Source organism: Pogona vitticeps, chromosome 5, assembly GCF_051106095.1.
Source record: "Pogona vitticeps strain Pit_001003342236 chromosome 5, PviZW2.1, whole genome shotgun sequence".
Lineage (NCBI taxonomy): Eukaryota > Metazoa > Chordata > Lepidosauria > Squamata > Agamidae > Pogona > Pogona vitticeps.
This window is the reverse complement of record NC_135787.1, coordinates 48357486-48645843: the sequence shown is the minus strand read 5'-3', so window position 1 is coordinate 48645843 and position 288358 is coordinate 48357486. Positions and strand designations below refer to the sequence as shown.

General features: G+C 39.9%; 1 protein-coding gene across 7 annotated transcripts; it reads right to left on the bottom strand.

The window, feature by feature from the left end:
• Positions 1 to 45783: 45783 nt before the first annotated feature.
• On the bottom strand, positions 45784 to 263355 carry RAPGEF2 (Rap guanine nucleotide exchange factor 2). 7 transcript variants are annotated; one of them, XM_020781418.3, is made up of 30 exons: positions 263129 to 263355; positions 201885 to 201955; positions 192375 to 192431; positions 172127 to 172210; positions 160710 to 160785; positions 151350 to 151517; positions 147385 to 147402; positions 104872 to 105003; positions 97478 to 97655; positions 96057 to 96193; positions 95335 to 95493; positions 92620 to 92772; positions 89653 to 89817; positions 85455 to 85562; positions 85159 to 85362; positions 84895 to 85003; positions 79459 to 79705; positions 76958 to 77115; positions 70920 to 71160; positions 70420 to 70803; positions 67121 to 67332; positions 66844 to 66967; positions 65142 to 65165; positions 63529 to 63752; positions 60494 to 60679; positions 56962 to 57114; positions 52675 to 52900; positions 51342 to 51901; positions 48733 to 49035; positions 45784 to 47789 (listed from the first exon to the last, which is right to left on the bottom strand). In XM_020781418.3, the coding sequence occupies exons 1-30, from the start codon at positions 263195 to 263197 to the stop codon at positions 47764 to 47766; spliced, it is 4956 nt and encodes a 1651-aa protein (XP_020637077.3). In that variant the 5' UTR covers positions 263198 to 263355; the 3' UTR covers positions 45784 to 47763. The 7 variants fall into 7 exon arrangements, with proteins under 7 accessions (XP_020637077.3, XP_020637080.3, XP_072857609.2 ...); XM_020781421.3 differs by having other exon boundaries at positions 51573 to 51901; XM_073001508.2 differs by having other exon boundaries at positions 51873 to 51901.
• Positions 263356 to 288358: the final 25003 nt, after the last annotated feature.

Here is a 288358-nt window from a genome sequence, read left to right as displayed (position 1 = left end):
ATACATACATACATACATACATACATACATACATACATACATAAAATCTTAGGTATTCACAAAAGAGCTAGCTGTGATGATATATGATTGATGCCCCACACCTGTCTAGCTGACTCTTGGCCTGCTTACTAATGAGACAGGAACCATTGTTCAGTGTTTCCAGTTTAGGTATCTGACTACAGTGTGAAAGGTTGAGAGTTTAGTTCCCCACTGTCCTCCAGCGAGAAGAGCCAGACTGTGTGGCTTTGGGCAAGTTGCATAGTCTCAGGACACTCCCAAAGAAGGGAATAGTAAACCATTTCTGAGCACTCTCTACCTTAAAAAAAAAAAACCTGAAAAGGGTCACCATATGCCAGAATTGACTTGGCAGCACATTATTTTTGTTATATAAAGAGTTCAGGCTTAATTTGAAGTAAACGTCACTTACTGGTGGTTTGTCATAACCATAAAGTTCTCTTCCAGCAGTATATTTTAAATAAAACTTTCTTTGTTGTCCAGCTTTCATGTCTGTACATAATAATTCGGAAGACCATTGTATGGATTATATTTGCCTTGGTCTCCAGCAACACGTGCTCACACTTGAGGATCTTTTTTACTTCCTTCATAATTGCCCTTCCAAGTCTAGGGCTGAAGCTACACACTTTGCAAAATCACTTTGCACTAACTCCTGTCACTGCACAGGATACGAACCCTTTGGCAGTTTTAAAATGGCACCCAGTCCTTACTTTTAAGAAACACAGTGGGGCTTCCATATGGCCCTTAGAAGCCTCTCCTATACAGAAGGCTTCAGGGAATACACAGGTAGGACAATGGCTGGATAGAGATGCAGGTATTCGTATACGAAAACAAATATCCCTGAGCAGCTGGAGTTAATGACGATCCAGCCCTTGGTGTCAGACCGTCCACTCACATGTCCACCACCACTGGCCCCACTCATCCTTCCAATCACTCTCAGAGCGCTGTTCTCTTCCTGGTAAGCTAGCCACTCCTGGGAGGACGAGAGGACAAGATGGAGGGAGGATGAGTCTCCCTGCAAGGTTGCCAAGTGGCAAGCTGAGCAGTGCTCCAGAGTGATTGGAAGGAAGAGAGGGGCCACTGCTACCAGATATGTGAGTGGATGGAGTTGGTGAGGAATCAGATTCAAACAGGACGTGTGTTACAAGCAGGTTTATGCCTGTTTGCAGTTAACTTGTGCTAAATAACTTTGCTGCAGATGGTTGCAAAAGCAAGGTTTCAGCTTAGTTGTCCTCTGATTTCTTGGTAGCAGTTTCTATTTGAACTGATGATAGAGCCAAGGCATAACAAATATTTAGCAAAGTTTATTTTTTCAATAAAAATAAACTACCATTTCTGTGATGGCAGAAAGTGAGGAGGAATTAAAGAACCTCTTAATGAAAGTGAAAGAGGAGAGTGCAAAAAATGGTCTGAAGCTCAACATAAAAAAAAACCTAATATCATGACCATAGGACCCATCACCTCCTGGCAAATAGAAGGGGAAGATGTGGAGGCAGTGACAGATTTTACTTTCTTGGCCTCCATGATCACTGCAGATGGTGACAGCAGCCACGAAATTAAAAGACACTTGCTTCTTGGGAGGAAAGCAATGGCAAACCTCAACAGCATCTTTAAAAGCAGAGATATCACTTTGTCAACAAAAGTCAGCATAGTCAAAGCTATGGTCTTTCCAGTAGCGATGTATGGAAGTGAGAGCTGGACCATAAAGAAGGCTGACCGCTGAAGAATTGATGCTTTTGAATTGCGAGACTCTTGAGACTGTCCCCTGGACTGCAAGGAGAACAAATCTATCCATTTTGAAAGAAATCAACCCTGAGTGCTCACTGGAAGGACAGATCCTGAAGCTGACGCTCCAATATTTTAGCCATCTCATGAGAAGAGAAGACTCCCTGGAAAAGACCCTGATGTTGGGAAAGTGTGAAGGCAAGAGGAGAAGGGGGTGACAGAGGATGAGATGGATGGACAGTGTCACCGAAGCTACCAACATGAATTTGACCCAACTCCAGGAGGCAGTGGAAGACAGGAGGGCCTGGTGTGCTCTTGTCCATGGGGTCACAAAGAGTCAGACACGACTTAATGACTAAACAACAACAATTTTTTCAGCATCATGATTAAAGTTATGCAGTTCTTCGATGATCATGATTTTTGGTTTAATGTTCCGTTGTATTTCAGTTATTGAACTTTCTTCTATAACCTTCATGAGTAATCATGATTTCCTGTTTCTGCCTTTATTATGTGTTGTAATTCTGTGTATCTTATGACATGACCCAGCCTCCTTGTGGTGAGCGCTTGGTCGGCGGATAGAGAGCAATTAGGGAGTCTGAATCTCCTTTACAGCTGGGTAGAGTCCAAATGACCTCAGCCAGGAAGTATTACAGATCCCTTCTCACAAGTCTATTCTAAAAGATACTTGCTTGCACTTAAATAAGTTCAGCAAGAACACATACATGAGCCTTGTAGTCGCCAGATCTATGAAAGCTCAGACTCTGTAGCATTCTGTGGCCTCACAATCTCTCTGGTAACAGGCTCAGCAGACTTGCTGTTCAAAAGACCATTCTTAAGGATTTTTAAGAATAATTTTTATTGAAAAAAATAAAGTCTTTATAGATATTCAGTTTGTTGCATAAGCAAAGCATAAGTTACATTTCCATAGAATATTGCAGTGAAATCTAGGCATCATTCATTAAACAAAAATATAGCTAAAAATACTAAAAAGTTTCTTTAAGGGCAGGCATAGGGAACCCCCCCTTCTCTCTGGGCTTCTACATTCCAATTCCCTTCAATTTAACATAAGGAAAAAAGATTCAAAATGGCTCCTAAGCCTCTCTATAGGCTAAGGAACAGTGCACATGGCACAAACTCAATTTTCTACTCTTTTTGGTGCCATCCTTCCTCTTTGTCTCCCAAGGCGTTGACCAATAGGTGATCGGAAAGTCCATTCTCATCCTGCCTTCTGTTCCCAGGAGAAATTCAGGTGTTGTTTTCTTTCTCCTCGTCTCGGTCCAGATCTAGACAACATGTTGTGTCTTCACACCTTATTGTCTCCTGACATGGCTGGGTACAAGGAACTTTCCCATTGGCTCATGAAGAAAACATTCCCATCATACAAAATCATTCTTACAAAGAACCAGTATGGATTCACTTTACATTTCTTCACAACTACATAACCTGTCTTCATACATGCTTTTAATCCACATAATTTCAACCATGACATCTTAGAATTTTGTCATTGTCTATTTATTTATTTATTTATTTATTTATTTATTTATTTATTTATTTATTTATTTATTTATTTTATTTCTATCCCGCCTATCTGGTCTTATTCGACCACTCTAGGCGGCTTACAAATCAACAGCAATAAATTCTAAAAACATTATAAATTAATAAAAATAAAGGTCAAAATAGTATAGAAAGAGAAAGATCGTCAGGGGTTAGCTGTTGGGAAGGCCTGCCTATACATAAGTGTTTTTAATTGTTTCTTGAAAATACCCAGCGAGGGAGCGGCGCGGATCTCAGGAGGTAAGTTGTTCCATAGGCGAGGAGCCACCGCCGAGAAGGCCCGATTTCTGGTCTTCTCATTCCGGGCCTCTCTCGGCGTTAGGCTCCTCAGCCTCACCTCCTGGCTCGCACGAGTGACCCGGGTAGATCTTGGTGGGAGAAGGCGTTCCGCCAGGTATTGAGGTCCTAAACCGTTTAGGGCTTTATAAGTAAGCATCAATACTTTGAAGTCGATGCGGAATCGGATGGGCAGCCAATGCAATGCGGCCAGGGTGGGGGAGATATGTTGATATCTTCTCACTCCACTAAGTAATCTGGCCGCAGCATTCTGCACCACCTGTAGTTTCCGCAGCAGCCTCAAAGGTAGCCCCACGTAGAGCGCATTACAGTGGTCTAATCTTGAGATTACAAGCGCGTGTACCAAAGTAGTGAGAGCCCCCACGTCGAGATAGGGTCGCAGCTGGGCAATCCGCCTAAGATGGAAAAATGCGGTACGGACCACAGACGCCACCTGAGATTCCATGGTGAGGGCCGGGTCCAGATGTATCCCCAAGCTGCGAACCCCATTGCTGGCAGGCAGGGTCACCCCCCCAAAAATGAGGGAGTTTCCCAAATCCCCAGCTGTGGGAGCGCCCACCCTCAGTACCTCCATCTTGTCCGGGTTCAGCCTCAGCCCGTTCTCCTGCATCCATTCGCGTACAGTCTCCAGGCAGCGCTGAAGGGACAGAACGGCATCTCCTGTAATTGGTGAAAAGGAGATGTAGAGCTGCGTGTCATCAGCATATTGATGGCACAGAGCCCCACACCCCCTGATGACCCCCCCCCAGCGGCCTCATGTAGATGTTAAACAGCATTGGGGAGATGATCGACCCCTGTGGGACCCCACAATTGAGGCTCCACGGGACCGAGACACTCTCCCCAAGCTGTACTCTCTGGGGACGGTCCTCCAAGAAGGAACGGAGCCAAGCAAATGCCCGGCCACCTATTCCTAACTCGGCGAGCCTCCCCAGGAGGATACCGTGGTCAATGGTATCAAAGGCCGCTGAGATATCGAGGAGGACCAGCAGAGACACTTTGCCCCTGTCGGCCTCCCTCAATAGATCATCACACAGGGCGACCATTGCCGTTTCTGTTCCGTGGCGCGGCCTGAAGCCCGACTGGAATGGATCCAGGGCATCAGTTTCATCCAGGAACGCCTGAAGCTGATCGGCCACCACCCTCTCGACTACCTTGCTTAAGAAAGAAACATTGGCGACGGGCCTATAGTTGCCAATTTCGTCCGCCGCCAAACTAGGTTTCTTTCTTATGGGCCTAATGAGTGTATCCTTGAGGGCAGAAGGAAATCTGCCCTCAAGGAAAGACGCATTAATTATTACAGTAGCCCATTCCGTTGTTAAAGGCCTGGCTGCCTTGATTAGCCAGGCCGGACAAGGGTCCAAAGAGGAGGTGGTGGCACGACAGCGATCAAGCGTCCTGGCCACAGTATCGGGCGAAGCGGGCCGAAAGGAATCAAAAATAACCAGGCAAGACGGGGCGCTGGACATCTCTGCTCGACTCACTGTATTCAAAAAGGGGGAAAGGTCCCGGCGGATGGCCTCCACTTTAGATTTAAAAAATGCTGCAAATTGGTCCGGTGTAAAACTAGGGGGAGGCCTATCACCCGGGCCAATTCCGGATAGGTCACGTACTATACAGAATAATTCCGCCTGCTGATTGGATGCCTCGCTTATCCGGTTCGCGAGGTATGTTCGACTTGCAGCCTTTACCTTAGCCTGGTAAAGGTTAGTAGCGACCTTAACAGCTATACGATTGAAAACCGTCGGGTCCTTTCTCCATTTGCGCTCTAGCCGTCTCCTGACCCGCTTCGATGTCCGGAGATCCTGGGTAAACCAGGGCGCCGGGCGATCTCTGCGGCGGAGAGGGCGTTTAGGCGCGATCGTGTCTACGGCACTAGCCGCGGCAGTGAACCAGGCATCGACCAGAGCCTCGACAGGAGCGCTAGCCAGGTCAGCCGTAACCCCTCTCATGGCATCCTGGAATCCAATCGGATCCAGTAGCCTTCGAGGGCGGACCATAATAATAGGTCCCTGCTCCCTGCGAGGGGGGAGAGCCATCTTGATGGTACATTTTATTAGGTGGTGGTCCAACCATGACAGAGGTACCGACTCAAGGTCAGTCACCATCGGACCACTCTCGCTCCCATTGGTGGAAAAGACCAGGTCTAATGTATGGCCGCCCACATGTGTAGGGCCGTTGACATGTTGGGACATGTTCAAGAAGGCCATGGTCTCCAAGAACTCAAGAGCTGGACCGGAAGTCCCTGCCCCCGCATGCGCGTTGAAGTCCCCCAGTACCAGTAGCCTCGGGGAACCCAACAGTGCCGCGGAGACAAAGTCCGCCACCTCCGGTAGGGAAATGGCTGGGTTGCGGGGAGCACGGTAACCCAGCAAGATCCCAATACCGTCCCTAGCCCCAATCCACACGTGGAGGGCCTCAAGACCTGGCTTTACCACCGAGGAGCGCCTAACTACCTCTAAGGTGGACTTATAAATGATGGCTACTCCCCCCCCGTCCCTCCAGTCTACCTTGGTGTTGGACTGCATAACCGGGCGGACAGATGAGAGCTAGAGGGGGACCCCCCTCTCCGCCAATCCATGTTTCGGTTATGCAGGCCAGGTCTGCATCTTCCTCCAAAATGAGATCGTAAATCAATTGGGTTTTATTAGATACAGACCTGGCATTCAACAAGACCAGGCGTAGAGTAGAGGGCTGGCTGGTCTGGCTACCTCGATACTGGGGGTTGATCTCCGTCTCAGAACAAGGAACAGCCTTTAAACATCTGTTCAAAGTTCTTCTAACACGAGTTGGGACGAAGTCAACGCCATATCGCCCTCTACCCGTAGTCACAGAGATGTTTTGTAGCCCCTCGCTGGGTGGGCAGGCCCCCCATTCCATGACGATAGAAGAAAGAAAAAAGAAGAAAGAAAAAGAAAAAGAAAAAAAATTAATAACTTAATACAGATAAAGTAAAGATTATATAATTATACAATACATAAATTAAAGTAAAAATACATCAATAAGGAACATTTAAACCAAGAATATCAAACATAACAATAATTAAATAAAGTAATCAGAAATAATCAAAATAATAATAATGAAAATAAAATAATAGAATATAAAGAAAATAAATCAATCAATCAAACATATTAATAAAAAGACTCAGATAACTATCCCCCCCATATGAGCAGATTTTTCAGTCTTCCACCCTTTAGTTTTGTCGTTACTCTCAGTGGTGGGGCTGATTTATAGTTCTTGTTCATGGGGTGAGATTTACAGTTCTTAGGTCGAATTTCTGAGCCCAAGTAGATGATATTTCCAGGCTCGGGCTGAAGTACCAAAAGCCGAGGTAATAAAAATTTAGTCTCTTCCAAAGCCGGCTCTTGAAGGACAGTTTGATGAGGACCTTTGTTAGATGTAAAATAACAAGCGGGGCAGCTGAATACAGGAGGGAAACCCGCCAACATGGCGCCGGCTCGCAGGGGCTCAGCGTCCTGGCAAGACCCCAGTTCTCCCTAGGCTCCCAGGACGTTGTATTCTCCTTGCTACCGCCGGCTCCGATCCCCCTTCTCCCCCTTCTCCTCCACTCGTCCGGGATCCCGCCGGCCTTCAGATCTTGCAAGGAGGCTCCACCAGTCCTCCAGAGCCGAGAGAAACAAACAGAAGCCTCAGCCTGCGGCTACACCCGCGAAACCCAGGCGCTACTGGCCTCCGTTGGTCCGTTGAATTGCGTCCGCTCCAGCCACTCTCGAAGACCGGCCCCACAAACAGAATCAGCAGGGGTTCCCAGCTCCCGAACCCTCCAGCGACAAACCGGCTGCGATCTACTGCAGCTCCCCACCTCCTCTCCTCGAGCTCGCAGCCGCTCCGCGTCTCGAGCCGCCGCCGCCTCGCATCCGAGGGTCCAAGCAGCGCAGCTATCAATGTGGTATGTTCTGCATATAGACCAAATGGGCAGGGAAATAAAATATGCTGAACCGCAGAAGCCTGTGCTGCAGGGTCAGAAGACCAAGCAGTCGTAAGATCGAATCCACGTGACAGAGTGAGTGCCCGTCGCTTGTCCCAGCTTCCGCCAACCTAGCGGTTCGAAAACATGCAAATGCAAGTAAATAGGGACCATCTCGGTGGGAAGGTAACAGCGTTCCGTGTCTAAGTCACACTGGCCATGTGACCACGGAAGATTGTCTTCGGACAAACGCTGGCTCTATGGCTTGAAAACGGGGATGAGCACCGCTCCCTAGAGTCGAACACGACTGGACAAAAATTGTCAAGGGGAAGCTTTACCTTTACCTTAATACCTTTGCCAACTGGAAACCAGTCTGTTCCTTCATATTCATTTCAAACAGTAGCTTCTTTTTCAGACTATAGGTTATGCATCAGGACAATCAAACACTGTGGCATGACAATTACTTTTAAAATGATTCATAGCTTTTTATGATCCATTCAGTCAAAGGCTTTACTTTAATGTATAAAGCAGAAACCAATTTTCTTCTGAAATTCTTTGGTATGCCTCAATAGTCAATGAATATCTCCAGTACAACTTCTATTCCTCCTTCCTATTCTAAAATCAGTGTGAACATGTAGCATTTTTCCTTCCACAAAGGGTAAAATTTTGAGCATTACTTTGGTTGCATATGAAATTAATGCATGTGATGCAATTGAATGTATATACTTTCTTATCTGTGGGCTATTGTTTTACCCCCTCTGTATGTTTTTGTTAGGAAAAGCATCTTCAGCATCTCTAGTTTGCAATAGTTCTATTGGGCGACTTATTTCTCTGGGTGACTTATTTCTTCCAACACTTCAAGAGCAACTTTCACTTCACTTTCTAAAACTCCTGGTTCTTCATCAAAAGATGAAGGAGAGTCATCAATCATCCACTAGAGCTTTTCTTTTCTTTTGATATAGGAATAATCTTTCCCATTCTTCCCTGGTAATTTTACATTCTATAAAATTCTGATAGGAGGCCTGAGAAATGCTGCAGAATCTTGGCTATATTAACTAAGGTTTCTGCATTTTATAATTCATGCCCATTTATAGAGCCAAGGATAGACTAATCTACTATAAATCACATTTTAAAAAACAAATTATAGACTCTTTACTCTTTCAGAAAGGGAAACATGGACTCACTTTTCCTATTTAAAGTGGGTCATTAAAGCTAATGCTTCTTGGGAGGAAAGCAATGAGAAACCTAGACAGCACCTTAAAAAGCAGAGACATCACCTTGCCAACAAACGTCCACATAGTCAAAGCTATGGTCTTTCCAGTAGCGATGTCTGGAAACGAGAGCTGGACTATAAAGAAGACTGACCACCGAAGAATTGATGCTTTTGAATTGTGGTGCTGGAGGAGACTCTTGAGAGTCCCCTGGACTGCAAAGAGAACAAACCTATCCATTTTGCAGGAAATCAACCCTGAGTGCTCACCTGAAGGACAGATCCTGAAGCTGACGCTCCAATACTTTGGTCATCTCATGAGAAGAAAAGACTCCCTGGAAAAGACCCCGATGTTGGGAAAGTGTGAAGGCAAGAGGAGAAGGAGACGACAGACGATGAGATGGTTGGACAGGGTCATCAAAGTGACCAACATGAATTTGACCAAACTCCGGGAGGCATTGGAAGACAGGAGGGCCTGGCATGCTCTTGTCCATGGAGTCATGAAGAGTCGGACATGACTTAACGTCTAAACAACAACAATTAAAGCTAAAGCATTTAACTGGTAAAACATCCATTAATGTTAGTTTTAAAAGTTATTTTTAAAGCTTAGATTTCAAAGGCTGTTTTCTGGTGTTGGACCCATAAAGTATCAAATTTAATCTCAGTTTCACCATAGTATTTCCAAGCTGTTTGCAGAGTAATGTAACTAGGATAAGCACTCATGCTTTGACGACTTCAGGCAGGACTGCTTTCTAATACAAGCTGAGTGTACCATCCTCTTTGACCTAAAGGTTCAGCAAAAGAAGCAATCAGTCTGCTTGTCATAGTAGTCCCTAACATATATTCTCCAATGGTGCAACCAAGAATATGTCCAATATAAAGGCACCTGCATTAATTGGTTGGATGTTCAGCAGGAATGGGGGCAAGTAACTGAAGTTTTTCCTTTTGTGAATTTCAGCTCCCTATCTCTTGCTGACATTTCACAGATATCTTTAGACACATACCTAGACTTTCATAAAGTGAGGCTACCCTGAGAATTAGACTTTTTCTCTACCTAAAAACAGCCACTGCAGGGGGATTGTCAAATCAAGACATGCTATACTGAAGTACCGAGTTACAAGTTACCTCGTGTCAGTTTCTCCAGCTTAAATTATCCTCCCGAAGCTGTTTTTAGTAGCAAAGTGGGCAGAAAGCACAGTTTGGAAAAATTCCTTTTGAGGATTCCAACTTCCGGGAGTCTTGGAACTGGTATTTCAGAAAGGAAATGGCAAAAACGTAAAAAGTCAGTGTTACATACAGCACTGATGTTACCTGTCTGTCATGGGTTTGGAGGGAAAGTTCCATCCTATGGGGAGTGGAAGGCGGGACATCAGGAGGAGGGGCTGTACTGTATATAAATGTGAAGCCTGTGTGGTGAAGGGGAAGACGCTGGGAGACAAAGCAGCAGCTGGGAAGAAGAAGCTGGTGTGGGAGTCTGTGTGTCAGACAGGGTACTACTGTGTGTCAGAGTACCAACCTGATAGGTTCAGGTGTCTGTTGGTTAGCCAGAACTGATAGGTTCAGGGTCTGAGCTTCAAGTTAAGGGTTCTGTGTGAACCAAACTGTATGCATGTATGAATGAGACTAAGCCACGTTACTATATCTTATTCACCTGATCATTTTATTTTCCCTGTGTGTGATTTAAATAAATCTTATTCTTTTATTTGTTGAAAATCCATCCCTGGTCTGTGTGACTTCTTACAGGGAATGGTTGGTGGCAGCTTAGTTAACGTGTGGCAGATCCCAGTAGGTCTGGGTTTGTCACATTGATTGGTGTCCAGCGTGTGGGATACGACTGGTCCAGTTGTCCAGTGGTCCAGCAAAGCCTTGGCACGTGTGCCCAGAGCAAGGGGGGTCTAGTCAGGGACAATCTGAGGCGCGTAGGTAATCTTCTAGGTGTACCTCACGGGGAGGTGCGCTAGTAGAAGAACGTGCCAACTGGGGAGACTAGATTAGGAGCTCTGAGGCAGCCTGGTTTTGGCGGGAAAAAAGCTGAGGCAAAACTGTGTAGTAGCAGTGATTTAGCCTGCCAGCTGAGAGGCCCAGCAGAGGGGGGTAGTCTCTAACTCGCTACAGTTGCAAGTAGTGCTGAAGAACAGCAGCAATCTATAGAAAGCTGGTTCTGAGGCAAAAGAAAAAAAAAGTGGTCGTTTTATTTTGAGGCTTGACTTTTTAAAGCAGCCTGTTCTGAGGGGGGATTATGCCCTTGACTCGAAGCCAAATGGCAGAAATGGGTGAAGTGAAAGACCCACAGGTTGACCAAGGTTCTGAGGATGAATTTGGCTCAGTGCAGGGTGACAGCACGGGAGAACAAAACCCAGAACTCAGAAAAATACTCCTGGCCCAACAGCATGAACTGAGGGTGAGGGAAATGGAGGAAAGGGAAAGAGAGAAACAACGGCAATTTGAATTAGAGAGAGAGAGAGAGAGAATGGAAAAAGAAGAAAGATTAGAGAGACAGAGAATTGAATTGGAATTGCAGAGAGAGAAAATGGCGTTTGAATTAAAAAAATTGGAACTGATGAATCAGAACAATAATAACAATAGGGATTCTGAGGGAGGCCAACTGTCTAAAGCTGACCTGAAGAAATTCCCTGTGTACCACAAGGGAGATTGTCCTGAGGTGTTCTTTTCCTTAGTGGAAAGAGCGTTTGTGGACTTCTCAGTGAGGGAAACTGAGAAGATGACCATCATGCGATCTTTAATCAGTGGTAGCCTGGCTGAGGTTTATGCCGAGATGCCTGAGGAACTGATGAAAGATTTTGCAGAGTTTAAAAAACTGGTGTTTGCCAGACATGGGATAAATGCGGAGCAGCTGAGACAAAGATTCAGGTCCCTCACAAAAAAACCAGAGCAGACTTTTACCCAAGTGGGGGCCCAACTGGTGAGGCTGCTTGAGAAATGGCTATCTCAGGAGGGGACAGAGACCTACGAGCAGCTTAAAGACTTGATAGCACTGGAACAGTTCTATTCAGTCCTGCATGGGGAATTGAAATTCCAGGTGAGGGAAAGGAAACCAAAATCTGTGGCAGGAGCAGCCGAGATCGCAGATTTTATTTCCCAAATAAGAAAGCCCTTGGGTGAGGGGAAATCTGTAGGTAAACCCAAAGAAACCTACAGCAAGTACTCTCAGGGACCAGGGAAAAGCCAGCAAGGGGGAGGGGCCCATGGTGAAGGGAAGCCCTCAGACATGAAACCAAGACCTCAGATTTTGGAGGGAAAACCAAAACAAGATGAGAGAGAATCAAAATACCCCAGAAAATGTTATTTCTGTCAGGGAAAGGGCCATCTAATCTCAGAGTGTGAGAAATTAAAGCAGCTAAAAGGAATTGTGCCTCAGGATTCTAGTGGAACCAAGCCAAAAGCTGTGTTCTGTGTCCAGAAAGAGCAAGGCTCATTGTCACTGAGGGAGCCTGTTGCCATGGCTACTCAGTCTGGAACAGCTACATCTGCTGATCAGGCTGAGGAAAATGGTCCTCTTGTAGAAGTCAGGCGCTGCCTGTTGGTGAGAACAGATTCTCAGTTGTTTGAGACAGCAGGGGTGGACGTAGGAATACTTGACCGTCAATATCGGGGGCTGCGGGACACTTGTTCTCAGGTAACCCTGTGCCATCCAGATATTATTCCTAGGGAGTTTATAATCCCGAATGAGAGCATAAAGGTAGCAGGGATTGAGGGGCAGATAATCTCACTCCCAGTCGCGGAGGTACCTGTCAACTTTCAAGGCTGGAGGGGAGTTTGGCGGCTAGCGATTTCATCGACTCTGCCAGCAGCCGTGCTCGTGGGAAATGACCTGGCTGAACATGTGAAAAGGGTGCTAGTGATTACACGCTCACAAGCCACCACGGGGACAGTTCAAGGGGGTAATGATGAGCCAGAGACGGAAGCAGAGGGGAGTTCAGAAGCTGTGGTGGAAACCTTAACCACAGACAGCAGATTTGGACAAGAGCAAAAGGCAGACGCCACTCTCCAAAAGTGTTTTGAACAGGTGACTGACGCCCAGCTAACACCTGAAACCCCAGTGAGATTTCTGGAGAAAAAGGGGATTTTATATAGAGAGACCCTGAGGAATATCTCAAAAGGGGGAGATGGGATCAGAAGTCAGCTGGTGGTACCTGAAAAGTATCGCCCCATGATCTTACAAAGGGGGCACTCTGACATGTTTGCTGCACACTTAGGGGTGAACAAAACACAGCAGAGAATCACACAGAATTTTTACTGGCCTGACATAGGGAAGCAGATCAGGGAGTTCTGTAAACAATGTGATGTGTGTCAAAGGCAGGGGAATAGCCGCGACAGGACCAAAGCAAAGTTGTGCCCTTTGCCTGTGATTGACACTCCGTTCAAATGTATAGGGGTGGATATTGTGGGACCTTTGCCCAAGGCCACAAAGAGGGGGAACAGGTTCATTCTCACAATTGTGGACCATGCCACGAGGTACCCTGAAGCCATACCCTTGACTAACATTGAAACTAACACAGTGGCAGATGCCTTGGTGGGGTATATGTCCAGGATGGGATTTGCCTCAGAAATAATCACAGATTTGGGAGCATCGTTCACATCAAAGCTCATGAAACGCTTATGGCAAATCTGTGGAATTAAGCACAAGGAAACCACTGCCTATCATCCTGAAAGTAATGGGTTAACTGAGAAGTGCAATGGGACTCTAATGCGCATGATTAGGGCTTACTTGGCAGAGAATCCAAACAATTGGGACCAGAAGCTGCAATCCCTTTTGTTTGCTTATCGATCAGTGCCACAAGCCAGTACCGGGTTCAGTCCATTTGAACTTTTATTTGGGAGAAGGGTGAAAGGGCCCCTTGATTTGATCAAACAAAATTGGGAGCAGATCACCCAGGATGACCCACAAGACGTTGTGACATATATAGACTCTTTAAGGAAGGACCTAAAGAGAAACCTAGAGCTAGCAACAGAGACCCTGCAAGCTCAAAAGGTCAGAAAGAAAGTTTGGGATGACCAGGAAGGCAGGGAGAGGCACTTTAACCCAGGGGAGGAAGTGCTTTGGCCCAGACTCTGCAAAGAGAACAAACTGCAGCTGGGGATCCCAGAAACAAAATATTTGGGTCACATGGCAGGGGGAGGAGTGATAAAACCCCTGGAGGCCAAAATAGAAGCAGTTCGTGACTGGCCCAGACCCAACACCAAGAAAAAAGTCAAATCATTTCTTGGGTTGGTGGGCTACTACAGAAAGTTCATCCCGAGGTTTAGCGAGATTGCGGCTCCGCTGACCGTTCTGACGAGGAAGAAGGCTGATGACTGCATCCCGTGGACCAGCGACTGTGAGGCGGCGTTCCAGAGGTTGAAGGAGGCGCTCGTCCAGTATCCAGTGCTGCATGCTCCAGACTTCGACCGGGAGTTCATCATCTACACCGATGCGTCTAACAGCGGGGTAGGAGCAGTTCTTTGCCAGGAGGATGAAAATGGTGACCAGCATCCAGTGTCCTACCTGAGTAGGAAACTTCAAAAAGGTGAGAGACATTTGGCAACCGTGGAGAAGGAGTGTTTGGCCATAGTCTACGCGATCCAGAAGGCCAAGCCTTACATCTGGGGAAGACATTTTGTTCTGTGCACTGACCATTCACCACTGCAATGGTTAAAGACAATGAAAAGCCACAATAGCAAACTTATGAGGTGGGCTTTAAACCTACAGGACTATGACTTTGAAGTGAAGGTGGTCAGAGGGTCAGTGAACTGTGTTGCTGACGCCTTGTCAAGAAGACCTGAAGAATGAAGACGGCGAAAGAAACATGGACTATGTATATATATTGATGACAAAAAGTTAAATGTACCTGTTTTTTGAACTTGGTTTGTATGAATAAAGGTAAATTGATGTAATGTATATGGTAAATGTTTAAATGCCTAATTGCTATGGTTAACTTAGAATGTAAGTATAAGTAAGTATGATATGGTATGTATAACTGTTGTTGTGTGTTTTATCCAGGTTGTTTTTTGGGAAAAAGCACCTTAGCTTTCCCCCTACAAAACAACTTATAAAGAGGGGAGGTGTTACATACAGCACTGATGTTACCTGTCTGTCATGGGTTTGGAGGGAAAGTTCCATCCTATGGGGAGTGGAAGGCGGGACATCAGGAGGAGGGGCTGTACTGTATATAAATGTGAAGCCTGTGTGGTGAAGGGGAAGACGCTGGGAGACAAAGCAGCAGCTGGGAAGAAGAAGCTGGTGTGGGAGTCTGTGTGTCAGACAGGGTACTACTGTGTGTCAGAGTACCAACCTGATAGGTTCAGGTGTCTGTTGGTTAGCCAGAACTGATAGGTTCAGGGTCTGAGCTTCAAGTTAAGGGTTCTGTGTGAACCAAACTGTATGCATGTATGAATGAGACTAAGCCACGTTACTATATCTTATTCACCTGATCATTTTATTTTCCCTGTGTGTGATTTAAATAAATCTTATTCTTTTATTTGTTGAAAATCCATCCCTGGTCTGTGTGACTTCTTACAGGGAATGGTTGGTGGCAGCTTAGTTAACGTGTGGCAGATCCCAGTAGGTCTGGGTTTGTCACAGTCAGCATTGCTGCTAGTTTTCCCCTGCATTGCTAATACGTAGCAGCTTTCTGGGAAGGAAGATTTAAATCCAGGAAATAATGTTGCCCATCTATCTCATATTTCAGCATGTGATCCCCTATCTGTATCAGGGTCACTTGCAAATCAGACTGAATCAGGAGCTCCGGTTATGGGGTGAGTGGGGACATCAAGAGACTTAGGCACAGATCTCCACTGACACATATAGTTTGAAGATGATATGTATCTGCGGCTTTCAGATAACCAGCTCTGGCACTTTTTAAGACATGGGCTATTCATATTCATATCCCTGGGGATATGAATATGAATTGCAGCACCACGGGTGCCACAGAGGCCTATTCCCTCCCCTCTGGACCAGCTGGTCTACTTACCGGTCACTGCACAGCGCTTGATTGTTGTTGTTGCACGAATCCAGGAAGGGGCCTGGCCAATGCTTCCCCACCACCCTGCACAACCAACCACTCTGGCGAGGGGGCGGGATGGGGAGTCTCACTGCTCAACTGATAAGTGGTTGGCTGCACAGGGAAGGAGGGAAGCGCCAGCCAGGCTCCTTCCCAGAATGACGCAATGACGATGGTGAAGAACCCAAGCACCGCACAGCGACTTGTGAGTGGATTGCCCTGTTCATGGGAAAGGAATGGGTCTCAGTGGCTCCTGTGGTGCCACAATTCATATTTGTATTCCCAGGGATATTAATACAAACAGCCCGTGTCCACTCTTTTTCCTGCCCCTGCACTCACATCTGCACACAGCTCCTTTCCAAAGAAACATAAATTGCAGTGCCTGCAGTAGAGTAGCTTATCTCTGCAGACACTCAGTAATGTGGGTCAAAAGGGCAGGAGCTAATCAGCCTTTCCCTGAGACATGTTTGCCCATTTTATGACAGAATCATGTTCAGTCTGATTCAGTGCAGCTCTTGAAACATTACCATAGAAATGGGGATTTTCCTTTTGCTGGGTGTTTCTGTTTTCCTTATTCTAGCCCCTACTGTTGACTTTGAACCTGTTCACAGTGGCATATAGTTATGGTATATGGTTCCCTCACAGCACTGTTTCGCATGGGGGAAAAAACCTCATCCACTTGTGTTTCTACTTCAAGGGGTGACCTGAATCTTTCTCGCACAAGGCCAGCACATGCAATCTCTTTGAGATGATTCACTGAGATACAAAATAACTTTTTGTTCTGCTCTCACAGACCAAGAGTTAAAATAGATTGCACTGAAGCTAAGGACTTTTTAAGCGCCCTCTGGATTGCACCAAATTTCATAGTGTAGACAGGTCTATTGATTGACTATTACTTCTCAAGATTTCAAGCAGAAGCCTATCCTGCCTCGCTCCTTGAAGTTGCCCGTGCCAGAGAAGGAAGGTGGGATTTTCCTCTTGTGAGTGGGTTGCCCTGTTCATGGGGAAGAAATGGGATTTTGTAGGGATGTTGGGGGGCTCTTTACTCAACTATTCAACATTTTACAAGCCAGCCAGCCACCCTCACTCATAAGAAAAACATTGAATTTCATCAGCCAGATTTTTATGAAACAGCAAAGAAATACATGATTTTTTAAAAAAACCAAATAACAGCAAAACGGATGGAGCATCCATTGCCATTTGTTCCATTAAATCTGCCTTTAGTGCAATAGCAATCAATAGCAGGTGCAACAGCAAGAAACATGTGCAGGCAATAATGCCAATGGAACAGGCAATACTGCAACAGCAGTGTGTCTACGGCGGGTAATCACTGTACCATAGCATGCTTCTACCAAAGATTATTTTCCAAAAACAGGGGTGGATGAGGGGAGCCAGAGCTACAAGGCAACTCCATTTGTAAGTTGACTTTCTTCACAGATGGGATGGAGGAGAATGTTCCTGCCTGTTTCCTGTCTTGTGCGTGGGTTGGACAGATGGCTACACAATCCCAGTCACTGATCGTACCACACTCCCAGCCAGCCTCCAGGCAGGAAACATAAGGCTACCCATTAGTGCAAAGAGGCACCAATATCTTTCAGACACACACACACACACACACACACACACACACACACACACACACACACACACACACACACACACACACACACACACACTTAGAAAGTTGGGATGGATGGGGAGAAGGGATGTAGAATGTGCCGGTATTTTTACCAATAGGGAAAAAACTTTTGCAACCTGCTCACAATCATCCAGCCTTAACCTGGCAATCAACTGTGATATTTGCACATATTTCTATTTAGGCTAAGAGTTTTCCAGGACTGTGGTACACAGCAATTGGTGTCGTGCAGTGGGATCTATTTATAAATACAGTTGGGGGCGGGTGTTCCGTGCGTGCTGGTGTTTCCACAGAAGCTGATTCTTTCAAGATAGGATACAGTGCGCTCTAGTGACCAACAGGGCGCACTGCAATTTCTTTCAATGATGCCACAGTCATTTTTGAAATTGGTCTAAATTTAAAAACCAAATTAAGGGGAGGAGGGGAAGTAGCTGTTTTCCTCTTGCAGCAAGATTCACAAATGATTAGCCGGTGCCTTGAGTGGATACGAAATGCTTTGGAAGAAAACAACTTCTGGTGTTTGGCCTGTCTGCTGCTCTTCAGAGTCTCTCTCAGCATGAAGGTAGCTCCGGGAACAGCAGGGATGTCAGTTCTGTTGCATCTTGCTTTAGGGAGCCAAATGAGAGATGACGCTAATTATTCTACTCTACAAATCTTTGTGAAATGCAAGGAGTTTTTTAAAAGCTTTTCTTTCTACAAGTTTCAACAAATTGCTTTTGTTGAAAGCAACAAGGGGGAATGCAGTCCAACAACCAGGCTTGTGCTAATTTTGTGAAATGGTTAGAATGGGAAAAGTCCTAAAAAAATTATATTCTAAAGTTCTTTATTCAACATTAATTTGTCTCCACCCCTTTTCAGCTTGGCCTCATTGTTGTCAGGTTCTAGCCAGTGCAACAAGAAATCTGGTTTTACAGTCATGGCAATTCTGTCAGAAAATGCAACCCTTCTCTCAGAAAATTGTTGCAGTTGCAAATGTTTTGGTACTCACGTGTTCATTTCTTTGGTTTGCATTGGAACAACACAAACAAACAGAGAAGAAAAGACAAATCTGATACAATCCCACACAGAAACCCAAAAATGCACTAGGCAAAATTACTGGCACCCTTAACTTAATATTTGGTAGCACCCCCTTTGGAAAAAGTAACTAAAATCAATAACTTCCTGTAACCATGGATGTGTTTCTTACACCTCTCTACTGGAATTTTGGACCACTCTTCTTTTGCAAACTGCTCCAGGGCCTTCAGATTTGAAGGATGCCTTCTCCCAATTGCTGTTTTGAGATCTCTCCACAGGTGTTCTATGGGATTCAGATCTGGACTCATTGTTGGCCATTTCAGAACTCTCCAGCACTTTGTTTGTAACCATTTGTGAGTGCTTTTTGAAGTGTGTTTCAGCTCAAAGACCCATGCTGAAAGACCCATGACCTCTGGTGGAGACAGCTTTCTGACATTGGCCACTATATTGCGCACCAAAATTCTTTGGTAATTATCAGATTTCATGATGCTGTTCACACAGTCAAGGCATCCAGTACCAGAAGCAGCAATGCAACCCCAAAACATCTTTGAATCTCTGCCATGTTTGACTGTAGGGACTGTGTTCTTTTCTTTGAATGCCTCATTTCTTTTTCTGTAAACAGTTCCATGATGTCCTTGATCAAAAAGCTGTCCTTTTGTCTCATCTGTCCACAGTATGTTCTTCCAGAAGGATTGTGGTTTTGTCACATAGGTTTTGGCATACTCCAGTCTTGCTTTTTTATGCCTTTGTGTCAGCAGTGGTGTCATTTTGGGTCTCCTACCATAGCATCTCTTTTCATTCAGATGGCGACGGATAGTGCGAGCTGACACTGTTGTACCTTGTGTCTGCAGATCAGCTTGAATTTCTTGGGAAGTTAATCTGGGTTCTATATCCACCATTCAAACAACCCTTCATTGTAATTTTTCAGTAATTTTGCTGTTCCGTCCATGTCCAGGGAGGTTAGCTACAGTGCCATGGGCTGTAAAGCTCTTGATGATATTGTGCACAGTGGGCACAGGAACATTAAGATCTCTGACTTGTAGCCTTGAGATTGTCGATGTTTTTCCACAATTGTTTCTCTCAAACCCACAGACAACTCTTTACATTTTATTCTGTTCTCCATGCTCTGTGTCACACACAACACAAAGGTTGAGTCAACTTTTCTCCATCTTAACTGGTTGCAAGTGTGATTACTATATTGCCCACACCTCTTACTTGCAACAGGTGTGTCTAAATATAAATTAAAGGAGCATCACATGCTTGAAAAGCAATTATTTCTTACAATTTAGACAGGGTGGGATTGTATCAGATTTGACTTTTCTTCTCTGCTTGTTTGTGTTGCTCCAATGCAAACCAAAGAAATGAACATATGAGTTCCAAAACATTTGCAACTGCAACAATTTTCTGAGAGAAGGGTTGCATTTTCAGACAGAATTGCAAGGGTGCCAATATTTTTGGCCATGACTGTAAATAAAGCCTCTCCACCATCACCCCAGGTAAACATCATTACCAGTAGGGCTCCTTGCACACATGGAACATGCAGCACAATACATTTCATGTTTGGCCTAAACATCGCTCTCCAAAGAAGGACACAATACAGGAGACATGAAAGTCCTTTTTCTTATTGACTCAGAGCTTTCTCCATGAGGCGACAAATCCCCAAGAAGGAATTCCTGGCCAGTTCAAGGGTCCCATACCTGGTCAGAAGAGCAAGACAGGTGACCTATTCCTCAAAATCTTTTATGTCATGTTTTGCTCAATATTTTGTGCAAGATTTCAAATAATTTTTAAAAAGCTGAGTGGAGGTGGGGAGAGATTTGTCTGGTTTGACTGCTTTTTAAGTCTTTCTGGAAAAGGCATGAAAATCAACCAAGCTAGGTCTCCATCTTTTAGCACCTTTGTGCTGCCTACCAAGAGCTTTCCCTTGATGAAGTGTCATTGGTACCTAATGTCTTGTTGTTTAGTCATTTAGTCATGTCCGACTCTTCGTGACCCCATGGACCAGAGCATGCCAGGCCCTCCTATCTTCAACTGCCTCCCAGAGTTGTGTCAAATTCATTCTGGTAGCTTCAATGGCATTGTCCAAACATCTCATCCTCTGTCATCCCCTCCTCCTCTTGCCTTCACACTTTCCTAACATCAAGGTCTTTTCCAAGGAGTCTTCTCTTCGCATGAGATGGCCAAAGTATTGGAGCCTCAGCTTCAGGATCTGTCCTTCCAGTGAGCACTCAGGGTTGATTTCCTTTAGAATTGGTAGGTTTGTTCTCCTTGCAGTCCAGGGGACTCTCAAGAGCCTCGACCAGCACTACAATTCAAAAGCATCAATTCTTTGGCAGTCAGCCTTCTTTATGGTCCAGCTCTCACTTCCATACATCACTGCAGGGAAAGCCATAGCTTTGACTATGCGGACTTTTGTTGGCAAGGTGATGTCTCTGCTTTTTAGGACGCTGTCAAGGTTCGTCATCGCTTTCAACAGGCGTCTTTTAATTTTGTGGCTGCTGTCTCCATCTGCAGTGATCATGGAGTGCAGGAAAGTAAAATCTGTGACTGCCTCCATATCTTCCCCTTCTATTTCCCAGGAGGTGATGGGACCAGTGGCCATGATCTTAGTTTTTTTTTTTGATGTTGAGCTTTGGACCATTTTTTGCACTCTCTTCTTTCACCCTCATTACAAGGTTCCTTTCCAGAATTGGGAAAGGAATAAGATAAGGCTGTATATTGTCCCCCTGCTTATTCAACTCATATGCAGAATACATCATGCGAATGTCTAATTAAGACCTAATTAAGACCTTGTCAGAAGGAATAATTCAGTAAGCATTTTTCATATCCCTAGTGAATGCTGGACCACAGCAAACTATGGCAAGTCCTTAAAGAAATGGGAATGCCTGACCACCTTATCTATGTCCTGAGAAACCTATATGTGGGACAGGAAGCAATAGTTAGAACTGGATATGGAACAACTGATTGGTTCAAAATTGGGAAAGGAGTATGACAAGGCTGTATATTGTCCCCCGGCTTATTTAAATTATATGCAGAATACATCATGCGGAAGGCTGGACTGGAAGAATCCCAAGCCGGAATTAAGATTGCCAGAAGAAATATCAACAACCTCCGATATGCAGATGATACCACTCTGAAGGCAGAAAGTGAGGAGGAACTAAAGAACCTTGTAATGAGGGTGAAAGAGGAGAGTGCAAAAAAACTGCCTGAAACTCAACATCAAAATAACTAAGATCATGGCCACTGGTCCCATCACTTCATCGAAGCAACCAACATGAATTTGACACAACTCCGGGAGGCAGTGGAAGATAGGAGGGCCTGGTGTGCTCTGGTCCATGGGGTCACGAAGAGTCAGACATGACTAAATGACTAAACGACGACGAGTGAATGATGAGCCACCAGAGAGCCATCCCTTCTTATATAGTTGCACAGTGGGTAATTCTGTTGAGCAAAAGTATGCCTAAGGTTGTTGCCACATGTTCTCAAATCACCTTCAACTTACAGCAACCGTAAGAATGATTGACTTTGAAAATGTCTTGTCCTCAATAGCCCTGCTCTGCTTCTGTAAACTCAGGACTGTCACTTCCTTTATGGAGTCTATCCATCTAATATTTGGTCATCTTTTTTCATGCTGCCTTCAACTTTTCTTAGCATTATTGAATTTCCCAGTGAGTTTTGCCTTCTCATGATGTGCCCAAAATATGAGAGCCACAGTTGTGTCATTTTTGCTTTCAGAGAAATTTCAGTCTTGATTCAATCTAGGATTCACTTGTTCATGTTTCTGGCAGTCCATACGGTCCACAAAGCTCTCTTCCAGAAATATATTTCAAACAAATGATTTTTGTTCCTGTCAACTTTCTTCACTGTCCATACATACATCATAACTGGGAATACAATCAAGTTGATGGCCTTGGCCTTGGTCTCTAGTGACACATACAGTACTTACAAATGATATTCCTCTTTATTTTCTTTACAGCTGCTGGAATTTGTACAGCCTTGTATGCTTCCTCTAGTAGGTGTGACTGGAGGGGGGACTTTTCTGGGCTGGATTGACTGTCAGCACTAATTGTTCCTTCCTTGCCTCTGAATTCAAAGAAAAACCCACCCCTCTACGCTGTGTCTCCCTCTTTTTAGTACGTTGAAGTCTGTAGTTGAAGGCACTCATATACTTACTTTGTTGGTGATCTGTTCAACTGTAAGTAAAGAAAATGTTTCTTATTCTTTCCCTTACAAATGTCTCTGAGCGAGTTACTGGGATGATAAGTGTCAGTTAATGAGAAAAGGCGTGGACTACACTGGGGAACTTGAAGTTATTCTGATCTTTGAATTCATGTACTTCTGCTGTGCAACTAAAGGAATTTAACTAAAAATTCAAAACTCTGCAACAGTAGCTGCCCTCATGACAATAATAACTAAATTATTTCCCTGACTGAGTTTTCCTTTGATTTTTAACCATAAGAGAAGTATCTCTGGATCCCACTCATTCCTCATATTGAAACAAGTTTTTTTTTCCCCCTCATGGGTGTTTTTCCCCAAAAGTCTTCTACATAAGTTCCAAGGTGTGATGTGATAATTCATTAAGGTCTTGGAAGGAAAGACAGCTGTAAATGTAATTGCATGGAGGCTGAAGGATGGAATTCTTGCATATTGTATATTCTGATTTGGAAGTAAATTAATATTTCCACCCATGAATGAAGGAATTAGCTTACTCAGTACTATTCAGGAGTTAGTGCTTCCATAATCTAGACATTATTTCTGCTGTAGATTTCTTGAGATTTTTTTGTAGTTTAGTATTTGTTAAATACTGTATACTTTTCAATTTTTATAATTTTAAAATTTTTATTATGGATTGTCATTTACAAAACACCAGTTTTTATTACTTTATTTTTTTTTTTTTACAAAATGAAATGTGAGTACAGGCTTGAAAACAGCATGTGCCTAATTACCGCTGTGCCAGAGTTCTTCAACTCTGCCAACAAGCTGTGGCGCCACAGCCTGCAATTTTGTACTTTTTTACATATATGTATTGGATGTGGGCTAAGGCACGCTGTTTATCTTCTTTGCTTTTTTACTCACAAGACCTGAAAATGAAGAGAATGAAAAGAACAAATTATCTCATTTTGCCTGGGCATTCTGACCGGCCACATGATCACGACTGAAGCAAAATCAAGGGCGAACCTAGTGGTGCTTGTTTCCAGAGTGGAGTAGGGGAACTGCAACCACTGACAAGACCATGGAGCAAGTGGCAGCAGCAAAAAGTCTGAGTGAAAGGAAATTTGGTGAAATCTTCTGCCATATGTAAAGCAAAACTCACTTTCCAACTGAGAAGCTCTTGAAGCACCTTTGACTCAGTTCTACACCTAGCACTGAAGGGGAGTTTCAGAATAAGGGCCGTGGGATCGAAGCATTAGTCCTGGTTCAAACCATCTTCAGAGCTGACATATCAGTCACACAGACGACCTATGAGCTGAGCATTCTGCAATATGAGAAATTTTAACAATGTATGAGTAATTTTGACTACTTGTGAGAATGCCTTTCCATTATCAAGGAATAAATGTCCTAAGATTTTCAATTGTTACTGTTTGTGATAGAACTAGAATACAGAAAATGCAACCCCCATTATATTAACATCTTCTGGTCAATTTTTTTTTCTATTCAACTCATACTGTGACTACATTTTTTAAAATTCTATCTCAGTCTCTAGCTTGCTCTAACAACTTTCTGCATAGAAACCTGAGCAAGTGGAAAAACACAGACCAGGCCCTATTTGGTAATAGCTTCAGAATTTTTTCACACACAGGAAAAAAAAACTTTTTTTTACTAAATGTACACTGGACAGGTAACAACAGGCATTGGGGATTCTAGATTATCTAATAAGTACATCTAAATGAAACACAAGTAGAATCTGAAAAAGTGTGCTGCCACAAAGTATCAGCAAGATGTCTGAAGAAGTCTCAAGTGTCTCCATTAATAACTATTTAGACTCTTAAGAGCATGTTGATTATAGTGCTCATGGCATTTAAATTATGTCCAATAAACAAGACTATTAAGACTGTACATGCAGGAATACAAATCAGTGGTGCATAGCTGACCTATCTGTTGTATGCTGTGGATACAAGCAGATTCCATATCACAAAAGCGGGCATGGTCGTTGAGACCATTTGTCAAACTGGTGCATGCAAAGAGCTTGGAAGACTGTCAACATCAAGTCTTGCACACCAGTCTGCCTGTGATTCTAGATGTAGAATTGGGTTATTCTCTATCATTTTTCCTCCTTCATGCCGGGACAAAGCAGCAGCAACAGATGGTACAGATAACGCTAAAAGAAGCCAACCAGATTATGGTTTAATTCATGTCTGATAGCATTTCTGGGTGATTTCCATCCCTACCACCATGCAACAAAAGAACTAATTTGTATATTTCTCTCTCTCTCTCTCTCTCTCTCTCTCTCTCTCTCTCTCTCTCCCTCTCTCTCTGTCATACACATACCAAACACAAACACTTCAACAAACAAAATCCAGCTAAACCCTTATTAGGCACCAATATTCTGAATCAAAGCAGCAATTTGAAAAACACATATGGCTGGCATTAATCCATTGCCTGTAGTAAGTCTTTGCTTAAGATACATTGCCATCTAGCCACCATACAATGTAATGTACAACCCACACACCAAAAGGGAAGGCTCTAAAACATTTTTGTTTTTGAAAATGTCCTGCCACTCTGAAAAGAAACAGAGCATTACTTTTCTGCTTTTCTGTTGAAATGGTAGGTGTGGGGAAAACATTTTGAGGAGGGAGGCTGGGTGGTTTGAAGATACATTAATGGAAAATAGAAAAGAGGTAAGCATAAGTAAAAGTATTCCTTCCTTCCTAAAAATTCCAGTCAGATTCTTATAATTTTCTGTGGCCATATATACAACCAAAAAACAACTGTATAAACTGAACATTTATCAGCCATTTGAATAAATGATGCTGTCACTTGTCAGGGTGGTTTTTTTAAAAAAAGTACTCCACTAGTTCTGAAATGACAATATCTCTCAAAGTTTCAGGCAAAGAATTACCACTTCCATGCCATCATAACTGCCTGGAGTTTTCTACATGTGGGGTGGGACTGGTAGACCTCCATGCATGGGTGGACAATAACCTCCATTGCCCCTGATCTGCTATCAGGTATGTGCCCAAGAACACAATGAGCACCTCATTAATGAGCAGCAGTTTGCCACCAAGAGGTATGAAATATCCTTTAAAAAAGCAGCTATAGGATTCCAGCCAGAGTCTGCTTCAAGGATAATGATTGCTATTGAAGGCCTAAGAATTATCTATGTTTCCCAGTTATTATGGGCCTCTCTGAGGATGGGCGAATAATTTAAAATTGCAGTTAGTCACTCTATTAATCAATTGATTGATCAATGAATCAATTAAAATAGACTCCCATGGCTTGGATTTCAGCAGAAACCTGGTGTGGATTCCCTAATCTGCATCAAAAGCATGTTCTGGATCAGGTCCCCATTGCTTTTACTTCAAAATGAAGAAACACACTTTTGGAAGAAATGTTTTATCATCATATGTAGTTTGGTGACATAATTTTTTTAAAAAGTAACATTATTGTGCTTACCCACAGCTTGGAAAGTTACTTCATGTCAGAGGTATCAAACTCAATTTCATCTTGGGCTGCATCAGCATTATGGATGCCCTCAAAGGGCCGGTTGTATCTGTAAGACTATATAACTGTATCTACTCTTTATGATATTAATAGAATCCTCGTCATTTGATTATTACTGGTTTAAGTAATAACGTAAGTAATAACTAGCTCTGAATGTAAACGTCTATGATCAAAGTCTAGAAATAATGGCAAGCAGATATTCAAGTAAACAATAAATAAATTGTACAATTTATTGAAAAGTCAGTTTTAGTAACAATTTTTTTTTATTATCATCAAATATTACCAAGAACTGTTTATTATATTAACTTTGTTTAACTGTTTGGTCCCAGTTGAAACAGGAACTATGGCAAAACAAATAATTGTTGGGAACAAAAAAAAAGGTGCACATGGACTACATTTCCCAAGGTGCTGTACACCACCCAAGCAGCTGCACTTTCTGATTCTTCACTGTTTGGAATGCTGGGATTAGAAATCCTGCTGGGTGGATTCCTAGCATCCTTGCGGAGCATTATGGGTGACCCAGTAAGTGCCTATTTATTGTATACTGCACAGTAGCAATGCTGTGAAGGCCACATGAAATGGCCCAGTGGGCCAGATTTGGCCCGTGAGCTTTGAGTTTGATATATGCGCTTTATGTCCACGTTTTAGTCACATGGAGTAAAATATGTGGGTCACAAATCTATACACACCATATATATGGTTATGGGGATGGGATTAGGATCAAGTAAAATGAGAAGCAAAAAAATATGGAAAATGGCTTACTAAAACATTCAAGGTGTTTATTACATTAAAAATCTTGCAACCTACTAATTGCCAGGGTGTTGATATAATCACCAGCTAAGGGGAAGTTTTCTATGACATTCCATATTTTCTCTGCAACCTACATTTGAACCTATAAGGAAGTTCAGGCATGTTTACGAGTAATCTGCCGTTTCTCAACAGATTATTCATAAACATGTTCAAACTCACCCATACTCTCAAATGTAGGCTGTAGGAAAAAAAATATAACATGTCATAGAAATCCTTCCCCTAAATCACTTTTAATCTCTACTACCTGTGGTAATCACGTCATTGTCACTTTGGAAGTACATTATCAAGTGTCAGCATGGTATTGTTGCCTTCTGTTTCCATTCCACAAGGTCCCATTCTCCTCCCCCAATGTATATAATCCAAAGGCTTTGTTACTGTACTTCTTGCGCTTTAAGAAACTGGGCCTCAGGATTATACACAGTGTATGTTGTCGGGGGGGGGGGGGAGAGAACTGGACCTCTTGGATTCAGTGGGGTTGCAAATTACTATGCTAAGCAAAAGCCACTGACCACAAATCCTGTTGTTCAGTGTGGTAAATCACACTAGAATAGTCCCATTGAATCTATGGAACTTACAGAGGAGTTAACTTGTGAAACCTCCATTGATTCAGTGAGCCAGCCCTACTGTGATTTATATGCTAATCAACAGAATATTGGCCACTGTGCATGTACAAAACACATACCATCTATCAATTAAAGAGTCCAACTGCCTTTGTCCATCACAGTTCTGAAGGACTGTGTTTAATTTGTCCGTCATAGCTATATTTGCCCCAAATTCTTATGAATCACCTAGAATCCATATATGATTTCTGAGCAAAGTGGAACAACTAAATGAATAAATAATGATGAACTCCTTGTGAGGAAAATCACTAACCCCATCAAAAAACCTACCAACTGGTCAAATATTTTTTCCCAAGACCTGTAACTACGTACGTTGCGACTATAGATTGAGGCCCATGTTCAGTGGATCCACACATGGTTTTGAGGATGAGGTGTGATCTATTTCCAGCATTTCGTTGGGGAAGTCTGTTGCTTATTTTGCCAGCTGTTGATGTGCTCACAAGATAGTATCAGAAATTGCAGTATATTCGCTAACAAAAAGCCAAGTAACATTTTTGCAAAAGCGGCCTAGCAAAGAAAATTGAAGTTTATGGGAACGATGAGTGAGAAGATTCAGGCTTATAACAGCTACTTTGTTTTTCACTGGAATCCTTAGGAATGGCAACCAAAGCCCATGGCAGGACAGTGGCTCAAGTTGGTGTGCACAGAACTGTGGAACAAAATTCTTTAGGACACAGGCACAAGCTAAGCATTTGTTTCAGAACTGTAATTCATAGTTTTGGTGCCTGGGGCTTTGCTGCTGCCGTATCGGTTAAGCTTTGGTTATTTGAGATGAGCATATGCAGGAAGGAAACAGAGGAGTGGGTAGGAAAGACACAATAAACGTATTGCTCCTCTCCTAAGCATGCCTGCTTTCAATGTCCTTCTTCCCTTGGAGGGGCAGTTTGAGGTGGTAGATACACAGTCCAGCCGGGCAAGTTCATCACCTTTCCACCCTCGGAATTTTAGCAGCCTGGGTCAAGAGCCCTGAAAACTTGCCCCCATTACAAATCTGATTTTTAGTAGCATAACTGGAAGTCATAGGTAAATACTTCCAGAGATATGACCACTTTCATTTACCCTCAAGCTGTCTTGATTTAGCAACCTGATTAAGGAAGGGGGATCCTTTATTGTCACTGCTGTTAACCCTTTGGAAGCCAGAAACCTCTGAGGGGTTATCTTTGCAATTCACCTGCAGATCTCCCAGTAGGCCCTAATCTACCTTCTGCTACTTCCTGCCTAGAATCATAGAATCACAGAGTTGGAAGAGACCACAGGGGCCATCGAGTCCAACCCCCTGCCATGTAGGAACACCATGAAAGCACTCCCGACAGATGGCCATCCAGCCTCTGCTCAAAAAGGAGACGGGATGTTAAAATGCCTGTCTTGAGTTTGCTGTATTTCTCTGAATCCCACCTATGTTCTTACTGCCTTTCCTTCATTCCAGACTGCAAGATTTTATTCCATATGGACATTCAGACACATTTTCACAAAGTTTTCTTAATGCTCCCCTTTATTTATTCATTTCACCTAATTTATGCACTTTCCACATTGACTAAAAAGTGTTTGTGCACACACACACTCCAATTTAACAAATATTAATCATTTACATTTTTAATGTGTGCTTTGCTTGCACCATGAAAGCCTTCAAAGTTCGTGAGAGTTTTTTAAGAGAGGTGTGTCTCCTAATGCAACAAGTCTTGAAAAATGCACTACTTTTCCTGTAATGAGGTAATATATAACAAGTATGGAATATTGCATTTCTGGACAAACAACCTTAGCAAGTAAGACAAGTGAAAGAACAAATGGAATTTGATAATTTTAGGGTCTTTTTGTGTCCTTTAATTGTGTTGATAGGATGTACAGAGGGTTGCCACCACATACATGTGAAAGTATCTGGCTTAGTTCATTATTGAAATATAAGTAAAGCACCAGTCCCTTTTATTTAATTTACAAGAAATGAAACAGACGTTGGAGTGTAGGGTTTTCTTAAGTGTGGTTCTGCATATTGTTGTCGTTTTAATAATATTTGACTGAGACTTATTTTTTAAGCATCACATATAATTGTTTAGCCTGGGCCTCATCCCTGAAAAAATAAGAAGGGATGCCCATCCTTCTCTCCGCGCCTTTCCCATCACTTCCTTATTGTCTTTTCCTATCTTTTGACAGGTTGGTTTACTTTATGCTTTTCTCTCACAGCTGCCAAATCATGGAGTTTCTACTTTATAATTAAAAGCTGAATGTAAATTCTTGCTTCTTTGTTTATGAAATTTTAATGCCAATTTTCTATTCCATGCATATCAAACTGATTGTTTGACAATCCCTAAAAATAGCATAATAGCACAAAGTCAATGCCATTTCATGACTTTTTCTTAAGATACTAAAAACAACACATTACTGAACAACAACAATGCACAACTGTTTTTATCAAGAAGAAAATATGTATTGAGAGGTGTCAAGACAGTTGAAACCAACAAAATTGTATCCCATCATGATTCTTGGCCTTATCTTGCCCCTTGTGCCAGCACAACTTCTCCATGCCATAACTCAGTGGGAAGTTAATCTGGGTTCTATATCCACCATTCAAACAACCCTTCATTGTAATTTTTCCATAATTTTGCTCTTCTGTCCACATCCAGGGAGGTTAGCTACACTGCCATGGGCTGTAAAGCTTTTGATGATATTGCGCACAGTGGACACAGAAACATTAAGATCTCTGAAGATGGACTTGCAGCCTTGAGATTGTCGATGTTTTTCCACAATTGTTTCTCTCAAATCCACAGACAACTCTTTACATTTTATTCTGTTCTCCATGCTCTGTGTCACACACAACACAAAGGTTGAGTCAACCTTTCTCCATCTTAACTGGTTGCAAGTGTGATTACTATATTGCCCACACCTCTTACTTGCAACAGGTGTGTCTAAATACAAATTAAAGGAGCATCACATGCTTGAAAAGCAATTATTTCTTACAATTTAGACAGGGTGGGATTGTATCAGATTTGACTTTTCTTCTCTGTTTGTTTGTGTTGTTCCAATGTAAACCAAAGAAATGAACATATGAGTTCCAAAACATTTGCAACTGCAACAATTTTCTGAGAGAAGGGTTGCATTTTCTGACAGAACTGCAAGGGTGCCAATATTTTTGGCCATGACTGTAAATAAAGCCTCTCCTCCACCACCCCAGGTAAACATCATTACCAGTAGGGCTCCTTGCACACACGGAACATGCAGCACAATACATTTCATGTTTGGCCCAAACATCGCTCTCCAAAGAAGGACACAACACGGAGACATGAAAGTCCTTTTTCTTATTAACTGAGAGCTTTCTCCATGAGGCGACAGATCCCCAAGAAGGAATTCCTGGCCAGTTCAAGGGTCCCATACCTGGTCAGAAGAGCAAGACAGGTGATCTTTTCCTCAAAAACTTTTATGTCATGTTTTGCTCAATATTTTGTGCAAGATTTCAAATAATTTTTAAAAAGCTGAGTGGAGGTGGGGAGAGATTTGTCTGCTTTGACTGCTTTTTAAGTCTTTCTGGAAAAGGCATGAAAATCAACCAAGCTAGGTCTCCATCTTTTAGCACCTTTGTGCTGCCTACCAAGAGCTTTCCCTTGATGAACTGTCATTGGTACCTAATGTCGTGTTGTTTAGTCATTTAGTCATGTCCGACTCTTCGTGACCCCATGGACCAGAGCGTGCCAGGCCCTCCTATCTTCAACTGCCTCCCGGAGTTGTGTCAAATTCATTCTGGTAGCTTCAATGGCATTGTCCAACCATCTCATCCTTGGTCGTCCCCTTCTCCTCTTGTCTTCACACTTTCCTAACATCAAGGTCTTTTCCAAGGAATCTTCTCTTCTCATGAGATGGCCAAAGTATTGGAGCCTCAGCTTCAGGATCTGTCCTTCCAGTGAGCACTCAGGGTTGATTTCCTTTAGAATTGATAGGTTTGTTCTCCTTGCAGTTCAGGGGACTCTCAATAGCCTCCTCCAGCACCACAATTCAAAAGCATCAATTCTTCAGCGGTCAGCCTTCTTTATGGTCCAGCTCTCACTTCCATACATCACTGCAGGGAAAGCCATAGCTTTGACTATGCGGACTTTTGTTGGCAAGGTGATGTCTCTGCTTTTTAGGATGCTGTCGAGGTTTGTCATCGCTTTCAGCAGACGTCTTTTAATTTTGTGGCTGCTGTCTCCATCTGCAGTGATCATGGAGTCCAGGAAAGTAAAATCTGTCACTGCCTCCATATTGTCCCCTTCTATTTCCCAGGAGGTGATGGGACCAGTGGTCATGATCTTAGTTTTTTTGATGTTGAGCTTTGGACCGTTTTTTGCACTCTCCTCTTTCACCCTCATTACAAGGTTCCTTTCCAGTATTGGGAAAGGAATAAGATAAGGCTGTATATTTTCCCCCTGCTTATTCAACTTATATGCAGAATACATCATGCGAATGTCTAATTAAGACCTAATTAAGACCTTGTCAGAAGGAATAATTCAGTAAGCATTTTTCATATCCCTAGTGAATGCTGGACCACAGCAAACTATGGCAAGTCCTTAAAGAAATGGGAATGCCTGACCACCTTATCTATGTCCTGAGAAACCTATATGTGGGACAGGAAGCAACAGTTAGAACTGGATATGGAACAACTGATTGGTTCAAAATTGGGAAAGGAGTACGACAAGGCTGTATATTGTCCCCCGGCTTATTTAAATTATATGCAGAATACATCATGCGGAAGGCTGGACTGGAAGAATCCCAAGCCGGAATTAAGATTGCCGGAAGAAATATCAACAACCTCCGATATGCAGATGATACCACTCTGATGGCAGAAAGTGAGGAGGAACTAAAGAACCTTGTAATGAGGGTGAAAGAGGAGAGTGCAAAAAACGGTCTGAAACTCAACATCAGAAAAACTAAGATCATGGTCATGGAAGCAACCAACATGAATTTGACCCAACTCTGGGAGGCAGTGGAAGACAGGAGGGCCTGGTGTGCTCTGGTCCATGGGGTCACGAAGAGTCAGACATGACTTAATGACTAAACAGCAACAAATTGCAGATGATAAGAGCACACATACATCCTGCCACCTTTCCAGCTCTGGTTCTCAGTTGCCCTGGGGAAGAGGGCTTTTCCACTTACTCTGAACTAATGAAGTAGGACTCCAATACAAATAGGTCACAACGTGAAAGCCTGGAGGGTAATCAGTGAGAAAGGAGGGAAGAAAACAAGTTCTGATAAGTTGTTTTCATGCCAGAAGTGCCATACTTCAGAACCAACACAAGAGGTCTCTCTTAGTACATTTTCCAGCTACTAATTTATTTTTCAGTTAACAGCAAAGCCGTATTTATTGTCTGAGATGTATTTTTTAAAAATAAAATAATAAAAAATTGTGTGGTTACATGATCTTGTGAGACTGTGGGATTATATTAGAGGGATTTATTCTTATATCCAAGGTAACACATCCCTTTTTCATTCGCTACAAGCAAGCTCATCTCCACTCTTTGACTTGATCCTAATCCATTAAGTGATTTTCCCTGCTGTGACTTGGGGTGGATTTTTTTCTTTTAGATTCAGTATGATGCAAATTTATAATGATATGCAACTAGAAGATCACCTATGCTGGGTCTAAAAGTGTACATTTCATCAATAAACCCAGTCCTAACTGCTGCATATTTAGTCAAAGATGCAGGTGTTGAGTTCTTTGTATCCCAGGGACCAGAATCCTACTGTTGTTTTATATTTGCAGAAAGGAAATTGTATAAGCCTTGCTGGAAAATTTCCACTCATTAATAAGGGTGCTGGTTGCCTTCAGGAACATGCACCCAGTCCAATGACTGGGTCATGTACTTAGGAAGGCAACCAGCATCACCTTAATGGAGTGGAAATTTTCTATTAAGATTTACAAGATTTCCCTTGTGCAACCATAAATTGGCAATACAAATCTGGCCAAGGAGAACCTTAAATGGGTTTCCTATAGCAGAACTACGTTTCAAAAGATGCAGTATATGAATTGGTAATGGCAATTAGCTGTTTAGTGTAACTCTTTAAACAAATTATTTTTGAGAGTCTCTTTTATGTATATTCAGAAGAATTTTGAGAGGAGTTGTTCCATTCCTTCTTAGCTCTCCATGGTATCAGAAGGGTGAAGGGTCAGCGTATGTGCTGGGTGCTTTAGCTGTGGATTTCCTACTTTGGAAGTGGGTTGGGCTTGATGATGTAGAAAATCCCTTCCAGCTCTACCTGTCTATGATTCTATGACTTTACAGTCCTGGGTGTAGATGCAGCAGACCAACAGGGGCAACATGTACTTGTACAAGTGGTTCGGTCATAATGGTTTAGGATAGCCTTTCCCATCCTGGCATTTTCCAGATGTGTTAGGAAACAGATCCTACCATCCCTGGTCAGCAATTGGATTCTGAGATTTGTAGGCAAGTGAAAATTGCCAGATTAGGGCAAGAAACTTTAAAACGTTTGAAAGAAATAGTAAGTATGCAACTATGATGCAAGGGAGACAACCAAACATGCGATTTTTGTACATTCCACAGGGTTTTTTATATAAAAAAAGTTAAATTGATTTAATTTGCAAGCTTATTAATAATTAAAGAGCCCTTTTGAGGGAGCCAACATCAAAATGTGCCCATGGCATGCAACAGTGAGAGTTGAAGTGTTAAATGCCATTTTCTCCATCAGTCCTATGGTTTCTAATTTTAATGTTGGTGATTAACATAATGGCAAATTAATGTGCTAATCTTTCTACCATCCAGCCTTAATGATTGTAAACCTATCAGATGTTTTTGTGTCCAGAAGCAGTTAACAAAATATGCCAACCTTTTTCTACTAGTTCCAGGTTGTCTTCATTGTTTCTGCTCCATTTTTAGACTTGGCTGGGTGATGCCAGCTCACCCATTTCCAAGACATGCGTGCTTGTCTCTTAGGTTCAATTATTTCAAATTTTTCTGGCCCTCCCCAGTTTCTCACAGGTTTCCTCTTTTATGACTATTCACAAAAAATAACGGCCTTAGTAGCTGAGTTTCTTGCAAAGGTTCTGTCCTCCCAGGTCTCTAAAAATTAACCAGACTACCTCAAAGTATCCCCTATTGTGTTTCTTGCTGTATTTTTTAGCCGTGCAACTATTATGTGTATCTCTATTTACTATTAATTTCCCAAGTGTATGTTTTTAATTTTTCTATACCAATAAAGGTTACCAAATTGGTTGATTGAAGTGTGAACAGCTGGCAGAGGTGGATACAGGTCTTCATCAGCACAGGATTCCCCTACCTTGCCTCAAAGCACAGTTACACTCATACAGTTATGTCAGATTATATACAAGTTAAAAAAAAGAGGGAAAAAACATTCTGGCAGGAGAGTATCTCCTTCCCTTTCAGAAACATACTTCTGCAGCTTGCTTGTAGTGGCTGCCAAAGATTTTGGCAATGGGTATGGAGGGAAGAGGTTTTGAGGCTGTAAAAACCAGGAAGGGCATACAACGGGCCACAAATTAGGCCTGGTCTAAGGACTTCTCATCTCTATTGTTGTCGCTCTTCAAACAAGTGTCTCATGCTTTATGTGACCACACATCCCTTCAGCAGGCACTTCTATTTGCGTACCTTGGGTATTTATTCTCCAGAACCGCCCCCACCCTGGGTTCCTAAAGGAAATAAGGGAGTTCCACCAGAACCCCTTGTGTGTTTATTTATGTGTGGCTGGAATCCAATAGTTCCCCTCACCAAATAAACTGAGGTAGTGGTTAAAGCCTTATTGTCATTGCTTGAACACAACATAATCAGTACCAAGCTGACCAACTGACAAACATTAAGCTTCTGTTCCATAAGATCTCTTCTAACCTTTTCCTGAACTCCCCTACTTGTTCCCCTTGTCTTTATACCACACTACCTCAGCTCCCCACCTTCTCTTTCTTTCTCTTTCTCCCAACCCTCAACAACAGCAACAATATCTCTAATGGCCACTCTGCTGGTAAATATTCTGAGGGCTGGTAATGGCTTGAATGAGTAGTGTTGTGTGCAGGCCCACTTCCAAAAAAAAATCTGGCCACATAAAATTAACACTGCTGGAAAAAATAGGGACATTAATCCGCTCCAGCTAGGAATTCTTTCTTTCTTTCTTTCTTTCTTTCTTTCTTTCCTTCTGTCCGTCCGTCCGTCCATCCGTCCATCCATCCATCCATTCATCTCTCTCTCTCTCTCTCTCTCTCTCTCTCTCTCTCTCTCTCTCTCTATCTATCTATCTATCTATCTATCTATCTATCTATTTTCATTCACCACCTTTTCTAGTTTACTCTGCGTAGAGGGCTTGTGTGTGGAGGACACAAAGTTAAAATATTGTCTAAAATCCTGCTACATAGTGTATTAGGTTGCAGTTGAGTAGTCCCATCAAAGCAATAATTTTAGCACACCAAATCAAAGCTAGAATAAGCCCATTTGAATCAATGGAATGTATGGACGATTTGACTAGTCAAATCCACACTGATCCAGAGGGTCTGCTCTCATGTGACTTAGTATGTTAGGCAGCAGGATTTCAGCCATCGACAAAGAAATAGGTAGTTAACTTCTCGTAAACAAAGGAAGGATTACTCCAAAATTAAATTTGTAGCCACTAGAAGCTATCTTAAATATGAAGATCTTATTTTTCCTGTGAATATGCTACAGGTCCATTAAAGGGTCTGCCTTTCTTCTGCACATGCTTTAAATCCTTCTCTGTGACATTTAACAGTGTTATGCACATCATGCATTCAATACAAAAATACAAAAGACTGCTATTCAAAAGAGACATAAGGGTGCATGTAATTTTTTGAATTTCATGTTTTTTCCACATTTTGCCACATTAACACATACCACCTTGAGAAACAACATAAAAATCTGGACAGGCAGATGGCAAAATGTGCTACTACAGCATAATCCCATCAATAAACATGAAAAACCTGTGGTTTTAAATATAGATGTGTCAGTGTGTATGCTTTAAATAAATACAATGCAAAAAAAAGATCCTTTAAATTTCAAAGCGTATGACAGCATAATCAACATAAAAGTTAACTGAAGCTTAAGCAATTTTTAAGCAATGTAAAATTGTGAGGATTCAACCCAAGTCTACTGTCGTTTTCTTTCCAAACTTTTGCAACCACAGGCTTGGGAGTTTCCACTTCAGTTTGCTGCGCAATAGTCAATCAGGCTTTTTGAAACATCAAAAGAAAATAACATAAAATACAGAGGATAAAATGAAATGTACCAAACATAATAAAATACCTCAGCAAGTTGTAGTTTAAATAATGATTAATTAAAATGGTATCTTGACACTGGGGGAATTCAAAATTTTCCTCCTCTCTGAGGAAGGCTTAACAATGTTTAGTAACCCTAAATATCCTATAATATACAGTATAAATGTAGTTTTATTTGCAAGAAGATTATCCCCTGGGAGTGGAAGCTGAATTCTTACATCTAGGGCATTCAAAGAAGGGCAAGCACAGGAGATGCAAAGAGGCTGCTTTGCCGAAGCTACGCAAACAGGTGGAAAGGAAGCCTCTTGAATTTGTAAGCTTAGAACAAGAAATTAGCATGCAAAGTCTTGCTGTGTCTCATCCCACTTTGTCGCTACCCTGTTCCAACTCATTGCTTTGATAAACTGCAAGGGAGGGCTGATCCATCTGGCAGCCCAAGGTGCAGATATGGTTCAGAACATGGAAGAGTAGCTAAATGGATGGCAAGTTTAAGGGGCCTCTTCAGTGCCGTTTGCGTCTCTTCCATTACAAGTTCCATGGGCTGGAAAGGCAGCATGAGTGGAAGAGAGCACTTCAGATGTGGCAGACAAGCAGCACAGAGTGGAAGAGAACAAAGCTTCAACATTGCCTCGGGCCAAGTTGTTTGCACTGTCACTACAGTTCCTGCAAAATACAACTGTGCTGAATCTGAATGAAACAGATCCATTGGCTCCCCGCTATGATCACTTACTATGTCAACCAGCTTCCTGAAGTTGCAAAGATGGGTACAATGTGGAGGTTCAAAAGACCACAGGCAACAGTGGGAGGTACCCATGCCAAGATCTCTCTGCTGCTCGGATTTTTTGCAAAGAAGGATCTTCTCTAACTACAACTGTTAATTACTGTACCAATATTAGAATGTTTAAAAGCAAGGCCCCTTCCCAAGTACTCACTTTAATCACCTGGCATATGCTTTAATGTAATTATTAGTAGCCAAAATCCTATTGTGAAATACAAAATGCATAAGGGGAACTCATGCAAGTATGTTATTTATAATTTGCTGTCTGTCTGTTGTATGCCCAGGTGCATGACCAACTGTTTGATGCAGGCATGTCAGAGCTTATGATACAACCTGGAACAACTGCACACTAGCTGTACAATTTCTGGTTTACACTATGCAATTGCTATAAGATTCTGCCCACTGTACCTCTTCTACTTGCACCACTATTTCATATCCACCAAGTTAGAAAGACACTCCATTCATCCAATGAAGTGGGATTTGATTCGGAAAATCTTGGGTTAGCATAGAGCAGTTTAAATCCACAGAACATAATGCCTCCAACAAGTCATGTCTATTCCTGTGGGTTAGCTCTCCTTGGGACCAACATTCTAAGCTCTAAGCTTTGAGAAGATTCTCTGCTGTTTTTTATGAAACAGATTAGTACAGCAACTGTTTCTCAAAGTCAACACAACTCTTGACAACACAAAGTTATAGTTGCACTTTCCTTGAATGTAACATTTTTTTGTGGTTTGGAGAGTAGCTGAACACTGCCCTTTAAATCACTTTGGCAGGCCTGATTCATTCTTATGATAGTGATTCACAATACCAGAAAATCTTAAGACTATTTAAGAAATCACTCACACTCTCACACACAAATACACACACACACACCATCTATTCTTTTGCAATTAATGATAAGTCTACAAATGGCTGAAGAAAGCTGCCTTGCTTTGGCATTAATCCAAGGACACATTTGGCCCACCACCAATGTAACTGCATGCTGATTGCCATGGAAACAGGCAAATTCAGAAGCATTTCAGGATTTCGATGGTGAATGCTTAGAAGTACGTAACTGGCATAACAGAATGATCTTTTCAAGGGGGGATTTTTTTATGGTATGGTGAGTCTGTGAATGCAACCACTTTGAGATAGGAGGGGCACAAAGGGATTGTTGTTTTAAAGTACTGGAGCATTCAAAATACTTTTGATCTACCTGGGTGAGTAGTTAATAGAAGAAAAGCCCAAAGGAGTAAAGTATATGCTGCACATGCACAAAAGCTTCAGTTGCTGGCCCCTCCTGTTTATTTTAGCATTTATTCATTTTATTTGAACCCCAACTTTGTCCCAAAAATGCATGACTTAAGGTAGCTAACAAGAGAAATCATATAAAAAGCACAATTAAAGCATAACAGATTAATTAAAATATAACACAAATGAAATCAAATCAGGCACAAATAAAAGCGGCAGGGACCCAACTGCATCCACCCAGTTAAAAGCCTCTTCTGCATCCATCCAGCTTAGCTGCCAAAGGGCTACCTGAATATTCATTAATTTAGTCTATTTATATCCCCACCTTTCTTCCACAATAGGGAAGTAAAAAGGCTTAGAGTCACACACCCCAAAAATATGAAATGAACGAAAGTGTTTTAAAAGACACACTTTAAAAACATGTTGGTAGAAAATTCAAACGCAGAAGGCCATCTGTGAAAGATGGGCCTGAATGGCAAGATTTTTTGTGTATTGGAGTTAAGACAACAGAGGACTCTTGCTTTGCCCTTGTAAGTAAGGTGTCCTAGAGCACTGGTTCTTAACCTTGGGTTACTCAGGAGTTTTGGACTGCAACTCCCAGAAGCCTTCACCACCAGCTGTCCTGACTGGGGTTTCTGGGAGTTGCAGTTCAAAAGCATCCGAGTAACAAAGGTTAAGAACCACTGTCCTAGAGCCTAGTGGTGGCAAGCCTTTTTGGGCCCGAGTGCCCAAACTGGGGGGGGGGGGGGGACAGGGGGACGGCAGCAGGTAGTGTGTCACTGCCACGGTGGAACCGGAAGTGTCTGGTGGAACCAGAAGTGGAGGAAGAAGGGGGAATCCTGGGCACGGAGGTGCCTCAAGACCCCACTCCGGATCCACTGCCAGCACCAGCTGCTCTGGAACCTGACCCACCGCCTGTTGAAGCACCAGCACCATGGCTGCAGTCGCCTCCTGAGGTTTGGCTGGGGGGGGGGGGAAGAGAAGCAATTTGGTGACTTATGGAGCTCACGTGCTTGCAGAAAGGGCTCTGCGTGCCAGATGTGGGACACATGTCATAGGTTCGCTATCACTGGTACTAGGAGCTGCAGCTGAGAAAGCTTGTGGATACTGGAAGGTGAGATGCCAGGTGAGAGACCACTGGAAGGACTTGCAGTTGTTTATCTTTAGTAGTATTAACTACTTTTCATTAACCAAGTTGTGTGAAAATCTTTTGCTTATTCCCACATCATTTGTACTAACTGCATTATTGTGTTACTGGAGTCCAACCAATTGTTTTATAGTCATAGCCGGAAAATATATTACATGATTTTCAAAATGACTTGGGTTTATTAAAATAAAGAAAATAAAATATGAAAAATAGATTTCATTGATTTCATATTGCAAGTGGGATCTAACAAAAGCTTTCAAGTATCTTGACCTTCCATCTTCTCACAGACATTTTCCATGTTTTTTCTGTTCTTGATCATGCCAGTTGTATCACTTCCTTCGCAATTACCTGACACAGGTTCTCTCCACTGTTTCAAAACACCCCCAAGCCATACCCTAAAGCAGGAGTGGTGAACATGTGGTCCTCCATATGGTCTGCAATTTCCATAATCCAAGGACATGCCCAAAGGGTGACTAAAGGGCTGGTTGAGGTTTTTGCCTGGAAAATAAATGACTGAGGAATGGTATGTTTAACATCTTCAGATGTCTGAATAAATGTCTCCTGATAGCTTCAAATGCTATGACCCAAAATAATGGATTAAAATTACAAGAAAAAGAAGCAGACATTAGGAAAAAACTTTTTGAAAGTAGGTTACTTGGTAGCAGAATGTACAACCTCAAAAGATTCACTTTGATTGCCTTGAAAGAAAGATTGTAAACGTAATAAGTATATTGTATCTTAAAGTGACTTCAAATTCCAAGATACAAAATGCCCAAAATAATCTTGCATAGTTATGCTGACATAATGCTAGTTGTATAACTTATAGAGGCAAACTACTTTAAATTAAGAAATCACTGTAGCCATTATCAGATGTGCCCTGAGCCATGTGACTCATTATGCAATAGATAATTCTGTGGTGATTTATTTAAAGTTGCACCATTTAATTCCAGCATTGCTACACAACAGGATTTTTATCAATATTTTTGATGGAATTGATATTCCTCTATCCTCAGTCTGTTCTAAGAACCTTTTTTTAATCATCAAAAAGGAATCTGAAACAACTCAAGTGTAGGTGATATTTATCTTGAATCTTAAAGAAATTGTTAGCTGTTGCTGATAACATAATCAATAAGTTATTGTGGCTATATCCTCACAAATAAGTGAAGGACATTTCTTTCAAGTCCATGCCTTCTGTTTGGCAGACTGCGCTGTGCATATTGATTCAGTCCATGTTTTAAAGATGCTGGGACACCTCATTTGAAAATGTATGTTTCACAGTTGAAGCAAAGTGACCTTCATCAAATGAAAGTCTTAAAATCTAGCAGTAGAAGACAGTAGAACATCAGTACTGCATGCACATATGGTAACAGAACATACATTAATCTTAACAAGTGACATTAACATATTTTCAGAATGAGAAACAACATAACATTACAATAAAACCATACATGAAATTGCTGCTGTCATTAGTAAAACGATTTATAGGCTATCTTCTAGTGAAAAATGGCAATACTGTACAATGAAGCAATGGTAAAATACAGTAGTAATATAGTATTATTTAGCATTTTAAATGTATTTATCTCATATACACAAGATTATCCAATAAACTAGTATAGTTAGCAATGATAAGGCAGAGTTCAACCAGTGGAAGGCACCACCAAGGAAGCCCTGTCCCTTTGCAGATTCTTAAATAGCACTTCCCATTCCAGGCAGGTTATTATGCATGAAGGCTATCTGTCAAAATAAATTGGACCCAAACCATTGTAACTATCTCAAGCCATTTTTTTCCCTTAAAGTAAAACTGCAGCACTGCATACTCAATAGTCATACTCTTCAAAATTACATGATTCAATTTCTTGTAGTGTTTTGTCTTCCCTCTTTCTTTCAAATTAAAAAATAATCAGAACATTAGTTTTTATGAATAAGGTCTACACAACTTGCAGTGACTAATTGCAGATAATTAATGGGGTACTGGAGCACGTTTTGGTTGTACAATTTAAGGCATAAATAGGCATATAATCTGAATGTGTCCAGGCATGTTATCTGATACCTGCAATTAGCCACAACATGTTACTCATAGCTTATATGACGACTCATAATATTCTGGGCAATGCTTTTGACTAGGTGCTCAGTTTGTTGCAATTGAACTGAATAGGGATGTGATGCCGTGAAATGCCTTCGCTAACTGGCGTCAATTCTATCCCAGCAATTTCTTAAAACGGGGTATGGAAAATGACTTCACATCATGATACATCATAGCAGTATCATTTATCTCCAACACTATAAAAATTCAAAACAGGACAGTTTCCTCCAGGATTATATTTTACCACATGATATCATGTTACGAGAGCACTGTATATTCCCAGGAGTTAACACTCTTAGAATGCAAGCATACAGCACTGATTTCTGAATTTCCATGGTCTACTAATGTATGTGCTGGCTCAGTGAGTTTAGTATCTAATTGTGGAACTGGCAGTTGGGAGTTCAGTTCCCCACTGTGCCTCCCAGGAGAACAGCCAACCTGTGTGGCCTAAGGCAAGTTGTGTAGTCCCAGAGCACTCCCAGAAGGGAATGGTACATGTCTTCAGAGTACTATCTATCTAGAAAACTCTGAAAAGGGTCACCATAAGTCAGAATTGCCTTGACTGTACACTATTATTATTCAAAAATACCAGGCATAGTCAATCAAAATTATAAAAACACTTTATAACAGATAAAAGTTTTAACCAAAAACCTAAGTATCTGTTAAATATCAATGTAGAATATATGCTGTTCTTAAAAGTGCCAATTTTGTACCTCTTAAAAAATCAGGGCTCTTGATTGCATCAAGAGGCTCCACATGTAGCACTGTCTTCTCTACAAACTGTCCTTCTCCATGTGGACAGAGCAAAAAACCAGTTAGTGGGGCCAGAAATCTCTGCTACTTACGTTTTCAACTTTTATTTAAAAACCTAAAAGGGCTGAATAGTTTACCTAGGCATTTGGGGCAGGGTTGTTTTCTCTCTCATTTTCTTCCTGATAGCCTCAGTTACTTCCTTCAAATAAAACAAATGTTCTCAGCTTTTAATACAGTGGTGCCTCGCTTAACGAGCGCACCGTTTAACGATGAATCCGCATGGCGATGTCGCAATTGCGACCGCATTGCGATGTTTAGATAGGGAAAAATTGCTTTGCGACGATCGGTAAGCGTTTCGCTTACCGATTTTCGCATAGCGATTTTTTCAAACAGCTGATCGGCGGTTCCAAAATGGCCGCTGGACACCCAAAATGGCCATGCGCAGCGTTTTTGCGCCCTGCCCTCGCTTACCGAGGGTGTGAAAATGGCGGTGCTGTGGGGAAACTTCGCACAACTGTGAGTTTAGGAGCCATAGGAACGCATTAAACTAAGTTTAATGCGTTTCTATGGCATTTTCAGTTCCGTATAGCGATGTTTCCCCATAGCAGGGCACCACTGTATGTGTGAAGGAGAGAGAGCCAGTATGCCATCTTCCATGGAGCAGAGCTCAGAGGAAGGACAAGGAGCTGTGCAGGGCATACTAGTGGATATAGAGCAGGAGAAAGTAGAGGAAAGAGAGTCATTGGAAGTATGCTTGGCTGATGAGAGAGGGGAGGAGCTAGATTTGATTGTGTGGGAGGGAGATATAAAAGAGACAGAAGACGCACAAAGTTTTAGTATCATAACGGACGTGCAACCAGACAAGAAAGACCGGGCAGTACAAACTGAGTGGAGTGCTGGACAAGAGGGCTTCGCCACGCTACTTAAAGCATTTCCAAACCTCCAAGCTGGAGGAGGGCTACTGCCTGACCCCAGAGACATACATGCGAGAGGGGAAGATTTGGAGCTGTTGGAATGGACGGTAGTAGTATATCCGTGCAACCAACGTGGGGGGAGGAGGGTGATCCGTCCTAGTCCCTCTTCACTCCAGCCTCAATGAGAGGGAGATTGGGTGAGACACCCCTGTTGTGAGATGGTGTGTGCGGTGAGGAGCACCCCCCTGAGGCCCATGACCGACCGGGAGCAATTTGGTCCGGGCCCACAATAAGAAGAGACATTAAGACACCTGACGTTAAGGTGTGATGGTATCATCCTCTACCTGAAATTAGTTTAATGGACCCGTTTGAGCCAATGGAGTTAAGTTTGTTTAACAATAAGTCCAGTTGTGTTAAAAATAAGGAACTGCCTCCGACTCTCATTCCCGTGCCAACACAGGGGTCGCACACGGCAACCATCAAACCTAATCACAATATGCTTTGCTTAAAAAATATTCAAGAGCTAACTGCACCCAAATATTTTTTGTCTGACTTCTGTTTATTATAATCACTAAAAGCAAACAGGCTGAGTCATACAGTTTAAAGATCCAAATGAAAGAGTGGAGTGTGTTCACAAATGCAAGGATCCTCAAGTTTGCTTGAGATCATAGCCACAAAACAGAAGTCAGAAAAGAGATAGTCCAGAGCTGTTTAAGGTGAAGAATGCAAGATACAACAATATGTAAAAACAGCTTTGAGAACGTCTCTTGTATATGTACAGTGATGCCTTGTAAGATGAAATTAATCCATTCCACAGTTAATGCCGTCCAGCTAAAATTTCATCTTGCGAAGCACATTTTCCCATAGGAATGCATTGAAATTTAATTAATGCATTCCTATGGGGAAAAAAGTCAGAAACAATTTAAAAAAAAAAAAATAAAGTCACTTACCGGGTACTGTAGACTGAGCCCGGCTCCTCACAGTGCCTTGGTAGCCCCCGAAAAGCCGGAAAAAGAGCGCCAAACAGCTGAGAGCCCGGACCCAGCAGGGAGGCAACAGCCATTTTATGCTCTTTTCCACTCCCGGCCTCCTTGCTTCACAGTTGATTGGCGCTGGGTCTTAGAGGTTTCCCCGGGCTTGCCCAGCATCAAAAAAGGCAGGGAAAAAGAGCTGGAAATAAAAAAATGGTGCTTTTCCCCTGCCCCCGGGGGAAGCCTCTGAAAGTGGTGCTTTGCTGAGGGGGTGGCAGGCTTGCCCCCCCTCCCCCAGCACTGCGATGGTGCTGGGAAAACTGGTGGGGGACCTCTGAAAGCGGCACTGGGTTCGGGGTGGAGGGCCTGCCCCTGCCCTCCCCACAGCAAAGTGCCACTTTCAGAAGCCTCCTGGGGCTTCGTCTTGCAAAGCAGGGCCATAGGAACATTCGTCTTGCGAGGCACCAAAACCAGACCCATTCGTCTAGCGGGTTTTTCGTGCTGTGAGGTGTTCGTCTTGCGAGGCACCACTGTATGTATTCTCAGCAATACTCTGTGGCACAGAATTGTGAACTTTAGGTACAGGCTACTATAGAAGATTTGAATTGTGAATTTATCACAAGGTGATGCAATGTCCTGGATTAAAAGGTGAGGAAAAAAGTATTATATTGAATGATTAAAGATCAAGAGCTTATAAAATACATAATGGTCACATAATGAGAAACAAAAGGTACAAATTGTTACAGCTTATCATTCAAGATAAAATAAATGAGAAAAGTTGTGCAAGAAGGAGATATTTTGACTGAAGAATCTTGGAGACTGGCTTGGATGTGAAACAACATCACTTTTTACAACAACTGCTTATTCAAATTGATCACAATGGGCAGCAAGCTGAGGACAGGTAAAAAAAGAGCTGATCTCTGTCGTTACTTTCTCCTCAAGTTGCTTTCACAGCAAGATGTCAAGGAGCTGAGTCTTAATTTATCAGCAGTATTTAGTTAACATTAGCTTATCTGTCACTACAGACAAGACTTTACAATTTTTAAATACTGGTGACATGTCACTCTAAGGTAAAGCTCCGCTGAAGTCTCTAATACTTGGTTCTTGGTTTATGTAATAAGCAAAAAGCCCTCAGTAGCATGGAAAACTAAACATGTGATTCTTATAGACATGTGTGTGAATATTACATTTTAAACAAATATACAAGAAAGGACAAAACAACAGAGGGATCATTAACATTATATTTATTTATATTCCAGCTTCATACAAACTGGATAGAAGCATAAACATAGTACATTTCTACCATTTTCAACAAAAATATATAACCAATATGTACAATTATTGTATTAAAAATACAAAAGGGATACAGACTCCACCAATGTCTTTCTAAAAGACATACAGGTACAAGTAGTATCAAAAGTATGAGGAAATCACCAGTTAGTTGTACATTCTGCACTTGACATCACAGAGTGAACTGAGATTAGCAGTCCTATGGTCTACAATTACTCAATGCCTATATAACATTTGTGCAACTTGTGATACAGCTAGGTTTGTTCTGTCTTGCTATATGCACATGAGGTCCATAGCCTATATAATGAAACTGGCAAATGCATCTTACATGTAAAATTACAAATGCATAATTGACAATGTGATATATAAGCAAATTGACAAAAAGCCATGATTACAGGAAAAAAATAATTAAATAAAGCACTGACATTGTTCAATACAGTGAAAAAAACACTGCAATTTGATCTTTAGACATTGAAGCTATTTACGTTTATCTACTGATCAATATGATCAGTTGAGTTCAATGGAAAAAAAATCCAAGACCAGCAGTTCCTCACATGTGAGTACTACTTGGATTGGCAGCCTTCACTTTTCCGGAGTCTGTGCAAAACCAACACAAAAATATAAAGGGGGGGGGGGGAGTCATTTCATTTCAGTCACTCAAGGGTTAATAGCAGCTGTAAGCAGTTGATTACTATCCATCCGCCTTCTCTACACATGCAGTGTTCCATAAAAAGCCATCTACAGTTTTGAGTATCTTTGTATTGCAAAGGTTGCTCCACCTATATGGACTGTTTCTTTTAAAGAATTCATTATTTCCTAATGCCAAGCCAACAAAAATGAGATTATTAAATCAGTATCAAGGGCTTGCATAAATTACAGCGTCCTGAATTGCCCTAATGGAAGTGTTATTTGTATAACTCATTTGTGGCAGCAACCATTATTATAGTACAAGTAGGAGAGGAAAAGAAGGAAACAATTTAAGTAAAATATGAGACTGCCATTTGCCCTCTAACAAGGACAAACGTCTTCACTCACAATCCTGTATTCCTCAAGGCACAGGAAAGAGATAAAAACTGTTCTTTTCCACCACTGATAACTTGCAGGAGTCAACAGTCCTAGATTACTATAAATGCAAATCTATGATACCAGAAAATTCTACCATTTATCAACTGTGCTTTGAGTGGAACACTTAAAAATGAAGCTCTAAGGTCAATGAAAGGCTGAATCTTCCCTACAGCCACACTCTTTACTTAGCCACACTACAGCTTTTTTAAAAAGTAAAAGTAGTACAGGCTGGCAACTCATATTTTAAAAGTACAAAATAATACTGTAATTTGCAGGTGTAACTTTCCCCCTCTGAACACAACATTTAGAATAGCAACAAAGGCATTGTAAACAAGCAAACAAGCACTGTGTACTTGAAGGAATTCAATACATCTCTTTCTCAGCAGGTTAAAGGCCAAACGTAGCTTGTCAACTAGTTGATTTCATTATCTCAACAAGGTGAAGTGCTAGGATTGCTATTTAAGATCCAAGGAAGATTTTTTAGAAAATGCTTCCAGGCATGGGGAAGTGCAGTCAGAGTTAATCTTTCAGATGTGTTGATCTTGGAATCTGGAATGATACTGTGTGACGTGGCAGACAGTGACAGTGGTTATGTGGGAGAACGCTGCACTGTGCATTTCAAGCAACACAGTTTGAAAAGTGCCAGGGCGATTTCTTCACAGTATTCACATGCAAGGGGAAGAAGAGTGAGGGAGGAAGGGGGAGAAGAAGCCCCATGCTGCTTTAAGGCAGGAAAGGAGGCAAACAGGTCAACCATCCTTTAATTAGAGTTCCAAGGCTCCTATACTAAGGGCATCATCTTGTGCTCTCCTTAAAGTTGGCTCGCTCGGGATCCAGAAAGCCCCAGTTCTGTTAGACGGCAGAAACTTGTTCATCTTCTGCAAACACAACAGGACAGGATGGAAATAAATTTCATAGTTTTCACAACAAATTAGCCAATGAATTTATAGTCTTGTGTTCTCATTTTGTTTTCATTAAATCATATATATGGCCTATATTGCCCCTTCAGGTGAACTACTAAATGTTTAAATTTAAAAGGTTCTCTGAGATACATTCTTTAATGTTTTAAAATCAGATTCCTCCCCCCACCATTTGTTAAATAACATTCTAATCAGTTAGGTCTTTAGAAATAGTATGTTACCCCTCAAATTTATTACATCTAAAAACTTTAATGTACTCCAGTGGTAGAACAAACTTTATAATATCTTGACAAACAAAACAGTGCATTTAAAGAGCTCTCAATTTTAGGTAAAAAGAAATGTATCTGGCATTATGTCCAAATAAGCTCTACAGTGAACCCTCAAGCTCCATTTACAGACTTTTTGAGTTACAGACTTCTCTGGCTGCAAAATTTAGGTTCGACTTGCAGCCAGAGAATCGGCCTACAGACCAGAAAAAAACCAAAATGGAACAAAAACAGAACAAAAATGGCCAGTTACAGATTAATCAGTTTTCAATGCATTGTAGGGTCAATGGAGACTCGACCTACAGACTTTCCAACCTGCAGCCACCATTCCAATACAGATTAATTCCGTAAGTAGAGGGTCCACTGTATTTCAGAACAGAACAATGTACCACAATACTAAATCAATTATCAAAATTTGATTGGAGCTTTCTCAAGTGCTTAAAGACCTAGAGATACTTAGCATGCCCTCCAACAAAACAGCAATCTTAGCAGCAGTTTAAAAAAAAAAAAACCCATACCACTTAGGTAACAACTCAGAAAAACCTGATAACCACATCCTTTTAAACACCTGTACCACTTCCTAGAAATGCCCTCTAACGAAAATCCTTATTTTCAAAATGTGATAAGATTATTACCATCCTCCTCTGTGGAAAACACTTGAGACTGATAGTGAGCAAGATGTGGGTCTGACTCGTTTGGTTTGTGCCACTGAGGTTTATTAACAGGCCTGCCAGATGAATGACCCTGTGTTTGCTGATGTGAAGCTGAAGTCCCAGGGGCTTCATTTGACCGCGCCACCATCCTAGACCTCTGAAGTGCTACGTTGTAATCTGGAGGTTTTCGGACTGGGTGGGAAACTCCTTCTGCAAAGTCAATAGGTATTCCCACGTAACCAGGTGGGGTTGGTGGTGGTTCACGATAGCGGCCCTCTTTTCGAGCTGCAATAAAATAGGACATCATGAGCTATGACTTACACATATTTGTTTCAAACATTATAAATCCTTAAACTTGACTGTATGAAACCATAATCATGACAATCTTGATGTGCCTCCAAGAGATGAGACACATAAGAAACTGACTTTTAAAAACAGAACAGAGCAGAACACAATATAGACACAAATCAACCAAAAGGTATATGTGTTCACAGCTAATAGATTCTATAATTAAGCTGAATATGTGCTGAAGACTCCCCTCTTTAAATGGGGATTAAGATCTAAAATGCTTGATTTCCATAAGATGGAGACAGCATATTTTATCCAGTAAGCAGTGACTGCACAGAGACCACCACCACAAAAAAAAATCATGGCAAATAAACACATTTACACATACATTTTATATAATATATTTGCACACATCACTCATACTTCATGATTAACAAAGCTACGCAAAAGAAAAAAAATGAAATAACCAGAAAAAATCACAAAAAACCCCGAGCCAATTATAGAAATCAGCTTGTGACAAGACTTAAATTATGTATGCAGGGTATGATGAGATCTTGAGCAAGATTGTCAGGCTTAGATCTTTAAAGAATACAGTTGACAAAAAGAAATGGTTCAGCACTGACAATATATTTTTTTTAAAAAAAATTAGCCAAAAAAAGGTGAATAGCATTAACTCAGTTTGCATATTTATTTTTCAGAGCTACAGTATTGTATATAGTTCTCTCACTTAAGATTCTGACAAGATGTATGTCAGACTGCACAGGGAAGCCATTGAAATCCACAAGCACCAGCAGAACTTTAAAAAGAGGAAAGCTTGAAACTCAACAAAACTTAGCTCCCAGCTCTGAAAAATACAGCGTGCAAAAGGTCAACAAACTCTACCCAGCCACAAGAACCGGGGATCACTACACACAAAACAACAGCTAATGACACCCATCAATCCTCATCACAACAATACACCCACAACAAGACACACTAATCACCCATCTCCTGAAAAGGACAAAAGCCTATCTCACAGCCACAAATACTCAACTCCCAAGCAAACTGCACCAGAGCACAGAGTGCTGTCCTCTGAAGATGCTGGCCACAGAGACTGGCGAAACATTAGGAAGATCAACCTTCAGAACATGGCCAAAGAGCCCGAAAAAACCACAACAACTATTTAGCAACAAATTTTAAATATTATGGTTTGTAAACTATTAGGGAATTTTCACAATTCCTGTGTTTTATTTGCATTTGTTCCTGATGTTGCTGCTATGGATGTGATCATTTAGGAGGACATCTAGGAAATCAGCAATTGTAAATGAAGGACAAATACCAAATGCAACACAGAAGTAAGGGTTTCAAACATTTCTCAGAAACATAATTGACACAAAATATATGGTACACAGTAGTATATGCAAGATGTTGGGTAGGTGGTTTTGTCTTTCGAACAATCAGTAAAGCTGAAGTGAGGGAACTATTACTTGTGATTACTGAACAATTTTGACTTGGGCCTCTAATCCATGGATATCTCAAAAGTCAGAGAGAAAGAGGGTGTGCACTACTCCTGAAGACTGTATCCCAGTACTCCTCAATAAGTATTTTCAGTTTCAGATGGGACTTTTCAATCCTCCCTATATTCCTATCAAAGTCTGTGAATCTTGCTCATTCTTTTTAATTAATTATCTGTGTTGAGGTTCTAAAGACACGCAAAGAAGATCTGCATACTCACTTCCTATAACAAGAGTTATTCTAATCCTTCCATTCTCTAATCAAACCTTTCCCAAACTGCTAGCCTCTATATACAATGGAGAACTCGCATCATACCTAACCAATATGTAACCCATCTGGAGGTCACTACATTGGGAGGGATGTACTAATCACTACCAGTAGTGACTCCATATTTTGATACATGAAGTCTCAGTGGTGAAAGAAAATTGTGATAATATTTTGGCTCATGGCAGAGAACTCCAGAAACATGTAAGATTGTAGTATTTTTACAGACATACAGAAGTAAATCATGCAAGTATTCATTCACACATGTTCAAAGATGCTGCTCTGAATATATGAATAAGCTGGAAAAGAAATGTGGAAAAGAAAACCAGAGCTAATGATGATGATTGAAATTTTGTGAAGTACAAAAAATATTTAACTTTTTAAACATCTGCAATAATAGATGTTTCATAGCACAGAGCTTTACTGAAAAGCATGAATTGGCTATACATTTTGCTTTGAAAATATTTAAGAAAAATATCTGTAAAATAAACTCATATGTATAGCAAATATATAGGATACTTTGTGGTAAATGAAGTTAAACTTACCAATAAGACCCTTTGCATTACTTGTTGATACAGCTATATGAGCTGGCATGGGAACTGGCTTTGAATCCTCTGCTGTTATTGATGTTATGCTACTGGTTTCAGCTTCAATTGACACATCCTTCCCACCCCTCCGTTTTATGGTACCTGTATCACCTTCAGAGTCCTCTCCCCAGTAGCCTGTGGAGGATGCCCAGCTTGCTCTGGACTGTGCTTGATCAAGGCCCTCCCTACCTTGACTCTGCCTGCCATACTTTGTGCCATGTTCGGAGAACATCATCGGGTCCATGTGGCTGCCTGAGGCCCACAGTCCTGCCCCATCGCCTGAACTATCGAAATGAGCATGTCCAAAAGGAAGAGTCTCCCAACTTCGCTGGTGCTGTATTGTCTGTATGTTGTCATGGGAACCACTTGAACAAGAAGTCCAACTGCCACGACCACTATCTGCTGCATCAAGTGATGCTCGATCTCCCTGATCCTGGGATAACTCTTCCGTACTGGGAGAAGAAAGCATGGTTGCTCCAGCATACAAACCTCTGTTCTCTGACAGTGGTGCGTAGGAGCTAAAAGTATACAAGAATGGAACAGTTAAAATGCATCGTACAATGATGTAGGAAGTAGCATAGCAAAGGCTCTATGGAGCATTTATTATTTTACCACAAGTGGGGCTAATTTTTGGATTTACATGCCAAACTGACACACATGTGTACACACTTACAATGCTTCCACCTCCATTGCCTTGCCTTTATATAGCACAGATAACTCTAAAGGCATCTATGGTAAATAATTCAATAGTTGTACAAAAGTTGCTAGGAAGCTTTGGGATCAATTGCAACATCTGTCAGCCATTGCTGCCCTGCAGAGAATGTGGATTGGCTCAGAGGCAGAATAGCATATATGTCCTCAACTCTCTCAGGAGTTATGAAGAACTCACGGAGAAATGAAGCGATATGTGTTGTATCCAACTTATTTGATTATTGGGATATTTTCAGTCATCTGCTTCCCAGTGTGCTTAGATATGTAAACCACTGGAAGCCCATGAGGATGATGATAGAGGACACACTTTATGACATGAGTTAGTGTTTAGTGGGAAGCCAAATTCTCAATTTGATATGGGTCCAATGTTCAAAACAGAACAGATTTATCTTGAAGTCTTGTTAAATATATATTATTGCCACACTACTATTATAAATAATACAAATCTAGAGTTTTGCTTTTCATCAGATAGAATAATCATTGATACCAAGTAGCAGAACACATATTGTTAAGAGATAACATACCTAAAACCCAAGGTCACAATTTAATAAACATAATTACACAGGCATGGAATTCTTACCTTAGGCTGTACTGATCTGGTTCAATAATTGCTCTTCTATCAATTCTGCCCACTCCAAGATTAGTCTCCACAATGCTGACAGAGTGCCTCTGTCTCCTTTCATCATGTAGCGATACTGGCATAGAGTCAAATGAAGAATTGCTGACAATGCTAGATCTGGAGGAAATTTCACTGTGACCAGAGTCTGAAAAGTTATCCACTGTTCCACTGGCAGCTAAGGTAAAACCTGCACAGAGAAGAGAGGAATATCTATCACTTTGTAGATTTCAAACATTCATATAAAAGTTCAAACTATACAGCCCTTGTATCTGATAATCGTATTATTATTATTTAATCCAAGAACAAATAAAATCATGTTAAGACATTTATAACAAGTTTCTTTCCAGTCCACAGACTGTAAAACAGACAAATAAGGCATAAAATATGAAATGAAATAAAAACATATAAATTCAATTTATTCAACACAGTTGGAAGTCAACAAAATTAATCTTAGGATAATAAAAATTATGTTATGCCAACCTCAAAATGAGATTACTTCATTTAGTATCTCTGACCTTGTTCTAACAATTCCAGCAAGAAATATAGTTGTGTTTTAGTCATCATTTGTTTAGTACCTACAAATGAAACAGAGCTACAAAGGACAATCTATAGCCCCCCCACCTGATTTTGTTGGAACTAGAATTGGAACATTAAGACACAAAGATATGCAGTTTCACAAAGACAGGAATGCATAAGCAAATATCTTCTTGTAATATACAGCTACTGGTTACATTCATTAACTGAAGACATGGTTAAGAGGCAACAAAGTCGATCAGTAGTTGTTTAATTTGCATGTCTTGTTGATCATTCTTCATTACATGGCATAGCCAAGTGTGCCAATTTGTTTTTAATGCCATACTATAATATAGTATTAACAGCGCATGCAGAAATGATTCTATACAAAGTACTAAACTTATATGCTCCTGCTCCCCAAGTAATTAACAAACTGAATGAGAATTCAGTTTTGCTTCAGCAGATTCCTGGCTTGTTGTTACTTTTGTATTTGAAATTGTAGCTTAAAAGAAACCGTAGCTGAACAAACCGGAAAAACAACCCAGGGGGTTGAGGTTAGTTTGTTCAGCAATTCACTAACATTTCTTTTAAATCAAAATTTCTGATCTGCACATAATGGAATCTGCTGCAATGAAATTAAATTCTGGTTTACTAGTTCTCCCTGGCCACACAGGAAAAGAACCGGAGACACAAGAGCCCAGTGCTTCATGTGGGCACATTCCTGCTTACGTGTAAAATGTAAAATCTTTATTTCAAAGTCATGTCACTGAAACCATGCCACTGCATTTATTTTACTCAACTATCTGAAATATTTATGGGTTCAATGGGTTTAAAACACAAGGCTTAAATCCAAAGCTGTTCTTACATTCATAAAAAAATAATAATTCCATGAGTGCAAGGGCACCTTTGCATCCAACTCTATTTCCTTGTGTTAATTTCAACATGAGTTCAGAAATAAATTGTTTTTATTTTTATTGTTATGTGCCATCAAGTTGCTCTTGCCTTAATAGCAATCCTATCAATTAGTGACCGTCAAAGGATCTTATGATTAACTGCCCTGTTCAGGGCTTGCAAACTAAGACCATGACTTCTTTTTTTGAGCCAATTCATCCCAGACTATGGCCTTCCTGTTTTCCTGCTACCACCAACTTTTCCTCAATATGATTGTCTTTTCTGGTTTAAAATGTAAAATATAAGACAATATTCAAGATGCCATCAGGAAAGAAAAAGGTACAACTTGGCACAGAGACTTTCTGTTTTATAAATACAATGAGAGAGATGCCCATGCAGTAGATTCTGTCAACTTCAGCATTATTCTTCTCAGAAACCAAAGCAATGCTGAAATGGGATGAAACCAGTGCACAGGATCTTTCGAAGTTTGTTGATAATTCTTCTGTTGCAGAAAGCACATTATATGCACTGTAAATATATATTTGTATATAGGTATTTATTGGCTTGAATGATAAATGCCCAGGGTTGATTGATAGTTGCAGGGAAGGGGAAGTGTGTCAGGAACAGCACTTAGGAAAGTTGAAAAGTATAGAAGAATGTTTGTGAACAGTGTTGAGAGCTGACTAATCTGTGTGGTTTCTGGCTAGAAAAATTGTTTTGTGTATGAGAGAGAGAGAGAGAGAGAAGAGTTAGATGGTAGGAGCTATGTGTTACTTAGGGACAGAATTAGCTAAAGGTGTCAGAACTGTGAGTCAGAGTGGTTCCAAATAAAAATGTGATCAATGTGATCTTGTTAGAACTTGTGTCAAAGCAAGAATCTATCCATATCCATATCTGTATCTATCTATCTGTACAAAGAATTGGAAGTATTTTAAATCATTAAAAAAGTTAAGGTTTATGATTATAAATTGAAGAAGTTACAGCTTGAAACATTGCTCTTATATTTTTATTTGTGAACTGAAACTTTTTTTCCTTTGCAGCTTCTTAACAAATAGAACCCCTTCTCACTTACAAACTGTTTATAATATGTAACTGTCAAAACATACTATACAGATATAGCTCTGGCCAGTGTTAAGCCAAATGGTTAGGGTAGTTTCACCAATGTAAACAAAGCTGAGGTCTTGGCTAGATGGAAAAATGGAGTGGGCTGGATCAGACCAAATAGGGTTGCTTAAGTTGGTTAAGGCTGCATGGAGACCCACATGCAAAGATCATGTAGCTGCAGTTCAGGAAACCAAACTGCACCTCAAACTCTATTTAGCATTATCAAGACCTTCTCTTCCTTTAAAAGGGAAGACTGTTTCACTTTAAAAGGAAACAATTCTCGAAATCATTAAGCAGCTGGCTGGCTATCTCCCTTGGAGAAACCGGGTTAAGGATCCTGAGAAATGGAAATCTTCCAGTCTGGCAGGGCAGAAGAGGAGTTTTGCATTTCCAAGTGTTGATCCGGTATCGGAACCACTTTGAAAGGTTTTTTTAAAAGCATTGTCAAAGCATCATTGATGTGCTGCATTAGTAACTATTAAAAAGAAATGAAAAATTTCCCCTCTAAAAGTGAGCATCATGGAAGATTTAAAGGAAAAGCTTCGCATTTCTCAAGATCATTAAATGGGTTCTCCAAAGGGAAAGCCAGCCAGCTGCTTAATGAGCCTGAGAAATCATTCCATCAATGGGAAACAATTTTTCCTTTTAAATGAAAAGAAAGGACAGCAAGTCAGCCATTTTGATTCAATCCCAGCAATCACACATGCTCAGACTGAACTAAAACAAAGTGATCCTACCTGAACCTAAAAAACAGCAGCCCCTGACAGGGGCCTTAAAAGGTGTAGGAAGAAACACTGGGAATGGGCTGGTTGACCCTGGCAATTAGATTACCTGGCTGCTGGCAAAAGGAGCAAACCAACCAATTCCAAACAGTGGGACAAATGCCCACGTAGTCACTCTCTGAGTTTCAACAGCAATATTCTTTCTTTTAAAAAGGCTGTATGAAGCCAGCCCTTAGCAGAGACAAAGCTATAGCAGCAATGTAAAAGGGAATACTGACTCTGCTTGAGTTGGTGATAGTCATAAGCGACAGGAAAGTAATTTTGAACAGCTTTCCCCAAATTTAGTGCTGGGGGCATGGGAGGGGGTTGTCAATTTGAGTGATGGCACACACAGATAGAGAACCTGTGTGAATGCCTCAACATCATTATAACACTAAAACTAATATTATGGGTCTAGTAGAAAACTGTCACATATCTGTCTATCCTTTCTAATTTTCAGCTTGCTATTAATCCAAACTTGATTTAGAGCAGTGTATAGTAAAGACTAGTAAAATGCATCATGGTAGACCAACAAACACTAAGGGGCAACAAAAGAATATTGTCTTTTTAATCATGTAATCCACCCTGGGTCTTTTTTAAGGAGAAAAGTGGGAAATAAATAAATAAATAAATAAATAAATAAATAAATAAATAAATAAATAAATAAATAAATAAATAAAATAAAATAAAATAAAAATACAAGCTCTGCCTGTAGCCTCTGCACTTGCACAGCAAGTAAATATGTGTACTACACTGCTGGCTGTCTATTTCATCTTCTCCAACCCACAATTTAAGAAAGAATGGGAGGAAAATGAGTGATGACTTAAGTATGAAAATCTGTACTTTTATGTAACATCTCTTAAAGGTAAACCATGGAGAACTATCTATTTGACATATTAAGGATGGTCAAGTAACCCACCATATTTATCACTAACCATGATGGAAGCAAATAGCATGAGGAGTATTTTAAGATATATACCTTTCCGGGGAGAGCTCTGAGGGGAGGTGGGGGGAGAAGATAGCTGTGATGAGGCATTTGAAATAGTGTCCTCAGCTTGCTTTTTATGACGGTCTAGACTTCCCTCTTCAGACAACGAAAGTATTTTCTTTAAAGCTTGTGGAGAGTTTATGCCTACAAGGGGGAAAAAAGAAAGAAAACAAACAACAAACAAACAAACCCTCACATGTCTAGGTAGACTCACACACTTTTATAGTATATGCAAACCAAGGTATTCTATTTGTTGTTCTGTGTTTAAGTTGGAACCAACTTATAGTGACCCCACAGGGCTTCCAAAGTGAGATATTTAAAGAGTGTCTTTACCAATTCCATACCCCCAGTGAGTTTCCATGGTTGAACTAAAATATGCACCCTGACCATCTGAGTTCTAGTCTCTCTATTCACTACACCTCACTGGGTTTCTTTCAAGGCACTGTATTCTATGGACCTCTGATATCAAAATGACTGTTACTTACAATATAATTCACCTTTTTTCTATATAGATCAGTTGAATATAGATTAGCGGCTCACTGTTATTTTCACAGCCATACTTACTGGGTGAGTGTACACAGTGCTTTCAACTATGCATTTGTACTGTATTTGTATAGTTACTGAAAAAATGCAGTGATAGACCATATCTTTGGTTAGGTGTTTAGCAGACATGGGAGCTTTGTATTTGTATCCCACAAGATACAAATATGAAGCTCAGCACCACAGGTATCAGGGCCATTCCTGCCCCCACAACCAGCCTGATCCACTCACCAGGCTCCATGCAGTGCGTGTGTCCATTTGCAGTGACATCACGCCTATTGTGCATGTAGTCCTGAAGGCACTTCCCTATCTCTCTCCTCAGCTGACTACTCCAGCAAGGAGGCAGGAAGGTGAGTCTCCCCACTCAGCTGCTGAACGGTCAGCTGAGGGGAGAGGTGGGGAAGCACCAGCAGTACTGTGTGTGTGATTGGCAATGGACATGTGTGCTACGAGGAGCCCAGTGAGGTGACCTGCCTGGTTCTGGGGGCGGGAATGAACCACCCTGGCCCATTTGGTACCGAGCTTTGTATTTGTATCCCCTGGGATACAAATACAAATTCCGCCATGCCTAGTGCATAGTTGACCTGCCACACGGCTGCTTCAACAGATAACAGATGTCCTTCAGCACACATACCTCCTTAGCTGAACAGAGACACTAATCTGCTGTTTCACTTCCAGTACAATGTAGTAAGATAGGGGAGCACAAGTCCAACAACTATGGAAAATAACCTGCCTATTCTTCCTTTAACCTTTCCAAGTTTCATTTGCCATCAGTGGCATTTACTATACATTGGTTTGTAATTCTGTCATGCTGGCTAAGCAGCATGTTTGGGGAAAATATTTTAATTCTGAATACTGCCAAAGTAGCTGCACAGAAGGACAGCAAATATGAGCAAATCACCACAAACAGGCCAAATAGTGAATGTCTGTGGTCAACACTTCCAGCGTCCCCCAAATACCCTTTATCATTTCAAAAATAGTTTGCATCCTCCACCATCTTTGCCTTCATTGCACTGAGCCTTATGCTGGTTTTTAAAACTGCAGTAACATAGTGGGACAAAATCAGTAATTTACAACTTTGAATAGTGTGACCCCTGCCAAAGACCTAGTTATATGTATCTGACTATGAAAAGCCCCAGTTCACAATTGTTCTGCACTTCGTTTTAAAGAACTGTATCTCAAGTACAACTTAAAGAAAAACTGTTGTACAGAACAATGATGAAACAACAGCAACTAAAATGTAACTTCCAAAGCTGACCTGTAATGGTGGGGGTGAAGGATAATGATTGCCCTCGTACTTTAAACCAGGTTTCTCAAAGTATATTTTCAGATGTTTGCATTATTTTAACTAAGGTTTGCAACTATCAAAAAGAGTGTATGGCCTCAACAGTGTTCTTTTCCAATCAATAGAGAGTTTTATTCATGATGTAAAAAAGGCTGTAATTCTTCCCCCGCCACACACGCTCTTTTTCTTCTACAAGAAGCCTTTTCCTGTATTACTCCCAGATTGCAGAATGCATTTCCCAGAGCTGTGAACAGTTTCTGCATTTGCTGATTTTAGTAAGGGTAAAAGGACATGAACATAAGAACATAAGAAGAGCCCTGCTGGATCAGGCCAAGGACCCATCTAGTTCAGCTTCCTGTATCTCACAGTGGCCCCACCAGATGCCTCTGGGAGCACACGAGACAACTAGATCCCTGTCTCCTGATACCACTCCCCTGCATCTGGCATTTTGAGGTACCTTCCTTTTAAGCCTGGAGATTATACATCCCCATCATGGCTTGTAACCTGCGATGGACTTTTCCTCCAGGAATCCGTCCAGTCCCCTTTTAAAGGCATCTAAGCCAGATGCCATCACCACATCCTGTGGCAAGGAGTTCTACAGACTAACACAACGCTGGGTGAAATATTTTCTGTTCTCACTCTTCCAACACTCAATTTGAGTGGATGTCCCCTGGTTCTAGTATTGTGTGAGAGTGAAAAGAGCTTCCCTCTATCCACTATATCCATCTCCTGCATAATTTTATACGTCTCAGTCATATCGTCCTCCCCAGGCGCCTTTTGGAGATCTTTAGTCTAGAGTCTAGACTAAAGATCTCCAAATGCTGTAGCCTTTCCTCATAAGGGAGGTGCCTCAGCCCAGTAATCTTTTTAGTCACTCTCTTCTGCACCTCTTCCAGTTCCACTATGTCTTTTTTGAGGTGCGGTGACCAGAATAGTATGCAATACCCCAGCTGCGGTTTTACCATCATTTTGTACAATGGCATTATAATGTTGGCTGTTTTATTTTCAGTCCCCATTTTAATGAAAACTAGCATGGCCTTCAATCCTTTTTAAACAACTATTTTGATGTTTAATTGATTACAGTGATGATTTCAATCTGTAGGCACTAGAAAGGAAACAACAACCAACCAACCAGACAGAAAGCCAAAACAGAACATGAACAATCTTAACAAATCTGTTATTTTTGCCACTGTGGTACTTTCTTATACTGAGCAATATACTGGGGGTGAGGTGAGCAGGGGATTTTCTCCTGCCACTTTTCAATGAACCATGATGCTGACAGGGAGAACTGAGATATTCTGGTTGTCAGCAAGTTGGTCACCTTTGAGGGGAGGTAGTTCTGAAATTCCCCCAGGTTCAGTAAATAGAAGACATGTGAATTTATATATCTGCTTACCTTAACACTGCTGAAATGCTAACGGTACTCCTAACACTCAGTACACTGAAATGCCAATGTGGGAGAGAAAATATCCCCAAACTCACCCAATGGATAAAAAAAATTCTATTGCATAAGACTTAATGCTTTTATTGTTTATTTTTACTCAGGTATTTTAGCCACCTTGAGTGATTTTTTTAAAATGGGGAACAAAGATAAAAATCTAGTAAATAAATAAAAATACATATTGTTTTCTTATGAACATATAATAAAGAAACATTAATGTCAACTGATCACAATAATATTTTTGAAACAGGACTTACCAAAAGGCGGGAGGTCCTTGACTGGCACTTTCTTACGAGAGGGGTAAAGTGACACAGCAGGGACTTGCAATGCTTGGTTTGCTTTGTGCTGCTGTTGCTGCTGCACCTTTTGCTGGATCCCTGACCTGTGCGCAACTGGTGATGTTTCAGGTTTCCCAGACCGCTTTTCCCCTGGGGTCTTAGGTACTTAAGGAAAAAGCAAAATGCACAATATATTATCAAATATGTCTCAGGACTCTTTAGATTTTGTATCAAATAATGCCCCAAACAATTATAAATAAAAGGTAGGTCAGTGTCTATTTAAAAATTAGAGAACAAGACACCCTTTGTGAGTTGTAAAGTTGTTGTCTATTATACTTTATTAGACCTCTCATTCAACTGTAATACTTTAATTATAAACTAGTAATATGGATCCTTAATCATTAATGGTGAAACCATGTGTTTGTCTCAGGATGAAATAAGAAATTAGAAGCACAAGGGAAACAAAGTGAACTTCATTACAGACTATAAGCTGCCTTTCCATGAAGTAACTGTTTTTACTAGCTGTGAGGGGTGAATCAGGAAGACATACTTTTTGTAAACATGTACTCTATCAAACAGTAATATATTAATGTCACTGAGAGAGACAGTCTTCCTAAGTCAAGATATTCATAGTGAGCAAACTGATTAGTTATAACAAAATGCAAATTGGAATCTAATTGGTTTGTTATTTAAAAAAATGCAAATTGGAATTTACATTATAGTTGGCTTAGCCTTTTATGTTAGCATGTAACAGTAAAAGGCGCCTTGTGGAGAAGTGGTTAAACTGCTGTACTGCAGCGAAGACTCTGCTCAAGACCTGAATTTGATCCCAGGCTCACGTAGCTGGCTCAAGTTTGAGTCAACCTTCTTTCCTTCTGAGGTTAGTAAATTGAGTACAGTGGTGCCTCGCTTAGCGATTGCCTCGTTTAATGATGTATTCGCTTAGCAATGAGGTTTTTGGAGCGATTTTGCACTCCGTTTAACTATGTTTCCTATGGGGAAAATTCGCATAGCGATGTTTGGGACCTTGCCTCGCTTAGCAATGACAGTTTCAGGTCCCTTGTTTCGCTTAGCAATGTTCCGTTTTCGCTATTTTTTAAGTGTCTTAAAAGGTTCAAAAACAGTTTTAAATGTTTGAGATCATTGGTGCACCTTCTAAAACGTGTGCAAACTTAATTTGTCTTTGTTCTGACTCTTTGTTAATTTTTGGTGAATTCCCCCCCCCCATTGAAATGCATTGAACCTAAGTTTGACAGCTGTTCAATGCTTTCCAATGGGGGGGGGGGGAATTCACCAAAAATTAACGAAGACTCAGAACAAAGCCAAATTAAGTTTGCACACGTTTTACAAGGTGCTCTAACGAATCCAAGCATTTAAAACAGGTTCTGACTCTTCGTTAATTTTTGGTGAATTTTTTTCTCCCCCAGTGGAATGCATTGAAGTGCCCGTTTGACAGCTGTCAAAATTGGGTTTAATGCATTCCAATGGGGAGAAAAAATTCACCAAAAATTAATGAAGAGTCAGAACAAAGCCAAATTAATTTTGTACACGTTTTAGAAGGTGCACTAACGATCCCAAGCATTTAAAACCATTTTTGAACCTTTTAAGACACACTTAAAATTGCAAAAATGGACATCGCAAAATCACTGGAATGCAATGAATAGGCTTCAATGCATTCCAATGGAGGATACATTGTTTCTCTTAGCGATGTTTCCTATGGCCATTTTCGCTTAAGGACGGTAATCCGTTCCTGTTGGAACGGATTAACCGGTTTTCAATGCATCTCTATGGGAAAACGTATTTCGCTTAGCGATGTTTTCCCATAGCGATGTTTTTTTTGGAACCAATTAACATTGTTAAGCGAGGCACCACTGTACAGTACTTAGCTCATGGGGCAGGGGGGAATGTGTAGCCTACATAATTATGTTGTAAACCACTCAAAGAGAACTTTGGGTACTATGGGGCAGTATATAAGGAGCACACTTTGCTACACAGAAATATATTAATGGTTCATTAATGATTTCCAAGTCAATATGCAAAAAACTGCTATTTCAGTCTCCCTGTGCAAAGAAATTTAAAGAGAAGGAGGACAAGCATTTGCCAACAATTCTTATGAACATATAATCAAGTATATAATAAATATTCTTTCCTCCTCAATATTCTTTTTCTTTTTTGTGCTGTGCTCATTGGTCTGCTAGATTGTGGGCAGCAGCTGCTTTATCTTTCAGAAGAGAGATTGTTCTACAGATGCATTATTTCATGTCACGAAAAACTAACTGGCTGATAACTTGCCTAATATAGCTGTTTAAGGAAAAAACCTGTAGTTTGCCTCTAGTTGCACAGAAAAAAGGAAGATGAAGCATTGTCTAATAATGATTTAATCATAAGACTGCAATAATAGCAGTTATGTGGCAGGAAGTAAGTGCACATTCACTATTTCAGAATAAGCTTGACTACTGCACTTACCACAATGTTCCCCTACTCTACCTTGGGTCCTGTAATTGGATGAAAGGCAGAAGAAAAATAGCATAAAATAAAATAAGTCCTCCCTGATCTCACCATGGAAAAAACTGGATGCTTCTACCAGAGTGACTACTTGTGACAGGCTAATCTAAGAATTTATAACAAGGGTGGGAATCATGAGCTGCAAATACGCACCCCCCCCAATTTGTAGAGCCCCTAGGATAGTCCTCTACCAAAAAAGTCAGGAAAACTCCCCAACCAAAGCCTTGAGGAATGGACATCTCCCTTAAAACAAAGTACACCCAATTTTTTTCTCATCAGGAATATAATTTTATAAAACCCATATTCTGGTTTTGTTTTGGGGACTGGTATGAGTCATGATGAACCCAAGGAGCAGATTTTGTCCCATTCCTGATTTATAGGAACTTGGAGTCTGTAGTCAACACACTGACTTTTCTATAGACACCAAAAGTGCCAGAAGAAGGGAAGCATAAGCAAATACTGCTTTCTCTAATGATTTTATTTAAATCAAAAGGGGGGAAAATGCTCACATGTATTGCTAGCTGGTTCACACTGCAGGGAGAGTGCCTGGAGGCTTTCTTCATCCATCTCTAGGTCCAAATTAGAGAGATACTGCTTGACTTTACGAGCCATCTGGGCATCTTCATACAGCTTTTTGGCATTGAGGAAGGAACTGCGACGGACCCGCTTTTTATGACCACCTGTTTGTGCAACATCTAGTACTGCTGCATTTGTACTGCCTTGACTGAGGGATCTGCGGTGAAGGAAGACAAGATTGCAAATATGTAACTTATCTCATCATCATATCCTTCAAGGTACTTGAAACATGCAAAGATCTGCATGAATATCAATCTATGGTCAAAGCTTACATGCCTCATTCAAGTGAGCCATAGAGCTAAAGTAAAGAATAAAAACCAAGAACACTCTTTTGTTCAATTGCAATGTTGTGCATATATTCATGTAAGTAAGTCCCTGGGATTTGTTTTGCTTAAATAAAATTCCACATCCACAGGGCAAAATGATCATGCTAATTCTCTCTCTGTAGACCCAGAATTCAAAGGGGGTACACTGATGCAAGCTGCCAAGGAGTTGTTTGAGAGTAGTAATTGGTGAGCAAGCCTCAATGAAATCAGGTACATTTGAAACTTGGTGAAATGCTCATTATACATTTTTGGGGTGTACCTGTTAAAACATTTCACTGAATTTTGATGTATCAAGAAACCTATATTCTTATCCCCACACCACCCCCAAATGTCTCAAATTAAATAAGGTATATTGTTAAATTTGTAAAAGGTTTTATTAGTTAATGAGGAAGAAGCATGCATATTTGGATGTTTTCACATATGGGAGGTTTTTGCTTCTAATTTGTTAACAGCAAAAATGAAGGCTGGTTTGTAGAAGGAAATATAGTTAGCTGAGCTGTAAGAAAACACTGTAACTAAAGATACAGTATATTCTGAGTCCTAGTCAGTCATTACCTAATCCAGGACAATCAACATGGTTATAGAGAAGAGGCTGGCCCTGCCTGCTTTGGTGTTGTGTTTTCAAAGCTTTCTGCACCCAGACTAAAGAGGAAAAATTGCTGCTTAGTTTAGACTCCACACAGGAGCAAGAACTAAGATTTTCTTGGGTTCTTGCTTATATATAGAGTAGGGACCTCCTCCCTTCAGACTGGTTGTTGAAAGCAACAAGAATGCCGTGATAGAAGGGACAGGACTAGCTGCTTCCCTCTAACAGTGCTGTTCACTACACATTAGGTAACAAATGAACGGAGACAGATTTGGATGGTTCTCATAATCTCTATAAGAGACATACATTTACTTTTTAATTTTTATTTGAATCAGCATCACACAATTCCATTTTAGAAGCCTTTCCCCATTACGATTTATTAATTGTACACAAAAATTTTGGGTTGGTAAATCAAGCCAAGGACTCTCGCAGTTTCATTTCATAATGTTTCACAGCTCTTAACCTCAAGCGAAAGCAGCAAAAGTAGCACTGGGATTAAATCTGATGCTAGTACAAAAGGGTTAACAAAAGTGGGAAAATGCCAGGGTATCAGAAAATTAAGGAAGCAGGTATGAGATAACGCAGATGTTCAGAAAAGAATGGAGGTCTGTATGTGTTCTCTCCAACCACTTACCCCAGACTCCTCCACTTCTTCTTCCTGCAAGTGAGAGCCATGAGTATTGAAGCATGGATTTAAGGAAGAGACAGAGAGATTATAAGCTCAGAAGGAAAAGATCAGACTTCAGGACAAGCAGTACCAGAAAGCCCAGAACAAACAGTGTTCCTTAATATTAAGAGTAAAGCTAATTTCACACCAAGCTAAATCTACATCTGTTTGTTGACATCTTTGGTATACATGATGATTTTCCAGAAATCTGTAGTTCCTCTATTCTCAAGATTTCTCTGCTTCATTTCCTATGCACTGCACTAAAGGAGTATTTTTAAATGTCATAACTGATAATGAAAACTCCATTTTTGCCTGTACCAATTACATAAGAACAAATCTAACAAGCAAATAAAGGTCCACAATTTCTCCCTCCCTCCATACTCCTCTATGTATAAGTTACATGATAAAAGGCAAAAGCCAGCCATTCTAAATATAGTTCTTAAGAGAGATGGGGACAATGAGTTGCTACAAAAAATGGTGAACCATTAAAACAGAACATCCATAATCCATTCTGTTGTTACTGGTTTTCATAGATTATCACAAAAAACACAGTACAGTAACAGAGAAGATTGCTGCTAAGGTAATTATTTATTTATTTACAAGATTTTTTTAGCCACACCATTACCAATGGTCTCTAAGTGGTGTACAACAATATTAAAACTTTAAAACCATTAAAACCATTAAAATAGGCAATATTATAATAATACCCTATATATAGTAATACCCTATATTAAAACAGTCATTAAAACATTAACATTAATAAATAGTGCTGCTCATATGGCCAACTCAAGAACACTGTTTAATTAAACAGAAAGGTCTTTGCGTGGCACTGAAAAGCCAAAAGTGTTGGAGCCAGGCGGGTCTCAATAGGGAGGGCATTCCAAGGTTGGGGGGCAGCAGCCAAGAAGGCCCTGTTTCAGCATGCCATCCCCTTCACCTCTTTCAGGTGGTCTTCAATTTTTGGCTGGTTTGGCCATGCCAGAAATTAAAGTTGCCACCTCCTTCCTCTAAGTAAGCTCCTTTAAAAACAAAAAAGCAGAAGAGAAAGCAAACTGACTGGTGGCAGTTTCTCACCAATGTTTTATAAGAGCTTGTCCTAACCCATGTTTTTGATACCTCTTTCGATTACTTTAAAAACTCAAAAATAAAATAAAATAAAATAGTAGTTGCATTACAAAAGATATACAGAGTTACAGTATGATGTCTTACGTCTTATGCCACATGGCTCAAAGTTCAAAGGGAATGAAAACAGGAAGTATTTTTATACTTAGTTACTGAATTTTTATACTGCTCAATTGGTAAAAAAAAGTTTGTTTTTTTAAAAGGCAAGCAATACGTACCTGTCCGTAAAACTATGAGGGATTAATTTTGATCGTGAAATGCTCATTTGGCATGTTTTACAAAGTCTCATGAACATTCAGAAAACATACTACTCATAAAAATTTACAATTTATTCTAAACTGTCAAAAAATTAATTAGCTGGGGAAACAATGAACGATCAATTGGTTTTCCAGTTCTTTGCAAGCAGAATATTTAGCATGCCAGCAGCAAGGTTTGAACAGTAAATCATTTACACAATGAACTCATACAATTGCACTAGAACGCTATTACAGTTGCACTGATTTTGTTATGCATTATAAATGTACTTTTATTGGTCAAAACAACTCACCTAGTCCTGAACATTAAAGCAGGATCCATGTTAACAGAAGCCATTCGGCCCACATGGCGAATCTCTTTTGCAATCATTCGTAGTTTCTCGAAGTTGACTAAACCTTCTACTTTGGAGTCATTTCCTGCATTGCCAAAATAATTATTAAGAACTTAGTGATAATATTACTTCCACTCATTAAAAAAGTGTGGGAAACCAATGCTTCTATGTGTCAACAAAAATTCTGTTCTGAGCCAAAGCATGCAATCCAGAAGTACCTGAAATATTTTGCACTTACCTTCATGAAGAAATGTAAGGTCCTTTTTGATTACAGGGAATAGTGGGATAATTGGGGGCTGTAGATTTTGGCTGTTCAAGACATTGCGGTATTTTGCCATGTTTCTAGACGGATCAAACAAATCCTGAAGATCTTGAAACAATTTTTCATATTTGCTTGGAAGTTTTTCCCATGTGGTACGTAGTCTTGCAACTGGAGCTAAATTCAGGCCACTAAAGAATAAGTTTAAAGACTCTTAAGGCATTATAATCTCTGTTCAAAGTGAAACTTGCAGGAAAGAATACTAAACATATGTTACAGAAAACAGTTTTGTGGGGGAGAATGATCATAATCCAAGAATATAATAATGAATTGGCTGAAACCTGGGCACAAATTTAAAAAAAACCTATGGTGTACAACAGATACACAAAAACACACATCTTAAAACTGAGCATCCTGTTGGAGCTGCAGCCATCAACTTTTGTGAGCTAAAGAATGATCAAAAGATTGTGGTAGCAGTGACTCAGCATCCCTCTCTTACCACAGTTACCTGATATATTACAACATTGCTTTTCAAAGAACAGTGCAGCATTAGAAACTTTTACAAACAAGGACAGTTTTTGGTACAAATATGTAGTAATCATCATCAGTATGCATTTATTACTGCCAGATTGAAGAACTGTAATGAGTAGCACAGTAAAGTCTATTCAAAAGCTGCAGCTGTAAATGCTGTGACTCATTCCCTTAGTACATGAGCAAAAAGAGCGTGTTATTACCAGAGGTTCAGAAGAGACACTGACTAGCTTTGCTCATTTAGATGCAGTACTGACACTGATTATAAAAGCCCTCTGTTGTCCTAGTCTGAGATATCTGACATTCAGTAACACACTAACATCAGCTGAGACAGACTAAAATGCTTGAATTAAGTGATCCTAAATGTAATATTTTCACAGCAACTAATAAATTATTAGAGGGGCTTTCAACTGCCAAATGTACTTCTCTGCTTCAAATGATGTATTGACCCTATTGCCCTTCACAGTAAGTATCAGAGTTCCTACTTTCACTAAAGATTTTTCTTTGGAGCACCAGTGATACATCCAAGAGTGCTTGAAATTGTTAACCATTTTTAGCTGCAAATCTCAATAATTAATCAAAATAGAGACTGCAGCCAAGAAATCAGACCTGGAAGGACCGCTATGAAGGAACTAGAAAATATCCTTAAGTATAAGTATGTGTTACTGCAGACCAAGGGAAAGATCATCAGTACAATGGTATTTCCAATGTCAATGTATGGCTATAAAAACTGGACAATGAAGAAAGCTGACAGGAAAAAAAACTAATTCATTTGAAATGTAGTGCGGGATGAAATGGACTGCCAGAAACAGAAATAAATGGGTACTAGGTCAAATCAAGTCTGAATTCTCTAGGAAAAACATGAGTATGAGTAGCAGCAGCCCGTGTACTGTACTTTGGATATACCATCAGAAGACAAAACTCATTGGAAGATACAATAATGCTGGGGAAAGTTGAAGGCAGCTGCGAAAAAAGAAGACCTAAAATGAGATGAACTGATCCAGTAAATTTGCAGCCTTGGTATGCTCCAGGATTAAGTCTGAATTCCCTGGTTTCAGGAGTGGCCAGGAAAGCATTTGCACAATTAAGGCAAGTGTAGCATACTATCTCCAATCTTGGAGATATCTGAACTGTTATAGCCTTAATTATAGCCAATTCAGATTACTATAATAAGCACCACATAGACGACCTCTGAAAAGTGTTCAGAAACATAAGTTGATTCAAAACGTTGCAGCCAGACTGTGCTGGTTACAGGGAGCGTTAAAATAGGTTGTTTAACTTGTTGATCTAAAATAATCTGAATTTCCCTATCTAGGATTGGCTTCTCTACTTCATGAGATTTGTGAACTTGAGTGTGGAGACACTGGGATGAAGAATCAATCCAGATTCTTTGGAGAGAATCATCTATCTGTTTTCAGAAAAAAAGACAAAGGACATCAAATGACATGTCCTCAGCCTTCTTGCAATCACTCTGCGACAGCACCATGCAACAAAGCCAGGAGTGCCACCTCATAATAATATTGACTATCAAGTGCCTTCACTAAACGTTCAGTAATGTGTTAAGACAAGTTGTTCACTTGCAACTTCTTAAAACATGAATTCCATCATCTCATTTTCATTTTCTGGCAGATATTCTATTACACTGGACAGTTTGTTAGTTTGGAGTTTTAAGATCCAACACAACTCCCGAATAAGCCTCTTTGCTTAGGAGATCCAAGCGGTAGCCAGAATTTACTGGAGAAAGCAAATGATGATAGAGCTAGTTGTGAGTATTTTGACAGAAAAATCATATCTTCTCCTAAACCATATGAATGGAAAGGAACTGGGGTGGACAAGGGTTGTGTCATGTTGATTTTATTGTCTTCAACAGGAAAAAAATAACATGGATAGTGGCACTGGAACACTGTTTTGTGTATGATCAGGAAGATCAGCTTTGGACTGCATCCCTCAGTGCCACAGTGTTTGAAAGCATATTTCCATTCAAATATGGTTGAAATAGGAAGTGAAGCCCTCCAATGGTGAGAAAGGTTCTACAGTACTACTGAATGCATTTAGAATGAAGAATTTGGAGGAGGGGCTTTTTCCTGACTGCCCGTAGAATGCACCCCTTTCAGAGTTGTGTCAGTTCCTACTCAGACTGCTCCTGAGAAAGTGTAAAAATATATATCTTTAAAATGGCATGTTTTATTTGTTGTGTTGATTCTAACTACGTATTTCGTTGATTGTTAATATTCTTTGTGTGTGATGGTTGATTTTATCTGATTATAAGTATTTTATGGTTGAATTGTTAATTGTTTTATTGTTTTATGTGGACTGTAAACAGCCTTGAGCACTACTTGTAGTAAAAAGATGGCATATAAAGGTTGTAAGTAAGTAATGACTAAATAAATAAATCTGCTGAAGTGAGTTGTTATGGTCATGAACTGTATTATTAAAATGGTGGCCAAAATGCTGTTGATGATCTATGAATCAGGCAGTTGCATCACGTGTACAACTCTTCCGTAATCATACACATGCCTCTTGATATGACTGATGTTTCCTTAGTTAGTGGCAATTTACTGCAGTGAAATACACAATTTAACAAATATGTCACACACCAACTGGATTCTGGCCGTTAATTCACAACAGTGTGAAAAAAATATATAATGCCCTCCCCATATTCAACATCTTTTCATCGCATAGCAGCAACATAGTATTCCTCATCAGCCATATGTAGAATAACAGGGAAAACTTCTATTCACATTTACCTTATTATTGCAAACATGGAGTTGAAGTTCTTGCATTCCCTGCAGTGCAATGCTATCTTAATGAAGTGCTTAATTATCTTCATCCTTTTCAGCTGGTTGGTTTCTCGCAGAATCTCAGATGCTACCCAAAAGGTTTCCTGGTTTATTACTTCTTCAAACTTTTTCAAGTTAGCACAACTAGATTTAGATTTCAGTTTAAACAAGTCATCTATATACTCTGTAGGTTCAATGTTCCGGAACAATTCAAAGTTACGCATTGAGAGCTGAGTAGCCACCTCAACAGTACTGAGTTGCAGTAGAGAAATTTGGCTCTCTCTCAGCAATTCCTGAGCATCTTCATCCGAACACAATGTTTCTGTTTCCATATTATTCTTCAGATAATACCTGAAGAAATCAAGTTTGCCAGAAATTAATATACATTGCTGGTAATATGTATCAACTAGCCAATCAGTGTATTTAATACATTTTAGAAAGTGAAATGACTGATTATGTACTCTCACCTTCCACTAAGTTGTATTCTGTCAGCAAGCTTGGAGAGTTGATCTGGGAGTCTCCGTTGTTTAATGACACCCTCTGGAGTGACTGAGACTTCACACAGAGAATATGCATCTGGGGTGGTAGTTAGAGCAAATTCTCGTATTGCCTGAATCACCACTTCCTTAGCAGTTGTGTCCTTGCTGATCATAATGTAACGGCTTTGCTGGTCTGCCTTGAAAACCCTCAGAACCTGATCTGGTAAATCTATAACAATAATAAGAAAAATCTGTTACATTTTATCAGCTGTATAATGGAGCAAAAAGTATGTATTTTTTTACTAAATAGTGTTGCAGGAAGAGCAGATACACATCCTTGTGTTTTCTTCTCCCTGTTAAATTGTTCTCTAATGATTCTCTAATGATCATACACCTTTAAAAATATCATGTTTCTTTCTTATGATTACTTTGAAGCAAAGCAGAAATGAAAGTAACACACTTGATTTTGATACATTGCTCTCCATAGCCTGTTACATACTTTTACCTAAGTATACAACCAGTGGAATTACATACTGATCATACTATATACAGATGTAATGATAGACCAAGGCTTATCAATACATGAATGAGCCTGAGTTCTTTCAGCCCTCTTCTCCACCTCCAGTGCAGCTGCAGTTTTTATTTATTTATTTAATTTATATGCCGCCCACACTACCCAAAGGTCTCTGGGTGGCTTACAGCATTTAAAATACAATAAAGATTTGTAACAATTAAAATACAATTAAAATATATATAAAACAGATATCAGTTTAGCATTATATCTCAATTTAGACAGAATGTGCTATTTCTCAACTAATTCTTTACTGAGACAAGCTGACTTTTAATGTGGCTTATGCTAATTTATTAACCAAGAGTTTAGCATTCAAACACAATGCTGAGTTGTCCTTAATCAAAACCCACAATAACTTCTTTACTTTCTCATGGATCTGCAAACAACTGAGAGGGTCAAGGGACGCAAAGCCTGATGTTCACATGTGCAATGACAAACTGTAATATACAGTCACCTATGAATGCAGACAATATCTGTGCTCACACATAATGCTTAGTGCTATATATGTAAGCTGGAACAAAGTCTCAGGCTTGCAGGCTCCCCCCCCCCACTTAAAGGTGAGATAATTTTTCTAGCATTTAATTTCAGTGAAACCTACAGTTAAATCAGGAAATAATTATACATGGACACAATTTTCATAATTCTGGCTCTGTACATCACTGCAATGAATTTTAAATGAAACAACCAAGATGCAATTGAAGTGCAGACTTCTATTCCTTCAAAGGTTTGAACAAAAATATCATATGAAACATGGACATAATCAAATGCTGGGTTTCCTCCTTTGTGATGCTTTGCCAGGCCCTTACTGCAGCTGCCTTCAGTTGTTCGTTTGTGGGTCCTTCTGCCTTAAGTATTGTCTTCAGCAAGTGAAATGCATGCTTGATCGGACTGAAACCAGGTGATTGACTTGGCCACTGCATAATACTCCACTTCTTTGCCTTACAAAATTCCTGGGTTGCTTTCACAGTATGTCTTGGGTCACTACCTTTAAAGTAAAGTGCTGTCCAATCAACTTTGCTGAGCCAACAATATATCCCTATACAGAATTCATCTGGCTGCTTCTGTCTTCTGTCACATCATCATTAAACAATAGTGATCACTGGCATTGGAAGCCATGCATGCTCATGCCACCACACTGCCTTCACTGTGCTTTACAGATTATGTGGAAATGACGAGTCATTCTAAGTCTTCTCTATACTTTTTTCTTCCCATCATTCTGGTAAAGGTTGATCTTCGCTTCATCTTTCTAAAGAATACTGTTCCAGAACTGGGCTGGCTTTTTAAGATTTTTTTTTTTTTGGCAAAGTCTAATCTGGCCTTTCTTTTATTGAGGGTTATAAAAGGTTTGCAACCTTGAGACCGGCTTGACGCTGCGACGAGACAGCAGCAGGAGGACAGAGCTCTGTCTCCTGGGCTGAATTCTGACCTGTTTGGGACACCCCAGGGTGTCGAAACCACCCCAAAGAAGTGGTGAACTGGAGGGGAAGGCTGTTGATCACGGGGGTGTGTGTGTGTGTGTGGATCAAACGGCTGTCATTCCCGTTTGATCCAGGAAACTCCCTAATCAGCCAATGGGCAGAAACAAACAGTTTTTTGCTTGCAAGTCGTCGGCAGCCGCCAATAAGAGAAGCAACAATCAGCTATTCAACATCAGTTTTACTATTGGATGAGATATATTTTTACAACTAATTGCTTATGATTACCCCTGGAGAAGACAATTCCTATATACAGAAAAAAGAACCTTCCATCAATCTCATCAATTACAGAGCAGCAGAAAATCTGGAGAGAGGGATAATTGATGCAAAGAAAATAATTTAAAGATTTATGGGACATTAACTATTCATTTAAATACATTCAAAATATACGTTAAGAATATTATAATTTGGTGTTATAAATCTCAAGAAATTTTCTTGTAAGTTATTACTAGTTAAGTCCGGACTTATCTTATGTTTTGACTACTTGACGTTTTTTGGCATAATGCCCAGAATAGTGACCTTGAGTACTCTACTGCTGTTTAAAGCTTGGAAACCTATTTTTTAGTTCGTTTTGATTTTTTCATACCTGGCTGGAACATAGACAAATTAACCCTAAAGTGGATCTTTTAAAACTGTACTTTGGGAATTAATACAGTGGTGCCCTGTATAGCGAGGTTAATCTGTTCCGGATTAACCTTCGCTATACGAAAACATCGCTGTGCGGGGCAGGAAAACCTATTGGAACGCATTAAACTTAGTTTAATGCGTTCCAATAAGTGTGTAAACTTACCCCCTCCAGCGATGTTTTCGCTCCGGCGGCCATTTTGGAGCCGCCGATCAGCTGATCGGCGGCTCCAAAATGGCCGCCGCATGACCCGAAATGGCCCCTATCAGCATTTTCGCGCCCTCCCCTTGCTTAGGGAGGTCGCGAAAACGCTGCGGGGGGGGCATTTCGGGCCATTTAAGAAACAGAAAGGGGGAAAGCCTGTTTGAGGAGGTAAAAGGGTTGCTAGCATGTCTGTTAAAATTTATGGCTGTCAAACTAAAGTAAAATTGGAGCACTAGAAATCAACACAACATTCCATAAAACATATACTCACATTTGTAGCCATTTATCTATGCTCACCCTCCAAAACCCCTTACTTTCTCAGTTTTTTTAAAATAATGCAGGTGTTGCAAATCCAAAAATGGATATATTCTACCACCCTTTTGCTGAAAGGAACCAGAAAGCTCTTCCAGGATGTTCAAATTCTATCATGTATTCATCTCCTACCTTCCTTCCTGAATAAGAATAATGAGAATAGTAGGCTGCAGTAATACAGGATTCCTTCCTTCCTTCCTTCCTTCCTTCCTTCCTTCCTTCCTTCCTTCCTTCCTTCCTTCCTTCCTTCCTTCCTTCCTTCCTTCCTTCCTTCCTTCCTTCCTTCCTTCCTTCCTTCCTTCCTTCCTTCCTTCCTTCCTTCCTTCCTTCCTTCCTTCCTTCCTTCCTTCCTTCCTTCCTTCCTTCCTTCCTTCCTTCCTTCCTTCCTTCCTTCCTTCCTTCCTTCCTTCCTTCCTTCCTTCCTTCCTTCCTTCCTTCCTTCCTTCCTTCCTTCCTTCCTTCCTTCCTTCCTTCCTTCCTTCCTTCCTTCCTTCCTTTCTTTCTTTCTTTCTTTCTTTCTTTCTTTCTCTCTCTCTCTCTCTCTCTCTCTCTCTCTCTCTTCTCTCTGGATAAACTCTGTCACACAGGCAGTATCCCACCTGTGCTGTACCCATCTCAAATTTTCAAATTTTTGCCTCTATTTTCTCTTCCCCTTCCAGTACTTCCCTTGCTTCCATCAACAAATTCCCAATGCACCTCAATTTCTGCTTTTTCTCTTCATTACTTCCTTAGTGCATAATGCATCACAATTCCCTCCCCAAGTATCAATTAAAGTCTCCCTGAGATTTGCTACCAAGGTGACATTAATGTAAGATTGAGTTGCAATGCTGGGCCCATAGCATACATGACTGCATTTGCAGGGTATGTATACCCATTTATGTCTTAATTCAGTAAACCCATTTAACTGACTTGTATAGGCCACTCCATATGAGTGTACTTCTCAAAAACTGCAAAGGAAAATCTTGCACAAAGGTGTAAATTGAGAATTACAAGGAGCATATAAATGGACACCTTACTGGGAGTCAAGATAACAATCTGTCCTCAGGTTTAAAATGGCAAAATAAAGACAAGCTGAAAAGGGTACTGAAAATTGGCTTTCCTTTTAGTTTTATAGAATACTCATGCACACAAAACTTGCTGTACATTTAAGAAATTGTTCCAAGAGCTATGAAACCCCCATCAGTAAAATGCTGATTACAAATCTACCTAACATATAGCAAGTAATCTGATGCTCCTCCCTAAGCTCTACTCTATCCCTCCAGGCTATATGGAACAGCAATTCTGACAAGCTGCTTTGTTTCTGCTCCAGTACCTTCAATTTCCTGAATGCCTCCCCCATTTCCATCTTTAACACAACCTAAAGTAACAACAAAACAATTTAAACTATATACTTCCTTAAGTTTAACATAGACACTGTGGCTTTGAAGCTACAGCGGAACTTTCCTTAAAGCTCTTAAGGGAGTACAACAGAGTACAAGAAACTGGTTCAAACACAAACATCACTGAAGAAAAAAAAAGCCAAGACAACATGTATTAGTTTGCAGAGATTATTAGAACACTATCATATTGTTTTCCTCGTTTAAAAGTATTGAAACATTCCTTCCTGTGTTATGATATACTAGCCTCAAAAACTAAACCTCCCTATTTCTGAAAATTTCTTCACATTAATCTTCCCACCACCCATTATTTACCACTTACCCCTTATTTACCACTATAATATTAGTTCAATGACTTTCTGTGTCTACTTACCAGTCTCTTAACTACATTCTGTCTGACGTGCAACTTACTGTCTATTGATTACGGAATACTTCCTTAGTCTATTATTAAGACCTTAAAATGTATTCTTCTCCCCACAAAGGCATTCCTGAATTATCCTATCATTATTTTGTTGGTTTGCCAATTGCACTGAAGAGCTACTACACAGTGGGCACCATGTGTGCCTGGCCCCATTTTTTTAAAGCTCCATCTCCTTTGAGACAGGTTTGTATAATCTTAGAACAAAGATTAAAACATTTATAGTACATGCATATGTTAAATAATTATGGCTCAAAAATGTAGGCATCGTAAGATACTAACATCTGAACCATTGCAGACAATGTCTTTGAGTTTCATCACTGGCTATGTATAATTAAAGAAAAAAAAATAGCCAAAGAATGACTGAAAATAATTGTCCCAAGAAGTCTATAATTACTAGGGTATTTATTTATTTATTTATTTATTTATTTATTTATTTATTTATTTATTTATTTATTTATTTATTTATTTATTGTCCAGGACAATGTAACATATTGGGATAAAATAGTTCCATCTCTTTTTAAAATGAACCACGGTGCTGAAGAGCAAAAGAGATCTGCCCTGGCTCTCAGACATTTGGATCCATTCATTGGAATGAGGAACACTGGATTCCCCGTGGGTGCAGAAATACAAGATGTATACTCCAAACCACAACCATAATGTTAATCCCACTGTTTACCCTTAACACATCAGAATTTTCATAGGAAAGATTTCACAACTTATTCAATGCAAGTCTTTTTAAACACCAGGTAATGTAAAATATACTTACATGTCCCAGCACTAAGAATAAAAACAAGTGTTACCGAAGTAAATTAAGGGTGACTCTAAACTACACGTCATTTGAGTACATGTTAGTTTATCATTGTTGTGCATGTGTGCTTATGTTTTGTTTTTCCACATGCAAGAGACGCTCGATAAGTTTCCTGGTAGCCACATTTGTATTTCATTATGAAAAGTAGCCATGTCTCATGAGATACATGAATTTTATAGTTCAGTTCTCCTGCCTGTACACATAACTAACTGGTGCAAAGAAAAACATGCTCACCTGGGGTTGTGTTGAAATCTAAGATGCGGTGATGTGACTGCAATAAGTCAGGATTGCTTGAGGACAGTGTTCCACTAACTGGCAGAGCAGAAGGAATGTGCTTGGTCTGCCTCAGTCCTACAATACTGTCATCCTGAGACTGGCCAATTCCAATATCACTATATTGATGAGAAAAAACACGAATAATAATTACTATATTTCTATCACCTACAGCAGAAGTGAGGAACCTGTGACTTTCCAAATGCTGCTGGATTCCAGCATGAATCATCCCTAAGCCCGTGTGTGATAGGGCATCATTTGGAGGGTAACAGGTCCTCTACTGCTGCTGTAAATACAAAATTCCCTAGGATGTAGCTTAAATATTTTCACCCTGTCTATATTCATCCATGCTTACACATTTTTTTTAAAAAAAAATAATCATAACTTTGGTAAATAGCAAAGTGACTAGAAAAAATATTTACGATAACAGCTGAATTGATATGATTGAAAATGTATGGATGATGCTGTAAAACTCAGAAAGTCTTTATAGATCTGGAAGATATTATAAGTGTATATCCATGATAATATTTTTCAAGAAAAGAAATGAAGATGTCCTTTTTACACCATTTGCACCATTTTGAAGATTCAATTTGTTATTGAGTAAAAACATGGGCTTTGATGTCCAAGTTAAGTCACTGTGGAAGTACATGAAAATAATGTAATTATAATTTAACAGAATAACTGCTACTAAACATTTCCAGCACAAAGTAGTCAATCTTAAACCAATGGAACACTTCATGTAGTTTGTGGTTATTCACAGTGCTAGATGAAAGCCACCGAATCCATCTAAATTCTTGGGTTAATTTTTCATCTCCTAATCAATACAACTGAATAATACTGCACCATAAAAATATTAAAAATTGAAGCCGTCATAATATTTTGAACACCAAATGAATATTTCTAAATAACTTGGAATTATTAACTGAAACATGTTAGAGAAATCTCATGCATTATTCTCTCCAATGTACATGTCTTTACTGCTATAATTTGAGGCTTTTTCAAGGTATATGAAGTATTTAAGGAGTCATTTTACCAGTGCTACCCCTCAGTGAAATTTCTATGTGTGGGGAATCTGAACTCAAATGTCCTGAGTCCTAGTCCATCATTCTATCTACTACACCACACTGGCTCTCTCAGGCATCCTAGTGATAAGGAAATGCTACTAAGTATCAGAATATGTAAGTCAATTACTTTGAAGAACATAAACAACAACTACAATCTATAGATCCAGAGAAGGCAATGGTGAAAACCCAAGGTGTTTAAGGGCCAAAATCCAGAGAGCACTTTTATAATGAAAACATGGGAATACTAAGTGGACTGTTTGTAACTTTTTCATAGTAACCTTTACATTAGAAAATGAAGTAGTAGTCAATGTGCTTTTGGACACATAAAACTGCAGTGTGGTCCTCTGGATTATGGCTTATGAGCTTCACAGACACTTGGGATTCTATACATCCACAAGGTTTATTCTAGGTGAATTGGAACAATTTGTTTTTATCATGCTTACCTAAATAGTTCCCTGCACAAACCCCATCAAAATGCATGGAGAAGGAAAAGGGAAAACCTAATATGAAAACATATAGCTAATATGACTGATAATTAACACTGTACATCACACAATGTGTAGGGCTGACAATAAGGTACTGGAAATATATGCAAGTTTGGCTGAAAAGGCAAGCAAAAAGGAGGTGTAATGAACAAGCTGTGGTGGATAATAATTGCACTGATGATCTATTACCTGAAATGACTGAGACCAAACATTAGGGCAACTGGTCTCACACCAATAAGCAACAGAGTAGTGGGATCCAAAACACTACAGTGATTGCTCTGGCAGATCTTGCAAAAGGGTGTGGGTCACCTGCCTTGCAGTTTGTTGTTGTATACTTCTGTTCTTCTGCCTTATGTTGCATGTAATGTGAAAAGAAACACTAATTTGCCCTAATCTGCTCTCAAAGTTTTACACTCTTCTTTCTCCCAGGAGGAATCTATTAGTAGCTTGCAGAGGTATCAGACCATCCCTGACTCACTCTTGTCCCCTCTAGGCACAGAAGGAAAATGTGTGAACTGCTTTGGGTTTCTTGCCAATATTCTGGTTCAAGTGCAATAGCCTAGCTTCTAGAAATATCTTGCTTTTCTTGGGTCTTTCCTCATATTGCAGAAAGCTTTGTCTCTCTCATTTGCCTTTGTCTTTGCCAGAATGTATACAAGAAAACTTAAATTGTCAGAGATGATCTGCTTTTTTTTCCGCCTCAGTTACACAAGTTGGTTAAGTACAGCAGTACTGCATTCACTGCTTCCATAAAAATAATTGATTCTTTTTTTCCTCTACAATCCCAGTTTATTCCTGTGCTTTTTGTTTGTGTTCAGCTGTCAAACCTAAAAAAGGCATTAGTCAGATATCTAAACTAATGAGGTATGTATGAGTCAGAGAAAAACACCACTGCCCTATATAGCACACTCACTTGTATGGTTTCTGAGGCAGGATACTAATGCGGGTTTTGTCTAGTATCTTCTTTAACTTGTTTCGCCCACCAACAGTGTTGGCTTTGCTTTTCTTGGTTACTTTTTCCAATCCTATCACCTGTTCCACATCAACTGCAAGATCTGGAATGGAGTAACGGCTTGCTTTTTTAATATCACCAATTTTCGGTAGATGAGGGGCACCATTTCTTTTCTCCTCGGATAATCTTGCTAGAAGTTCTTTAAAAACTGTACAGCAAAATAAAGGGTGAAAACATAAACAAAAATGAACTCAGAAGAAATGCATCATAATTATCATGCACAGGATATGAAGCAAATTGTGTAGCATTTCAAATCTGAATGTAATTTACCTTCCAGTGCAACAATACCTTCTGCCTAATTCCAAAAATCTTATTTTTAAAGTAAAGAACTGTCAGATTAGTCCACTGAATACTTTTTTAGGCCTGAGTGAGGTACACAGCCCACAAGGAAAAAAATCAGCTTCTACAAACTGCTTCAAAGCATGCATTAAAGCAATTTCAAAATTATCTTACACTAATAATCTTGGCTGTTTACATACTTACTACAATTTAAACCCCCTTCATGGATTGCTGCCTTGTCGTGGCGAATAACTCAGAGAAGCTATGGGCTATGCCGTGCAGTGACACCCAAGACGGACAGGTCATAGTGGAGAGTTCTGACTAAACGCAATCCACCTGGAGCAGGAATTGGCAAGCCACTCCAGTATATTTGCCAAAAATACCCCATGAACAGAAACAAAAGGCTAAAAGATATGATGCTGGAAGATAGGCCCCTCAGGTCAGAAGGCATCCAACATGCTACTGAAGAAGAACGGAGGACAAGAACAAGTAGCTCCACAGCTAATGAAGTGGTTGGGCCAAAGCCGAAAGGAAACTCAGCTGTGGACGTGCCTGGAAGGAAAGTCCAATGCTGCAAAGAAGAATATTGCATAGGAACCTGGAATATAAGATCTCTGAACCTTGATAAGCTGGATGTGGTCAAACAGGAGATGGCAAGAATAAACATTGACATCCTGGGAGTCAGTGAACTAAAATGGACAGGAATTGGCGAATTCAATTCAGATGATTATCATATCTACTATTGTGGCCAAGAATCCTGTAGAAGGAATGGAGTAGCCCTCATAGTCAACAAAAGAGTGGGGAAAGCTGTACTGGGATACAGTCTTAAACATGATAGAACGGTTTCAATACGAATACAAGGAAGACCTCTCAACATCATGGTAATCCAAGTTTATGCACTAACCACCAATGTGGAGGAGACTGAAACTGACCCATTTTATGAAGACTTACAGGACCTTCTAGAACTGACACCAAAGAAAGACGTTCTTCTCATTATAGGGGATTGGAATGCTAAAGTACGGAGTCAAGAGATAAAAGGAACAACAGGTAAGTTTGGCCGTGGAGTTCAAAATGAAGCAGAGCAAAGGCTAATAGAATTTTGTCAAGAGAACAAGCTGGTCACCACAATCACTCTTTTCCAACAACACAAGAGGCGACTCTACAGATAGACATCACCAGATGGGCAATACCAAAATCAGATTGATTATATTCTCTGCAGCCAAAGATGGAGACGCTCTATACAGTCAGCAAAAACAAGACCTGGAGCTGATTGTGGCTTCTCATAGCAAAATTCAACCTTAAACTGAAGAGAGTAGGAAAAACCACTGGGCCACTCTTTTCCAGCAACACAAGAGGCGACTCTACACATAGACATCACCAGATGGGCAATACCAAAATCAGATTGATTATGTAAACTGAAGAAAGTAGGAAAAACCACTGGGCTACTCAGGTATAATCTAAATCAAATCCATACAGTGGAAGTGAAGAACAGATTTAAGGAACTAGATATGGTGGACAGAGTGCCTGAAGAACTATGGATGGAGGCTCATAACATTGTACAGCAGGCAGCAACAAAAACCATCCCAAAGAAAAGGAAATGCAAGAAAGCAAAGTGACTGTCCAACAAGGCTGTACGAATAGCAGAGAATAGAAGGGAAACAAAATGCAAGGGAGATAGTGAAAGTTACAGAAAACTGAATGCTAACTTCCCAAGAATAGCAAGGAGAGACACGAGGGCCTTCTTAAATGAACAGTATAAAGAAATATAGGAAAATAATAGAAAAGGAAAAACCAGAGATCTGTTCAAGAAAATTGGAGCCATAAAGGGACCCTTTTATGGAAAGATAGACATGATAAAGGACAAAAATGGTAGGGACCTAACAGAAGCAGAATATACCAAGAAGAGGTGGCAAGAATACACAGAGGAACTATACCAGAAAGATTTGGATATCCCGGACAACCCAGATAGTGTGGTTGCTGACCTTGAGCCAGACATCCTGGAGAGCGAAGTCAAGTGGGCCATACAACAAGGCCAGTGGAAGTGATGGCATTCCAGTTGAACTATTTAAAATCTTAAAAGATGTCGCTGTTAAGGTGCTATATCCAATATGCCAGCAAGTTTGGAAAACTCAACAGTGGCCAAAGGACTGCAAAAGATCAGTCTACATCCCAATCCCAAAGAAGGGCAGTGCCAAAGAATGCTCCAACTACTGTACAATTACACTCATTTCACACGCAAGCAAGGTTATGCTCAAAATCCTACAAGGTAGGCTTCAGCAGTATGTGGACCGAGAAATCCCAGAAGTACAAGCTGGATTTCGAAGGGGCAGAGGAACTAGAGACCAAATTGCTAACATGTGCTGGATTATGGAGAAAGCGCGAGAGTTCCAGAAAAGCATCTACTTTTGCTTCATTGACTACGGAAAAGCATTTGACTGTGTGAACCACAACAAACTATGACAAGTTCTTAAAGAAATTGGAGTGCCTGATCACCTTATCTCGTATCTCCTGAGAAATCTATTTGTGGGACAGGAAGCAACAGTTAGAACTGGATATGAAACAACTGATTGGTTCAAAATTGGGAAAGGAGTACGACAAGGCTGTATATTGTCTCCCTGCTTATTTAATGTATATGCAGAATACATCATGCAAAAGGCTGTACTGGATGAATCCCAAAATGGAATTAAGATTGCCGGAAGAAATATCAACAACCTCAGATATGCACATGATACCACTCTGATGGCAGAAAGTGAGGAGGAATTAAAGAACCTCCTAATGAGGGTGAAAGAGGAGAGCACAAAAAATGGTCTGAAACTCAACATAAAAAAGTAAGATCATGGCCACTGGTCCCATCACCTCCTGGGAAAAAGAAGAGGAAGATATGGAGGCAGTGACAGATCTTACTTTCTTGGGCTCCATGATCACTGCAGATGGGGACAGCAGCCCCGAAATTAAAAGACACCTGCTTCTTGGGAGGAAAGCAATGGCAAACCCAGACAGTACAGTATCTTAAAAAGCAGAGACATCACCTTGACGACAAAGGTCCGCATAGTCAAAGCTATGGTTTTTCCAGTAGTGATGTATGGAAGTGAGATCTGGACTATAAAGAAGGCTGATCGCCGAAGAATTGATGCTTTTGAATTGTGGTGCTGGAGGACACTCTTGAGAGTCCCCTGGACTGCAAAGAGAACAAACCTATCCATTTTGAAGGAAATCAATCCTGAGTGCTCACTGGAAGGACAGATCCTGAAGCTGAGGCTCCAATACTTTGGCCATTTCATGAGAACAGAAGACTCCCTGGAAAAGACTCTGATGTTGGGAAAGTGTCAAGGCAAGAGGAGAAGGGGATGACAGAGGATGAGATGGTTGGACAGTGTCACTGAAGCTACCAACATGAATTTGACCCAGCTCTGGGAGGCAGTGTTAGACAGGAGGGCCTGGCGTGCTCTGGTCCATGGGGTCACGAAGAATCGCACACAACTAGATGGCTAAACAACAACACAATTTAAACTTGATGTGAACATACATATTTTACACAAGAAGTCAAATTGCATTCGCTCAACAGTTATTGATAACCTCAATGTATCCGAAACTGACAAAGCCACAACATTAATTTTATGTTTATAGCCTTATGACCACTTATCTGGGAGTTAGCTCTGTCAATAAGACTTCTAAGTGTATAACTGAGGTACAAGTCAACTGATGCTGTATCTTTAAAAAAATCTATTTTTGTAAAACTTCAAAGAACTATTTTCATATGATTCATATGATTCATTTGAACTCATTTGTCTATGAACCTCACACCCAGATATGTGGCACCATTATGTTCTCAAATAAGTCACAATATCATGTATAAATTGGTTCAACATAGATGTTTAAAAAATAATACAGAAATTGTTTTCTGTAATAGTTTGCAGAGCAAGTTTATGAAGACTGAAGAAGATGCTAACGGACAAAAGCATATCAGGTTTAAAACAAAACCTAGTTAATTTAATGAAGGATATCAAAAACCAGTGGTTATTAGGAAAAACAACTGGATGACCATTCCATGTATTCATACTATGCTTTTTACACAACCTGCAAAAACTATTGTAAACAACAACAGGTTGGAGATAAGGTCTGTTCCCAAGATGTAGTGTAACCAACCCTATGATGAAGTCATACAAAATAGTTTCCATTCCTTGTTATGATCTTTTTTACATTATCAAACATTTGTGATTTCTGTTTCTATAAAGTATTTTCACAACTATTTCAACTATGAATGTACAGAGTTGTACCCCATATGAGTGTTTTTTTCCAATAATTTACTTCCCAAAAATCTCCTCCTGCATGTTTTCAAGGTTATATTTTGAGATCCATTCCTTGGATGTCTAAGATGCTGAAGGAGAAAATGGTCACATGTGGCCATATTGATAAACCAGGGAATAGGGGGTACCGTGGCTTAGTACTGAGTATGAATAGTATGCTGATGCCACTATATGATCATTCCCACTTGCGAGAGCAGCTGAAACAAAGCACAGAACTCTGCCTAATGGTTTTTTTAGTTACTTGAACCTGGCAGTGCCAGCAACCTGGCTTATTTCTCTCCCAAAAAGCCAGAGAAAGAATCCATGGGGTAGAGTGAAAGGAGGTCTTTTTCCACCTTGCTCAGGGAGAAGCAGGATAACGTGCTGGATGTTATAGAGTTTGAATGACATAGTAAACAAACTGAAAAGCCAAGTTCCATAATTAGTTTAGCCACTCCTAATACAAATGGATGCAACTGAGCAGCACACACTAGCACATTTGTCATTCTTGATAAGCCAAGATTGCCATTGTTTCCTAACTCATCATTACGTCTGAATGCAATCTATGGATAGTTACCTTATAGCACAGCAGCTAAAACTGCACAGTAAAACATGGACAACACTTTCCCATTACCATGCACTGCAGAAAAAGACGGGAAATGGGGGATCACCTCTGTTCATAAGGGCAAGGGACACCTAAATTTCTCATAGTACAGTTCAAAACTGCTGCATTACAATACAGAGTACACAGAAAGTATTTTTAAAAACATACCGAACAGGTTGGTTTTCACAGTGATAGATAAATGTGTATTATTTCGAAGAATTTCCATGGCTTTTGACAGCTGAATATTTTCAAAGTTTTGGCCATTCACTTCCAGTATCTAGAAAGGGGAACAAGAGGGTTTAATGGGAACAATTCATAATCACCAGAAGACCATAGTGAAAATCAAAATGGCATCATTTGCTCCATCTTTTCATTTAATTTAAATAGTTACAGGTCTCTCAAACACAACCTACAACAATTCAAATTACGTACCTGATCACCACGTTTCAAGCCTGCCTCAGTGGCTTTGCTACCTGAATCTACACTGTCAACAAAGATTCCAAATCCCTTTTCAGATCCTCCCAACAATAAGAAAGGCAAAGGGGCTTCCCGAGATGGCTTTGTCAGGGTTATCATTCTCCGTTTAGCTTTAGCAGCACATGCTATGTTTAACAGCCTCAAATGTCCACCCATTTTCTGCAAGGGAAAAAAGTAAAATAAATCTAGATGCATTTTAAACATGTTTAAGCCTCAGTGTAACATGTCTTTCTGTTGCTTATTGTTCATACCTCTCTCTCCAAATTGTTCTCAAATTCCTCTAAAAAACGAGTCATTGCAGGATCTCCCTCAAAATCATTGAAGTGATTGTTCACCCACAACAATACTACCCGTGTAACCTGTAAAAAATAATATAAAACTGTGGTAATTTTATACATAATGCATTATACATGCAGATTTTCATTCATTATTTTAAAGAGGAACATATGCATTCATAGCTGATAAAGTGACATATACAGCTTTTCCAGAAATTGATCCTGTTTTAGCATCTTATATTTTGCTGAAACCTAAAACATGAGAAACTGGATCACAGTGCTTCCAAAAAACTACAGCTTTTCTCACACTCTGATACACACTAGAACATTACAGAGGAAGGACACCTACTTTCTTCAAAATCTCCTTCACACTTCTCATATTCTGACACCCAGTGACCTTCTCTTCCTTGACATAATTTAGAACTGCTTATACTTACTATTCTAACCATATCAGTAGCTGCCAATCCAGGCAAGAGGACAAGCACAAGAACAGTTTCTGAGGCAACAGGCTTTGCACTCTTTAATGGTTTCATCAAAATGACAGTTTAAAAATAATTTTCAACTTTTTTTGTTCTTAAAAAGAGGGTTAGAATTAGAATTTTCCATGTTCCTATGATATGCTTCTAAGCCATGCTGCTTTAGTTCAAAGAAGAGGCTTTGCTCCTGCTATGTCAGCAAACCAATTCACTACCAATGGCCACTAATCATTATAAATATTTTAATAATGTGGAGGCAATACAACTGCCACTTTCATGCATTTATAGAACATGAAATCCACTGCAGTTTTCGGTACCAATGATCAGAGGTTGAAGAATCTATAAATTTATTTATTGAATTTGTACCCCACACCATCTGGAAACCAGGCCACTCTGGGCGTCTAACAACAGTATAAACAACAATATTAAAACATGATAAAAATAAATAAATTAATACAAGCCAAACAGGGTACATTAAAACAGATGACAATAAAGGTGATAAAAAGGGTGATGGAGAGGATGATCTTGAAATGAACCAAAATTCTTAAAATGTCACGTGAGGAAACATAGGATATAGAATTTTAAAGAAATCAATTATGTTCTCATAATTGGAATGTCTCCCAGTGAAAGTAACTGCAGATATAATAATTTTTAAAAATTATTCAAGTGAGTTGATTTCCTCAAGCAGGGAATACAGAATGGGCATATTACTTTCGTAAATACAAATGCATAATTTAGCACTTTATAATGACAATATATTTTGATGTGAAAGATTTTTTTAAAACCCCAAATTTATTTATTTATTTATTTGATTTTTGTCCTCCCATTCTAGCCTGGCAGGGAACCAAAGCAGCATACAAAAAAAGAGAATGATCATTTGCTAAGATAACTAGATTGTGGGACCAAAAGGACAACCTTGAGTCCATGCCTTATGCATTTGCTACATAGTTAATTTTTTTGATATATACTCATGTTGTGTAATTCTACTCTGCTGCTAGTAGTCATAGGAGAAGTGAAGGATTATTTGCAGCTCAAAGGGATCTTTTCCCCTCATTAATTCAATAGATAAGAGATACCATTAGATATTTCCAACAATTTCAAATATACCTTCATGCCTAAGTCTAGAAACACTACAAACATGGAAAACCAAATTTTCTAAAATGCTGAATTTTGTGTGCAATCAATTCTTGTAGTTTAAGAGAACATATAGAACTTTAGCTTTGCCTTCAAGATTAAATGCAGCGTGTCTTCAAAGGGTCCTGGTGGAGGGGAACAGTTTGTGTATGTATGTATTACATTCTTTATTTATTGATTTTGTATATTTGTGTGTGTGTGTGTGTGTGTGTGATTTCATATTTTAAATTATTTTTAAATGATTTAACCTTGCCATTTACCAATGTTTTTCACCTCTTGTTTCTTTACAGTTGAACCGGAAGATATAGATATATGGAGTTTGAGGTCCACTTATAATCTATTACCAGTGCTACTGCTTGGATCTCCAATTTCTCCTCTTCCTCTATGCAGCACTGTTTGTCGTTATGTGACTGTCAACTTGCCCCCAACTTATGGACACCCCATGAATGTCCTGTCCTCAGTACCCTTGCTCAGTTCTTGCAAACTCAAGCCTATGGCTTCCTTTAGGGAGTCAATCCGTCTTGCATTTGATTTTCCTCTTTTCATGCTGTCTTCAACTGTTCTCAGCATTATTAATTTTTCCAGAGAATCCTGCCTTCTCATGATGTGCCCAAAGTAGGACAGCCTCAGTTTTGCCACTTTTACCTCCATAGTTCAAGCTTGTTTTTATCTAGGACCCACTAGTTCAGCTTTCTGTCAGTCCAGTGTATCCATAAAGCTCTCCTCCAGCACCACATTTCAAATGAATAATTTTTCCCCTTTCCCCTTTTTTACTGTCCAACTTTCACACCTATATATGGTGCCTGGAAATATGATTCTGTGGATGATGTTGGCCTTTGTCTCCAGTGACACATTACCGTCTTCCAAGTCTTAAGTCTTCTTCTGATTTCTGGGCTGCAGTCCCTGATTGGATTGATGACTGAATCAAGGTATATAAAATATCTGTGACCTGTTGGTTTTTAAATGTTTTTAAATGTTTTTGAAACATTTTGTGGAGCTGCCGATCAGCTGTAGAAATTGTCGTCTTGCGAAGCATCAGTCCCCCCAAAAAAAAACAGTCTTGCGAAGCACGAACTGAAACATTGTCCAGCAAAAATTGGCCATAGGAAACACTGTTTTGCAAAGTGCAATGGCAATCGCAAAACCTCATCGTCAGGTGGATTCATCATTTTATGGGGTAATTGTCTTGCGAAGTACCACTGTATTTCCTCTGTAGACATGATTTTGGTCTTCTTGATATTCAACTATAGTCCTGCTTTAGCACTTTCTTCATTCTCTTTCACTAAGAGTTGTTTCAAGTCATTGCTGCTTTCTGTCAGAAAGATGGTGTCATCTGCATATCTTAAATTATTGATGTTTTACCACCAATTTTCACTCCCCTTTCATCTGAATATAGTTTAGCTTTCTGTATGATATGTTCTGCATACAGATAAAATTCATCTTTGTCTGACAACTTTGCCTACAGCAAACCATTTTGTCTCTCCATATTCTGTCCACAATACAAGTTACGCATTAGGACAATCAAATGCTGAACCCATTACTTTCAGAAGAACCCAGTTTCCCATGATCCACACAGTCAAAAGCCTTGCTGTAGTCTATAAAACATAGACTGATCTTCTGAAACTCTTTAATGTGCTCCAGTAGCCAGCAGATCCGGAAGTTGAGTCATGGCAACTGGACTTCTTTCTGATTTGGTTAAAATGTTTCACTACTCATCCAAGTAGCTTCTTCAGTCTGAGCACAGTTGGTAGGAGATCCCTGATATATCCTTCAGGTTGGTTTCACTTCCCCCTTGGCTGAATAGGCTCCTTAGATGAACAAGGGAGTGGGGATAAGTGAAAATCCTACTTCTGAAGTCCTTCTCCACCCATTATCATGGCTAGTTAACAGTCATTAACAGTGGTTCTTCTGGTGTGTGTGGTCCTGATCTTTCTGGGGAGGGATGAAAGTGCAGTATGATGCGAGAAAGAAAGCAGATAGATTATATCTAAGGCCTCCACCCCTGCTACATGAGGGATTTTCTCTATGCAAATGTATGGCCTCCCTGACCCCTCTCTCAAATCACCTATTTTCTCCAGAATGAGTACACCAGCTTGAATATGAAATCCATTTTGAAAATGAAATCAAGCTACTCTTTTTAGCCTGATTAACAAAATCAGTCATTCTGTGAAATGACTTTACTACTCTCAAATCACATTACTGAACTCATAAAATCTATCTAAAAGATGCAGTAAATCATGAATGTCAGATGTGAATGCATTACAAGTGTACTACAAAAGAATAAAGCTGTTTAATTGATTTTCAGGATTATATGAAAATAGTTACATTAACTAGTCTCATTTACATTTGGATATAACTAGTGAAATAAACAGGGAGTATACTGGAACATGCATATTTTTTATCTGCACAGAAAAGTTTTCCTTATTGAAAAATTAGTGTTTATCAACTGCTTATTTGTCCAAGAAAACCAGACACAGTAATTTATAATTTGCTTTTGCCCTAATTAGTATACTATGCATTTAATTAAAGGCAATTCTATATTAGAAGATAATTATGAATGCAACCTTATCCCTGAGGCTAGGATCATTGAACCACTCCAATAACTTCTTTCCCACTTCCATTGGACTGGAAAGGAAGGTCCTGTAGGTCAAAAGGAAATCCTCTATAAATGTTGGATCCACTACGGAATGTTCTTCCACCAAATGCATTGTTAACCTTTCCGGTGTTCCCTATAAAACATAAATGTTCAAACATCAACGCACATCAATGCATTTCAACTTGTCTCTTTTTGCTCATTTCACTAAAGTTAAGATGGCATTTATTCCACTGAATCTAGAGTCAGAAAATACACTGAATTTCAGAATCAGTTTTTTATTTTTCCCCTCCTTTAAATGAGCAAAATGGGATCATATGTATTGTTGTTGTTTAGTCATTAAGTCATGTCTGACTCTTCGTGACTCCATGGACCAGAGCACACCAGGCTCTCCTGTCTTCCACTGCCTCTCGGATTTGGGTTAAATTCATGTTGGCAGCTTCCATGACACTGTCCAACCATCTCATCCTCTGTCGTCCGCTTCTCCTCTTGCCTTCACGCTTTCCCTACATCAGCGTCTTTTCCAAGGAGTCTTCTCTTCTCATGAGATGGCCAAAGTATTGGAGCCTCAGCTTCAGAATCTGTCCTTCCAGTGAGTACTCAAGTTGATTTCCTGCAAAATGGATAGGTTTGCTCTCTTTGCAGTCCAGGGGACTCTCAAGAGTCTTCTCCAGCATCACAATTCAAAAGCATCAATTCTTCAGCAGTCAGCCTTCTTTATAGTCCAGCTCTCACTTCCATACATCGCTACTGGAAAAACCACAGCTTTGACTATGCAGACCTTTGTCAGCAAGGTGATGTCTCTGCTTTTGAAGATGCTGTCTAGGTTTGTCATTGCTTTATTCCCAAGAAGCAGGCATCTTTTAATTTCATGGCTGCTGTCACCATCTGCAATGATCATGGAGCCCTGAAAAATAAAATCTGTCACCGCCTCCATATCTTCCCCTTCCCCTGCTTTTCTGGATCTCTCGGGCTTTCTCCATAATCCAGCACACGTTAACAATTTGGTCTCTAGTTCCTTTGCCCCGTCGAAATCCAGCTTGTACTTCTGGGAATTCTCAGTCCACATACTACTGAAGCCTACCTTGTAGGATTTTGAGCATAACTTTTCTAGTGTGTGAAATGATTGCAACTGTACGATAGTTCGAGCATTCATTGGCCCTGCCCTTCTCTGGGATTGGGATGTAGACTGGTCTTTTCCAAAACTGTTGAGTTTTCCAAACTTGCTGGCAAATTAAGTATAGCACCTTAACAGCGACATCTTTTAAGATTTTAAATCATTCCACTGGAATGCCATCACCTCCACTGGCCTTGTTGTTAGCCATGCTTTCTCAGGCCACTTGACTTCACTCTCCAGGATGTCTGGCTCAAGGTCAGCAACTACATTGTCTGGGTTGTCCGGGATATCCAAATCTTTCTGATATAATTCCTCTGTGTATTCTTGCCACCTCTTCTTGATGTCTTCTGCTTCTGTTAGGTCCCTCCCATTTTTGTCCTTTATCATGTCCATCTTTGCACAAAATGTTCCTCTAATATCTCCACTTTTCCTGAACAGATCTCTGGTTTTTCCTTTTCTATTATTTCCCTCTATTTCTTTACACTGTACATTTAAGAAGCCCTCTTGTCTCTCCTTGCTATTCTTGGAAGTCAGCATTCAATTTTCTGTAACTTTCCCTATCTCCCTTGCATTTTGTTTCCCTTCTATTCTCTGCTATCCGTACGGCCTCGTTGGACAGTCACTTTGCTTTCTTGCATTTCCTTTTCTTTGGGATGGTATTTGTTGCTGCCTGGTGTACAATGTTACGAGCCTCCATCCATAGAATTCAGGCACTCTGTCCACCAAATCTAGTTCCTTAAATCTGTTCCACTGTGTATTCATAAGGGATTTCGTTTAGATTATACCTGAGCAGCCCAGTGGTTTTTCCTACTTTCTTCAATTTACATAATCAATCTGATTTCAGTATTGCCCAACTGGTGATGTCCATCTGTAGAGTCTCCTCTTGTGTTGCTGGAAAAGAGTGTTTGTGATGACCGGCTTGTTCTCTTGGCAAAACTCTATTAGCCTTTGCCCTGGTTCGCTTTGAACTCCAAGGCCATTCTTACCTGTTGTTCCTTTTATCTCCCTACTTTATCATCCCAGTTCCCTATCATGAGAAGAACATCTTTCTTTGGTGTCAGTTCTGGAAGGTGTTGTAAGTCTTCATAAAATTGGTCAATTTCAGCCTCTTCAGCATCGGTGGTTGATGCATAAACTTGGATTACTGTGATGTTGAAAAGTCTGCCTTGAACTTGTATTGAAATCATTCTATCATTTTTTAAGATTGTATCCCAGTACAGCTTTTCCCACGCTTTTGTTGACTATGAGGGCTACTCCATTTTTAATATGGTGTTCTTGTCCACAATAGTAGATATGATAACCGTCTGAATTGAATTCTCCCATTCCTGCCCATTTTAGTTCACTGACGCCCAGGAGGTCAATGTTTATTCTTGCCATCTCCTGTTTGACCACCTCCAGCTTACCAAGGTTCATAGATCTTACATTCCAGGTTCCTATGCAGGATTCTTCTTTGAAGCATCGGACTTTCCTTTCACTTCCAGGCATGTCCGCAGCTGAGCATCCTTTTGGCTTTGGCCCAACCACTTCATTAGCTCTGGTGCTATTTGTACTTGTCCTCTGCTCTTCCTCAGTAGTATGTTGGACGCCTTCCGACCTGAGGGGCTCATCTTCCAGCGTCATAACTTTTAGCCTTTTGTTTCTGTTCATGGGGTATTCTTGGCAAAGATACTAGAGTGGCTTGCCAGTTCCTGCTCCAGGTAGAGCAGTGGAACAATGAAGGGGGTCATATGTATAAAATGCTACAAATATGAAGTATAAAGAATGTCTCTCTGAAAAGCGCATATAAAATTGCAACTATGCCCACTGATATATAATAGATACCTTGATAACAATGTGACCTTTTCTTGTTCCAGTGCGATCCAATTCCCTATGCTCTTTTACCATAACAATCTCTCCTTCCTCTTCTACTTTCTGCATGTTTTTTTCCACTTGATTGAGGATGCGGCAATAATCTTGTTGAGCTATGCACACAAACTAGAAAAAACAAAAGGAATTAGTTTTTAAAATGTATCTTTTTTTGAAATACTTTTAACTTTTAGTGTAAATGGTGCAAAAGTTTTGCCAAATAATAACACATCAGAAAGTTGAATCTTTGACACTATTAAATTGACTTAAAATAATGAACATTAATCAGGTAACTTTCATTTATTTCTCTTTCATTTATTTCTCTTTGAAAGAGAAATATTTTTAATATTTGAAAGAGAAATATTTTTGAAAAATTCTTTTGCAGTAAAATAGCAATTTTTTTTACAGAACAGCAGAAATTCTACAAAATCTACAATTTTTGCTTTTCTGAATTCTGGCTGATTATCAATACTATTATAAACAAAATAATTTCTCTATTATCATTGTTGATATAGTATTTTTTGATAGTGCATAAGCAAATATGCCTAACTAGTTTCTGCTACAGTAAGTAGCTGAATAAGCTAGTATGATTAATTCTGCTACAGTTCTTGCCTTAGGAGAGTGCATGATTAATTGATTCAATATGAATTAATGACTATCATAAAATCTCATGTAACTATCCTCCCTTTCTTATTTCCCCAAATGAAAGCTAAACTAACTGGCGTTTTCTTTAGGGAACTCCCTGGTTTCTGTCTTAAAGGCATATAAAAAGCATGAATGATAGAATGAAAATCATACTTAACAGTTCTTTCTCACTATTAAAACAATTTATTTTACCTACCATAGAAATAAAATAATATTTAATCAATTATTACTTCCATTCAGCAGTTACATCACCATTCTTCCCAAGTATGGTTTAAGAACTTTCTAAATTGAACAAAACTATTCATTTCTGTGTTTTCCCAAAAATAAGGCATGGTCTTATATTAATTTTTGCTCCAAAAATGCATTAGGGCTCATTTTCAGGGGATGTTTTATTTTTTTCATGTACAACAATCTACGTTTATTCAAATAACTTAACTAGGGCTTATTTTTGGAGTAGGGCTTATATTACAAGTATCCTGAAAAATCATACTAGGGCTTATTTTCAGGGAAACAGGGTATATGCATAGTTGCTTATTATCACCTGGTTATCTTGATAACTGCAATGAAAGTGTAACCCCTATGGAATATATGGTTCAACCCAATGGGTGGGGAAATCCTAAGAAAGAGCTGTGATTCAGGAATTGAGTTAGAAAGAGTGGAAGTGCTGGAGAGGCAAGAGCTGCTGTTCCCAGGAGGACAATTTGGCCCTTGCCACCCTGGTTTAGGTAGTAGAATTTCAATATGATGATACAGGAGACACTAGAAGGGTGAATCCACATTTCGATGTTATATATTTGTATTTGCATATAGACAGACAGACAGACAGACAGTCCCACAGAAGTAGAGAGTGTTACAAATGCACTTGCCTTTATCTCAGCAGGGAAAGTTTTTGATGTTCTCATATTTCAAATCTAAAATAACATGAAACTTGCCTGGAAGTATTCCTATTAGATTCATTAATCAGGAATACTTCATAATTCTTTCCCCTCCCTTGCAGGGTCATACCTTAGTCTTATTCCTAGTACTGTGTATAGTGTTTCCTTCTGATTCTGGATAAGTTAGGATCAGTCTTAAATACAGTTTAAGGCAGGGAACATCAGATAACTCACAGAATATATGTGGCCCCATATCTTTTATTTTTGGGGGGCTCCCCAAGGGCCCACTGTTAATGATACAGCCGGTTTTACCACTTCAACTTGGTAGTATGAAATACAGCAGTTAAATACGGCAGTACAAAAAAAAAATCTTACAATTCTAAACAAAGGGATTGTTCCTTGCCCACCCTACTTATGTATCATCCTAGAGGTTATCAGCAAGGCACACTAGAAAAGTGACATCAAATTTCAGCAGCAAAACTGGCAGCAGCAGCATTTTGTATTTTACACACTGTTAGAGGTCTGTGGGGAATGAAGGTGACCCCTGAGCCAAGATATGTTGCCCACCCTGGTTAAGGGAGACAAGCTGGCCTAAATAAATGGGCTTCAGTGGTAATTAGAATTAACCACAAATAGGACCAAACAAAGTTAATTACATTATATCTGAACATGATAATGGCTGTTAATTCAACTACATACCAATGGAGAATACAAAGAAACTGCATTTCTAAGTGGGGTCCACATAGCCTGTTAGAAGGACTCAGTCACCCTTGTAGAGAAAATGGAACAACTGACTGGAAAACACCAATGCACATTAAGTGCGTTTCCACTGAGACAGTGTGCCAAAATGAGCACCACATTGAAAGGGAAGGAAAAGGCCAGAAAGGTAGCCTACCATCCTTGTACACTGGCAAGTGTTAACAGTTAAGCAAAAACAAAGCAAAAATAAAACAAAAACAACCCTATCTCATGGTTTAGTAAAACAGAAAAGGAAATAATGAAGCAGCTAATTAAAAACCAAAGCCCCAACTTTTTGGCTACGTCAGAGGAGAAGAGGTAAAAGTGCAAGATCTCATGGTCAGGAGGGTATGTAACAGTAAATCATAGCTTAACATTCTGTTCAAACCATGCCAGTATATACATAACAACTCATTCAGGTTTCATCTTTTACCTGGCAATCATCCACTTTGGTTCTCATCACTCCTTTCATATACTCTTTGTCCATGGTAGGAGAAACACCAAAACTGTTCCCCATGCATAATATTTCTGTTCTTCCATCAGGATATGTTACTTCCACAGAACCATTCAAAATAACAGACCAAGAGTCCAGCTGAAAATAAAACATAGTATCTGAAACATTCAAACATGGAAAAGTCATTTGAAACATAAAGGCCTCCAGCAGGGAAAATGGGATGAGGAAGAACAAGTCATATATTTTAGAAATGCACACATAGAATTCTCAGATTCGCATGAGTCCTGTACAAGGCCATCTTAAGTTTCTGCATACTGTAACAACACTAACCACAGAGTAGCCTACTTCTGTACACTTTAGGGCAAGAAGCAAAGTTTTGGATTTACTTTTCTACAACCGCGCAGAGAAAGAAAATCCCTGGTGAATCCATGAATTTTTAGCAAATGCTTTCTAGTATATAACTATTTATGGTACAACAGTCAGATATGATATATTTATATATGAATAAGAGATGCTAACTTAATAACTTCATGTCAGCAACAATGAAATAGTTCAACTGAAATGTGAAAATAGTAACCAAGCTACATTGCACATACTGTATTCTCAAAGTTTCCATATTTGTAAGCCAGTGTATGAGATTCTTTTCTTAACTAGAGTTACTTTAGAGCCCTTAAAATGATTCAGTTACAAAATCTACTTACCTCTTCCCCATCATTTAGAACTATGGTTCCTGCTCTTTCTACAACTGCAAACACCATTACAGCACAGAGTTCTCTCCTTACAGACATTGTCATATTAGCAAAAGCTGGTAACTGATGCATGAATTCCAAGAGTTGTTCTAAAAAAAGAATAAATTCATAAGTGTCATACACATTTAAGCAAAAACATCCTAGTAAAGACAGTTCACAAATATGCCCTGGAATTTTCTTCTTGTATTATTGCATAGCATATTGTGTACAGTATTGTAAAATATTTTAAGTTTTTTTTTCCTGTTCTAACAAAAAAATAAAATAAAACATACACTTAACAATGCTAATATGTTATAACAGTTGTCACCTGAAAGACACTCCACCTGTTGGCTGAAGGATCATGCAATACTCCATAAATGCATTTCTAAGTTTGCAAAAAATTAATTTATGCATCAGTTGAAAAAGAAGACGAAAAATCATAGATCAATAGGAAGAAGCTACATAGTTAATACAGAATCCGTTTGGCAGATTAGCATGATCTCTGCATGGCCTTTTCTGCAACAGCTCACATGCTGCATGGAATCAGCTGAATTTTAGCACATTCTTATCCAATAGGTGTTCTGCAATTGTTCTAAGATGATTTTCTTCTTCTTCCATATTTAAAATTTTTAATACACATTTTATCCTGCCTTTCCACTAAGAATATCCAAGGCAGTTAACAGCAAATATTTGCAGATATGTAATATTTTAGAATATTTCTCACTAGTGGTACTCAACATATGATTATATTCAGCATGATGATGTTCTTTTTGGAGCTTCCAATAATGTTAGAATTTAACACCAGATACAGAAGTAGAAACATGATGACACCCCATCTTTGTCCCAGGAATTGTTCATGAAAAAAAATTCAGAAAGGATTAATTAAATATTCGTTTTTAATGTGCTTGAGGTTTCACTGCTTTACAATTACACCATCGTCACATCAAAACTTTCAGAGGCAAATTGTGCCCTAATGCATCAATAATGTCAATAAAGCCTGGATCAGAAAACAAGGGAATTGTACATAAGGAAGTCAAGTAATTTTGATTATTTGAAAGCATATTTGTTATGTTTCAATATCCAATTCTTGATAAGATACTCACTAATTAATTTGCTGAAATAACCTGATTTTTGTTAACCCTAATATGTGAGTTATTAATATGCTAGTTTTAAACCCAGAATTCTAATTCTAAGAACATTACTTCATTCCAATACATTCATAGTCTCAGGCATTTATACATTCCTTTTCACTTTGCTGAAATTTTGTCTTATCCAGTTAATACATTTCATTTCACTGAACTCTGGAAAAGAAAATAGATCTTCGAAGAATTCTGGATGCCACTTAAAGGCTAATATGCTATCTTTTCCTTTTACAGCCTTCTATGATCACTTACCAATATCATCATCTGTCCTGTCTATTGGATCTTTTTCTAGGCAGTCTCTAACAATATCTCTGCTCATTAGAGGGTCAGATGCCCTCTCAATATCTTCTTCATCATCATCATCCTCAGAATCCACTGCTGTCTCTGGTAAACCACTTAGATCCATGTCACCGGCTTCACTTTCTGTTGCCTAAAATGTTGATAAAATGTTTAAAATACAACATGGTATCTTGCTGGAATGCTATGACACAACAACATGTAAATACTTTTATGACTATTTCCATAAAAGAAAGACTGATACTCTGGCTGCAGAGCCTGAGGTTGAGAGATCAATTCCCCACTGTGTCTCCTGAGAGGGGCTGAACCCGATGATCCATAGGGTTCCTTAAAAGGTTTAAAGGTTGTTTTCACAACACTTTCAGATTCAGTGTATACATTTACTAAAATGATCAAGAGAAGTCACAACTTCCAAAAGGAATTTATTTAACCCCATATCAAACATTAACCACATCTTATTAAACACTTTCATTAGAGATGAATGATGTGAAAATGGCTGAAATCCTGTTGACGTAACAATGTCTGCAGAAGGCAGATGGCATCTTCTACTTCTGTCATACAGTTCTCATAAACTCCTTGGGATGACATTATCACCAATAGCAATATTTGGTGGAAGGAGATAAAAAGAGGTAAGCCAATATTCTGATAAGGATGCTCAGTGGCCATCAGAATGCTAAATGCTATCAGTAACAGATCAAACAGAACATACAAGGGTTAACCATAACCCTCAGCTGGTGAGCAATCATGAATCCCATCCTTCTTCTCCTGCTACTCAGGCACCATGTGGGCAGAAGAGAAAAAATTGTTCTCAAAAAGGAAAAGTTTAAAAAAAGAAGCAAACAAGAGCAACACGGGGGGGGGGAGAGAAGATGTGTGAACTCATTGTCCTATGCCATGGAGAAATGATATTATCTGCCAAATTTAATCTGCCACAGATCATATGAAAATGAGAAAGAAGCCAGCTAACACATAGCTTAAGATCATTAATAGGTAGCAAGAGGTAAACACATTTTAATGTTCAAATTTTAAGACCAAAATTTTAATGACTCCCAAACACATCTGCCTGTCACCTCAAATAAAGTTTCTTCTTTTTTTCAAAACTGATTTAATGTCACGGCAGCTGCTAAGCTTCAACTGTTATGATTTTACAGAGATGAAGAGTTCACAGAGATTGTTCTTAAAATACTACTTATAAACAGATGCTTACTAACACAAGAAAAATACTAAAGATCAAGTAGCAGGAAAAGGACAAGTCATGTTATTTCTAAAGAGAATTTACTTATAGGCTGAACATCCTAGACCAGTGATGGTGAACCTATAGCATGTGTGCCACAGCCAGAATGTGGAGACATCTCCCTGGGCACACAAGCGGAGTGGAGCACTATTCCACCCACCCACCCCCCTCAGCTAAACCTCAAACTGCACGATTGTAAGCCACTTATCCCTGCTACCGTCCTTGGTTGCGGCACTTGTAAATCAGTTTTTTCAGAGATCAGAGAGAAGGCTGCTTTATTGTTTTCTGCTGTAGAACAGCACAGGGCAGTCAATCTGGCTTGTGAATTACTACTTCCAGCAGAGGTGACTGCAAGTAGGAGGGAAAGCTCCAATTAAGGCAGGAAGGAAGGTGCGAGAGAGGGATGAGTGGATTCATCAGCTTGTTTAAATGTAATTTGAGGAAACATTTAGGTAGGGAGGTTGTGTGTGTGAGAAACTGACTCTTTCATAAAACCATGAAAAAAGGAACCTTCCCAAGTGTTTGTGTGTGAGAGAGAAAGAGACACACACAGAGATTTGACTCATGAAACCAGAATTAAAAAGGCATCAAAAGCTAATCACAATTGGTGGATTGCATTGCATTCAAAAGTACCCAGTAAACGATTCTGGTAAGATTGTATCATGGTACACACTTCATTTTTTTCTGGCCAGCCTTACAAATTGCTTTCTGTTTGACAGAGTGCGAGGTGGAAGTAATTTTAAGGCATTTTCCACATAGTTCTATTTTTAATCCAAAATATGGCCCTGCAATGTCTTTTTCTGGTAAGTAGGGAAATTAACAAAATAAGCCACAACATGTTTGTCTTAAAACAGCCTTTGATGCAAAGATTTTTCTGCCCTCTGCACCATTTGAAATATTTAAATATCTAATATTTTATTATGTGATTATTTAATTGTTATATTTTATGATGTTTTATATGTTGAATTTATTTTATATTTGTAATTATATTTTTTTGTTTGATGGTGTTGTGAAGCATCCAAAATAGCCTGGTTAGACGGGTATCATATGAAAGAGAGAGAGAGACTTTTAACTTGGCAGCAATAGGTCAACGTTTGAAAAATTATAGTACTATAGAAATATATCAGAAATATATCATTAGAGCTTCACCATATGTTATGGAATGGAGCTCTGCAATACACTTCTAAAATGCAATGCTATCCATGTTTATACAAGCGTAAGTCCCTTGTAGTCAATGGTGCTTATTCCCAGGGTGTTTATAGGAAGATAGGCTTGATAAATGATTATTCATTAATCTTTCTGGATTTATAAAGGACGAAGTAACAGTAAGAGTACTTAATCCAGTCATTGGTTAAAGATAAGAATGCCTCCACCTAACTTTAATTGAATTCAGTTATGCCATTTATCAGATTCCTTAGGTGATTTCCGCTAAGATACTGGTTAGATACCGATCATCTGAGGCTTCAGCAAAGTCCCCAGATTCTGTTTTTGATTCCCAGGGTCTCAAAACTGGGAACATTGAGAAAGGCTGTCATGATAGATGTGACCAGTCACAGGATATTCTGCAAAACAAACTGGTGAAGTGAAAACAAATATAGCTTTTCTAAGAAAAGCATCCAACAGAGATGGGGGTTGAGCTTTTAAAACATTACTCTTCAGGGAGGCTTTTCAATCCAACCCTGTCTAAACGCCTCCCATCTGGTCCTCTTTATTGTGAAAATTTGTTGGTGCCACTGGCTCTTCTGGTTTTGACTTGTCATTGCTGTTTCTGTTACATTTTAGTGTCCATAGTTTGTTTGTCCTGGCTTGTAATTGTTTGTAAGCCGCCCAGAATAGTGACTTGGGACTAATGGGGTGGTGTATAAATTAAATAAATATAAATATAAATAAAACCATCAAAAAGGAACCTTCCAAAGTTCATCTCCACTGCATTTACTTCTGTAATTTTTGCTGAGAAGAGCAAGTACAGTATTTCAAGATTCTGTTTAGACTCTAAATTGAACTGGGCAGAAGTGGAATATTTAACAGAGTCCCACTAAGAGCAAACACCTAGTAAAAGACAACCAACACACCTGGGACTAGATTTCTGAAGTGTGTAGCAATCATGTTTCTCTCTCATCCCCAAAGCAAGCAAAAGTATCACAGTTTATTCCCCAAATCTGAATCCCAGTCTCTCTACTCCTGGTCCTGCTTTGATTTATTGAGTCAATCCATCTCATGTGCAATCTTCCTCTTTTCCTACTTCACTGCACTTTTTCCTGAATTGGTACCTTTTCCAGTGAGCTTGTCTTCTCATGATGCCACTGTAGTACAATACTCTTTGCTTGGTTATTTTAGCTTCTAGTGAGAGTCCACATTTAATTTGCTTTACTTATATTTCTGACAAGTCATGTTATCTGTAAATCTCTTTTCCAACACTACATTTCAAATAAGTGAAATGTGTGTACAGTGGTGCCCCGCAAGATGATGTTAATTCGTTCCGTGAAAATAGCTGTTTTGCGAAAACATCATCTTGCGAAATGTGGTTCTCCACTGGAATTAATTGAAATCCGTTTAATTCATTCCAATGGGGACAAATTGTCGTCGTTTTGCAAAAATCACACATAGGAAAATCGTTTTGCGAAGTGTGGATCAGCTGTTAAAATCGCTGTCTTGCGAAAATCGGTCCCAAAAACATCCGTTTTGTGAGTCACGGACCTAGCTGTCAAAATCATCGTCTTGCAAAAATCGGTCCCGAAACAAAAAACCTCTTGCGAAGCACGGTCCGAAACATCGTATAGCGAAAATTGCCCATAAGAAACATGATTTTGCAATGCGATGTAGCGATGGCAAAAACTCATTGTCATGCCGATTCGTCGTTTTGCAACGTAATCGTCTAGTGGGGCACCACTGTATATACTTTATGTAGTGTATAAAATATAGGTATACACTTTAAAAATTTGCACTTTTAAAAAAGCTGCTTTTCTGAGGGTAGCTTACTTTGGAGGAAACAAGTTCAGGATTTCAGTGTACTTAATAAGCTTTATAAATAAGGTGCATTTAATTCAGTATAGTATTTTGCACTATCAGCTAGAGGAATCAATAAAGAACCAGACAGACAAAATGTGTAAATGACGTGAGTTTTTTTCCCCCTAAACTAAAACCTCAGTATTCAGGTTTAATTGCAGTGTCGGCACTTCAAAATAAATAATGTGGTGTTGTGTTGCCGTTATATGGGCACTCAGGTTCAAAAAGCTTCGCCATCACTGTCCTAGACATTGTGTAGTTCCTAAAGAAGTTAAGTACATCACAGTGCATAGCTGGCTGAATGCAATATAAGTAAAAAAAATTAACAACTTATCCAGGTTGAATTTCAGTTTAATGAAATGTAGACCTGAAAGTCAATTTCATACTCATGTTACTTAATTCCAAAGCCTGCATTAATCTCTTCCAGTGGTTGCATGCAAATGTTAAGAAAGTATACTCCCAGGAAGCCTGTGAGAGATGTTATAGTTTAGTGGGTTAACGAGCATGGCTGCACAGGGGCTGGGGGTCAAAATCTCACTGTTCTTCCTAAAAGAGACAGATGAGATAATCTGTATGTTTGATGGCATTATGTGCCATGCCACACATGTAGACTTTGGACAGCTGCATAGCACCAGAGCACCACCAGAATAAAAGGGCAGTAAACCAAGTCTGAATACTGAACACCTAGAAAACCCTGAGAGACTCACTGAAAACAGAAATCCACTGAACAGAACACAATCTTTTCCAACCATGGACCTGTTGGGGCGTGGCATGCTCACAAGGGTGTGGTGTGCCCTCAGGGGAGTGGAGCGGCTTGCTTGCTTCCGTGTAGTGGCGCTCATGGGGGGGTGCTTGCACGCAGGTGCATGGTGCGCTCGCAGGGGTGGAATGCGCTTGTGCACATGCATGTTGTGGTGCTTGCAGAGGGCAGGAGATCTGTGTCCGTGGCCCTGTCCTGCCTAGGCAACTGACTGCTGCCAGGACCCTGCTCTATACAGCCTAATGGGCACTAAGATTAGCCGTCCCATAAACCTTTGTTATTTCTATAGATTTTTTTTTTTTGCAAAAAGTAAAAATGCAAGAAATACACAAAAAAACTATCGTGATCTCATGCATTTCATTTTCACCTCTAAGAATGAAGTAAGTGATGACTTACATTCCTAGCAGGCAAAGAGGACAAATTTCTTTAAGAATCTAAGGTTTGATCAAATAACCATGAGCACTCACATGTTACCACTAACACATATTTAGAAAACTCTTATTTGGGATACAGTTTTCAAAACCAAAGCAGTATCCTGTGACCAGAAGTATTAATGAACATAGAAGCACAAAGCTAGATAAGCACATATATATTTTTTCTGAAAATTTTAAAACCTTACATATTGGTGGATATACAATGGTAGTCATGTTCTTCCTCCCAAAATTAGAATGTATTTAAAACCAAAAAAAGTTGATTACTCTCTTTCAGCAGTTCTTTTCACTTCTAGCTGTTGTATCTGTACATGTGTGCCTTATGTACCATTTCGCTTTAAGAAACTAATATTGCTGACAGCAACATGTTCTTCCATCTCAGCATACACAGCACTGATGAACTCAGTCCAAATCATGACTTTTCATCACTGCATTGATTTGCATACAAGAGACTATTTGACTTATGGGTGTTTCAACTTTAATTAAGTAACTACAGATAATCCTCTTGGACAAGGAATTTCTTAATCTACAGGCTGCAAACAGAACACAAATTGTTTACACTGCCCCTCTGATGTATAAATAAGCAAAAAATACCTCCTCAATATATTCAAAGGGAGCCCAATGACCTCTCATAAATAATGATTTTGGAAGGATCACATATTTCACTTCAGCAAGTAACTCTTGCTTTAAATGGATTTGTCTTTTATATATAACACATGACATACAAATTTAGAAACAACATGAATATTTAAACAGGAATATTCTCAAATTATTGCTGAAAGCATCTCAAGATTCAGCTTCATGATTTATTCAACTCAAAAGAGGTCTATGAATGTATTTTCATTGCAAACAACTGCTCTTAAAATTGTACTATTAAGGGATTGTCATGAAACAAATACAAGAAATAGTTAATTGAGCACGCAGGATCATAAATAAGATTTGCAGCTAGTATCTCTCACTTAATATTCAAACATAGAGGTAAACAATTACTTGTGGGTACAATTAGTAAATGTCTACTTTTACTAACTGTATCAGAAATCTCATTCTTAGAAGCACCTACAGGCAACACTCACAATGTAACCAGTAACAGAGACGTTCATACAACTTAAAATTGTAAACTTTTACAGTTTTAAAAATAGTAAGATTAATATTCTGAGAACCAAAATAAGTCTCTGATTTCCACATTTTATCTTCCAAAGACTTTTATTTAAGTAATCCTTAATTATGGAAAAGAAACATTTTTCCATAGAAAAACCTGGGATGTATATGTGTCAAAATCATTAGGCTACGAAGTGGCAACTGTCTCCCAAAATGACACTGTCATTCGAAAATGAAGATGAACTAAGCAGTTGTATTATGAGAACAATTAAATACCAGAACATGAGTTTGTTTCTGTAGACAAGCCTTTCACAATTGTGTGGACCCAAATTTGATATATCTTTCATCAGCCCCTGCCATTATAACAAAAGACAGTGATGATAGGATTTGTAATTCCAGATAGATAGAGAGTAGGAGGTTGAAGAATCATGTTGTCAGCTATTGATCTAAGCCAAGGTTGGGAAACACAAAAGCTTTCAGTTGTTGATGTATTTCAATTCCTGTCACTCCAGCCAGCCTGGTCAATAGCAAGGCATGGTGGGAGTTGTAGTTCAACAACATATGGAAGGCCACAGGATCCCCACCTGTGATCTCAGAAACACAACACAGTATTTTAGTAGATTTAAAATGAACATTCACAAACTCTAATGGAAACACACCATAGGTACGCCATTTTAAAGACATAGCTTCTTATCGTTAGTGCAAATACTGACATTTGCTAAGTAAATACGTAAAAGATATAAACCACAGTAAACATACCATAATAGCACACAAAAGATATATAATGTGGTAAACACACTGTAACTGTTTACTAATATACCTGGTATATATCAGATAGGCTGCTACTTCCAGAGTCACTGGTGATGCTACATCCTGAATGACTAGATGAAACGTGGGTCACCTGTGGATGGAGACTGTCTGTGAGGTGCAGTTTTGTGAAATCTGCAGGAAGCTGTAGATAAGAAGCAAAAATATGAAGTTAAAATCTATATCAAGATATTATTGTTCAAGTGATTCATGGTACATCTTTCTAGAAAATACTCAACCTATATAAAGGCTGAAATACTGCTGCACAGCTAGCTCCTCCTGAGCAACAAGGACGCTATTATTGGCAGTGGCATATTGATGTCAATTGAAGGCATCCTTTTGTGATTTCAGGGTGTGCATTAACATACAAAATGTGAGAAAACTGCATGCACCCCAAAATCACGAATGAAAGGCATACCCACTGTGCAGGCAGAACCTGCCAAATAGGATTTCAGCCAACATATATTAAGGAAATTCTAATAGTTTAAGGTGACAGGACAGAAAGGTTCAGAAATACAGTAATGCTTAAGTTACTGGACTATGTTTTCAGCTTTGTGGGTGACTTAAGAGTTATAATCTTTAAACATGTGACAAACATAAAAATGATTAAGCCTGTTGCTTAAAATGTATAGATGGAATACTCATTGCAGATAGCTTTCAATGTGAACTTACACGTGAGTTATTCCCAGTGAACACCTATTAAAGAAATAATATTAATAAATGGAAATCACAATGTGTATATTTAAGACTACAGCTATTAATTTCAGTGAGCAGAATACATGCTAATGCTCAAATAAGAGTACTTTGTACAAAATTGGGATGAAGGGCTAATACTTTAAGATACAGTGGTGCCTCGCTTAATGGGCACCCCGTTTGACGATGAATCCGCATAGCGATGAAGATTTTGCGATCACAAAAGCGATCTCATTGCGATGTTTTAAATAGGAAAATATCACTTTGCGATGATCGGTACCCTGTTTTGCTTACCGATCATCGCAAAGCGATGATTTTCCAACAGCTGATCGGCGGTTCCAAAATGGCCACCGGGTTAAAAAAATGGCCGCCCGCTGTGTTTTCGCCTGGATTCCTCGCTTACCGGGCAGCGAAAAATGGCGGCCATATGCAGGATTTTCACTTAAAGGTGAGTTTTAAACCAATAGGAACGCATTGAAGGGGTTTCAATGCATTCCTATGGGCTTTTAAAAACCACATAGCGACGAAATCGCTTTGCAGCCATTTTTGCTGCACGGATTATCGTTGCTATGCAGGGCACCACTGTATCTGAACAGTTTGCAGCCTTGCTGATGTTTTCGGATTACAGAAACTGATAATAAGTAGTAGAGTTTTGACTTGTGGGGCACATATAGTCACACAACCGTTCATCATGCAGCATGTCAATAAAAAAGATTGTTTTAAAATGAAGAAAAAAGCCCTGTCACACTCTCTTGCCTGAAGAAAATAACAGAGCATTCAAAGACAGTGTGAGATCTCCAAATTGCTATATGCAATCCTTGTGTGGGTGTATTTTTGTAAGTAGCAAGTAATAAATAAATAATAAAACCTTCCTTCTCTTTAACGCTAAACACATTCAGGTTAACCATAGTGATTTTGTCTTTTGATCATACTAAAACAAAGAAACAACTCCTTTCATCTAAATTTTTAAGAGGAATCAAATAACATAGACTACTTGACAATCTGTAAATTTAATGGAAATTTTAAGGTTTTTTTCTCCTCACAAACTGGACATCCTTTGTTTGGGAACTTTACATCAAGAGAGCCAGCAATTCTGACCACCACTTCCAAAAGAGGAGGGGGATGCATGACAGAGGTGAAGTGACTTTGCCCCCTTCAGAAGTCCTGCCCTCTCTGTTTGCTATTTCTAATCATTGTTCTAGTTCTTATCATGGAAGTGAGACAGAACAGAAATCGGTGGCTGAACCACCACAATGAGTAAATGTGAACCCCAAGGAGGGAAGGCATAAGGCTCCTTCCTTAAAGAACTTTCAGTACAAAAATGCATATTCAGTATCCAAATTCACTGCGTGCATCCATCACCTACTAAATCCCTTAAGAAGAGAAACCAACATAACTCAGCACTTTCCTTAGGAACCCTGTTTAGTTTTTCACATTTCAATAACTTGTCCTACTATATTCATATCACATTATGTACAGAAATATTTACTCCTTACATATATGCATACAGAGATATGCATATCTCCCATTTACAGTTTTTAAACACAAATACAGACTACATAATGAATGAGAAATCAACAAGGGGTGTAAGAGGGGAAAAGGTAGGCTTTTTTCAGTTACAGTCTGTGCCAAATAACATATTACAATATATGTAATTGCCTAGTTTAATAATTAATTTTCAAAAGACTTGGAATTTTTGAGAGCACAGAGGAAGTAAGCAAAACTGCTGGTCATTTTATTTGTTAAGTTTAACATCATGCAAGAGAAATAAGTATTTTCTTGCACAGTTGAATAAGCTAAGAATACAAAGTAGACAGCAGTCTCCTCATGTTGCAAAGCCCTGGTTTGATTTTCATCCACCTAAAGCTGAATTTAAAGACTTTTTCTGTGGCAGATGCTATGCTTTAAAATCTAAATTCATGCCAATTAAAATATTAGCTTTAAAGGTGCTAAAAACATTCTTTTTCCTTCTGTTGCCACACACTAACACGTCCAACCCTTAAAAAATAAAGCTGAGTGTTTACCCAAGTGACAAAAAAGCAGGTGTCATCCTGATGTTTTGCATGACAACTCTCATAATTTCTGAGAACTTGGTGTGATGGCTGAAATTTATTCATGTTATTCCCCACCCCACCCCTCAAGTCAGATGAAGTAGCCCCATTTAATCATTTTACAGCATCTGGACATCAGCAGCTCTGCTATCCCTATTACAACTTCCTTTGTGGGTAATGACTGTCTGAAGAGGGGGAAATTGATCTATCTTGGTAGAGTCTTCATACGAATCAGAACATTCTATTTTGTTTTCTTCTTTTTTGTGTGTTTTGTGGTCTAAACAGACAAAGCAGCCTTTCCCTCTACAGACAGTTACATTCTGTGATGAAAGTGACAATGGGGGAAGGAATTAGCACAGTCATCATCATAATAATAATTTATTGTCATTGTAAATAATTTATTGTCATGTAAGTTTTTCAGAAACTTAATAAACTGAATATGGTTTAAGTCTACAGATGAGAGGAATACGGTGTAACTGATATCACTTTATTTCAGAAATTGGGAATATTTGCAGCACAGAGGAAGAAGCCAGCTCTGCAGGGAAGTAACAATCCACATGGAATCATCAAGCTTTAATGACACTTAAAAGAGACTTAAAGTGTATCTACACAACAGAGTAAGAGCAGTTTAATACCACTGTAAATGACACAGCTTTAACCTAAGGAATCTTTGGATCTGTACTTTTGTGAGTACTTACAATTTTCTGCTGCATCCAGGGGAATGCTCTAGAATGGTGTAGCACAGAATCCTAAACACTTCACTATAAATCTTAGGGTTCCCCAGGATAGAATCATGACAGTTAAATGGTAACAATCTGCCATATCTATATAACAAGATACTCTCATATATTCCTTATTTAGTTACTAACTTACTTACTTTCATTTTACCCTCCCCCTCTTCCTACAGAGAGAATCAAGATGGCTTAGAAATTATTTTAAAACCACGATTTAAAAATTATGAATATAAAAATAATTTTATTAAAACGCAGGAAATACAGCCATGTTAAAACAAGTTAAAAACATATCTTAAATATATAAAAGGATAATTCTTCTCTTAACATTCATTCCTAAGCAGTGGCTTGCATATTAAAAACATGCCTGAAAAGGAAGGTCTTTGTCTGCTGGTGGAAGAACAACTGGAAAGGAGCCCCTGATCTTGCATGGAAGGAAGTTTCATAGCCTGGGAGCAGCCATTGAAAAGGTCCTCTCGGGAAGGGGTGGAGCAATGGTGGCGAGAACAGGGGAATCCTAGAGCTCTGGGAACCTCTGTGTTTACTCCGAGTCAGCAGACCCCCCAGGTGACCGGGGGGGGGGAGTTTTCCACAGAAGAGTGGACTTGCAGCAAGTAGGGCTTGGAACCTCCGAACTTCAGACGGTGGTCTGTCTCTGGAAGAGTTTCCTTCCTATGGAGCAACTGACTTAAATGAGGCACTGTAAGGGTGAGTAAGCCACCAGGAGTGGGGAGGCATGAAGATTTATGTCTGACTGCATGAACAGGGACTAACTGACCCTTACACAGCTTCAGCAAGTATAAGTTAAACTTAAGCTGATTTTAAAGAAGACAGTGTAATCTCAAAGTGGCAAATAAGCTTTTCAACCCAGAATCATTGGTAAATTATTATTGTGTCATGCCTGAAACAGAACAGAAACCAGATAAAGACACAGATACAGACAGAGACTTCTTCTTTCTCATCCCCTGTACTCTGATAGATGGAATAACTTTTACAATATAAAATTAGAAGTCTAAGAAGGCTGAGAAACTTAAGTGATCTTGAACTGTGCTGCGAGAGGTGGATTATAAATTAAACAGATTTTTATCATGACTGGATCTACAACTGGAGCTGCATGGTGAAAGTTGGAGCCTGGGCTAGCATAATAAATTACGAGCTGTACTGAGCAATTGACTTTTATTACTTAATTATTTTATGGCTCTTGGCTGGAGGAAAGAATAAACAAGCCAATTTGGTGTGCTTTTGAGAGAAAATAGAAGAACCTTTTTCTCTGTGACAGAAAGCATTTCCTTATGTGAGATTCATATCCAGGAACCAGAAAGCATGCTGCCCAACTCAACAATGAAGGACTACTTTAAGAACGCTTTACACGAGCGCCAAATGAACTTCAGATCTCTGAAGTTAAGACATTGTTTTCAGGATGGAACGGCAAAGAAGAGGCTCTGAAGATGCCAGACCAGCCTATCGAAGCAGAGGCAGCACCAGAGAGTGAATTTATCTGTTGTTAGGAAGGAGGGTTAAAAAAAACCCAAGAGGAGGCCAGAATAATGAATCTGTATGGTGAGAGGGAAAAGCAGGTGGATGAACGAGGGATGCATATAAAGGAGAAGATTACTCCAAAAACAGACATTAATTTGATGGGAGAACACTCAAAGCAGGGAAGTGGGAAGGTGAAACTGGAAGGGCAACGAAATGTTGATTACAGACTAGATACTGATTGGCTTCAAAGGCAGAATATGATTGATAGAAGGATAAATTTAGTAAATCAGAGAGAAAATGGATTAAAGAGATTTTATAGATGGCACTTCAAAACTGGTAAAAAGGATGTAAGAAATTAAATCTAGGTTTATAATGCTATAAGCAATTTAGGACCCCTGGTCTATACATGGAGCTGAGAAATATAACAAAAAATTGGAAAATTACTTGCTGAACGATTTAAATGGCTGATAAGTGCATATAACTTTTAAATTAGAATACTCATGTTGAATATAGTTGTTAGAAGTTATTGATGACAAGACAGATATAAAGACACTAAGCAATATATGAATCATAGTATGACTATGTAGCTAAGGTTTTATACAGTGGTGCCTCGCTTAACGACGATAGTCTGTTACAGGAAAATCGCCATTAAGTGAAAATATTGTAAAGCGAAAATAAAAACCCCATTGAAACGCATTGAAACCCATTCAATGCGTTCCAATCGGGTAAACACTCACTATCCAGCGAAGATCCTCCATACAGCGGCCATTTTCGCTGCCTGTATAGCAAGGAATCTGTCCCTAAACGCAGCAGGGAGCCATTTTAATCACCCGAAGGCCATTTTGAAACCGCCAATCAGTTGTTCAAAAAACGTTGTTTTGTGAAGAATCGGTTCCTGAAGCAGGGAACCGATCATCGCAAAGCAAAATTCCCCCATTCAGACCATCGTTTTGCGATCGCAAAAAGATCGTCGTTAAGTGGATTTGTCGTAATGCAGGGCAATCGTAAAGCGAGGCACCACTGTATATAGATATCCTCTTCCTTTTTAAAATATTGATTTTTGATGATTTCTAAGCACTATTATTTTGACATTTAATTGGATATAATAAGGATGCTGGGATACAATTATACTATGATATAGTGTTAGTAATTGTTGATTTTCACATATATGGGTAATAGATAAGCATATAAAAATCTTAAACTAAAATGTCTCATGTTAAATATAACAATAGAATTGTTTAAATATAAGATCAATATAGGTTTAAGTTTATATTTTAGATAATGTATGTATGTTAATCATAAAGTTAGGAAGTCACATTTTGATCTTAATAGTCTAAATATGTTAGTAGGGTAATATGGATTATGTAGTCAGAATTATGTACCAGATGGATATATGGAAATTACCTCCCAGCATATATTTTTTTGTTTGTCTTGTATGTTTGTTTGTGTTATAATAAAAGAAAAGGGAAAAAAAGAAAAGGCCCTCTCCAGTTTCTAAACCAAGCATGCCTCTGAGGGCAGTGAGACTGAGAGAAAGCAACCCCTTAACTATCTTAAAGCTGGAGGAGGCTAGTACAGAGAGATATGGTCCCTCAAACAGTCTCAGTCCAAGTCATTCAGGGATTCACAGGTGAAAACAGCACTCTGAATTCTGTCCAGACATGGACCAGTAGCCAGTAAAGCTGTTGAAAGAAGGAGTTTTTGTTTTCTCTGAAACCAGCTTTGATCAGGACTCCAGCTGCAATACCCTGTACCCCTTGATGTTTCAGTTTTGAAAGGCATCCCCAGGCAAAGTACATTAGAGCAATCCAAACGGGATGTAACTAAGGCATGTGGCACTGTACAAATCACATCCAAAATAAAACAAAAACAAAAATGTAGTGGCACCTCAAACAAGTGAGCTTTTGTATATAAATCCATTTTGTTGGGCATATTATTGTTCACTCTGGTGTTAGAGTGAACAGACTCATACATCCGACAAAGTAGATTTATCCATGAAGCTCTGCCACTGGAATATAACAGTCTTTAGGGTGTCCCCACATTTTTCTTTTCTTTTTTTAAAATTTGCTTTTGTGTAGATCAGTTTGCGATGACAAATCTAGACAGCATCTTAAAAAGCAGAGACCTTGCCGACAAAGGTCCACTTAGTCAAAGCTACGGTTTTTCCAGTAGCGATGTATGGAAGTGAGAGCTGGACCCTAAAGAAGGCTGACCGCCAAAGAATTGATGCTTTTGAATTGTGGTGCTGGAAGAGACTCTTGAGAGTTTCCTGGACTGCAAAGAGAACAAACCTATCCATTTTGCAGGAAATCAACCTGAGTACTCACTGGAAGGACTAATCCTGAAGCTGAGGCGCCAATACTTTGCCCATCTCATGAGAAAAGAAGACTCCCTGGAGAAGACCCTGATTTTGGGAAAGTGTGAAGGCCAGAGGAGAAGGGGGGTATCAGAGGATGAGATGGTTGGACAGTGTCATGGAAGCTACCAACATGACCCAACTCCGGAGGCAGTGGAAGACAGGGGGGCCTGGCATTCTCTGGTCCATGGGGTCACGAAGAATCAGACATGACTTAATGACTAAACAACAACATCAGCTTGCACAAACTAATACAACTATTTCTCTGAAAATGTGTCCAGATCAGACTTCTTAAAGAACAAGTGTAGCTGGGGAACACATTTCAACTGTGGAAACATGCCCCTGGTCACTGAAAAAACATGGGCATCCCAGGGATATGTTTTCACAGTTTAAACCAGTTTGAGCACTCCCAAACTCCATACCTTAGTTTTCAAGGAAAGTAAAATGCCATCCAGCACAAGTTGGATACTTATTTCCTGATCTGCCTTTCAACTGATCAGGACCTCCTCTGCCTTGTCTGGATAAAGCATCAGTTTACTTGTCCTCATTCAGTCCATTACTGACTCCGGACAGCAGTTTAGGACTCAAACAGCTTTTCTAGAATTGGATGAAAAGGTGAAATGGAGTTGGGTGTCACCAGCTCATTGGTGGTTCTGAACCCCCAAGCTCCAGACAATCTCCAACTCCTAAAACCTGGAAACGCTTTCAATTCATTTTATTTTCTTTCTTACTAAGATAAGATGAAATACATATCACATTCATTAGTTTAAGTTGCATTTGCAATGTGCATTGCCAACTCATTAATGGGGAGGGGGGCGGTGTAAGAAAACATTTTTATTAAGCTTCTTTTCAAATGGCAAGATATGAAAATTAATGCTATAAATAATTATCCATCATCCAACCATTACATGTTCCAGAAAGATTTTGTTTACAATGTGACTTAATTGCAGTACAGGTTGTGTTCAGTGTTTCTTAAACTAGGGACCCCAGATGTTCTTGGACTGTAATTCCCAGAAGCCTTCACCACTTGCTGTGCTGGCCAGGATTTCTGGGAGTTGCAGTCCAAAAACATCTGGGGACCCAAATTTGAGAACCACTGCAAATTAACCATTATGCAAGTACACATGTATACATGTTTATACAGAGAAGCAGAAGCAAGTTATGAACAGTGTAGCTTTGCATTGCTTAAGATTTGTAATGATTCAATGAGAAGCTGACCAAAATAATATTTAACTTACACAAAAAAAGAATAAAATGGGTGGTGAAATGTTGTTATTTATCACTTCTGAGTTATAATAATAAATTCTGAGTTCATCACTTCTGAGTTATAGCGAAGTATAAGGGCTGCTGACACAGCTTTACCAAGTTCAGAGACAAAGACATTTCAAGGTACCATGGAAAATTATTAAAATATGCCCTTTATACAGTACTGTGTACAGAGGTAATATCAAGATGTTATTATATAATTGTTTAATTCTCCACACTACATGGCATCACCATCTTTTTCCAATACATGTTCCCAGATAGTAGATTCACAAATAAACCAACGTAAGAGTGTTTTAGCATCTAAAAGACACATTTAATAAATGTTTTATCGCTCTTTCTCTCCAGTCTTTTATTGATGAAAGGAAAAGTAATGCCTTGGAAAAGGGCAAACCACAGATTTCAAGATAGCAGGGATCTGTTTTCTAGCCTTCAAAAATCAAACCAAAGCTTAGTATAAAACATATTGATGCACCTGAACTAAAGAACCATGAATGCAGGAATTTGCTTTGAGAACCAGAACTAAACATAGCTTGCAGTCCTTATATCAACTGAGTCTCCGGAATCTTTGTCAACCTGGCTCAAAACACCCAGAGATCTCCTGTGAGAGCTACTTTCTGATCATGAAAACTTAGAATCTTATTTTAGAACTGCAAGCTGGAACAGATCCTATGGATCACTGAGTGCAGCCCCTGTTCATAAATAATCTGTAGCTCCTTGCAGTGCCACAAAACTTATTTTTGTTATGTTCTTTGCTGATACTGACTAACTCAGCTACTTCTCTGGAAGTTGTTCAAGACAGAGATGACCACAAAATTAAGTGAGTTTCCCCTCCTGTTTATCTCGTACCACATAGCCGAAACGATCCATCCCTTTCTGTGTCCTGATCATGTGATCATAAAGAGCCTCATGGCACAAAAGCTGCAGTACTGCAACCAAAGCTATGTTTGACAGGGCTGTATATTAGCCCCCACACTATTTAACCTGTATTTAAATGATCTGCTTGGGTGGTGTCTTGGAACAGACTTCCATCCTCCTATATGGGCAGAGACCAAATGCCCCCTACTGCATTACACAGATAATGCGGTTCTTCTGTCCCTATCTAAAATAGGACTTAAACAGCTGATCTGCACATTTATGACCTACTGTAAGAACAACCAATTGGTTATAAATGTTGTTAAAACCAAAATTATAGTTTTCGCTCATTCTGTAAGACCTAGAAAATGGACAATTAACGGTTCTTGCATTGAGCAAGTAAAACAGCTAAAGTATCTAGGGATTACATTCCACCATAAACTTTCCTGGGCTGCCCTTAGATGGGCCATAATCCAAGCAGCCCAGAACATGCAGAAAGCTATCTTGTGTTTTTTCCTTACTAAGAGAGGAAAATTTATACCAGCTGTTATTCAAGTTTTTAAGCTCAAGATTCTGCCCCAACTGTTATATGGTATGTATTCGCAAAGGTATATGGTATCCTAGGATTTCACACAAGTATAGAGAGTGTTCTTTCAAATGTTCTAAGATCCATTCTGGGAGTGCCAAGATGCATCGCTGCAATGCCTTATGATTAGAGACTGGTCTAACATCACTAGAATGCAGCGCTTGACTCTTTGCTTTTAGATATTGGAACAAGGTAATACATGCTGATCCCTCTATGGGATATTTTAACCTTCTACAGAAAGATGTCCATAACAGTGCATGGTGTAAAGCTTTTCCAGCCTAACTGCATCTATTAGGGCTCTCTTTGGACTTTCTTTATGCCCAGAAACCCAAGGCAACCAACTGTATCTTAGAAAAGCCAATCAGGGACATTGAACTTCCAGTATTCTATTTCAATGGCTTGCAAAACATGTTACATCTTGTACCTTGGCCTGAACTATAATTTCTCCCAAAGTGCTAGGTATTTAGAGAATTTGATTATCCCAAAATACAGGCACGTCTTCTCAAGAGCCCGATTTATATACATACATACATACTTTATTGTTACAGCATCAAGTCTTCAAGAAAACAAAATTGAATGCAGAGCTTCAAGTACTGACATATACTGCAAAAAGACGACTCAAATAAACAAAAAGCAATAAAACTACAAATATAACAATAAAAGACCAATGTCTAAGGGTTTGGCTATCTATTCTGGCTACTATGGCATGCTGCCCAAAATTACACTACCAGTTCTGTAGTAGTCTGATTTTGATCAATTAACAATTGGTTACAGTAGTCTGAGTCTGATTGGCTTGTCATGTCTTTTAAGAGAGGTGTAATATATTTTCCTCGAATCTTGTTATGCATGTTACATCTGAGCATCATATGCTCAATAGATTATATCTCACCAGATTCACAAGGGCAGAGTCTCTGTTCCCTCGGGATCTTCTTAAATCTGTCTTCCAACACCGCTGAGGGAAAGGCCTCACATCTAGCCAGAGTAAAGCTTCCTAAACTTACATCTCAAGCTGTGATAAATAGGCCATGGGGTGCAAGCGATATTTGTGCATGTCTATCACTCTGAAGTTGGGACATCTACTAAGATCTACCTGTCTTTCCATGTCCATTATTCTCTGTTTAAGGGCTGATTTTGCTTCATCCCATTGCATACTCAACATTGCTTGTGCAGAGAAGCCCGTAACTTGCAATTTGTTTAGGACTGCTTTCAACCACTTTGATTGAAAATTGTCCTCTAGAAGTAGATGGGTTAATCCTTGTAACTGAAAATTTATTTTAAGCCAGTACTGAAAGGAGGTTAGTGTAATTTTGGATACCATTGTTAGTGAGCCTGTCTCTAAACGAATTTGTGCATTTGTTACACATCTTGGAACTTCAAGAATTGCTCTAAGGAATTTAGTCTGAACCCGCTCTATCGATCAAAGCACCTAGATGAAGGCCCTATAAAGGTGCCATAGAGCATCTGGCGATTTAACTGTCTCCAATCCGCAATTTTATTCTGCCAATATTCTTTACAAAAAAGATTGTGTCGTTGTAAGGATAGAGAAATTGAAACTTTGAAGCATGTCCTTTTGGAGTGTAATTTTTACAGTATTGAGTGTATCAAATTCCTCAAGCCCATAATGAATGTCTTCTCAGGTAGGACTCTGATTTGGCATACAAAATATTTATTAAGTGACACAAACAAGATAACCACCGAATCAGTGGCCAAATTCTTTCTCTCTGCTCAAAGAATATGAAAAACAATCTTGACCTCTACCTAACCCCGTCATAAAAAATAAAAAAAACAATATATGGGTAAGCCATTTCATGTTTTCACTGTTTTCACTGTCTTGAAATGTTTTAATTGCTTCCATTTATTTTAAATAGTATATGTATGCATTTTAATGGGTCGGAGACCGCAAAATTAAGATTGATTGATTGTATATAATATTAATATAAAAACAACGTATGGGTAATCTATCTTATTACTTTATAATGTTTTAACTGTCTTGAAATGTTTTAATTGCTTCCTCTTATTTTAAATATTATATGTATGTATTTTAATGGGTAGGAGACTGCAAAATAAAGATTGATTTAACCAAAACTATACTCATGACCCAAGTAGCAAGTTCGAGTCCGACTCAGCCTTCCACAATTCTAAGGTCATTAAACTGAGTACCCAGTTCACAGAGGGGGGGGGCTATGTGTAGCCTGCCTAATTAAATTGCAACCCCCCAAGAGTGCTTTAAGTGCTGTGGGGCAGTACATAAGCAGCACACTTTGCTTTTTGCTTTGATGCTCCACTGCACAGTGGTGCTCCGCAAGACAATGTTAATTCGTTCCGTGAAAATCGCTGTTTTGCAAAAACATCATCTTTAAATCTTAAAACATCATTAAAACCGTTTAATGTGTTCCAATGGGGACAAATTGTCGTCGTTTTGCGAAAATCGCCCATAGAGAAACTGTTTTGCGAAGCACCGATCAGCTGTTAAAATAGCTGTCTTGTGAAAAACGGTCCCGAAAACACCCATTTTGCAAGTCACGGACCTAGCTGTCAAAATCGTCGTTTTGCAAAAATCGGTCCCGAAAAAAAAAGTCTTGCAAAGCACGGTCCAAAACATCGTATGGCAAAAATCGGCCATAGGAAACATTGTTTTGCAAAGCACTATAGCGATTGCAAAAACTCATCGTCATGCGGGTTTGTCATTTTGCGACGTAATCGTCTAGTGGGGCACCACTATAAATCCATAAACACTTCCAGTCTACTCACAGATGTAGCACAAGCCCCATTTGGTTCCACCCATCACCACACACCCTCTCTGTTTCTACATTTCAGTACATGCCTGCCTCTTCTCTTTCTTCCTCTAGAGGTACCACTTACAAGTCTTCTGCTCCTTCTACCTTACTGCTACAAATGCCTGGAAACCTTCACAAAATAACTATATGTTGCCACCTCTCTTTATTCTCACATTTTCCAAGAATGCATGACATAATTTTGTATTTCTCACAGCCTAAACCCAGCCTAACAACGGATATCAAGTCTCCTCTAGGGATGTGATTGAAGATTTAGGCTATTCCTGCATCATATATTGTTTTAGGTCCAAGATTGCAGTTTTCATTCAAAACTGGAAATGCACCGTGTACTATGAGTACACAAAAGCAATAATTAAAGACATAACATAGACATGATCTAAGATTATATCATTTCAACCACTACCATCCATGCAAAGTTAGAATTGGACCAATGGAACATTGTGTGGTTTTGTTTTTGTTTCACAAATTCTGAAATGGGTATTCCAAGAATGAAATCACAAGAGCCATCAAACAGAGAAAACAACACCGAACTGAAGAAGAAAAACTACCACCCACAAATAAAGTATTTCTGCCATATATCAAAGGGGTCATGGACCTTATGGGGAAACTTTTGAAAAAACACAACCTACAAATGGTATTCAGGCCCACCACAAAAATACAAGGAATGTTACGGTCAGCAAAGGACAAAAAGGACCACCTCACCTCTGCAGGAGTACACCAGATACCTTGCAGTTGTGGCCAGGTATATATTGGGACCACAAAATGCAGCATCCACACCAGAATCAAAGAACGTGAAAGACACTGCAGACTAAAACCACTGGAAAAACTGGCAGTAGCTGAACATGCCCTGAAACAAGCTGGAAATCCTGTTTCAAAACACAGATGTACTGGACAACACCAGCAAACATTATGTTAGAATACACATGGAAGGCCACTGAAATCCACAAACATCAGCAAAGCTTCAAAAAAAAAAAGAAGAAGAAGAAGAAGAAAATCTAAAACTCAACAAAGCCTGGCTCTCAGCACTGAAAAATACAGCCTGCAAAAAGGTCAACGAACTCTACCCAGCCACAAGGACTGCTGATCACAGCACAGAAAAGACTAGCTAACAACACCCATCAGCCACAGTGGCAGATCATCTCCCCTCTTATTACAACAATATATCAATAACAAAAAACACCTGAGCACCATAATCATCCAATCTCCTGAAAAGGACAAAAACCGGATTCCACAGCTACAAATACTCAACTATTCTACACACTACACCAGAACACAAACAGATTTTTAACTCCTGTCCTCTGAAGATGCCGGCCACAGAGACTGGTGAAACATTAGGAAGAAAAACCTCCAGAACACGGCCAAACAGGCTGAAAAACCTAAAACAACTATTGGAATTTTGTTTGCAACCTCACACACTGTCTGAAGTTTGTGTGACTAGAAGGGGTTCTAAGCTCGAGTGATTGCCTGTATGTCCAATTTGTGCATAAAAACAGTCTTGTTATTTCAAAGATGGGGGTCTAAGCAACGAGGCATATGTGTGCACATCTCTTAAAAAAAAGTGAAATGGCAGTGCCCTGTTTGTTATTGATGGTGCCTTTTAATACAGGGCAGTGACTCTACAGGAAAGAACAATAAAAGGGAAACTTACTAAGCATCAGACTTGGTAAGGTCTGATGCTTAGTAAGTTCTGAATACTTTAGAAAGCAAAGGTGAATTAACAGGAAAGTGGATCAGGATAGTAACAAACTGGAAGGGAGAAATGGAAAGCCAAAATGCACAGAAAAAACACTCTGAAGACAATCAATGCAGTTGTTGCCATGTAGAGAAAACAAACTACAGTGGTGCCTCGCTTAACGAGCGCTTCGCTGAGCGATGAAATCGCTTAACGAGGCGCTCTGGGCCATCGCTGGAGCATTCGCTCAGCGATGGCCCCTATGGCGATTTTTCGCTTTGCGATATCGCATAACAAAGCCGGGGAGAACAGCTGATCGGCGGTTCCAAAATGGCCGCCGGAAGGTCCACGCCGCATTTTCGCGCCCTGCCCTCGCTTACCGAGGGCGCGAAAATGGCGGCGCTATGGACGAGCCTCGCACAGCGGTGAGTTTTCAAGCCACAGGAACGCATTGAACGAAGTTCAATGCGTTTCTATGGCTTTTTTATTCCCGCACAGCGATGTTTCGCTATAGCAAAGGTTAATCCGGAACGGATTAACCTCGCTATGCGAGGCACCACTGTAATCACAGACAATAGCACATGCCATCCATAACCAAATCTACATAAAATCCCACTTCAAGCAGTAATCCATGTCCTCGTGTGTCTTGAGAGTGGCAGCAGATTTCATTAGTGTTTAACACATGGAGCATGATTAAGATTTCTACCACAGAAATAGAAAGTGTTATAGATCATCTTAGGGCCTTTTTGTGCAAATGGCACTTGAATCACAAAAATCCATACTCTCCTGTGTCAAAAGAAATTACAATGTCAGCTATTTGAGGAGGTCTTCTTCCAGTGGCAAGTAAATTTGGTTTAAACATTGATTGCTAATTTTATACAGAATTTAAAGGACCACAACCACCCTATTCCCTACTGCCAAAAATCAGAAAGGTTTCTCCCTTTCTGATCTTTTCAAGGCTATACAGTTCTCGCTCATTTACTAAATTAGTTGTGGTAACATCAATAGCCAAGATGTGGCCAGGTGACCAGTGATTCACAAGATTCACAGAGTGCTTACAATATGGAGGAGGGCTTAATAAAATCTACAAACCCTTGACCCGTTCAATTTTAATCACATAATACTTTCTCTTGTTAGCCAACCTGAAAAATGTAGACTGGAAAACTCAAGGAAAACAGTAGGTGATATACACCATACTAGTGTACCTTAATTTGAACACAGTAGAACACTATTCTGGCAACACAGCTAACCAATAACATATACTGTGATGGGCAAGGAGGACTTTCATTTTTAAGAAAAGTTGCCATGAGAAGTGATCTCTGTGAACTTCTTCAAATACTCAGAGAACATTGGGGATTTGTAGAATGCCAAAGAGTCACAAGTCCTTGGCCATTTCAGGAGATCCCAAGTTTGGCATTTGGTCCCAATGAAACCAGATCAATCAATTGCCTTCCACTTTGTCTCTTCTGTTGCTGAATGTCAGGTCAGTCTAAAATAAATCCCAACATCGTTGATGTGATTGCAGATGAAGGGGCTGACTTGGCATGTATAACAGAGACCTGGATGGGCATTGAGGGAGGGGTAGCTCTCTCTCTCAGATCTGCCTCCAGGCTATTCAATCCAACATCATGGCAAACCAGAAGGCCAGGGAGGGGTGTTGCCATTGTATTTAAAAATTCCATCAAGTTTAGCAGAATATCCACCCTGGCTTGCCCTGATCTTGAATTCCTCCATCTGGTTGTGGACCATAGGGACAGATTAGGGGTGGTGTTGGTGTACTGCTCTCCCAGAGACGCAGCACTGTCCCTGCCGAGGCAGACAAACTTTGTCTCTGTGGCACTGTTGCAATCCCCAAAGCTGGTGCTCCATTGTCTACTGGTCTGGCCTCAGACATAATGGAATCCATGACATCGATGGGATTGTCCCAATGCACGTGGGGGGTCATACACTCAATCTTGTATTTTTGACTGGTCTGGGACAGTATGATCTCAGGGTGACCAGGTTTTCATGTGCCCTGTCATGGTCAGATCATCACCTGCTGAAATTTCATTCCTGTGGCAATGTCAACACCACCTCGCAGGGAGAAAGGACTGATTAGAATGCTCCACCCATGGAGGCTATTGGATCCAACTGGTTTCCAAGATGCTTTGGGTGGGTTTCCAGATGAGCTGGTTGGCATGGGTATTGAAGCTAAGGTTACAGAATGGTATTCAGCTGCGACTGTGGCAGTTGACTCTACTGCACCTAAACTCCTCCTCTGTGTCATGGTTTGCCCCTCCCCCTGGTTTTTGGAGGAGTTGAAAGCCATGAAAAAAGTTAGAAGTCTAGAGAGCATTTGGCAAAAAGCTCCCACAGATGCTAATTGGGCTGTGGTAAAAAAGATGTCTGGCAAATACTGTAACACCATACAGGCCACTAGGAAGGCTTATAACATTAGGCATAATAAGGCAGCTAACCATCAGGCGGAACTTTCTGGAGTGTTCTGCAACCTCACTGGAGCCGGACAACATGTGGGTCCTCAGCCACATGTCACTACTTGTGACCACTTTGCGGCGCACTTCCACGCTAAGATTGAGGCCATCCATAGAGACCTTGAGTCCATCAGTTCAATATGTTATGTTGAGATGTCCAACACACCATCTTGTCTGGTTTTATTGGATCAGTTTTAGCCTGTGTCAGCTGATGATGTGGACAAGGCACTTGCATGCTCTAAGGCCACCAACTCCCAACTAGACTCATGCCCTTCCTGGATCTTAAAATTGGCCAGGGTGGTGACGGTTGAATGGGCCACTCAGATTGTGAACTCCTCATTACAAGAGGGATATTTGCCCCTGTCCTGAAGGAGACAATGATCCGGTCCATCCTGAAAAAAGTTAATTTGTCAACTGATGATTTAAACAACTATCATCCTGTTGCTAACAGACTATTCATGGAGAAACCGACTGAGAGGTTGGTGGCTGACCAGCTGCAAGCGTTCTTGGAGGATACAGATAGTCTGGATCCATTCCAATAGTGGTTCAGGCTGCATCATGGGACCAAGACACTTCTGGTCACCTTGCTAAATAACCTATTACAGGAGGAAGATCAAGGAAAGGAAGTGTGACCCTGCTGGTCCTCCTAGACTTCTCAGCCGCCTTTGATACTGTTGACAACAGTACACTCCTGGATCGGTTATTGAGATTGGGGATCGGAGGTCTAGCATTATACTGGCTCCATTCCTTCCTTGATGGCCGAAGGCATTGCACTGGCTCCATTCCTTCCTCGATGGCCGAGGGCATTATACTGGCTCCATTCCTTCCTCGATGGGGAAGCTGTTTCATTCCTGTGGACACTACAATGTAGTGTTCCACAGGGGTCGATCATCTCCCACTTGCTGTTTAACATCTACACGAGACTGCTGCGATAGGTAATTCAGAGATTCGGAGTTCACTGTCATGAGTATGCTGATGATACACAACTCTATCTTCCTTTTCCTCTTCAGTAGGGAAAGCTGTACAGACCCTAGAATGTTGCCTGGCCGCGGTTAGGGGCTGGACAAGGACAAATAGGCTGAAATTGAATCCTGACAAGATGGAGATCCTGTTGTTAGGAGGGCATCCTGATAGGTTAGCGGGCCTGTTACCTGATCTTGATGGGATCACATTCCCCCTAAAGGATCAGATGTGAAATCTTGGTGTATTCTGGACCTGGCTCTCTCGATGGAGAAACAGAACAGGGCAGGTTTTTGGAGTGGCATGTCTAACAGGGATGTTGTTTTGGTGATGGGCTGGGAGAGCAGAAAAGACATAGGATTATTTTCAAAGCATGAGATTGTCATGGGAAAAGATTTGATCGCTTTTGCAAGAGGAGAAATATCTGCCAAATAATTTCTGATTTCATCTGACTGAGAGCAGAGAATAGTCAGCCATCTTTACTCAAGGGTCCTGTTGAACAAGCTGTTATATATTACTTTCTTTTTAACTGTGACCACCCAGAGCCAATGGCAATTTTACCAACATTAGAATATATACAGTATCTGCACAGCTTTGTAAATGGCTAACAGCTTAAAAGAGTCTGACAAAAATGGCTGCTGACAACTATCCCAACATAACTGCCTCTGAAATTAAACAAAGGTATTCCCAATATTAATCAAGTAAAATGTAAGCATTTATTTCTCCAGAACAGGACTGGGAAATCTGTGTCCTTCCAGACTGATGCACTCCAAATCCTCTTCTAGTCTGGCCAATGCAGAGGAATGATAGTAGTAACGGTTCATAATCCTCTTGAGGGCTATAGGTTGCCCAGCCATGCTTTAGAATAACTGTTCTCTCTAGAAGTTCACAATTCTTCAAATGAAAACTAGGATTTTACATCATTACAGATTTCATCAGTTTACAGAGTGACAATAAAGGATTGTTTCTTTACAATGGAGTGCAGAGACAATTCAATAAAAAATTTACTGGAATCAAATTTGTAGTTTTTATATAAGCATTATTATGGTTGGCATTATGAAAGGCCAAAAAGTGCAGTTTCAAAAAACTTTTTCATTTTATAGTAAAATGAGTCCCCAATAATAGAATATGCATGTCCTAAATTACCTACCCATGCGCTAAAGCAGGGGTAGGCAATTTCTGAAACTCTGAGAGCTGTAGGCACTCACTGCTAGACTATGGAGGGCCACATTTGTTTCCATGTCTTTCTCAATCCAATTCTTCTTTGGGAAGACCAGCGGTGCTGGAGGAGACAAACATGACAAAATTGTCTCCCATGCCCTCTAGATGACACAATGGGACTTCTGACAATTAAAAAACAATAATTCAGGGAGCAATGGGGTGGAGGGGCCCTAAGGATGGTGGGAGCCAATTGGTCTACACCAAGCCCAAGGGCCACATTTTGCTTACCTCAGGTTAAATAAAGTTGTGTGTAAAATAAGGTATTCTACTACAGATAAAACTTTTTTTTAAACAAAAGAATGAAGTAAAAAGATAAAAATGTGGTGGCACCTTAAAGACTATCTGTTATATTTTAATGTAAGTCTTCATGGACACATTATCACATTAGTCATGGTATCATCGGTAGCATCAAGAGGTTCTGTTAGCATGTCTGAAAGTTATTTGCAGATTGGCATCCTTACTCTGGTAAACTACAACAGGACAAAACTTTCATCTGAACATTTCTCACAGTTAATTGTTAGAAATGTGTGTTATATTTAGTACCATTAGATGACTTTAAACCTCTTCTATGAAGTACATTTCCCCCCTGCAGAAACTCCAACCCCACCCCTCAGCACAAGATACAGAAAGCCACTTTAACAAGTGTGTGGTCTTTTTTATATAAAAAAAACCTTCCTAATGTGTAAGCAGACCCATAACAATTGCAACTTAGTTACAAGATTCCATGGGATGAATCATCCAAAAGCCAGCAGAGACCAATTTAGAGAGACAGAAACTGGACTACTGGGATAATTTCAGATTAATATTTATCGACATGTTAACTTGGCTACCTGTGGGTAAACATGACACAGAGTGTGTATGTATTTCATAAGACTTAAAAGGCCAAGGGTATAAAATTTACAATACATATTTTAATTCACAAATATACTAGAGTATGTTACAAACTATGCTGAAATGACAAAACAATACTGATAGAAATGATGGAAATACGTCTGTTGCACAATATATCATTTCAGATTATAGTCACCTTATTGACATTAGATATAGGTATAAAGCACTCCATCAAATGCTATTTCATGTCAGATTTGTACTTGTTTATTAATCTTCTACACATGAAGTACAGTATATAATGCAGATAATACCTCACTACCTTCTATTACCCTGTTATCCTGAAAATAAGACCTAAACTGAAAATACGCCCTAGTATTTTTCAGGATGCTTGTAATATAAGCCCTACCCCAAAAATAAACCTGTTAAGTGAAACCCTGCCTTCCACCATTGCGCAGCAACCAGAAGGAAGACGACACAACTGTATTTTAATAAGTGTAGATTGTTGTACATGAAATAAGTAAAACATCCCCTGAAAATAAATCATAATGTGTTTTTGGAGCAAAAATTAATATAAGACCCTGTCTTATTTTCAGGGAAACACGATAGTATTAATTTATAAAATTTAACATTCCCCCTTTTGTTTTTGTTGTCAACAGAAAACAGAAACCATTTGAAACATACAATGAGCACAATACAATTCAAAGAATTGTTAAGCACTTTCTTCCAGATGATTCTTAGAAATTATCCCTAATAGTTTATCTAAATAAAACATGTGTATTTATTTCTAAAAGGCTATAAGTTTGGAATCAGACCATCCCCTTTTTATGAGGAAGCCAGGATGTCACAAAGGAGAAATTCCCAACTTCACAGGAAACTGAAAATTCAGAGTGGGATGTCACCACTGTCTCCACGCAATAACATCACTTTCTACTTAGTAGCTGCAATTATATACAGATTTCATTTTTCTCACAATATACTAATATAATATACATTGAAAGCTACACTAGAATGCATGCCTTTCAGTATCATGGAAACTGTTTTTGCAAGAAGCAACAGGTGGAAAGGGCCATATCCTCTAACTCTGGCTTATAGTTTTTATTGGAGGCGTTTCAATGGCTATAGTGGGAATTAAGATAAGGAACTCTGGTTCAACAAGGTCTCTTTATGTTACTGATGGTTATTTAAAATCCTGGAGGATGTTTGTCAGAGGCCCACCCATGGCTGTTCTCAGCAGGGAGCCTTTTTTCACATCTCTGCACAATCATATTAATTATAGACGTTTTGCTTCTACACTGGTTTAGCATGACAGTCTTTGATTCTTTTCTTCATGCAAGAAGTCAAGGTTGCTATGTATGCAAATACATCTGAAGTGAGAGTGAGCATTGGAGCAATGTCTGCTGTCATCACACTGATACCTCTCTACCTCCAGGGGTAGGCAGTGCAAGTTATGCAATTTCTAGGGGAAGATGCAAGGCAGTTCTTTCCCAATGAAATCCAACATGCATACATCCCCAATTTAAGATGGAATCATATATAGCAGTGAAGAAAACAGACATATCAATTCACATATATGATATTTGAGAAGATACTTGAATAATAATATTTATTGCAGTAGTCAAAGACCATGGCAAGATAAAACAGTTACAATCAGTCAGACTATCAGTAAAAATAGCTAAAACTTGTGCAAGAGACATAATAAATGTACATACATGTTAGGAACCTTTAAATCAGTACTTCAGATACCACTGAATCAATACTTATGAGATAAATCGATCAGTTACAGGTGGTATTTGACTGTGATTGTATTAAAATTAGTGAGTTTACCAGATTACATGCATGCTATTATATTTTCAGAACTCAGTACTGGTTTTAGTCCAGAGTCCTTAAATTTTTCCCTGGATCTAGCCACCTTTATTGTAAATAGAGCAACGTTTTGGGTCATTTATTGGTTTGTCCCTTGAAGCAGAAAGTCCAATTTATCTTTCATGTCCTAGAGCTTCCTTCTCTTTAGCAAGGGATCTAAATAGCATTCTCTGATGTTCATATATAACTGACAGTCAAAAATATAATGAGTTATAAGATACTTGAAGTACTGTACAAACTGATGGTTATGTCTCTTTACTGACAACTTGTGGCACAGAAAGTAGATTACTTACCTAAACTTGGAATAATTTGAAGTATCTATTTGGCATCTCTAAAGTCACTATATCTTTGTTTAGAAATATCAGCAATTAACTGATACTGTATTTAATTTCATTTGCAACAATAACGCTTTTATCCTTATGAGTCTACCTCACACATATATATTAGTCATCATTTTATGCATTTTCAATTGTACGCTACTGCACTTTTAGAAACATGGGGAAATTCCTCATTTCACGTTAGTCCTATTATAACTTCAGCAGGACAAACACATAGCAAGCAAGCTGGAGAATGTGGAATGTCTGTATCCAGGTGTTCTTCAAAACCCCTATCTGCAGATTTTTCAAACATTTTTAATATATTGTACTGGCTAACCATAAATATTTAAGTAATGTTAATGACTGATGAATTAGCGTACTGTTTAATATTTCTTATGAGTTTAAAAACAAAACTTAAAATGATTAATCTAGGCCACAATTCAGACATCCACAAGAAGAGTCTGGCACCACCCAAAGGGGCTTTGACCTCTATTTTTCAAGTAGCAGCCTCCTGCACAGCATGGCAAACTGTTTAAGAAACTCAGGGAAATTTCCAAAGCAGTTTTATCAATGCTGCATTGGAATGGCTGGGTGGGGGTCTGCCATTTAAACAAAATACTAAAAAAGAAGCCCTACTGGGCACATCTTGTAGGTCTCAGGACTGTGGCCTTAAATGCTTGGCATTCAAGGCCCACAGACCTAAAGATCGTGTATTCTGCCTACAAATGTTATTTTCACAAACAAGCAACCTGAATCACAAGAGGAGTTGCATGGCCCATGGGATCAATTAAAAGAGCTAGCTTTACTCCTTTTAAATTATCCCTATTTTCTTTACATACTAGCAAATTTAAAATGCTTATAGCATGCCAGGGCAAAATTACAGAGATCTTTTAAACAAGGAAAACATAGTATTGCCTAAAGAAGCTTCATGCCTTTAAGAAATCTTAACTTTAGAAGAAATTTAAAGTCAGAAATTGAACTGAGGTATACCCTATAGAATGTATAATATTGCAAAGTTCTCTATTTAGAAGCAAACAACTTCCACATTTTAAAACATAATACAGAAGTCAAAATCGAAACTATAACAGGCATCTGTTTTAGAACCATTACACCCCAAATCATAGTAAAATAAACATGAATACACACAGTTATAATTTAAAATTATATTTAGGAAAGCTTTTCCACAAAACAAGCAGAATTTGCCATACTTACTGAGTGTTTCTCCTGCTGGCCCATAACTCCATGGTTAGCTGGGATTGCAAGAGGTTTCATAATGAACAAACATATGCTGATCTGAATTTACACATCATGTACCAATGTCTCATGTATAGCAAATCACTCTCTACTGCATTAAATTAAACAAACAAAAACCATGGAGAAAACCAAGCCAAATGTTGCTCACAAAATCTTTCACACTTGTAATGCAGAAAAACAATCCAAGCAGCAGCAATTGTCTCCATTTTTATAAGATCTGAAGTCTTAAACGTGTAAGGATGCAAAGTGCCTGGCAACACCATACATATCCAGCATTCTTCTACAAGAACGAGAGCATTCCCTGAGAGCAAAAGGGAGGAAAAAGAGGAGGGAAAAAAAAGCTAAAATGGCTGACTGCACACAGACTCCCTCAAAAAAGCTTAATACAGTATTATGTTAGGGTGCAGGAGCCAGCTTCCTGCATTCAACCAAGCATTGTTAGTACTCCAGTTTAATTTGCAATCATAGGAATAAAGAGCCCCTCACCCCTGTTATAAAAAAAAAAATCGGGGCAGACCATGTGAATAGGAACCTCCTCCCTGGCTGCTAATGATGCTGACAGGGTGACCAGTGATCTCTGTTCCACTCAACTAACCAAGTTCGCACAATTAATCCAAGCAGCATGACATTGACGGACATTTAATTTAATGATGCCTGTCCCTCACATTCAAGGAAATCATGTCTACCACCAAGAGATTCACTAAGGGAAAACAAAACGGGGGGGGGGGGGGGACACCAAGCCACATACACAGAGAAAAACCTAGAGAATCATGAGTCTCAATGTAATACGCCAATATAATTACGTTATTGTGCTTACTTTGGAAGACCATGGCTGCAGGCAGTTGGCATAGCAACGCACAAGGAAAGCCATTTCCTGGGTAGAAAGAACGCTTCCTTTTCTAAATAAAAAATTCCTCTTAGGATACAAACGGCATTGCTGCTTCCTGCAGAAAGCAAAGACACTGTAGTCTGTCTCTTAACCTGCACACAGGCACACTCAATGCAGTTCTAATGATGTAAGTGGATCTCTCACTGCCTCCCTCCCTCTCCCTCTATACATCGAAATATTCAACTCAAATGGAAGACACATTCCTTGCGGCTCGCCCCCTCGGCTGCTTAACTATTTCACTCATTAAGGTACTGACGGACAATTCAGATAGAGTAACAAGCGCTTGCCTGTATTATGTCAGCTTCTGTAGGTCAAGCAAATCCCAGAAGGGAAGAAATCCATTGATTGCTGGCTCCAAAGAATACCAATGAAGTCAGGGTGGGAATAAGGAAAAAGACTTACTTGAACAGGCACTGAACTAAATATCATTTTTCACCTAGATGAATATAAAGCAATGGTGTTTGCTTGACACCTCCTCTTTCCTTCCCCCACCCAAAAATAACATTGCGGCAAAGCTGTAAATACCTTTATCAAGTATTTATTAATGGCATACTTGACAAGCTTTCATGGACACATAGGTACAATATTGTTCAGGCTTACGGTAACAGGGAACTGAAAGGGGCATCGGCACAAATTTTCCCAATCCTTGGCTAAAAATGCTTACATAAAGTCTATGCTTTGCTACAAAAATTGAATGTGCAGTTTAAATTTTAAAAGATGTACAGAATACAATATTGTTAAAAGTAGGCATGCACTTACTCTATACTTACAACATGCTTCATAACATACTATTTCATCTTTAAAAATGGAGAAATTAACCTAGCCACTCCCATGTAAAACTAGTTCTATCAGCACAGCATTACAACATAGGAATTAAACTGAAGGGCACACTCCAGCCAAATAAACTAACATTACAAGTATAGATTGCACATACTTGAAGCAACACAAAGCCATTATGAAAACCATTGCATTTTATACAAGCTATTATTGAAAGAAATAGTAAAAACAATTTTTGCTATCATTTTTCAAACTATGATACTATTATCTCTCTCGTACATCACTCCTGAAACTGGAGCCCACAACATTGCAGGATTTGTGAGAGGCCAGAAGAGATGAACTACTGCATCCTTGCTACTGTGATAGTAGAAGTTCTATTTTATTTATTTATTTATTTATTTATTTATTTATTTATTTATTTATTTATTTATTTATTTATTTATTTATTTATTTATTTATTTAGATACTTCTACTTCAATACTTCTAAAAATTAGAAGTTTTGAAATAACTTTAACATATTCTTCATGACCAATACAAAAAAGTACTTTAAACAGAAGAAGAAGCTTCTTCAACTAGACACAAACAGTCTCTATCAGTTAATCTAATTTGCTATACAGTGATGCTTTTCTGTATTGACTGCAGGTCAAAGAGGCTAAAAGCTCATTTGGCACACCAAAAGGTGGTTCTTTAAGAGTCTGTTTTAATAAAACTGTTTCACGTGTTTCTAATGTTTTGGGCTGTTCATTTTTTATGAGATGTGCAATGATTAAGTCTGGGCTGTTAAGCTTTCTGACCCATGATAAACAATTTCTTTTTAATGTTAGAATGGAAACATTGTTCCTAGTATTTCCAGAGTATTTCCGTGAGCACTGTAAATTACTGTGGCAGTATACCATTGTCATTTGAAGCAATGGTCTCTCAACATGCCCTTCACCGTGGTAGCACATACAGCCATAGTATACAATTTGTGACTATAAGTGTGCCAGTCACTCTAAAAGTTCCAACATTTTTTTCTGACTGGAAATAATTAAACTTTACTCTCTTCTCAGGTTTCAGAGAGAGAAAGTGACATAACATGGAGTCTGGAAAGGAGAAATGTTCATAGGGAATGGACTGGATCAGTGAAAGAGGCGTCTGTACCTTTCCACTCTCTAAGAATGTATCTTCCCCACTACTGACTTCTGTCCTTACAACTAGTGCAGTACTATTCCCAATAAACAAGACTCCCCATCCCCCTTGGCATGTCAATCTATCTTCTGTGCTTGAATGTACTTTTTACCCACCAATTACCTTTAAATAACTTTTAACTATCACTACTGATCTGTCATCCTTTAGGATTAGCAACACTTAATGACCACTGATTGACCATGACCATGCCAGACACTTGCATACTCTTCCCCTGCCTGTTACCACATAAATATCCATAAATATCCTGCAAATGGAAGGCCAAACACTTCCAGAACTGCAAAACAGAAAAATCATGCTTTTAAAAAAGTATTCACCTAAGACAAATGAACAATAATGTTTAAGCAACAAACTAAACTTCATCTCTATCGTATTCACTCTGATCTTACTATGCCAGGCTACATTAATGACATGTTATCCAACTCAATGAACATAAGCTGGAATCCTATTACATTTTTATACCACTGTAACTCAGACAGCATAGATCTGAGTAGTAAATTCCCATAAGAAGCCAGCATAGAAAATTTGCTGTTGAATGCCAAGTCTGCCACTGAGACTTAACACCAACTGAGATCCACCTGCCAATATAACTAACAGGACCTAGGCCAGTGAATATTTTTTTTCCAGAAGCAAGATGGGGATGGATTGAATTCAGAAGAGCTAAATTCCAAGCGTGTTTATCTTAAAGACTCCCCTTAATACCTACTCATAAAAGTAACCAGCTTCATTATGGGTTAGAACAATCTAATTCAAAAAAGACCAAAGCCTCCAAGAAAAGTTATGCAAGTATTGAAATTAGACACTTTGTGCCTGTCCTGTCTGAATGAAGCCATGGCTGGTTAGAGTCCTAGAGATGTCCACTATTATATGACTTTACAGCTCACTAAGGCAGATGTCAACCCAGTTCATGCCTCTGAGAGGAGACTGTCCTACAACACTGCCAAATGGGAAAGCCCTATAGTATGCTACTGGACTTCCTTCTCCCTCACTGTTTCAACCCTATTGACTACAAATCTATGTGCTGTTTAACCTCTGAGGATAGCAGTAGGTGCCTCAGACCAATGAACTGACTGAAATTAATTAAAGAACAAATAATTCCCATTTCTAGGGCCCCCATCACATATACTCCAGGATTCAGGTGTCTAGGACTTATTATTTCGGGGCTATTACTCGGACAGACATGGTTTACTTTGTGAGAGCTAAATGCAGAGAGAGATATACTTTGATTCTAGAGCTAACAAATGCCCTAGATGTGAACTGGTCTCCTCATATGTAGTAGGTTAACTACAAAAGATTAATTCCATGTGCTTTCTCAGCATGAAAGGCTAAAAGAAAAAAGGGAAAGGTAAAGAAAGTCCCCCCCTCATTCAGTTGATCAGCCAGCAACAGAATGTTTCAGTACTTAACTTTTATACAGTAAAGGGGTTATTGCTCATGCCAAAAATAGGTTCCACAAAATGAGTGTTGAAGCAATGGTGCCGCTGTGGAAATGCTTCATTAGAAGATTACTTAAATGAACAGAGCACACAGTTAAAATAAATCAGTCCAAACAACATGGCTTTTCTAGAAAGCAGAAGCAGATCTAAGAGCACCTTGAACAGAAAACTCACAATTTCATAAGGCAAGCTATGAAAATGTCACAAGTCTAATGGAAAGCTTAAATCAATAACATATTATTACTAATCCAGTTGTTGACCACTACTTTAGACTTTTTATTTCTATACTTTAATACACTACAAATATCAGTTGTAGTTTGCTTCTTGCAGAACACATTCCCTTACATCACAACATTTAAACAACTTGCAGGAATCAGTTTCTCCTAAACAAGTCCAGAAGATTAGTATTTTAGAACACATATTCTTACAAAGCCAAAGCAACAAACTATAGTAGCTCATTTTTCTGACAAGTTGCTTTTGTAACAAGTTATTCTTTTATAGTAACAAGCTGGACTAAAGTCACTTTTTTGCCTGTAAAAGCCATGACCGCAATTTGCTATTTTTTAGGGGAACAAGAATGAGACACATATCTGCCTGTCACTCATTACTGGTGGAGGAATGATGTTTGGCTCAAGCAATGGTAAGGGAAGAAGGAAGCATTACAAAGACGGCTCATTTTGAGCTGCTGCCTTGGCTTTAATTTTTTGTGGATTAAGTGTTTTGAGGATTGGTCATGAGAAGAAGAGAAGGGGGAGTGAGAGCCAGTAACAGCAAAGCCAGCCCTAGAAGAAAAGAGAGGAAGAAGGGAACTAATCCAGGGAGAGATTCAGTGTTCATAGTAAGATGCCCAGACAATTAAAAATCCTTCCATGGCAATAACTATTTGTGACTTCTTCCTATTTGCAAGCTTACCAAACTCTTTTCCAAAGCTGATATATCAGAATCTTTTACATTTTGCATGCCTTGTTTCCTCTCAATTTATTTCCTTTCTTGAACTTTAACCCAAGTTCTGAATTTACAGTAGGGAGCAAATTCATCAATTATTACTATTTAATAATTTCCAGCCGGGGTATCATAACGTATATTGGAAAAACAGGTATAGCAAAACGCTGTCTACGGCAATGAAAACAAAGTGATGGCTAAACATATCCAGTGGTGATGGCACTGAACTACAGATCACATCAACTTGTACTCTTGAGAACAAACAGAGGCTGGAGAGGATGAACTTGTACTTTAACAAGGGACATCCAGCAAATGATAAGTGACCTTCCACTAACGAAGCAAACCACCCAACTACAATTTATACACATCTCTGCCATTGTCTGAATCCATTTACCAATGGGTGAGTGTCTGTGATTAATGAGAGTAAATTGCACCTCTCTGCAAAATTTAACATCTCCCTATTGGAGAACAACCCAAAATGTTATCCAAAGTGAAATCAAGCTTATATAATATGTTTTATGAGCTAGTCACCTGACCATAAAAAATAAATTCAAAGAAAGTATGAAAAAATATAAAATGTGCAAAAAGGTAACATTTCCCTGGCTACGCGTTATAACCTGTCAACATTCAAAATCAGTACTTCTAATGCAACATATATTGCTTGGTTTATCCATTTGCTAATGTTATAGACCACTTGTACCAATACCCTTCTGTTGGTTTGTTAAGACGGACAAACCCATAATCAAGATCTTTAATATATCAAGAGCATAGTGGACATATTGGTGCCTCAGTTGGATTTGCTACTGACATCTCCAAATCTTGCTTTGATTGCAGATTGATTGATCATAAGATACATTTGTTCTTTGATTTTAGAGAGTTTTGTTACGTCTACAGTTTCTACTACTGTAGCAGTGTTTATAAAGGTATTAAATATTTTTAAACCACGGCTCTTGTTTAAATAGTTGCTTTAAAACAGAAACGTTGAAAAGCTATGAAACTGTTTGTGTCACTCCTGCTATTAAATGCCAGCAGTTCAATTAGCAGGATTTACTAAACTAGAAAATCTGCCATATGCAAAAAGCACATGAGTCCTAAGCTGAAGAAATACTTTAAAATCTATTTTAATTATACCTTAGAAAAAAGGAACTTACTTGTTTCCATTTTGGTACAGCTTACAGTCTAATACCCTGAAAAGTTCAAAAGAGGGAATGTACCAGCATCAGGACAAACCTGACAAATGTTCATGATTTTCACTTTGTGGAATATCTGTAAACCTGCCAAACTGTTTGTATACCTTCTTTCTGTAACAACAGAAAGTGTAGAGATGCTTTTTTTAACTGCCCAGAATAAACTTTTGCACTAGCAGTATATAAATTTATTAAACAAATAAAATTAGAAAATACTGTAAACTACAACCTTACAATCAGATGAAAGGGGGAATTGCTTCTTTAAATATCAATAGCATAATATGAATAAACATTAATTTTTTTAAATGAAATCCAGTAAAGCTAATGGATACCTCTTATCAACAATGTGTTTGCTGCTTGTTGTGGGTTTTTCGGGCTCTTTGGCCGTGTTCTGAAGGTTGTTCTTCCTAACGTTTCGCCAGTCTCTGTAGCCGGCATCTTCAGAGGACAGCACTCTGTGCTCTGGACAGCACTCTGTCCGCTGAAGATGCCGGCCACAGAGACTGGCGAAACATTAGTAAGAACAACCTTCAGAACACGGCCTAAGAGCCCAAAAAACCCACAACAACCATTAGATCCTGGCCATGAAAGCCTTCGCGAATTCAATGTATTTGCTCTTCCTACAAAAGACACTAGTCACACCCACACAAGAGTGCATACCTAGTATTTTATCAACAGCTTAAAGACCAAGTTGCAAAGCATGAGTACTTTCTAGGTTGAGTGTTCTTGCAAAATAAAACTGGTTTGTGCAAATTGCTGCCAAGCCATGTATTTGTACAGGAGCTATTGAAAGCTACATCTTTATTTTCTTTTTGTAAAATGCAAACATAAAACTGCTCCAAAAGGCTTAACATTCAGTGAGCCTTACTTTCCAGCAAACATGTTTGGCTGCATAGTATTATGAGATGCCGAATGACAAAAAGACCATGCAATTGTAATTGTGCACTGCAGGAAAAAGATGCAATCCTTTTGCCCTTGACTTAACTCTTGTGGAATTAATTCCATTATACAGACAAAAGCCCACTTCAGTTAGATGCATTATATGACCACTTTGTTTCCTATCCTTATTTTTTTTCACAGTAGTAATATTAGGCACTTGGACAGTAGAATCCAAGTGAAGTCAAGGGGAATCAATAAAGGAGGAACCATCAATTCCTAAGCTTAACCCATCTAAATTGCTGACTAGGGTAGAAGATAAGGAGCAGGGTTTTTTTTCCCTCCCATCACTCCTTCCCCTTCTATTTGGTGATACTTTCACTCTCTTCAGATCCATTGGCTAAACTCTGTTGCACATGTCATGCCACTGGAAGAGAAATTATGTAACTTGCCTCTAATTAAAGATTCCCTGCTAAGATTCCACATTCCTTAAACTTAATCTGCATTCATGATCTGGAATCAAAGCAGGAATTCTTTCATTAGTGGTAACCTAATTCATGAAACAATCTCAAACACATTGCATCTTTTGGTTTGTTGCATGAATCAGATGTCTGCAAATGACTGGAGCAAAAATTTGTGAGTTTGATTCCCTGCTGTGCCTCGTTTGTGTGCCCTTGGACAAAGCTATACAGTCCTTGGGCGCCTCCAGAAACAGGGAATGGTAAACCACTTCTGAGTATCCTTTACCTGGAAAACCCTGAAAAGGGTCATCATAAGTCAGAATTGATTTGGTGGCACATAATTATTATTGTTGTTGTTGTTAAATAAAGAATCCCAACTTCATTTCTGGGTTGTGCATGAAGCTACATGAATCACATGCAATGAAATTAAACAACGAAGAGTCAAAGGAGGGACTCTTTAATCAGATGCAATATGCCACTACAGGTTAGAAAATTTCCCTTACACCAGTGTAACTTATGCGAGAGGATTCTGATCAATAGGAGAGTAAGTAGCCACACTAGCTTCAGGGATGATGCAGTTTTTCTACATGTATGAGCAAAGTACAGCATGTGTCACCCCTATGGACACCTCAGCATCTTTGAGTCTTCCAGTCCTCCACTGGTAATTTTTCCAAAACAGAAATTGCCCCCAAATTCCCCTTGTGTCCCCTGGAGACTGGGTCAATTTTACCATGATCTGGAGAACCCCTATGCCCCCCAAATGTCCTCTTTTTATTATTGCCAATATAGGACACAGCAGTGTTTAGCAGGTGAATGGATGACAGCAGCTTTTTAAAGAAATTCTGGGGAGAGGGGAAAACATGATTGGTTATGGCACTTCAAGATCCAGGGATAAACACGTGTGGTCCCAGGACCCCTGGAAATAGTCTAATTCTATTCTGCACTTCCATATTTTATGCAATGTGGAAACAGGAGGACTTAAAATCTTACAGATCTAAGAAATTCTTCAGTCTGCATAGAATATATTGCTTTTCACCCCTTATTCCTGGAACACTGATAATGGTGAAGTTCTTCACTGCCACAATAGGAAGGTCCCTGGAAGCACAAATTACAACTTAGAGGCCATCTCTAGTAGTTTAGGTTCCCTAAGTTATATAAATTAAGCCTTAACTATCCGATAATGTTTCCTATATTACATAATATAAAACTTTATGGCTATGAAGCAACTTTTGAAAGCAGATTAATTTTGCATTCTTAAACATGCATGTCGATACTTCTTTAGCATATGAATTGCTCAAATGCATCAACTGGAAGAGAAAGGTAAAAAAGACTGTGCCCTCTTAAACACTGAAAATTACACAAGAAATTCCTAAATATTAATAAAAGATATAGGTTTTATTAAATATTAGACTATGACATTGTATTAATAAATTATTAAATACTGCCCAAAATCATGTTGCTTAGTTATGCCCATGGAAGCCACATGGCATTACTTGCTGTGTGTACTTGTGAGCAATTAACAGGTCGATATGTGGATTTTCTGGTTCAAGCAAAGTCAGCGAATATACCAATGGGACGGAAAGTAGGGATTTGTTAAATGCATACAAGAACATGCTTTTTGCCTTCCACAGGTGTAATTAAGCAGCAAGATTTGGGTCATTATATATTATGACATTTCTGTGAAAAGCAGTGCAGTGTTGTGTCAAATTGTATTTCAGGAGACCAAGATTCAAATTCCCACCTGGCAATGGAAATTCATTGGGGTGAGGATGGTGGCGGCTCAAATAAAACCACTCCTTATATATCTCATACACCTTCAAAATTCTACTAGGGTCACTGTAAGTTAGAATTGATTTGATGGCACATAACATACATATTACAACTTCCTTCCTTACTTAATTTTACTCTATAAAAATAACATAATATCATTAACTCAAGACTGAATAAGTATATTAGCAAAAGTGTTTTCTAAACCTCTTCCCTGGTGACAGATCAGCACTAACAACTCTGGTGGGAAATGTATAATAGTCAACTAAGGAACTAAAATATTTACATTAAAATCCAGAAATTCTGTCTCTCAATAAGTAGCAACATGTTTCTGAAAAACTATGTTGTTAGTTGTATTAATATATCCAAAGTACCTAAATGGTAACAACTGCCGGACAGATATTTTAAAAAAGGACAGTTCTGATCACAGCTCAGTCAAAATACACTCCTTCTCTAGACATTTTAAGAAAACAAATAATTTTAAGAAGAATAAAATTATCAATAAAGACTGAATTAAGAAATAAAGTATACAAAACTGAATGGGCTCCCCACAAAAAAGAAAGCTAGATGTTAAACTCTCTGAATTTAGTAGGTAAAAAAGCTAAAGCAAACCATGACTTTAAATATTAGATTATATTTTAGTTTATAAATAATACGTATAAAGTGAGTGGAAGTCTTATCAGTTCTCACTGTAAAAACAGTGATGCTCTAGTACAGAGCAGTACAGTGGGCATGGCAATTTTTTCAGGTGTTACAGGAAAAAATGCAATACTCTTTCTGTTGTCACTGCCTCACAGATTACTGTTGCATATTATTTTATTATTAATTTATTGCAATCCTAACCTGGTTTTCCAATACTAGTTACTGTTCAAGGTAATTTATAATCACCTTAAGAATTATTAATAAAAATCAATAATTATAAATCAAAATTTTGATTTTTATTTAAACCGTTAAGAAATTCACTTTTAAAATTTAAATCATGATTTAAATTAATTTGATTTGAATCAAATCAACTCTGAAACATAAAAACAAGAAGTAAAGAAATGAATTCAGATACAGAATAATTAAAATCAACTAAAACCAAACTATGACCAAGTATAACTCAATTCAAGGTTTCATGAATTCTGATAGTCCTGGTAACCAACTATTTTAAAAAGACCATAACTACAACAGATTGACAGGAAGGTTATATAACGAAAATGGTAAGTAGAATCAGAATGGGTAAAGATGGGAAGAGAGTTGAAAAAGGTACACATAGGAGTAAAGCAAAACAACAACAACAACAACAACAACAACAAAAAACAGGAATTTGAAGAATATTACCCTACCCCCACTCCCCAAAAAAAGGAAGGTGAGGAGGAGGGCGTATATGGCAAAAAGATGATCTTTGGGATGGTGGTTATTATAAGCTACTATGTTAAAACTACCTGCCATTCTGCCAAATGATTATTTGTTTTTTCCAATTATGAATATAACAAAAGATACAAATCCGTAAATGCCTCCTAGTCTACTGGAATTTATGCATACCTCACTCCACACTGGCTTAAGGTATGCAGTGAAGAAGTCTTGTTGCTCTGCAGGAACAGGTGGTGTCAGCGGATTCATTTGGGGACCAGGAGACAGGATGAGTGGTTTAATTAATGATCCCTAGAGGCCAGAAGCATATACGAAAACCCTAAAACATTACATTATTAGTCAGTTCTGTTAGTGCAGTTCAATTCTATCATGAACTGTGCAAACTGATGTTCATTTCAAAAGCAGGTTATCAATTTAGTCATGCTGACCAATATTACTCATCAAAATTCATGGTTTATCTAAGAAAATGTGTGATCTATTCTATCAAAGAACCATGGTTGCTTTTCCATTTTCATTTTTTCCCCAGGCTGGCATAAATTATACACTATTTTCCACTACAAAACTCCATACACCGAGAAAATATTTTTGGCAGTAAGGTACCAATTTTAATTCCCCACTGAAGTTCTGAGTGCAAAAGAAAGGGAAAAAAGAAAACATCTTTCAAGGAACAGAAATCTCATGATATCTTAAACACTAACAACTTTTATGGCATAATTTCCCAAAAACTAAAGCAGCTTTACCCAATAAACTGTGCTGGATGACAGGAACTATAGTGCAGCACCTTTGTAAGGCACTGTAGTGAGGAAAGCTGGGCTTGAGTCAACATTTCAGATGCAACATCCTGGGCTAGATCATAAGCTCAGGTTCTTGGAGGTTTATTAAGGATTCAGAAAGTCACCAGATATCTAGCACGTAAGAGCCTTCCAACAGGATCCTCAAAATGATGGTACGAATTTTTGAGCAACACAATCTCTTCCCACATAGTTTCTCTGTACTCTGTTGTTGCAGAAATCTTTCAGCCAACTCTAAGAGTTCAGAGCACAACAATGAACGATGCATGTGAAAGAGATGCAAGGAAAGGAAACACTCTTTTTGCCTCTCTTATATACTGTATCTGCCGCCACTCCTGTTCCGATAAGATGACAGGGGAGTGCAGTGTGCTTGACCTATGGGATTTTGACTTCTGAGAGGGAGTTTTCAATCGCTTACTTAATGCTGATTCTTGCAGTTCAATCTCACATGGTCTCAAATGATCTTTTATGCCATCCTTAATTTTCACTGCTGCAATTTCCTTAATATTCAAATACTGAAATATTCATAATATTTCATGACCAACTCTATAAGTTTTCTCTTTAATAATGCCTTCATGTTATATTATTTTCAAAATAAGTATTAGTTTAAGGTTACTATAAAAACAATGTTAAATATTTTGGTGCACAGGAACAGATATAAGTTCGAAAGCCACAGGAAGGCAATATGTTTGTTAGGATGAACTACGACTCTACAAGACTGAAAGCTTCAGTGTTCTCCAGAACTCTTCATTAAAATAAATGATTAAAGCAGAGGGGAAAGGAGAATAGGTATCTAAAATTTGGCCAGATGCTGTCATCATAAGATCTGCAGTTAAACACAGACTGCCCATAAGAATGCATACTGGGATGGAAAACAAGTTGTGAATCTCCATAGTTGAAAACTCAATGTCTACTTTTGCATCTTGTCAAAAGCAAAGCACAAAGGCTTATGAGCCCCACAGAACTAAACTGTAAATATTATCAAGAAGATTGAGGAACCCTCAATGCAAATTAATGGGGCTTTGGAAACTGGGAAACTAAAAGAATTAACATAATCCAGTCTTCACTGACTTGATGCTCTTCTGATTTGTTGGACCAGAACTCCCATTTTCCTCAAGCAGAATGGTCAATGGCTTGGCATTCTGGAACATCAGTCCATTATATCTGAAGAGTAATAGGTTGGAGGGGGCTGACACAAGGTATAAGGTATTTTATCTTCAGACCACTAAGCATAATAACTATGATACAACTAAAATATTTTACGGTATATCACCTGGTTGTTCTTGTATAAGCTACAACAGACAAGGATCCATATTAATCGAGCCAGCTTGATTTAAAAGCAATTTTAAATTAGAAGACTTACTGACCAAAAATCCTGTTGCCTACTGTAATAAGTCGCAGCAAGAGTAGCCCCATTGAATCAATGGGGATTTGGTGAGTCAATTCTTTTGTAAGTCCCGCTGATTCAAAGGGCTTAGTATAGTTGCAAAGTTCTTAGTATAATTTCAATTTACTACACTAAGTGAATGGATTTCGGCCACTGGATACTAGAGATAACATTTTTAGACCAACACAAACCCAGTACCAGGACTTCTATTTCTTTTATGGTATTGCAAGATGCTTAAACATTGGGCATTCACATATTGCAAAGTTAATACAGTGGTGCCTTGACTTACGACCATAATCCGTTCCAAAAGATGGATGTAACTCGAAATGATTGTACAGTGGTGCCTCACTTAACGATCACCGCTTGTTCTAACAGGGAAAAATCGCTTAACAATGATCGGTTCCCTGCTTCAGGAACCAATTTTTTGTTAAATGATGATTTTAAAACAACTGATCGGTGGCTCTAAAATGGCTGCCTGCTGTGCCAAATGGCTCCCCGCTGTGATTTAGGACAGATTCCTTGCTTTACAGACACTGAAAATGGCCGCCCCTACGGAGGATCTTCACTGGACGCTGAGGTATTTAGCCCATTGGAACGCACTGAACCAGTTTTCAATGCATTTCAATGGGCTTTTTCATTTTGCTTCATGAGGATTTCGTTTAACAGCGATTTCAACGGAACGAATTATCCTCATCAAGCGAGGCACCACTGTATGGTGAATCACCATTTCCCATAGGAATGCACTGAAATGCAGTTAATCCGTTCCAGCTGAAAAAAATCACCAAAAAGCAAACAAACAAACAAACAAACCCCTGCAAAACTCATTGGAAATGCAATTAATCCTTTCCGGCCGGGGGGGGGGAAGCAATCAAACATGCAAGGCCCATTGGAAATGCACAGAAAACAAATGGAGCAGATCGGAAATGCACAGAGAACAAAGGGGGCAGGTTGGAAATGCAAAGAAAACAAAGGAAAAAGCAAGTGAAGCATGCAGGACCCATTGGAAATGGGGGGAAAAACCCCAAAAGCAACCAAACCCTCCAAGACTCATTGGAAAACACCCAGAACAGTTCTAAAAAGCAGAAAATAGCACCCTACTTTATCAGGCAGCCGGAAGCCTCCATGCGCGCGCGCGCGCGCGCGCGCGCGCGCGCGCGCGACACACACACACACACACACACACACACACACACACACACACACACACACACACACACACACACACACACACACACACACACACACACACACACACACACGCAGAAGCAGAAGCAGAAGCAGAAGCAGAAGCAGAAGCAGAAGGAGGCAGTCCCAAGCCTCCTCTGACACACTCTCTAACTGCTGGGGCGAAAGAGCTACAAAGAAGAAGCCTCGTCGCCACCTACAGTTAGAAATTTGAATTTCCCACCTTTTTCCCTGACTTCTTCTGTTCATAAGTGGAAGCTCCGATCGCAAGTAAAAGCAAAATTTTGCGGACAGAGCTGGTGGTAACTCAAAATGGTTCATAAGTTGAGGCACCACTGTACCCATCCAAAAAAATTGAAAGATATTAATGTTTCATATTTTTTCCAAATTACTAAGATATCTTCTACTAGCCAACATTCCCCTTAATTTATAGGCAAGTTGCAATTCTCAATTACACAAACTTTGTCTTTAAGACAAAGAACAATGAAATACATTTACTTGGAACAGCTCGGCATGTAACCTATTGCAAATAAAATACAACATTGAAAATGGGCATAGACTGTGGATCCTGAGGGCAACCTTATCACGTGAAAGCATAGTTCTACAGACCTAGGAATCTGCTAGCATATCACATATTGAATGGGAGACCTCATCGATCTGAACAAGAAAGGGGAAAAGATAGCATAAAAGACGGAGGCAAAAAAAATATTAAAAATATATTTTCCTGGATTTGTTCAGAGATATGAAAACATTCCCTCTTAGGTGTGCGTGTGCACACACAGCTTCATTGGTGCCACACAGTGGCAGCTGGGGTTATGCCTGTTTACTTCTGGGTTTTGGAGGAAACCATGCCCCTGCGTGCAGATGAGTGAGGTTCCCGAGCAGCGGGGATGACAACTGGAGGAAACATTGGATATGAACTATTAAAACTGATAGACTGATTTTTACATATCCCTCCCATGTATTTTTCCCCATTCTTGTATGTTATGTGCTGTCTGGTCTTGTATGGCTGTAAGTATGAATGATCCATATGGTGTAGACATATGGGTACAAGTGCCACATTAACATATAGGGTATGGGAAGGAAACACTGGGGAGGAATGAATGTACTAGAGTCAAAGACAGATATGTTTCTTTCACATATGCAATGAAAACTTTATATTAAAAGGGGAGGTTGCTAAATCTTCTGCTAAAAGTATTTAGTATGATTCAACTTATATCTGAATAATATACAAATCAAGCCATTTGCCTCACCTCCCAAATGTTACTTAGAAATATCTGTGCAACATCCCTAATAGATCTGTATCATTATAGGGCAAACAATGCAGCACAGCTAATTTTCATAAATTGGAAACAGGACTCAGATTAGCAAGCATATTGCTGACACCTAAACTGCTTGAAATATGATACACAACATCCTTATTGCACTGAATTTCCAAAGCAACCAGAAGACAGGTCCAATTATGGCATCAATGCAAGCACTTCTTCCAAGGGAAATGAAAGAACAAATCCCAATGGGCACACACAAAGTCTGCAGCGAGGATGATGTAATATAGGCAGAAACACACAGACAGAAGCTGGAAATTGGGTAAACAGCAAAGCACACAGTATGTTCAGCACCTGCACACTGCTCTGAAATGTCACATAGCTTATGGAAACTAAAAGTGTAACCTTCTCAGAGTGAGGAATGTCCAGTAAAAAAAAAATGATATCCATTTTGGGATATCATTTCTGTCAAGAAATAATGTGTAGCAAAACAAAGGTAAACATGCCACTCAGCATCAAGAAATCCTCTGATTCTGATCAGATTACAAAACTTAAATCCTGTCAAATTATTGCAGTTATCTCTTTCCTCTCCGTATCTCTTGTCCTAGCCTTACCGAGTTGTGCTTTCTCCCAATACTATCACTCATTCTTCTTCTATCCTCTTTCATGTCTCCCATCTAACGATCAAATTCCAATATATTTCTCTTCTCTATTCACTTTGTTCTCCATTCTCCAAGTCAACTTCTGAGGTGGATTTAGGTTTGTTTATCATCTCCCTATGTCCACTTGAGTCTTCTTCCCCAATTTCCATTTGGCACCTGCATTTTCTTCCTCAGCCTATTCTGTATTTCTGGCTTCTGGCTGACCCACCTACCAAGCTTACCAAGTTAGTTTCTTTCTTTGAATTTTTTCAATGGTTGGGTGAGTGAACCTTCAAAACTTACTGTCAGTGAGCATCCAACTACACATCATCTTCATTTTCCAAAGTACATCTCTGGGTTCCATGTAGGAACAGCTTGAGGTAATGAAGAAGGTGGGCAGTTGGAATATCAGGATAAGAAAGAAGTAATATATTGGAATAGGTAAAGGCCTCATGGGTGCCATGAGAGGTCTTGGTGGCAGCTACAGTGCCAATGGATGTGGTATTGCAGAAGGCAAGCCTAAAGTAATTTAACTACCATCCATTTTTCTATACCAGTGACTAATACAATGTTGTCTTACCTCTTTCTTTATACAGCTGTGGTAACATGCACCTTTTTCTTTAGCAAATAATGTTCCATAAAGCAAAGAATGCTTAATTTAACGTTCATAAAAGAAAGATGTGCTGTGGTACCTGCATTTTGGAGTTCAATTGGTTTTAAAAAATCTAAAACTAACATATCAACATCTGGTAAGTTTTAGTGACAACTCTCATCTATTCATGTTAAACCTGCACCTGTATTTCTTGGTAGGAATTCATCTTGCACGAAGTATGAAACTAAACACAAAGCTTAGAGACATAAACAAGAAGCACATTCAAGTGGACATACTAACACACTTCAAAGTAGATATTATACAGTGGTGCCTTGCTTAGTGTCCCCTCACGTGAGCCCGCCACTGCTGCCATAGAAAAGTTTGGGCAGGCGAGAGGAAGGTGTGGACTTTTCCGCGAGAAAAAGAAAGAGGGCGGGAGGCACAGAAGGGTGGGAGGGAGAAAGGACCGCCACCAGAAATTGGACGGGGGGGGGAAGCCACTCAAACGCCTCGCTACACAGCCTCTCCCAGGCTGTCCCACGCTCGGCGGTTTGCTTCACCTCCACTTTCCTTCAGTGTCGTGCTTGTCCAGCCAGTGGGAAGCTGGGAGGGAAGGAGGGAAAGAGAGGGCGGGCTCGCCGTGGCAGCCCGGGCCCTGCGCTTGGCCTCTTGCAAAGCCAAACTAATCCCTTCCCCGCTGCCCTCGCTCACATTTCTCGCCCGCCTTCTCTTTTCCCTGCCTATGCCTCCGGGAGAGACGCAACTCCTCACAGTTGTCCTTCCAGAGGGTTTTTTTGCTTTTGTTTTGAGGACATGCCGGCTAGGAGGGATGCATGAAGACGATATTTTGCCTCGCTTTACAGGTACCCAAAATGGCCGCTGCTATGGAGGAACTTTGCATAAGGTCAGTTTTTAAACCCATAGGAACGTATTAAACGTGTTTTAATATGTTCCTATGGGCTTTTTAAAATCGCTTAGCGATTAAATCACTTAGCTACGTTTTTCCTGGAACGGATTAACGTCGCTAAGTGAGGCACCACTGTAGTTACAAACAACAATTGTCAGCACTAATCCATGTATGTAAATAGGGCTAAAATGATAGATACCAGCACCTGCAGCTATGACAGTACAGAAATATTTTTAAAAACAGGAAGAAAAGATGATTGGTGATACAATCTGAAACACTACCAGTGTAATTTTTTCAAAGAAATTGAAAGGCCAGTTAAATCCTACAAGTCATACACATACAGTATGTGCTATATCCATGGAAGAGCAAAAGAGGGCTAAAATGCTAAGGGCTATGGAAACTCCAATGTGAACATGAAGTTCTCCTTCCTGGAAAAGCTTTTTCTATTTGTGTCAAATTATTTATTTGTTCATCCTTTTAAAGAAACTAACAAGTATTAATCTAATATTAAAATGTCGTTTTGTTTTGACTCTCATTCTTAAGGCCAGTACTCCCTCACTGTACTTACTAATATTCATGAGGAATATTTTTAAATGTTGGTACCTAAGAATTTCGCATGAAATCCTAGATGCTGTATATGCTTAACTTGCATGCTGACCAGTGCTTTTCTATAACAAAGTAAAATAATCCCTTTCTCTCTGCCATACTGACTTCTTTATAGTCTCAAACAAAAGTCTCATTCATTATAATTTGAACAAGTACAAAATTCTGTAGAGAATAATCAGAATTTATTCTGCAAGAGAAAGTCTCACAAATGTTCAGATTGCATTAGTATTATTATATCTAGAACACTAACCGCTGCAATCTATTTTTTTTACTACAAAATATTGTTCTTATATAATGAAATGTAAATGCTGTTAGAGAATGGAAAATTTAAAAGCATAATACCAAGTACATAAATGAAAACAGGCTGCCAAGGGGATTGCTGTATCTTTTATATTTTTTAAAAAATGTACTTTTAAATGAGTTTTATTCAATAGTTTTAAAATGTAGTATGCTTAATTGTTCTGAACAGTATTCTAACTATCTTAACTTTTGTGGTTGAAATATTTTGCAAGCCATCTTGGATCCCTTAACTGGAGAAAAAACAGGGTATAAATAAAAAGAATGAATCAATGAATGTCTTGAATGAAAGCACTTAACAATTTGTTTTATACACTGATGCCACAGGACAACTTCTAACAAGAAAATATGACACAATGCATTTTAAAAAGTGTAACTGAAAAGGAAATAATAATGATGTGCCAGGATCTACATGTGTTTTATGTTTTTCTTTTCACTGAAATACAAATCATAAAGTGGCGCAAAAGGAATGTGAGACAAATTTAGCAGCAACAAACCATAATTAAGGCATTAGTCACACTCCAAGCTGGAGGGGGGAGGTACAGGAAGAGTTAGAGGACCATACACATAAGTTACAATACCTGCTGTTTAGTGCATTCCTGTGAGCCAAAATGAAATGAATGCCATATAGGAGGAAAGGAAAAGATGAACATTATCAGAGGTGCCAAAACATATATTATTATTATGAAACTAATGTTATTATGTAAGAAAAGTACTTAAATGGAATCATGAGTTGTCTTGTAAATACTCTTTCCTAAGCTCTATAAGCCATTTAACATACAGCATTGTACTGCAAAACTGCCAAGCTGCTTTCTTGAACAAATGACATCTATATTTTATTTTTTGATATTATGTACAACACTATTTCAAATACAATCAGTTAGGCACATACTATCTCAGCAAACATACTATAAATCAAGAATGAGAAGATACTACCCTGTTTCCCCAAAAATAAGACAGGGTCTTATATTGATTTTTGTTCCAAAAATGCATTAGGGCTTGTTTTCAGGGGATGCTTTATTTTTTTTTCATGTATAGTCTATGTTTATTCAAATACAGTCAAGTCATCATCTTCTGGTTGCTGCACAATAGTGGAGGGTGGGCTTTCACTTAACTGGAGCTTATTTTTGGGGTAGGGCTTATATTACAAGCATCATGAAAAATCATACTTATTTTCAAAGTTAGGTCTTATTTTCAGGGAAACAGGGTAGGACTTTCGGGGGGAGGAGGGTCCAAACTTTACATTACAATGATTTGCTACCACTGCATGCTTAGAGAAAAAAAATCCACACTCACAATGGGTCAAGTGTGAAAAAGCAACAGCCCAAACAAGGCTCTTTGGCATATTTCCATCATGTGTTTAGAGAAGCACATCTTCCTACACATCAATTAATTTCAGGATGAAATGCAAATTTAAATGATTCCGTTTGTAGTAAATAAGTGCTTAATTACATAAACAGACCAACCAAGAAGCATGTCATATTATTATGTAACATCAACTTTATGAGACTTCATAACATTATTTGTAAAGGACAATAAAATTTGGGCCAAATTATATTCAACATGAAGTTACTCTAAAACTGATGACTACATCAAAACCAACCCTGAAAGTTAAGCCTTCTGTCACATAAAACATGTGGTTGTTGAGAAGTTTCCAAAACACGCACATAAAAGCCTTTTAAATTAAAAAGAGATGTAGCCAGATATAGATATATGCAAACACTTTATACACCAATTGTAGATACAATACAATAAGTGGCAATAATGTAAAGAACATGATTTGTAGCAAAGAAGGCAGCAGATAATCTCCAGTACTCAGAGACAGCACACGAAAAATCCCAAGTGGTTATACACTCACAAGGCTGTGTACTGTATTATGTGCATCAGAAGACTTTCAGAGTCAACAGAAATAATCAAAAACACTAAGAAGAAGCATAGTAGTTTTGGGAGACTTCTATTGCCGATATGATTGTACTTGGACAGAGCTCAGGAATACTGTTACATTTAAGCATACAGTATAAACTAGAAAATGCAGCTATAGGATTCTAGACAATATAAAAGTGATCCTGCCAAGAAATGGCTGCTGTCTGGAGGAAATTAAGTTCCTATGATTAATGGGAACTCTGTAACTCTTATCAAGCTAGGTGAAAAACATGGAACTTGGGTTTTTTTTTCTGGAGAAACAAGTTGGAGTTTATTACAAGAAAAATTTTCCCTCCCCTTCCCTATATAAGTCATATATTGCCATGATGATCCAATTATCTCTAATTTCAATGCTTGATTTTTGCATGTAATTTATTTGAGGTTGACCCAGGAGAATTTTCAACTGGTGCAGAATGAAGCAGCTCAGCTTCTAACTCAGCATGAGCAAAATGTGGGCCTCCAGGGATCCCAGTGCACATTTTGTAGCTTTGGGTGTGCCAGCCCCTCAAATGTCATTAAAAAACAACCACAACAGTTGTTTACTGAGTCCTATTATGTTCTCTAGGGTACATGGGGTACAATTCTACCATGTTTTGAGGCTCCCCCAGCACCTGTGCCCCTCCATGAAATTTTGATATATTTTTAATGTTTTACCAAGAGATGTGTTTTTTTCCATTTAAAAAAGCACCACTTTTTTTAAAAGGGCGGGGGGTAGGGGGCCAAAGTAATGGGAATGACCCTCAGAAGTCCAGAGATGGATGAGTGCAGCCCTCAGACTTCTGGAGGATGACCTCCCATGTTCTAACTGGAGTTTTCAGGTGGGCACACGTTCAGCTTTTGCTGTGTAATCATATTAATCACTTGTAGGCTTCCACCTTTAAAACCTTACAAAATAGGGACCTTAAGAACAAACTTGTTTCATGTATGTCTGCCTGCCAATTTGTGATCAAAACATTTGGCCTACCTTCTAAACCACCCATCTAAAAGGTAACTGTCGCAATCCCCTCTGAGGTTCCTATCCCCCCAGGACTTCACAAGGTTCTTGCTATTCTTTCTTCTTTGCTGCCACCAGATAGTAATACTTCAATATCAATTTAAGTATTGAGACGTGTGTGCTTTCAGAACATAAGTCTATTAAATAGGTTAAGATATTGCTTCAAATCTCTTTTAACCCTCTGCTTCAATCTACACTCTTACAGTTCTCTAACTCACTCTTTGTCCACTTTTAAGCCACACACAGTCTCTCTCTCTCTCTCTCTGTCTCAGACTCCATCCACCAGTCTTTTTATCCTCCTCCCTCCCCCCTGGCTCCGCCTTCCGTCCACTCATCAATGCATCAATGTTCTGTGGTGACAGGCAGGTGAGGTCAGGGCTGTATACGCTACAGTAACAACTAGATCTTGACATTTTCAGCACTAGCTATACAAAGAAGATCCTCCAGAAAAATATGAAAAGATGCCAAAAATTTATTGTCCTTCTGCAAAAGTTAGAAGTTTTCTGCTTTATCAGGTTTCAAGGTAAAAATGTATTTTAGGCACTTTGTTTCAAGTTAGATAATGTGAAAGTTTTAAATACGGTTTTATTTTGTGCTGCCGTTGGTTACCACTCTAAGCTCTGAAAAACAGTATAAATATTTTGACGTATAAAAACAAATGACAATGACCATAAATTCTTGTGATTATGGAAGTTTTGGTGATGCCATGCTCACTACTGATTGTATGCGCATGTAACGTATTTCTCTGCACAGTTAGGTAACAGGGCCTGTTCAACTAAAACAATAGTAGGAAATGCCATAATGTAAATTCCTGCATTACCCAACTATATCAGATCCATTCCTGCAAAGTTCAGCTGAGAATCAGAGATCAGTATTTCTCCTGAATACTTTGTACAATGTTTAAAACTATCAGCACTCTTTAGCAGTGGTCAAATTCATTTTGACAATCAAAGTTTTGCATTTTGTAACTACACATGACAACAGTAAAGTAAAAGACTTTTCTCCATCAGAATACATAATAACAATAATTTGAAGGCAGCGTCCATACAGATGAACGTCTCCTCAGAGGATAAAGATATGGTTCAAACTTGTCAAAATGATCTGATATTTTGCAGGCCACATCAATGGAAATACCACATGCCTGTGCATGCTAACAAGAGAAAAACAGCAACTGTGGTTTAAATAGATAATATAATATAAAAATATTTAAATTAAATTTAAAAAATAAGCCTTCTTCTCAAAGTAATCGCCGGCTAATACACAAAAATTAACTTTTTAAACACAGATTCATTAAAGTTGAAGGTCTTTCAAACTAAGTGAAATCCATGTAATAATACAAGAAGATCTTATCTGAATGAAGTGTTTTAAGTGGATAATTTTAATTTGCTTTCTTTTCCCAGCATTTCTACAATAATCTCAGAACAAGCAATATACTCTTAAATGGAGCATTAATGTTGCTAACAGTATAGTGCACATTCTATATGTAATTGTAAATATCAAGGCAAATTACGGGCATGTACATATTTCTGGTAATGAGAAATTGTGGTAAATTTGCTTGTTTCATGTACAACTTTTACTATGTATTGTAACAATATAAAATATAATATACAAATGATGTCAGCAACTTACCGTATGATAACCTCTAGGCAAAGGTGGTTTTCCTACAGGATAAGCATCAACAGTATCAATAATTGTTTGTCTTTCTCCTTTTTGGTTGATTTTCCTAAATCTCCTTCGAGATTGCCTATGTGATGCTTGTCGCTGAAAATATTCTTCATTTTCATCCATATAATCCACCTAACAAAAAAATGTTAACAATTTATCAAGCAAGAACAAGACCTTGAATTTTGCAAGTAGTATGGTAAGATTAGTTTAAGGAGAACTCTTCTGTCCTGCAGTTACAGGGTAACTCTACAAGTATTCATTTGATTATTCACAGATGATACCTAGACTTTTAAATATTTTGCAACAGATCGATTGCTCATGGGTGTGGGGTGTTCACGTGGGTGTTTGCATGCTTTAAACTGGACCTTTTAAAAAAAGATCTTACATGGAATATTAGCATCACATTAGAAAAATCAATATTTAACAAGGTGAACTCAAAGGGACCAAGCTCTTTTAAGAAGGTAGCACACTGTATTTTTCTCTGAAGATTAAATAAACTCAAAAAACCTGAATGGAGGAAAATAATGGCAAAATGCTGCCCATCTCATACCCATTTTTTAAAAGATAAACACCCAAAGCAAACATTTTATTCAGTACAACATAGGCTGCAATTTCTAATCAGCAGACTGCAGAGTTCTAGATGCTCAGCCACTAAGACAGCAGTGTGCTTCTTGGGGCAAAAAGGAGGCATTAATCAAGGATACTGTACTATGCCTGTACAAGTAAAGGTATTGTGTGGTGAAGAATTAGTTCAAGTATTATACAGTGAGTCTCCATATCCATGAGCAGAAAGTCGAATATAGCCCTGATTCATATGGTATTTTTCCCTTACAGGAGAGAGAAGGGAAATTGTTCACTAAAATAAACATTTCACGTACATATTTATTGTTCTCTTTTATGCTAATCAAAATCTTGACTCCCAAAATGAGTTTTGAAAGATACAAATTGTTAATTTGCAGTATGAGTTTAGCAGTATTTCAGAGGAGAAACTGGGATGGTATTAGAGCAAATGAGATGATTAGAACTATCTTTTAAAAAGTTAGGTTACTTACCTGTAACTTTGGTTCTTCTAGTGGTATTCTGTGAATTCACACAATTGGGTTATCCTGCACCTGCACAGGAATGTCCGGAAGATTCTAGAGCTTAAGAAAAACAGTCAATTAGCTCCCCGCCCCCCGTGCGGGGTATATAAGCCCTGCCTCCTCCATCTTCCTTTCAGTTCCCAAAATCCGCCGTTATCGTAAGTCAGATAAGCATGGTATCATGAGACACTACCCTGACAGATAGAGGGGAGGAAGGGAGGGATGTGTGAATTCACAAAGTACCACTAGAGAACCAAAGTTACAGGTAAGTAACCTAACTTTCTTCATAGTGGTCTCTGTGAATGCACACAATTGGGTAATTAGCAAACTGTACTCACCGGCAGAAGGGCCGTCACAGTATCAGGGATGACAGTATCGCCCGTCCAAACGCCGCATCATTTTTGGCTCTGACGTCCAGTCAGCAGTGTCTGGCGAACATCAGAAGGGTAGCCCAGGTGGCTGCTTTGCAGATGTTTTGCAGTTGGACACCTTTAAATAGGGCTGTCGAAGTGGAGACTGCTCTGGTGGAGTGTGCCCTTCTGCTCTCTGGGAGAGGCTTGTTGGCCAGCTGGTAAGCCAGGTGTATGAGCTGAACAATCCATCTCGATACTGATTGAGAGGAAGCAGGAGCACCTTTGCACAGTCCGTGGTAGCACAAGAAGAGACGTGGAGAACGCCGAATGGGCTTGGTACGATGTAAGTAGAAGGCAAGGGCCCTTTTTACGTCAAGAGCATGAAGTTTTCGCTCTAACAGTGTAGTTGGAGAAGAAAAAAAGGTTGGAAGCACAATAGGCTGATTGACATGGAATTCCGACACCACCTTTGGGAGGAATGAAATGTCCATGTATAGAGTAACCTTATCTGGGTGCATCTGCAGGTAAGGGATGTCTGCCCTTAAGGCAGCGAGCTCGCTCGTTCGTCTGGCCGAAGTAGTGGCTACTAAAAATGCTGTTTTCAGTGAGGTTGGACTTTTTCTCGTTGATTTGAAGGCCTAATTTGTTCAGGAGGGAAAGGGTGAATCTTGTGGCCGAAAGAGCTTCATGGTAGGATTGAGCCACGAGAAGCCAATCGTCGATGTAAGGAAAAATCTTTATTTTTTGGGTTCGTAGGTAGGCGACAACTGGCACCATGCATTTTGTGAATGTCCTGGGGGGCGTAGATAGCCCAAAGGGCAAAGCGGTGAATTGGAAGGTCTGATGGTGGAACCGGAACCGGAGGAACTTTTGATGAGATGGGTGGATGGAGATGTGAAAGTAGCCAACCTGTAAATCGATGGTGATGAACCAGTTTCCCTGTGACAAGAGGGGAAGAATGGAATCAAGGGTGAGCATATGGAATTTTTTGTAAAATATGTACCGGTTGAGGTCTCTCAGGTCCATGATGGGTCTCATGCCTCCATCTTTTTTAGGGACTGCGAAGTAGTGGGAGAAAAAACTATCGGTATTGTCGGGTGAAATTTGAATTATGGCCCTTTTGGATAGCAAGGATGAAATTTCCAGATGCAATGGTGCAGAGAATGGGGTAGGTTTGATAGAATTTGATGGAGGAATACAGCAAAATTCTATCCTGTATCCATGTTGAATGATACTGAGGACCCACATATCAGTAGTGATGTTTTTCCATTCTTGTAGAAATGGAGACAGTCATGTATGAGAAGGGGAATTATGAGAATTGCTTACCCCTATGCTGAGTTTTACGAAAGGACTGCTTAGGGTTGCAGAATCGTTGTTGCTTAAACAGTGGTGTTGTGGACTGCTGTGTCTGGTAAGTGCGGTCCTCTTGTTGTTTACTGTACCATGGGAGTTGGTACCGAGTGGATGACTGGTATTGTGGTTTTTATATGCTTGCTTCTGGTACCTATATGGCTGGTATGGTACATAGGACTTCGTTGTTTTTCTCATTTTATGGATATTATCCATAATTTCGTCAGTTTTGGCATTGAAGAGTCCAATGGCATCAAAAGGAAGTTCTTCTATTTTAGTTTTGGTGTCATCCAAGATGTTGGCCATTCGAAGCCAGGCTTGGCGTCTGATGGCAATGGCAGTCAGCATGGATTTAGAAGCGATGTCAGCTGTATGTTTCGCAGCAAATCTTTGCTGTCTGGTAAGGGTATTCGCTTCTTCATAAACGTTGAGAGCATCTGTTTTAACAGGATCAGGCAATGATTGGAGCGTTGGAATGATCTTGTCCCACAAGTGCTTCTGGTAAGTGCCCATGGCAGCTTGGTAGTTGGCAATTTTTATGAGCATTGCAGCAAAGGAGTACAGCTTTTTTCCAAAGGTGTCTGATTTCTTTCCTTCTTTATCAGTAGGCGTAGCCGATGATCGGGTACGAGACTTATACTGAGTGGCCTCAACAACGATGGAGTTGGGCAGTGGATGCCTGGCAAGGAAATCAGAGTCCGAGCCATGAGTTTTATAATTATGCTCGATTTTACGAAGTACTTGGACTAAAGTGGGAGGTTTGTCCCAGGAAGATTTCACCAGATTGAAGAGAGCTGGAATAAGGCTGAGACTTGGAGGGGAAATCCTGTCCTGCTCCATATGGTGAAAGATTAGGTCCCGTTCTTGTTGAGGGAGCTGTGCATCTAGTTGGAGGATTTTGGCCATGCGAATGATGAGTTGCACATAGGATGAAAAATCCTCCGATGATGGTTGAGACGATGAACCTTGAGCACCTGTATCAGGAGCCTCAGAGTCACTAGATGCCGTAGAAGGGTTCAAAGACTGGGAGGCATCTTGGTACCTTATCTTCTGGTACCATGTCCCCGTCTGATTGAGTGGGTGGGGAGAAGGGGACGGTATCATGGGCGTCAGGCCCAGAATAAAGCGTCGTAGTGCGAACTGAGGAGTGCGCGTCCGAAAGCTTGGTACGCTTGGGTATTGCTGTAGGTACCGTGGGAAAACGCCTTTTATGAGATGGTGGCTATGGCGTTGAAAGGTCTTGTTGGAGTTGTGGCTGGCATGGTACAGGCGGAGCCAGTATATGAAGCCACGGTGCCTGAGGTGTGGTGGGAGTTGGAAACTCAGAGGAACAGGTGTAACCATGGTACGGAAACTGTTGAAATGGAGCGTAGAAAGGCTGACCGAACTGTGGTGGTCCCTGTGGACAGTACCCAGCATCTCCATCCCGAGGCTTGTACGGAGCGGTATGCTTCCGTTTTGCAGTACGCTTTCTATGAGTTTCGTGAACGGACTCCTGTTCCAATAGGGACTCGGTATCAGCCCGCCCTGGGTATCGAGGGCTTGGTTGGGCTACGGCCCGGCTGGCGTCTGGCACAGCCTCAAAACGGCCCGAAGTTGGCGACATGCACATATTTTCCTGAGCCGTCTGGGCTAAAGGAATGTGCTCCTCTGCATCAGAGTCCCGGTGCCTCCCTTGAAGACTCCTCGAGCAGAATTGAAGGAGCTGGAGGGGGTAGAGTAGGCAGTTTAGCCAGCTTCTTCAGGCTTATCAATGGCTTTCTTTTCTGCAGCCACAGCCGCACGAGAAGGTGGTTTCGCTTTTGACAGTTTGGAATTGTCTTTAGCCTTAACCGGCACAGAACTGGTAAGCAACTGCTGGTCTGATGGAGAATTCTGGATAGGAACTTCAGCACGAGGAGGGGATAGTGCTGAAAGAGAGGTGCTTTCCATGGCTGGAGACAAAGTCTTTTCGTAGAGGAAAGAACGCAGTCTTTGGAGCCTTAACTTGATCGCTTGCTTGGAAAAAAGTTTGCAAGCAGGGCAAGCTTGATCAAGGTGAAATTCTCCCAGACAAAATAAACATTTATCGTGCCCATCTGATAAAGGGATTTTTCGAGAACAGATGGTACACTGCTTGAAGCCCCGAGGGACCATAAAAGCAAAAGGGGATCCATTGGTAGTGGTGGTGGAAACGCGAAGAACTAAAAAATAACTGGATCAAAACAGGAGATTCTGTCAAATAAAGGTAATATAAAGTAAAATAAGTAAAATAGGAACTAGCTAGCTAGCTGAGTACTTAACGGTCGATAGCTCTGCTCTTCCTACGTCAGGGGTCAGGGAACTTTTTTACCTTTTACCCCCCCAAAAAATTTTATTTACATTGACATTACCCCCCCTTGCCCCTTGCTGTCCACGGCCAACCCCCGCCCTTCCTGCGCTCGCCCAGAACCTGTGGCCACCGTCCAGGCAGCCAGTCTGGAGCTGCCACACTGCTGGGAAAGCGCGTCCTTGGAGAGGGGAGGCGGGCGCCGCAGGTCCGGCAGGTCCACTGGCCATGAGCTCAGGGGAGGCGGGGTGGGAAGGGGGCCTCCTTGCCAGTGCACCGGGTAGGTGGGCGCAGGCAGGAAGGAGAGCCCCGGCCAGGGCTCTGCCGGGCAAAGAGTCCAGCTGGCCTGGTCCACTGTTCTCCCCCACACACACACACTTTGGAGGTGAGGAGGACTGGCATTTGCGCTGTGCAGTTCCTCGCCAGGGCTCGCTCTCCCCGCGACGGAATGCCCGCCTACACACAGCATCGTCGGAAATAAAATGCCTGGGGGTAAAATGCCTGCAGCGACCATCCCCATTACCCCCAGGATTTTCATATTTACCCCATTTGGGGTAATTTACCCATGTTCCCTGACCACTGTCCTACGTCCTACAGGAACGGCGGAAAAAGAGGAACTGAAAGGAAGACGGAGGAGGCAGGGCTTATATACCCCGCGGGGGGGAGCTAATTGACTGTTTTTCTTAAGCTCTAGAATCTTCCGGATGTTCCTGCGCAGGCTAACCCAATTGTGTGCATTCACAGAGACCATTACGAAGAAGCAGGAAGGTATCTTATTCAGAGCACTAGGATATGAGTAAAATACAATTTCCATTATTTTACCTTTTAATTATGTCTATGGAGCCCTAAACGAGAAACCTTCCTATGACTTTATTGCATTTATTCACTTTTAGTACCCACTTAAAACATTCTGTAAATAGTTCAGATAGAGTGTAACAATCACTAAAGTTTTGTTTTTTGTTTTTTTGTCTCTCACAATTTACATGACCACCAACCGCAAGTACCTTATATACCACTGTTAGTGTGTACACATGCTGACTTGGATCGTCACATATATTACCTTAGAGAAATGCACAAATGAAGACTTTATGATATATTGTTTTCCTACAGCCATGCACACCCTAGGTGGAGAGGAGACTCTCCAGAGGACTGAATCTGGGGTGGGCAGTGTTTGGTTTTAAATTTTGTACCTTTTAATAGATGTGGACTCAACTATTCCACACACTACACCAGAACAAAACTATGGCATGCTTTCAAGACCCTCCCAGTACCCTTATGTCCCCCACACCAACATTTTTAACAAAAAAATAAAAACAAGATTAGCCTTTACATAATGCATGGACACTCCTTCTGTTAAAGAAAAACATTTTTTGTAAGAAAAACATTCTGCAGTGGTAGCTGCAGGAAAAGAGTATATCAGAAAGCCTCTCTTTTTTTCCCTTTTTATTCCTTTATTTATTTATTTATTTATTTATTTATTTATTTTATTTTATTTTTAGTATTCTAACTCTCAGAATTCTCTAAGAATTACCAAGACAGAGTTTTAATGCATAAACACACATAAAGACACCTACATTTCACTCATCTGGAAAATGAATACACCTCTGAGACTGCATGATCTCTGCCTTTTTTATTTTTTACAGAGAAGGAAGAAGTTGTTGATGATCTTGTTGTTGGTGCTCTTTCTGAGGTGCCCTCTATGGAACCTAATGGGCAGAGGGACTACAACTCCCAGGACACAGGGCAAAAATTTACCTTTTTTTAACTTTCTGTTTTAGAAAGCAAAGGCCAGAGAAGGCCATGAAACATTGGAGGTAGTCCCTTCTCCACATAACTGGAAGTCTTTGTATGTGGGCTGAAACTCCCAGAATTCTGGGCATCTTTGGAGAATTCTGGGAGATGGGATTCCAAAACACACATACACCCAAACAAACATACTCCTCATGGGGGTTCCTGGACACATCCCCAGGCTTCTGAAAGTTTTCTACCTCTGTCCAAAATGATCAGATTAATATCTCCTCCCCTAAAAACAAACCTGGGCAAAATACGGCCCGTGGGCCACATATAGCCCGCCAGCTGCTCCTGTCTGCCCCGCCAGTCACCGCTGATTGAGCCGGAGCTCCAGTTCCGGTCACCCAGCACGGCTGTAAGCAAAACTTGTGAGATTCAACACTGGGATCTCACGGGTTTTGACTGTTACTCCCCTTCAGGGGCCGCTGCTGCTTCTGTGCACAGTCCACTCCCACTCCAGCCCCTCTCCACCAGGGTGCAGTTGGCAGAGGAGCGTGACTGCTGTTGTTGCGGGGGGCGTGTGCGTAGAGACAGCGGAGGCAAACCAGAGAAGCAAAAGGAGCGGGTTTGCCCTGCTGCGGTGGTGGCAGCCGGCAGATCGGCGCCTCCATCCTCCCCCGCCAGGCTTTTTTTGGGGGAAGAGGGGGGCAAGAGGGGAGGAGAGGGGTCGCCGGATTGATCGTCTTTCCTCGGCGTTCCCCCACCCCTGCTACCCTGCACGGTCCGTGATCGCCTCCCCCAGAGAATCCACCGACAGGGACCATGGATTGTGCATCGCTCGCTCATTCCCTTCCTTCCACTACCCCCGCCATCCACCCAATCTGCCGCCATCGAATGACTGAAGACAAGCCATAGGACTGTGGGAAGAGAGGAGGAAGGCAGGCAGGAAGGGGAGAAAAGAGCTCGGAGGTGGCATGGGTGGGTGTGTCCCTGCGTCGCAGGAGGAAGATCAACAGTTTGGGTTTTTTGCTTTTTGGCATGCAGGAGCAGAAGGGAACCGGTGAAGAGGAGAGGAGAGCCTTATCAAAGGGAGGAGGACCAAAAAGAAGGGGGTTCTCCAATAAGGGGGGTGCCACATCCTGGAGAGGCAGACATGGGGAGTTTCCTCTTTTATGGACAGTTCTTCCCCCCCATGGTAAAAGGGGGAGCTGTGGAGCTTTGACTCCAGAGATATCTGATTAGGACTTCACCCACCCCAAAAAAACTCCCACCATCGCCACCAACCCCACACAACCATGAACTTGCTGTGCACTACAGTTTGGCTGGAAGTGGTGGAGGGGGCAGGAGCTGGAGGACTCCTGTTGCCCAACATCTCTTCCCCCCCCCCACGACTAAATCCCAAATTTCTTCTTTTCAGCCCTGCAGTATTTGGTGTTTTTTTTTTTTTTAATTTCAGAGGGAGTGGGCAGTGGAGAGTTCTTTAGAGAATCTCCATTGAAGGAGATTTCTAGGGAACAAAAATTTCAGGAAGGGGGGAGGAAGAGTTCCAGCTGTATCTTTCAGAGAAAGAACAAAAACACCACCACCACCACAACAAAAGGGGTGCACCCATTGTGAGGTGGCCCCTCTCCCCAAAGCAGACCTGAAGGAAAAGTGGGCTCTTCATTTCAAAGTGGGGGAGCTGGAAGGAGAAAGAGGCCAGGGGGGTGCAGTTCACAGATTCCATAAGTCTGGATACTCCACTATTATTATTATTATTATTATTATTATTATTATTATTATTATTATTATTATTATTATTATTATTATTATTATTATTATTATTATTAATTAGTAGTAGTAGTAGTAGTAGTAGTAGTAGTAGTAGTAGTAGTAGTAGTAGTAGTAGTAGTAGTAGTAGTAGTGCTGTTGTTGTTGTTGGGAGGGGTGGGGGTTCTGCATTTAAATATTTTATTGACACCGTGAGGAGGGTTGTTTCCTGTGTGTTGTGTGTCGCCCTCCTCCCTATGCTGTGGTGGCCTCTGTCTGAAGGCCTGCAGATGTGATTGTCTTCGTTCACCACAGGGCCTCACCCAATGGGTTGCATTTTATTTTTAAGTAAAGTTGGTTCAGCCCCTGAACACAGTTCAGATTTTTTTATGTGGCTCCCTATAGAAATTAATTGCCCACCCCTGCCTAAAAACCTCTCCAACCTGAGTGCATTTCATTAGAGCGGCTTCCAGACTTCCAGGGCATTGGAGAGGCAGGGTGGAGGGGGGTTGCAGAAAAAGAGGATGGCAGTATTTCTCCTCTGAAACTCTTTCAAGTTGTCAACTTACTTTAGGGTCCAAACTAATCACTTTAAATCATGATACACCTACTTTAGAAACCATCACTTATTTAAATTACTGGGTATTAGAAAACAGCCTAGAGAACCGTCCAACAATATAAAATCATATTATCTATATGTCCATCTATGTATTTACTGATGCCATTATTAATCTGCTTATACAGTACTTACCACAATCATCTCAGATGGCTCCAGCACAATGCATTCACAGCCACGTCTGAAGCTTCCTGCAGAACGTTTGCCAAAACTGAAGGAGTAAAAAGAAGGGTTCAGAAGAAAGGCAAACCTAGAAAGTCAAGAAAAACTTCAAACAATATTATATAAACCTTTCTAAAGAGAATAAGTGAATGGAGTGAATATTATCAAAAGTACATTGGCTGAAATTCTATTCATAGCATAAGCAAGTTATAACTTTCTGTTCACTCCTCCCTTGTAAGCAAAGCATCTTTGTTGTGAGTCTCAGGGCTGTATGTACATACTGGCTTGCTGCTTGCACACATACTCAAGAACTATAGCAAAAATTGCCTATTTACCATGGATGAACGGACAGAAAGTTACAATTTATGCTATGTTACAGCTATTGGGTTTCAAGAATGCACTTGAACTGTGAAGTTTCATTTATAATTAATAGATTTTTTAAAGTGTGTTTTACCTCCTTAAATTTCCTCTTAAGTTCTTACAACAAAGTACTACCATTAAGTTAGCAGAAAAAAATTTGTGAAAAATACACACATTCACACCTGAAAGTTTTTTGTCTCTTTGGTTTATATCCCACCTTTCCCCAAGGGCCTACATTCAAAGTGGTTTACAGCAAGATGGAATCATGTACAAACAGAAAAGAATGGCATTCATATTACTGTACTAAAATACAACTAAAATATTATAGTACTAATATAATATTAAGTTTAAAACACTCCTTAAAATATTTAAGAATTACAACATCAATCCGCTAAAGGTCAAAACAGTCAGCCAACTGCAGAGAGCATGGTTGAATAAAAAGGTGTTTTCCTGCTGGCAGAAGGACAACAGGAATGGGCTAACTCAGCCTTCCTTGGCAGAAAGTGCCACAATTTGAAACAGCCACAGAGAAGGGCTTTTTGCACATCCCCTTTTTTTCTCATCCCCAACAAATTTGTCTGGGAAGTTGGCAAGGCCATGAGAAGGGGATCTACTAAAGATTTCAGAAGGTAGCCATTCTCATACGGGGGAGTATATATGCCAGATAGTCTGGAGCCAAGGTATATAAGGCCTTGTGGAACAGTTCGAACTGTGCCCATAAACAACAAACTGAAGCTTTTATAACAAGGAAATGGTGTGCTCCCAATAACTCAATTCTTCTCAATGGTCTAGCTGTGGCCCATTGAATCATCTGAAATTTCCAAGCATGTTTTGAAGGCACAAAAGTTGATTACAGTCATTCAAACAGGATAAAACCAAGGGCTGCATCACTGCGGTCAGATCAGGAATCCCCAAGAAGCAGGAGATTTGATACACTAGCTTTAACTCTGTGAATGCTCTCTTGATCACTGAAGAACCCAATGTTTCTTAATGCTGTTCTGTAAATGCATTCACTGTATCTCAGCTCTTGGTTCTTGGTTAGCAGAGACCATAAGAGTGCTCTCCTCTATTCAGTTTCAGAGCAGACTCACGAAAGGACTCTGGATGAATAATATCCTTAAACTACAAGATTCCAGAACTAACCTGCCCTTCTCTTTCTGCCAACTAGCGTATCAGTGAGTGTAAAGGGAGAAATGGCACAAATTACAAAGTAGAGTAATTACTGCTACTGTAATTAATAAGTCAGGCAATAAGCAGTGGGACCAGGAAGAATAATTAAGGTATGCATACCCCCCATAAACATTCCTTGGACAGTACAGCTGGTATATATATATACCGTATTTGCTGGCATATGCATATAAGACGACTGGGTGTATAAGATGACCCCAACATTTCCACTCAAAATCTAGCATTCATTATATACTTGCCATATAAGACTACCCCCTCCCTCTGACTTTTACCCCGCCGGAGGGGCCAAAGAGAGGGGAGAAGGAAAGCAAGTTTCTGGGGCGGGCTACCAGCTGGCCCAAGGCAGAGGCCAGTGCCTGCTTGCTCACCCGGCCTCCAGAAGTCTCCTCGGGAGCCTGTCGCAGCGGCAACGCTGGTGACGAGTGGGGCGGTGCTGGCTTGTCGCAGGCGCTGTTTGCTTGCCCCAATAGGAGGTCAGGACTAAAGAAAAGCCACCTAAACAGACCGGTACCTACACAAAAACTCCAACCACCATCCACGACAAATAAAGAGGCACAATCAAAACACCAGTACACCATGCAAATCGGAACTGTGAAGCTCAATTTCTCAGCACTGAACTCAACCACCTGAATTGGGCCCTACAGGCTAGTGGCTATTCCGAGAATGAAATCACAAGAGCCATCGAACCAAGAAAACAACACCAAACTGAAGAAGAAAAACTACCACCCACAAATAAAGTATTTCTGCCATCCATCAAAGGGGTCACGGACTGCATGGGGAAACTTTGAAAAAACACAACCTGCAAACAGTATTCAGTCACATTCCCAAAAATACAACAAATGTTATGGTCAGCAAAGTACAAAAGGGACCCCCTCACCACTGCAGGAGTATACTGGATACCTTGCAGTTCTAAGATAAAGGTAAAGGTTCCCCTTGACAATTTGTCCTGTTGTGTCCGACTCTAGGGGGTGGTGCTCATCTCTGTTTCCTACCCATAGAGCTAGCGTTTGTCCGAAGACAATTTTCCGTGGTCACGTGGTCAGCGTGACTAGACAAGGAACGCTGTTACCTTCCCACCGTGGTGGTACCTATTTATCTACCCACATTTTGCATTTTGCATGCTTTTGAACCTCTAGGTTGGCGGGAGCTGGGACAAGTGATGGGGGCTCACTCGGTCACATGGATTTGATCTTACGACTGCAGGTGTTCTGTGGTTTAACCCACAGTGCCACCACGTCCCTACCTTGCAGCTGTAGCCAGGTATATATTGGGACCACAAAATGCAGCATCCACACCAGAATCAAAGAACATGAAAGACACTGCAGACTAAAACAACTGGAATAATCATCAGTAGCCGAACATGCCCTGAAACAAGCTGGACATGAAATCCTATTTCAAAACACAGAAATACTGGACAACACCAACAATCGTTATGTTAGAATACACATGGAAGGCCATTGAAATCCACAAATATCAGCAAAGCTTTAGCAAAAAAGAAGAAAGTCTAAAACTCAACAAAGCCTGGCTCCCAGCACTGAAAAATACAGCCTGTGAAAAGGTCAACGAACTCTATCAAGCCACAAGGATTGCTGATCACAGCACAGAAAAGACTAGCTAACAACACCCATCAACCACAGTGGCAGATCATCTTCCCCCTTATCACAACAATATACCAATAACAAAAAACATCTGAGCACCATAATCACCCAATCTCCTGAAAAGGACAAAAACCAGATCCCACAGCTACAAATACTCAACAATCCCACACACTACACCAGAACACCAACAGATTTCTAACTCCTGTCCTCTGAAGATGCCAGCCAGAGAGACTGGCAAAACGTTAGGAAGAAAAACCTCCAGAACACAGCCAAACAGCCCAAAACACCTACAACAACCTTTGGATCCCGGCTGTGAAAGCCTTCGAGAATACATCTCTGCATTTGCTTATGTCATTATTAATCTTATACTCATCACAATCATCTCAGTTCAACTCCTACCTATCTTACAGAGTGATAAATGCATCCAGTCCTATGTTATGTCACAACTGCTTTAAAATATTATTATGTTTATTATGTCTAATATTTCTCCATAAATGTTCCTTATGGTGATTTTTAAGACCAGTCAAATTGATAAGAATATTGACATTTTATCTGATATGTCCATAATTAGAAGCTGCTATGCTTATTCAACATCACACTGGCATGTCAATCCTAAAAGGGCTATATAATGCAGCAATCACTATACATACAGAGGATGTTTCTGGCTATTGTAAAAAAGTCTTTCTCCCCTTTCTTGCTCTTTTTCCACATGATTAAAGGCATATCAATTCCTCCCAGTTCATACAGAACTTCCAAACTTTTTATAAAGGACGAACACTTCACTGCAAATATAGTTCGGCAGACCTGCCCATATTCCATCAATCTGGAATCTCTTTGATGTTATTCAACTCACTACTTTCTTACTGAATACACCATATATGAGCTAACTTTAGGTGACAGATAAAAATTACAAAGGTAACACAGCAAAATGACACCCTGTTGATGTCTGAGCCACTTCCTTCCTTATCAGGTCCTATTCACCTCCATCTCAGCTGTGTTGTTTCCAGAACTGTCTGTAGAAACAATCCTATCTGTACCAGCATTACCTAGAATACAGTGGTGCCTCGACTTACGGAATTAATCTGTATTGGAAGGGTGGCCGTAACTTGAAAGTTTTGTAAGTCCAAACACCATTTCCCATAGGAATGCACTGAAAACCGATTAATCAGTTCCGGCCAAAGGAAAAAAGAAAGAAACAAACAAAGAAAAAGAAAGAAAAGAAAAGAAACAGAGCAAGTCATGACAGCCGCTACCAGAGGCCTCCCTGGCTTCCCCGCTGCCATGGGAGGCCTCCCAAGGTTCCCTGCCACTCTGACCACCGCCGCGGAAGCCACGGTGGCTGTCACAGCAGCGGGGAAGCCTGGCCTTCCCTGGTGGTCAGAGCAATGGGGAAGCTCGGGAGGCCTCCTACCGTGGCTGTCATGGCAGCAGGGAAGCCTAAGCTTCCCCAGCAGCAGCGGTCAGAGCCACGAGAAACCCCAGGAGGGCTCCCATGGCAGCAGTCAGAGTGGCGGTGAAGCCCAGGGTTTTCCTGTCTTTTTTCCTTTCATAAGTGGAAGCTCCGGCAGCAAGTTGAACCAAAATTTTGCAGCTGGAGCTGTAACTCGATTTTTTTTGTAACTAAGGATGTCTGTAAGTTGAGACACCACTGTATAGTCCTGTAATTTTCAGTCTGGTTTCTGTATACTTCAACATCATCAAGAGGGGCAAGTGCACCATATCACAAACTGTGTGGCAACACATATCTTGCTTTTGTGTATGACAAATAAAGTGTCAATCGTGAATGGAAGTAGTTTTACATATCAGGATAAATAATTTATTGTCTTTTTGCAAATATACTTTTAAGTGGCTGCTAGGCTTGGCAGTTTAGGATTTAGCCCTTTAGCATGTTTCATGCCCCCCTTCCACAGATAAGTGCAAAGTTATGGGTGGGAATCAGTATGCATTTGGGAATAGCAATGGGATAGGATAAAATGTGTTCTCCTACCCTGGGTAATATGATGATCTGCAGAAATGATTGCTTACCACCAGCTGGCATAAAGGGTGACAGAAGTCACTGAAAACTGAAATAGCCATAGCCAAACAGCTTCCTAAAATCTGTATAGCTATGTTCTTATTGTAATTTTTTTAGTCATACTATAATGGCACCTTGGACACTGGTTGTAATACACATGGAAAACAGATTTAATATATACACATATCCCATGAAGAACCATTTTGTAATTACAGCAAATCTATCCAAACATATCTGAGTTCAAATCCTCACACAGTAATAATATGTACAGAATAATCCTGGGCCAGTCTAATCTGAGTGCTGGTATGGATTTAATACTCAAGGTAATTCCATAATAAAGTTACACCTGTTTAGGCCAAAAAGATACCAAAAATTAGTACAGAAGTGCAAGTAAGTGTTGGACCTTTGGGGTCCCTACTTCTAAATAATATAAGCCCCATAAAATGAACTCAAAATTGCATCTATTTTTATAAATACTGAAAAGGTTTACAATTTTGACTGTAATTACATTTGGCTGAAGAGAAAAACAGAAGTATTGGAATTACTCGTGGAAATTCTGATTCCACAACTGGTTGGGAATGCCAAATAACTGAAAGGGACACACATACTGTAACATGAGATAGGATGGTCTGAATTTTAAATCTCTTATCTGTCTTCCAAACTGTTGTTAATAACAAGAGTTTATTTGGTGTATACACAATTTCCTTTTATAGCAGTTCGGCTCTGTAAAAACTGGTATCACTCAGCATTAGAGGAGTATAGGAGAGCAATATCTCCTTCGCTTCAAATTTCAGTCTTATAACTAAGATTATTTGTTCCTTATGGATGAAATTAATGACATCATTATCACTGCAATCATATGAAAGTTACAAGACCAGATAAAATTGTCATGCAGGCTAAGTGACAACCAAAGGCTGTCAGTTAGCAAACTGCACCCCCAGGTATTGAATGTGACAGAAAAATCTGAATGTTTTCATACAAATATTGTTCTGCACTTCATTTCGTATTACACCTGCATATATAATGTCACACTATGGACTAAAAGGGACTAAAAACAATGTAAACTTCAGAATAAATTCATATGCAGACCCTCTCTACATTTTAAGATAAGCCATTTAAAAATATGCTTACAACAAGTAGAGAAGCAACTTTTCCTAACTTGCTAGAAGGACTGAAGAAATCCACCCCACCCCTTCAAATGCAACATTCCCTCTAAGCTGCCTGCACAGCACTGGACTGGGGCAGCACAGCAAAGCCAGCGCTGCTGTTCATTTGCTTCCGGTCACAGCTGGAAGCCCATGCACACAGGGCAGAGGCACCTCCCAGCACTCGAGAAAATTAGAGAGAATGCCGCCCCATTGCATAATTAATTTTACCACAATATTAAATTGGGGGGGGGGGACTCCAATATGTTTTTATTAAAAAGCAAACAACTCCCAAAGGAACAAATTCATTTGTTCTACTAACTGTTCAGTACAGAAAAATAATAACCTTTGCCCAAACTAATTCCAAAAATGATTCTGTTACACCACATAAGGATGAAATCCTCTATACATTTACTAGAAATAAGGTCCAGTAACAGTAAGGTCCAACAATTCTTACATCAAAGCAGACAAGTCCATTAACTACCTTCCAGGTACAAGTTGTTTTGTTTTAAGGATCCATTAAAGATCATTTTGCTAGATATTCAAAAATGCCTTAATAGGTGCAACTGTCAGAAAAAATATAACCCTCCCTGTACACAACACACCAGAGTGACCAAGTACATGGAATCAACAGCTTTGATTTTATTTCCATATACCACAAGCAGTCATAAATATATTCTTAAAAATATATCTAACATATTCTTTGAATACAGACCAGACAAAAAGACTCACCCAAGCATGACTGATTCAAGTATAGAAATATTTGGTTGTTCTGGGATTTTCAGGCTCTTTGGCCGTGTTTTGAAGGTTGTTCTTCCTGACGTTTCCCCAGTCTCTGTGGCTGGCATCTTCAGAGAACAGGAGTAAGAACTCAGTCCATGCTCTGATTGCAGGGAACTGAGTTCTTACTCCTGTCCTCTGAAGATGCCGGCCACAGAGACTAGCAAAACATCAGGAAGAACAACCTTCAGAACATGGCCAAAGAGCCCGAAAAACCCACAACAACCATCAGATACCGGCCATGAAAGCCTTCGAGAATACATAGAAGTATTTGTTTGCAATATTTTCTATCTGTGTATGGGAAACAGACAGCATAAGAGCCACTTACTACTGAACTCTCCCTCTAAGCAACACGAGTATGTAACAATACATTTTCAAATACCCTGTTATTTAGAATCAATGAAAAGAGAAAATAAACTCGTAAATTATGGCACACTCACATAAGCAAACTGCAGACAAGAAAGTAAATCTGTCCTATTTTCCCATATTACTGGAAAATATCATGACATCAACAGATCAGGAGACATTTCTTCATGCAAGTGCCCTATTCAGAAATATTCGCATTGTCAGATACGCCGTAATGCACACAGGCAAGCAATTCAAAGTTTCCACACAAAAAGAAGTTACAGTAGCTGAGCATGGAAGCTTCTGTCAGTATTCATTATTGCTCTATTGCCCTTGCCAAGCCTCTACATTCCTAACTTTCATGTCAGTCCAACATCTTGGTGGAATGTCAATTCATTCATGAGCAACATAATGGTGCATTAACTTCTTGCAGTTTTAAAACTTATATTAAATACTGAATAATGAAGTCAATGTTTTATATAATGCTTTTTAAAATGTTGAACTATTACAGAGTCACAATTAATGTAAGAATTTAAATTACAGCAAGTATAATTCTGGTAAACAAGACATGAATTTCAACCATGAGTAAGACCAATTATTAACATATATATTCCCATATTTTCTGAATACTTGTGAACCTAAATAATAAAATCTTATGTAGAGATGGGCCAGTTCGGCAGACATCCGAACAGCTGTTCTACAGATCAGTGCCCTACCCCCTCTAGCAGGCTCCCACATGAAAGCAGCATCCAGGAGTCAGACAAGGAAGCTGGGACTACTTTCGAGTGGGCAGCTGCTGGAGGGGGTGGGGCGCTGAACCATGTAACACCTGTTTAGCCATCCACCACACGAGCATGAAGGGCAATGGGTAGGAGGCTGATTTCTTTGAGATAGTAGGATAGCTTGGGTCCCCAAACTGAGCCTGTAAGTTTGCAGGCCTCTCAGCAGCACCCCAAGGTATTACTGTACAAGATACCACTGTCCTCCTTTGATTCCAGAACCCCAGTTGCAAAGGATGCTGGATGCCTTTGCCTCTAGGAATTTTTCTGGTCTCCCTCTTTTACCCTAATGTGCTTCCCTGAAAACTGGTGGAATGTTGTCCTTTGCCTCTATGTGGAGTCCACGGTTGTGACAAATAGGAACAGAATGTAAAATCAGCTCCCATTGCCCTGCCTTTCTCATTCCATAAACAGAGTTAGCTGCCATGTGGTGTGTCCCTCCTCCTAGTCAACCACCAGAATAAGATTTAATTCCTGCCTCACTCAGTCCCTGGAGCAGGAACTGGCAAGCCACTCCAGCATCTTTGCCAAGAAAACCCCATGAACAGAAACAAAAGGCTAAAATATATGATGCTAGAAGATGGGCCCCTCAGGTCGGAAGGTGTCCAACATGCTACTGAGGAAGAGCGGAGGACAAATACAAGTAGCTCCAGAGCTAATGAAGTGGTTTGGCCAAAGACGAAAGGATGCTCAGCTGCAGACATGCCTGGAAGTGAAAGGAAAATCCAATGCTGCAAAGAAAAATACTGCATAGGAACCTGGAACGTAAGATCTATGAACCTTGATAAGCTGGATGTGGTCAAACAGGAGATGGCAAGAATATACATTGACATCCTGGGCATCAGTGGATGGATAGGAATGGGCGAATTCAATTCGGATGATTATCATATCTACTATTGTGGGCAAGAATCCCATAGATTTGAAATGGAGTAGCCCTCATAGTCAACAAAAGAGTGGGAAAAGCTGTACTGGGATATAATTTCAAAAAATGATAGAATGATTTCAATAAAAATCCAAGGCAGAACTTTCAATATCACAGTATTCCATGTTTATGCACCTACCACCAATGTTGAAGAGGCTGAAATTGACCAGTTCTATGAAGACTTACAACACCTTCTAGAACTGACACCAAAGAAAGATGTTCTCATTCTAGGGGATTGGAATGCTAAAGTGGGGAGTCAAGAGATAAAAGGAACAACAGGGAAGTTTGGACTTGGACTTCAAAACAAAACAGGGCAAAGGCTAATAGAGTTTTGTCAAGAGAACAAGCCGGTCATCACAAACACTCTTTCCCAACAACACAAGAGGTGACTCCACACATAGACATCATCAGATGGGAAATACTGAAATCAGATGGATTATGTTTTCTGCAGCCAAAGATGGAGAAGCTCTATACAGTCAGCAAAAACAAGACCTGGAGCTGATTGTGGCTCTGATCATCAGCTTATCATAGCAAATCTCAAGCTTAAACTGAAGAAAGTAGGAAAAACCACTGGGCTATTCAGGTATAATCTAAACCAAATCCCTTATGAATACACAGTGGAATTGAAAAACAGATTTAAGGAACTCGATTTGGTGGACAGAGTGCCTGAAGAACTATGGGTGCAGGCTCATAACATTGTACAGGAGGCAGCAACAAAAACCATCCCAAAGAAAAGGAAATGCAAGAAAGCAAAGTGGCTGTCCAGCGAGGCCTTAGAAATAGCAGGGAAGAGAAGGGAAACAAAATGCAAGGGAGATAGGAAAAGTTACAGAAAATTGAATGCAGACTTCCAAAGAATAGCAAGGAGAAAGGGAAAAACCAGAGATATGTTCAATAAAATTGGGTGATATTAGAGGAACATTTTGTGCAAAGATGGACATGATAAAGGACAAAAAATGCAGGGACCTCACAGAAGCAGAAGACATCAAAAAGAGGTAGCAAGAATACACAGAGGAACTATACCAGAAAGATTTGGATATCCCAGACAACCCAGATAGTGTGGTTGCTGACCTAGAGCCAGACATCCTGGAGAGTGAAGTCAAGTGGGCCTTACAACAAGGCCAGTGGAAGTGATGGCATTCCAGTTGAACTATTTAAAATCTTAAAAGACAATGCTGTTAAGGAGCTACACTCAATATGCCAGCAAGTTTGGAAAACTCAGCAGTGGCCAGAGGATTGGAAAAGATCAGTCTACATCCCAGTACCAAAGAAGAGCAGTGCCAAAAAATGCTCCAACTACCGTACAATTGCACTCATTTCACACGCTAGCAAGGTTATGCTCAAAATCCTGCAAGGTAGGCTTTCAGCAGTATGTGGACCGACAACTCCCAGAAGTACAACCTGGATTTCGAAGGGGCAGAGGAACTGGAGACCAAATTGCTAACATGCACTGGATTATGGAGAAAGCCAGAGAGTTTCAGAAAAATATCTACTTCTGCTTCATTGACTATGCAAAAGCCTTTGACTGTGTCAACCATAAGAAATTATGGCAAGTTCTTAAAGAAATGGAAGTGCCTGACCACCTTAGCTATCTCCTGAGAAATCTATTTGTGGGACAGGAAGCAACAGTTCGAACTGGATATGGAAACAATGATTGGCTCAAAATTGTCCCCTGCTTATTTAAATTATATGCAGAATACATCATGCGAAAGGCCGTGTGAACGCAGGGGGCCACTCCCCCATGCATGGACCTGTCCGGCCCCTGACTGGTCTGTAGTGTCAAAACAGTTGGGGACCACTGTGTTAGATAATCCACTGGTGGAAATGGCTTCTATCACTCTTTTCAGAAGGAAAAAAAAACTCAAGAACAGGGCCAAGTACAGATGGTCCAATTAATCTACAATCAATCTTTGATATCCCTAATGGACTGCAATTGAGAACCTCTGATTTATATTATAATTCTGACCTGTAAAGGAACATTTCATTTAGTTATTGGAAACAAATAAAAATAATGGACTAAGCTTCCGCTATTTCAAGAAGCTGGATAGCACAAAAAGAACTATACCAAGAGCTCTGCATTAATTCAGCAAGGCAAAAAATACAGATAAGTGGTCAGTCTCACCATAGAATACCAATACTTTCAATACCTTGTGAATAGAACCAGGCTTAGAAATGATATTAGGTACCTTTTAAAGTTGTACATTACTATTTCATGTATTATCAGCAGCTGATATTTCTTTAAGTACATATGGTTCTTACCTGCTTCTTGGAAGAAACATTGATTCTTTGATGAAAACTGAACCAGACAAAAGAATATACCAACAGGTCCCAATATCATCAGGGCTGCAAAATAAGAATGAGAAAATAATAAAAAGTGAAATTTAGACAAAAATCTTTAAAATGATAAAAACCATAATGCACAATGTTATCTGTGATACATCATGTTAACTGTTATGAATTTTCCCCTGAACATGTCCTAGCTACAGGCATTACAGTGGTGCCTCACATAGCAATGATAATCCGTGCAGCAAAAATCGCTGCAAAGCGATTTCGTCGCTATGTGATATTAAAAAGCCCATAGGCATGCACTGAAACCCCTTCAATGCATTCCTATGGGCTTCGACTCACCTTTAAGCGAAAATCCTCCATAAGGCAGCCATTTTCGCTGCCCGGTACGCTAGGAATCTATCCCAGAAAACAGCAGGTAGCCATTTTTTTTTTAACCCAGCGACCATTTTGGAACTGCAGATCAGTTGTTAAAAAATCATCGATTTGCGATGATCGGTAAGCGAAACAGGGTACCGATCATCGCAAAGCAATTGTTCCCCACAGGGAACATCACAAAGTAATCGCTAAAGCGATCGCAAAAAGTTAATTGCTATGCGATTTCATCGGTAAACGGGGCGTTAAGCGAGGCACCACTGTATTTTAATATTTCATTTTTAAATTCACTGGGTAATTTTCACTGATTTGTAAGAACTGTTTAACCATTCAATGAAAGCTAATCTAATACCCATTTATACTGGGACAGAAGTCTAGTGAAGACATTGCAACAACATTAAGTCCGCAATCTTATACATATTTATGCAGAAGCAAGTTTCACTGAACGCAGATAATCATTTTGATCAAACATACATAATATTAGTGTGTCATTATTTACTTAATATTTAAATTATATGTTGTCCTCTTGTATCCAACTTAAGGTGATCCTCATAGAATTATAGACATGGTTTTCCAGTCGCTCCTCCTGGAAGCACTCTGGAACTGTGCAGCTCACCCAAGGCTGCACCCTTAGCAAGGCATGCAATACTCTCAGCCACACATGCTCCAGGTGACACTGGCTGGCCCATCTTCCATGAGGCAATTCAAACTCCCACCCCTAGCTCCATAGCCAGGCACTTCAACTGACTGACCTATAACAGCACTCACCCTTCATACAAACATAAAGTGAAAGAAGAGTTATGATATCAAATGGATTTCACATAGTTTACTCCCCACAGAAACACACAACAGCTACTGTAGTAACATAATCCCATTTTCACAAATTACCGTATTTTTCGCTCCATAAGACGCACCTTTCCATAAGACGCACCAATTTTTTAGGAGAAGAAAACAGGAAAATATAATCTGTTTTCTTCACTCCATAAGACGCACAGACTTTCCACCCCCCCCTTTTTGTGGGAAAAAAGTGCATCTTATGGTGCAAAAAATACGGTATATCCCCACTTTCTAAATGCAAACTGCCCAATATTTCTTCCTGAAGCTCAGATGATGATGATGATGATGACGATGATGATGATGATTCTGAAGGTCAGAACTTATAAGCATTTAGTTTCCGATACAGAAAACTGTTTGATCTCATTTCTTCTCTGGATGTCAGAAATAGTCAGCTTCCCATGAGACAAAGGGAACAATCTGTCTCAAGAACTTCTAGGAAAACGAAGCTGAACACATACTTCACCAATTCCTAATGAATAACAGAAATCTATTAAAACAGTGCATTTTCCTGACCTTGCCATGTCTTTTATTATACTTTAAGATTATTTACATGTTTAATAATAAAGGTATTTCTATCATTTTTTCCATACAGCCACTATACTACTGGAGGTAAATCTAAGGTTCTAAATTATTCTACCAGTCCGTAATATTTTTACCTGTAATCACAAGTAACAAATAACAAGAATGTGAGAGATCAGAACTCATGACATAATCCATGGATTTTTAACAGACTATAATAACACAATTATTAAAATTCTGAACTAATGTTGTTCAGTTGAATCCATCAAAACTAAATTCATTTAAAAGTCTTTAAAATAAACTGAAAAGTTACCTCAGCAAGATGCAATATATTTTATGTGTTTGCAAAGTAGATTAACAAATATAATACCTCATTTCAAACTAACAACATTCTTAATTCATGATGAAAGACTAACTTTCATGTGCATACAAAGTACTGATGCCTTATTATTCAGTAAATTCAGCTCAATTTGTGAACTACCTGCAGTATAATTCCATTGTGTTTTGATTTTTCCCAGGCAACAAAATATCTGATATGATTTGATCTCTGGTTTTCTTTTATGTGAGTGGTTGTTTCTTACGTTATCCTATCTGTACTTGCTTAGTAATAAACCCAGGGCTCAGCACTTTTCTTCTCACATCCTCTCTCACACCTCTCTTATTCTAGTAAATTCCAACTTCTTCACCATTCCTCTCTCAAGAGATCTTCCAACACATCACTTGAAATTCCATCTCATTCAAGATTCTCCTTTTTAAGATCAACCTCTTTGTAAAGCCTTTCGTGCAGGATCTTGGCCTGCCCTTGTTTCCTCATTGCCATTGAACAATTCCATCCACAGTTTGTTCCCCAAACACCTACTCTCTTCAGACAGGTTTCTCCTTAGTGGTTGCCTGTCTAAGAGAGGTTTTAAAATGGGATGGTTTGAATTTTTGTTGCTTTTAAATCTGATTTAGTAGTGAATTTACCTAACATTTTTAATATAATGTCTATTTAATTATTATTTTATTATTTGAACAAGTTACTGTTCTAGCTTTTAATACTGTGTTTTTAATTATGCAAGCTGTCTTGGGTCCTTTTTTAGGAGAAAGGTAGAGTGGTCCATGGGGTCACGAAGAGTCGGACACGACTAAACGACTAAACGAACAAACGACGAGAGTAAAAATATTTCAAATAAAATATTGAATGAATTAATGAATAGTATGTTGCTGAAGCTAAACAGTAAGTAATTCAGGTTCTGTCACTGGCATAACACTGTTTGAGAAAAACCAAACAGAAGTACTGTATGATTATATCTTAGGTAAAGGTAAAAGTTCCCCTTGACAAATGTCCAGTCGTGTCTGACTCTAGGGCACAGTGCTCATCCCCGTTTCCAAGCCGTAGAGCCAGCGTTTGTCCGAAGACAATCGTCCATGGTCATGTGGCCAGCACGACTAGACATGGAATGCTGTTTTACCTTCCCACTGAGATGGTACCTATTTATCTACTTGCATTTGGCAGGAGCTAGGACAAGCAACGGGAGCTCACTCTGTCGCGTGGATTCGCTCTTACAACTGCTGGTCTTCTGACCTTACAGCACAGAGACTTGTGCGATTTAACCCGCAGCGCCACCACGTCCCTCTGATTATACCTTACCTTCTTACAAAAGATACATTTCTACAGTCCCAAAGTCACAGAGTTACAAAACTGTAGACTTCTCAAACAACTGTTTTTTAAATAGTTGCTTGTTCAAACAATCCCCAGTCTCTCATGCAACACAGGGCATCCCCTTCTGCCACTGGAACCCACATAACAATTCTGAACAACTGATTAATATACACCTTGTGGAAAAGATGTTTTTTTCTAAATGTTATGCCATCTTAAATCAAATCTTTATATACACATGATCAACAAGCAAATTCTTGAACATAGTTGCCCTAATGTTCAATATTGGCTAAGATGCTCTCTGTCGCAAAAAGACATTCCAAACTGAATGTTTAAACAAGGAATTCTGATTTACTGCAGCTGAGACCTGGCCAGATCCCAAGGAACTTTGCCAACTATAAGATGGAATAATATACCTTTGAAGAGATTGAAACAAGCAACAGACGAGCCTGGTTGCAGCTGCTCTTTGCATTATTAAATATTTTGCTGGATGACTTTCACAAAAGTCAATGGGAACACAATGAGTCTGCATAGACATTGCTTAAAGAGGTCTCAGAGCACTACTTGAAATTAGTACACCAGGCCTTGCTGAGGTTTCAGAAAATTAGGCTTTGTTTATTCAAAAGGCTTTCAATCCTTTCAAGTCATCGCTTCCTTGTCCTTAGTAATATTATTAAGGCCTACTAATAAAACACTGAAAGCAACATACATCATGTAGCACGGGACCCATGCAAAACACTGCATACTCACCACCAGCACATACTGGTAGACAGCCTTTGTGGATTCTTTATACACAATATATCCTAAATAATTCTGACCTCTGATAATCAAAACTTAATAAAGCAAAGTGTGCTGCTTATATACCGCCCCATAGTGCTTCAAGCACTCTCTGGGCGGTTTACAAGTTAACTATGCAGGCTACACATTGCCCCTCCAGCAAGCTGGGTACTCATTTTACCAACCTCGGAAGGATAGAAGGCTGAGTCAACCTTGAGCCAGCTACCTGGGATTGAACCCCAGGTCGTGAGGACAGTTTTGGCTGCAGTACAGTGGTTTAACCATTGCACCACGAGACCTATAAGGCCTACTACTAGAACAAAAGCAGCTGCCTCTGAGTCTTGACAATAAAGGGCATTGAATGCCTTAGGAAGTTGTGTAAAATGTACAGCACTCTAAATTCTATGGCTTAAACATCAGGCTGTTTTGTTCCTGTAACTGGGGTTATGCATCAAGCAGAAGAAACCTTGTAACTCACTATGAACAAATGAATCCAAAGTGGGTCTTTATCTAAATAGTTTTTCATGTGGACAGATGTACTCTGATCCCTTAATATAATCAACAATAAAAGTTACCAATATTTTAGCTCAGTTGCTCCTGAAGCACAACATGGCACTTACAGCAAGAGTTTCTCTAATATCCCTTTTAAAAAGTTGCCAACAATCTAGCTTCAGATCCTAGGATGCTCTAAGACAAACAGACTATTACTTCTTGCTACTATCACTGTTGTCCTTTCCTTGATCCTTCTCTCTGGGCCCAATCTGCAGAGCACATGTGGATCACTGAAGATAGTGTACCATCTCTTATCCCAAACGAATATCTCAAAGATTTACCATTTTCACCACTATCAAAATATGTGATGATGACAGGTAGTCATAAACTTAGATGACTTTAAAGAAGCAAAATCGTAGAGGAAAAGGCTATTAATGACTACAAGTTGTGATGGACAAAATGCTTGGAATACCATCTCCTGAGCAACAGGAGAGGAGTAGAATCACAGAATAGTGAAGTTGAAAGGGGCCTATAAGGCCATCAAGCCCAACCCACTGCTTGATGCAGGAATACAAATCAAAGAGTATCTGTCTGAGTTTCTCTTGAATGCCTCCAGTGTTGAAGCACTCACCACCTCTCGAGGTAATTGGTTCCACAGTTGTACTGCTCTAGCAGTTAGGAAATTTGTCCTGCTATTCAACCTAAAGCTGGCTTCCTGTTACTTGAACCCATTGTTTCATGTCCTGCACTCTGGGATGATCGAGAACAGATCCTGCCCCTCCTCTGTATGACAGTCTTTTAAATATTTGAAAAGTGTTATCATATCATCCCTCAGTCTTCTTTTCTCAAGGCTAAATATGCCCAGTTCTTTCAGACTTTCCTCATAAGGCCTGGATTCCAGCCCCCTGATTATCCTTGTTGCCCTCCTCTGAACTTGTTCCAATTTGTCAGCATCCTTCTTGAAGCGTGATGTCCAGAACTGGACACAATACTCAAGATAAGGCCTAACCAGTGCTGAACAGAGGGAAACTAGCATCTCACAGAATTTGGAAACTATACTTCTGTTGATGCAGCCTAAAATAGCATTTGCCTTTTTTGTACCCACGTCACACTGTTGGCTCATATTCAGCTTGTGATCTATGATAATTGCAAGATCCTTCTTGCTTGTAGTATTGCTGAGCCAGGTATCCCTCATTTTGTAACTGTGTGTTTGGTTTCTTTTTCCCAGGTGCAGTACTTTGCACTTATCCCTGTTGAATATCATTCTGTTGTTTTCAGCTCAGTGCTCCAGCCTATCTAGATCATTTTGAATTTTCTTTCTTTCTTCCAGGGTGTTAGCTATTCCACCCAATTTTGTGTCATCCACAAATCTGATTAGTATTCCCTATATCTCTTGATATCTCTTATTAAATATATTGAACAGTACTGGGCCCAGGGCTGAGCCCTGGGGTACCCCTCTTGTTACCTCCTCCCAGTTTGAGAAGAAGCCATTAGTACTCTCTGATGCAGTTCATCCAGCCCTGGAGATTTGGACTCATTCAAGGTGGTAAGGTATTCCTTGACCATTTGTTTGTCAGTCTCCAGCTGCAACCCTGTCCCCTCCACTTGCACTTCACATTTGTCTGGAGATTTACTGTCTGTCCTATGGGAAAAGACTGAGCTAAAATAGGAATTGAACACCTCTGCTTTTTCTTTGTCATTTGTTATCATTTTCCCATTTCCATTCAGTAGCAGTGCCACTATTTCTTTTCCTTGTCTTATGCTTCGCACATACCTGAAGAATGCTTTTTTTATTGCTTTTAGTGTCTCTAACTAATCTATGCTTTTGCTCTCCTAATTCCATCCCTGCATTTCTTTACTATTTGTCTGTACTCTTCCTTGGTGACCTGGCCTTCTTTCCACTTCCTATAGATGTCTTTTTTGTTTTGTTTTGTTTTGTTTTGTTTTGAGGTCCTCCCTGAGCTTTTTGTGAAGCCACACTAGCCTTTTTTGCTGCCTCCCACCTTTTTATCTTGTTGGGATTGTTTGTAGTTGTGTTTTTAGAATTTCTTTTTTAAGGAACTCCAACCCTTCTTGGAGTCTTTTTGTTAGGATCTCCCGCCATGGCATCTTACACATCCTTATTCTGAAATTATTAAAATTGCCTTTTAAAAAATCCAATATATGTGTGTGGCTACACTCTGCTTTGGTTTCCTTTGAAATCAAGAAATCGAATAGAACATGGCCACTGTCACCCAGAGTTCCCCTTACTGCCTCTTCCTCCACCAAGTTGTTTCTACTGGTTAGACTCAAGTAAAAAATAGCTAGTCCTCTAGTTTCTTTTTCCACTATTTGTAGGAAAAAATTATCAGCCACACAAGCCAGGAATTTCTTAGAAGGACCGTACTTTGCAGAATTTGCCTCCCAACATATATCCAGGTAAGTGAAATCTCTGATCACTACTACAGCATGTCTCTTTGAAATACCTGCAATTTGTTTTTCAAAAGTTTCATCCACTTCCTCTCCTTGATTGGGCGGCCGGTAGTAAACTTCAACTACCATGTTCCTTTTGTTTTTTGTACCAACTAGATTGATTTACATGCTCTCAATAGGATATTCAATCTCCTCCTCCTGTGTCCCCCTATTTCTGTGCAGGAATGCATATTTTTATATATACTTCAACTCTACCCCCCTTTCTATTTTCTCTGTAATTTTTTAAACAATCTATATCCTTCAATTGCTGTATTCTGGTTATGGGAGTCATCCCACCAGTTTTCAGTTATTCCTTCGCCCTCTTGAACTAAAATTTCCAATTTTTCTTGTTTGCTTCCCATACTCCTGGCATTCGCATACAGATATCAGAGATTGTGTGATTTGTGGCCTGTTTGTCTTTGTACATTTTTACGAATATTACTATTAATGTTAAGGTTATTATTGACCCCATTTGAACAGTTTAGTTTGTTCCTCTTATTGTGAGTAAGGCTTCATCTATCTTTAACTCCGTGCTTGTGTCTCCCTCCCCATTCTAATTCAGTTTAAAGCCCGCCTGATGAAGTTCTTCAGACTGTGGCCAAATACATTCCTCCCAATCTTAGTTAGGTGCAAGCCATCTCTTGCTAGCAGTCCTTCTTCCAGGAAGCTTAGCCCTTGATCCCAGAAACCAAAATCTTCACAACCTTCGTAGCCATACCTGGAGTATTTCCTTTTCTCTTCCACTTCCTAGCAATGGTAGGATGGATAAAAAAAACTATCTGGGCCACAAAGTCCTTGAGTTTCTTTCCCAGAGCTTCAAAGTCTGACGTGATTTCTTCAAAGCTCCTCTTGGCTGTATAATTTGTTCCCCCGTGGACAAGAAGAAAGAGATATGTGTCTGTGGGTTTTATAAGTGATGGCAGTCCTTCCGTCTGCTGTCTTCCTGATCTGACCTCCAGGGAGACAGCATACCTGACAAGTCAATGGATCTTCTCAGCATATTTCAGTTTCAATTCCACATGGTAGGGAGTCTTCTACTAAAACTATTCTTCTTTTTGTAGGGTGCAGGATCAGTGACTGTATTATGCTGTGCTTCAGCCCTTCCCATGTCCTCCTCCACAATGAGTTAGGAATCAAAAGGCCCTCCCAGAAATAACAGCTGCTACTTATATTGTATAGCTCTCAGCAGTAATCAGTACACTCCCCTTTCTGTTAGGCCAATCACACAGCTCTTCCTGTTAAACACAAACTCTCTCCTGTTAAGCCAAGCACACAGCTCTTAAACTGATCACATACTGCTTCTGTCTGGGCAATTCGTAGGAGTCACTCAGTCAGTCAGTCATTCGATTGATTGATTGATTGATTGATTGATTGATTGATTGATTGACTGACTGACTGACTGATTGACTGACTGATTGATTGATTGATATACCGCCCATCTAAAACATGTCTACTCTGGGTGGTTTACATATAACGTAAAAATGAACTAAGGTAAAATCCAGATTAATCACAGAGTCCAAGATGGGAAAGGAAGAAAAGAAGAAAGAGAGGGGAAAAAACAAAAGAAAAGGGCATATGCTAGGTGTGACAAACCCAGACCTACTGGGATCTGCCACACTTTCACTAAGCTGCCACCAACCATTCCCTATAAGAAGTCACACAGACCAGGGATGGATTTTCAACAAATAAAAGAATAAGGTTTATTTAAAACAACACACAGGGAAAATAAAATGATCAGGTGAATAAGATATAGTAACGTGGCTTAGTCTCATTCATACATGCATACAGTTTGGTTCACACAGAACCCTTAACTTGAAGCACAGACCCTGAACCTATCAGTTCTGGCTAACCAACAGACACCTGAACCTATCAGGTTGGTACTCTGACACACAGTAGTACCCTGTCTGACACACAGACTCCCACACCAGCTTCTTCTTCCCAGCTGCTGCTTCGTCACATCCCAGCGTCTTCCAAACTTCACCACACAGGCTTCACCTATATATACAGTACAGCCCCTCCTCCTGATGTCCCGCCTTCCACTCCCCATAGGATGGAACTTTCCCTCCAAACCCATGACAGACAGGTAACATCAGTGCTGTATGTAACACCTCCCCTCTTTATAAGTTGTTTTGTAGGGGGAAAGCTAAGGTGCTTTTTCCCAAAAAACAACCTGGATAAAACACACAACAACAGTTATACATACAATATCATACTTACTTATACTTACATGCTAAGTTAAACATTTACCATTTACATTACATCAATTTACCTTTATTCATACAAACCAAATTCAAAAAAAAACCAGGTACATTTAACCTTTTTGTCATCAATATATATACATAGTCCATGTTCTTTCGCCGTCTTCATTCTTCAGGTCTTCTTGACAAGGCGTCAGCAACACAGTTCACTGACCCTCTGACCACCTTCACTTCAAAGTCATAGTCCTGTAGGTTTAAAGCCCACCTCATAAGTTTGCTATTGTGGGTTTTCATTGTCTTTAACCATTGCAGTGGTGAATGGTCAGTGCACAGAACAAAATGTCTTCCCCAGATGTAAGGCTTGGCCTTCTGGATCGCGTAGACTATGGCCAAACACTCCTTCTCCACGGTTGCCAAATGTCTCTCACCTTTTTGAAGTTTCCTACTCAGGTAGGACACTGGATGCTGGTCACCATTCTCATCCTCCTGGCACAGAACTGCTCCTACCCCGCTGTTAGACGCATCGGTGTAGATGATGAACTCCCGGTCGAAGTCTGGAGCACGCAGCACTGGATACTGGACGAGCGCCTCCTTCAACCTCTGGAACGCCTCCTCACAGTCGCTGGTCCACGGGATGCGGTCATCAGCCTTCTTCCTCGTCAGATCGGTCAGCGGAGCCGCAATCTCGCTAAACCTCGGGATGAACTTTCTGTAGTAGCCCACCAACCCAAGAAATGATTTGACTTTCTTCTTGGTGTTGGGTCTGGGCCAATCACGAACAGCTTTTATTTTGGCCTCCAGGGGTTTTATCACTCCTCCCCCTACCATGTGACCCAAGTATTTTCTTTCTGGGATACCCAGCTGCAGTTTGCTCTCTTTGCAGGGCCTAGGCCACAGCACTTCCTCCCCTGGGTCAAAGTGCCTCTCCCTGGCTTGCTGGTCATCCCAAGCTTTCTTTCTGACCTTTTGAGCTTGCAGGGTCTCTGCTGCTAGCTCTAGGTTTCTCTTTAGGTCCTTCCTTAAAGAGTCTATATATGTCACAACGTCTTGTGGGTCATCCTGGGTGATCTGCTCCCAATTTTGTTTGATCAGATCCAGGGGCCCTTTCACCCTTCTCCCAAATAAAAGTTCAAATGGACTGAACCCGGTACTGGCTTGTGGCACTGATCGATAAGCAAACAAAAGGGATTGCAGCTTCTGGTCCCAATTGTTTGGATTCTCTGCCAAGTAAGCCCTAATCATGCGCATTAGAGTCCCATTGGACTTCTCAGTTAACCCATTACTTTCAGGATGATAGGCAGTGGTTTCCTTGTGCTTAATTCCACAGATTTGCCATAAGCGTTTCATGAGCTTTGATGTGAACGATGCTCCCAAATCTGTGATTATTTCTGAGGCAAATCCCATCCTGGACATATACCCCACCAAGGCATCTGCCACTGTGTTAGTTTCAATGTTAGTCAAGGGTATGGCTTCAGGGTACCTCGTGGCATGGTCCACAATGGTGAGAATGAACCTGTTCCCCCTCTTTGTGGCCTTGGGCAAAGGTCCCACAATATCCACCCCTATGCATTTGAACGGAGTGTCAATCACAGGCAAAGGGCACAACTTTGCTTTGGTCCTGTCGCGGCTATTCCCCTGCCTTTGACACACATCACATTGTTTACAGAACTCCCTGATCTGCTTCCCTATGTCAGGCCAGTAGAAATTCTGTGTGATTCTCTGCTGTGTTTTGTTCACCCCTAAGTGTGCAGCAAACATGTCAGAGTGCCCCCTTTGTAAGATCATGGGGCAATACTTTTCAGGTACCACCAGCTGACTTCTGATCCCATCTCCCCCTTTTGAGATATTCCTCAGGGTCTCTCTATATAAAATCCCCTTTTTCTCCAGAAATCTCACTGGGGTTTCAGGTGTTAGCTGGGCGTCAGTCACCTGTTCAAAACACTTTTGGAGAGTGGCGTCTGCCTTTTGCTCCTGTCCAAATCTGCTGTCTGTGGTTAAGGTTTCCACCACAGCTTCTGAACTCCCCTCTGCTTCCGTCTCTGGCTCATCATTACCCCCCTGAACTGTCCCCGTGGTGGCTTGTGAACGTGTAATCACTAGCACCCGTTTCACATGTTCAGCCAGGTCATTTCCCACGAGCACGGCTGCTGGCAGAGTCGATGAAATTGCTAGCCGCCAAACTCCCCTCCAGCCTTGAAAGTTGACAGGTACCTCCGCGACTGGCAGTGAGATTACCTGCCCCTCAATCCCTGCCACCTTCATGCTCTCATTTGGGATTACACATTCCCTAGGAATAATATCTGGATGGCACAGGGTCACCTGGGAACAAGTGTCCCGCAGCCCCCGATACTGACGGTCAAGTATTCCTACGTCCACCCCTGCTGTCTCAAACAACTGAGAATCTGTTCTCACCAACAGGCAGCGCCTGACCTCTACAAGAGGACCATTTTCCTCAGCCTGATCAGCAGATGTAGCTGTTCCAGATTGAGTAGCCATGGCAACAGGCTCCCTCAGGGACAATGAGCCTTGCTCTTTCTGGACACAGAACACAGCTTTTGGCTTGGTTCCACTCGAATCCTGAGGCACCATTCCTTTTAGCTGCTTTAATTTCTCACACTCTGAGATTAGATGGCCCTTTCCCTGACAGAAATAACATTTTCTGGTGTATTTTGAGTCTTTCTCATCTTTTTTTGGTTTTCCCTCCAAAATCTGAGGTCTTAGTTTCATGTCTGAGGGCTTCCCTTCACCATGGGCCCCTCCCCCTTGCTGGCTTTTCCCTGGTCCCTGAGAGTACTTGCTGTAGGTTTCTTTGGGTTTTCCTACAGATTTCTCCTCACCTAAGGGCTTTCTTATCTGGTAAATAAAATCTGCGATTTCTGCTGCTTCTGCCACAGATTTTGGTTTCCTTTCCCTCACCTGGAATTTCAGTTCCCCATGCAGGACTGAATAGAACTGTTCCAGCGCTATCAAATCTTTAAGCTGCTGAAAGGTCTCTGTTCCCTCCTGAGATAGCCATTTCTCAAGCAGCCTCACCAATTGAGCCCCCACTTGGGTAAAAGTCTGCTCTGGTTTCTTTGTGAGGGACCTGAATCTTTGCCTCAGCTGTTCCGCATTTATCCCATGTCTTGCAAACACCAGTTTTTTAAACTCTGCAAAATCTCTCATCAGTTCCTGTGGCATCTCTGAATAAACCTCAGCCAGGCTACCACTGATTACAGATCGCATGATGGTCATCTTCTCAGTTTCCCTCACTGAGAAGTCCACAAACGCTCTTTCCACTAGGGAAAAGAACACCTCAGGACAATCTCCCTTGTGGTACACAGGGAATTTCTTCAGGTCAGCTTTAGACAATTGGCCTCCCTCAGAATCCCTATTGTTATTATTGTTCTGGTTCATCATTTCCAATTTTCTTAATTCAAACGCCATTTTCTCTCTCTGCAATTCCAATTCAAATTGCCTCTGTTTCTCTCTTTCCCTTTGCTCCATTTCAAATTGCCTTTCCCTTTCTTCCCTTCTTTCTCTCTCTAATCTTTCCTCCATTTCCCTCACCCTCAGTTCATGCTGTTGGGCTAGGAGTATTTTTCTGAGTTCTGGGTTTTGTTCTCCCGTGCTGTCACCCTGCACTGAGCCAAATTCATCCTCAGAACCTTGGTCAACCTGGGGGTCTTTCACTTCACCCATTTCTGCCATCTGGCTTCGAGTCAAGGGCATAATCCCCCCTCAGAACAGGCTGCTTTAAAAAGTCAAGCCTCAAAATAAAACGACCACTTTTTTTTTCTTTTGCCTCAGAACCAGCTTTCCCTATAGATTGCTGCTGTCCTTCAGCACTACTTGCAACAGTTGCGAGCTAGAGTCTACCCCCCTCTGCTGGGCCTCTCAGCAGGCAAGCTAGCTCACTGCTATTTCACAGTTTTGCCTCAGCTTTTTCCCGCCAAAACAGGCTGCCTCAGAGCACCCTAATCTAGTCTCCCCAGTTGGCACGTTCTTCTACTAGCGCACCTCCCCGTGAGGTACACCTAGAAGATTACCTACGCGCCTCAGATTGTCCCTGACTAGACCCCCCTTGCTCTGGGCACACTTGCCAAGGCTTTGCTGTACCACTGGACAACTGGACCAGTCGTATCCCACACGCTGGACACCAATCAATGTGACAAAACCAGACCTACTGGGATCTGCCACACTTTCACTAAGCTGCCACCAACCATTCCCTATAAGAAGTCACACAGACCAGGGATGGATTTTCAACAAATAAAAGAATAAGGTTTATTTAAAACAACACACAGGGAAAATAAAATGATCAGGTGAATAAGATATAGTAACGTGGCTTAGTCTCATTCATACATGCATACAGTTTGGTTCACACAGAACCCTTAACTTGAAGCACAGACCCTGAACCTATCAGTTCTGGCTAACCAACAGACACCTGAACCTATCAGGTTGGTACTCTGACACACAGTAGTACCCTGTCTGACACACAGACTCCCACACCAGCTTCTTCTTCCCAGCTGCTGCTTCGTCACATCCCAGCGTCTTCCAAACTTCACCACACAGGCTTCACCTATATATACAGTACAGCCCCTCCTCCTGATGTCCCGCCTTCCACTCCCCATAGGATGGAACTTTCCCTCCAAACCCATGACAGACAGGTAACATCAGTGCTGTATGTAACACTAGGTAACGGCTGTAGGGAAGGCCTGCCTGTATAGCCATATCTTCAAGTTAGTCTTGAAGGCCCTCAGCAAGGGAGCCAGGTGGATCTCTACAGGTAACTTGTTCCAGAAGCGAGAGGCCACTGCCAAGAAGGCCCGATTTCTGTTTTTTTCCCACCAGGCTTCTCTTGGTGTTAAGCCCCTCAGCCACCCCGCCTGACTGGAGCAGATGATATGAGTAGAACTGGACAGAAGAAGGCACTCTGCCAGGTATCGAGGGCCTAAACCATTAAGGGCTTTATATGTAATGGTTAGCACCTTGAAATCAATGCGGAAGTGATTAGGTAGGCAGTGTAAGGTGGCCTTACAAACACAAACACTCTTTTCCAACAACACAAGAGGCGACTCTATACATGAAAATCACCAGATGGGCAATACTGAAATCAGATTGATTATATTCTCTGCAGCCAAAGATGGGGAAGCTCTATACAGTCAGCAAAAACAAGACCTGGAGCTGATTGTGGCTCTGATCATCAGCTTATCATAGCAAAATTCAAGGTTAAACTAAAGAGAGTACGAAAAACCACTAGGCTCCTCAGGTATAATCTAAACCAAATCCCTTATGAATACACAGTGGAATTGAAAAACAGATTTAAGGAACTCGATTTGGTGGACAGAGTGCCTGAAGAACTTTGGATAGAGTCTCGTAACATTGTACAGGAGGCAGCAACAAAAACCATCCCAAAGAAAAGGAAATGCAAGAAAGCAAAGTGGCTGTCCAACGTGGCCTTACAAATAACAGGGAAGAGAAGGGAAACAAAATGCAAGGGAGATAGGAAAAGTGACAGAAAATTGAATGCAGACTTCCAAAGAATAGCAAAGAGAGACAAGAGGGTATTCTTAAATGAACAATACAAAGAAACAGAGGAAAATAACAGAAAAGGAAAAACAAGAGATCTGTTCAGGAAAAGTGGAGATATTAGAGGAACATTTTGTGCAAAGATGGACATGATAATGGACAAAAATAGTAGGGACCTAACAGCAGCAGAAGACATCAAGAAAAGGTGGAAAGAATACACAGAGGAATTATATCAGAAAGATTTGGATATCCCGGACAACCCAGACAATGTAGTTGCTGACCTTGAGCCAGACATCCTGGAGAGTGAAGTCAAGTGGGCCTTAGAAAGCATGCCTAACAACAAGGCCAGTGGAGGTGATGACATTCCAGTTGAACTATTTAAAATCTTAAAAGATGATGCTGTTAAGGAGCTACTCTCAATATGCCAGCAAGTTTGGAAAACTCAACAGTGGCCAGAGGATTGGAAAAGATCGGTCTACATCCCAATCCCAAAGAAAGGCAGTGCCAAAGAATGCTCCAACTACCGTACAATTGCACTCATTTCACACACTAGCAAGGTTATGCTCAAAATCCTGCAAGGTAGGCTTCAGCAGTATGTGAACCGAAAACTCCCAGAAGTACAAGCTGGATTCCGAAGAGGCAGAGGAACTAGAGACCAAATTGCTAACATGCGCTGGATTATGGAGAAAGCCAGAGAGTTCCAGAAAAATATCTACTTCTGCTTCATTGACTATGCAAAAGCCTTTGACTGTGTGGACCACAGCAAACTGTGGCAAGTCCTTAAAGAAATGGGAGTGCCTGACCACCTTACCTATCTCCTGAGAAACCTATATGTGGGACAGGAAGCAACAGTTAGAACTGGATATGGAACAACTGATTGGTTCAAAATTGGGAAAGGAGTACGACATGGCTGTATATTGTTCCCCAGCTTATTTAACTTACAGTGGTGCCTCACTTAGCGATTGCCTCGTTTAACGATGTATTCACTTAGCAATGAGGTTTTTGGAGTGATCTTGCACTCTGTTTAGCAATGTTTCCTATGGGGAAATTTCGCATAGCGATGTTCGGGACCTTGCTTTGCTTAGAGATGACAGTTTAGGTCCCTCTGTTTCGCTTAGCGATGTCCGTTTTCGCTATTTTAAGTGTGTTTTAAAATGTTCAAAAACTGTTTATAATGCAGCTGTCAAATGTACAGTTCAATGCATTCCAATGGGGGAAAAAATTCACCAAAATTAATGAAGACTCAGAACAAAGCCAAAATAAGTTTGCAAAGGTTTTACAAGGTGCACGAATGATTCCAAGCATTTTAAACAGTTTTTGAACATTTTAAGACACTTTAAAAATAGCGAAAACGGACCTGTCAAAACCATTGAAATGCATTGAAACCTATTCAATGCATTCCAACGGGGGAACCGCATTTCGCTTAGTGATGTTTCCTATGGCAATTTTCGTTTAAGGACGGTAATCTGTTCCCATTGGAACAGATTATTCGGTTTTCAATGCATTCCTATGAGAAATGGTGTTTCGCTTAGCGATGTTTTCCCATAGCGATTTTTTTGGGAACCAATTAACATCTTTAAGCGAGGCATCACTGTATATGTAGAATACATCATGCGGAAGGCTGGACTGGAGGAATCCCAAACTGGAATTAAGATTGCCGGAAGAAATATCAACAACCTCCAATATGCAGATGATACCACTCTGATGGCAGAAAGTGAGGAGGAATTAAAGAACCTTGTAATGAGGGTGAAAGAGGAGAGTGCAAAAAACAGCCTGAAACTCAATATAAAAAAAACTAAGATCATGGCCACAGGTCCCATCACCTCCTGGGAAATAGAAGGGGAAGATATGGAGGCAGTGGCACATTTTATTTTCCTGGGCTCCATGATCACTGCAGATGGAGACAGCAGCCACAAAACTAAAAGACACCTGCTTCTTGGGAGGAAAGCGATGACAAACCTTGACAGCATCTTAAAAAGCAGAGACATCACCTTGCCAACAAAAGTCCGAATAGTCAAAGCTATGGTTTTTCCTGTCGTGATGTATGGAAGTGAGAGCTGGACCATAAAGAAGGCTGACTATCGAAGAATTGATGCCTTTGAATTGTGGTGTGGAGGAGGATCTTGAGAGTTCCCTGGACTGCAAGGAGAACAAACCTATCAATTCTAAAGGAAATCAACCCTGAGTGCTCACTGGAAGGACAGATCCTGAAGTTGAGGCTCCAGTACTTTGGCCATCTCATGAGAAGAGAAGACTCCTTGGAAAAGACCTTGATGTTAGGAAAGTGTGATGGCAAGAGGAGAAGGGGACAACAGAGGATGAGATGGCTGGACAGTGTCTGCGAAGCAACCAACATGAACTTGACACAACTACGGGAAGCAGTGGAAGATAGGAGGGCCTGGCGTGCTCTGGTCAATGGGGTCACGAAGAGTCGACACGACTAAACGACTAAACAACGACGTAAGGTGGCCAAGGTGGAGGAAGTATGATGAAATCTTTTCACCACTGTTAATAGCCTGGCCACTGTGTTCTGGACTATCTGGAGTTTCCGCATGAGTCTCAAAGTAAGCCCCATCTAGAGAGTGTTGCAGTAGTCTATTCTTAGGACTACAAGCACATGGAGCAGCATGGTGAGCGCCCTGCATCTAGATAGGGATGCAGCTAGGCGAACCGCTGAAGATGTAAATGGGCAGACCAAACCACGGATGCTACCTGGGTCTCCATGGTAAGCAACAGGTCAAGATGGACCCCCAGACTGCAAACTGAATTCTTTGTGATGAGAGTCACCACCCCCCCAAAAAAGAGAGGGAGTTCCCCAAACCACTGACATGGGGGCCACCCACCCACAGCACCTCTCTGTTGTCCAAGTTCAACCTTAGTCCCTTCGGCTGCATCCACTGCAGAACGGCCTCCAGGAAGCACCCAAGGAATGGAACGGCAGCCACTGCAGATGGGAAAAAGGAGATGTAGAGCTAGGTATCATCAGCATATTGGTGACATGAAGCTCCACATCCCCAGATGGAACCCCCCACCCCAGTCTCATATAGATGTTAAACAGCATTGGGGAGATGATCGAACCCTGCAGGACCCTACAACTGAGGGACCACGGGGCCGATACATTCTCCCCAAGCTGAACTCTCTGGGGACGGCCCTCCAAGAAGTACTGGAGCCAAGTGAGAGCAAGGCCACCAATCCCCAACTCGTAGAGCCTCCCCAGGAGGCTAAAAAACACACTCACCTCTCTGCCTTTATCTCCTCTGTCTCCCCTTCCTCCAGTAGAGCTTTCCTTCCTACCTTTCCTTCCTCTCTCTCCCCTGGGAAACTCCTGTTTGCTCACTCTAGTTGTGACCTCCCTGGGGGTCTTGCTTGGGGACATCCTATTGGTAAATGGTGAACCACTGTGAGAAATCAGATGATTAACTAGGTCTTTGGACCAATCCAATAGGATTCGAAATTGAGGTTTCCATTTCTTCTGATCCACAAAACACATAAACAGCTTCCTGCAGACACTTTGATTCCCATAAAATTCTTTTCACTAGACTGTTTCTGAACTCCATTCAACTGTATATTTTATTTTTCTGTTCTTTGTTTCAAATATTCCCTCCACCATTTAACTGTTTACCTTTTCTTCTTCATTTTAAGCTCCTAATTCACTTTAAATCACATAGCAGTCCACCCAGGTCACTCTCTCCTCTATTTCATTGTATTCCCATATCAATTCTCTTTGTTCTCTCTTAAAGCCTCATATCCTTTATGCTATATCTAACCCTTCCCTTCCTGATTCTTTTAGAAAGCACTTCCCTTGGCCTTTGACTTCCTTCCTTCTTCTTTTTTAAAAAAAGCATTTTTTTCAAGAATCGTCTTCCAAGTTTATCCTTGCTAATGTTAACATTCCCTACTCTTGCCTTTCCATGAGTTACCAGCATATTCTTTTATCTACCTTTTTATTTCAACATAAAAAGAGGCTTCTAGCTAATTTCTCTGCATGCTAATTTAGTGATAAATCCCACCTAGTTTAACAGAATGTTCCTCACAATTAAGGGTGCAGAAGAGAGAGGGCATGGTTCCTTAGTACTGATATATTATGTTTTGCATGAAGGGTGATAAATGGATTCTAACACTCACAAACAAACAAAAAAACAGGCCAGTCAATAATTTATAGCTTGATCACACTAAGAGCTAGTTTTGAAGAGTGAGCCTCAGGACTTACTAAAGGGCAGTGAAGAGAACAAAACATTCTGAAATGTTCATAGTCAAAACATGTAGGAGCAGAAGGCATGATGTGTTATTCTGTCAGTATATCTAGAATGTGACCCACAAAACAATTCAACTGACACTTAAGAACTGTACAATGGGATCAAGCCAGAATTTGTGATTTGTATGTCATGCTGTGCTCAGCCCGTACTTTCATGAAATCCCTAAGCTAAATCTGTAATGAACAGGTCAGCCAAATGCCACAAAACTGCCTGGTGGAAAATTAGTTAGATAAACCGACAGAAACTCAAAACAGCCAAATTCTCCCCCCCCCCCCAACTTATCTAGCAGTGATGTAAACTGCAGGAAAAAAAACCAGAAAAAAATAAGCACCCTTTTAAGATGTTTCAGTTCTCAAATACCTGATTTCAGAAAGTATCCAAATATTTCTTTAAGTATTATGGACTGTAAAATAACCATGTATACTAAATTGCAGTCAAAATTGCATATACATATCTGTCTTCCTAAAGCTGACAAAAGACCATCTGTACCAAAAAAAGCAATATAGAAGCAGTATTAAGACCACAACACAGAATGTCATTAGTTAGACAGCATTCCTTTAATTCACCATAGATGTGATAAATTACTGCCTCTATACAGTGGTGCCTCGCTTGACGATGTTAATTCATTCCAGTGAAATCGCTGTAAAGCGAAAACGTCATCAAACGAAATTTTAAAAACCACTGAAACTCATTGAAAACCGTTCAATGCATTCCAATGGGCTGAATACCTGATCGTCCAGGGAACATCCTCCATACGGCGGCCATTTTTGGTGCCTGTAAAGCGAGGAATCCTTCCTAGAAAACAGCGGCGGGCCATTTTCTTCAGCTGGTGGCCATTTTTAACCCCAACGATCAGCTGTTTGCTGATCGTCGTAAAGCGAAAATCAGTTCCCGAAGCAGGGAACCGATCATCACACAGCAAAAAAAAACCATTTAAAACATTGTTTTGCAATTGCAAAAACGTCAACGTAAAGCGGATTCATCGTACAGCGGGGTAATCATCCAGCGGGGCGCGACTAATTTTATGTCAGCATGGGAAAATTGTGTGGATGGCACCCTCCTTCCCACCCCAACTCAGGATGATAGGATGATATCAGAGACCACAAAATGCAAATCTGCAAGTTTGTTAATATACAGGGTTTAAAAATAAAGGCAGCCACACTCACTAGTACAGAACTTCATTTGCTTCATGCCTCTCATATCTCACTGTTTCGCACATCATTCTGTAAAAAAAGAAAAAGAAAAAGCATTTATAACTAAAATCTTAATTCATTATAGCTTAAACTATTTAATATTCATTTTCATGGTGGTGTTTAGCCTTTAATCTTATTTAAATTCATTTACAATTTCTCATGAATCTGTGCACTATTAGTAATTGACGTTACAGTTAACAGTTCAATAAAGCAGCATACATCACTGTAATTAATATTGTTGTGCTTTAGTACATCTTTTACACACTTATCAGAACAGAAGTGCAGAAAACAAATGTTATCAATAACTGATTTCAGAAATAAATATTGTTACTGTCCTCACATAAAATTATTTTACTGTGTCATCAGGAAAACTGTAACCATTTTTAAGGTATCATATATTTTATCAATAGTTTAAAGTTAAATGGTCAGCTTACTGAATGGATGATAAATTCTTTGCCTTATGATATTATTTAAAGCAAAAATTCAGAACTTTGTAACAACTTTGATTAGACCTACTAAAATGTTCCCATGATGAGAGGTTTTGAGTTCTGCGGAGCTATCTATTAGGCTTGATTGTACAAGGTTACGAACCAGAGAAGATTCTGAAGTCCGGTTTCATGTACTGGCCACTGCATCCGTGTCATTCAATTGCACACAGACTGGCAGGACCATCTCAATGGTCATGTCTCACTATGTCTCTGCTATAAGCAAAGTCAAGAGTCTGTGAGCTTCATGAGAAAAAAACGATAACTAGTCTGAGTCTCAGCCAGTCCTTTCCTCTCTTCAATGATGATGGAGGTAAATAAACCATTGACTGTGCATTCCAGCAAGCTGAAAATTTGAACACCTCTTCTTTTCACTGAGAAAATGAAACCTTTGGTTCAATTTTGCAGTTACAGAGACATGCTAGACTGTTCGATATCTTCCTTGTTCCCTACTTTTGGATTCTGGTGGCTTCTCCATTCTCTAATTTCTGTACCACCCTGTCAGACACTCTGGAGATAATACTTTTGAACCTTTTTGTGGTCATAATAAAAGTTATTACCCAAACCTTATTTTTATTTTTAGTTACGCACTGTATAATTCATTTTGTTTCCTTTCTGGTATTTAAAGCAAATTAGAGATATAAGAACAACAATGAATTATTTGAAAGGAGTTGAGAATTGTGTGCAGAAATGTGTGGTGGCAACAGGTAAAACAACAAAGATATCAAAAACCTAAAGAAACTCAACTGGGCAAAACATTAAAACATCTTGAATAGCATCAAACCTGACATTCCATATATTGGCAGGGCAAATCTCCATTTCTAAGCAAAGGTGTATCCCTGATGTCACTGTACATGTGCATTACTTTTGTACATATATATTATTTGTGTATAAGTTTACATATGAAGAGGTATTTATTTATATAATCCCAGAAAACAAATCATATGGAATAATTATACTAAAATGCAAATACATAAAGTGTTCAGATACTTCAGACTGTCTGAAAAGAGGGAACAATCTAAATATAAAATGGGGCATTTTATTTCCAGTTATAAACAGTGAAGTAGTTCAGTTAATAGCAGAGGAACTGTGGCATGTTTATGCAAACCAAGCCTAAAAATGGGAAGGATAACTGGAGGACAGAATTAAAGAGATATGGCAGATTGACTTAGACTCCAATTTCTATTTTGTTGAAATAAATACTTCATCTTCAGTTTCAAGGAGACTTGAATTCATTAGGGCTTTTCTACTGCAGACAATTCTTTCAACTCACCTGTGAGTTTCAAATCACATATTAGCACTGGAAAAAGTGACTCACTATTTCAGCTCTCAGTCAAAAGGTTTATCAAAGATGAACAAGCAGGTTTAAGCTTTTGGGATTTTTGAGAGAAACTAAGGATTCTCCATTGTCACTTCTATCAACTTCTCCAGCCCTAAGGATCACTTTTATGCCACTAGACTTACTTTGATTGTTCCTATGAGCTCCAGATCATATGATCAGCCTATTAAAAATCTAAAACAGTAAGGTAATTATGGTGGGAAAGGACAAATTTCTGCCTGGACTTTTGTGAATGTTTTTCATATCTTAATAATCATGGCTCCAGAGCTGAAGCAAGGAGAAAAAAGTATAAAAATACAGGGAGAAATAAAAATAATTCTGTATGTGTTTTTCATCTTATATTTCAAAAATCATGTAAAGAAATCAGTGAAACATATCAGTTGTACAAGTCTCTCATGGCTTAACACAACAAGTATAAATGTAAAGAAAGGATAAAAGGAAAAGGAAATAAAGTGCCACTGGAGTATGTTTTAAATTTTGTTTTCAAGCTGTCCAGAAAGGTAAGATGTACCAAGACAGATATATGAAAAGAGAGGTTAGTTACCTGTAACCATGGTCCTTCGAGTGGTCCTCTGTGAATCCACACAAATGGGTTAATTCTGCACCTGTGCAGGACCTCTCAGAAGTTTCTAGAGCTTAAAGAGATGTGATTAGTGGGACATTACCCCGTGGAGCGCATGCTCTGCCTACCTTAAGTCCCCTCAAGTTCTGAAAAAGTCTGCCACTGTCAGAAAAATAGATGGAGACAACAATGTGACCGACAGTGGGGAAGATGGGCAGGATGTATGGATTCACAGAGGATCACTTAAAGAACCATGGTTATAGGTAAGTAATCTCTCTTGCTTCTTTGTGGTCTCTGTGAATGCATACAAATGGATGACTAACAAGCTCACTTACTGGTTGGGTGGGACGTAACGTTAGAAAGGAGGTAAGAACAGTTCTGCCAAAGGCAGCATAATTCTCTGTTTGGATGCCCAGCTGATAATGGGGCACAGAGGTTGAGGGAATTGACTAGGTAGCCACTTGACAGATGTGGGAGACATCTATGCCACATTGGAAGGCAGTAGAAATGGAAACAGCCCTGGTGGAGTAGGCTTTGAGAGTATCAGGAGGTGGTTTACCTGCCAGCTCAAAGGCCAAGGTGATGACCTGAACTATCCATCTGGATAGAGTCTGTGATGAAGCTGGAGAGCCCTTACGAGGGCCATGAAAACAAATGAAGAGGCAAGGAGATTTCCTAAAGGACATAGTCCTGTCAACGTACAATGCTAAGGAGCAATGAATATCTAAGGTATGGAGCATGCTTTCAAGGTCCAATGCTGGAGATGAGAATAGGGGATCAAAGGATCAAAGATTGGTTTAAATGAAATTCCGAGACGTCTTTGGGCAGAAAAAAGACATCCGGATAAAGGGTGACCTTATCTGGGTGGAACTGGAGATATGATGGGTCCGCTCTGAGGGCTGCTGGCCCGTCCGGCTGATGTTATGGCTACTAGGAATAAGGTCTTCAGAGAAAGAAGTTTGAAGTTGGTACTAGCCAGAGGTTCAAAGGGGGGCTGGGTGAGGGCATTGAGAACTACTTGGAGTGACCACTGCGGAAGTGGAGGTAGTTGAGGAGGACAGATGTTATTAAGTCCTTTAAGAAATTTCTTTAAAGTGGGATGAGAAAAAAGCCGAGCAGATTGGGAATCTGATGGCTGATGGGCTATGATAGCAGCCATGTACACTTTCAAGGTGGAGTGAGACAGGCCCATGTGGAAAAAGTGCAAAAGAAAAGTGAGCAGTGTCTTTAGAGAGGCCAGTGATGTTGGGAGTCCTTTGGAAGCAGCAAAGGCAGGAAAAGTCTTCCATTTGAAGCTATAAAGAAGCTGAGTGGAAGGTTTTCAAGATTTGTCCAAAACGGCTTTTATTGAGAATCCTCCATGCTGTGAATTTGAAGGACTTTAAGTCAAGGTGATGAACCCTGCCATTGGGATTGATGGAACAGGTCCGCTGTTGAGGCAACCAAGAGGTGAGAAGGATGGCATTAGGCAGGAATTGGCAAAGTCTGATTACTGTGACCTGGATGAGTGGAACTGGTGGGAAAAGGTACAGAAGGCCGGTCCCCCAGTCAATCATGAAAGCATCTCCTAGGGAGTTCTTGCCCGTCTCAGCTCGAGAGCAGTATTGGATGCATTTCAAATTTTTGTGAGTAGTGAAGACGTTGATGGTAGGAACATTCCACCAATGGCAAAGTTGAGCAAATACAGTATTGCCTAGAGTCCACTCATGTGTTGTGGTGGTAAGATGGCTGAGGTGGTCTGCTCGACAGTTCTCTTGTGTGGCAACGTGGACCGTGACCGGAAAGATGTGGTGGATGAAACACCATTACCAGAAATGAACTACTAAGTACAGTAGAGAAAGAGTGTGTCTCCTTGTTTGTTTACATAATATAGGGCTGTCATGTTGTCCGTGGCTAATTGGACAGCATATCCTGTAATAAGTGGCTGGAAAGAATGGAAGGACTTGATTATTGCTAAAAGTTGTGTATTGTTCTTTTCTTGTCCATAGAGCATGAATTCTGTGGCCTTGACAGTGCGCTCCCCATCCTGAAGGGCTAGCATCAGTGGTGACCTGGACCATAAGTCAAAGAGGAGTGAAATGTTGTCCAATGAGAAGATGCGGGAGGAAGGTCCACCAGGTGAGTAGATGAGCTAATTCTATGGATAAAATTGGCAGTAGCTGAACATGCCCTAAAACAAGCTGGACATGAAATTCTATTTCAAAATACACTGGTGCCTCGCTTAACAAGCGCACCGTTTAACAACGAATCCGCATAGCGATGCTTTTTTGTGATCGCTAATGCAATCACATTGCGATGATTCCAATGGGTGAAAATCGCATTGCGATGTTCTAAAAACAGCTGATCAGCAGTTCCAAAATGGCCGCCAGAAGAATAAAATGGCCGCCCGCAGCATTTTCGCGCCCTGCCCTCGCTTACCGAGGCGGCGAAAATGGTGGCCGGATGGGGAATCTTCGCTTACCGGTGAGTTTTCGCCCCATAGGAACGCATTAAACGGAGTTTGATGCATTTCTATGGGGTTTTACATTCCATATAGTGATGTTTCCAGATAGCGACGTTAATCCTCAAACGGATTAACATCGCTATGCGGGGCACCACTGTACTGAAATACTGGACAACAATCATTACGTTAGACTGCACAGGGAAGCCACTGAAATCCACAAACACCAGCAGAACTTCAACAAAACGAAGAACGTTTGAAACTCAATAAAATTTGACTCCCAGCTCTGAAAAATATAGCGTGCAAAAGGTCAACAAACACTACCCAGCAACAAGGACCAGTGCTCACTACACACAAAAGACCAGGTAACGACACCTATCAATCACAGTGACAGATAATCTCTCCTCCTTATCACAACAATACATCCACAACAAAAACACACTGATCATCATAATCACCCATCTCCTGAAAAGGACAAAAGCTGATCTCACAGCCATAAATACTCAACTCCCAAACAAACTGCACCAGATAACAGAGTGCTGTCCTCTAAAGATGCCAGCCACAGAGACTGGCAAAACGTTAGGAAGAACAACCTGCAGAACATGGCCAAAGAGCCCGAAAATCCACAACAACCATCTCTCAATACTCTTAGACATTTGGACAGAGGGTCGGTCATTGGGTCGAACAGGGAAAGGTACCGGGATTGGAGGGACATCATCTTAAGTCTGGCATGTTGAATGATGGAAGTGGTGGAAGACATGAGTACGAGGAGATGTTGAGTTCAATGTGCTGATATCAAGGCAAGGGGCTGAAAGGACTGGATTGCTGCATTCAGTTTAGCTATCCATTCCGGAAGTAGGAAAGTCTTCACTTAGGATGAGTTAAGATATGCTCCTATATAAGCTGCAGTTTGCAATGGTTTGAGACGAGATCTGGTGAAGTTGACTTTGAGTCGGAGGTTTTCTAGTGTGTCAAGGGTGATATGAGTATGTGTACTGCAAGCTAAAACTGTGCTCACGACCTGGGGTTCAAATCCCAGGTAGCCGGCTCAAGGTTGACTCAGCCTTCCATCCTTCCGAGGTCGGTAAAATGAGTACCCAGCTTGCTGGGTGGGCAATGTGTAGCCTGTATAATTAAAAATTGTAAACCGCCCGGAGAGTGCTTGTAGCGCTATGGGGCGGTATATAAGTCCAATAAATAAATAAATAAATAAATAAATAAATAATGAACCATGGTAGGAGTCTGAAACGATTAGCCAATCATCGATGTAAAAACAGTGATGCCTTGTAGGCGGAGATGTGCCACGACTGGAGCAAGGCATTTGGTAAAAGTCCATGATGCAGTGGATAGGCTAAATAGAAGGGAACAGAATTGGTACACAGTGCCGTTGAAGTGGAACCGAAGGTATTTCTGGTGGCATGGATGTACAGAAATATGGAAGTACGCATCCTGAAGATCAATCACCATGAACCAGTCTCCATGTGAAAGGAGAGGAATAACAGTATCAAGTGTAACCATTCTGAAATGTCTGGGTTGAATGTATTTGTTGAGATGTCCGAGGTCGAGGATGGGACAGAGTCGTCCATCTTTCTTCGGGACTGTGAAGTAGCGGGAGTAGAAACCGTCTTGGAGATCAGAAGGTGGAACTATGATGATAGCATGTTTTTGAAGGTGGAGAAGGACTTCTTCTCTAAGGGCCAATGGATATGGAATGTATTTGATTTGGTTGAGGGGTGGAAGATGTTTGAATTCTATGAGGTAACTGCGGCGGATTATATGAAGTACCCACTGGTCTTTAGTGATGTGAGACCATGAGGTGATGAAAGAGTGAAATGAAGCATAGGTGGTAATCTCAGGGTGAAAAGAATTAGGGGTATTGCTTACCCTTCTGTGGGCGATGAAAGGGTTGTTGGCACTGAGGTTGTGGTTGAGGGCGAAAGGTGGAGGTAGTGGAAGTAGATGGGCCCGGGAAGGGTTTGCTGGGTGGAATATGATGGGTAAGATTGTGTCCAGTGTTGCTCACCAAGGCAAAAAATACAGTGGTTGTGGCCATCTGACAATGGAATCTTGTTTGTGCACAGCACACACCACTTAAATGACCCAGGGAAGCCATAAAAGAACAGGAAGAAGGGGAAGGGAGATGGGGGGGAAGGGAGGGGAAACAAAAGTATTACACAGAGGTAAAATAAAATCACTCACAGGGAAACAACAACTAAAAGGGAGTACTGGGCCTAAAAGGCAGGAAGAAGAAGTATAATATATTGATCGTGAGAAAAGTTGCTCTAGCTTGTTGAGATAGGTCTATCTTCGCAGCTAAAAGGAACTGAGGGGACTTAAGGCAGGCGTAGCATGGGCTCCACGGGGGAATGTCCCATTAATCACATGTCTTTAAGCTCTAATAAACTTGTGAGAAGTCCTGCACAGGCGCAGAAATAACCTATTTGTGTGCATTCACAGAGACCACAAAGAAGAACTTCCCTTCGATACTCATTGCCATAATGGGTAACTCATTTCTACAGACAAAAATAAAATTTATCCCCTGAAAACTGGCTTTTGAGATTTGTGCATCTTAACAGAGGTTTTCAACAGAAACTGCTAAAATGTGTGTAAGATTGAAAGCCATCTATCACTGCTTAACAGACAGTATTCCCACCACCTCCAGCCTCTACAGAATGTCCTAGTCGCAACTTTAATTACTTTACCTACAACCTACATTCAGACGTATAACTTTATTTTAAAAATCATTTCAGAGGAATTCAATTCACAGGATACATTTAGGGCAATTACATCTTGGAATATCCTGGCACACTGGAAAATGAAAAAAAAATTAAAGAGCCATCACTAGTTTCCATCTGACTGTAGATTCCTAAGTATTCACAGCTTCACTACAAAAATTGTCACAGCCAACGGTCCACTGTTTCTGATAGCTGCATTTGGCATTTCAAGATATTATTAGTAAATGACAGTTGGTCATGTGTTCCGCAGTCTAATACTGAGATCAATCTGATACAAGCATATTCTCTTTCCTGCTCCTCTCATACATCTTGTTCAGATTAAGCCAACAAACAACCATATTTGTGCATGTAAACTGGTTGAACTCATTCTAGAAGGACTTTGCTCCTTCTTAAGGAGTGCATGCATATCTTAGACATTCTTCTGAATCCCATGTTATTACTTTAAGCACAATTAACATCACTGTGGTAGAGTGGTCTTAAGTGACTAGATAGGTGGGATATAAATAAAATAAATAAATAAATAAATAAATAAATAAATAAATAAATAAATAAATAAATACTGTATTTCAGGTAACTTTAGTGGTATAGGATGCCTTTTACTAGCTACGATTGGTTTATGACCTACAACTAAAATTATTTATGGTCTGATTACTTCTTGATGGGGCTGTTACAATACTGAACTCTACTGAAACCAGAAAGGGTGTAGAATACATTTGCAAGGATTTTAGCTGGGACAACTCTTCCAGATTATGTCCAGATAATTTAAAAAGAATTACAGTGAACAGACTCCACTTCCAAGACTAATGCAAAGTGCTGTGCTTGGGTTTTAAAACACTAGCCCAGCTAGCAAACAAACAGGTGTTTTATTAAGGTGGGTTGGCTCTCAGATTAATCACTGGCATCCAGGTGCCACTCCCGTTACCAGCAAAGCAGGTAACAACTAGATATGGGGCTTTTCAGTTGCAAAACACTGGCTAGGGAATGCCTTCTTCAAGAAGGATCAATTAGCACCCATTTCGCTTTCTGGAAAAAAGAACAACAGGTTATAATCTTATTATTCACCCAGGTTTTTAGAGCTTCACCGAATGATAGTGTAACTGCTTTTTTTAAAAAACAAGGTAAATCTTAATGGGAAACATTGCTAGCTCTGCCTACTACAACCTCGCATCCTAAAAACTTGCACCAGAAGACTGAAGGAGAAAAGGAGAAGGATCTAGATCAGTAAAATTATTTTTATGTGTTTGTTTTACATTTGCAAGCTGCTTTGAATTCTAGTAGAGTGGTGCCTCGCAAGACAAATGTATTTCATTTTGTCTTGTGAAATTTTCGTCTTGTAAAAAGCGGTTTCCCATAGGAATGCACTGCAATGCATTCCCATGGGAACCTCGTAAGACGAAAATTATTCATTTGTCTTGTGAGGTATCGGTCTTGCGAAAAACATTCATCTTGCAAAGCACGGCCATAGAAGAAGCCGTCTTGCGAGGCACCACAGAAATCGCAAAAAACATTAGTCTTGCGGGGTTTTCGTCCCGCGAGGCGTTCATCTTGCGAGGCACCACTGTATTTGAAAAAAAGAAAATTACAAAATGATCTTCCATATTAAATGTGTCTCTGGTTAATCAGAATTCTCAAATGAACTGTACATTAAACTCACAGTCAACATTTCTGACCAGTCTGTGAAACTGGATAAAAATTAACATACGCTATGTAGAAATACAGAAATACCAGAGTTCAATTTGGTTCAAAGTAACTCATCATAGGACTAATGGGTAAAGCAACTTCTTAACACATTATTCATGTAAAAAAACCGTTTTGGTTTAAAATTAAAGTTATCAGTACACCATCCTAGTAAGTGAGCTCTCTATAAAAAAAAACCTATTAGGCCTTAAAACAGGATAAAACATTGCCATTGTACAGCTTACCTCAGCTGGTGTTCCCTCAAATTAGACAAAGCTTCCATTCCATGTAAATAAGAATATACTATCTCCAGATCCTACAAAAAAGAGAAAACAAACAGTAACAGTATTAGTTGAAATAGTAACTATTAAAAGCATTGTAAGCTTCTCTCCCTCTCTTACATACAGACAAGAAAGGGGCAAAGCAAAGCCGCCCAGAGACCTTTGGGTAGTGTGGACGGCATATAAATTACATAAATAAATAAAAATAAAATAGCCCCTGGTTTCATGAAGCCTCCCAGGTGTGTTTTTACAATCAAGGCGCTCCGGGAGACTCCCTTTGTTGTTATTTTAAAAACAATAATAATCCAAAAACATTTAAAACAAAATGGTATTTTTTTGTTGATGAAGCGTCTCCTGGGGTCTTGGAGTTAATTACCCTAAGGCCTTCTACCCCCCAAATTAAGTCAAAGAAAACAACCTCCCCCCAAAAAAGAGAATTTGGCACTTCATATATATTGAGTTTGCCCACCCCTAATAAACAAACACTCATTTACCCTCTCAGAACAAACTGAGGATTACTTGCCTACAAGAGAAGGAATAAAAGTTTGCTCTACAACAACAAATACACTGATCTTATTATAAAGCATTTTTGAAACCTTATTTATCAACTGTGCATGACTGAATTTTCTGGAACACATTTTCTCCCTTGAGCATAATTTAAGTGTCTCTCAAGAAGATTTCTAACCAAAGGATTTAATTGCCTGCAAATCCATCTCTTCTGCCTCCCACACCCTACTGCAAATGTTAAACGTATGTTGCAAGTTATAATCTTACTAGGGAGTTATGGTTAAAAAGCATATCACTACACACATAAACATGCACATTGTAAAAGCTTGTTTAATACAGGCCACATTGCACTTGAATTTAAAAGAGGGGAAATCCACTGTATTACTGTAAATGCAGAGCTTTCTTTGCCTTCAGTTTTCAAGTATTTTCTCTCTCCAGTGACAGCAAGAAATGTCTCAAAATCTCTGTTCTAGCATTCCTAACACTTCTTTAACTCCTGCCTGTACTGAGCAATGCTGTTCCAATACAATGAACTAAACAGCTCTTTCTTTAAAAATAATTGGGATGGCACTAGTTCTGTCTATGGGGCAAATCTGTAAAGAGGATACAACAAGCCCAGAAGCATAAACATTTCAAGTTGACTAAAAAGCATAGGACTTTTTGAAAAATTGAACTATCATGTGAACACAAATACACTTTTTGAAAGTGGTCCCAACTTTAAAATGCTGATAGGATATAATCATATGGTATAGCAAAGCCCTGGGACAAAGACAGATTGTAGTTAGTTAACTGAATAGTGGAAATGCTACAGTTGTAACACATAAAGCAAGATGCAAACACTACAAATAAATAAAAGAGTCTACACAACTATTACTGGTTGTTTTACTTAAAATTCCTATCAAACTGGCAAAGTTTATGTTAAAGAAAAATGTTATCAAGGAAACTGAAGGAACTGCTTGTTTTACATAACAATAACCAGTATGTAACCAATATTTATGTGAGCAGAACTTCAACTGCACAAACTACAACAGCAAATCTGAGGAGGTGCTGGTTGTGTCCTTGGCCACATACAACTGGCCTCCATTCATATTATCATGACAGTTTCTGCAAGGAAAGCTCTGTATAAATATTCAACAAGATATTGGCAAGCACATAGAATTGTTTCCTAATAATGTGCACATGGAACTGGGCTGAGAGACATCTGTGTAAACAAGACTAGAATTGTAGTAACCAGGTCCATCATCTGACAATATTTCATACAATGTAATATGCACCAATCCAAAAAAACCTATTTAAAACAACTCACAAAATCTGAAGAGCTTTTAGGTGGGCAGGATTATCAAGAAAATATTTCTAGAAGTGGAGGCTCCTATTTTCCTTGTATAAATGGAAGAAACCTCACATTTCTTTAGACATTAAACAAAAAAGTTTACTTTTCAAGTTAACAACAGTGACAAGAAATAAAAGCTGTTTTTTAAACAGCAGAGCAACGCACGTGAAAATAAATGCACAGAAAGAAAGAGACATTATCCATAATGTGTTTTCCTTGCATAGGACAACAACAAAACCCACTATCAGAAGACATTAATTTTTCACTTTACACTGTTTAATGTCCCATGACAGGTGATCCAAGTTTCAAAGAATGCTAAAGAAGGTATACCATATATTCGCGAAGGCTTTCACGGCCAGGATCTAATGGTTGTTGTAGGTTTTTCGGGCTCTTTGGCCGTGTTCTGAAGGTTGCACTTCCTAACGTTTCGCCAGTCTCTGTGGCCGGCATCTTCAGAGGACAGCAACCTTGATTACACAAATCTGCTACTTACATCGGATTTATGTCAGAAAAAAATCCACATCAAAGCAGACTATGAGAACTCCAAATTGACACCACAGTGTGCACGCAAAAACCTACTGGTTTAAAGAGGGCATTTCTGAGAAATGCCTTATTTACAATACACTGCAGCTAATCGAGTCCTCAGACAAAGTATTATGGAGGCTGCGAGACAGCATGATTTAGGTACAACTTCCAACAATACATTAATTGATTCTGCACTGCTACCTTTGAAGCATAGCTAATTATTTTTATTTACTTTTAATACAAAAAGCAATGCAGAGATTTTAGGTAAAGGTAAAGGTTCCCCTTGACATTTAGTCCAGTTGTGTCTGACTCTAGGGGACGGTGCTCATCCCCATTTCCAAGCCATAGAGCCAGGTTTTGTCCATAGATAGTTTCCGTGGTCACGTGGCCAGTGTGACTAGACACGGGATGCTGTTACCTTCCCACTGTAATGGTACCTATTTATCTACTCACATTTTTACGTTTTCAAACTGCTACGTTGGTAGGCACACTGCTAGGTTGGCAGGTGAGCTTTTACCCTTGTCCAACTACAGTGGTGCCTCGCTTAGCGATGTTAATCCATACAGCAAAAATCACTGCTAAGCGATTTCATTGCTAAGTGATTTTAAAAAGCCCACAGAAACACATTGAAACCCCTTCAATGTGTTCCTATGGGCTAAAAACTAACCTTAAAGTGAAGAGCCTCCATACGGTGGCCATTTTCAGTGCCTCTAAAGCGAGGCAAAACAGCGGGTGGCCATTTAGTTTTTCCGGCAGCCATTTTGAAACCACCAATCAGCTGTGCGAAAATGGGGGCTTTGCGATGATCGCTTCCCCGCTATCATCGCAAAGCGAATTTTCCCCATAGGGACCATCGCAAAGCGATCACACTTGCAATGGCAAAAAGTCCATCGCAAAGCGATTTCATCGCTATACGGAGCGATCGCGATGTGAGGCACCACTGTAAATGGTTTGCCATCAGCAGTACAAGATGCCGTACTCCCAACGCAAACGGCCTTATAATTCTGGTGGAACAGAAACAATGACTCATGTTCTTCTGCACTGCCTCCTTCTATCAAAGACTCTGGGAAATTTTAATCGAATGTCATATAAAGTTATTCCCTGGATGCTCAGAGGCATATTATGTATCTTCTGTGTCATCACAGCAAAACATAGCATGTTGTCAGGAGCAAAAACCAGTATGTTGTTTAATGTAGCAAAATTCTGTGCAGCTGCAATTAAAATCCATGAATCAAATGTCTCAGTAATTTTTAGCCAGCTTTTACTTATAGGGACGTGGTGGCACTGTGGGCTAAACCGCAGAAGCCTGTGCTGCAGGGTCAGAAGACCAAGCAGTTGTAAGATCGAATCCACGCGACGGAGTGAGTGCCTGTCGCTTGTCCCAGCTCCCGCCAACCTAGCGGTTCAAAAGCATGCAAATGCGAGTAGATAAATACGTACCATCTCGGTGGGAAGGTAAACAGCGTTCCGTGTCTAAATCACACTGGCCATGTGACCACGGAAAGATTGTCTTCGGATAAACGCTGGCTCTATGGCTTGAAGAGCGGGATGAGCGCCGCCCCCTAGGGTCGGACACGACTGGACAAAAATTGTCAAGGGGAACCTTTGCCTTTTACTTATAGTAGTAGCAAGATTTTAGGTATATGTATATATGCATATGTTTTCTGAATATTGTGTATTTTATGTATATGCATTTAGGATGCTGGTCATTGAGCATAATAAAGTATCTATCTATCCACAGAGCACAATCCTTCCTCTTTGCTCCAGAGCTAATACAGTATATAGTAAATACTGTACAGAGGCTGATGTTACTGTGCAGGAAAAAAATGACGGGGAGATCATTTTAGTAGTGACTGGAGTCCTCTATTTGAAGGGTACATATTAAATGGAATCTTGGAATGGGAGATGACCTCAGTAAAAACAGCAGATGTGACTGTTTATTAGGGAAGGGTTGAAAAGGAAATGTAGAATTGATCTCAGTGAAATTTATTTTCCAGTATGCATTTACCCAGGGAGACACTGTGGGACAGCAGAATATATCTAGTGGTAAGTATTTAAATATAGCCCTTTAAACATGATAAGATCAAAAACCCACCAATACAGTAGCAGAAGTAACAAGGGCAGGAAAGAAAGTGTAGACATCCTTAATTAAGCAGGGAAGGACAGAAGGGAAGTAAACTACATCCTAAATCTGTTTTCAATATGTGCAAAGCTAGGAATAAAGAAGAAAAATGCACCCCAGGCTGAAGAATATATGAAAACAGACCATAATTGAGTAAACACTTTTCAAGCTACTGCATAATCAGAGTGCCTGTCATTTCTTGTCTGGCAATCAACTCTATAACAGTTGCTGTGAAGAGAACAGGGTGTGAATTCCTCAAAAGCTATTCCAGAAAGGACAAAGCTTCTACTAGGAAATAGCTCCCCCTGCCATTTATCACAAGCAGAAAAAGACTTTTTAAAGCAGTTCACATACATTTACCAACTCAAATGCTATAATACAACAGCACCAACAATTTCAGGAGTACATTCAGAAAGGAAGCTGCAGGAAAAATATTACAGGAACTTGTTACATCTTAGAAGTATCCTTTACTAACTTCCCTGGCAAAAGTCTCTATGTGCTAGAGCAGACCTGGGCAAAGTGTGGCCCGAGGGCCACATATGGCCCACAAGCCGCTCCTGTTCGATGTTCAAGCACTTGTTCAAGCCCAAGACAGACTGGACTTCTCTCACTGAACAAATTGAATATCAAAACCATTTATAGCTTTTTGTCTAATGTTGATCAGTTGCTTATCTTTAACATATCACAAAAAAACTCTTTAGTATTTGTGAAGATTAACAAGTTAAAAATAAAAACAATCATAACATCACTGTTTCATTTTATTTTTAAGTAAAGTTGGTTCGGCCCCTGAACACAGTTCAGATTTTTCATGTGGCCCCCTATAGAAATTAATTGCTCACCCCTGTGCTAGAATGAGGTAGACTTCAATCCATGAAAACTAATTAATAAAAACAATGTAACAAGCTAATAACAAATAATGATGTGCTGCCAATTTTGACTTACTCAGTCCTTCCTAGGGCTTTTAGTATAAAGCAAAAAGAAGCAGTTTATGATAGTAAAAGAGTACAGTGGTGCCTCGCTTTATGATTGCCCCGCATTACGACGAAACCGCATTACGACGATCTTTTTGCGATCGCAAAACGATGGTCTGAATAAGGGTTTTTTGCTTTGCGATGATTGGTTCCCTGCTTCCGGAACCGATTCTTCGCAAAACGACAATTTTCGGACAGCTGATCGGCAGCTTCAAAATGGCCGCCGGGTAAATGAAATGGCTCCCCGCTGTTTTCTGGGACGGATTCCTCGCAAGACAGCCACCGAAAATGGCCACCTTATGGAGGATCTTCGGTGGACGGTGAGTTTCCAGCCCACTGGAACGCATTGAAGGGGTTTCAATGCGTTTCAATGGGCTTTTTATTTTCACATTACAACGTTTTCATTCTACAGCGATTTTGCTGGAACGAATTAACGTCGTAATGCAAGGCACCACTGTACTCACCAATGATCCCTTATTATTCCCTTTGCAGATGCGACCAAACTGGGAGGAATACCTCATACTAGCAGACTGAATCAGGGTTAAACACAACATGAACAGATTGGAGAACTATAACATAGCTATTAAAATGAATTTTTAATAAATTTATATAAATAATAAAATATAAAGTTTTATAACATTTTAATAATAAAATGTAAAGTTACCAGATGCACAAAATATGAGTGAAAGTTAGCTTTGCAGTAATTAGTACATGTCAAAAGGATTTAGGAGTCTTAGTAGACCACAAACCTAATGTGAGTGTAGAGCAGGGGTCTCAAACATGTGGCCCTGTCTGTCGGCTAAGGAAACTCCTGGGCGGCTTCCTCGGGCTCTTGCTCCACTTGGCGGAAAATCTGATGCAGCCCAGCTTCACCCAGACTCTGTCTCTAGCGGCCCCCAGGTAAATTGAGTTTAAAACCCCTGGTCTAGAGTTATGCAGCAATAAAAAAAGAAAAGAAAAGAAAATGCAGTACTTGGTTCCATCAACTAAAGTAGGGTGTCTAGATTAAATAATTGTACCACTCAATTCTGCCTTAAAGGCTTCAATTGGTATTCAGTTCTGGGCACCACAGTTGAAGGAGCATATTTACAAGTTGGAATGTCCAGAAGAGGACAACAGATCAGCATAGGTGTCTCCTATGGGGAACACCTGAGGAAACTGGGTCTGTTTAGCAAAAGAGAAGATTGAAAGGCAATAGGATAGTCATTTTTAAATATCTAAACAGCTGTCACATAGAAGATGATGCAAGTTTGTTTCTTCGTCTTCAGAAAGTAGAATCCAAAGTAATGAATTAGAGTTATAAACGAGATTTTGCCTAAACATTAGGAAGAATTTCTTGACAGCACTGCTGTTTGACAGTGGAATGGACTGCCTAGGAGGAGGCCAGATGGCCAGCTGTGATGGATGATTTAGCTGTGGACGTCTTTTTGGCAGGGGCTTGACTCTATGACCCTTGGGATCATTTCCAGCTCAACAGTTCTATAACCCTAAATCATCAGATCACACCTAGCAATGCATTCTGGGACAAAGGAATGGTAACAGCTGCTACCTGTTTCATGAAACATAACAGCTGCTATTTAAGTCAGATCCCAAATCAGTGTAATAGTAACTATTAAGTGCCAGCAAGTCAATTCTGATTATGGCAACTTTTTTCAGGACTTCCTAGGAGCAGAATACTCAGACGTGATTTCCTGCTCTTTTTTCTGGGGGCACTTGTATAGCTTGCCCAGGACTCCACAGGCTGGTTCTTCTCCTAAATGACACAGTGGCAAATAGAATTCCTGACCCCTAGCTCCCAGTCAGATGCTCTGACTCACTGACCTAATCCAGCCAGCATGGAGCAGATTAAAAGAAAATGGGCAGTCTTTGTATTGCCAAAGCTAGAGATTAATTTTGGACAATACAGTATCTCACTAATATTTCTGGCACAGTATTCATTGTTGTATTTAGTCTTATGAGCCCACATACTCTGAACTACACATACGAATGAAACAGTGAGAGAAATAGAGGAATCAGTGCTGCTTTTGCAAGTCCCTGTAAGGACAGAATGATTGAGTAAATGGTCATGGTAAAATAATCAGTGCATACTTTTTGTTAATTATTTAGCCAACAAAAGGAATTTAAAGAAGTCATGAGAAATTATAAGATGGAAGTACAAACAAGAGAGGTACCCTATTGTACTGACAAGAAGATTGAGCAAGTAGGCCTGGGTAAGAATGAAGGAATTTAATGGGTCAGTTATAATGGCGGCAGGGATGTTGGGAAAAGGGAACATATAACCAATAGGGATAGAAATAAATAAGAGTCTGGGGTCTAGGTAAAGAGCGGAGTGGGAGATGTAAACAAAGGGGGGACTTCTTTGATCAGTTTAGGCACATTGGATAGGCTGTACACCTTGGAGCAACTAGCCGATGGGGAAACAAGGAAGGGACCATACAGCCAGGAGTAGGAGATAAATATCATGCTACCTGTATTGATGTGTGTGCCTCTACCCAGCTAGGACACTCACTTTTGCAAAAGTGCTTTTAATAAAAGAGTGCTGCTTGTATTCGTGGTTGTCTGGTTACTGCATTTAAGTAGCAAGGGGTGAGCACTTCTCACAAATGGGGGATCATCTGGGACCCAGGTCTCCTGCCTTGGCCCACTACTGGGAAAATACGGAGTCGCGTCCCATTGATTTCAGTGATCTACTTTCTCTAGTGGGGGCACTGGTTGAGCAGACAGGACAACCCAGGACGCGACACCACAGTGAAGCAGACAGGGAGAAACTGGTGGGCACAAAGGCAACCAGGCAAACTCCATGCACGGACCAAGGTAAGAAAAGTGGATTGTTAAGCATTGCCCTGGTGGTTGGGATCGGGACTGATTGACAGTGCGTGTGCAACATGTTAGGTGACATGAAGTGATTGTGGAGTCTTGATCCACGGTTCTGTTGTATCCGTGAGGAGCACGGCCAGAGATAGACAAAGCGGGTGCATCTCTGTTGAAAGACATCTCGATGGGGGACAAGAGTGAACGAAGGAAGGTCCAGGAAAAGGAAAGCCCAGAGATAGACATTCCACCCGACAGTCCTTTAGGCGTAATGTTAAGGTTTTGGAATGTAAATGAAATTACTAGGGGTAAAGATAGGAAGACGATGATAAACTTTTTGTTGTTTTGCATGGACTAAGGAAAGTATTAGGCCACCTGCAGTGTTTTGGCCTAAATTTGGAGCATTTGAGGCTTGTATCTGTCAGGATCTGAATGTCTATGTAAGGGAGAAAACTTCAGTGACGTAAGAAGAGATAGAGTATGCCTCTTGCCGGATAGGGAGTAATTATGTTTTAATGAACCTTCTGAAAGTAGAGGAAAAAGAGAAAATGACTAGATGGGTTCCCTTAGATAACTCCCCACCCCATACACTGCCGCATTACCCAATCCATCCCCTGTCCCATCACCATCCTCGGCACCATCCTCCCCACCACCTCCTACCTCACCCTCATCAGCCCCTCCCCAGGAACTTGATGATAAGCAGTGCATCAAACTCTAATGAGCCTGAAGTGGTAAATTAGATGTGAATAAGGAAATAAGAGAAGCACAGGAGCAGTGTATACAACTAGTAAGAGAGCTTGAGCTCTTAAAAAGAGATGTTAAGGGTCTCTCATGCCCTCCACAAAAGGAAGAAGAATGAGGAAGCTTAGAAGAAGACCTATGGATTCTGATAGTGAGGAGACTTAAGAAGATAGTGATGATACAGTTATTGAAATGTGCCCCCTTCAGGAAGTGGCCATGGGACCTAACCAAGTGGGGTTTGTGAATGTCCCTTTAAGTAGTGCAGAAATAAGGAGTTTTAAAAAGGAGATGAAGTCATTTATAGAAGATCCAGTAGGACTTGCAGAGCAGATATATCAATTGCTAGGGCCAAATATATATACCTGGGGTAAGCATTTTATTTACTGGAGAAGAGAGAGCTATGATTTGTAGGGCAGCTATGGCCAAATAGGAGGAGGAACAACCTTGCTTGCTTTACAGGTTTGGCAGCTATGGCTTTAGAAGCGGCAGATTTTTTCGAAGCAGCAGGATTTTTGCCCGGCTTCTCCGCGGTTCTCCCGGAAGATGTGGAAGCAGGTACTTGCGGCAGAGTGCCCTCAGTAGGGTGGACCGGAGCTGCAGAAGGGAGCTCCATAGAGGAAGGTTTAGAAGAGGCTAAAGCAGTGTCCCAAAGGTGATACTTTAAGCGCTGCTGCCAAGCCTTCAGCGCAGCCTTGGTGAATGCCTGGCAATGCCTACAATTTTGGGCCAAATGTGCTTCCCCAAGGCAAAAAAGGCACTTATTATGTCCGTCCTGAAAGGGAAGCTTTCTGTCACAAACCACGCACCAGAGGGGGACATAAGACAGTAAAATAAACGAGACAGGGCCGTTAAAAAAGGCGGGGGGGGGGAAACGAGGCAATCAAATTTAAGGGGGAAAAAACCATTCAAAAGTCCAAAGTCAAGTCCGAGTCATGAAGGAGAAAACCAGAGTAGTCCAAAAACACGCATAGGTCAAAGTACGAGAAAAACGTCCATATATTTAGAAAAAACGCAGAGCTCTATCCGAGAAGTCCCAACTCACACGGGAGAGAAATGGAACTGAGGCTAAGGCGGGCGGAGCATGCGCAGTGTAGGCAACCTTAAACTTTGTTTCTTTTCTATTAAGCTCTAGAATATTCTGAGAGGACCATCGCTGGAGCTGGATTAACCCGTTTTGTGTGCATTCACAGAAGACCACGATGAAGAACAAGTGATAAATAATTTTTAAAAAACTGACAAACCGGAAGTGTTAGATTGGACTGAAGAAGAAAAATCCTTAGTGAAATTGTTAAAGGACCAGTCTTGGCATTGCCATTAATAGATAAGCCATTATAACTTCTTGTTAATGCACAGCTTTGTTCCTTCCCAAAAGTGGGGAGGACAGAAACAATCTGTAGTCTCTCTCTCTAAGCTTTTAGATCAGTGTATAGAGGGTGGCCAGAGTGTGTCCAGTCAATAGCAGCTATAGCTATTCTAGTTGAAGAAAGCAAGAAGGTGACTTTTTGGAAAACAATTGGTCAGCACAAACTTGTGAATTGTATGCTCTTATTCGGGCCTTACATTTACTGAATTCAAGAGATGGAACAATATACACAGATTCCAAATATGCTTATGGAATGGAAAAATTTGGACTGAAAGAGGCCTGATTAACAGCAGAGAAACAGAGTTGGTGCGTGACGAATTAATAAGGCAGGTACAGTACTGGAGGCTCTATTGCTGCCAGAACAAATAGCAGTAGTACCTATGAATGGGCACCAAACAGGGAATACATTTCAGGTGAGAGGGAAAAGGCTTACAGGTGAGCAGTGAAATAAGCCACCCTAGAAGGGCAGGAGGCACCATTATATAACTTAACCCCTTGTATCCCTGAACTTGAGATACAGCCAAAAAAATTCCAAAGCAGAACAGAGAGAATTGATGAAACGGGGAGCAATCCAAATGGAGGAAAGAAAATGGGTTCTCCCAGATGGTCGACAAATGTTGTCAAAACCAATTATGAGGCAAATTAGGAGTATCCTACATCAGGGATGCCACTGGGGAGTTCAAGCTATGTATGATATGGTTCTCACGAAATATGGCTGTGTAGGTATATACACAAAAGCTAAACAAGAGTGTGAAGGGTGTTTGACATGCAAGAAAATAAGAAGGCTTTACGAAAACAGCCATAGGAGTGGCAAAAATTATATTAGAGCAGATAATACCTCGGTACAGGTTAGTGGAAACAATGGGCTTGGATCAAGGAAGTTATTTTAGTTCTAAGGTTTTGCAGGGGATAATGGATGGTGTGGGAATAACATGAGAATTTCATACCCCATGGCACCCTCCCTCCTATGGGTGGGTAGAGCGAATGAAACAAATGCTGAAAAAGCAGTTGGCAAAATTACTATTGGAGACAAAGCTGCTATGGATAAGGTGCATGCCAATTGCATTACTGAGAATCAGGACTGTCCTCAGAAATATATCAAATTATCACCATATGAAATGCTGTTTGGCCTATCCTATATGGGAGAGCTTGAATGTCCATAGTTTGAAACGACTGATAAGTTTCTTAAGCTATAGATACTGTACTTGGGTTGTCCACTTCTTCTTTTTTTCAGTTCAAAAGGGCTTTTGGCTCAAAGTCCTCCATTGGAATTTGCTGTACATTAGTACCAAACAGGACAGTGGGTGCTTATAAAGTCGTGAAAAGACCAGAAATTGAAGGAGAACGCCCATTTCAAGTGTTACTAATCACTGAAACAGCAATCTGAACAGTCAAAATATGTTGGACAAGGATAAAAGAAATAGAAAGCTCACCCAAGAACTTGGAATAAGGATGGAACTGCATGGACACATGTGTCGAACAGCACAGTGTACATCAGAGTGACAACTGTTGAATGGTGGGAGGCGTTTGGGCAGGAATTTATTGATTCCTTGGTGACACCTTATGGACGTGATATAACTGTCTGGGTAACCTTTGAACTTGGAGTTGGTATCGTGTTTGGTACTCAGGGACCACTCCACTGTGGGCAGAAGAGAGAGAGGGTTGGGGACTAGTTCAATATAAAAGGGCTCATACTCACTACAAGTGGACCAAACATTTTTATTTCTAGCACAGGAGAAAATTACCAGAACGTTTTTGGAGATACAGGGCACACACACATACGCACGCACATGCACACACACACACACATACAATTTGTTAACAAACCCCTCCATAATCTCACAAGAAGGGAAAGTAGTTAGGGAATATAGGTTACATCTATTATAGTGCTCCAGTGAGCCATGTCGGTAATATTTTGTTGGATTATTAGCCTACCAGAAGGGCAGCTGCCACCAAGAGCTCCATCCACTATTGTGGTACTTGAAGCTACACAGTTGTTGGCAGACTCATTGAATCTCTCCAATTGTTATATATGTCACCACATGCCAAAGGATTCTCAGACAGGCCATTTTATGTTCAACAACTGAATTCAACAGAATTAACTAAACCATACAGAACAGATCTTCCAGATGATGCCACATGCGACATAAAAGAACCCTCAGCAAGGGGCTTTCTTAAAATGAGAAAACTTGGTGCTGGTACCTGGTGTTGGGGGTGTAATGGAACCAGCGCAGCAATAGGATATAGTAGTTCCAGGATATTAATGGTGCAAGAATGTCAAATGGAACTTGGGCTACAGGCCATAATATAATGGCACTAAATATTACAGGATACTATTTACAATGGATTATGAGACAACAATGTAGCAAGGTGTTTCCCACATTAGTGGGGGGGGGGAATTACTTTATTTGTGGAAAGAGAGCATACAATACTGTCGGGTAATTGGAGTGGAAATCGTTATGTAGCTACAGTCATGCCTACTCTCTGAATTCTGCCAAACTTACCAGAGGTACATGCAGGAAATAAAAGAGATCTTGCCAGTCACATCAGTATCTCAAGGACTACAGTCCATTGACACATTTTGGAGGTCTAAGGTCCCTCAACCATGCCATGTATTTTATTTTTTATTTATTTATTTGATTTTTACCCCGCCCCTCTAGACCATGTCTACTCGGGGCGGCTTACAAAATAAAACAAATCAGTATAAAAATATATAAAATCATAAAAATTACAACTACAGTTTCAATTTAAAACAATTAATTTAAAGAGAGGATTACCAAGATGGAATAGCAAAGAAAAAGAAAAAGAGAAATACTTAATTGACTGGAGGGAAGGCCTGCTTGAATAACCAAGTTTTTAACTGGCTTTAGTAGAAATATTAGCAAATGAGACGGGGGGAACCTTGGAGCCAATAAAAACAGAACTAAGTAACTTGATGGCACATAACTTTTATTATTACAGTAATGCACTCTCAGTACTGTATTACTGAAAGAAATGTAAAGAGTTTTCCATTGCCACAAGGTGGCAGTCTAAACTATCTTCAGTCTTTGGAAGATTCAAGCTTGAAGCAACTTAAATTCTAGCAATCCAAGGTTCTTTATTACTTAATTAAAGGACAGCATGTCGTTCATTCTTATGGTACATGAAAATAATTTAAAATGGATTGGTTTAAAGCCTCTAGAAAATGCTCTGCCCATGATTTGGAATATGCTATACATCTGTACTATACCTTGACATTGTGCTGCCTGTGAAAACCATGGTCGCTTTTGTATTTTTAACAAGTTAGTTTTAAGTTATATGTTAATTATATTCTTGTATAATTAACTGTTCATAAATTCTGCAGTAACATTATGCACCACTTTAGTATTAACTCATTAATTTGGTGGATTTTTATTGCATTAGAACATACTGAAAGTAATTATGAAATATTTTCAGAATTTAACAAACAAGTCCCGTGAAGTCATGCTTTACTACCATCTCACGTCATTTATGAGAAAAATCCAAAGAGGTTTTACTTCACAATCGCAAACAGGTAATCAGCACTGAAAAAAAAAATTCATGGACTAGGTATGTGTCTGAAAGAACAATAGGTTCAGATCAAATACAGATCATCCATTTTGGAGCTCAAGGATAGTTAACTTGACAGACAAATATGTTATCTGCTCAATTTAATACACTCCTAATTTTAAATGCAGAAATACTGAATTAATGATGCATAATCATGGTTACTGTACTCTCTGACGTTATTACCTTCCAGAAGCAAAACAGTTCTGAAGGGAAGTGCAGTTAAGAAACTGCAACCTGTCCAAACCAATTTTGCACTTCAAGGCTGTCTGACTTTCTACTTGGTGCATTTTCTATCTGCAATTCTGAAAACAACCTCTTCTGTTTATCTCTGTGCTCTACCTCGTAAGGGACATGGTCCACTTGCTACCAAGCAGACATTTGACTTACTCTTACATTTTTATTTTTAAATTGGAAATTGGCCTCTATCTCTTGTCTCAGAAGCTGCTGATGCAAGGTGAATCATTCCAAAGCATCTAACAAATGTCTAGCAGAGGTTAATCTAATTCTATCCATTCTATCTGTTACTCCTACATCCCATTTTAAGTATACAAAAACTGCAGACCGTATCACTTCAACATCATGTACAACTTTCTTGTATTTTATGTTATTTCGGCTCCTAAGAAAGGCATGGCCCAGCATTCTAATACACCAGATGATTTTTGTATAGTAGCAGGGTAACATCAACAGCATCTGTGGCAGCTAGCATCAAATCTTCAATTGTACATATTGAGGGGAATAAAGTACACTGAAACAGAGGCTTGTTCTCTCCCACACTCACAAAGAACTGTCAGTGCAAAAGCTCCATTTTCTTAAATTCACCTTGATTCTACCAACTCTAATTCACAATCTCTTAAGTGACATCCACATAACCCAGTTTTGTCTGTGACTTTCATGAGGTTCCATCCATTTTTAGAGGTGGGTAGTTTTTTCTTTCCATGTACAGTGGACCCTTGACTTACAGACGGCTTGACTTACAGACTTTTTGAGTTACAAACTTCTCTGGCTGCAAAATTTAGGTTTGACTTGCAGCCTGAGAATTGACTTACAGACCAGAAAAAACCAAAACGGAACAAAAACAGCCTGTTACGGGATTAATCGGTTTTCAATGCACTGTAGGTCAATGGAGACTTGACCTACAGACTTTTTGACTTGAGAACCGCCTTCCAACACGGATTAAGTTCTCAAGTCAAGACCCCACTGTAGTAGTCTGTGGATTCATTGCTGTTTCTTTGGGGATGTTTGACAATGAAACAAAAGGGCTACCTATGTTCCTGCAAAGTTGATCAGACTACTTAGGCTTTCTTTGCTACATACAGCTCTTATACTATATCCAATACACTGTCAAGACCTCCATGCAACAGAACTGAACTTTTCAGTGTGCTGAAAATCCTACATTAGGCACTTCAAAGAACTTCTGTGGTAGCTCTGGGAAGTCATGTTAACTGAACAGGATAAAACATTTCCTCTCAATTTGATCCTGAATTTAGTGAAGGGTGTGAAATTTTGCTTTCATACAAATACTGTATACTTTTTTAAACAATCCAAAGTCCTCATCAACAGAAGTCATCATACATTCCAAGCTGACTATTATAGTTATAGATTAACTTACAAATTATTGTTCTTTTAACATAAAAAAACTAAATACACCAATACTGTAGCAACTCCTTGTGTAAGGACACCTGAAGAAAAATTGTTACAAGATCTTTCTCAATACAGGAAACAAAAGGAATACTTCTCGACCAATTCAAAACAAATTGAAGATACTTCTTTTACCCAAGTAGCTACATGTTAAAACAATGCAAACAAAGCCTTTATGGGACTACAGCAGACAAAACCATTCATTTATCACTCTACATTCATGAATGCACTCCCAATACTAAAATGGCAGAACTGGTTGGCATGTGGAAGAAATTTTATTCACATGAATTAACATGAAATTATATCCTTCCCTGTAATGATTTTAATCATGCTGTTAACTTGCTAATGTGAGAGTCACTAAAACCACTTCTATGTATTCTGTACATTAAAAAATGCAAAAGAAAGAAAGAAAGAAAGAAAGAAAGAAAGAAAGAAAGAAAGAAAGAAAGAAAGAAAGAAAGAAAGAAAGAAAGAAAGAAAGAAAGAAAGAAAGAAAGAAAGAAAGAAAGAAAGAAAGAAAGAAAGAAAGAAAGAACTGACTTTATGGCAAAGTAACAACAACAACAACAAAAGTATACAAAGAAGCCCACAATATATGAAAGAACCAATACCACAAGCGTTATCATACAGAAGTAGTATCAAGACACTGAGCAGTCATGAATTTATTCTCTTACTTTTTAATAATGTAAGTGGCTTTGGATCCTTTTTTAAGAGAAAGGCAGAATAAAATACTTAACATATATGTACATATATACATATCTATGTATGTATATACATGGACATGCACATATGAATAGACCTGGGGGATGCATGAGTACATTTTGCTTAATCAAATATTTCCTTTCTTACATAACCTTAAGCTAGCAATGAATAAAATTTTTTTAAAATTTAATATGTACAGCGTGCTCAAAAATTCTAAAACATTATCCGTTCATGGGCCTCTGCTTTATGGATATTTATCATGTGTTAAACAAAGAATACATATGCTGGCCAGAATCCCACTGTCAATTTCTGCCACTGTCAGTGTAATTGGAAAAATTGCAACAGTGGATTTTGTCTATTTAATGAGTTCCTGCTCACATTCCTAGCTCTCTGGTAAGTCTCATGTTTGGATCATGACTAAGAATGCAAGCAACAACATATTATTCAACATCAGTTTGCTACCATGATTTGAGCAAACACACATAAACCAACGTAAATCCACAGTAAGATTTCTGGCCTTTGATTTTTACTGGTAGTGGGAAATTATAAAGCACTGTCCTCAGTTTATTTAAACATAGTGGAATTTGTAGCAGTAGCAATTTCTATTACGTAATCTGTTATTTCTTAGCTTGTAGATCATAATACTTGCAAATTCTTTAACCCCATTTATAATTTCTATATATTGCTATATCCATACATCTTTGAATGTCAGAATATATTCTGCTTACTCAATTCATGGAAACTGATTCAAGATCACAGTAACACAATTTGAATCTAGTAAACCAATCAAGCATTTTCAGTTGTGTATAATCTTGTATTTGAGATTTTGAACTGAAAGTCATGAATGGGTGGGTTAAAACCGGAAAATTGTGTTTGAAAATAAATAGAACTGGCTTCCTGTCTAAACATCTCATAGATTTTAGATAGCTACTTTGTATTCTGCAGGTGTAAACCTTCATCCAATCAAAATATTTTCTTCTGTATCAGAGTGGGGGATACTAAGTAATTTGGTTATTTCATTTTATGCAATCTTGAGAATCCTTATTACTATTACTAGGGTTAGTGCTGATGGTTAAGGATTGTAAAGGGTTTAAATCCTGCTATGCACAAAAATACTTTAAGTTATTTTGTTACTTTTGACCCTTTGGGACATTCTAAACTTCTATTCATACTAGGAATTGAAGCCAGTTCTTCAGACAAGATATTCTGTTCCATATTCTGTACATGTATATATAGGTATAGGAAATAAATATGATTATAACAAAGGTTCATTCAACTGTAGAATAATCTAGCCTGCCACAGCTTGAGTGTTTGATTATTCTGCCATGTTTAATTTTGTTATCGGTTCCCAAATAAAACAGTGTGCCATTTCTTCACAAATATGGACACCTGCCCTCGATGTCAACAAACAGGGTGGAGAGGAAAATGTTACATCTGGGCGTGGAGTAGCCGAGCGTGTCTGTGCCATCTCCATTTCGGTGGGCCACGCCAAGAGAGTTTTGTCCCACAAAGAGTTTAAGGCGTTGTTGCTTTAAGAGTGGCTTTGGTGAATTTCTTACAATGTCTACAGGAACGGGGTGATGGGTTTCCCCTAAACAAAAGAGGCAGCGGTTATGACCATCCGAGAAGGATAACTTACGGGAACACGACACACACCTACTGAAGGGTCCTGAGGGGGACATAAAGTAGTAGAAAGAAAGGGAGTAGAAGGACTCACGATTGTGAAGGCAGACTCACAAGACTAGTATCAGCAAATGTCTTTGAGGAGAAATCTAAAGACCAAGTCCAAAGGGAGAAGACAAATTCGTAGTCGTAGGCGATATCCAATTGTCAATGTAGTAAACAGAAAGGAGTTATCCAAAATACCAAAAGCAGTCAGATTAACGCGGGAAAGTGAAACGGCCTGGGTCAACATGAAAGATAAATCACACAGCAGGAGATTATCCAAAAACAGTCAGTAGTCGAGGGGCAACAGAACGTCAGAAATGTAGAGAGGAGTCTGAGTCAAAACCAAGCAATCCTAATCCAATATCTAGCAAAAGAGAGCTCTAATACCAAGAAGTTCCTAGAACTGAGGCAGTAAAATGGAATTGAGGGTTGAGGCGGGCAGAGCATGAGCTATAGGGGCAACTCTCAACTTGTTACTTTTCTACAAAAGCTCTAGAATATTCTGAGAAGACCTGCGCAGGCGCAGTCTGAACCCAATTGTGTACATTCACAGAGGCCACAAAGAAAAACAGTATATAATATAGGATCACAAGATTTGCATACAGCTTCATTCTTCTTGAGATGAAATTTTTTTACAGCAATAAACAGTCTTTCCTATACTAATATGTTTGCAGGAAGCATTTATTATCATCTGACAAATTAATGTACTGTCTTCTGAGATGATTTTTTTTCCTCTTCTTTATTTCCAGGTAGCTCAGAATGGAATGAAAGCCAACCTGAAACTGTTAAAAATATAGTAAGGAGTCTCCTCTCACTATTTTCAGTAGAAAAAGAGAGACACATTCCACGAGATCCTGCTTTGGTTTCAATTATTATCTGTGGCCCAAGTTCATATTAGGAGAAATCTCATAATCAATATCATCTGTATCTTATTATCATCTGTATCTTATTATTTTGATATATTTCAGGGCTTATAGCAAGGCAACACTTTAAGAAATTATACAAATCTATGTAAATATGCATCATACATATTATGAATCCAAATTCCTCAGAAACCTTGGTATGTAAATCATATGATCAGAGCTCATACAGCCCCAAGCAACAGAATCATAAAAGCATCTCTACTTCTCAGTTATTTTGGATAAGTCCTTCCGCATGGCTTAAATTTCTTAAAAACTCCTCTGTGTCATATTGTGAATATCTCTGTTTAGTTAGGTAAATGATCATTAAAGAATTTTCCAGTAACTACTACTCCGATAAACTGCTGTGATGTCTTCCTACTTAAAATGTAGAACTGAACTGAAATTAATATTCAAATGAAAATGATATAAAGATGCATCTTTTTATGGTATTCCTTGTCCACAGCATGACTACTCAACTGAAATAGTACAAAGACTTAATGATCCACCCACACAAGCAGCTTCTGAAGTACTTCGGTTCAAATCAACAAAATTTATGCAACATATGCTGCTGCTAAAGCTTTTAGCAGAACAATGAGAAGAAAATAAGACATCCCTGATTGTAATGACACTGTAAGGATAAGATAAATGTGAAAGAGGCTACATGGAAAATTAGAGGCTGTCACCTCTTTTTTCAGTCAGCCAAAAACAAAAAAACCTAACAAAAAAAAACCAAAAAAAAGTGACGGCAAAATTATAGGGTGCTCCCATGTGCCTCCCTTGCCTACTCTGGAGACATTGTTGGAAGTCATACAATTAAATGACTTGATATATATTGCTAACAATCCAGTATAGGCTGTTCATTCTCACATTAGGATGGAGTTACAGGCAACAACTTTGGACCACCAAATGTCTCAGATCATGATGGAAAAAATCATATTATAAATATATCTATATCCTTTATAAGGAAGTATCTCAGTGTTTCAAATTTGAGAGACCTGGGATAGATTAGTACTAAATATTAACTTAAACCTCCTTCAGCAATATTGGCATAATGCTAAAGACTCAGCATACAGCAGATAATGTTTCTACTGATTTCTTAACTTCAGGCAATTCAATGCCCAATGTTAGCAGCTGGTGTAACTATGTAAGTGGATTTTGTGCATAGAACTGTTCTATCACATTTTACTCCCTAGCCAACAAAATCACACAACCCATCAACCAGAATTTTGCTATTACATGTATCAAAATTAATTCAGATTCCCAAACCCGGAGTGAGGGGATAACCTTATTAAACCAATCAAAAAGGCACACAAAAAAGTGTACTGTACAGGCTTCTGAGATCAGTGATTTTCATCATGTAAGATGATACAAAAACAAGCAGGGGGAAGAAAGGGCAGGAAAGACATGATCTGAAGTCTTTGCAGTCTGCAAGGTAAAGGTAAAGGTAAAGGTTCCCCTTGACAATTTTTGTTCAGTCGTGTTCGACTCTAGGGGGCGGTGCTCATCCCCGTTTCCAAGCCATAGAGCCAGCGTTTTGTCCGAAGACAATCTTTCCATGGTCACATGGCTAGTGCGACTTAGACACGGAACGCTGTTACCTTCCCACCGAGGTGGTCCCTATTGATCTACTTGCATTTGCATGCTTTTGAACCACTAGGTTGGCGGGAGCTGGGACAAGCGACAGGCGCTCGCTCCGTCGCGTGGATTCGATCTTACGACTGCTGGTCTTCTGACCCTGCAGCACAGGCTTCTGCGGTTTAGCAGACATAACAGAGAAAGAAGGTAACTTCACCTAAGTGAAGTTCATCAGTTAGCATGATGACATAGATTTCACACAAAATTGCCCAAATACTTTCTGGGACCTTGAGAATTAGGCTTGAAGTTTCACTTAAGAATTAATTAATTTCTGGGTTAAACTTGCCTGACATAGCATCGTTATTAATGATTGCCATGAAACTATATTTGGGGAGGTTAGAAATGAACAAATTGAGCACTAGAAAATGTCCACAATAAACTTTCTACCTCATATCACAGCTTGTTTCCCTTGCTTTTCTTTAACAATAAATAGCAAGACAATCACTCACTGAATCTCTGGCTCTGCAAGAAGTCTACTGGTGATATATATGGCACCAGAAGTATTAATAGGCTTGTACACAAGGGACAAAATTTGCATGCTGCATCTCACCGCATGTGAAGCCAAGGAACAGTGTGCCAGGTCCAGGTACTTCTGAAAAGAATCTTACAGTAGAACATGGTGTGATGCGAGCACTGGTGTTCATTGCTTCCACATATTAGCTGTTATCCTTATTATTGCTTTCCTACTCCAGCACCACCCAAGAAGAGAGAGGGCCAAGCACTGTCCTCAAGCAGGAAAGTTGTGCCAGGAAAGGCAAGAGGTGTCAGCAGCTCATGTTTCCCTCCCACCTGCTTCTAAACACTGAAAAAAGTGTGGTGGCAGCAAAGTGCTCCATGTCCAATGCACAGGGTTCCTCAGTATGCCTTACTTCCTTCTTGTTCAACTCTCCCCACAATTACTCTTCTGGCATCTGCTCTAGGCTGCCAGTGAGCCTCTTCTTATCTGTCTCTTCACATTTATATTCCACTTTTCCTCCTTTTACCATAAACCCCTAAGTCTGAGCATAATTTTAGCTGCCCATTGAAGAAGCAAATACTGTATCAGGAGACAGCATGATAAGGTCAGAGGGAAGAGTGCATCCTGTGAGTTGCTTGGGCTAAAAGAAAGACAGGGAAATTGAGATAAAATTTTCTTCCTAGATAGTGTTTCGGTTCAGAGGAAGCTTCCACAGCATTAAAAAAATGGCCAAACTAATACATGAATAACATGCTACATTCCAAACAATAAGAATAACTGATGTCCAGAATCTTGTTATGCAACTTTACACCATGCAATTATGATGACATCACCAGCTACAGTTCCTTGGGGAAACTGAAAGTGTCCTATTCCTCCTCCCCTGCCCCAGTTTCAGGGATCCTTAGGTTTCTTTTATTTTTTTTATTTTTTATTTTAATTTTTTATTATTATTATTATTATTATTATTATTATTATTATTATTATTATTATTATTATTATTATTATTATTATTATTATTATTATTATTATTATTATTATTATTATTGATTCTTGGGAAGTTTTGGGGAGGTCCAGAATGGAAGAGGGAACTCTACAATACCTCCTTTTCCTCAGAAAACGCAGTAATGGGAGACACAAAACTAACTGCTCATTGCTTTCCATACTCCTGGAGTGAATTTTTAGCAACACAGAGGACTCAAGAGAGGAGCAGAAGGAAGTTCTGTTCTACTGGTAGAAGCAGTGGATCGTGCAGTACACTGCTGGATCCTGGCCATCATTACAGATTACACCTGCAAGCTTTAAGAAGGCTGGCTGCTATTTTTGTATACATAATATTAAAATCATTAGGAAGGAACAAATAAAAGGCATGTAGACTTCCATATGAAGTAAACAGTATTATAAAATAAACACTATGGCAGAAAAATATAGTACTAGTAACTCCTGATAATACCAAGGCAGATATAATTAAGACACAGCCTTGTGTACATTAAAACAATGTCTCTTTAAATGAATTATTTCATAATGTGTAGCAGCAAAAAAATTTACAGTAGGTTTAAAGAATTTGGTTTTGTTTGGCTATATTTCTCAAAAAAAAAAGAGTTTAGCAAAACAATAGAGGCACCTTCACATTTGCAATATACACAACAATCACTTTAAACACATACATTTCCCACAACATGTGAACATCAACAAGTAAACAACTTTCAGTATTAAAATCATATGCATATTTACAGGAAGTAAGCTAATAAATTCAATGTTCTTACTTCTGAGTACACATGCATATTTTATATATATGTATTTTAAAGTTCTACATTTAACTGGAAATGTTAAAGACAACAAGCTTGTAATCTACTTTAAAAATAAGTTTACTGCAGCTGTTATGAAAAGAGGGTTTCTTCCTTAAGAGTAATTCACAAATAATCAATAAGTCATAACCTTCTCCCAGTATGTTTATGCCTTCAGATAAACCAGTGCTTCAAAATGGGCAGAAGATGTAAAAATCAATATGCATTTAATGCGAAACAAGGACTTGCTTTTTCACATAGAATAGATGTTGAGAACTCCTCTATTAGACATGAAGGTGGATTTATGTAACAACTAATAGTTGTATCATTTATTACAAAGGCATGCTATATGAAGCAAAAAGCCGTCGAGAAGCCCAGTAAGAATACAGTATTCTATTATCTGCAACATACCCAGCTTGACACCACTATTTTCAATTGTAACCTCTGAATCCAGAATAAAACAATAATCCTTTCAGTCCAACGCAAGCACCAAGTTGCCGTAATTAACCATTCCTACAATAAGCTCAAATAACAGAGCACATTTCATGCAACCACAAGACACAAGGATTGGTTTATTTAGCAGAGAATCTCTGTAACAAACAAATTCAAGACAAAGATTATGGTAACTAGATTTTAGATCAGACAATAGATACGGAGAAAGATTAGCAAGCAACTATTATCATATCTATCATCTTGTATCAGCAAACATTATGAGAAACAAGTCTTTGCTAATTCTATCAACTGCCAAAAGTAATATAATAAGTAAAAAAAAAGGTAGACTCAGCAGAATATCTGACATCAGACAACCAGTACTACTGAAATCCTGTTGCTTAGAGTAGTAAATCGCACTAGAGTTGGCCCACTGAATCAGTGGAGATTTGATGAGCCAACTCCTCCATAATTTCCTTTGATTTAAATTTACCTACTCTATTTTGCACATACTTTATCACAATAAATCATAACTAGAATAGGCCCATTTGAATCAACAGAATTTATGATGGAGTTGACTCACTAAACCCCCACTGGTTCGGTGAGCCTACTCTGGTGCAACTCCTAACACTAAGAAACAGGACTTGAATAAGTAAGTCACAGTAAAAATGGAAACTGATAAAAGAGTGGGGCAAGACAAAATGCTATACATTTTCTAGAACTAGTCCCAAAATCAGGAAGAGATCTGCATTAATAAAGAAGAGGGGGGGAAAGCATTTCATCAGTCCAATGTTAACAACTTTTCTGGATATATTTCATAAGGTAAACTTGGTCAGAACAATTATTCAGGCCACTTTTAGTGGAAAGAGACACTGGCACCCTTCCTCTGAAAGATTTATATGGTCTTGTTAAACCTTGCACAGCTTCTGTCAACAACAGATTTCTACCAATTTACTAGTTGTCACACAGATCATTAACTTTCATATTCCTTTTACATAAATCTGACATTTTATCAAGTTAGCAGTACTTAAATGAAAGGAATGAACAGCAACATTGTCTTGCAAGTAAGATTACTTTCAGTCTAGAACACAGACGCATGATGCATGCCCATGTAAATGCATAAAAATTGCAGATGTTTAATCTTTCATAATTATATATGTGAAGAAACAATAGCTGAAATCCAGTTGGTGCATCTGCTAATGTAACTACTAATGATGTAATCAGCCTATGACATTACTATTTAATTTAATTGCCACCAAATTGCCACCAGCAAGATCAAGAACACTGGTGGCAATCCAGCAGCCATTTCCCAATATTAAAGGCTCCCATCTCTGTTCTGAGGCTCTTATAGGCTTCCCTAGGTCAAAACTGATCCCTATGGTGCCTCAGAACCCGAAGGACATGGAGTGGAATAGGAAGCTTTAAATTAAATTTTATTTGATTTAGAAGTAATATTGTGGGGACTGATAACATCATTGACATCCATGTACTATAGCTACTCAAGAGGATTTCAGCAAATGCACAGCTCATTCAAAAGGCAATGTAATGACTGAAGAATAATGACCTATTCAATTTTTATTCTTACCTATACACAAATATTTGTGTACCTATTTTATTTGAGTTTTTTCTCCAGTATTTAATATCCCATTCATTAATGCAGATTCTCAGAGTAGCTTTCAACATCATGGTGAACAGAAGTTAAAATTAATTTAAAACAAACAACCTAATGAAAGAATAACATGTTACTTTTTTTTTTTTTAAAGGCTTTTTACCCATTATCAAAAGAGGAAAGTCAATACTTAGAGAAACTAGCTATGGAGCGCCACAATACCATCAAAGTACCTCCAATCACGACCTGTCTCACTTTTGATATGTGAATACGTCCCTTAAAAATTACAAGATAATTTTTGAAAAATTAATATATCATTAGTAGCTAGCATTTTTATTTTTAGTATCACAAGAGAATGCAGTCATTCTGAAATGGCATAACAGTGTCTCTTAGATATACTTGAATACTCTGCCAGGAAACCCAAATGAGCCAAATTTTACCTTTTATTCCCCAATATATACTGGCAAGATTGACATCAACAAGACTCGCGATCAAAGAAAAGTGAAGGAATTTGCCCAAGCACTCGAGGAAACCCTTCCAGGTCCAGCTAATGTAAATGCACCTGAACGATGGGAACACTTCAAGAACACTGTCTACAACACCGCCTTGTCCACCTTCGGCAAGAAGACCAGAAAGATGGCTGACTGGTTCGAAGCCCATTCGGAGGAGTTAATGCCAGCCATTGAGGATAAGAGAAGAGCTCTAGCAGCATACAAAGCCTGTCCTAGCGAGTACAACCTGCAAGCTCTTCGAGCCGCTCGTAGCCAAGTCCAACAGGCTGCCAGGAGATGCTCCAATGACTATTGGCTTCAGCTTTCCTCTCAGATACAGATAGCAGCGGACACAGGTAACATCAAAGGAATGTATGATGGTATCAAGCAGGCCTTAGGTCCATTACAGAAGAAATCTGCTCCCTTGAAGTCCACTACAGGTGTGATCATCCAGGACCGAGCACAGCAGATGGAACGCTGGGTGCAGCACTACTCCGAGCTATATTCCAGAAAGAATGTAGTAACCGAAGAAGCATTAGATAACATTGAGTGCCTGCCTGTCTTGGAAGAGCTGGACAGCGAACCAACCCTAGCAGAAATAAATGCGGCCTTGGATTCCCTCACCTCCGGCAAGGCACCTGGAAGGGACAACATCCCTGTTAAAGTGCTGAAATGCGGTAAGGAGATCATCATCACCGAACTGTATGAAATCTTTTGTCTCTGCTGGAGGGAAGGTGGAGTACCACAGGACATGAAGGATGCAAACATTGTCACGTTGTACAAGAACAAAGGTGACAGGGGTGACTGCAATAACTACCGTGGTATCTCTCTTCTTAGCGTTGTAGGGAAGCTGCTTGCCCGTGTTGTGCTGAAGAGGCTCCAGGTGCTTGCAGACAGAGTCTATCCGGAATCACAGTGTGGATTTCGAGCAAATAGATCCACCACTGACATGGTATTCTCCCTCCGACAGTTGCAGGAGAAATGCAGGGAACAACAACAGCCACTCTTAGTGGCCTTCATAGACCTTACAAAAGCATTTGACTTGGTTAGCAGGGATGGCCTTTTCAAAATACTTCCCAAGATTGGATGTCCACCTCGTCTCCTTAACATCATCAGGTCCTTCCACGATGGAATGAAAGGCACTGTAGTTTTTGACGGCTCAACATCAGATCCCTTTGACATCCGAAGCGGAGTGAAACAGGGCTGTGTCCTCGCACCAACACTTTTTGGGATCTTTTTTGCTGTCATGCTGAAGCATGCCTTTGGAACTGCAACAGAAGGTGTCTATCTCCGGACTAGATCAGATGGAAAGCTCTTTAATCTCTCTAGATTGAGAGCGAAGACCAAAGTCCAACTGAAATGCATGCGGGACTTCCTCTTTGCAGACGATGCAGCCATTGTTGCCCACTCTGCTGAAGACCTCCAACAACTCATGAATCGTTTCAGCAAGGCCTGCCAAGACTTTGGACTAACAATCAGCCTGAAGAAAACACAAGTCATGGGCCAGGGTGTGGACTCACCTCCCTCTATTACCATCTCCACACAAGAATTGGAGGTTGTTCATGACTTTGTGTACCTTGGCTCAACCATCTCTGACACCCTCTCTCTAGATGTCGAGCTGGATAAACGCATTGGGAAAGCAGCCACCATGTTCTCTAGACTCACAAAGAGAGTATGGCTCAATAAGAAACTGACAACACATACCAAGATCCAGGTCTATAGAGCCTGTGTCCTGAGCACACTCCTGTACTGCAGCGAGTCCTGGACCCTTTGTGCCCAGCAGGAGAGGCAGCTGAACACCTTCCATATGAGTTGCCTACGACAGATTTTTGGTATCACCTGGCAGGACAGAGTTCCAAATAGAGTAGTCCTAGAACAAGCTGGAATTTTCAGCATGCATACATTACTGAAACAGCGACGTCTACGCTGGCTTCGGCACGTTGTGAGAATGGCTGATGGTCGGATTCCAAAGGATCTCCTATATGGAGAATTAGTGCAGGGAAATCGCCCCAGAGGGAGACCACAGCTGCGATACAAGGATATCTGCAAGCGGGATCTGAAGGCCTTAGGAATAGACCTCAACAGATGGGAAACTCTGACATCTGATCGTTCAGCCTGGAGGCAGGCAGTACATCACGGCCTCTCCCAATTTGAAGAGACCCTTGTCCAGCAGGCTGAAGCAAAGAGGAAGTCACAAAGGAAGCAAAACCAGGGAGCTGGACAGGGGACAGATTGGATTTGTCTCCAGTGTGGAAGGGATTGTCACTCTCGAATTGGCCTCCTCAGCCACACTAGACGCTGTTCCAAGTCCTCCATACAGAGCACGCTACCATAGTCTTTCGAGACTGAAGGATGCCGACTACTATACTGGCAAGATAAGTTTGTTTCTGCAAAGCTGCATCTTGTTGGAAATAAGCAATTATTTTGCCTTGTAAGCTTAGAGTCACAGCACTTAGACTCAGATGGATACTTGTACCAACATAATGTTTTGAAGTTGGAGAACAGTTTGATGATATTTATTTGTCCTTATATTTTAGAATATCTGTCAGAGATCACATGCATTTTGTTTTGTAGATCTTTAAACCAGCATATCAAGAATACAGAAAAGATAGTGCTCATGTCCAGATCAGTGAACATCAAATATTCAATATGTTTAGTAGTGCACTAAAATGCCATTTTAAAACAAGTTTATACAGAAATATGTACATGTGTACATACACATATGCCTACCATATACTGTACTGCCTTTCCTCTAAGAAACTGAAAACAGCTACATTCTATTTTATGTTCACAACAACCCTGTTACTATATTATTCTTATTACATTGGAGTAAGAGTCAGTAATGGGTCAAAGGCAATGAGAGAGCATGGCTGCATACACACACATACTCTATCTTTGTGCTTTTCTTGGGGCTATGCATGCTCTATGAAATCCTTGGCTATCTGTATACAGTACAGGGTTCTTTCATGCCCTCAGTTTAAAGCTCCTAATGTAAGATGAGTTTCAACATCATCTAATCACACACAACCAAGTTCAAGTACTGAGTTTTCCTCAGAGGAGGACAAAGAATAAAATTCATCTCCAGACTCTCTCCTTTGGGAAATATCAGACCATTATTTAAGCTTCCATTTAACCAATCAGAATTCACATGACATCATCCTCCACGTAGGCGACAGCAGTTCAAAATGACAATTACACTGCCATGTACAAGTTAGTCTCAGTAGGCACATGTAGCTTGCAATGCCCTAGGGCTCTTACACAGACAAACTGGCTACTAATGCCACACAAAAGAGCACTATTAGATCCTGTTAGAAGTCAGCCTTTCCTGCCTACAAAAAATCCTCTATTACATTGCTCCTACTTGCTTTGAATAGCTTGACTGGTCAGTTATAAGTGATATATAACAAAAACTAAAATAAAATAAGGGCTACATGTATATATCCTGAAGGCAGGAGTCCTAGGTACACTAAGTGGGATTCAAGCTCTGTTGAATTCAGTAAATTTATTTCCAAGATAAATTTTCTCAAGGTGACAATAATGCTATATGTAAGGTTCAGTTTAAGAGACAGATATTTGCCAAAAAGTAGAAAAAATGTTTCACATTCACCAGTGGCATCTAGCAACATGAAATTGTAATTCAATATTATATGAAGTCTTAAGATGTTTCCATGCAACATTCCCTCCAATTTTCAGCCCCTCAGGTCCACAGCTCTGGTGTACTCCTGGATTCATCCCTAAGCTTAGATGCCCAGGTTTTGGCAGTGACCAGGAGTGCATTTGCACAGCTAAAGCTGGTGTACCAGCTGCACCCATTCCTTGAGACATTGGATCTGGCTTCAGTGACACAGTTACATGCCTTGGTTACATCCTGTTTGGATTACTGTAATGCGCTGTATGTGGGGCTGCCTTTGAAGACGGTTTGGACACCTCAGCTGGTGCAAAACTCTGCAGCCAGGCTACTGATTGGAGCCAGCTACAGGGAGCATATAACACACCTGTTTCAAGAACTGCAATGGCTACCAATCTGTTTCAGAGCCCAATTCAAAGTGCTGGTCATTACCTATAAAGCCCTATACAGCTTGGGTCCCAGCTACCTGAAGGACCGTATCTCCCTATATGTGCCTTCTCAGCAATTAAGATCAGCAGAGGAGGCCCTCCTCTTGGTCTCATTGCCAGCACAAGCACAGTTGATAGGGACATGGGAGAAGGCCTTCTCTGTGGCAGCTCCCAGGCTATGGAACACTTTCCCTCGGGAGATCAGGATGGCCCCTTCCCTTTTATCCTTCCGAAAAAAGCTAAAGACCCATCTCTTCAGGCAGGCTTTAACAATTATAACTGAATCTTTTTTATGTTTTCATGTTCTAAACTTTTAATTGTATTTTAAATCATATATTGTTTAATTTATCTTCTAATATTTAACTTACTTATTTTTAAATTGTGTGAATTTTAATGTTGTGAGCCGCTTTGGGTCTCTTGTTGGGAGAAATGCGGCAGATAAATAAAACTAATAATAATAATGTGATCACCATTCGATAGACAGACAGACAGGTCTGTTACTTTAGCTGTAGGTAAGGAACTCCTGATAGTTCATATTTGCTTTGTATTCTGTATTTTGTTTTAACGTATTGTGCTGCTTTATTTACTTTTATACTACACTGTGCTTAAATCATTTATGATTTGAACCATTTATTATTATATTAGTGACAGTTATACAATACAAAGCAAACCAGATTTCTAAGTTGATAAGATAAGGATAGGTTGCCCTCATTTTAAGAAAGAATAGGTAGACAGACGAACTGAAAGGATTCTAGACATACTAGGAAATTACAAACCAATTCTAGTATAAAATATCATAGTAAAGTGTCTGAATCAGAATGCTAGAATTGCTGAAATGCTGCTGCTTAGTGTAAAGCTACAATAAGGTAGGCTCATTGAATCAGTGGAGTCAGCTCATCCATAAGCTCTATTGATTCATATGGGCCTATAATTATATTTATAGTTGTAGTAAGGCATAATGTAAGGACTCACATAGATGCATATCCCACATGTTATGCAAAATAATATTAATGTTCAAATAATTCTTACAACACAGACATTATTACAGAAAATAAGTAAGATTTTGCAGGACCTAGACAAGTGAAGTAGAGAGAATTAAGTCAAAGTTCTATAATGTTGGTGTCTGAACACAAATGGATTCCCATCATGATTTAAATTTAAACACAGTTTTTACTTCTATTTATTTAGTAGTGACAAGCAAGGACAAGGTCTGGACAGTTGCATTCTCTCAAGAACAATTGTTCTTAAATTAGCAGTATGAAGTCTTTGAACACGCAAGGTAATCTTATCCTTCTTCCTTTGAGAACAGACTGGACAACTCCATTTCCTTACAATTCCAAGGAGTTCCTGTTTACCAAATCCATTTTTTCCCACCAAAGTAACCCCACCTTTCATGCAATAAAAATAAAACTTGACAGCCTATGACTTCACACTACTTCCACCATTGGGAATTTTATATAATCTAACACAGGCAGGAACTTCAGTATCCAAAGTTCTGAGACAGTTTAAATCATGGCTGTCTTTTCTCATGTAAACTCTGTATCACGATCTGTGCGTAGGCACCCTTCAGTCTCGAGAGACTATGGTAACGTACTCTGAATAGAGGTCTTGGAACAGCATCTAGTGTGGCTGAGATGGCCAATACGAGAGTGACAATCCCTTCCACACTGAAGACAAATACAATCTGTCCCCTGTCTAGCTCCCTGGTTTTGCTGGTTTTGGGACTGCCTCTTTGCCTCAGCCTGCTGAAGAAGTGTCTCTTCAAATTGGGAGAGGCCATGCTGCACTGCCTGCCTCCAGGCTGAATGCTCAGATGTCAAGGTTTCCCATCTGTTGATGTCAATTCTTGAGGCCTTCAGATCCTGCTTGCAGATCCTTGTATCACAGCTGTGGTCTCCCTCTGGAGCTATTTCCCTGCACCAATTCCCCATACAGGAAATATTTTGGAATCTGACCGTCAGCTATTCTCATGACATACCCGAGCCAATGTAGACACTGCTGTTTCAGTGAAGTATACATGCTAAACATTCCAGCTCATTCTAGGACTACTCTATTTGGAACTTTGTCACTATCTACTAGCACTTATTTCCTTCATTATCAAATTGTAACTGATTAGAACAATTTTGCACAATTTCTTGCAAATCATAAGAGCAGTATTTACTCTAAGAAAAGATACATAAATTATGGTGTCAACGAGCTATACTTAATTCTCAGAGATGAAAGTAGAAAAAGGTAATTTAGACCGAACAGAAAATGTAAGTCCTTATATAAACAGAAATTCAATTAACAGTTTGCTAATCACATTGTTATATTCAATAATCAATGAAACTTTTGTAGCAAAGCATTTACAAATAAACCCATATTCCCTTCTTCTCTACCAGAATGACATACATATAAACTCTCCCAATAATATTATGCCAAAATGTTCACTTCAGAGACAAAAAGTTAAAACTGTGTTTTTTCTTCTTTTTGGTAACTTTTACGGAACAGAAAAACTGCCACATGTCATTTGTACAAAATCTAAAAACAAAGCTGAGTAAACTACTGTTCAAATTATAATATTAAAAACCTCTCAAATGTTACAAACAGATAAGCTCTGAAGTCCATCAGTACCCTTTTTATCAGGATGGGCACTTGTAAAGCACAAGGGAATTGTGGAGAAACAGAAGAGTCCAAAAAAGTATTATGCTGGTCAGATAGTTCACTGTCAGGGTCTTTGCAAAAATAATCAGAGTGGCCTAGTAGCTAGATGGGTGGTATAGAAGCCAAATAAATAAAATAAATAAATACCCCATACTGGAGACTCCTAGCTTCTTGCATCATCTTGAGATAATTTAACTCCACGCTAGGGATATGAACCTCTATTACACACTCCTTGTGTCATTCTACCTCTCAGTCCTACTACACTCTGATAGCTTGAAGCCACTACTTGTGTCTTTTATCAAAGCAGACTAGTTACAGGTTGCAATGGCAATTTTGGGATGAAAACTGTAGTCTTCTAATCCCATGAAAGTGTTTTCTTTTGAGAGAATCAAATAATATAGCTCATTTCTTACATCACTTGGATGGAAGATACAAAAACATAGCATCAATGTACCCATGTTTTGCGTGGAGGCGTGGGATGGACTTTGAATTTCCTGGCTCTGGGAAGTATAGGCTGAATCATAACTTTTTTCTCCCTCTCAAAGGAAAATACGTGTATTGCATTTCTAAGTACAATGATGCCTTGCATTACGATGTTAATTCGTTCCAGCGAAATCGCTGTAGAACGAAAACATCGTAAAGCGATTTTTAAAAGCCCATAGAAACGCATTAAAACCCGATTAATGCATTCCTGCAGGGACGTGGTGGCGCTGCGAGCTAAACCGCAGAAGCCTGTGCTGCAGGGTCAGAAGACCAAGCAGTCGTAAGATTGAATCCACGGGACGGAGTGAGCGCCTGTCGCTTGTCCCAGCTCCCGCCAACCTAGTGGTTCGAAAGCATGCAAATGCAAGTACAGTGGTGCCCCGCTTAACGAGTGCCTCGTTTAGCAATGAATTCACATAACGATGTGTTTTTTTAGAAAATAATATGCACCGTATAACGATGTTTCCTATGGGCGATTTTCGCTTAGCGAAGTTTGGGACCATGCTTCGCATAACGAATGCGATTTTAGGTCCCCTGCTTCACTTAACGACATTTCTTTTTTCAATTTAAAAAATGTCTTAGAAGGGTCAAAAACGGTTCTAAATGCTTGGATTCGTTAGAGGACCCCCTAAGTCATGTGCAAACCTGATTTGGCTTTGATCTGACTTTTCGTTAATTTATGGTGATTTTTTTTTCCGGCCCATAGGAACCAATGGACCTGTCAAAATCTAACAGCTCCATGCTTTCCTATGGGGGAGAAAACAATTCACCATAAATTAACGAAAGTTCAGATCAAAGCCAAATCAGGTTTGCACATGACTTAGGGGGTCCTCTAACGAACCCAAGCATTTAGAACAGTTGCTGAGTCTTCGTTAATTTTTTGTGAATTTTTTCTTCCCCCATAGGAACCAATGGAGCTGTCAGATTTTGACAGCTGTCAAAAGTTGGGGGGAAAAATTCACCATAAATTAACGAAAAGTCAGATCAAAGCCAAATTAACTAAAAATTCCAGTTCGTTCTAGGACTACTCTATTTGGAACTTTGTCCTGCCAAGTGATACCAAAAATGCGTCGGAGGCAACGTATATGGAACGTGTTCAGCTTCCTCTCCTGCCATGCACAAAGGTTCCAGGACTCACTGCAGTACAGGAGTGTGCTCAGGACACAGGCTCTATAGACCTGGATCTTGGTATACGTCGTCAGCTTCTTATTGAGCCATACTCTCTTTGTGAGTCTTGAGAACATGGTAGCTGCTTTCCCAGTGCGTTTATCCAGCTCGACATCTAGAGAGAGGGTGTCAGAGATTGGTGAGCCAAGGTACACAAAGTCATGAACAACCTCCAATTCTTGTGTGGAGATAGTAATAGAGGGAGGTGAGTCCATGCCCTGGCCCATGGCTTGTGTTTTCTTCAGGCTGACTTTTAGTCCAAAGTCTTGACAGGCCTTGCTAAAACAATTTATGAGTTGTTGGAGGTCTTCAGCAGAGTGGGCAACAATGGCTGCATCATCTGCGAAAAGGAAGTCCCGTATGAATTTCAGTTGGACTTTGGTTCTCGCTCTCAATATAGAGAGATTATAACACTGACAATGAAGAAATTAAAATAGTTAGATTTTGTATACCTTCATTTAATCATCAGTCCATGCAGCCACCAAGAAACTGTAAGAAGACTGAGACTAGCAAGGGCAGCAACTAAGGAATTTGAAAATATCATCAAGTGAAAGGATGTGTCACTTGAGATCAAGACCAAGATCATCCACATTCTGCTACTTTTGATCACCATGTATGGGTGTGAAAACTAGGCGGTTAAGAAAGCTGACAGGAAAAGAAAAAAATCAATTCATTTGAAATATGGTTTTGAAGGAGAGCTTTGTAGATAGTCTGGATTGCGAGAAAGACAAAGAAGTGAATCCTAAGGCAAATCAAGCCTGAACTATCTCTGTAGGCTTTCCTACTTTGAGCACATAATGAGAAGGTAGGATTCTCTAGAAAAGTAGAAGACGATAGAGCGATGCTCTAAAGGAAGCCACAGGCTTGAGTCTATAAGAGCTGAGCAGGGCTGCTGAGGACAGGCCATTTTAGAGATCACTCATTCATATTTGTTATAAGTCAGAAGTGACTTGATGGCACATAACAATAAAAACAAAATCTACCTACAAACAATATTCAGACCCACCACAAAAATACAACAAAAGTTACAGTCGGCAAAGGACAAAAGTGACCCCCTAACCATATCTGGAGTATACCGGATACCTTGCAGTTGTGGACAGGTATATATTGGAACCACAAAACATAGCATTCATACCAGAATCAAAGAACATGAGAAAACATGCAGACTAAAACAACTGGAAAAATCAGCAGTAGCTGAACATGCCCTAAAACAAGCTGGACATGAAATTCTATTTCAAAATACGTACTGAAGTAGTGGACAACACCAGCAATCATTATGTTAGACTGCACAGGGAAGCCACTGAAATCCATAAACATCAGCAGAGCTTCAACAAAAAAGAAGAAAGTCTGAAACTTAACAAGACCTGGCTCCCAGCACTGAAAAATACAGCCTGCAGAAGGTCAACGAACTCTACCCAGCCACAAGGACCAGGGATCATTGCACAAAAAAGACTAGCTAAAGACACCAATCAACTACAACAACAGAAAATCTCTCCCCCTTATCACAACAATGCATCCACAACAAAAACACGATGATCACCCTGTCTCCTGAAAAGGACAAAAGCTGTTCCCACAGCTATAAATACTCAACTATCCAACAAACAGCAACAGAGCATGGACAGAGTTCCTACTCCAGTTGTCTGAAGATGCCAGCCACAGAGACTGGTGAAACGTCAGGAAGAACAACCTTCTGAACATGGCCAAAAGCCCGAAAAACCCACAACAACCAAAAACATATGTCATTATGAAGTTCCCAAAAGCTTAAACAGGTCAAAGGGAATCCCAGGGGAGCTTTTGCACCAGGGTGAGGGCAAAACAGGAAACTTTCAATGAGATATAAAAGCTATAAAAGATTATGAACATGGGGACAAGGACAGCCTTTTTTTGTTTTCATTCAAGCCATTTTGAAAGCCTTCCAAGGGGAAGAATGAGCTGTAAATATCTGAAATAAGTAAAAGTTGAATAACATCAGAGTTCTACAAACAGCAGAAACACAACAGTACAGAAGGAACTGGCTGAAGAAGTCTCAGAACCACTATCCATTATTTTCTTGAAAACATGGGAAATGGGTGAGGTGCTGGAGGATTGGAGGAAGGCCAATGTTATCCCTATCTTCAAAAAGGGCAAAAAAGAGGAATCTGGGAACTACAGGCCAGTCAGCCTGACATCAATCCCAGGCAAAATTCTGGAAAAGGTCGTAAAGCAGTCATTGTGCAAGCATCTAGAAAACAATGGAGTGATAACTAGAAGCCAACATGGATTTGTCAAGAATAAATCTTGCCAGACTAATATGATCTCATTTTTTAATCAAATAACCTCCCTGATAGACAGATGAAATTGAATAGACATAGTATATCTTGATTTCAGCAAAGCTTTTGCCAAAATGCCCATGATATTCCAGTTAGCAAATTAACTAGGTGTGGGCTGGATATAACAACTGAATCGTACTCAGAGGGTGATGATTAATGGGTCCTTCTCTAACTGGGAGGAGGTAACTAATGGGGTACCCCAAGGCTCAGTCCTGGGCCTGATGCTCTTGAATATTGTTATTAATGACCCAGATGAAGCAATGCAGGGAATGCTTGTCAAATCTGCAGATATCAACCTGGGCAGAATAGCTAATACCCTAGAAGACAGAAACAAAATTCAAAATGACCTTGATAGGATGGAGCTACTGGGCCGAAAACAATAGAATGATATTCAACACGGACAAGTACAAAGTATTGCACCTCAGAAAAAGAAACCAATTGCACAGTTACAAGATGGGGGATACCTGGCTCAGCAAAACTACGAGTGAGAGGATCTTGGAATTGTTATAGATCACAAGTTGAATATGAGCCAACAGTGTGATGGGGCTACAAAAAAGGTAAATGCTATTTTAGGCTGCATTAATAGAAGTATAGTTTCCAAATCCCGCGAAGTGCTAGTTCCCCTCTATTCAGCACTGGTTAGGCCTCACCCTGAGTATTGTGTCCAGTTCTGGACACCATACTTCAAGAAGGATGCTAACAATTTGGAACAAGTTCAGAGGAAGGTGACAAGGAAGATCAGGGGGCTGGAAGCCAAGCCTTATGAAGAAAGGCTGAAAAAACTGATCTTGTTTAGCCTTGAGAAAAGAAGACTGAGGGGTGATATGATAGCACTTCTCAAATGTTTGAAAGGCTGTCATACAGAGGAGGGGCAAGATCTGTTCTTGATCATCAAGTTTATTCAAAAAGGCAAGCATAAAAAAATATTACTCCTTTGTACCCTTTACATATTTCAGAAGATCCACAATCAGCAAAATACTGATATGTATAAAAGCAGGAATAAAATACATTCCGAAATAATACATCACTCTACAGCCCCTGAAATATTCTTTACAAAAATTAACATATCTGTATTTCTTCAGTTTTGCTTCTTCATCATAAGTAGCAAGTAATGTTACTCACTGTTAACACACTAGCTTGTAATTCGTTTAAAATAGCTCTTTGAAAAAATACCCCTATATGTCCTCAGGTCCCCAAGACATTCTGCAGTAATGAGTAAATATTACTCTACCTCCCCAAAAAAAAACTATGGTAATAGTTGTTATGTTCTTTTTCAAAGGAACCTGGATACTTCATCAATACATTAAAAAAGAGCATATTACAAGCAATATCATTATTTCTAGCACATTACTTTGAAATGATGAATTCATCACAAAATGTAAATAAGTAAATACAAAAATGCACTGATTCTGAGCTGATACCATACATAGCTTCCTACTACAAGCTATGGAGCCTTCAGTGAAACAGAAGGGAAAACTCTGTTCTCTTTATTTTATTCTTCCTATCCCTTTTCTGTAGACAATACACTCCACAATCTCCATATTGGCACTGAAGTTCTAGAGAATGCATTCTGCAAACTAACACCTTCATTCACTGATTTTCCACCTCTAATAAACACCATACTACCACTTGGAATCCATTTAAAAAAACTAGTTCCACATACAGACCTAATGGCTAAGAAAAATTTCAGCTATGTTGAAAAGGGATCAGGGAGACACTATTGTGTAACACCCTATCTGAACACACAGCATACATGCCAAAGACTAAGAAATAACTCACTGACTAAAATATCCTTAATTATATAACTTGCCTAGTGTGGTTTATGACACCAAAAGTTTGCACTGGCCTCAACTTGCCCAAAATGAAATAGATGTTGAGGCCTTGTGATACATGTTGCTTTCAAATGCTCATGTACACAATCTCTTAATAGACAGGATCTAATTAACAGCAGATAATGTTAACAAACCAGACAAGATTTGTAACGGCACTTAAGAATAATACAACCTTAGCATTGTTTGTGCTATTGTTATTTATTTTCCATTTTGATATACAGTATAGCCATAGATGGAAGCAGCAAGGAGAAAGTAAATTTGTTTATTATAAGTATTTATATCTTGCCTTTCAGGATATGAGACATCCCAAAGTAGTTGAGAAGTTGTGCTAAAATATGAAAACATAAGAAAACATATCAGTCTTCTCTGCAGCAGCAGTCAGTGACAGATAGCTCTCCCTGATCCTAGGAGGCACCCGACACCATGGATTAGATTCACCTGCCTGACTCTCTCACTTGGAATCCTTCCCAGTTAGTGGCTGTTGGACTGGTCGGAATTACCTTGAGCAACCAGGTGTTAGTAAAAGGACTGAGACCCAGGGAGAACAGCCTACCCCTAAAAAAAGGTCTGTGTTCTTTATCTATCTGCCTCCCTTGCTTTTTTTACAACCAGAAATGGGGGTATTCGTATTTGTATACAAATACGAATATCCCCCCAGAGGTGCAGATAACAAGGGTGTAGATAACTATCACTCCAGAGCTCGTGGTGGATTAGCCACTCCTGGCAGGTGGGATGATGAACCTCTCTGACAGGTTGAAGAGTGGCTAACCCATTGTGAGCTCTGGAGTGATAGAAAGGGAGTGCGGAGCCCGTGGCGGCAGCAGAATGGTGAGTGGTTGGTCTGGCCCCAGGGGGGCGGACCCTTGTTATCTGCACCTGTGGGAGATGTTCATATACGAATATGAATATCCCCATCTCTATTTGCAACCAAACAATACAGGAATAATATAATCTTAGGAAAATGCTCAGGATGGAGATATCAGGAAGACAATTTTGAAATCCATTGCTGTTAAATCCTAACTATAACAATGTTATAATAACCTTTTTATTTTACAATATGAGATGCTTTTAATTACTTGTTCACCTTGTATTTCAACAAGTTGTAGGAGTATCTCTGTTCTTGTTTTCTTCACAATCTTCAAATGATTTCTTAATTTATGCAAAAGGTCAAGGTGATACATCTGTGCTAAAAATGCAATTTCAGCCCTTTTCTAAAACTGCTTACAAAAACCAACCAAACAAAAAAAACAAAGCAGCCTCAGCATTTTTCACCACTTAGAAAATGAAAGATTCTAAAGGAGTTTTGCTTTCTTGTGTATGTTTGCTGTTTTCTTCTGAGATAACTAGACATATTGCTCTGAACTGTCAGCACGCAATACAATGTAAAGTATGAGAAGAACCAACTTATAATAAATATTAAAAATAAGATCATACAGCTACTGAATGATCCTCCAAATGTTATTTTTAATTCTATCAATCAATATATCAGGATAAATATGCCACTGTGTTCAAGAAGATTTACTTCTGAAAGAGGGGGGAAAAGTTTCTTGCTCATTTAAGATACTATTCAACTAAAGTCCTTATCAGGTTAGTGTTTACATAGTTTTTAAATATCCATTCAGTACGCCTGATTGATCATCTGACAGTTTGTTATGACAGCTTATCAGAGCTAACAGTCATTTTACATTAAGGACAATTAATTTCTGCAACATAATCAGTATATGTGTAAAACAGGATCAGCTAAGGAAGCAGTCCACTTCTGACTATTATCTAACAGCACAGTTACCCACACCAGTTAGTATAAAATACTCTGAAAGCTGCAATTGGGATTTCCACAAATTTACTAATGGTTAGGGAATTCTTGTGCAGAAAAGCATACAAGATAACATTCCTTCCCAAACTCTTATGGCAACTTATCATACATGAAACTGAAAACTATGCACCCATCTCCTAACAACATCACATATCTCTCAAGCGCTATGGGGCGGTATATAAGTCCAAAAATAAATAAATAAATAAATAAATAAATAAATAAATAAATAAATAAATAAATAAATAAATAAATAAATAAATAAATAGATAAATAAATAAATAAATAAATAAATAAATAAATAAATAAAATAAAATAAAATAAAATAAAATAAAATAAAATAAAATAAAGACATGCTCCCCAAGATCCTCCAATGTTCCTAAGGCGAAAAAGAATCAGCATCCCCACTATCTCTTTGGATTTCTTCTTCTTCCATTCTAGACCCAAATTCTTAATTAATGCAGGCGTGCATGGAACAGATTTATTTCCTATAAATGCATGTAAGTAAGTTGTCAAGATTTATCTGTCTCTTACTTATATTTTAATGAGAAATGTAGCAAAGTATAAATGAACACCAAAATGTGTCTGGCTTGAGAAACTACACTTCTGACTTGTGTCTGCGTCCTGCATTTTGGAACTCATGTTTAAGAGACCTGGCATGGACATCTGTTATAACTTTCAGAACCTTCATATGTTTTTCCCCTGCATTATAAACAATATACTGAAGACTAGTATAGGTCAAAAGTTATCATTTTTCAAAATTACTTCTAGTGATCTAATAAAGATTATCACCTCCCCTTGCTTTTGTATTATATAAGGACCACACAACTTTGTTTTTTCTGCATTGCTTCCAGTAATTTCTGGGCCAGGCCTATGTGTCAACTGATGACAAAATACTCAAGGTGCAAAAAGTCAGCAAAAATAAAGAAGTTTTAACTTTTTCAATGTGAAATTCTCCTCCCATATGAATTTCTCCACAAACTAAGATCAAGAGGGCAATCTCAAGTAAACATCATGATTATCAGAGTAAGAACTACCAAAAATCGTGCTTCGGTTATTCAATGAACCTGCCATCCTTGAATGCCTGTCTAAGCATGTTCTTGTTTACATTCCTGAACCATATGAATAGTTTTTGTTTGTTGTGGTGGCTTTTTATTTCTAAATCTTACAGGAGAGATTTTGCTGCTCATATTATAACAAGCATTTCTTTAGATGTTTAATATGTTTATTGATAATGTGGCCTGTCTTGAATCTCTATGAATAAAGAAGCTGACAACTGTTGTTTCTGGAGTGGTCATCCATAAATCACACATATGGGTTCTTTCTGCACCTGCACAAAACACCCTCAGAAAACTCCAGAGCCTAAGAAGTCCATTAGGTTGATCTCCTGCATTGTACATGCTATTCCCACCTTGTGGTGAATATTCAGTTACCCAGTCCACTGCTGCCCAAAAACACAATCTGGAATGACAGAGAAGAAGTGGGTTGTGTGAATTCGCAGATGACCACTCAAAGAACTATAGTTACAAGTAACCTCTCCTTCTTTGTGGTCTCTGTGAATCATACATATGGGTGACTGATAAGCTCACTTGCCACGTGTTGGGGTGTCAAAGAAACACAGAAGAGATTACTGATCTACTGAAAGCTGCAGCAAGTTTGTCTCTGGCATCCAAGCTACAATGCTTAACAAACACAAGTGACCATGTCACTGCTTTGCAAATGTCACTCAGTTGAATATCCTTTAAAAAGGTGGTAGAAGTGCCAAACATTCTTATAGGATGTGCCCACAAAGAATCTGGGACTGGTCTTTTTGCCAGCTGGTATACCAAGGCAAGAGTGTTGACCATACATTTTGAAATACATTGAGACATGAATCGATTGACTTTTATAGGTCCCTGACAGCTGATAAACAGCTTGTTGGATTTTTGGAAATGCCTGGTTATAGAAGTATAGAACACAAGTGCTCTCCAAACATCCAGAGTATGAACGGATCTCTCTCTAATTATGAAGTGTGAGAAAGAAAGTACAAGGGCTGGTCAATTTGAAAATCCAGCACACCTTAGGCAGGAAGACCATATCTGAGAATACAGTCACCTTATTTATCCCCATGAAAGTGCAAAAAGAATGTCTCATGTCTCAGAGTAGCAAGCCCACTTTCTCTTTGAGCCAAAGTTATACCAACAAGGAACAGCCAAAGGTTCAAAGGACAGCTTAATGAGTTGGCTGAGGATGAACAAGAATATACACTGTAGCAAAGGGGGTTGCATATCAACATTAATGTTTTTAGACCCTTTAGGAATCTCTTAAGGGTTTAATGTGGAAAGAACTGAGAGTCTGACGAGCCTTGAGGCTGATGTGCTACTACTGCTAATAGGTACAGTACACCTTAAGTGAGGAATGAGAGAAGCCTTGCTCTTCTAAATATAAAAAAGAAACATAGCACAATGCACAGACTTGGCAGTAAATGAGGCATTCCTTTGCAAAGTTCACAATTTTTTCCACTTATATATTCATCTGTTGGATGACTTCCTGGCTTGAAAAACAACATGTTTTATCACTGGAGAATTATCCATGCTGTTAGTTTCAATCTGATCAGACTTGGGTGACAAATTCTGCCCTTGCTCTGAGTGATCAAAGCTGGAGAGATCAGCACTGGTAGAAGTCTACTGCCATGAGCTTCAGTGTTGCAAACCACGACTGACACAGTCACAAAAGGGTGATCAGGATGGCATTGGATCCCTCTTGCCACAGTCTTACCCTGCCTTTGTGAAGAAAAAGGGTTGGAGGAAAAAGGCAGAGAAGACTCCATGACCACTAGGGGCACTAACACATCTCCTAGACAGTGTTCCCCTTGACCTGCCCAAGAGAAGCATTTCTTGTACTTTCTGTTTTCTCTGGTTGCAAACATATCCACTTCTGGGTGACCCCAATGGTGACGTATTTCCTTGAATGCATTGTGTGCCAACTCCCACTCATGTGTCTGGGCTTTTCTCCTGCTTAGATGATCAGCCATCTGAATGTCCTCTCCGGCTATGTGTATGGCTCTTGGAAAAATGTAAGGATGGATGCACCATTACCATAACTGAGTGGTTAAGTGCAGAAGAGTCATGGAATGCATTCCACCTTGTTCAGTGATGTAGTACATTATGGTGATGTTGCATGTAGCCACTTGTACTACACCTTGTCCTTTATCATGGTGTCAAACACTTTGAAGGCTCCTTTTCCTCTCATTTGTTATATGAAGTCTTTCATTGTCAGACAAAAAGGCCTGAATCTATTGATTTTAGCAATGACCTCTCCAACCTGTTAGACTGGTATCAGCTATAATTTGAATTTTGTGTCAGAGGTGTCTGAAGGGGCATTGGGAGGGAGACTAAAGTCATTCATAGACCATAAGAGTTAGCTAATTCCTCAAAGAGTCAGTCTTTTCAAGCTGCTTTCTCTCTGAATGTCAAAGGATGCAAGATACCATGTTTGGAGGAACCTCATTCTTAATCAAGCATGTGGAGGTACTGCTGTTATTGATGCCATGAGTGCAAACAGCTTTTGGGCCATATGCACTGTTACTGAACCATTGGCCTTTAAGTGTTGTATCAGGTAAAGAAGTTTTTGTATTCTGTCTTGGAGAAAATAAGCTCATACAGTTATAGAGTTTAGAAGTGCCCTGACATAATATATGGCCCATTCCATATGTAAGTGTGACTTTTCAAAATTCGCTTACAGACCAGTATCTGTGAGCAGATGTAATGTAAATATAACAGCCCTCAGTGCTTTGTTCTTCAAATCTGCAGCAATCCGCCAATTGTCTATGTATGGAAACACAGCAAAACCATGGACCCTGAGACAACTTTGTGTCTGCTGTCCCTCACCCAAATAGTAGAGACACTGTGAGTGTCCATCTGTGAGAGTCTTTTAGTGCAACTGGCACACTTTTTGAACCAGCTTGTTGGGGCCATAAAAGGAAAGAAGGCTTCAGGACAATGAAAACTAATTTTTTAAGAACACTTATGATGACAATTGAATGAAAAAGACAAAGACAATGGTCAGCAGAGAGAATACAGATAATTGCAAAGTAAGTTTTCTTTTTAAAGACTCTGAAAATGATCCAAGAGGTGTTTCCTCAGTGATGCCTGGGGGAACACCTCCTAAGGACTCACCAGAGTGTGGGCAGAGCATGCACAGTACAGGGGTCAACTTTTCCAGTTTCAGTGTAAAAACTTCTTGTCATGGTTCATTACTGCCTAAGATTGAAAATTTGCTCTTTGAAATAATCCATCAAGCTTTACATTTGTGTTCTGCTTACAGGTGCTTGTTTATAGACTAAATAAACCTATCTGCCAGCTGAATACTGTACACAAACTTGCAAAGATTGGATAATTGCTATAGGCTTCATAAACTATGGTTAAGTTTTAATCTCCTTAACCCTCTCCTCGTTCAGTGCTGTATTTCCTAGTACAAGACAGTGTTACATGAAAATCAAAAGATTTTAATGACAATTGGTGAGCCACTATAATGTGAGGATACTGTCCGAGGAAGTATATTTTCTGAAAAGAACTCATACCATATGGGTTAAGTGACTTAATAGAAGCTAAAATAATGTACCAGAGAAGTACACAAGAATAAGTGTGGAAACAAGAACAGAGTATTGTACTCTGTAGCATTTACCATCCATAAAATAGCATAAAAAATGCTACCATTTTTTAAAAATTCTTTTTCTCCATGTTTGCTTGTTCAAACACTAATATAACTTACTTACAATATTCAAAATTACTGGATATAATTTCATTTACATCTCTGATCTTTGTTTTTATTATGTTTTCTATTTTTAAGCAATCTGTGCAGAAATTTAAAAAATACATGACATGAACATAACAGAATATTCCCTCCTGATTTATTTTTGTTTCTGTTTTCCTTTCTTTATGACAACTCATTTTGAGTGTTTTGCTTTAAAAAACTTTTTCAGTACCTTATCTTTAATGTGCTATTTTTAAAATGGGGATAGATTGTCTCAGCAAATTCTTCCATTTTGTTTGAATCTTGCTTAGTTTTTTCATTTTCAGTTGTTTTCAGGAGTTTTTACTACTTCATATTTGTAAAATCTGTTAGTTAACTTATATATATAAATCGTCCAGAGCTATTTTTATTACCATTTGCTCCTGCAATCTTTCTTCCCATAATGCTTCTGTACCTCATTTAAGTTTCTACCCAAACACTCCACTGAAATTCCATGTTTTGCAGCCATTCTGCATCTACTCCATAATTATTCTTTTTCAAATTAGTCTTCTAATCTGACATGCAATATGAAATATGCTTAAAACGTTCTAAGTGCACAAATACTAGCTGAAATCCAGTTGCTTAGCAGAGTAAATTTGCAATTAGAATAGGCCATTGAATCAATGGGGATTTGGTGAGTCAATTCCTTCATATAGTCCACTGAGTCAATGGCAAGGTTCCCTGTAAGATGCATGGCTGTGTGCACACAACTCCACCTCCCCTCTCCTCCTCCACGCAGCCCCTTTGATTCGAGTTTTGATGGAAACCAGCAAGGGGGGCGGTGGCACATGTATGCAGGGGAGAAGTCGAACAAGAGAGAGGTGGAGCCCTGCCCGCAGGGCTGAAAATTAGAGGGTACGTTGGTCAATGGGCCTATTCTACTTGCAACTTACTACACTAAGCAACAGGATTTCAGCTACTAAAATATGATCCATTAGAATCTACAGAACCCGGTAGGTATGTTTAGGATCACACTTCATAATCACAATTTTGAACAAAGTTGTTTTGCTCACATTTCACCTTTAGCACTTTATTTTCACCAGCCATGTTTCCTTTCCTTATACTTAACAAATAAATAAATGATATGAATTAATAAATCTTTAAAGAATTCTTAAACTGTGTATATACAGCTTTAAGTTTGGGTTTTGTTTTTGTTTTTTCAGTTTGGGAAGGTGGAGAAAAACTAAGACTTCTGCACAGCACAACCTTTCCCTTCTATGGCAAGAGCATTCATATTACTGCTAAGGAGAAATAATGGAGCTAAATAATAGGGGAATGACAAATATCTGACTGGTTTCTGATATCAGACTTAGGATGTCTGGATTATTCTGAATTCACTTATAGTGCTTTTGTAGCTTTTGTAGACACATGTAACAGTCTTTAAAATTTCATTAATCATGGTGAGGGAGGAAGAGCAGTCCTGAAATCAAAATGCAGGCTTGTTTTTCTCTTGTCTTACTGTGCCAGGTTTATGCAACTTTGAGACTTACGAATGCAGAAACCAAAACTGATACCTAACACATTCAAAGTGCTTCACATACTGTATATCATTTGTGTAATCATAGTATTATCTCAGAATTACCAATGAGAGAGAAAGCAAAGCCTAGCTTGCCTTAAGCTATCTAGTGAATTCATGGGAAAGACGTATCTTGGGATTTCTTGGCTGATAATTTCACTGTGACTATATACTCATGGAAAGATTTATTCTAACAGCAGCTACCAATAGCTTTCTGAAATAAGGAGCATATAGAGAACATGTTAACTCCCCTGCTACAACAGCTGCATTGGCTACCAGTCCTTTTCTGGGCCCAATTCAAAGCTCTGATTATGGCTTATAAAGTGCTAAACAGTTTGGATCCAGGCTATCTGAAGAGTCGTATCTCTCAATATGAGCCTTCCAGCCCTTAAAATCTTCAGAGGAGGCTCTTCTCTCAGTCCCATTGCCGTTGCAGGCATGTTTGAGGGAGCCATGAGAGGGGCTTCTTTGCAGCTGCTCCTAGGTTGTGGAATGCTCTACCTTAGGAGGTTAGGTTGCTCTCCCCCACCCCCTTATTCTTTTCCAACAGCTGAAGATCCAGCACTTCAGGCAGGCTTTAGTAACTATGACTAGGATATGTGTGTTGTTTTGTTTTCTAAGGATGCTTAAAATTTTTTAATGCTTTTTAATTTATTGCCAGATTTTTAATTATTATTGCATGTTTAAGTGTTATTTAGCCTGTAATTTATTGTGCTTTTGGTGCCACTTGTTTTAACTGTGAGCTACCTTAAGTCCTCTCACTGGGAAAAAGGCAGCCCGCAAATTATACAAAATAAGTAAAATGATGCTAACCAGCTTATGTTAAGAGTTTAATCTAGATATTCTCTCTTTTTTTAAAAGCAGATCTATTTACAAGCACTTCTGCTATTTATCTGTAGTGTGTACAATGGCCAATGGCTAGGAAATAAACTTATACTCCTTGACTTCTGCTATTCTAAAACTAAAAGCTAATTTACTGGTTTTATCTCCATATAGAAAGCAAAAGAATTAGACGTGACCACTCAAGCCACTTTTTGACACATAAATACGCATTACAGAGTATTATTTATTTATTTAAAATATTTTCAACCAATTTTTCTCCTCAAATAGTTTTCGTCCTCTTTAAAATATACTGTTTTAAACTTTAAAACTTTTAAACACCTTTTTAAAAGAATCCCTGGCAAACCTATGGTCATCCACATGTACATGAACTTTGTATACTCAAAAGGATTTATTTCCAAGTAAACATTCATTAGAACTGTGTTGCAAAATTTAAAAAAAAAAAACATGAGGCGGAGAAGAAATAAAGGAGTTACCTATATAGACACACACATATACAGGGCTTGGAAAATTTTAGAATGTCTCACCAGTCAGTCCAAAATTTCACCAGTCAGCATGACCGGACTATAGCCTTCCAATTTATTGGGATTCAGAATCACTGATTTATACCCTCAGACTTGGGTTGCTTTATTACCTGTGTGCCTCAGGAGTCATGAAGCTTGTGTTTTGAATACCTTTATTTTGAATGTCTCCAGCAAAAATAAAACTGAAAGCAAAAGTGGTTCCCACCCACCCCAGGATGTGTCCTCGTTCAGTTGAAATTGGGAGCAGGGAATCTCCATATTCTCCAGCATGAGACTACATTCTCCTGCAGAGCTATCTCTCTGTGTGTCACTCGAACTCTCTTCTTGCGAGAAGAGGGCAGTTTTCCTTTTGCCATGGGAGGGGGAGGGGAGTACTGCAGAATTAGAGAGAGAGACAGGCGGAGGGGAAGGAGGCAGGCAGGCAGGGAGTTGTGACTCATTGAGCAGCATTTTTCACGGGTCACAGACAAGTGGAAGAGTGCATATTTCAAACCCTGTACTTATAAATGGTTCAGTCCCATCCATAAGATTACTCTTACATGAGAATTCATCATCAACCATATCCTACAAGAATTTCTCAAAAGATATGTAGAGAATGAATTTAAAGTGTCTCACGAAACAGAATTGGGAGGAGTTAATCAGGCCTTCCTATTGAATCCCCTGTGCATCCCGAAAACCTGCCCTAGAGAGAAAACTTTCAGGGTTGTTTTCAGGTGGTACCAAGGGCTATGGTGGGGAGAGGAGAGGAAGAAATTTCTATTGCGCTGATAATTAGATGTCAGTGTGACATTAGATACAGATCTGAAACTGCAAGCAAAATAGAATTATTTGAATTACTATACTCAACTAATAATGTGATAATATGAACTCTCATGACATTTCCCTCAGTGTCCGGGTAACAGTATTAACTGTTGAGCACTAGTCACTCACCAAATGCAAAGAAAACCAGTTTAATCTAGGTAAGATAACACTCTACAATGAAGTGAAGCAATTGACACATTATTACTAAACTTATTAAAGACATAAATCAGCAATCCTTTGTCTCAATGCTTTATTGATCCACTTTTAATAGTTTTCTAATCACTTTAATTCCTCATTCGGCTTCAACATAACTAAAACATTACATTTCAGGTGATTGTACTATAAACCAATAAACTTTATAACAAAGATTATTTGATTCTTGCCCCACTATCTGCTCAGACAATACAACAGTATTTTCATGAGACATATTCTCCAGATGTACATTCTTCCTATACTATGTACGTCACAGATAACTGTGCTAATAAAATTCCAGACCCTTAAAAGTTTGATTCTTGTTCCAAATACTGAAATATTTTTCCAGCTCCCACTAATGAGGACTTCCCAAAAACAACTTACATATGTTCTACAGCAATTTCAAGATACATCTAGAACTGTAAGTCTTCGATTGCTCATTTTTCTTCAATCTCCTTTGCCATAAGCTCCAGTTTTTGTTCTGTTGCCATGTCCATTGGACTATCAGCTTCAAAATGTTTGTTTCTAGAAAACGTATTTTACAAATTATTAACAACTTTCAAATAAACTTCCAAATGGAAGAAATTTCTCCCATGAACACATTACATAGTATAGTTACTAGATGTAATGGCTTTTGATACAAAATGCAGTGCCTTAGGGGTCTCAAACTCAATTTACCTGGGGGCCGCTGGAGGCAGAGTCTGGGTGAGGCTGGGCTGCATCAGATTTTCCGCCAAGCAGAGCAAAAGCCCGAGGAAGCTGCCCAAGAATTTCCTTAGCCCGGCTGGGGCTCCAAGGAGGAGGAAGAGGAGCACACAGCCCCCGTCACTGGCCACGACCCCTCCGGCTCCTTCTTCACTACCACCACCAGCACCAACAGCAGGATGAAGAAGCGGAGAAGGAAAGGAGTGCCAGCGACCGCCTAGCGGGGTGGGGAGGAGGGCACAACATAATTTTTTTTAAAAGAACCCTCACAGAATTCACCTTGCCAAAGGAGAAAATCCCCCACCAGTACCCATGAAATTAAACAGAACGGGGCTCCCACAGGTGTGTGTGCGTGCATGCACATAAACACACACATGGAGGTCCAGCAACCTTCTTCTGAGGGCCCCCCTCAAAAAAAGGCGCACTCAGCAGCAGCTACCCCCACCACAACAGAGGAGCAAAGTTTGCGAGGCGAGCCCAGGCAGCCTCCAGAGCTGAGGCAGCTGAAGCAGGACGAAGAGGAGGAAGAGGAAGCATCGCTGGGCGCTGAGGTGGCTGCTGGCTGGGCTTGTGCTGGGGGTGCCGCGAGAGAAAGAGAGCCAGAGACCGCTTCCCTGGAAGAGGCAGCAGCAGCGGCAGCTGCTGTTGGCAGCTTAGAGGCACTCTTCGAGGACGGGCCAGGAGTGAGCTCCGCTCAGCAGCAGCTTGGGCCCTTGGGGAAAATGGCTGGCAGCGCACCTCGCTTGCCGACTCTCCCGCAAGACAGTGACTCTTGCACCCTTCATCCGGAACTCCAGCCTGCCAGCTGGCAGACAGGCAGGCTGGCTGGCAGGCTGCAGTTCCGCATGGAGGGTGCAAGGGGCGCTGTCTTGGGAGAGAGCCAGCGAGCGAGGCAAGGCTTTTTTGGCTCTTGACAGCAGAGGACGCGTGGGCGCTTCAAGGGGGGCAGGCAAGGCGGGGGCCACAAACTATCGTTCGCTGGGCCGCAAATGGCCCGCGGCCTACATGTTTGAGACCCCTAAGCTATCTTGTAATAATGCAGTAATTTTAACATAACACAACTTGGCGTAGTACTGCAATATTAATTTAACAAAATGAATTTTTAAAAAATTATAGCATTTGTTCAATTTGTGCAATACACAGTGATCACTGCCTAGTAATTTAGCAGAACACACTGCTCTAAAGACTTCTGAAATGCTCTATTATAACAAATTCCTCTTTCAATCGAATCCTGTCTTCAGAGACTCTTACGAAATCCAGTGAATTAATGATTTCCAGTCAATATGCTGCTTGCTAGAAAAATGGTTAGCATATTTATTTATTTAATTTATATGCCACCCACACTACCCAAAGGTCTCTGGGCGGCTTACAACAATTAATTAGAGTACAATATCTGTTTGATGAAGCTTTTCAAAGGGGTTGATATGAAGCACTGACACAACAGACCAAATGTAATTGTCAACAAACAAAACAAAACATATTTGAAGAAATGCATGCTATTTACCTACACTCATGTTATAAAGAAGTAATTGCAAGGTTGGAAACATTCTCTATTAAAATTCACACTGACAGCCTACCACTGCAGCGCTTCATCACCTTTTTGACAGCAATGTCTTACAACAGATGGTTCTGTTTTGTCTGTTGAAAAGTATGTCTTGTCTATTGTGTCAGCACTGTTTCCTGTTATCTTCTCTTTTGCCTACCCCACCTTCCCATGTTCAGAAGTAGTCAGTGGCACAGGGCTACTGCATTTAGACACCCTAAGATCCACAATTCCACTCTTGCAGTTACTTCATTATTGACTTTGTTTCTGCTCTTACCTCTTCGTTTTAACCCCAAAATGCTCCTCCCGGATATCCCATTGCACATATTTTCTTCCCATTCTTTATTATCCAATTTATTTTCAGTCTCTCCGTTCAGGATTCTCTGCAAAAAAAATCCTAAACTCTCCTAAATACTTCCTTCAATTTTCTTCCATTTGGTAACTTAAGATGCTTCTAAAGCAATTCTAATCCAGCCTCTCACTGTTATAAAATCTTTAATTTCAATCTACTGCCCACATACAAAACTTTCAGATTACAAAGAATATTGAATAAAAACCAGCAAGTAATGGACTACCACTGTACACTGTACACTAGGATCAGACTTTCATAAATCCCCAAAACTCGGTGAGTGATTGTGGGCTTATCACCACTTCTGACATCCAAGACCAACATCATACCCTTTCCAAGATGACTGTCTAAAACAGAAGTGGGCAACTTGCAACAGTTCCAGAGTCCTTTCTACCTTTTCTGGCTCTTACAGAGTGATATATCAATTCAAACCACTCAAACACTCCCTGGTGGGGGAAAAAATCACACAGGCATTATGCACTCCATCAGCTTTGGAAGGTGGGTACAATTTACCATGCTTATGTAATTTTAAGGCCAAAAGTATTTCAGGTCAGAAAATGCTTTCACTATCATTTGACTTCTCCTTTCATGTTTTCAGAATGTCAGTGGAGTTGGGGGGCTATAGTATAGTGACACACACAGCCCATAGATAAGACTTTGCCAAACTTTGGTTAAAACCTTCCAAAAAGACAAACAAACCCCTTCAAAGTTTGTGTGCTTTCAAATGGCAAAAAAAAAAAAAAAATGGTCATGCTTCCCAGAACTGAACTAGTTTTACTTACAGGAGAAAGCAATGCAAGAAAACAACAAGGAATTAAAAAGTAAAAATAAACACATTGATTATTACTTAGAAATAAGTTTGTGAAGAAGAAGGCAATCACAATTAATTAATCTGACTTGAAGTACTGGCTGAAATCCTGTTACTTAGCGCGGACCTTACCTGGATACCTTCCCCCTCCTTTTTGCCCTTCTCTTCTTCCTCCTCTCTTTCTTCTGTCCACCCTGGGTTTATATGATTAGCCAGTGCCATCTGTTTTTAGGGTTACTGTTGTTGATTTTAATGCTTTTATCTTTATTTTTGTTTTCTATTATATGCGTTGTAACCACCCAGACTAGTGCCTCAACACTAATGGGAGTGGGATACAAACTGGATGGATACTAAGTTGCAACTAGAGTAGGCTCACTGACTCAATTAGTCAATGCCTCCAAAAGTTCTACTGATTCAATGGGCGTGAAATTTACTGTACTTTGTTAAGCAACAAGACTTCAGTCATATTTCTTTGCTTTTTCAATCTTATTTGAATGTCAATGATGAGCAATATGCACCTTTAAAAAGTATGCATTTCATCCCCCCTCCATATATAACAATTCAGGCAACCAATTAAAAATTACTACAACATCAGCATTAGTTGATGAAGTGGAAAACATAAATTCAGATGCATATACACCACAACTATTGCTGTTGATATGTGTCATCAAGATGCCTCTGGTCTACTGCAACCCAATCTCCAAAGTATCCTGTGCTCAGCTCTTGTAAACTCAAGCTTCCTTTATGGAGGCAATTCATCTCATACTTGGTCTTCCTTTTTTCCTGCTCCCTTCAACTTTTCCCAGCATTATTGTCTTCTCCAGAAAATCTTTCCTTCTCATGATGTGCTCAAAGTACAACAGTTTCAGTTTCATCATTTTGCCTTCAGAGATAGTTCAGGCTTGATTCGCTTTAGGGCCCACCTTTTTGTCTTTCTGGTAGTCATAGTAATCAGGAATAGAATAGTGTGGATGATCTTGGTCTCCAGTGACACATCCTTACACTTGATGATCTTTTTTCATTTCTTCATTTCTTCCCTTCTGTGTCTCAGTCTTTTGATTTCTTGGCTGGTCTCCATTTAGATTGATATATGAGCCACTACTATAGAGTCTGGCAATTTTATGTACTCATGCATGACTGTTTTCAAAACTGTGAGACAGAAATGAACAATGCACCACTGCAAAACAACTTCAACTAACTTCAAGCAGCTTTATTGTTGTTCCTTAAAGGTATTTACTACCATGAAAACAAAAAAAAAATACTCAACAAAAGATTTAAAATTGCAATTAAAAAGGCCAAGATTAATGCCACTTTTAGCATGCCAGTTCCTCTACTTCCGCCATCAGTCCATGCAATTTTACTACCCAGTATGCAAGAACATGAAAGGAAGTATGATGTGTAAATGTCCGCCCACTGACGTTCTCAGCGTATGTTCAAACATTCAGATAGAACAATTTTACCCAAACAGGATTAAATCAGTAACTGCAAGCACATGTTGAAACACCTTGCAAAGGCATTGAGATATGGTACAAAAAAAATAAATTTATAGAGAAGTGAAAGAAACAGCTGAGTAATATTCCTCAGGTCATACCACGGCAATCTTCAGTAACATTATAGTGCTGGCAGAAATCCTGGTGCTTAGTGTAAGCTAAATAATAACTCTCAGTCCATTCCTCCTTCATAAACGAGGTGTCCCTGCTACAATTTGGGGGGCATACGCCCACATGCACTAAGCCAGTGTGTGCATGCCCAAGAATCGGCAGAAATGGCTTTATCAGGGAGGAACAGACCAAAGTTGTGATTTAGCTTATGCTAAGCAACAAGACTTCAGCCAATGTGTAATTTCAGTTCAGTTTATCCAAAATTCTGCAAAAGATAGGCAATAGACCTTTCAATATTACTTCAAATGTGATATGAGGAGAGACGCAAGTGCTTTAGGAGAAAGAGATAGTAGCATCAATCCTGAACAGGGACTAAACTATTTCAAATTTCTAAGGGCATAAGGGAACAACAATCCAGAACTTTTTCATTTCCTTCTGGAAGCTTAACTAAGGCGAAATTAAGATATAAGCTATGGAAAACACACAGAAGCAAGCCTCAGCCTCAGATACTTTCTCCTTCCCTTGTGTTTTCACTTCTCACTTGTAGCAAACCATAACCTGCAGGATTTGGATAAAAGGAAAAACTGTAATTTGCCATTTATTAGGCATGGAAACTTCTCTTCTCCTCCTACTCTCACATTCAGAGGAATAAAGAAGGGGGGAGACTGAGTGCGCTATCTTAAAGTTTGCTGCAGGTTATTCACAGTTCTACAAATTATAAAATCACAGATGCCAAACTGGATACAATTACTGTGTAATTTGCGATACATTAGGCTTATCACTTTCAACAGTCCTGCTGCACTGCCCCTTGTGATACCATCATGGCCTAAGGCAAAAGATAAGCTCACTCAGTTGGTACCTTCATACTACATCTGAATAATATTTATTTACATATGTTCTCTAATCTAACTACCAGATCTAGATATGGCAACACAGCACAATCTTCCAAGACTTTGCTAATCTTTAGAAACAAAAAGCAGACAAAGATGAATGTGTTTAAATGCAAGACTGAATATTATTGCCATTATTGTCATAATGGACAACTTTTCCACTTTCATTACTATATGTTTCTCATAAGCTCTTAAAGAAAGTTTTTGGTCAGGGTGAACAAGACATTTGTTAGATTTTATACATACATTGGTAAAGAGCGAATGCACTAGAATAGCAACTAAAAAGGGATCTCAATGGGAATTCTGAGAAAGAAAACTAGTGCAGACACAATTATTTTTCTTAAATGATTTACTCAAAAATATTTCTGACTTTGAAATTGAAAGTAATAACAAGAACAAGCCAGACGAATTCAAAATTATCTGTAGAGGTTAGCAAGTTTACCAAGGTAACTGAAAATAGAAAATACTGTACCATATTTTTCGCTCCATAAGACGCACCTCTCCATAAGGCACACCAAATTTTTAGGAGAAGAAAACAGGAAAAAAATAATCAGGGAGATTGGAAGGGTCCTGGAAGGCACTTTCAAACCATTTGGAGGCTCCCCCCACCCTCACCCCTGCTGTCCCAGATTATTTTTCCTGTTTTATTCTCCTAAAAATTAGGTGACTCTTATGGACAGGTCAGTCTTATGGGACACACCTTAGGACTATTTGGAGGCTCACCCAGCCCCCCCAGGGGCCAGAGGGGGGAATCGCCACCTTCAGGGACTCTTCTGAAGCTTCTCAAGCCTCAAAAGAGTCTCAGAAGGTGGCGATTCCGCCCCCTTTGGCCCTGCGGGGGGGCAGGGTGAGCCCCCAAAGGGTCCTAGGGTGTGTTCCAGGACCCTTTGGAGGCTCACCCAGCCCACCCAGGGGCCAGAAGGGGTGAATTGCCACCTTCAGGGACTCTTCTGAAGCTTCCCAAGTTTAAAAGGTCCCTTAAGGTGGCGATTTCGCTCCGATATATTTTTGGGGTAAAAGTGCATCTTATGGAGCGAAAAATATGTTAAGTTGAGCAACCTCACTTACACACAGCAGATACAAAGGCAGCAAAACAGGAGCCTCCAACTCACATAATGCAAAAGCCTCCAGTGCACAGTGCTTTTTTTTACTCACCATCAACTCACTTATACTCTTTCCTTCTTGGTAATCTCAGTCAGGCAACTATCTGTCTCTCCTGCTTGGGACTCAACCAGGCATTCAGTGGGTAAAAGAGACAATGGGAGGCAGGCATGGACTCAAAGGAAGATGAGGAGAGTTCACCAGCACTACAAATTCACTCCCTCAGATCCCTTTCCTCCAGTTGTTGTTTTTGTTGTTTAGTCATTAAGTTGTGTCCGACTCTTTGTGACCCCATGGACCAGAGACCGCCAGGCCCTCCTGTCTTCCACAGCCTCCTGGAGTTGGGTCAATTTCATGTTGGTAGCTTCAGTGGCACTTTCTAACCATCTCGTCCTCTGTTATCTCCTTCTCCACTTGCCTTCACACATTCCCAACACCAGGTTCCAGTAGCTACCATTTTTCATTAATCTATCAACTTTACTTCTGCTGCACTATGAAACCAAGAAAAGATCAGGGGAGGGTGTGGAAAAAGTGAGAGGAAATAATATAGGAAATGATGAAAACCAATCCATTTGAAGGAAGGAAGAGAGATGAGAATACAGTTTGAGTCAATCTACTAATCTAATACCTGATTTAGCTCAAGGAATATAGCAAGGTGGGCAGGTGAGGAAACCTAGACACCAGTTTTTTAAAATTAGGAATACTCACTTATTCCCCGTCCTCCATCAAGTTACAAAGAGCAGTCAAGCAGAAATGAAAGCTGCTATTCTACCCTTTATCCTGCAGCTCAAATTTCACAAGAAAGGAGGAGTAGAGACGGGCATGATCCTCAATTCAGAGGTTCATGCTGGTTCATATATGAAGCACCAAAGGTGCCACACATTTCCTTCCCCAGCTGGATCGCCCACTCATCAGTCAGCGCACATTCCTCTCTTCCTGGTCTTCAGCTGTTCAACCAGATTCTGGCAAGAGTACAGGCTTCCCTGTCCCACCTCCTTGGCTGATTGCCCACTCAGACAAGGAGTTGGGACCAGCAAATCTGTACTCCTGCTGGGGACTGGTTAAACAGACGAAGAGGAGAAAGAGAGGAACATGCTCCAACTGGTGAGTGGGTAATTGGCTAGGGAGGCAAGGGAAGAGAACACGCAGCATCTGTGGTGCCTCACATACGAACTCACACAAACTGAGGTTTGTGCCCATCTCTAAGGAGGAATAACAACCTTATTCGCTAACAAATTCCACTTCTTTCTCTTTTCTCCTTATCTGGGTGTGAAAAACCAAGCTCACCCTGTCTTTGTGTGTGTCATTTTAAATGTAAATTGCATCAGAGCAGGTGCACTGAATGGATGGGAATTTGGTGAAACAATTCCTTCGTTATGCCAAATGGGCTTGTTCTTAACTGCAACTTACTTTAGCATGGTGAAGCATAGTTAGAGTAGGCTCATTTGAATCAATGGAACTTACAAAGGAGTTGTTTCAAAAGATCCCCACTGATTCAATGCACCTGCTCAACTTAACATGCTAAGTAACAGGATTTTGGCATATGCAACTTAAAATAGCCATCTGGACAATTAACCTATTTAGCCATTAATTTTACCTACAACTTGTGTTTGCCTTCTTTTCCTGCATTAGTTGATTATATCTACTTTTCCAACACTTACAAATGTTTCAGGAAATGAAGTCTCAGAACTACCACAAAAATACTGACAAATCATCAGAAACCACAAGGTAGGACTGTACACTACACTTTAGAAAAACTCAACCTAATTACTATTTGCATGATACATGAATTAATATTTCTTCAAGCCCTTCCAATTTTGAAATCTGATACAAAGCAACTGATGGCCATTTTTACTATTACCATTCAAAACTACAATATTTGTTCAAAGATTTTCACTAGAATCTATTAAGATTTTATGACATACAGCACAAGGCAGTCATTCTGACTTTATCAAGAGCTCATTTTATTTTGGCATCCATGTGTGACAAGTTTATGTATACCTAGAAACTAAGATACCCCCTACAAACTGTAATTCTTCATCTTTTTCCTATTGACAAGGTTGAAGTTAGCAGGTGTTGGAAAAAAGAAACAAAGAGACCAGTGTTTCAAAACCCTGAGAACTACACACAGCTTCAACACGTGTGCCAATTAATCGCTTTTTGCGCGAAAGGTGCTTTAATTCTGCAAGGTCAAAATATTATGTCACAGAAAGACAGGTTCCTCAAACTGACTCACAGAATAATGGCTGTTTTCCTAATTCTAACTATTCAAATATATTTGTTATTTCTAATATCACTTATTGAAAATATTAATTATTAACAACCAAGCTACAATAAACACAGGGCAGCTGCCCAAAAACTGTTCCTCAACATAATATTCTTCCTGAGATGTGATCTCACCACATTATGTATTGTCGTGTCCTTACAAGTAGTGTAAGAAAGAAATATGCAAGATATGTCAGTACCATGTACATTATATTTTCATTAAATGCAAAAGAAAAATTTTGATATCTGCAAAACTTTGAGATAGGTATGGTTTAAAAAACTAGGATACCTCAAGAACTACTAAACTAATGAAATCTGTCAACACATTCTTTAGAGTGCAAAAGAAACTGAATTTCTTCAATTCAATTTCTTTAACAGATCTATAGCACTAATTATGATTGCTTCATATGAGATGTTTGTATATATGCAACAGTTTACCTATCTGTTATCTTCGTTCTTTTATTTAATATACACTACAGAACTACATCCACTTTAAATCCAGGATACAGAACGTGCAGACAAAGCTAAAGCCCTCCTTCACCCCACCCACATGTAGGGATTTCACTGGGCCAGTGGAGGGAAATGACACACCTGTGCATACTTCTCATGTTTCACATAGCTTTCCCCCTCCACTTGGCACACAAACATTTTTTTACCGAGGCATACAAGGCAGCTTTAGGTAGACATACAGGAGATAAATATGTACCATTCCCACTATCCACCTGCATGAGTGCAGAAAGTGGGGTTCGGGGCTATTTCAATACTTATAGTACTTATAATACACCCAAATTCATTACTGAAAAATATCTATCACACTTTTTTTCCTAAATGATTAGCACTTGCTTTGGCATGTTTCTGACAATGCTGATCTCGTATCACAATGGTGCCAAAAAGGACTCCCCATTTGTATCAGTTTTAGGATACAAAACATCATTTTAAACCTTATTTCACTTTTATCCACCACTGAGAGTAGTGCATAAAAACATGATAATCAGAAGGCAAATTATCAAGTTTTGAGAAAATCTGCTTGAAGTATTCCACTCTAAAAGCTCTTATAAATAACTTCCCAAGTTTCTGTATAACCAGCAAGCAAAAATTTATTTGGGGGGGGGGGCAGAACTATTAAAACACACAAGATTACCAAAAACACAGTTTAACTAGTACAAAGTATTTCCCCTTTGAGTGATTACCCGTCCCATAACAAAACAATAGCAGGCCAATGTGCAAGCCTGAAAAGTTTCCAGTAAGTTCCAGAAATGTAACAAAGTGGATTTCCTACAATCTCATTTTTGTTGATCGGAATATCAATCGTGGCCTCACTGATCTATAGCACATTTCCACAGTGTTTTCAGTCTGCAGATACTTAAGGGTTGCAGTGCTAATGCAGTCCTGGTGTTCTGGCTTTTTCTTTCTGCACTGTTTCTTATGTTGGCCCTATTTCTATACTGAAGTTAATTTCTTCACTGCGTCACTTTTTTTAAAAAAATGGCATTAGCACAGTAAAGTTGAGCAGTTCACTTTATTTGGCACATATTTGTTCTTAACAGCCCAGTCTGATGAATATGATGGCTGATACTCAAATTTAGTCAGTTCACCTTTTTGCTACTGACCCAATGATAGCATTCATTCTCTATGACAGTATTTTCCTTTTTCTTGTTTCCACATAAAAGACTGAAACTCCTTTCAAAAATTCTATCTTTTCCCTGGCCTCCCCACATATTTATACAGAATCCCAGGTAATACATTTGTGTCCCTTTATTACCATTCTGAGTAATTTTTTAAAAAGCAAATATAGTTGGATTTAGAAAGGTAGGCAAGGACACAAAAATAAAAAGTACACAAAATCATAAAGATCAGGGAAAGCATTCTCTGTCTTGAAAATTAAGTACTGTATGTATTTTGGGGGACACATTACACACACTGCTTAACTACCAAGAAAAAATAACGTAAGTAACTTATCACAGTTGTCAAGGCCTGTGATAAGCCAGGATAAGCCAATTAATTAATTGCATGTGCTCACAACTAAGATACTGGCAGTTACCAATACTCTGAGAAAAGACCCCAAATTACCAGCAACCACAGCAATTGAGAAATGAATTCCCTGTTATAATCAAGACACACAAAGTCTGTATAGAGCAATACAGGACAGATGGCACTAACTCCAACAAGCAAAATAACTCCATGAAGCATTAGCTATTGAGCTAAGGCTTGAGAGAGAGATCAGTAAAAAGCTTATTTATTTTCGAACAACTGGCAGTAACAAATCCTACAGTCACTATTTCAAAGTAGAAGGAATCTGCTCAGCTTAACACAACCTTAAAAGGGTTATCCTATAAAATTTATTTAGTGAGCATTTTATTCCACTTCAGATCCTGTTTACTAAGTGCTAATAATCCAACAAGGACTTTGAGCCAACTGTTGACATTTCATTGAAGAAGGCCAAGAAAGGTGGGTAACAAATATTGTTTAAGATTTTTCCCCATTTTTGAGCAACCAGCACTTGCTAGAACTGCCACAATAAATTACAGAAAGATAGAGGATGGAAAAACAGTTGGAGAAAAGCAGAGATGAACTACCTATTCTGAGTTATGAGATGAAGAATCCTAAACATATAAATCAAATAAATAAATAGACAGTAAGCAGCATTAAAGCAAATATATTCAGTATGCACAGAACTGCTTAATTTAAACGTTCCCTTTCCAGAAGGATACACTAGCAACTTTTTGCAATGACCTGTTTAAGTAATATATGCAAAAGAGAGTACAGTTTGCACCGCTATCTCCTAGCAATTGCAAATGCATACATCAGATGATACAATAAACCTCAGTTTCCATATAAAAAAGTGTAAAAATCTAGCCAGAACAAACGAAGAGACAAATCCAGACACAGCACCCCCTAACGATCTGATGTGTGGTGTACTTAATTTGTTTACTGGGAGTACAATTCTTATACAGCTCCTAAAACACATTGTAGAAATCCCATATCCAAATGGACAGATAAAACAGACTAAACCATACTACCTCTCTACAAAATTAGCTATGAAGGTGTCTGCCTACTGAAATGAATGCTCAATTCAAATTTAGCAACAGAGACTAAATTAAGCATGCATCTTAACAGAAGCACCCATCTACGGGTTACATTGCTGCTGGTGGAGATGGGGGAAGGGAAACCTAGTGCTGGTTGTGAATGAATGAGAAGCTTTTCTTCCCGCAAGTAGAAAAAGGATTAGCGATATCTGAAAACAGCAGATTAGCTGATGTACCCATGTGGGGCTAGGAGGAGGGACCTAAAGTAACTGAGTTGTTTATGGCTTCTGTGTGGCACACGCACATTTTAATGGGGAGGGGGGGAGGTTTAAAACACAGAGACTATTCAGTCTTCACACACATACCTGGTGTACTCAAATTCACACACACCCCAAAGTAAACATAATTGTGTTCCCTCCTCTCAAAATGATATGGGAGATACCGCACCTCCATGCAATAAGGATGAAATTTAAAGCATTTATGAATCGTCTGACTCGAACACCACTGGGAACACATGCTGAGAAAGGGGCTCCGAGTGTAGGCCCGGGGAAAGGGGGCTTTCGTCTGCACAGGGGCAGCGGTAAATGATCGCCTCAAAGGAAAGGGGAGGGGGAGAAGAAAGCGAAGTCCTGAAGACGCAGCTGAGATAAAATGGGGGACTCTCCGTAAGGAGGGGGGGAGGAAAGGCATTTCTGGGGAAGGAGATCTGGCGGGGGCGATACCTGGGGGCTTCTGTCGGCCGGGTTCTTCATGACCGCCTGGCGGAAGTTGTTATCCACGTAGGACGCCATCTCGCCCGTTTTCTGGTCCAGGCCGGACGCGGTGTGTCCCGTTCCCTCCGCTTCGCTCTCTCTTCTGTGGCTCCCAAGCGCCTATTCCTGACCCAGAAGCGAGGGGGCGACTCCACCGGGGCCAGCAAGCCTCCAAATGGACGCCGGAGGGGAGGGGAGGCAGGCGCAAGGCAGCTCCGGCTTGCTCCCGACAACAGCTCCTCCTCGTCGGCCAGGAGGTGGAGGATTTCCCCCCTCCACCTCAGGGGCGCCGCCGCCGCCCGGTCGGGGCCTCTCGTGGGCTCTGGCGACAGCAGCAACCGGGGTAGCGCTGGCGTCGGCGACTCGCGACTCCGCCTCTGCCGGGCTGCCCGGCAGTGTCGTCGTCGTCGTCGCTGCTGTCGTCGTCCTCCCGCCTCAGCCGCCGCATCCCCTCAGGCGACAGGGCGGGAGAGGCACCGCCGCGTCCTCGCCGAGTTGGGGGTCCGTCTCTGGCTTTCCGAGGAGGGCGAGACGGGCCAGCGGACAACCCGGGAAAGGGAAGAGCGGGGTCGGTGGAGGAGGAGGAGACAGGCAGGCGGGCGGGCGGGCAGGCGGGCAGGCCGGCCGAGAGTCACGGCGGGAGCGGCCTCCAGTGCTCTCTCGTGCTTTGTGCCGCTGCAACCATGGTGAGACGGCGGGGAGAGAAAGAGAGAGACGGAGCACCGCCCGGCCGCACCGGCGACGGGCAAGAAGGGAGGAGGAGCTGCGCCGCCTCAGGTTCCCGCCCTTCGCTTCTCCTCAGACGCAAAACAAGCGGCGGCTACTGCCTTCCTCTTAGCGGGATGGTTGCTCCCGCCGCGTCGGAGGCGGGAGCTCCACAAAGGAGGACCGAATTGCGTGTCCAGTCCCGATCCTCGTCTTATTTTTCTCTCCCTTGTGGCCCCAGTTCCGTGCCTCCTTTACACTTCTCCCTGCCTTCTTCATTCGACAACAAGCGCCGCCACCGTGGAGGGGGCACGAGACATCTACACTTTTGCCCTCCACTGCTAAATGTGTAGAGTGGCAACATAACAATGGGGAAGTTCAAACATATAACGTGTTTCACTATTTATTTGAATGTGAATGCTCCACCTCCCCTTCCAGACTGGAAGGGGAGGGCGGGAGTAAGGTCGAAAAAGTGAAAAAAAAAGTGCTGTAAACATTTTTAAAGTAATTTAACTATTTTGGCTTTGTGCGTCCCTGCATCTGCCAGCCAGAGAGAAAAAGCACGGTAACTGCACCGAAGTTGCCCACTGCAGCTTCAAACACGTAATTGTGAGTGGCCGAGAGACTTTTTTCAGTGTTGGCAAACTCGGTTGCTGTGACAACCACGTGCATCTTTGCAGCAATGCGAATGACTTCAGGAGTACCATCCCAAGCCATGCCACTGCAGTCTGTATTCCTGAACTGCGAAGGTAATGTTGGGGATTTTTTCAGGATGACATCCTGTGAAAGCATGGGGAAAAGACCCACTCACTTAACCTCCAATATTGTGGTTGTTTTTTCCTGTCCTACCTTTCCATGATGCTGAATGTGGCACACATTCCTGTTCCCTAATTTGATCATGCAACAACCCCTGAGTTAAGCTGGTCAACCAGCCCTCAAGCTCACCAGGTGAGTTTTTAGGCCATGAGGAGATTTGAAATTCTTAATCTAATCTTTCCCAAGCTAATGGTCTCCAGCTATTTTAGGCTGCAACTCCTGTTAGCTCTGAGTGACAAAGCATTGTGGGAGCTGCAGTCCAAAAGGTAAGGGTTGGGGAATGCTAAACAAGACAAACACCACACTAGCTGTCAAGTGTATCTACTGTCCATACCTGGCAGTCGGCCTGTGAAAGCTGCGGGCAGAGTATAGGAATTTGTATATGAGGTACTTTTGATTCATTTTTTTAAAAAAGGTGGGGGTCTCCAAAAAAGCAATCCATCTAGATTATTTACCCACTATCAGCTTCCCCCACCATGCCTCACTTAATTCTGCAATAGTAGTTCCCAAACAAGATATTTAAACATTCTTGGACTATAGTTCCCAGAAGCGTAGCTAACACAGCCAATGGCTTGGGCTTCTGGGAGCTCTAGAGCAAGAATATCAGGAACCACCATTCTGGAAAGCACTGTTCTATTGAGATTTTTGAAATTAGGAGTCTATGGACTCTTATGCCCAAATGATTGTTCAGAAGCTTTCTTGACTCCATATCCTGTAGTGGCTCATTTTCTTAGCTCCTCAGAGCTTCCAAAGCTGACCATTTTACATCACACTGAGACCTAGTGTGATGGAGTGGATAGAGCAGCAGACTAGGATGCAAGATATCTGGGTTCAAATCCCTACTTACTGTGAAAATCATACTAGGATGTTACAGTGGTAAACCACTCCTTGAACATCTCAAATATATTACAGTTGCCATACACTGGAAGTGACTTGAAAGCATGTAACAAGAGTGCAACTACAGCATATGTTCTTTATCTGAAAAATGTTACCTGGCTACGTACACTATACAGGACGATATATCCATCATACTCCCTAATCTACAAAACTAATCTGTTACTGGAGCCATTATGTTACTGTGGCATTTGTAGATGCAGTATAGTTTTTGATTGTCTTTTTACTGAGTTGTAGAATTGTTTTGCCACATGACATAAATGCCTGCTGCTGTTCGAAAACCTTGTTGGATAAGCAGATGATAGTAAGTAGAATACTTAGCATTTAGAGAGTATTTCACATGCATTATCATGGTGTAATTCTTTCAAAAATCTTATAAGAAGTGTCAATATTGTTGCCTCCAAGAGCAGGGCAGCTGAGTCTGGGAAATAATAGGTGTTTCCCTCCCCCCCAAGGTAATGAAATGCATGATGAAAAACAAGATTCAGATGAAGAGTTTGTATTTATTTCTCTTAACCATGCTAGTACACACTGTATTGGCCATATCCATTCTAGTGGTGCAGTTCACTGAACGGTGATGTGAGTTTACCAACGGCAAGGGTGGGAAACCTTTGGCCTTCCAGATGTGTTGAACTACATTACCCCTTATCCGACAAAACATGGCCAATGGGAAGGGAATGTGAGTTACAGTTCAAAAACATCTGATAGCAGTAAAAATAGTGTTATTTAAGCATTATAATTATAGATAAGCATGAACCTTGGTTTGAAGCTTTGTTTCCTTCCCCCACCTCCCTGACCAAGGACCCACTCTCCAGTCAGAACACACTCCTCTTTGGTTGTTCAGCCAGGTCCCGGCAGGAGCATGGGTTTACCTGTCCTGCCTCCTTGTCTGTGTGAGTGATCAGCCAAGGAAGCACAGCAGGGAAGTCCATGGTCCTTCCAGAGACTGTTCAAACAGCTGAGAAGAAAGAGGGGAGGAGTGCACACCAGCTGGTGAGTGAGAGATTCAGCCGGGGAGACGGGAAGGGAACATGCAGTACCTGTGGTGTTTTCCATATGAACTGGTATGAACCTCCGAACCAAGGTTTGTGCCCATCTCTAATTATAATTCTTATGAAAATAAACATGTGAGACAAAGCCTTTGATAGTGCCCTATGATATTCTGATCAGCAAGCTAATTATGTGTAAGCTGGATAGAACAACTGTCAGGTGGATACACAACTGGTTACAGAATCATGCTCAGAGAGTGCTTATAAGGGTTCTTTTTCAAACTGGGAGGAGGTAACAAGACTCAGTCCTGGGGACTGGACTGAACCCTGTGAGAAAAGATTGAAAAAACTGGGCATGTTTAGCCTTTAAAAAAGAATATTAACTGGAAATATGATAGCATTTATCAAATACTTAGAAGGTAGTCACACAGAAGAGGGGCAATATCTGTTCTCAATCATCCTAGAGTTCAGAACATATAATAATGGGCTCAAGCTACAGGAAGCCATATTTTGGTTGAATATCAGGAAAAATATCTTAACTGTTAAAGCAGTATGACAGTGGGACCAATTATTTCAGGAGATGATGAACCCTCCTGTGCTAGAGATAGTCAAAAGATAATCAGATAACTGCCTGGCAGATATCCTTTGATTTGTATTCCTCCATTGAGCAGGGGCTGGATTCAATGGCCTTATAGCTCCTTCCAGCTGAATTATTCTATGAAAAGGAGCATGCTAGCACAACTTGCTCCTCATAGATGTCCACTGCCGTGTACAAAACAACAGAAATGTATAGGAAAAAGAAATCTTCAGATGAAAACTCACCATGCAGTGTTGTTCTCTGGATAAACAGGCTTTGAAGTCACATCGTTGATGAAGATGTATGAAAGTGGGGAAGGCAAGTGTCCTCACCCTTCATGCAAATTATAATATCTGAATAGAGCCAGTCTGCTGCATATAAAGCAGATTCAACCACACAAAAAAGTAAAACAGCAAACTTTTTTTGCAAGAGATACAGAACCCAAAATTAAAGAGGACTAATGTTATGTTGGGGTCATATTACTTTAGAAGGAAAGAGTGAATGTGTCATCTTCTTGGCAAAGCTATTTTTCTCACTTTAAAGCTCACTCAAACTAGATACATGACCTTGGTTTGTCATCAGTGTATGAAGCAAAAACAGATTTCTAATACAATTTTAGAATCTCTGTATATAGTGTGATTAATATGTTAAACTGCTTAAGCCCTTATGAAAATTTCATTTGAGTTCACCATAAAACTCACATTACCATACACACTTAAAATAATTATATCTGTTGTAAAAGTACTTGAAGCAAGGTGTAAAAGTCATTAATTCCATTTGGTTATCATAAACAATTGGTACTCCTTGTGTCCCAATCAGCTATGTAACCAATCTGAAGATTATGAAAGAGTGCAATAGGCATTGGCCACAATTTAAGAAAGATTATTTAGAGACTACACAGTATTCTCTTTTAAATATATGTATTTCTATAGATGCATGAGAGTTTGAAAATTCAAGTTGATTCTTAACACAGCCACTAAACAGAAGAATGAAATTAAACTAATGTGGGAATCTAAGATTTACTAAAACTCTGGATTCTAAGCTGGGAGAGATGGTACAAGGGCATGGCTAACTGTGAGAGAGACCAAGAGTGCCTAATCCACCAGTGCTGCTGATGAAAATACAGCTCAGGCAGGAAACGCAGACTGTTTTTTTTAACTCTGCTCAGTTAGCAGTCATTCATCCCAAGTCTTTGCCTAAGAATCACCTTATAATATGAACATCTGAAATCACATTTTTAAAATCCCCCTTCTCTATATACCTTCTTTGTTTTATTATTGGTTTAATACTGCTTATTCTCAGCACTGATTCAAGGATGTTTTACAACAACATAGACAAACAGCAAAAATTTAAAATCTAGTCTAGTTTACATGTAAAAATAGCAGAAAGTAAGATAAGAAATAGAACTTTAAATTCAAGGTTTTAAATTTATTTTCCTGTACTTTATTTAAAGTAAACTAAATTTCACTTTATATAAAATAGAATTAGAACAATGCTTTTCCAAAGAAATGTCTGTTCAGGCAAATGCTTATAATCAAAATTTTAAAGCCCATCTTTAAAAAACACCACCCCAAATAATTGCAAGTCAGCAGCAGTAATAACAACATTAGTGTCAGGACAAAATTAAACCAAAAAATTAACAAACAAAATTCAAACCCATTGCAACATCAGCTTGAGTTAGAACATATTTTATTGTAGGAGATATAATATTGGTTCCAGATATCCCTCTTTAGAGACAGAATATCATAACTGGCATGCCATGTCTAGGAATGCCCTCTGCTTAGCTGACATCAGTTTACCTCTGATCTGGGAGACTGTTGGAAGATATATATTTTTTTTAAAGGTGTCTAAATTTCGAGCAAACAGGTATGGAACCAGGCGCTGTTTCAGGTAATTAAATCCTAAACAGTTTAGGTTCTAAGAGCTTTAGCAGAACTTTGAACTGTACTGGAAAGAGAACAAGCTGCCAATCAATGCCCTTTACAACTGTTGAGATGGGCACCAGCCTCAGTTTGGAGATTCATTAGTTTTTTTATGCACAGCACCACAGGTGCTGCATGTTCCCTGCCCTGCCTCCTCAGCCAGTGATCCACTCACCAGTGGAACCCATTCCTGTCCTCCTCCTCGGCTGTTCGACCAGTCCCTGGCAGGAGAATGGTTTGCCTATCCTGCCTTTTTGTCTGAGTGGGTGATTAGCTAAGGAGATGGAGCAGGGAAGCCCATGCTCCTGCCAGAGACTAGTCAAACAGCCAAAGAGGACAAGGGGAGGAGTGCTCGCCAGCTGGTGAGTGGAGGATCCAGCTGGAGAAATGAGGGAGGGGAATGTGCAGCAGCTGTGGTGCCACACATATGAACTGTCATGAACCTCTGAACCGAGGTTTGTGCTCATCTCTACATATTAACTATCATCCAGTTTTTAATTAATACCTGAGCCTGTTTCCACTGGCTGCCAATCTGTTTCTGGGCACAATTTAAAGTGCTGATTTTAATCTATAAATCCCTAAATGGCTTGCATTCAAGCTGTCTCAAGGACTCCATCTCCCTTTATGAGCCTGCCCAGATGTTGAGATCATCAAGGAAGGCATTTCTCTCAGTCTCACCACCTTCACAAGTTGATTTGTTTGGGACATGGAAGAGGGCCTTTACTGTCACTGCACCCAGACTCTGGAACTCCCTTACAGAAGAGGCCAGGTTGGTGCCATCTTTGCTGTCATTCCACAAGCACTTTCTCTTCAGGCAAGCTTTCTCTTAGTGACTGGCTGCCTGAGTGGGCTTTTTTAAGGGATTATTTTGTCTCACTGCTTTGAAAGTATTTTTGGTGCTGCTTTTGTTTACTATTTTTAGTGTGGTATTTGTTTGATCCTTTCTAATATTTGTATACTTATTGTTTTTAGCTTTAAATGTTGACTCTTAATGATGTAAGTCACTTTGGATACTTTTTAAGGAGAAAGGAGGAGTAAAATATTTTAAATAAATAAAATACTAAACAGTATGAAAGGCAGTTCACAAAGAAGTAGTGTCTAGACAAAACCAAGAAAATAAAAGCAATACTATAGAAAGAAATACCAAGCTAGTGTTAGTCTCCATTAGAGGAGACTAGGACATAATGCAGGTGGACATAACAAGGGTCCAGCCCCCTGGGGCCAGACTGTTCACTCACCTTCCGCTGTTGCCGCAGGCTCCATGCTCCCTTCCTATTGCTCTGGAGCTTGCAATCTGTGAGCCACTCCTGGCAGGAGGCTGGAGGATGAGCCTCGCTGCCAGGCTGAAGACAGCCTGGACCCAGTATTCAAATACGAATGCCCCCATCTCTAGTCTCCATTCAGAATTCAAGTACCATATTAACAATGTTGAAATGTGAACAATGACAAGCTATGAAACACATACGCTTGTTTAATGCTGAATCTCTGATATATTTCTCTTCCAGACTTATGTAGTCCACATCACAGTCTTTAACAGTCTGTTAGTCCCACAGCTAATTTTTCAGCTGAGGAATCACAGAACATTTATGGTTTCTCATTATGATTGCACAAGAGAAATAGTTGCATGATGACTGACATATGGCACTAGTTTCTTAAAGAAGCTCTGTGAATTATACTTAGGTCAAATAGTTTTAATACATGGAATTACACAGAAAGGAACACTATTACATTTTCTGTATGTGCTAGCCAAGAATGCATTGTGTAAGATCACATAGAAATCACTTAAGGCAAGATATTGATTCACATTTGCAACTGTAACCCAATAATTACATGCAACTTGTATTAAATGCTTTGACAAAAGATGTGTATGACAAATACAACTGGAGAGGCATTTATTTTGGTTTTAAATAGGCCATTAGTTGAGACCCTTTGAAACAATTTGTGTCAAGATTATGACATTATCAATTTTCCTCAAGAATTTCTGTTTGTCATATTCATAGTAGGATCAATATTTATAGATACATAGATGTGTGTTCTTTAATTGTTACATGGCAGAAAGAAAACAAAGTGCAACTGAGTTAAATTCATGTGATTTGTTTTAAGACTTGGGCAGAATTAGTTGCTGGATAGCTCAGTGATTTAGGTATCTTATCTGACTGTGGAGCAGAGCTTGGGAATTATTCCCTGCTGTACTTTCTTGACAGGGGCTGGACCCAATGATCCAGAGGGTCTCTTCCAGCTCTGTAGTTCTAAGATAATGATGATGATTTTTTTTTTTAAAAAAAAATGTAAATCGCCTATCTATTTGCAGTTCCTTTTCCTAGGTCAGCATTTCATAGGCCAGTAGAGAATTATTTAAACTTCAAGGGAAGAAATTATGGCAATTGAAATGAACTTTTGTGAATGCTGAATGTCATTATTATATTGAAGGCCACTATGTTTTCAAAGAGTGATGATTAACATTTAATTATTTCCATTAACTGGCTGTTGATAATTGATAGTTGAATATGCCTTCTCCTTAAGAACTTGAAAGAAATAAGAATGGTGGAAGTCAATCTGCACCCATGAAGAAATAGATAATGCCTGTATAACTGCAGTCTAAGACAAACTGAAGTTAATGGAAAAATTCCAACAATACTTACGGATAAAGAAGACTTCATGTTTTTGGGGAAAAGGAGCATTGTTCCCAGATATTAAGGCTTTTAAATGATACTCATAGATCAGTTATTTTTCCATTGCAATGTACACATATGGAAAATGTTCTACTGTGTAAAGAAATTTTAACAACATGGGGACAACACAGGTCCTCTTCTGATTGTCTTTATAGTAATCATTTTGGAATCAATCCAAAGAACATCATATCTGAAAAAATACTGCATTGTAATATTTGTCTAGGTAGTTTTTCTAAGACAACTGCCTAAGTAGGAGCTAGCAAGAATCTTCTGTTTTCCCCATTGATCCTTCTGTACATATAGATGATCAAGTGCAAGTTGTCATATTCTGTATTTATACCACTATAGAAAAATATTAAAATTTTAATCTAGCATTATAGAAGAGAAGGGCTAGTTATAGCATCTTACAAGATAAAATGACAGGAGCAAATAGGAGTTGAGGTGTGAATTCTGTCAGTGAGAGTCAAGCCAACATCAGTGAAGCCTTTTGCAGGCTAATAAACGTCTTCTATAGTTCTTGAAATTAGCAGGGTGGAGCAGAAAATAATGTTATAGTAACAGTGTCAGTGGCACAGGACAGAAGAGTTAACTAATTGTAAAAATGCTTGATTTCCATGAAATTTGTTTAATGTGTTTATTTTACAAGATTACACTAATAATTACCCCACAGCTGAAAACAGGAAGATATCTATTTATTTGTATCCATACTTTAATAGCAACATGATTCTAGGAATGTATACACAGAATTCAGTCCTACTGAGTGCAATAGAGATAGTTTCTACATAAGTTGATATCGGATTGCAACCTCCGAAAACTAATGCCAGTTCATCATGTATTTGGGCAGGAAATAGAGGCAATAAACTTGTGCTAAAAAGAAACATTCAGTGCCACAAACATTAAATGATGAAACAGGTGCTATCTGTTCTGCATATCCTGTAGCCAATGTACAGAGCATCTCCATGACAACTATGGTTATTAACATTTCAGCAAACTACTTCCTTTTGAAAGGTATGCTAATTTACCACATTCTTTAAAAGTATGGGTGCAATCAGGTGGGGATTTGTCCCACAGCTTGATCTGATTTGGGAATAGGCTGATTTGCTCTTTTTCCTGGTGACCATATGATATATGGACAATCGTGAACCAGCCCATCCTTTATCGCTGTCTACCCACACCTCTCTAGATCCCGGTGAGTGAGTGATTGTTCCATTTTGATCCATTTCCATCATATGTGATTGCTGGGATTGAACCAAAGCAGATGTCTTCCAAATATCTTGAATTACAACTCCCACCATCTGTACTAGTATGATTGACAGCTGGGGATGGTTGGGATTTGGAGTCCAACACATCTGGAAGACTTCTAATTAGGAAGAGTTGAACTACATTATTAGAATCACTCGCAAATGTTCGTAATACTCGTGTAACAGTCCTACTTTCAGTTACCCTGACATGTCTTGTTGAACTCAAAACTTTTGGGTAGTCCTGTATCAGATTGCATTGTGAGCAGAATGTCATACCTAGTTAGCAAAATGATTGCATGTACTAGAATAATTTATTTATTTTCAGAATGGATGTAACTTAGGGTATGACAAATGTGCCACTGAATATATTTTCCTCAAGAGGCATGCAGGGCAGCTGTAGCCAAATTACAACATGAGGTGACAGATCCCCCACTCACCCTGAATCGAGATGTATAGTACTCAAGACTGTCCTTGAGGAAGACATCTCAAAACATTTCAGAAGTAAAAATACAATAATAAAATAACTAACAAGTTGCTGTCTTTTTGTGGCACCCAATCTTAGCTGCTTCACTCTAGGCAAGGCTGGTCCTATAATATATATATAATTATTTAATTTATATGCCGCCCACTCTACCCAAAGGTCTCTGGGCAGCTTACAACAATTAAAATACAGTACAATAAAATATAAAATGATTAAAATACAATTAAAATACAATTAAAATACAATTAAAATTGCCATCATCAAGACCCACAGTTGATATTATTTCAATTAAAAGCCTTCTGGAACAGGAAGGCTTTGACCTGGCGCCGAAATATCATCAGTGTCGGCGCCAGACGAATTTCAGTCAGGAGGGTGTTCCATAGTCTGAGGGCAGCTGCCGAGAAGGCCCTTTGTCTACAAGCCATCCCTCTTACCTCCTTGAGGGATGGCTCTTTCAAAAGGGCCCCCTGGCTAGACCTTAACGGCCGCGTAGGCTCATATGGAAGGAGGCGGTCCTTCAAGTATCCAGGGCCCAAGCCCTAATATTGTGCACAGCCTCCCATGGCTGACTTTGCAAGTCATTAACATTTTGAGTGTCTTGGTATTTCCCCTGCACCACGCAAACATTCATTGATATCTCTCTCTGAAGCAGGATGAATCCCAGTAGTGCCTGCAAATAACGCATTTACAGAGCTAGTGCTGCTGTTAGGCAGAGCAAGGTGGCTACCACAGGCAGTAGATTTCATGGAAAGGCTGAAAATTGTTATTCAATTTTTGTTACTCTAGTTTTACTGCTGAATGGGAAGAGACTTACGGGAGGGTCCCTCTTGTGCCAAAATAACTTGGTTAGTTTTGCATCTTAAGTAAACGGGCAGGAATATGTTTTACTATTCCTTGGACAGCAAAATGGGTTAGTCCTACTTATCATTAAATGAGAAATGAAAATAATGTTAAAGACAAGAGTAAAGGGTTTTGCTTAATGCACATGACCTTCTTTCTTAGAAAGAATTAATTGGTTTCAATGTCATATGTACCAAGTTATTTAGGAATCTAGTTTACTAGACATGTTAGGCTTTAACATTTGCTAAATATTAATTCAGATAATTTTTCAAGCAAATAAGGGATTATACACAAATATTGCTTTACTTGTATTGCTGCTTAAAATAACTAAACAGAAAATTTAATTGCTACTGTTTTACAAATCTATGCTAAATTTTCAAAGATTGATTAGTGCAAATTAAAAAACAAACATCCATGTAGACATGGTAATTTCAAGATTACCATGATCATATGTTAAATGTGATAAAAGCATTAAGCAGGCTTCATAACATGTTCACTTGTCCTTCTCGTTAGCCAGCCTAAAGCATTTAGATTGAAGGGGCAATATGATAATGGCCAGAACAGAAAAAGGGGATTTTTAGATACAAATAACTGTTGTTTGGAAGTAGTCATTAGGTTCCATAGACTCCCTAATTTCATTAAATATGCAAATACATATCCTGTTATCTATGCATTTTACATGTTTTAAAATAACATCATATTTTACAACAAAATCAAAAGACACTCTCTTGCTTTAAATGTTATGACCAGTCAGTAGAATGTTGATCTGGCTCATGCCTCTTCTTCAAGTAGTTATCACCCAAATCTGTCTAAAGCATATGAGCTACTGGGTGTAAGGAAGAGTGTATTTCTGCAGGAGGGTTACATTTTAAGTACATCAGGTTAATAGGGAACTGAAGACTAAACATCAGTGTGACAAGTACTATGAGATGTCATCTTCATAAGATTCCAATTTTAAAATTCAGTTACAGAGCAATCTAGACATATTGTAGATGGTCATTTATAATCCAGCATCTTATTGTTCAACTGCCTCCCTGTGACCATGAAGCAGAATTGTGGTCTTTTTGCCCCTCCCCCCAAATCCTGGAGGATCAGCTGTCATTAAAACCTAATCACCACCTCATCCCAGCAAAGTTCATTGCATGTAGGTCAAAGCTGTGGCGAACTTTTAAAATAGCAGAAAGCTTGTGGTGGAATTATTCAAATTTAATCTGACAAGATTATTGTAATGCTCCCTCTCGCTTTTGCTCTATGTATATACAGTATACAAGGAATAGAGAACTTACACGGTGGCAGAAGGAGTGTGCTTGGCTCTATAACTTAAGCACCTCACAGAGAGCCAGGTGGTTTAAGAAAGTTAATGCCTTCTGTGGCGGACAGCCCAAACGTCACTCCTGTCAGTCATTTTAGAGCTCTAGGGCAGGAGCCTATGACAGGACAGGAGAGGCGGAGTCAAGAGAAATGGGTGAGACAGAGAATCACTGAGGGAGAAGATTAAGAAGTGTTTAGACAAGATATTGGAAAGTTGGTGTGTTAGAGACTATAAGAGAGTTAAAAAGAATAGGAAATACATAGGTAGTCAGAATATATTGAGATGTAATCAAACCCACATTTATTGAATGAATAATAAAAGAACGTCCATGATTCTCCTTCGGTGATTCATCTACCAAACCATAAATAAACCTTGTTATATTTGGCAGCAATAGTCTGAGATTCATAATTGGTACAGTCAGGGTAATACCCTCTGTGGCAGCGAAAAAGGGTGAAAAGAACAAGTCGTGTCTGAAGGTGAACCTGTGAGTGGGGAAAAAAACAGGGGACACTGGGAGGTGCGCAACATCTTCTAGTAGTAAAGTCTTCACATGGAGTCAGAAGTGTGTGAGTTTAGGAGAAACTGTGCTTTCTAGACCTTGATATCTAGAACTTGATTTTATTCCTCAGCAAGCAGTCTTCGACATAAGTGGCTCATTTATTTATTTTAAAAGAGTTCTATAGTGCTCTTCAACAAAGATCCATAGCGGTCTGTGAACATTAAAATGATAAAAACAGCAGTAGAAAACAAAGCACAAACTGAAAATAACAATGCACCAACCAAAATAAAACAGTGTAGATCACTGAGGGTAATTCTCAAGGCCAAATGAAACAATAACATTTTTATTTGTCTGGAAAAAATCAACCAAAAGACCTAATGTTCCTCTTAGGAACATTACCTTGGAATCCCTGCAACATTAGATTCCCATACCCCAACCACCTTGCTTTTGGGATTCCCCTTGTTGAGATTCTGTCTTATTTCCTATCCCTGCCCCCATATACACTGCTGCTCTCAAGATGGAATCCCATACAACCTTTTCATGCAAGAAACAGTAGAATGGATTAGAAATGTGCCTGAGATCTTTGCTCTGGTGATGACACAGTAGAAAATTCTATGTTTTTCCTGCTTCTCTCCTCAACTTCCCAGAATATCTATATGTCGAATTTTAACCAAAAAAGGTGAAAACATTGAAACATCTGTATGAATGAAACCGTATGATTACCTTTGGCCTAAGATTCTTTCTTTGTGGAAACCTAGACATTACTAACAAGCCATATATGTCCTCTTTTCATGAACACAAATAATTTGTTTTATTCATTCATTCATTCACCCAGTCACTCACTCACTCATTCATTCTAAAAGGCACTTAAGCCTCTGTTGCATAAGTCTTCTCAACTGTAGTCCTAAGCATGTGCTGTATGTTGAGTCATCCTGATTGAGTACAGTATATGAAGAAAACATTACACTTGGTTGGGAACCTACAGGAAACACCATAATGTTTTCACTAAAGTTAGTTTCAGTACACCTTGTAGTGCATAAACATGTTTTAGACATTTGCTGTATAAAACACAATATGCTATTTCATTGCTGTTATGTCCCCAGTTTAGTGGGAATCATGAGCCAGCAGAATTATGTGGGCATGATATTTTATGGTGTGGACCATCTGTCACAATCATGCTCAAATTTGCATCATTGTCTCTGACACCTCCCCATGTTGTATTCCCAATATACCCCTTCTGGTGTATCTTTTTTGGGCCCCATCAGCGAACTTCATCCCTTCCCATTTGTCCTTAATACAAGATCTTAGCAGAATAAGCCACAGCTTGTAATTAATCAGAACACAACACACATTGGCACAATGAGAGGCAGTCTGCCTGAAAGCTTGGTCGTAATCCATGGCCAGTTGTCCTCCATCAAGCTGTGGCCCATAGAACATTGACCAAGTAGTTGGTGAGGTGACACCCCCTCTCTGGATATGCTTGTCTATACTACTCCCATACAAACTGTGTACCCTACTACATAAGTAGTTATTGAAAGTCCTGTCTGTCTACCCTTTCCTGCCACTCCACAACCATATGTCATCCTTCCATTGTTACCCTCTGGCTTCAGCAGCATAAAGATAATAACATAATAACCATCCAAAACAGATTCTCAGACTCTCTATGACAGGTGGATGCCAGGAGGGCCCTCATTGGCCATGAAGGATGGGCCTGGATATATTTACCAACAACAGGCCTTAAATTCTTGCAGGCTTTCAGCAAGCCTATAACCCCAAGATTTTTGGCATGAGAATGATTCTGGATTGAAAGAATGTAAGATATAGCACTCCTCTCCTCTGCTGTTCACATCTTACTCATGCCTCTGCCCTATTTTGGCTGATCTTTCAATGCTGATGATATATTCTAATTACCATTCAGCAGTTGATTCTATAGATCTGCTCTCTAGTTCAGACTAGCAACTGGCAATATGAGTATGAGATTATGTGCCAGACTTTCTAGAACTTCACAGCAAAGCCTAATCTATTTTATTTGAAATAGAAAGCTTAAAACAAGCTTTATCTATTTGAACCAAATATTATGGAATGATTTTGGAACAGGTAAAGTTTCATTTAATCTTTTGCACAAACTGCAAAAGCAACCCTCTGACAAACATCTGAAAGCATCCTCTATGGCAAGGATGGAGAACTTCCAGAGGTTCAGGGGCTTAGGCCACCTGCAGTAAATGACAACTTTAAAAAAACCTTTAAATGGCCTCTTGTGCCCTCTAGGAGGCATGGGAATTTTTCCATTCCTCTATTCCTAGCAAGTTATTTTAGGGCTGGGAGGGGACAATTTTCAAGACTGGAAGTGGCCAGAATTAACTAACTCTCATTAATTAGCAACTACTTAATTAATTAAAATCCAAGGGGCTCCCTGTGATGGCAGTCCATTCAAGTGAGACTAAACTGTTACCTACTTTGGCTTTCTACAAATATGTGTCACAACACATAGCTACATATATCCCATCTAATTACAAAGTGTTGTACAAGATTATCTATAACACATAACTTTCTAAACACATTTGTTAAAACCTTGTAGGACTCAGAAATTAGCATGCCACAATGACCATGCCATTGAGATAATCTTATAATTTACCTTTGTTCTCAGAAATTTAAGTCAAGTCATATTTGAAACAAACCTTTATCAACCCTATGGGAGCTTTTCTTCAAAAACATGAACATGAATACCAAAAAGCTCCTTAATTGGACCAGATGTATGTTTGCATAGTATTAGAAATTAAAATTAGGACAGCTGATGTTGCTGATAGCAAGTGTGGAATACAGAGAATTTTGATAACATGTTCCAGTTGTGATCCTTTGCCTTGAACATTTAAAACAAAACCAAAAAAAAAAAAAAACTTGTCGATCATTTTTCTGAATTAGTTTCCAGTTGTGGATAATGTGGATAATGAAAAGTCAGAGGGAGAGCCTGGGGCTTAAGTAGAGAGGCAATGCCTTTCCTTTCATATGGGAGTGAATTTTGTCACATCATCATCATAGGCATCCTTCAGTCTCGAGAGACTATGGTAACACGCTCTGTATCGAGAAGTGTCCTGTCCAGAGCATGAATCAGAACTGAATTTTTAAAAATGTTTGTTTTCCCAGTGTTTCTTGCAACCACACAAGATTTATTAATACAGTATATCTTTCACTGTGGGGAGGCCTTCTCTTCTACAAAGTAAAATTGTTTAAAGATGAATCTGTACTACATATTTATAACAGTTTCCTTCTATTTGATCTCCCATGGCTCCATCCTGGGATTTATAGTTTCATCGGGTAATTAGAATTCATTTGTGCCAATTCCTGAACTTCAGCAGAGAATTCTAAGTACCAAACTGCAAATTCCAGGATTCCACTGGATGCAGCCAATGCAATTTAGGTGTAATCAGACTGTTATCATTCTGCATGCAGATATATTCTTAACATCTAGTTTCAGAAATCCCTTCCCAAAGACATACTGTCTATTCAAAATGTATTGGCATCCCTTTCTTAGCTATTTTAAAACAATTGTATATTGCCCAACTGGCAAACGCCTCAGGATGGTTTGCAAATATAAAAACAGAGAACAATAAACTCACATTGAAAGCAGATAAATCAATCAAATTGTTATCAAAACATTAAAGTGTAAGGATTTTAATGTCCTAACAAAACCACTAGTAAAACTTAAAATGCTGCTTCATAAAAGGGAAAATAAAGAACATGCTCTAAATAAGAGAAAAGTCTTAGTCTTGTGTCTTAACATGTGACTTTATCTCTTCCAAAATCATGCCACAATATCTGGACTAATGATTAAAGCTTATTTCATGTGCATCTTTCCATTTCATACAAAATGGACCAGACTGCAGTATGAAAATATAGGAGATTTATGGGGTAAATGGTTTCAGGAAAAAATGTGTGTCTAAATGTTACCCAAGAGGATGTTGAGGAAATCTGTCTTGAGAGAACCATTTCACAGTTGGAAGGCCACTAGGAAGAAGATTCTTTCACTGGCAGCCACAAATCATTCCATCATGTCTTTTTCTCTCCCTTGTGTGTGCCTTGAATTCTTGTACCAAGAGGTCTATGGTTTCTGCAAAGATCCTTCACTCTGGGAGTTTGTGAGTGATTATTTTTGTATGGATGGATGGTCTCTCTCCTCCTTGGTGCTTTATGCTCCAAAACCATTGTTGTGAAGAAGATACAGTAAGAATTTGAACTCTTGTCTGTACATCAGTATCACTAGTCAGGTTGTTGTTACTGGGGTGAATGGAATGGGAGTACCGTGGAGTTGTTCTCCAAGTTGAGTGTGATGAGGCAGGAGTAGAGGTGGGGGCATATGGATTAATATACAAATACAAATATCCCTCCACAGGTGCAGATAACGAGGGCCCAGCCCCCTGGGGCCAGACCAACCACTCACGATTCCGCCACTGGATTCCTATCTCTCTGTTGCTGATGATGGATTAGCCACTCTGAGACCTGGCAGAGAGGTCCGTCATCCCGCCTTCTGCCAGGACTAGCTAATCCATCACAAGCAAAGGAGCAATAAGAAGGCTCCACGGAGCTGGCGGCAGCGGCAGAATCGTGAGTGATTGGTCTGGGCCCAGGGGGCCGGACCCTCATTATCTGCACCTGTGGGGGGATATTCATATACAAATACCCCCCCCCCGTCTCTAGGCAGGAGCTACACTTACTGAGGGCATAAAGCTATTGTGAATTCACAGGCTGCCTACCTTGCTGGAACAGTCCAGTAAGTGGGTAGAGGGTAGGAGTGTGTCATTCAAGGGTCGCAAGGAGTGTGGCTGTCATTTCAATGCTCCTCCTTGTTTTCTGGTTACTCTCCTGGATCCAAGAAACATTGGATACAGTGGCCATTCTGCTCAAATAGCAACATATTTCTTTCCCCCAGTATCACATGAATACAAGGGTGCTGTGTTAAGTATCAGATGCTTTGTATTTTGATTCTGCTCAGTCCGTCTATTCAGGGTTAAAATCTTTCTATAATAACACCCATATGCACTTTGAAGACAAGAAAGAAATTGCAAGACAGCCTGCCTGTGATAAAATCTACCTCCCTTTCTCTCTCATGCCGCTCACTCTACTGTTTGGCAGGTAGCCAATTGTAATACACGATGGAGGGGACGAAAAGAACTCTGAAAGAAAGAATGTGCGTGTTAAGCAGAGGACAGCTTTTGTGAGGGGTGTGAAAGATAATGGAAACATTTTCCACTGCCAAAGAACTCCGTGGTAAATACAGAAGACAGGGGAGAAAAGAAATTGTTCAGCAGCCCCTGAGTGACCACCAATGCATTTAAAGCCACTCAGAATGTGTATAGACTATCAACATTATTCTCATGTAAATGTGCATTATTCATAAACCTCTTCCCCTATAAAATGCAGAACAGTCTGCAGTGAACTTAATATAAAAACATGAATACTGTTCATTTCATGGGTAAAGTTAAATCTGCCATTGAAAAACCCAGAAGGTATATTAAAGCATTAGTTTACATTGAGAAGGCTTGTTTTCAAACGTTTCCTGACAATTATATCAGGTGTTTATGTGCTTCACAAGGGAATACATTCAGCATAGGAGGGGCTAAAAGAGAAAAGCCCTCATTGCTAGTTGTTGTTTTAAAAATATTTTTTATTTTTCTTATAAGGGTAGGGTAAGGTAGGGGACAAGTGGGATGGAGGTACCCTTGGAGGGGGTGGATTTGGATACATTACAGATCATTATTTTCCATAGTAATTCTATACATTCTATCTAGTAATATTTCTACATATCAGAAAGAAATAGAAAGAGTGAGCAAAAGGGAAAATCAAATTTGGTCCATTATATTTTTGTTCTGATCATTGATTATATAGCTGATAGTCTATCCATTTTCATATATTTTTCTTTTATTTCTTATATACCATGTCACTTTTCTTATTTCCCAAGGGATATATTTCAGTGTCTTCCAGTTCGTTCCTTCTTTTTGCTTATTTTATGGGGGATAATATTTTTTTTGTAAATAATAAGGAAATTCTTCTTGCACCGTCTATGTTCCCCTTAATTTCCTCCATCTCACATTCCGCCCAATCTGATAATAAGTCAGTTGTGGCTTCTAGGAGGTCTTCATTTTGAGTTTCTAGTATATTCTGTATTCTCAGAATATATAAAACATTCTCTATCTGGGTTTGAATTGTTGATGTCTTATATTGGTTTTGTCGGATTTCCACTTTTCTTAAGTCCTTCTGAAATTCTGTTACTTTCTTCTCCATTTTCTTTGCAGATCTAGCTGTCTTCTGAATCGTTGATGTCTCATATTGGTTTTGTCGGGTTTCCACCTTTCTTAAGTCCTTCTGAAGTTCTATTACTTTCTTTATCTTTTTTTTTTTTTTTTGCTGGTCTCGCTGTCTTCTGTATTTCTTGATTTTGCTGTGTTACCTCCTCTTTCATTTGCCCTGATTGTAAATTTATGTCCTCCTGCTGTTTGGAAAGGTCTGACACTTTAGTTTTCAAATCTGAAATATCCAACTTAATTTTGTCAAACTTCCTATCAAAATGGGCTGTCTGTTGGTTGAACATGGTGCCCATGAGTTTCTCGACTTTTTTTTTTGTAATAAAAAGGATTTGGTTTCTTGCATCAGTTTCAGTGGTATAATTTCTGGTGCTGGACTTCCTTTCCCCACCTTAAGTTTTGCAGCCATTTTTATAAGAACCTTTATATGACAGTTCTTCAATATTCTCCACTGGTATCTGCTTTTTCCCTTCTCCCTTATTATGTAGATTTAAATAATCTAATACATTAAGGATGTATACATATGGAGAGGTATAAGAACAGCCAACAAACAGAAACACAAATCAATCAGCCAACAGATGGGGATCACCCAGTATGCACTAAATCAAACAAAGAGTCAATGTTACTAATGAAGAGGGGAAATTTTCCTTGATTACTTCTACACAGAGAGAATATATCCTAGATATAATAGAAATAGTCAATATAACTCCACTTCAAGAAGTCTATTAATATCTAGATTTGAGAAAAGAAAAAGAGAAAAAGGCAAAAGCCAGCTAGTTCAGTGCTCTGGGCAACTTTCCAGACCTTGAGTAGAAGGAGATAAGATAAAGTATTGTGGAATAGAAGCTCATAAGAAAAAAAAGAAAAGAAAAAAACTCTTCCAACGTCGCCACCAAAAAATATTTCAAAAACAACAGGAAAATTAAGATAATAAACCCTCCCCCAACCACTGTCAATAAGGTCAAGAAGAAAATTAGACTCTAATCTATTTCCTTTTATATTCCACAAGGGTGTCGCTTCAATTATAAGCAGCCTCCATTTTCTGCTTTCTCCTCTGTACCGGACTTGTTGATTTCTTCCAGCATGGATAGTATTTCAAGTTGGTGTAGGCACATTCCAAATGATTAATATTGTGGAACTGTTCAATACTACAGTGGTGCCCTGCATGACGACCCCGCAGAACGACGAAATCGCATGATGATGACTTTTTTGTGATCACTATAGCGACCGCAAAACAATGTTTCTTATGGGGTTTTTTTGCTGGACATCGATTAGGTCCTTGCTTCGTGAACCATTTGTTCACAAAATGACGATTTTTCCGCAAAATGGCTGCCCTGTGTTTTCTGGACCCATGCTTCGCAGGGCAGCCATTTTAACAGTTGATCGGTGCTCGGAAAATGGCTTCCCCTATGGGCGATCTTCGCTGGACGACAGGGTAATTTCCCCATTGGAACTCATTAAACGAGTTTCAGTGCATTCCAATGGGGAATTCTTTTTCGCATGACGACGATTTCGCTTAACAGCGATTTTCCTGGAATGGATTATCGTCATCATGCGGGGCACCACTGTATTCAGTAGTAACCAGCATGACTCTAGGAGGGAACTTTACAGACAGATAGTTTAGCAGTTCATCAGACTAAAATCTCTTTTAACAAGCTTCTGTGTTCCCTCCCGTCCTCTTCAGCTGCCCGCTTCTGAATGTTTTTAATGTTCAGTCTTACAGCCTACTACTTCCACCTATCTTCATATATAGCAGTAGCTTTTCAAGTATTCCGCTCAAATACATTAGTAAAATAAATTTGCTTACACTTGTGTCATATATCTGGGATATAGTTGTGTATCCGTTCTCCTCCAGCCTTCTGGACTGTGTCAGTTTTACAGACCTGTACAGAGTCCTGCCAAAGAGAATTCCGGTCTTCTGGGATAGGGAGGTAGTGTCCGGCTCCCCCCACCTTCTCAGACAGTGCTTCTCTTCTTTGGAATATATTTTTCTGGAAAATTAATTAGGCTATCTCAAGCCTACAGAACCTCCATCAGCGGTTACAATTGAGAGAGAGAGCTCCAAATGTGCAACCTCCGTCCATCTTGGCCCCACCTCTCTCAGTCATTGCTAGATGCTTTGACAGAAAAAGCAGAGCCAGCATGGGCATTATTCTTAAAATGCTGGTCTAGGACTCAGACCTGAAGTTCTCTAAGTGGCATTTGGTAAGCATCTTTCTGCCTAACTTATTTTGCAAGATAGCTACAATATTAAAATATGTGTGGAAAAGAGAAACATGTGCTATATGGGCTAATAAATACTGTAAAGTGATTAGGAGTTTAATTCATCTGCTCCCAATAACTTTAGCATAAAATACATAAATGTAGGCATGTTTGCACAGTACCAGGGGCTAAGATGGCTCAGCATGCTTCACATCTGCCTGTTGTGATGATAAGCGGTGTGCAGGAGTAGGCCAGCATTTCTGAAATATTTAAAAAAGTAATATGGGCAAGTAGTGATGTGTGCAATTGTAAGGTGAGCAGTGTCTATCCTATATTAAAAGTAAATTAATACTGTGTGGGGAAAATCTAAATTCTCTTCCATGAAAAGCTTAATTATGTTACTATTAATTGTGCAAATTAAACAGTTGTCATAATTTCTATTATTTTGCATAATATTAGTTTGCAAGAATAATAATTTTCCATATTTTTTCTAATTTTGGCTCATAATGGGGATGAGACAATGAGGCAGGCAAGACATTTAAGGCCTGCTTCTAGCCAGCAAAAATCTTATTCAGCCAGCACATTAGCTTCTGAAATTTCAGCATGCATTGGCCATATGCTGTCAAGCGTGTTTTATACTTTATGGCTTAAATCCAATTATTAGTCCCAGCTAGAGCAGAGCCATCAAATCAATGGGAACTTGGAAAGTTGACACTTATGTAAGTCCCATTGATTCTATGGATCTGTTCTGGTTGGGACTAACAATTGGGTTCAGGACTATAAATACGGCTGTTCCAGATTTCCACAACATTCACTTTTCAGCCCAAGGATTTATCTTTCATAGTTCCCAGCTCATTTCTGAAGAAAACAGTGGTTGCTTAGAAAAGATGTTAATAATGGCAGCTCCTAGGTCATGAATGGAGAACACACGGTCTTCCCCATGTTGTTGACCTGCATGTCCCATAATTCTTTGGCTATGCAAGTTAGGTGTGATGGGAGTTGAAGTCTAGCACCAGCTGGAAAACCATACATTTCTCACTCCCATCATAGGTGGTTACTAAATGTCCCTTGTGGGAACAATATTGAAGGTTTCCCAGATTCACTATTGAGCCTTGCATACAAGCCCCATGCCAAACATCCCTCTAGCATTGGAGGGCTCACCATCTCCTGAGATAACTGGTTCCATTGTCATACTGCTTTAACAGACCTTTTTCCTGATATTCAACCTAAATCTGGCTTCCTGTAGCGTGATATGTGTCCTGCACTCTAGGATGATTAAGAACAGATCTTGCCCCTCTTCTGTATGACAGCCTTTGAAGTATTTGAAAAGTGCTATCCTATCTCCCCTCATTCTTCTTTTCTTAAGGCTAAACATGCCCAATTCTTCCAGTCTTTCCTCATAAGGCTTGGTTTCCAGTCCCCTGATCATCCTTGTTGCCCTCCTCTGAATTTGTTCCAATTTGATGGCATTCTTCTTGAAGTGTGGTATCCAGAACTGGACACCGTACTCAAGATGAGGCCTAATCAGTCACATGGGATTTGGAAACTATAATTCTGTTAATATGGCATAAAATAGTATTTGCCTTTTTTGCAGCCACATCACACTGTTGGCTCATATTTGGTTTGTGCTCTACAACAACTCCAAGATTCTTTTCATTCATAGTATTCCTGAGCCAGGTATCCCCCATCTCACAACTGAGCATTTGGTTTATTTTTCCCAGGTACAGTACGTTGCACTTATCCCTGTTGAATTTCATTCTGGGTTGTTGTTTTTTTTAGACCAGTGCTTAAGCCTATTTAGATCATTATGAATTTTGTTTCTTTCTTCCAGGGTGTTAGCTATTCCACCTAATTTTGTGTCATCCGCAAATTTGATTAGTATTCCCTGTATATCCTGATCCAGGTCATTATTTAAAATATTGAATAGCACTGGACCCAGGACTGAGCCCTGGGGTACCCCACTTGTTACCTCCTCCCAGTTTGAGAAGGAGCCATTAATCATCAGTGTCTGAGTACAATTCTGTAGCCAACTATGTATCCACCTGGCAGTTGTTATATCCACATTGACAAAAGATTTGCTGAAATCAAGATATACTATGTCTAAAGCACTCCCTCTGTCTATCAGGGAGGTTATTTGACTAAAAAATGATATCAGATTAGTCTGGCATGATTTATTCTTGACAAATCCGTGTTGGCTTCTAGTTATTACCACTTTGTTTTCTAGGTGTTTGCATAGTGACTGCTTTATAATCTATTCCAGATTTTCCCTGGGATTAATGTCAGGCTGACAGGTCTGTAGTCTCTAGGTTCCTCCTTTTTGCCATTTTTGTTGATAGGGACAACATTAGTCTTCTTCCAATCATCTGGCACCTCACCCATTTCCCATGATTCCATCTTGAGAAGACCAAGTATTAGAATATTCTACACTGGGTAAGAGATGCTGTGAGCATGATCCAGAGTTTTTGCTAAGGGGCCAGATAGAAAAAGCCATATTTTGCAATGCTGCAAATTTAGAGGTGCATAACTTTCCAATGCAGAGATGGCATAACTTCCCATTGAACTGAACACAGAGAACATAGAGAGGGAGTCAAATATGAAGTCAAGGCTGTATGCCTACTCAAGAGGGTGGATGGCAGTGATATTAATGGATAAGGATTATCAATTTTTGTTGGATAAAAATGAGGAGAAATGTGGTGGGATGAAAAGATTAGAAGATTCCTCTTGGACATACAAAGCTCAAGATAAAGCTGAAGCATCTAAGTGAAACATTGGAAGATGCATTTGGAAATGGGAGATTAAAACAAGGGGTTGTTCTGGGGAGACAGAGAGCAGCGATGACATTGATATACATGTAGCACTGAAAGTCATGGGAAGAGAAGAAGCTGGCAGGATGTTGTGACCTGGAATCATGAGTTACAGAATCTGAGCCTCCTCCTGAGAGGCTTGACAGTGAAAAAGTATAACCTATATTGTAGTCATGGAAGGTCACTTCATCTATAGTCTCCCCACCTTTCAAACAAATAATGACTGACATGCCCTCACCTTCATCTAGATTCTTGGCTCAAATCACCATCCCTTGACTAATGTTGCGACAAATACAAGCAACTAGTGGGGTCTTTTTCTTGAGTTGGCATGGGAGAGAATTTTGTTTCAGGTCATTTTTCATGCATAGTTCTGAAATTCATAAATGTCTTCTTATTCAGAATGGAAGGAATTTGAAAGGGGAAAAGACTGAACACCGGAGAACCCCGGATGGACATTAGAGCCTTCAGGCCCATGGCTTGGGTGTTTTGCTCTTAAATGTCTCAGTTTTGAATCGTTTGTACTCAGCCATGTTAGTGCTAAATCATGGTTGCCACCTCTTTTTTCTCCTCACCTTTAATAAGTACATGGCAGAGAGGTCCTGATGGTGCTTGGAACTTCTTTATCTAGTGAATTTGGACAGAGGAGGAGAACAATTTAATTTCAATTTATTTTGAACAATTTTCCAAAATCCTCAAATCACATACCTGGGACAGATTTCAAAACAAATGATTGGTGGAGAAAGTAAAACCGTCAGATTGCTGCACCCCAAATGACCTCTGATAGGAGGCACTTGGAATTCCTGATGAACCTAGAATCAATCCTACCCCACAAAAAAGGATTGCCAGTTATGATGCAGTCAAGACAACCATATCCCTTTTATCCAGCTTCAGTGGGATAGGGGATTTTAAGTTGTGCTTACCTACCTCAGCTTTAATAACATCATCAG

What these genes read in the sequence shown, in the direction of transcription:
- RAPGEF2 (XM_020781418.3), bottom strand. Translation starts at nt 263,197, where the DNA reads ATGGCGTCCTACGTGGATAACAACTTCCGCCAGGCGGTCATGAAGAAC. An exon ending in GCAAATGAAGTTCTGTACTA is followed by an intron (nt 172,211 to 192,374) that starts GTGAGTGTGGCT and finishes CTTATTTTGCAG; the next exon opens with CCCTGATGATATTGGGACCT. An exon ending in CAAGGACCTCCCGCCTTTTG is followed by an intron (nt 57,115 to 60,493) that starts GTAAGTCCTGTT and finishes TCCCCCTTGTAG; the next exon opens with GCATAAACTCTCCACAAGCT.